Source organism: Bufo bufo, chromosome 6 (genome assembly GCF_905171765.1).
Source record: "Bufo bufo chromosome 6, aBufBuf1.1, whole genome shotgun sequence".
Lineage (NCBI taxonomy): Eukaryota > Metazoa > Chordata > Amphibia > Anura > Bufonidae > Bufo > Bufo bufo.
The window spans coordinates 186,286,069-186,574,426 of NC_053394.1; the positions used below are offsets into that span (position 1 = coordinate 186,286,069).

At 45.0% G+C, this 288,358-nt stretch overlaps 1 protein-coding gene, 1 long non-coding RNA gene and 1 other non-coding gene across 3 annotated transcripts; 2 read left to right on the forward strand and 1 right to left on the reverse strand.

Moving 5' to 3' along the window:
- The first annotated feature begins 25,336 nt into the window (after positions 1-25,336).
- Positions 25,337-168,523, forward strand: UNC93B1 (unc-93 homolog B1, TLR signaling regulator). Its single transcript, XM_040438395.1, has 14 exons — positions 25,337-25,373; positions 26,263-26,267; positions 31,563-31,570; positions 42,132-42,138; positions 52,078-52,183; positions 136,749-136,902; positions 161,416-161,577; positions 162,187-162,316; positions 162,398-162,491; positions 162,581-162,708; positions 162,784-162,966; positions 164,137-164,410; positions 167,379-167,497; positions 168,096-168,523. The coding sequence occupies exons 1-14, from the start codon at positions 25,337-25,339 to the stop codon at positions 168,402-168,404; spliced, it is 1,716 nt and encodes a 571-aa protein (XP_040294329.1). The 3' UTR covers positions 168,405-168,523.
- On the reverse strand, positions 114,423-114,508 carry LOC121006175. The gene has a single exon (XR_005780042.1). It is a non-coding gene; the product is annotated as a small nucleolar RNA SNORD71 (small nucleolar RNA).
- Positions 168,524-175,870: 7,347 nt separating the features above from the next.
- On the forward strand, positions 175,871-189,363 carry LOC121006097. Its single transcript, XR_005780019.1, has 3 exons — positions 175,871-175,881; positions 180,017-180,018; positions 189,023-189,363. It is a non-coding gene; the product is annotated as an uncharacterized LOC121006097 (long non-coding RNA).
- The last annotated feature ends 98,995 nt before the right edge of the window (positions 189,364-288,358 follow it).

The window sequence follows — 288,358 nt, forward strand, 5'->3', positions numbered from 1 at the left end:
CCACAAGGCTGGGAGATAGCCTGGAGTTGGGGGACGCAGCGACGCCTGGGAGGGTCGCAGGGCCATAGTCAGGCAGACTACTGAGCCCCAATCCCCCACAAGAAATACTGAACTGGAGACAGTGGGCGTACTGTGCTCTGTACAGCCAGGAGGCTGTGGGACATTGGCTGACAAAGCCGCATGTGTTCACAGGGTGTGAACTGTGACTTTAGGTGAGTCAGGATATTATATGTTTAGTTAGAGCCCAGCCGGGCAGGTGTTTATTTTGTACCATTTATGTTTGGATTGCTGAGGAGCCAAATAAAGTGATGTTTGGACCAGAAACTTGGTGTCTGGCGACGATATTTGTGTGAATCACCCCCGGAGAAGAGCTAAACCCCTACAGCTGCGATAAACTGTTTCTGCTGCAGACAAGAAAACTATGTGCAGATTCAGTGACATTTCTATATAAATAGATTTTCAATTTTTCCCAATATATGGGATTGAAGCACTCAGACGGTATAGAAATGCAATGCGCTGCGATAAACAGTTTCTACCGCAGACAAAAAAACTGGGTGCTGATCCAGTAAAATTTGTATATATATTGATTTTCACTTTTACCCAATATATGGGATTGTAGCACTCAGACGGTATAGAAATGCAATGCGCTGCGATAAACGGTTCGTAGCGCAGACAAGAAAACTGTGTGCTGATTCAGTGAAATTTGTATATATATTGATTTTCACTTTTTCCCCATATATGGGATTGAAGCACTCAGATGGTATAGAAATGCAATACATTGCGATAAACAGTTTCTAGCGCAGACAAGAAAACTGTGTGCAGATTCTGTCAAATTTGTATATACACTCACCTAAAGAATTATTAGGAACACCTGTTCTATTTCTCATTAATGCAATTATCTAGTCAACCAATCACATGGCAGTTGCTTCAATGCATTTAGGGGTGTGGTCCTGGTCAAGACAATCTCCTGAACTCCAAACTGAATGTCAGAATGGGAAAGAAAGGTGATTTAAGCAATTTTGAGCGTGGCATGGTTGTTGGTGCCAGACGGGCCGGTCTGAGTATTTCACAATCTGCTCAGTTACTGGGATTTTCACGCACAACCATTTCTAGGGTTTACAAAGAATGGTGTGAAAAGGGAAATACATCCAGTATGCGGCAGTCCTGTGGGCAAAAATGCCTTGTGGATGCTAGAGGTCAGAGGAGAATGGGCCGACTGATTCAAGCTGATAGAAGAGCAACGTTAACTGAAATAACCACTCGTTACAACCGAGGTATGCAGCAAAGCATTTGTGAAGCCACAACACGCACAACCTTGAGGCAGGTGGGCTACAACAGCAGAAGACCCCACCGGGTACCACTCATCTCCACTACAAATAGGAAAAAGAGGCTACAATTTGCACGAGCTCACCAAAATTGGACTGTTGAAGACTGGCAAAATGTTGCCTGGTCTGATAAGTCTCGATTTCTGTTGAGACATTCAAATGGTAGAGTCCGAATTTGGCGTAAACAGAATGAGAACATGTATCCATCCTCTGATGGCTACTTCCAGCAGGATAATGCACCATGTCACAAAGCTCGAATCATTTCAAATTGGTATCTTGAACATGACAATGAGTTCACTGTACTAAAATGGCCCCCACAGTCACCAGATCTCAACCCAATAGAGCATCTTGGAGATGTGGTGGAACGGGAGCTTCGTGCCCTGCATGTGCATCCCTCAAATCTCCATCAACTGCAAGATGCTATCCTATCAATATGGGCCAACATTTCTAAAGAATGTTGAATCAATGCCACGTAGAATTAAGGCAGTTCTGAAGGCAAAAGGGGGTCCAACACCGTATTAGTATGGTGTTCCTAATAATTCTTTAGGTGAGTGTATACTGATTTTCACTTTTTCCCAATATATAGGATTGAAGCACTCAGACTGTATAGAAATGCAATGTGCTGCGATAAACCGTTTCTGCCGCAGACAAAAAAACTGGGTGCTGATTCAGTGAAATTTGTATATATATTGATTTTCACTTTTTCCCAATATATGGGATTGAACACTCAGATGGTATAGAAATGCAATGCGCTGTGATAAACTGTTTCTAGCGCAGACAAGAAAACTGGGTGCAAATTCAGTTAAATTTGTATATATATTGATTTTCACTTTTTACCAATATATGGGATTGAAGCACTCAGACGGTATAGAAATGCAATGCGTTGCGATAGACGGTTTCTGCAGCAGACAAGAAAACTGGGTGCAAATTCAGTGAAATTTGTACACTGCTCAAAAAAATAAAGGGAACACTTAAACAACACAATTTAACTCCAAGTCAATCACACTTCTGTGAAATCAAACTGTCCACTTAGGAAGCAACACTGAGTGACAATTAATTTCACATGCTGTTGTGCAAATGGGATAGACAACAGGTGGAAATTATAGGCAATTAGCAAGACACCCCCAATAAAGGAGTGTTTCTGCAGGTGGTGACCACAGACCACTTTTCAGTTCCTATGCTTCCTGGCTGATGTTTTGGTCACTTTTGAATGCTGGCGGTGATTTCACTCTAGTGGTAGCATGAGACGGAGTCTACAACCCACACAAGTGGCTCAGGTAGTGCAGCTTATCCAGGATGGCACATCAATGCGAGCTGTGGCAAGAAGGTTTGCTGTGTCTGTCAGCGTAGTGTCCAGAGCATGGAGGCGCTACCAGGAGACAGGCCAGTACATCAGGAGACGCGGAGGAGCACTGCCAGAGCCCTGCAAAATGACCTCCAGCAGGCCACAAATGTGCATGTGTCTGCTCAAACAGTCAGAAACAGACTCCATGAGGGTGATATGAGGGCCCGACGTCCACAGGTGGGGGTTGTGCTTACAGCCCAACACCGTGCAGGACGTTTGGCATTTGCCAGAGAACACCAAGATTGGCAAATTCGCCACTGGCGCCCTGTGCTCTTCACAGATGAAAGCAGGTTCACACTGAGCACATGTGACAGACGTGACAGAGTCTGGAGACGCCGTGGAGAACGTTCTGCTGCCTGCAACATCCTCCAGCATGACCGGTTTGGCATTGGGTCAGTAATGGTGTGGGGTAGTGTAAAGGGGGAATATTAATCACCAATATTTATGCAAATATCGATAATTAATATTCATAAATGGGAGGAGCCATCTAGTGATAACTCCGCCCATTTATGCCTTTATATAACAATAACAATACTTTCGCTATGCTCCACACTGATCACTTATGCTACCTGCATGCGCCTTACTAACTCGCTACCGCTAACAAGTACACGCTACACAAAAGGGTACAAATATAAACAGTATTTATTACACCACGCAATACACTAACAATACACTACGCACGCAGTACACTACAATACACTACGCACGCAGTACACTACAATACAGCACTAAATATACAATCCTAAACTACACTACACATTCCCATTTCCACCCATCAACTAACTATACAATTCACACATTCAATATCAACAGCCCACCCGCCTGGCTACTCACTGTCCCTACGGGGTTACAAGAGGGTTCAGGGTATTGTTTGCAGAACAGAGGCATGCTCTACAGAACCAGGGTTGTTTCGGGTTCCAGGGGTCAGTAGGGGATCAGGGGATATAGGGTTTGGGTTACCAGGGGTGTCCAGGGGTTAAATCATGGGCAAGCAAGGGACCAGGGGTAATAGGGTCCCAGTGGTAACCAGGGGATCCAGAGGGTCAGGGACAGGGCCGTTGGTGGGATAGGGGTTTGGGCTCAGGGGTGTAAGGGATCAGGGATATCAAGGGTTAAACCAGGGGTTATGAGGAACCAGGGGAATCGAGGGATCAGGAATGATACTTATGGTTTTGCTCGTCCTTCTAGGGAGATCCTCGCCAGCCAGGGGGCCGCTCTGCACAGAGCGCCGATCGCGCTCTCCTCTGGGGGGGCGGCAGGGGTCCAGCACGGCTCTTCTCCTGAGCGCAGGATGCGCTCTCCTTCTGAAGGGGGGTAAGGGCTGCAGGGGACGGGTCCGGTCGGGCTCTTCACCTGAGCGCCGATGCGCTCTCCTAGATGAAGGGGGGGGGGGGGTCAGGTCAGCTGCCACGTGGGAGGCCCTGACTCCCGGAGCGCAGGACGCGCTCCTCTTTCAGGTGGGGGCCAGAAGAAGACTACTAGAGTGCCGGGGCCGCCGGGTATTTATCCCCCAGCGGCCCGCACTCCCGCGCCACCAGGGGGCGCGTGCGCGCCCCCATCATCCACGTGGGCCGGCGCAGTGATATGACGTCACTGCGCCGGCCAGCACATCGGGGACGCGCTGCAGACAGGCGGGAGAAGCCTTTGATCTCCCGCCTGCTGCACCTCGCATTCCGGACAGTGCGATAGTAATCGCACTGTCGGAATGCACATAATAGAAGGAGGAGAGGCTTCTCCCCTTCTTCTATCATGTGTAATTATCTCCAGCGGCGCTGGGGATAATTACAACAAAGGGCTCAGATTCTGTTGAATCTGAGCACTTTGTATCCATCAGGATGACCGGACCCTTGTCTGGTCATTCTGATGTAATTAGCCAGATTGCATCGGTGTGAATGCTTGGGGCACATTCACACTGATGCACCTGGTTTCAGTTGTAGGAGGGGGGGGGATATATATAATATACATGCGTATTGATGCTTGGGGCACATCCATACACATGTATACATTAATCATATCTAAGGGGGATTATATAAGGGGATATATAAGGTGGCACAGATAAGGGGGCACAAGCCCCTACACTATAAGGGGGCACAAGCCCCTACACTATCAGGGGGCACAAGCCCCTACATTATCAGGGGGCACAAGCCCCTACATTATCAGGGGACACAAGCCCCTACATTATCAGGGGACACATATTTCCCACAGGGGCCAACATGAGCCCCTGGGGATCACCATGGGCAGACGTGCGCAGATGCTGGGCACATCTGTGCACATCGTCCCATGATGCTATGTCTAATGTATGCACATATATACCATACATGCCCGCACGTGTTTGCAGGCATGCATGGATATATATGCATACATCTCAACCGTTCCTCAACAATCCCCCCCTTTGATCTCCCGCCTGCTGCACCTCGCATTCCGGACAGTGCGATAGTAATCGCACTGTCGGAATGCACATAATAGAAGGAGGAGAGGCTTCTCCCCTTCTTCTATCATGTGTAATTATCTCCAGCGGCGCTGGGGATAATTACAACAAAGGGCTCAGATTCTGTTGAATCTGAGCACTTTGTATCCATCAGGATGACCGGACCCTTGTCTGGTCATTCTGATGTAATTAGCCAGATTGCATCGGTGTGAATGCTTGGGGCACATTCACACTGATGCACCTGGTTTCAGTTGTAGGAGGGGGGGGGATATATATAATATACATGCGTATTGATGCTTGGGGCACATCCATACACATGTATACATTAATCATATCTAAGGGGGATTATATAAGGGGATATATAAGGTGGCACAGATAAGGGGGCACAAGCCCCTACACTATAAGGGGGCACAAGCCCCTACACTATCAGGGGGCACAAGCCCCTACATTATCAGGGGGCACAAGCCCCTACATTATCAGGGGACACAAGCCCCTACATTATCAGGGGACACATATTTCCCACAGGGGCCAACATGAGCCCCTGGGGATCACCATGGGCAGACGTGCGCAGATGCTGGGCACATCTGTGCACATCGTCCCATGATGCTATGTCTAATGTATGCACATATATACCATACATGCCCGCACGTGTTTGCAGGCATGCATGGATATATATGCATACATCTCAACCGTTCCTCAACAATCCCCCTGTTGTCGAAATATAATACGACAATATAATGGGGGAACGGGTTGAGATATATTTGCCCCCCTAAAAGGAACGGTTGAGATGTATGCATATATATCCATGCATGCCTGCAAACACGTGCGGGCATGTATGGTATATATGTGCATACATTAGACATAGCATCATGGGACGATGTGCACAGATGTGCCCAGCATCTGCGCACGTCTGCCCATGGTGATCCCCAGGGGCTCATGTTGGCCCCTGTGGGAAATATGTGTCCCCTGATAATGTAGGGGCTTGTGTCCCCTGATAATGTAGGGGCTTGTGCCCCCTGATAATGTAGGGGCTTGTGCCCCCTGATAGTGTAGGGGCTTGTGCCCCCTTATAGTGTAGGGGCTTGTGCCCCCTTATCTGTGCCACCTTATATATCCCCTTATATAATCCCCCTTAGATATGATTAATGTATACATGTGTATGGATGTGCCCCAAGCATCAATACGCATGTATATTATATATATCCCCCCCCCTCCTACAACTGAAACCAGGTGCATCAGTGTGAATGTGCCCCAAGCATTCACACCGATGCAATCTGGCTAATTACATCAGAATGACCAGACAAGGGTCCGGTCATCCTGATGGATACAAAGTGCTCAGATTCAACAGAATCTGAGCCCTTTGTTGTAATTATCCCCAGCGCCGCTGGAGATAATTACACATGATAGAAGAAGGGGAGAAGCCTCTCCTCCTTCTATTATGTGCATTCCGACAGTGCGATTACTATCGCACTGTCCGGAATGCGAGGTGCAGCAGGCGGGAGATCAAAGGCTTCTCCCGCCTGTCTGCAGCGCGTCCCCGATGTGCTGGCCGGCGCAGTGACGTCATATCACTGCGCCGGCCCACGTGGATGATGGGGGCGCGCACGCGCCCCCTGGTGGCGCGGGAGTGCGGGCCGCTGGGGGATAAATACCCGGCGGCCCCGGCACTCTAGTAGTCTTCTTCTGGCCCCCACCTGAAAGAGGAGCGCGTCCTGCGCTCCGGGAGTCAGGGCCTCCCACGTGGCAGCTGACCTGACCCCCCCCCCCTTCATCTAGGAGAGCGCATCGGCGCTCAGGTGAAGAGCCCGACCGGACCCGTCCCCTGCAGCCCTTACCCCCCTTCAGAAGGAGAGCGCATCCTGCGCTCAGGAGAAGAGCCGTGCTGGACCCCTGCCGCCCCCCCAGAGGAGAGCGCGATCGGCGCTCTGTGCAGAGCGGCCCCCTGGCTGGCGAGGATCTCCCTAGAAGGACGAGCAAAACCATAAGTATCATTCCTGATCCCTCGATTCCCCTGGTTCCTCATAACCCCTGGTTTAACCCTTGATATCCCTGATCCCTTACACCCCTGAGCCCAAACCCCTATCCCACCAACGGCCCTGTCCCTGACCCTCTGGATCCCCTGGTTACCACTGGGACCCTATTACCCCTGGTCCCTTGCTTGCCCATGATTTAACCCCTGGACACCCCTGGTAACCCAAACCCTATATCCCCTGATCCCCTACTGACCCCTGGAACCCGAAACAACCCTAGTTCTGTAGAGCATGCCTCTGTTCTGCAAACAATACCCTGAACCCTCTTGTAACCCCGTAGGGACAGTGAGTAGCCAGGCGGGTGGGCTGTTGATATTGAATGTGTGAATTGTATAGTTAGTTGATGGGTGGAAATGGGAATGTGTAGTGTAGTTTAGGATTGTATATTTAGTGCTGTATTGTAGTGTACTGCGTGCGTAGTGTATTGTAGTGTACTGCGTGCGTAGTGTATTGTTAGTGTATTGCGTGGTGTAATAAATACTGTTTATATTTGTACCCTTTTGTGTAGCGTGTACTTGTTAGCGGTAGCGAGTTAGTAAGGCGCATGCAGGTAGCATAAGTGATCAGTGTGGAGCATAGCGAAAGTATTGTTATTGTTATATAAAGGCATAAATGGGCGGAGTTATCACTAGATGGCTCCTCCCATTTATGAATATTAATTATCGATATTTGCATAAATATTGGTGATTAATATTCCCCCTTTACAGGTAGCATTTCTTTTGAGGGCCGCACAGCCCTCCATGTGCTCGCCAGAGGTAGCCTGACTGCCATTAGGTACCGAGATGAGATCCTCAGACCCCTTGTGAGACCATATGCTGGTGCGGTTGGCCCTGGGTTCCTCCTAATGCAAGACAATGCTAGACCTCATGTGGCTGGAGTGTGTCAGCAGTTCCTGCAAGACGAAGGCATTGATGCTATGGACTAGCCCGCCCGTTCCCCAGACCTGAATCCAATTGAGCACATCTGGGACATCATGTCTCGCTCTATCCACCAACGTCACGTTGCACCACAGACTGCCCAGGAGTTGGCAGATGCTTTAGTCCAGGTCTGGGAGGAGATCCCTCAGGAGACCGTCCCCCACCTCATCAGGAGCATGCACAGGCGTTGTAGGTAGGTCATACAGGCACGTGGAGGCCACACACACTACTGAGCCTCATTTTGACTTGTTTTAATGACATTACACCAAAGTTGGATCAGCCTGTAGTGTGTTTTTCCACTTTAATTTTGAGTGTGACTCCAAATCCAGACCTCCATGGGTTAAAAAATTTGATTTCCATTTTTTTATTTTTGTGTGATTTTGTTGTCAGCACATTCAACTATGTAAAGAACAAAGTATTTCAGAAGAATATTTAATTAATTCAGATCTAGGATGTGTTATTTTTGTGTTCCCTTTATTTTTTTGAGCAGTGTATATATATTGATTTTCACTTTTTACCAATATATGGGATTGAAGCACTCAGACGGTATAGAAATGCAATGCGCTTCGATAAACGGTTTCTAGCGCAGACAACAAAACTGTGTGCAGAGTTAATGAAATTTGTATATATATTGATTTTCACTTTTTCCCAATATATGGGATTGAAGCACTCAGACGGTATAGAAATGCAATGCACTGCGATAAACAGTTTCTGACGCAGACAAAAAAACAGTGTGCAGATTAAGTGAAATTTGTATATTGTGGTAATGTGAACAGTGCTGGAAAGTGTGTTGTCCCACTTCAGGTACCTCAGATGGGTGAGACAGATAAAATCCAGAGAGTGGCAGTAGTCTCGGCAAAGCATAGTTTGCTGAGACATTTTTGTATACATTTTCTGGGCTGGATTTTACTTGGATTGGTGGCTAGGCTTGGTAGAGGGAGTTGCCAGTCCACACCCTTCCAGTACGGGTTTTCCTTTCTACCTGAGGTGATCGCAGGTGAGGCCTGCTGTAATCAGGCTAGCATAAAGAGCCTCAGAGTAGGTCAGTCGGGAGTCGGGAGGGCTGTTGGGCCACACTTCCCTATACAGGTACGGGACTGACTACAGCCGGAGAGGCTGGGGAACTACGGGCTGAGAAAAAGCCGCATATGGGTTCCGTGTGTGAACAGGGTTCTGTAGCTGAGTCAGGGCCACGTTAACAGGTGTAGTGAGAGGTATTTGTTTTGTTTTGATGTATGTGGGAACCTCACCACCCCAGTGATTATTAACTGGACTGTTCCATGTATTAAAAATGTCCCAATAAATGCAATGTTTGGCCTCGAAAGCTGCAGTGGACGACGATTCTTGTGAGAATGACCCCCCAAGTACAGCGATCCCTTACAATATATATTGATTTTAACTTTTTCCCAATATATGGGATTGAGGAACTCAGATGGTATAGAAATGCAATGCGCTGCGATAAACTGTTTCTGCTGCAGACAAAAAAGCTGGGTGCTGATTTAGTGAAATTTGTATATATATTGATTTTCACTTTTTCCCAATATATGGGATTGAAGCACTCAGACGGTATAGAAATGCATTGCGCTGCGATAAACTGTTTCTGCTGCAGACAAAAAAAGTGGGTGCTGATTCAGTGAAATTTGTATATATATTGATTTTCACTTTTTCCCAATATATAGGATTGAACACTCAGATGGTATAGAAATGCAATGTGCTGCAATAAAAACGATCTCTAGCGCAGACAAAAAAACTGTGCAGAATCAGTTAAATTTGTGTGTGTATATATATATATATATATATATATATATATATATATATATATATAGATTTTCACTTTTTCCCAATATATGGGATTGAAGTACTCAGACGGTATAGAAATGCAATGCGCTGCGATAAACGGTTTCTAGCGCAGACAAGAAAAGATTCAGTGAAATTTGTATATATTTTGTTTTCACCGATATTCTTCCTATCTATGCCCCTGATGCACAGAAGGTATTGCACTGATGTCAGAAGTCACTGCAGACACCTTCTATTAAGATAGCAAATGAAGCGATTTTTTTTAATTTATTTTATTTTATGTAAAAAAAAAAATGCACTTTAAATTGCTGCCAACACACACAGTAGTCCTTAAAATGAATTTTGGGTCTTTGAAACGTCTTGAGAAAGAGTAATTTGTCATCACAATCTTCCTACACTGTCTGTCCCTTCCTAACAGCAGCTCTCCCTGACTTGCAATGAGCCGAACCCGCGTGACCGGGTGCTATATAGTACCCGATGATGTGTTCCAGCCAGCCAATCACTGTAATGCCAGTAGAAAACATGGCTAATGGCATTACAGTGATGGCAATACTTACCAGCATGTTTATTGGCTGCTTAGAAGGCGCCAAACGTGCGGGAAGGAGACTCGATCATCACGCTCGAGCACATGTGGTACTCGGCCGAACGCTCGGATCTGCCGAGCATAGCGATGCTCGAGACGAACCGGTACTCGGCCGAGCATGCTCGCTCATCACTAGTAACTATGGTCAAGGACAATATATGTCCTTTATGGCCCACTGGGTTAATGTGATTCCTGCCCAGCAACTTGGCTAGGTGATGGCAATACCGTCTCTGTGTTCTCATGTACAGTGTTCATTTTAGGACATGGTCAGATATCATAGTCAAGTATCAAAATAATGCCAATGTGACACCTGACCCTGACCCCTGACACCTGACCCCGACACCTGACCCCGACACCTGACCCCGACACCTGACCCTCATATCTGAGTTTGACTTATGCTCTTTATAGGTCAGGGTCAAAGTGAGAATGAGTTATAGATATATATTATGTATTTGTATGCTAAATCACACAACCAAAGTATGTCTATTGCTGAGCTTATAGCTCTGTGCCTAAAATGCTGTAAGCTAACACATTACAGTGTTATGAGCGTATAGCTGATAGCTCAGTGGTAAGGAAGGGAGCAAAGGATTTTCAGCCTCAAAAAAAATTTTACATTTTATTATGCCCTAGATAAGAGGCAAATTTAAATGTGTGACACTGATGTGTGACGCTGACATCTCACGTCCTTCACTTCTCATTGTCACAAAACATTTTAGCTTTACTGTGGTTTTGTATGCTACATCACATAGATGAACAAAAATCACAAGCTCATACAAGGCAAGCTGGTAGCTCAGTGGTAATGCTGTTGCCCCATGTCTAGGCTTTCTGGGTTCAAAACCCCTTTCAGCCTCAAACAAGTGTTTATATTTTATTATGCCCTAGATCAGTGTTTTCCAACCTTTTTTGTGCAAAGGCACACTTTTTTCATGAAAAAAATCACGAGGCACACCACCACTTTTTTGACTTAGCTATAAGTTCAGCAACGTGATAGCTAGCTTTAAGAGCTCTTTCATTTACCTTTGTGGTTTTTCTCATGAAAGTTGCCTGTTTCTCCGTGTTTTCACGCAGGCGAACAAAATAGTCCGCATTCTTGTTTTGAAGCGAAGGGTGTTTCGTTTGGAGATGGCGTTTAAGTTTACTTGGGACCATAGCACTGTTAGATAGCTTTTCACCACACACCAAGCACAGTGGAGTTGGTTTCTTTGCATCTCCGGTGAAAGTAAATCCAAATGAAATATAGCTTTCGCTATATTGCCTTGTGCCAGAGAATTTGCTTGAGCTAACCATCTTTGCTTTCTTTTGATCCCCACTCATACTTGGGCTCTCATCTGGCTCCGAATTTTGTTCAGGGTCCAGTTCTTTCCTTTTCAAAAACTTGTCCATCACTGTATCTGCTCCTGTCTCACTGTCACTCAGTACTTACTGTGCTTGTCTCCTCCAGATAGCCGCTGTCCGTCACACCTAAGGCGCTCTTCTCCATCCAGATCCATCAATCAGCGCTCTTCTGCTCATGTCTCCTCCAGATCCATCACTCAGTGCTCCTCTGCGCTGCGACGCGATAATCAGATCCATCGGCGCTCTTCTGCGCATCAGATCCATCAATCAGCGCTCTTCTGCTCATGTCTCCTCCAGATCCATCACTCAGCGCTCCTCTGCGCTGCGACGCGATAATCAGATCCATCGGCGCTCTTCTGCGCATCGGTGATCTACTGCGATGTCTCCTCCTGTCAGACTGTAACAGGACAGTGACACCGGAGCTATATAGTCCGTAACATGCGGCTTCAGCTCACAAATAGACCAAATTGGAATTTTTCCCCACGGCACACCAGACAATATCTCACGGCACACTAGTGTGCCGCGGCACAGTGGTTGAAAAACACTGCCCTAGATAACAGGCAAATTTAAATGATGTGTGACGCTGATATCTCAGTCACGGCCTTCATTTGTCAGTGTCGCAAGGGATCTTAGGTTTACTGTGTTTTTTGCTATACTACATCTCATAGATCAAAAAAATCACCACCTTCAGTGTCTAGAGCTATAGCTCAGTGGTAAGACACTTGCTTTGCATGCAGTGTTTATGGGTTCAAAACCCCTTCCAGGCTTTTTAATAAAATTTATATTTTATTGAGCTCTAGATCAGAGTCAAATTCAAGTGGTGTGTGATGTAAGTAGTCCATTTTTTATTTTATTAAGAGTACATGGGCAGCACTATAGTAAAGGGGCCCTGTATACAGAGCTGTATCCTGGATTTTACATATCTACTGTATATATGTGTATTGTACACACAGTGTGCTATAGCTTCACCACACTGAGATTTGCTCAGAAAGCTGATATACATATTATTGGTTTATCCACAGACACAATATATGATCATACAGATGGCAGTACTATGCAAGAGCTTCTAAGTATAGAAAAACCATGTGCTAATGTTATAGCTTGAAAGTTACATTAATGGCTTTGCAGGTTGAAGTCCCCAGAAAGACATATGTTTTTTTCTTTAATAGCATATACTATAATAAATAATATGTCATTAACCCATAGGATACCAGCGCTGTACATGTAGGTCGCTGGAAACACGGTCACAAATCCCAGCGCCATACAGGTACAGCGCTCTGATCCGGCGGCCACAGGAGCTACTCCCGCCCGATCAGCTGCAGGGGCCTGGCAGGCACTAATAGTTGGACCCCTGCTGTATGCACCGGCATCTGTGAAAACACTGATGCCTGCTTATTAACCCTTGCACTGCCGCGGTCAGTGCTGACGGCTGCATGTGCGGTATCCCCGTGGTGCTGTGACGTCAGCCTGGTGTCTAGCCCTGTCAGTCAATGGGGGGAGGGGTGTGTGTGCAGAGAACAGGGGGTGTTATAGAGCATTGCTCAGAACATTCAGCCCCGCCTCTGAGTGCTCAAATTGTTTATTTGCATATGAATCTCTGAAGCTATTTATCATACATAATCAGCATAATGAGCCCTACCAGGCAGTACGTATGGTCTAATAGGGTTGATTCTGGTGACAGAGCCTCTTTAACCTCTTATGGACACAGGGGGTACCTGTGTATTTCCGATCACCGCTGTGCAGCGGGCAGTGTTAGGAACGGTGCGCCTGCTGAAATCATTCAGAAGGCACCCTGTGACAATGCCGAGGGGGGGTCCTGTGAATCCCCCCCCCCCCCCCATACCGGCGATTGCTGCTAACCGCAGGTCAATTCAGACCTGCGGTTTGCAGCATTTCCAGGTTATTCAGGTCTCCGGTGACCCGGAATAGGAGGGTGATCAGTGGTGTAATATACACCACCAATCACCCTCCGCAGATCCTGTGAGGTGGCAGTGACGGAGGATGAGGGTGAGGATCGTCTGTGATTGGTTGGAGGGACTGACCTGGAGATAACGCCGGCACTCTTAGCTGTAAAAGAGCGCCTAGCCACTGTTAGCGCATCGCCCACCCCACCGCTGATCAGCGAGTTTTTGGGCTGTGAGCAATTTTTCGGGGATTCTGTTAGGTTAGGGTGGGTTAGGGTAGGGTATACATAAAAACACACTGCCCCCCACACACACACTAAATAAAGTTTTACACACACACGCACTCCCCTTTAGCATTCTAAGATGCCCCGCCGGATGTTCTCGGCCGAGGAGGAATGTGCCCAGCTGCTCTCCGACTCCGAGAGCCCCAGTGAGGACGAGGATGACCCCACTTTCCTGTTGTCATCCTCGTTCTCCTCATCATCTAGTGATGATGATGAGTCCCAAGGCGACGGAGACGCCGCCAGGCGGAGCCAGGAGCCCCCCGTGCCAGGAACCCTGTGGCCCACACTAGTATGAGCAGACCTGGGGCTCGTACTAGTTTTCCGGCCCACCAGGCAAATTCACCTGATCCCTCTACCGGTGAACTTGGCTGGAGTACCCCAGAGGATTTTGAGCCCTTGATTCCTGACTTTGTTGGCCAACCAGGAATCCAGACACAGTGGGCTTCACTGAATATGACATTTATTTTATTTTTTTTTTTCAGTGAACAATTTGTGAATCTGATGGTGGAGCAAACGAACTTGTTCACCCAACAGTTTATAGCCCAATTTCTCCCGAGTCAGAAAATACCTCATATGTGGATGTAGAGTGATCTGCGGGTGAACTACACGGATCAGAAGACAAAGAGCGCTATTGGGATTTTGGACAACCAAAATCGCAATGGCGCTACTTCTCTTCTGAGCCATGTAGTTCGCCCGCAGAGCACTTTACGTCCACATATGGGGTATGTCCTTACTTGAGAGAAATTGGGCTACGAATTTTGGGGCGCGTTTTCTCCTATTACCCCTTGTAAAAAATGAAATAAAAGGGGCTACAAGAACATGTTAGTGTAAAAAAAGGAGATTTTGAATTTTCTCCTCCACTTTGCAGCTATTCCTGTGAAGACTGTGAAATAAATTAAAATGGGGGAAGGGCAGGGGCGGACTGAGAACCCTCAGGGCCCCCGGGCAAAATAAATCAAGGGCCCCCTTACAGGCCCCACCCATGTTCTGCTGCAAGCCCCACCCTTGTCCCGCCTCCAGCCACACCCTACACAATCTTTAATAAGATTTCAAAGTTAAAGCAACACAAAAGGCACCCAGACCCCTTCAGCTCATTGCAGTGGTCTGGGTACAGTGTCCCTTTTGCAAATCGAGCTGCAATGTTCTAGAGAAACTGCATTGTTTACGTTCCAGCAATAAGTCAGCCTCTAGTGGCTGAGGGCTTCCTGGAGTAAAACAGACCTTTGGTCCGGTATCTGACGCTGGACGTCCTCACACTCTGCATGATGACCTCCAGGGTCAGATTTTTTCCCATAGGAAAGCATTGATTCAATGCTTTCATATGGGGTGATCTAATCTCAGCGTCCATTAGTGAGCCTAGGTTAGAAACAGTCCCCTCCACCTTGTACTTGTTCCACTGATCTGCTACTTGCGGGCTACGTGGGCATAAGTTCAGTCACTTCGGCGCGTGATCCAGCGAGACCCGTGACCTACAGCGGCAGGTCTCGCAGGATCACGCGCTGCAGGACGGAATAGCGCACCGAAGTGACTGAACTCATGCCCGCGCAGCCCACAAGCAGCGGAACAATTACAAGAGGGGTGGGGAATAGCCAAATTAAAAAATATTTTGAACCAAAAGGTGTGCTTTTGGTGGGTTTTGAACTAATGGTGGTCTGTGGATGGCACTGTTGTGGGGGCTCTGTGGATGGCACTGTTGTGGGGGCTCTGTGGCTGGCACTGTTGTGGGGGCTCTGTGGCTGGCACTGTTGTGGGGGCTCTGTGGATGGCACTGTTGTGGGGGCTCTGTGGATGGCACTGTGGGTGACACATATATAGCACCTTATGCTATATATGTGTCATCCACAGATACCCCCATAACAGTGTCCTGTGAGTGAATGACCCCCAATACAGGGTCTGGGGGCCGGCATCTGGTGTTGTAATGGCAGCGGGGCCCGGTGCAGTCGCTGTATTCTATCGCACCGGGCCCCGCTCACTGTAATACTAATTTTCATATGTGAACAAGAACAAGAAAAATCTTCTGCGATCCTCTCCCTCTCTGTACTCACAAACTCAGTAGCAGGCAGGCCGGGCGGCAGCGCAACTCACTGACGTCACGCGCCTGCTCCTCACACTTTATGAATGAAGCAGGCGGAGCAGGCGCGTGACGTCAGTGAGTTACGCTGCCGCCCGGCCTGCCTGCTACTGAGTTTGTGAGTACAGAGAGGGAGAGGATCGCAGAGGATTTCTCTTGTTCTTGTTCACATATGAAAATTAGTATTACAGTGAGCGGGGTCCGGTGCGATAGAATACAGCGACTGCACCGGGCCCCGCTGCCATTACCACCATTACCAGGCCAGCATAACATTCGGAATCGGGGCGCTGGGCATAATACATTATGCTATTCTGCGGCGGGCCCCCATCCCGGCCGGGCCCTCGGACCATGTCCGAAGTGCCCGACCGGTCAGTTCGCCCCTGGGGAAGGGGATTATAAATTTAGTACTCCATGGAAGTGTGGTACTCCCTGAAGCAACCGTCAATACAGAGGCCCGGATGATCGGGGCACGTGTCACACTGAGTGGTGGTGTCCTTCCGTTACCCCCTCCTGTTACACACGCTGGACTTTTTTTGGGACCGTCCCTTCTTTCCAGTATGGGGGAACCACACCTTGAAAGTGTTGGCCAGGGACGATCCGGCGCCTCCAGTTCCCGAGGTACTCCGGCCTGCTCTTTCCCGGTCAGAAAAGATCAGGTCCTTGAGGACTGCCTCATAGAACTGAAGGAATTTCCCTGTGTTGCCAGCGCTCCGTGACAGCACAAAAGAGTTGTACAAGGCAACCTGCACCAAGTAGACCACAACTTCTTTGTACCATGCTCGGGTTTTGCGCATGGCGTTTAGGGTTGCCACCTTTTCTTCAAGCCAAACCCGAACAGAAGGGAGGGAGGGCCCCCTTCCAGGCCCCACCCATGTCCTACCTCCAACCACGCCCATGTCCCACCTCCAGCCACACCCGTGTCCCGCCTCCACCCAGGTCGCTGTCGCACCACGATCGTTACGCCCCTGATCCCGTCACTACAGAAATACATCGCCTCATACCTCTTACATCCAGTGACGTCTCCTTTGATGTAGATGTTCTCTTTACTCATCTTCTCCATTCAGACCTTCAGACCAGACACCATTTTTCAGCCATTTCTCGTCTCTGCAGTTTGACAATAAAAATCTTAGTTTACTACTTTTCCATCATCCTCCCATCTTCTGGACAAATCATCCTACTACCCCCAATACTGTGCCGCTGTGCTCCCCAATACTATACTGCAGAAATAGATAAACCCCCTGATAATAGTAGTACCACACAGAGCCCCCCATATAAAATACCCCTTCTTTGTGGCCTCAGTAGAAGCCCCCAAATAATGTGCCAGTAAGAAGTGCCCCCCATAGATGCCCCCATGTGTCAGTAAGAAGTGCCTCTTTTCTCCCGCCCAATATATGCCAGTATAAGGTGCCTCTTCCCCCCCCCCTTCCCTTATATGTGCCGGTATAAAGTGCCTCTTTCCCTCCCTTCCCCCCCATATGTGGCAGTTTCAAGTGCCTCATTTCTCCTCCTCCCCAATATGTGCCAGTATAAGGTGCCTCTTTCCACCCCTTTCCCCATATGTGCCAATTTCAGGTGCCTCTCTTCTCTAAAAAAAAACAAAAAACTTTTACTTACCTCCAACGAAGCGATGCAGGCGTCTTCCCAGCCTGTGTACCGTGCTGTATGGCTCAGGCGGCGTGATGACATCATCGTGCCGCCTGCACCAGCCTCTGATAGGCTGCGGACCTTGTGCCTGCAGCCTATCAGAGGAACAGGGGAGGGAGAGGCCTCTCCCTCCCCTGCCCCGCCGCAGCACAGCCATCTGTATCGCTGTCCTGAGGACGGCGATACAGATGACTATGGAGATGAGCGCTTCCACAATGGAAGCGCTCATCTCCCTGTGCCCAGCCACCGCCGCCATCATTCACAGCTGATCCTGTGCCCGGGTCTGACAAAGGCGTGTACCCGGGCACAGGATTGCAAACCCGGACTGTCCGGGTCATTCCCGTATGGGTGGCAACCCTATTCTGAGCAATGCTCTATAACACCCCCTGTGCTCTGCACACACACCCCTCCCCCCATTGACTGACAGGGCTAGACACCAGGCTGATGTCACAGCACCACGGGGATACCGCACATGCAGCCGTCAGCGCTGACCGCGGCAGTGCAAGGGTTAATGAGCAGGCATCAGTGTTTTCACCGATGCCGGTGCATACAGCAGGGGTCCAACTATTAGTGCCTGCCGGACCCCTGCAGCTGATCGGGCGGGAGTAGCTCCTGTGGCCGCCGGATCAGAGCGCTGTACCTGTATGGCGCTGGGATTTGTGACCGTGTTTCCAGCGACCTACATGTACAGCGCTGGTATCCTATGGGTTAATGACATATTATTTATTATAGTATATGCTTTTAAAGAAAAAAACATATGTCTTTCTGGGGATTTCAACCTGCAAAGCCATTAATGTAACCTCCAAGCTATAACATTAGCACATGGTTTTTCTATACTTAGAAGCTCTTACATAGTACTGCCATCTGTATGATCATATATTGTGTCTGTGGATAAACCAGTAATATGTATATCAGCTTTCTGAGCAAATCTCAGTGTGGTGAAGCTATAGCACACTGTGTGTATAATACACATATACAGGGCCGGTACAAGGCAGGGGCCGAAGGAGCGGGTGCCCTGGGCGCTACCATTTGCGGACAGGAGGGGGGCGCAGGTGAAGTGCCAGCAGCAGTGGCGTCGCCAGGGGGGGGCCAGAGGGGGCCACGGCCCCCCCTACATCATGCTGTGCCCCCCCATGTGCCCCCCCAACTAAAATGACCCCCCCCCCCCAAGTGAGCAGCCGCCGCCGGGCACAGGGAGATGAGCGCTTCCATTGCGCTCATCTCCATTGTAAACTGTCTGTGCCAGCGGAGGTGCAGGGGAGGGAGAGGCGTGTCCCTTCCCTTTCCTCTGATAGGCTGCAGGCAGGCACCGAAGTGGAGGAGAGGCCCCGCCCCCTAATTACTCCTGTTTACCTTTCTAAAGCTAAAGGACCTTTGATGATGTCATCACAGGTCCTGTAAGGGAACTGCACAGTGTAAAGTGTAGTTCCCAGGTTAGAACAGTGCATCTGCCAGGACCTGTGATGACATCATCTTCAACATCACAGGTCCTGCAGAATCTAGCAAAGGAACTGCACCAAAAATGGTGTAGTTCCTAGGTTTCAAAGGTACATCTGCCAGGACCTGTGATGACATCATCACAGGTCCTTCAACCCCTAACAGCAAGTATTAAAAGTTCACAAGCAGCTCTGTATTGATCCATACAGACTGGAATGGAGAGGTAAGAGGAGGTCCTCCACTTTTCATCATTTACCCCCCCCCCCCTCCATGCCCTGTTTTTACTCATTGCTCACTCATGTATACTACTTCAGACAGTTACCACTACCTCATGTACCTCACAGTGACTATAATGCATAACTGACCACATATTTCTATAAACACTGCATCTACAGTATTATACCTTCTATGTGTCACATCAATACACTGCTCTGTGTATATATATATATATATATATATATATATACACACACACATACATGCACACACACTGCATATATTACACAGTATTATACATGCAATATGTACAGATATATAGTATATACCGCAGTGCACTGATATGTGAGGTATGAGGTATAATAGATGCTGTGTGTACAGATATCAGTACACTTCTGTATATACTATATATGTGAGGTACGAGGTATAATAGATGCAGTGTGTACAGATATATAGTATATACAGCAGTGTACTGATATGTGAGGTACGAGGTGTCAATACACTGCTGTATTTACTATATACCTGTACACACTGCATCTATTATACCTCGTACCTCACATATTACACTACTGTATATACTGTATACACTGCATATATTATACCCCGTACCTCACATATCAGTACACTGCTGTATATACTATATACCTGTACACACTGCATCTATTATACCCTGTACCTCACATATCAGAACACTAGGGAATATACTATATACCTGTACACACTGCATCTATTATACCGCGTACCTCACATAACTGTACACTGCTGTATATAATATACATCTGCATCTATTATACCTCTTTTGTGTGCCAGGGCTGTTTTGTAATCCCATTCCGGCCCTGATGGCATAAATTATAAAACGCAGCAGCAAGAATAGTTCATGGAACAAAGGGAGGGGCTATAAAAGGGGAATGGGGGCCCAATTTAGATTCCTGCTATGGGGCCCAGTGATTTTTATGTACGCCCCTGGCTGCAGGCACTAGGCCGGCAGCCTATCAGAGGCCGGCGCAATGACGTCATCGTGCCGCCTGAGCCTTACATTACAGCGTGGGACACAGGAAGAGGCTGCATCGCATCGCTGACGCTTAGGTAAGTATAAGTGTTTTTTTTTTGTTTTTTTTTACAATAGTGTTACTGTTACATTGGGGGGGCTTATTACAAAACTGGCACATGATGATGGGGGGGACTTTATACTGCCACATGATGATGGGGGGGAACTTTATAGTGTCTGTGACTTTCAAAGTCCCACAGTCCTTTGTTCTATTGCTTTAAGTATATTCTTGTTTTGAAACAACATTGATTCTTTCTTAAAAACGGGGGGGGGGGGGGGGGGGGGGCGCAGTTTGCCATCTTCGCCCTGGGCACCAAATGGCCTTGTCCCAGCCCTGCACATATATACAGTAGATATGTAAAATCCAGGATACAGCTCTGTATACAGGGCCCCTTTACTATAGTGCTGCCCATGTACTCTTAATAAAATAAAAAAAGGACTACTTACATCACACACCACTTGAATTTGACTCTGATCTAGAGCTCAATAAAATATAAAGCATAAATTTTATTAATTACCTGGAAGGGGTTTTGAACCCATGAACACTGCATGCAAAGCAAGTGTCTTACCACTGAGCTATAGCTCTAGACACTGAAGGTGGTGATTTTTTTGATCTATGAGATGTAGTATAGCAAAAAACACAGTAAACCTAAGATCCCTTGCGACACTGACAAATGAAGGACGTTACTGAGATATCATCGTCACACATCATTTAAATTTGCCTGTTATCTAGGGCATAATAAAATATAAACACTTGTTAGAGGCTGAAAGGGGTTTTGAACCCAGAAAGCCTAGACATGGGGCAACAGCATTATCACTGAGCTACCAGCTTGCCTTGTATGAGCTTGTGATTTTTGTTTATCTATGTGATGTAGCATACAAAACCACAGTAAAGCTAAAATGTTTTGTGACACTGAGAAGTGAAGGATGTGAGATATCAGCGTCACACATCATTTAAATTTGCCTCTTATCTAGGGCATAATAAAATGCAAATATTTTTTATGAGGCTGAAAGCAGCTTTGAACTCAGAAAGCCTGGACATGGGGCAACAGCATTACCTCTGAGCTACCAGCTTGCCTTGTATGAGCTTGGGCTTTTTGTTCATCTATGTGATGTAGCATTCAAAACCACAGTAAACCTAAAATCCTTTGCTCCCTTCCTTACCACTGAGCTATCAGCTATGCGCTCATAACACTGTAATGTGTTAGCTTACAGCATTTTAGGCACAGAGCTATAAGCTCAGCAATAGACATACTTTAGTTGTGTGATTTAGCATACAAATACATAATATATATCTATAACTCATTCTCACTTTGACCCTGACCTATGAAGAGCATAAGTCAAACTCAGATATGAGAGTCAGGTGTCAGGGTCAGGTGTCAGAGTCAGGTATCAGGGTCAGGTGTCACATTGGCATTATTTTGATACTTGACTATGATATCTGACCATGTCCTAAAATGAACACTGTACTCATGCTATGATTTCGACGCCAATGTCCTCCTCTGCCTCCTCATCCTCCACCTTGTCCTCCGCCTTAACTGTAGGCACAGTTCTGAGTGGTCCTCCAGCATACCACCTATGCAGAGCGGGGCGGTGTCACGCTGTTCTGCTCCTAGCCAGCGTGGGTGGGGCGAAAATAACGTCGCCACTGGGTTTTGGAGGGGCCTGTTTGCCAGCCTCTTGCCTCAGGATTATGGCCCATATACTAACTTTGGAGGAGAAAACAGACCGGCCGCACAGCCTAAATCTGTGGAACTGTTTTGGGCAGGAAAGCCATGCTTGCAGTCGGCCAAATGTGACTTCCATGGAATTCGAGAATTCCTGCTCTGATCTGGGTGATTTTTGGATATGTTGTTCACCCAGATCAGAGCTATCCATGGATGTATAAATATATGAGATATATATGGGGATATGTGGGGTTTTGAGGTGTTTTCTGTGTTTTGGGAAAAATGTGTGTTTTCTGCCTGTGAGTGATTAACTTAGCCTATTATGTTTGGTAATTGTATCACAGGCAGAGCCCAATGTGTTTTGGTAATTGTATTTTGTTGATTGCGTCAAAGACAATGCCCTTTGTATTTTGTTGATTGCGTTACAGACAGAGGGAAGGGAGTTTTGTGTTTAAACTGTAAAACTGTAAATGATTGGCTGCTATGTTATGTCTTCAGTTCCCAACCAGGTCCACTGGGGTGGTAACCTTGGTGGAAAATGTGTATAAAAGACAATGTTTGGGTGGTCAAAAAAGAGTTCCTGTTTTACATTCAACATAGAACCTCGTCTCATTTGTGTGGGGATTGCTATACGCTGTATACTCCCCTGGCTATAACTCCTAGCTCTTGTAAGAGCTGTTCTTGTTCCTGTGGTGGTTACGGTGTCGAGCAGAGTGCTTAGACCCCTTTGGAAGCACTAGGAGCATCCATCAACGGAGGTACCCAGTCGAGGTGCCAGGAGATCCGTTACAGTGGGCAAACGGAGTCACACCAGGAAAGAGCTGCTCTGCGTCATCAAACAAGAAATCGAATCCTAGCTGTCTCCTCACCAACTAAAGATTGGAACCATGGTTAACGATAATGAGGGCTGACCCATGCATCCTGCATGGTGCACATCTTTAATCTGGTTGTAACCCAACTGCAAGACATCTTAAAAATAGCCAGGAAACTGTGCATGAACTTCAGCCACTCTTACTGGGCAAAACACGCCCTCCTTGAGCTGCAAAGGCAGAATAATGTTCCTCAACATTGCTTGATATGCGACTTTTCCACATGTTGGAACTCCACCATCCACATGTTGGACCGACTATATGAGCCGAGGAAGGCTGTGAACAATTTTGTGATGATGCATGCGGACAGAGGTACTTTGCTGTGTAACTTCAACGTTAGCCAGCAGCTCATGTGTGACACCTGCAGTTTTCTCAGGCCCTTTGAGGAGGCCACTTTATTTGTCAGTCGCCTGGACTACGGGATGAATGATGTTCTTCCACTCCTTTACATCCTGGAGCAGATGCTGTTATATCAGGCTGGCCAGGGGACAGGAGTCGTGGCACCTACATCTCATAGCCACCTGAGCCCTGAGGAGGCTGAACTGGCGGACAAGGAGGACATTAATGCACAGGAAAATGCAGAGAAATTGGTGGTTTATCTGCACAAGTGACAGGAGAGGAGCAGGAGGAGCATAAGGAGCTGAAGGATGATGCGGAAGACCAGGCAGATGACTCCGACAGAATGTGGCAGTATGCAGTGGATATAAAGGCAGGGAATGCCTCCGATTCCCTTGCACAAATGGCCAGATGCATGCTGAATTGCTTGCGTAGTGACAGCCATGTTATCACCATTCGGCAGAGGGATGACTACTAGCTCTCCATGATGTTAGACCCTTGCTACTGGGCCAAAATGGAGGCCTTTTTTACACTTGTTGAGAGAGATGATAAACTCAACTACTATCGAAACATCCTATGTAATCAGTTGGTCACTGTCTATGTGCGCCATCGTCCATCCTCATGAAGGTCTGAATGGGGGCGACCCTCTGCGCTCTTACTCCACTGCCATGATGTCACGGACATACAAGCGACAGGTGGCAGGAGATCGGTGAGACTGGCAACACGTGATTTGATCTGACATGTTTACTGTTTGGATCAAATGACGTCTGTGTTGTTTCTGGTGCTTGCCACACCTTCTTTCCCTAGGTGTAGCTATTATGGTCATTTAACCTTCTCTATTTATTGTTGCTTCTCCCACTATGCTCTGCGGTTCATAGCTTCTGTTTGAGTTGTGGATAGCTGGTGTGTGGATCTCAACTGAGTTCCTGGTGCTGCCATAGCCACTGGAAGTTAAGTGTTTTCTTTCCCTTTTGTATGGGTTGTTTTGTGTGTTGCATTTCCCTATAATGTGTATTAAGGCCTGAGGGGGACTCCAGTTCGTCCTTCATTTTAGAGGAACAGGTTGTCTCAGTCCTAACATTAGTACCAGGGTCCTATAGGGTGAGTTAGGACAAAAGGCATACTGTGTATGAACTTGCCTACTTCTGGGGTCTGTTCATACTGGTAGTTAGTCAGGACTTAGGGTTTTACTAGGAGGTGTCCATCTCCTTTCCCTAGTTTCTAGGCCTTATTCCCTTACCCTCCTATGTCCGTTGTGGTGTTTCCCTCCTACACCCGAACGTGCAAATGACTGCTGGAGGGGGAATGTGGGGCAGGAGCAGAACAAGCTCAGTCAGCAGTAACTTGAGTCCCGAGTCTCTGATGAGCATGTTTCTTCACCCGTCAACTGAAAAAAACAACCAGCAGAAGCACGACATTGAACAGGGTGGCATACTTGGAGTGTACCTGTTACGGATGCGGTGTGGGTGGGGAATTCCACAACGAGCACAGGAGGAAAGGGGACAGGAACTAGGCCTGGAAACTAGGGTAAAGGAGAAGGTCACCTCCAAGAACAACCCTAATTCAAGTCCTGACTACCTATCAGTATGAACTAACCTTGATGGTACGAAAGTTAATACACAGGCACAGGCAGCGCCAAGAGCTCAACCGAGATCCAACAACCAGCAGGCCCGAGTACAGAAACTGTAGCTATAAACCGCACCCCCAGAAGGGGTAAGCAGTAATAAATAGGGAAATGACCAAAACAACAACACCTGCAAGAGGTGTGGTTATTGCCAAAACAACACAGACAGAAATGATCCACAAGGAACAAGTCATATTAACCCACGTGTTGCCAATCTCTCTGATCTACTGGCACCTGTCACGGGAGTGTCTGTGAAAGTCCCCCCCCCCCCCCTTCTATGGGTGACCTCCGGGCACCCAGGACCGACCTTATCCGTCTGAGACTTGTTAAAGCGACTGGCATTCACGTCGGATGCTGGTACCCACATCCTCTTTTCTGGTCCATAACCCTTCCAGTGGGCAAGGTACTGAAGACATCTACGGAGAACTCGAGAGTCGACTATCTTGGCGATCTGAAATTCCAAACTACCGCCCAACATGACAGGAGTGCGTGGCAAGAAAGACGGCTCCAAAGGTTAAACATATCTCTTCAACAAAGATTTATACGTTTATACTTGTTGCCCATATTCTTCAAATTATTTTGAATTTTTCGCCATATTGATGACAATGATGACGAAAAACGTTCTTCACCCCAGGACGATAGGTGACAGTGAAATTGAATCTGGTGAAAAACAATGACCATCTGGCTTGTCTCGGTTTCAGTAATTTGGCCGACTCCAGTTAAGCCAGATTTTTGTGATCAGTGAACACTGTGATCGGATGAATCACCCCTTCCAACCAATGATGCCACTCCTCAAACACCAACTTAATGGCCAGTAACTCTCTGTTACCCACATCATAATTTCTCTCAGCGGGAGAGAGTTTTTAAGAGAAAAAAGCACATGGTCGCCATTTACCAGGTAACGGGCCTTGCTATAAAATTGCTCCGACCCCCACCTCGGACGCGTCCACGTCCACAATTAAAGGTTGTGATACATCCGGCTGCGCCAATATAGGGCTAGAAGAGAAGCCTTCTTTATCTTCTTTGTCATACAATATACAAGAAATATAAAGTGCATAGTGCGAATATCACAAAGTATATCGATAGCTCAAGCTAAATTGTACCCTACAAAGCCATAAGATAGATACCTGAGTGGTGCACCAACAACCCCAACGTACGTTTCACGCAAGCTTCTTCAGGGGGAAGTGAAGAAGCTTGCTTGAAACGTACGTTGGGGTTGTTGGTGCACCACTCAGGTATCTATCTTATGGCTTTGTAGTGTACAATTCAGCTTGAGCTATCTATACACTGCGTGCAGAATTATTAGGCAAATGAGTATTTTGACCACATCATTCTCTTTATGCATGTTGTCTTACTCCAAGCTGTATAGGCTCGAAAGCCTACTACCAATTAAGCATATTAGGTGATGTGCATCTCTGTAATGAGAAGGGGTGTGGTCTAATGACATCAACACCCTATATTAGGTGTGCATAATTATTAGGCAACTTCCTTTCCTTTGGCAAAATGGGTCAAAAGAAGGACTTGACAGGCTCAGAAAAGTCAAAAATAGTGAGATATCTTGCAGAGGGATGCAGCACTCTTAAAATTGCAAAGCTTCTGAAGCGTGATCATCGAACAATCAAGCGTTTCATTCAAAATAGTCAACAGGGTCGCAAGAAGCGTGTGGAAAAACCAAGGCGCAAAATAACTGCCCATGAACTGAGAAAAGTCAAGCGTGCAGCTGCCAAGATGCCACTTGCCACCAGTTTGGCCATATTTCAGAGCTGCAACATCACTGGAGTGCCCAAAAGCACAAGGTGTGCAATACTCAGAGACATGGCCAAGGTGAGAAAGGCTGAAAGACGACCACCACTGAACAAGACACACAAGCTGAAACGTCAAGACTGGGCCAAGAAATATCTCAAGACTGATTTTTCTAAGGTTTTATGGACTGATGAAATGAGAGTGAGTCTTGATGTGCCAGATAGATGGGCCCGTGGCTGGATTGGTAAAGGGCAGAGAGCTCCAGTCCGACTCAGACGCCAGCAAGGTGGAGGTGGAGTACTGGTTTGGGCTGGTATCATCAAAGATGAGCTGGTGGGGCCTTTTCGGGTTGAGGATGGAGTCAAGCTCAACTCCCAGTCCTACTGCCAGTTTCTGGAAGACACCTTCTTCAAGCAGTGGTACAGGAAGAAGTCTGCATCCTTCAAGAAAAACATGATTTTCATGCAGGACAATGCTCCATCACACGCGTCCAAGTACTCCACAGCGTGGCTGGCAAGAAAGGGTATAAAAGAAGAAAATCTAATGACATGGCCTCCTTGTTCACCTGATCTGAACCCCATTGAGAACCTGTGGTCCATCATCAAATGTGAGATTTACAAGGAGGGAAAACAGTACACCTCTCTGAACAGTGTCTGGGAGGCTGTGGTTGCTGCTGCACGCAATGTTGATGGTGAACAGATGAAAACACTGACAGAATCCATGGATGGCAGGCTTTTGAGTGTCCTTGCAAAGAAAGGTGGCTATATTGGTCACTGATTTGTTTTTGTTTTGTTTTTGAATGTCAGAAATGTATATTTGTGAATGTTGAGATGTTATATTGGTTTCACTGGTAAAAATAAATAATTGAAATGGGTATATATTTGTTTTTTGTTAAGTTGCCTAATAATTATGCACAGTAATAGTCACCTGCACACACAGATATCCCCCTAAAATAGCTAAAACTAAAAACAAACTAAAAACTACTTCCAAAAATATTCAGCTTTGATATTAATGAGTTTTTTGGGTTCATTGAGAACATGGTTGTTGTTCAATAATAAAATTAATCCTCAAAAATACAACTTGCCTAATAATTCTGCACTCCCTGTATACTTTGTGATATTCGCACTATGCACTTTATATTTCTTGTATATTATATGACATTTCTACTCAGTCTTACTGTTCTACCTGATTATATGCATTTTACATCCTGTTTGGCTTATATGCATAATATATGCTGTACATATATATTTATACATATTTTTGAATTTATTTGCCATTATAGGATTAGCCCTTAGTGGTGTTCCATGTTATCTTGTGTGCTCCCTATTCACCATCATATTGTTTTCTATGTATATTTTACAGTTTTTGTCTCGTATGGAGACGCTAATAAAGTTTATATATAATATTACTGTGTGCTAGCCCTTTTTTCCTTTTTTGGTGTGTGACTGTACGTGTTGGCTTTGCACGGGTACTCACTGCTGTGAGTCATTTACTATTGGTATTTATTGTCACTCCACCAAGAGTCAAATGAGAATTAAATGTCTTTTTTCTCTCTTTTTGCGGTTGCATGTCTGGACATAGATTGATAAAATGTCCCTTTTTTCCGCAGAAAAAACACACTCCCTGGATCCAGGGGTAGCTCTCCCAACCCAAACCCAGGAGTAGCTTCACCCAAAGTGTCAGAGGAAGACACTTCCTTCAGCCTCTCAGATAATCCCTGACAAAACTGACTATGGAGAGCCGGATCATTCCACTCAGTATCCGTAGCCCACCTCCTAAACTCAGAGCAATAGATCTCCGCAGAATGCCCTCCCTGACGCAGGCCGCGTAACTTGGTCTCGGCCAGGGAGGTCCGATCCGGGTGATCATAGATGAGACCTAGAGCTCTGAAAAATAATCCAGCGATCAAAGGGACTGTCATCCGGTCGGCAGAGAAAAAGCCCAAGACTGGGTGTCCCCTTTAAGCAACGAAATAATCCCACCCACTCTCTGACTCTCATCCCCAGATGAGTATGGACGTAGCTCATTTGCTTCCCTGAACCAAATGAAATTATCACTTCCCCCCGAGAATCTATCCGGGAGGGCAACTTTAGGTTCAAGACAGGCCTGGTAACCAACACTAGGATCAGCCGCCTGTGGTCTCTGAATCTTAAGATGGTCCGTCGGAGGTCAGCTACCTCCAGAGACAGCCCTTGCAGCTGTCTGGCCAGTGCAGCGATAGCATCCATGGCTGAACTGATACAGACAAATAAAATGACGGTTATTTATAATGTCACAGATGCGGTGTGGGTGGGAAACTCCACACCGAGCACAGGAGGAAAAGGGGCAGGAACTAGGCCTGGAAACTAGCGTAAAGGAGAAGGTCACCTCCTAGAACAACCCTAATCCAAGTCCTGACTACCTATCAGTATGAACTAACCTTGATGGTACGAAAGGATGAACAGGAGTCTCCCTCAGGTCTAGATCCAAAAGACAGGTAAATACAGCAAACAAAATACAAATAGGGAAGACTACACTTAACTTCACATGGAGCAAGCGCCAGGAGCTCAACTGAGATCCAACAACCAGCAGGCCGGAGTCCAGAAACTGAAGCTATAAACCACACCCCAGAAGGGGTAAGCAGTAACAAATAGGGGAAGTTAAATGACCAAAACAACAACACCTGCAAGAGGTGTGGTCATTGCCAAAACAACACAGACACAAATGATCCACAAGGAACAAGTCAGATTTGGTGTTGAGCACAAATATTTAAATAGCGAATTTTTATCGGAAATATCGCCACTTCGAGAATTTGCGAATATTTAGAATATAGTGCTATATATTCGTTATATTGAATATTTGGCATTTTTTTTCCATCTGAACACATGATTCCTCTCTGCTTCTTGCTTGTGGGCCAATGAGAAGGAAGCGATGTCAAGTTCACAACAATACTTAGTGCATCAATCAGTAATCTGTAGTCAGACCTGCTAAAATGTGAAGTTGCACGTAGTGCGAAATAATATTCAAATCACTGCCAATTAGCGCAATCGCGAATATATTGGAGCACTTGACTCTATCTGCATATAAAGCTATTCTAATGTTCTGCCATGCCAACTATTTTTTCCAGTCTCAGGAAACTTATACCAGCTTGAAAAATGTAGCCAAAGTGACCCACGCCTGTATTTCGCTTTACAAATTCGCATTACGTGATTTTTACGTTGCTTATTTTTCGTATTCAATAAAATAATCTTGAATTCTCAAAATATTTGTGAAATATCGGGAATTCGAATATAGCCCCTGCCGCTCATCACTAGTCAGGTTAACCCATGTGTTGCCAATCTCTCTGATCTCCTGGCACCTTTCACGGGAGTGTGCGTGAAAGTACCCTGTCAACCCAGATCCAAGAACCCCTGGACTACTGGGCAGCCAAACTTGAATTGTGGCCACAACTGGACAAGCTTTCCTGCCCAGTCAGTAGTGTGGGTGGTTAGTGTGGTGGGGGTCATAGTTACCTTTCAACACAAAATGTAGAGAGATTAACTTGCCACCCTCCCCACTCTGTGACTGGGCCACTATGTTGACTCCTCTTGCTGTTGGACCGTCACCACTATGTTACGGGGCCACTAGTGTCCTTGTTTGGGCTTGTGGACATCGCCATTTATTTTACCCTTCTGATCTGTTAGAAGAATTGAAAAATGAAAAATACAACGGATCCTGTCTTTGGACCATCCATAAGGCGTCGATCACACAGTCAGTATTTTGGATCAGGATTTGGTCATGATTGGGAAGCCAAAAGCAGGAGTGTGTTTTGGACACACTTCTGTTTTTACCTTACCAATACTGATCAAATACTGATGCAAAAAACTGACCAAATACTGACCGTGTGATAGAGGCCATTAAAGAACTGCATGCAGGACTTCTTTTCCATCTGAATAAAAGCGATTTTGGACGCAAAAGTCCAACTCAAGCAAATTGTGCATGAGGCCTCTATCACACCGTTAATATTTTGCATCAGGATTTGGAAGCCAAAAGCAGTAGGTCTAAAACACATGCAAATATTTCTACCACGTATCATCTCTGTTTTGGACTCACTACTGTTTTTGCCTAATACTGATCAAACATTGACCATGTGAAGGCGGATGCTCAAAAGACAGGATTTGGTTTTTGGGTTGTTTTTCTGATGAATCAGAAGAAGGGAAAAATAAACAGTGATGTCAACACTAACTTACTGCTGACACCCTCCCCACTCTGTCATGGGGCCACTACTTGTATCATTGGCTAACAGAACAAGTTATCTAGCAATCTATGTGGAATCAGCAGACGGTGTAAAATTAGACAGCTCTTTCACTCTATAGTAGAATCTTGGGTCACTGCACGGTTAAGTACATTATACCTTACGTAACATTGACCTGTAAAGCTGAGTTTACACTTCAGTTATTTGGTCAATTAATTCCAACAGTTACTGTATGGTAAGCCAAAATCAGGAGCCAGGTAAGGTATCATGAAAAGATCTGCACATGTTCTGTGTTTTTGAACCAATAACTGATAAAGTAAGTGAAGTGTGAACTGAGCTTAATAGCGATGTCTGTCACATGCCTGTCATACCGACGCACAGTAAGGCCCCTTTCACACGGGCGAGTATTCCGCGCGGATGCGATGCGTGAGTTGAGCGCATTGCACCCGCACTGAATCCCGACCCATTCATTTCTATGGGGCTGTTCACATGAGCGGTGATTTTCACGGATCACTTGTGCGTTGCGTGAAAATCGCAGCATGCTCTATTTTGTGCGTTTTTCACGTAACGCAGGCCCCATAGAAATGAATGGGGTTGCGTGAAAATCGCAAGCATCCGCAAGCAAGTGTGGATGCGGTGCGATTTTCACGCACGGTTGCTAGGAGACGATCGAGATGGAGACCCGATCATTATTATTTTCCCTTATAACATGGTTATAAGGGAAAATAATAGCATTCTGAATACAGAATGCATAGTAAAATGGCGCTGGAGGGGTTAAAAAAAAAAAAGAAAATTTTTAACTCACCTTAATCCACTTGATCACGCAGCCGGCATCGCTTCTGTCTTCTTTCTTTGCTGTGTGCAGGAACAGGACCTGTGGTGATGTCACTGCGCTCATCACATGATCCATCACATGATCTTTTACCATGGTGATGGATCATGTGATGGACCATGTGATGACCGGAGTGACGTCACCACAGGTCCTGTTCCTGCACACAGCAAAGAAAGAAGACAGAAGAGATGCCGGCTGCGCGATCAAGTGGATTAAGGTGAGTTAAATTTTCTTTCATTTTTTTTTAACCTCTCCAGCGCTATTTTACTATGCATTCTGTATTCAGGATGCTATTATTTTCCCTTATAACCATGTTATAAGGGAAAATAATACAATCTACAGAACACCGATCCAAAGCCCGAACTTCTGTGAAGAAGTTCGGGTTTGGGTACCAAACATGCCGATTTTTCTCACGCGAGTGCAAAACGCATTACAATGTTTTGCACTCGCGCGGAAAAATCGCGGATGTTCCCGCAACGCACCCGCACATTTTCCCGCAACGCCCGTGTGAAAGAGGCCTAATGGTTTCACTACCAGAAAGGACCTGCTATGCATGTTGCTGCAATGCACAGTGATGTACACCAAGATACTCTCTCCCTGCATGCTGGGATATAGCTGGTTTAACACGCTTCATGATGAATTTTCTCATCTCTAATAATTATAACGAAACCAGTAATATGTATTAGCTTTCTAAGCATAAAAACTTTATTCTCAATATTGTAACGCTATAGACATTTTTTATGGGTTAAATGAGGGAGAAAAAAATATCTGAAGAAAATTTTTAAATTCTCTCCTAAGATTTGAACCTGGGATCTCTAAATGCAAGGCTGACCATTTACCTCCAGACTACAGGCTTATTATGTTGATGACAGTGTTTTTTCTATACTAATACACAGTACTGTTTTTTTTATAATTATATATTGTGCCTATGAATAAACAAGTAATATGTATATTAGGTTTTTAGGCATAGAAATCCACTTTTTTCAATGTGCTAAGGCTATAGAAAGTAGTGTATATGATATGTACATACTGATGTCTAGCCCTGCCAATCAAAGGAAAGGGGGAGTGTGCAGAGCGCAGGAGATATGACAAAAGTAGTGCTCCAATGATTAATCCCTGCTTCCTGGTGCTCCAACCTTTTTTCACATTTGCATATGAATAAAAACACAGATATCTCTGCAGATGTTTAGCATAAAAAGGAAAATTATCTTTTAATCAGCATGATGAGCCCTACCATTCAGTATGCCTGGTTTAATAAAGTTGATCATGCTGACAGAGCCTCTTTAATCTACAATGTTCCAACTTGCTGGAATTCAACATTGGATATGCTAGAGCGTCTGTACGAGCAGCAGACAGCCGTGAATGATTTTGTCATGCACCAGACCGCCTCAGCAGTTAGCATATTTTGTTTTGAGGTCCGACAGTGGCAGCTCATCTGAGATGCCTGTCAGGTGCTGAGACCCTTCGAAGAGGACACAAAATTTGTTTGTAAGGACAACTGAGGCATGAGCGATCTCATACCAGTCATCTTTAACTTGGAACAGATGCTGAAGCTCATGCAGCAGAGGCACACCGGTGGAAGAAGAAATCTAACGCATTTTGCTATCCACCTTTAGCTGTTGGGGACTATTATTTACTATTGCTGTCATTGCGTTTAAGAACTTAGGGAGGAGGGAGAGAAAAAGCAAAAACTTATCAAATAAATAAACAAAGAGAGATAACATGTTTTCCTAAAAATTCTTAGTCCTAGGAGAAATCGAAGTCACTTTGGTTCGGGACTAATCAATTCGAGTCCGAACTAAACTTGCTGAATCGGTACCAAACCAAAATTTTAAAGGTACGCTCATCTGTACATTGTATGTCTATTTATATCAGGTACCTAATAAGAATTTAACCCTTTCAGTACCGAGCCACTTTTCACCTTAAATCCCAGGCTGATTTTTGCAAATCTGACATGTGTCACTTTATATGTTAATAACTTTGGAACGCTTTTACTTATCCAAGCAATTCTGAGATTGTTTTCTAGTGAAACATTGTACTTCATGACAGTAATAAATTTGAGTCGATATATTTCACTTTATTTATAAAATAATCAAAAATACATCAAAAATTTTAAAAAAATTCAATCTTCTACATTTTAATTTCTCTACTTTTAAGACAGATATCAATACCTCATAAAATAATTAGCAATCAACATTCCGCAAATGTCTGCATTATGTTGGCATAATTTTGTAATGTTTTATTTTTTTAGGATGTTAGAAGGCTTCGAATTTTAGAAGCTATTTTTTAAATTTTCAACAAGACTTCCAAAATAATTTTTTTAAGCACAAATTCAATTATAAAATGATTTTGAGGGGCTTACGTACTGGAAACCACTCATAAATTACCCCCATTTTAGAAACTACACCCCTCAAATAATTCAAAACTGATGTTACGAACTTCATTAACCCTTGAGGTGTTCCACAAGAATTAAAGGAAAATGGAGGTGTAATTTCAAAATTTCACTGTTTTGGTAGATTTTCTTTGTTAATCGATTTTTTTTATTTTTTTTTGCAACACAGCAAGGGTTACCAGCAAAATAAACCTCAATATACACTGCTCAAAAAATATCACATCCTAGATCTGAGTTAATTAAATATTCTTCTGAAATAATGTGGGGGATTGAGTCAGCACAACCTGTATGTAGGTGCACATCACTATGGCGAAATACATATACAAATGAAAAATACAAATGTGATAGCACTCTCTGCATCCAGCATTCTGCCCTGCCTCCATGCTGGATGAGGCATTGGTGTACATTTTGGCCAAAGCGTAATAAGCCACTCACCACGTCAAGGTCGCCTCTATTGAGTGGTCCCTAACACTAGTTCCTACCTGTTTATGGGCCATGACAGCCACACAAAGTCCAGGGAATGCAGGTCAGCATGCACGCCAAGCACACTCTGCTTTTAACCCTGTCCGGTGCCATTACAGCTTTCATCGGATCCAGGGATGCAAGTACCAACATGCACGCTGAGCCCACCATATACTTCTCCTGGAGCCAAATAGCTACTGGTAGTTTCTATATAAGCAGACTCAGTTTTATACTGACTTTAAAACCAGCCTCCAGGACAGATTGACTGGTCAGGTGTGCATGACTCCAAGGAGATCGCCACGCCTCCAATATATACTACAAAGAAAAAATGTGGGGGATGTACCTAATGGCAATCAGGCTACCTCTGGCGAGCACATGGAGGGCTGTGCGGCCCTCCAAAGAAATGCCACCCCACACCATTACTGACCCAATGCCAAACCGGTCATGCTGGAGGATGTTGCAGGCAGCAGAACGTTCTCCATGGCGTCTCCAGACTCTGTCACGTCTGTCACATGTGCTCAGTGTGAACCTGCTTTCATCTGTGAAGAGCACAGGGCGCCAGTGGCGAATTTGCCAATCTTGGTGTTCTCTGGCAAATGCCAAACGTCCTGCACGGTGTTGGGCTGTAAGCACAACCCCCACCTGTGGACGTCGGGCCCTCATATCACCCTCATGGAGTCTGTTTCTGACCGTTTGAGCAGACACATGCACATTTGTGGCCTGCTGGAGGTCATTTTGCAGGGCTCTGGCAGTGCTCCTCCTGTTCCTCCTTGCACAAAGGCGAAGGTAGCGGTCCTGCTGCTGGGTTGTTGCCCTCCTACGGCCTCCTCCACGTCTCCTGATGTACTGGCCTGTCTCCTGGTAGCGCCTGCATGCTCTGGACACTATGCTGACAGACACAGCAAACCTTCTTGCCACAGCTCGCATTGATGTGCCATCCTGGATAAGCTGCACTACCTGAGCCACTTGTGTGGGTTGTAGACTCCGTCTCATGCTACCACTAGAGTGAAAGCACCGCCAGCATTCAAAAGTGACCAAAACATCAGCCCGGAAGCATAGGAACTGAGAAGTGGTCTGTGGTCACCACCTGCAGAACCACTCCTTTATTGGGGGTGTCTTGCTAATTGCCTATAATTTCCACCTGTTGTCTATCCCATTTGCACAACAGCATGTGAAATTGATTGTCACTCAGTGTTGCTTCCTAAGTGGACAGTTTGATTTCACAGAGTGTGATTGACTTGGAGTTACATTGTGTTGTTTAAGTGTTCCCTTTATTTTTTTGAGCAGTGTACATTACTCTAAGGCCTCATGCACACATTTTTCCCGGCCTCCGTTCCGTTTTTTTTGCGGATAGGATGGGGACCCATTCATTTGAATGGGTCAGCAAAAAAATGCTGATAGTTCATCCGTTTGTGTTCCGCGTCCGTTGTCCGTGTTTCCCTTCAGCAAAAAAAATACTGAATGTTCTACTTTTTTTACATTTGCGGACAAGGATAGGCATTTATTACAAGGGATCTGTGAAAAAAAAACGGATCCTCCAAAAAAACGGATGCCGCATCCGTTTTTTTTTGACAGACGCAAAATTTGCGGACGCAAAAAACACTGTCGTGCGCATGAGGCCTAATTCTGCAGTTTACAGAAATACCCCATATGTGGTGGTAAATTGCTCAATTGGCACGTGGCAGTGGTCAGAAGGAAAGGAGCGCCATATGGATTTTGGAGGCAGATTTTGCTAGAACGGTTTTTAGGCACCATTTTGTATTTCAAAAGACCCTGACGTACCTCTACAGTTCAAACCGTCAAAAAGTGACCCCATTTTGGAAACTACACCCCTTAAAGAATATATTAAGGGGTGTACTGAGCACTTTGACCTCCTAAGTGTTTTACGGAATTTGGAACCACTTGGCTGTGAAAATGAAAAGTTTCATTTCTTCCAATAAAATGTTGCTTTAGCTCCAAATTATTCATTTTCACAAGGGGTAACAGGAGAAAAAGCACCCCATAATTTGTTACCCATTTTTTCCTGAATACGGCAATACCCCATACAGGGGCGTAGCTAGAAATGACTGGGCCCCATAGCAAAAAAAATTTATGGCCCCCCCCTCCCGGATCTCCCACCCCAACATCACACTATTAACCTCCTCCCGACCGCCTAACGCAGGGATGCGTCCTGCGGGCGGTCGGTTTGTTCCTCATAGACGCATCAGCGCGTCATCTCGCGAGATGCGAGATTACGCACATAGCCGGCCCGCACATGCGCAGGTAAAAGTTACAGGAGAAGTTCGTCACCAGCCTGCCAGCCAATGATCATCGCTGGCAGGTTGGTGACTTTCAAAAAATCGAATCACAAGCCATTTAACACATTATATTTATAAATATATTGTGTTAAATGGCTTCTGTGCTCTCTGCTGGGTCCTTTTCGTCGTTTGGTCCCAGCAGAGAGCACATATCACTGTGAGTACACCAAACACTACACATTTAGCCCCAGATCACCCCCCCATTACCCCAATTAACCCCTTGATCACCCCTGTCAATCACTAGTGAAAGGGAAAAAAGTGATCAGTGTAAACTGTCACTTTTTTTTCCCCACCAGTATTGACTGTTAGGTTTAGATTAGTTTAGGCCCCTTTGGTAGTTAGCTTCAGTTAGCGCCCAGCCCACCGCACCGCAGTCACTGATTCGCTGATTAGCATATCGCTATGCAGCATTGGTACTTTTATAGTATCTGTAAGTGATCAGAACTGATCACAGTCAGATCTATAATAGTATTAGTGTCACCTTAGCTCGCCCTCCACCCAAAACGCAGTGTTTGCCCGACCAGTCCTGATCGGTCGCCCACACGTGCATTCACCCACGCCCGCCCCGCCGCAGTGACAAAATTTTATAGATTTATTTATCACTACACATTCACTACACAAGCGCTGCGGCGATAAAAAAATCTATTTTGATATTTTTTATCAATCGAAGCGGTTTCCTGTACTTCGCTAGCCTCCCATTTGTAAGAAAGGCTTGCTTTTTTTCTTGGGTAGTCTCAGAGCATCCCCCCTAAATTTAGTTGACCAAATGGCAAGGAAGGGGTATTCTTCTGAAGAGGCCTACAGGCTTCTGACCCAGTCGGATGAGGAATGGGAACCCTCATCTGACGAATCCAGCGGGTCAGAATACGAACCTGTAGAAAGCAGTGGCAGTCTGACCCAAAGTTCGGACGATGAGGTTGAGGTCCCTGATACCACCAGGCTTACCCGGCCCCGTGTTGCTAGACCACAGGTTGCGCAGGATCCGCTTCGAGGGCAGCAGAGTGGGGCTGGCGCTGTCGGATTACGTGGTGAGGCATACACCAGCAGCACAGCCCATCCTGGACCTAGTACCAGCACTGCCGTAGAACATGGTGAAGTGGCGAGCACCAGAAGGGCAGTTGAAGCTGGTATGGTGGCACGTGCAGTAGTTCCCCCGTCGCAGCCACCGCACAGACAGGCCCGTAGAGCCCCTAGAGTCCCTGAGGTGCTGGCATACCCTGATTGGCAGCCCCCATCTTCAGCCGCACCAGTAGTTCCCCCTTTCACCGCCCAGTCTGGAGTTCGGGTTGAGACAGCTCAGATCGGATCAGCACTGGGGTTTTTTGAGCTGTTCTTCACTGCGGAGCTCTTAGGCCTCGTTCACACTTCAGTGTTTGGTCAGTGATTTCCATCAGTGATTTGTGAGCCAAAACCAGAAGTGGAGCCTCCACAGACATGAGGTAATAGGGAAAGATCTGCTCCTGTTCTGTGTTTAAAGTTGCACCTGGTTTTGGCTCACAAATCACTGATGGAAATCACTGACCAAACACTGAAGTGTGAACAAGGCCTTAGACTTAGTCATGGCAGAAACAAACCGGTATGCCACTCAATTTATAGCCGCCAACCCGGGAAGCTTTTATGCCCAGTCTTTCCGGTGGAAACCCGTCCAAGTTTCCAAATTTAAAACTTTTCTGGGCCTTCTCCTTAACATGGGCCTGACAAAAAAGCATGAATTGCGGTCATATTGGTCCATGAACCCAATTCATCACATGCCCATGTTCTCTGCTGCCATGTCCAGGACACGATTTGAGACCATCCTGCGTTTCCTGCACTTTAGTGATAATAGCACCTCTCGTCCCAGAGGCCACCCAGCTTTTGACCGTCTCCACAAAATTCGGCCCCTCATAGACCACTTTAACACCAAATTTGCAGATTTGTATACCCCTGAGCAAAACATCTGCATAGACGAGTCCCTGATACATTTTAAAGGGGCGCCTTGGCTTCAAACAATACATCCCAAGCAAGCGCGCCCGGTATGGGGTCAAATTGTATAAGCTCTGTGAAAGGGCCACAGGCTATACGCACAAATTTCGTGTCTATGAGGGTAAAGATCAGACCCTGGAGCCGGTCGGTTGCCCTGACTACCTGGGGAGCAGTGGGAAGACAGTCTGGGACTTGGTGTCACCCTTATTTGGCAAGGGGTACCACCTTTATGTGGACAATTTCTACACAAGTGTGCCCCTTTTCAGGCATTTGTTTCTAGAACAGATTGGCTGCTGTGGCACCGCACGACCTAGTCGCCAGGGTTTCCCCCAACAGCTCGTTACCACCCGTCTTGCAAGGGGGAGAGGGCTGCCTTGTGTAACGAAGAACTGCTCGCGGTGAAATGGAGAGACAAGCGTGACGTTTACATGCTCTCCTCCATTCACACAGATACGACAATCCAAATTGAACGAGCAACTGGAGTCATTGAAAAGCCCCTCTTGGTCCACGACTATAATTTGCTCATGGGAGGGGTGGACTTCAATGACCAGATGTTGGCTCCTTATTTACTCTCCCGCAGGACCAGACGCTGGTATAAGAAGGTGTCTGTATATTTAATTCAATTGGCTGTATATAATAGTTTTGTTCTCTACAGTAAGGCTGGGAGAACAAGATCCTTCCTCAAATTTCAGGAAGAGATCATCGAGAACCTCCTGTATCCAGGAGGTTCCATGGCCCCATCCACCAGTGTAGTGAGCCGTCTACACGAGCGACATTTCCCCAATGTCGTTGCTGGTACCTCAAACCAACCGCCACCCCGAAAAAGATGTCGTGTCTGTAGCAGGAGTGGAAAAAGGCGTGACACCCACTATTTCTGTCCTGACTGCCCTGACCACCCTGCCCTATGCTTAGGGGAGTGTTTCCAGAAGTACCACACACAGGTACACTTAGTATAGGGATTGCGTGACACAGGACAGGCACACAGGGGTCTTAGGGCCCTTTCACACAGAGCTGCTGAAACCTCTCCTTTCACCTGGGACAAAGTGCATAATAAACCTCACCACATCTCTGGGCGATTTGCGCTTTGCACATTGTCACATGGGGAAGGAGAGGTTTGTCCTATAAAGGTAAAAATAAAAAATCACAGGTAAGCAAAAAAGTTAATGTTCCAAAAGTTCAATAAAGTTTATAAAAGTTAATGTTCTGTTTCAAATGTTATATAAAGTTAATGTTAATAAATTTATTGCGTTGCGGGCTGTTTTTTTGTTTTTTTTACCTTCTAGGTGGACCAACCGATGAACCAGCTACAGCACTGATGTGCATTCTGACAGAAGCATTGTGCTGCTGTCAGATTACACAAAAGTCGGTGTATGCGGCGCTGCAAGACGAGATTTCTCCTCTGCAGTAAAAAAGATACGTTTGCCGAGGCTTATGAGCTGAGGGGCGGTGTTCATATGCTTTGGCAAACACTTTGTATATAAAAAATTTAAATAAATTCCGGCAATGATTTATTCATCCACATCGATTGATGTGAATGGAGAAATCGGGTTTGCCAGGGCATACGGGCTGAGTGGGTTTGGATGTTGGGCGGAGCTCCTATGTCCTGGCAGACGCCTTTCCCCTCCTTTTTATTTTTTTGGCAGAGATTTTTTCCTCCACATTGATCGATGCAAATGAAGAAATCTGTGCCGTTCATTTTTTCTTTCAGCCCAGAGGCTGAACGTGAAAAAATAATCTCATTACCCGTATGCTCAATATAAGGAGAATAGCAGAAACTCCTAATGCTGGCCATACATGTAATGATTGTGGAGACCCTCAAATGCCAGGGCAGTACAAACACCCCACAAATGATCCCATTTTGGAAAGAAGACACCCCAAGGTATTCGATGAGGGGCATATTGAGTCCATGAAAGATTGAACTTTTTGTCCCAAGTTAGCGGAAAGGGAGACTTTGTGAGAAAAAACAAAGAAAAATCAATTTCCGCTAACTTGTGCCAAAAAAAAAAAAAATCTTCTATGAACTCGCCATGCCCCTCACGGAATACCTTGGGGTGTCTTCTTTCCAAAATGGGGTCACATGTGGGGTATTTATACTGCCCTGGCATTTTAGGGGCCCTAAAGCGTGAGAAGAAGTCTGGAATCCAAATGTCTAAAAATGCCCTCCTAAAAGGTACTCATTGAAAACCTAGGCTGCAAAAAAGTGTCACACATGTGGTATTGCCGTACTCAGGAGAAGTAGGGCAATGTGTTTTGGGGTGTCTTTTTACATATACCCATGCTGGGTGAGAGAAATATCTCTGTAAAATGACAACTTTGTATAAAAAAAATGGGAAAATTGTATTTTTTGTCACAAGTTAGTGGAATATGAGACTTTGTAAGAAAAAAACAAAATAAAAACAAAATAATCATTTTCCGCTAACTTGTGCCAAAAAACAAAATATTCTAGGAACTCGCCATGCCCCTCACGGAATACCTTGGGGTGTCTTCTTTCCAAAATGGGGTCACTTGTGGGGTATTTATACTGCCCTGGCATTTTAGGGGCCCTAAAGCGTGAGAAGTAGTTTGGAATCCAAATGCGTAGAAAATGCCCTGTGAAATCGTAAAGATACTCATTGGAATTTTGTCCCCTTTGCGCACCTAGGCTGCAAAAAAGTGTTATACATGTGGTATCGCCGTACTCAGTAGAAGTAGGGCAATGTGTTTTGGGGTGTATTTTTACATATACCCATGCTGGGTGAGAGAAATATCTCTGTAAAATGACAACTTTGTATAAAAAAAATGGGAAAAGTTGTCTTTTCGATTAATAACAAAAAAAAGTAAAAATGTCAGCAGCAATGAAATACCACCAAATGAAAGCTCTATTAGTGAGAAGAAAAGGAGGTAAAATTCATTTGGGTGGTAAGTTGTATGACTGAGCAATAAACCGTGAAAGTAGTGTAGTGCAGAATTGTAAAAAGTGGTCTGGTCATTAAGGGGGTTTAAGCTAGGGGAGCTGAGGTGGTTAAAGGGATTCTGTCATCAGATTTAACCCCTCTAACCTAAACATATGCTCATGTCCAGATTAATAAGAAGAATCCTAAGCTGGCCTTATTAAACCTCACTGTGGCTCTATTTGCCCAAAAAACTGGTTTTTATAACCTGTCAATCACTTACTTAAGGTGCCCAAGGTGAGGTCCATTAATACCCCTTGCTGTCCGTTGCCCAGCGCCGCCTTCTAGTGGCATAGTTTTTTGTTTTTTTTACAGCATTCACCAGAGTGTCAAGGTCTTACCTTGTCCTCATGGTGGCACCATTTTGGACATGTGCAGACTGCAGTCTCTTATAATCTGTGAGTGCATCATCACTTGCCTGCTGCCTGGGCGTCGCACAGTGATGATGTGGCAACATCTGACTATCTCAGTCTGCTCAGGCTTCAGGTTCATTGTCCTTGCGTTTATTCTCCAAGGTGCATCTCTGGCAGTCTGAGCTCCTTGTGTTTTCCTGTGTATGATCCGGTCTGGCTGACGTTTCCTCTGGCTCTCGACCCCGCATCGGCAGACGTACCCACTTTGGATATGACCCCGGCTTGGACGACTACCTGCTTTGGACCTGATTCTGGCCTGGACGACTACCTGCATTTTGACTTGACCGGCTTCTTTCTAACCTCACTGTCCCTGAAGAATGTTTATTTATGTTCCTTTAAATAAGCGACTTTATTTTACCTGCGTTTGCATGTGGTCTGGTTTCCTGGCTCCCGTGACATTACGCAGGGGCCATGAATCCTGCCGATGCAGGTACTCCCACTCCTGCAGTTGCAGCTGAGGTCCCTGTTCCCAGAGGGATGACTGGTTCAGCCCCCCTGCCGCAGCGATATGGGGGTGAACCGAGTCAGTGTCATGGCTTCCTAAACCAAGTGGGCATATATTTTGAGATGGTCCCTTTAGGCGTTTCCTTATAATTGGTCCAAAGTGGGCTTCCTGGTTTCGTTGCTCTCTGACAAGGCCTTGGCCTGGGCGAATCCCTTATGGGAGAACGATAAACCTGTGATACACGATTACCCGAGTTTTGTTGCCTCTTTTTGTAGGGTATTCAATGTACCGGCTTGTTCTGCCTCTGCTGCAAAGCAACTCCTGTCCATTCAACAGGGCATACAAACCGTAGCTGAATATGCCATTGAATTCCGTACCCTGGCTGCAGAGGTGGGTTGGAATAATGAGGCACTGGTGGCTGCCTTCACGTATAGTCTCTCTGATGCATCGAAGGACGAGGTTGTGGCTAAGGATCTCCCTGATGAGCTTGAGGCTCTTGTTTCCTTCATGATTTTGATCGATACCAGGCTCAGGGAAAGTCCTTCGTTTAAGGAGCGCCTGCGGAGGCCTCCTACCAGATTGGCTCCTATGTTTTCTTTCCCACCCATTCCTCCCTCACCTCTCAGGCCTCCTGGGGATGGTGCATCTGCAGTGAACCTTTGAAGCTGGGATTCACTTGCCTTTCTGAGGCTGAGTGGGCTTTAGGAGGAGGGAGGGCCGGTGCCTGTATTGCGGTCTCAGTGGGCATTTCCTGAAGTCATGCCGGACCTGTCCAGAAAACGCTCACACCTAAGGTCCTGTCAGGGGCAGATCTTGGGTGGAATTTCCTCATCCCCGGCTTCCCGTAAAGATAAACCGCTGATCACAGTTGTCCTCTGCTGAACAGGGGGCACAGCAGTTACTCAAGCATTGGTGGACTCCGGTGCTGGCGATTATTTTATTGACAGTACATTTGTTGCTGAAAATTCCATACTCCTGCAGCCTTGTATTACTCCACTGGCCACCGAGGCCATTGATGGGAGACCTCTGCGACCGGCGCAGGTTACCGACGAGACTGTTCCGGTTGATATGGCAATTGGACTGTTCACAGGGAATCTGCCTGTTTTCAGGTTATTTCGTCCCCGCACTACTCCATCGTTTTGGGGTCCTCTCTTGGTCTCTACAGTGTGTCGCTGTTTGCATAAATGGGCCTGTTGAGTTACTTTGTACTTCCTTGGATTCTGTTTTGCCTCCTGAATAACTTGAGTATCTCTATGTATTTCACAATATCTCTATGTATTTCACAAGATGTGCGCTGGTGCCCTTCCTCCTCATCGTCCCTACGATTGTGCTGTAGATCTGCAACCCGATGCTATTCCCCTCATGGCAGGGTTTATCCTCTTTCCGTTGTGGAGAATAAGGCGATGGAGGAGTACATTGCGGACGCGCTTTTCGGGGGACACATTCGCAAGTCCACTTCTCCAGCGGGTGCTGGCTTTTTCTTCGTAAAGAAAAAGTGAGGCGAGTTGAGACCTTGCATTGACTATAGGGGTCTCAATTGCATCACTGTCAAGAATGCATACCCGATTCCGTTGATTACCGAATTGTCCGACCGCCTCAAGGGAGCAACGGTCTTTACCAAGCTTTACCTAAGGGCAGCATATAACCTCGTAAGGATCAAGGAGGGTGACGAGTGGAAGACTGCGTTTAACACCAGAACCTGTCATTATGAATATCTGGTCATGCCTTTTGGCTTGTGAAATGCGCCTGCTGTCTTCCAGGAGTTCATTATTGATGTATTTCATGATATGTTGCAGCAATGTGTGGTGGTCTATTTGGATGACATCTTGGTTTATTCGTACTCCATTGAATCACACTACCTGGATGTCAGTCGGGTGCTTCAACAGTTACGTAGGAATGGGGTTTTCTGTAAGCTTGAGAAATGTGAATTTCACCTGTCTCAGGTTTCTTTTTTTGGGCTATATCATTTCTGCTGAAGGGTTCTGCAATGGCCTCGCCCCAGTGGTCTCCGTTCCATTCAGCGTTTCTTTGGGTTTGCCAACTATTATCGAAATTCATCAGGAACTTTTCCGCATTTGCCAAACCCATCTCAGATCTGACTAAGAAGGGCCGCAATCCCCACAATTGAACACCTGCCGCTTCCCAGGCTTTTGAGGGCCTCAAGTCTGCTTTCGCTTTGGCTCTGATTCTGTCTCATCCCAATCATGGTTTTCCCTTTTTCCTAGAGGTGGATGTGTCTGAGACAGGAGTAGGCGCCATCCTGTCGCAGTGTCGGACACCTGATGGACCCCTGCTTCCTTGTGGGTTCTACTCCTAAGAAGCTTTCTCCAGCAGAATGCAATTACGAGATTGGAGACAGAGAGCTCTTGGCTATCATCCTGGCTCTCAAAGAGCGGAGATACTTGCTCGAAGGTTCTGCGGTTCTGGTTCTCATTCTTACCGACCATAAGAATCTGACATATCTCTTGGAGGCCAAGAGGCTTACACCCCATCAGGCTAGATGGACCTTATTCTTGTCTTGTTGTAACTGTGTGGTCTCTTATTTGCCTGGCTCCAAGAATGTTAAGGCTAATACCTTGTCTCGCCCGTATTCTGAGTTGTCCAGGGTGGACGCCAGTCATACCTTCCGATCATATCCTGGCTGCTATCCGCACCAACTTGACCTCTCCTCTTAGGGAACGGATCTTGGCTGCTCAGTCCAACGCACCCATGGTGAGACCAGCTGGCAAATATTTTGTGCCTGAGGGGTTGCGCATCAAGCTGCTGCGCACATACCATAATTCAAGGACTGCCGGTCATCCTGGTAAGAACCAGATGTCCTCGGCTGTTTCCCGTCAGTTCTGGTGGCCGTCTCTCCACACTGATGTTGCCGCGTATGTGGCTGCGCAGAACAAATCTTCCTGCCACCTACCCTTGGGTCTACTGCATCCTATTCCCAATGGGGAGTGTCCCTGTCTCACCTGGCCATGGACTTTATTGTGGAACTTCCTGCATTCCGAGGTTACACGGTTATCCTCATGGTTGTCTATCGGTTCTCCAAGATGTGCCACTGTGTTCCGTTTAAGAAGCTGCCTACCGCTCAGGAGCTGGCCTCAGTGTTTTTCTAGGGAGGTCTTCCATTTACACGGCTTGCCTAAGGAAATTGTCTCAGACCGCGGGAGCCAGTTTGTCTCTAGGTTCTGGTGTGCCTTTTGTTCTCAGGTGGGTGTTCGCCTCTCCTTCTCCTCAGCCTACCATCCGCAGTCTAATGTTCCCGCTGAGCGTTCCAACCAAGCCCTGGAGCAATTTCTCTGCTGCTATATCTCTGACCATCATGACAATTGGGTTGATCTGCTGCCCTGGGCAGAGTTTGCCATGAACTCTGCCATCAACTCAAACTCCGGAATGTCTCCGTTTATAGCGAATTTTGGTTTCCAGCCCTCTGTGTTGCCTGAGTCGTTCTTGCCACAGGACATTCCGGCTGAGGAGGATCATCTTCATGCCCTCCGTTCCTTTTGGGTGTGGATTCAAGAGTCGTTACGGGTTTCTGCTCCGTGTCAGAAGCTCCAGGGTGACCGGAGGCGTTTGCCTGCTCCTTCGTACCGATTTGGGAAGAGGGTGTGGTTATCGACTCATAATCTCAACCTCAAGGTGCCTGCTCTGAAACTGGCCCCCTGTTTTGTTGGAGCTTTTCGCATCCTCCGTAAGGTGAAACCGGTTGCCTATGCCCTTGACCTTCCTCCTGGCATGTGTATGTCCAACGTCTTCCATGTGTCGCTTTTGAAGCCACTGGTTTGAAATCGCTATACTGCCTCACTTCCTCACCCTCGTCCCTTTCCTGTGGGCAATCATGAGGCGTATGAAATTATCAGCATCCTGGATTCTCGTCTGCTCCGAGGTCGAGTCCAATTCTTGGTTCACTGGAGAGGTTATGGTCCTGAGGAGCACTCCTGGGTTTCCTCCACTGATATTCGGGTGCCCTCCCTTCTCCATACTTTCCATGCGACTTGGACGACTACCCGCTTTGGACCTGATTCCGGCTTCTTCCTAACCTCGCTGTCCCTGATGAATGTTTATTTATGTTCCTTTAAATAAACGACTTTATTTTACCTACGTTTGCATGTGGTCTGGTTTCCTGGCTCCCGTGACACAGAGGGGGCATATCATGTGATATTTTTATAGAGCAGTTTGTTACGGATGCGGTGATACTCAATGTGTCTATTATTTTTATTTTTGTTAAGTTTTATACAGTAAAAGCATTTTAAACAGAATTAAATCTTGTTTTTGTGTTGCCATTTTCCTATTGTTTTTTTTATTTTTTAGGCGATTGTCTTCAGTAGCGGGTCTCATTTTTTGCGGGATGAGTTGATGGTTTGATTGATACCATTTTGGGGTACATAAGCCTTTTTGATCACTTGGTGTTATACTGTTTATGAGGCAAGGTGACAAAAAATGCCTGTTTTGGCATAGTTTATATATTTTTTTTTTTACAGCATTCACCTGAGGGGGCATCTCATGTGATATTTGTATAGCGCAATTCTTTTAGTTTTACACAGTAAAAGCGTTTTTGAACAGAATAAAATCTTGTTTTTGTGTTGCCATTTTCTGACAGACGTTTTTCTTTGGGCGATTGTTTTAAGTAGGGTCTCATTTTTTGCGGGATGAAATGACAGTTTGCCGCCCAATCAGCGCACCATAGCTGTACGACGCTGGGATATCAGACCCAGTTCCTAGTGCCGTACATATACGGCACTGGTATCCTACGGGTTACGGAGCTACACATGTTTGAATTTAAATTTTCCAACAAGTTTTTAATCCAATGCATAGGGGATAGCTTAGATTAATGTGGTTTCAACCATGAGGCCATCCTGTATGAAAGGAGCAACAGATTAAAGCATGCACTCCTTTCCCATTCTCTATGGGATTGCAGGCTTATTACAGAGATGAATAGAGCAGCAGTGCGCATGCTCAACCTGCTGCTCTATTCATATGAAATAGTTTGGAGTTCAGCAGTTGGGCCCCCAGAAATCTAACAGCTACAGTTGTGTTCAAAATTATTCAACCCCCAATGCTGTAAAGGGTTTTAGGGAATTTAGTGTACATTTGTAATTGTGTTCAGAATGAAATCTTACAAGGACTTTTTAAAGAACCAAATGCAACTAAAATGACATCAATTGTTTTTGTAATACAGTATTAAATGTTTTTTTTGTGATTTCTTCATTGACACAATTATTCAACCCTACCACTCTTAAGAACAGAGGTTCATTCAAGTGTTTTCGATCAGGTATTGAAAACACCTGTGGATGTCAAGGAGCAGCAATCAAGCATAATAAGCACCAATTAGGCAGATTTAAAAGGACTGTGATACTCGGCTCCTTCTAGACATTTACTGGTGTGTTTACAAACATGGTGAAGTCAAGAGAATGGTCTAGGAAGACAAGAGAAGAGGTGATTTCTCTTCACAGGAAGGGCAATGGCTATAAGAAGATTGCAAAGATGTTAAACATACCAAGAGACACCATAGGAAGCATCATTCGCAAATTCAAGGCAAAGGGCACTGTTGAAACGCTACCTGGTCGTGGCAGAAAGAAGATACTGACTTTGACTGCTTTGCGCTACCTGAAGCGCAAAGTGGAGAAAAGTCCCCGTGTGACTGCTGAGGAACTGAAAAAAGATTTGTCAGATGTGGGTACTGAAGTTTCAGCTCAGACAATAAGGCGCACACTGCGTAATGAAGGCCTCCATGCCAGAACTCCCAGGCGCACCCCCTTGCTGTCTCCAAAGAATAAGAAGAGTCGACTGCAGTATGCCAAAAGTCATGTGGACAAACCACAAAAGTTTTGGGATAGTGTTCTGTGGACTGATGAAACAAAATTAGAACTGTTTGGGCCCATGGATCAACGCTATGTTTGGAGGAGGAAGAACAAGGCCTATGAAGAAAAGAACACCTTGCCTACTGTGAAGCATGGCGGGGGGTCAATCCTGCTTTGGGGCTGTTTTGCTTCTACAGGTACAGGGAAGCTGCAGCGTGTGCAAGGTACCATGAATTCTCTTCAGTACCAGGAGATATTGGATGAAAATGTGATGCAGTCCGTCACAAACTTGGGAGATGTTGGACCTTTCAACAGGACAATGATCCCAAGCATACCTCCAAGTCCACTAGAGCATGGTTGCAGATTAAAGGCTGGAAAATTTTGAAGTGGCCATCGCAGTCACTAGACTTAAATCCGATTGAGAACCTCTGGTGGGACCTAAAGAAAGCAGTTGTAGCGCGCAAGCCTAAGAATGTGACTGAACTGGAGGCTTTTGCCCATGAAGAATGGGCGAAGATACCCGTAGATCGCTGCAAGACACTTGTGTCAAGCTATGCTTCACGTTTAAAAGCTGTTATAACTGGAAAAGGATGTTGTACTAAGATTGAATGTCACTTGGGGGTTGAATAAAACTGATAATGATGTGAGCACAGAAAAGACATTTGTGGTTATTTCATTCTAAATGTTATGTTATATTTGTCTGACTTACAAGTGCCTCTTTGATTTAATTGTAAACAAGATGACTGAAATGATCAAAATCAATGTCAAACTGGCCAAAACACAAAATTTTCAGTGGGGGTTGAATAATTTTGAACACAACTGTATCTCCTCTCTAGTGTAAAAGGCACAGGACCGTATTTTTGGTCCGCATCCAATCCACATTTGTTGCAAATCGAACAATAAGAGAAGCAAAAATATGTCCATTTGGCCTCATGCACACGACCGTTGTGTGCACCCGTGGCCGTTGTGCCGTTTTCCGTTTTTTTCGCGGACCCATTGACTTTCAATGGGTCCGTGGAAAAATCGGAAAATGCACTGTTTTGCAGCCGCATCCGTGATCCGTGTTTCCTGGCCGTGAAAAAAATATGACCTGTGCTATTTTTTTCACGGCCAACGGTTCACGGACCCATTCAAGTCAATGGGTCCGTGATAGAACACGGATGCACACAAGATTGGCATCCGTGTCCGTGATCCGTGGCCGTAGGTTAGTTTTTATACAGACTGATCCGAAGATCCGTCTGCATAAAAGCTTTTTCATAGCTGATTTTTCACTTCGTGAAAACTCAGAACCGACAGTATATTCTAACACAGAGGCGTTCCCATGGTGATGGGGACGCTTCAGGTTAGAATATACTAACAGAACTGTGTACATGACTGCCCCCTGCTGCCTGGCAGGTGCTGCCAGGCAGCAGGGGGCAGCCCCCCCCTGTAGTTAACACATTGGTGGCCAGTGTGGCCGGCCCCCCCCCCTCCCTCCCCTGTAGTTAACTCATTGGTGGCCAGTGCGGCCGTCCCCCCTCCCTCCCCTGTAGTTAACTCGTTGGTGGCCAGTGGGCCGTCCCCCCTCCCTCCCCTGTAGTTATGTCACTTACCAGTAAGTCATGTCACTTACCAGTAGGAGGAGCTCCCGGCCGGACCTGTCACTTACCAGTAGGAGGAGCTCCCGGCCGGACGCAGAGATCGCAGCTCGCAGGTAAGTATAATGTTTCTACAAATTGCTAAGTAACCATGGCAACCGGGACTGCAGTAGCGTCCTGGTTGCCATGGTTACCGATCGGAGCCCCAGCGATTAAACTGGGACTCCGATCGGTACACTCCGCTGCCACCAATGATAGGGGGGAGATTTTAATTAGGAGGGGGAGGGAGGGGAGAAGGCCCACTGGCCACCAACGAGTTAACTACAGGGGAGGGAGGGGGGGCCCACTGGCCACCAACGAGTTAACTACAGGGGAGGGAGGGGGGCCGGCCGCACTGGCCTCCAATGAGTTAACTACAGGGGAGGGGGGGCCCACTGGCCACCAATGAGTTAACTACAGGGGAGGGGGGGGCGGCCGCACTGGCCACCAATGAGTTAACTACAGGGGAGGGAGGGGGGGGGGCGGCCACACTGGCCACCAATGTGTTAACTACAGGGGGGGGCTGCCCCCTGCTGCCTGGCAGCACCTGCCAGGCAGCAGGGGGCAGTCATGTACACAGTTTTTTTAGTATATTCTAACCTGAAGCGTCCCCATCACCATGGGAACGCCTCTGTGTTAGAATATACTGTCGGATTTGAGTTTCACGATGTAACTCAAATCCGACAGTATATTCTAACATAGAGGCATTCCCATGGTGATGGGGAAGCTTCAAGTTAAAATATACCATCGGATTGGAGAAAACTCAGATCCGATGGTATATTAACTCCTGACTTTACATTGAAAGTCAATGGGGGACGGATCCGTTTGAAATTGCACCATATTGTGTCAACGTCAAACGGATCCGTCCCCATTGACTTGCATTGTAATTCAGGACGGATCCGTTTGGCTCCGCACGGCCAGGCGGACACCAAAACGACTTTTTTTTCATGTCCGTGGATCCTCCAAAAATCAAGGAAGACCCACGGACGAAAAAAACGGTCACGGATCACGGGAAAACGGAACCCCGCTTTGCGGACCGCAAAAAAATACGGTCGTGTGCATGAGGCCTTTCACTGTCCCGCAAACAAGCTAGAACATATCCTATTTTCCGTTTCGCAAACAAGAATAGGCATTTTTAGCACTGAGGGGAACGTGCGAGACGTGCACAGCTGGTATCTGTGTTTTGCGGATCCGCAGTTTATGGCCCACAAAACAGTTATGGCTGTGTACATGGGGCCTAAGGGATGAATTGTTCTAATCAGAATATCCTTTTTATATCTATCTCATTATCTATCTCATTATTCTGCTGCGACCTGTTTGATTATTTATGAGCTCCTATTAAGAGAGCAAATAAGAAAGCCATCAGTTACTGGTGGTACATGTCTAAACCCATTGCTCCCTGTGGGGACTCTAATTAGACCAAAGTATTTCCAGGGATTTCATGCCTACTGCTAACAACTTAGGCTACTTTCACACTTGCGTTGTTCTTTTCCGGCATAGAGTTCCGTCACAGGGGCTCTATACCTGAAAAGAACTGATCAGGTATGTCCCCATGCATTCTGAATGGAGAGTAATCCGTTCAGTTTGCATCAGGATGTCTTCAGTTCAGTCGTTTTGACTGATCAGGCAAAAGAGAAAACCGCAGCATGCTACGGTTTTATCTCCGGCTAAAAAAACTGAAGACATGCCTGAATGCCGGATCAGGCATTTTTTCCCATAGGAATGTATTAGTGCCGGATCCGGCATTCAGAATACCGAAATGCCGGATCCGTCCTTCCGGTATGCGCATGCGCAGACTGAAAAAAAGGTGAAAAAATAAATGCCGGATCCGTTTTTGCCGGATGACACCGGAAAGACGGATCCGGCATTTCAATGCATTTTTTCGACTGATCAGGCATTTTTAAGACTGATCAGGATCCTGATCAGTCTTACTAATGCCATCAGTTAGCATACATTTTGCCTGATCCGGCAGGCAGTTCCGGCGACGGAACTGCTTGCCGGATCTCTCTGCCGCAAGTGTGAAAGTAGCCTTAGTGACCAAATTCCAGCTTGTTGCACAGTGATATTCATCTGCCAGAACTTGCTAATTATGTTAATGAGTTGGCTTCATTTTTCAGCAGTTGGAAGCCGAAGAGAAGAGGTATTACCGACGGAAGAGATTGCTAACAGTGAAAAGTGTTTTATCTGCAAGTCTGGGAGCAGCTATGACATATGGTGTCTACCTAGGTATGTTAGACAATATGAATGACTATGGGAATTCAATTTTTATCATTGATGCTATTCATATTTTATAATCCTTAGGGTCATACAATTAGGTTTCTAGATGCAGTTTTGGAAACCAAAAGCAGGAGTGAATTAAAAAAATAGGAACATTAGTGGTTCCTTATACTTTCACTCCTTTTATAATCCACTCTAAGTTTTGGCCATACCTTTAGTCTGAACAATACAATGAAAATATTCTATAAAAAAGTTATCTTAAAAATGCCAAATGGCCAGAGGAATATCATGGGCAGTGAAACTAGACATTAAATGGAATGTGTCATCAGAAAATTCCCTATAGTATAAATCACCTTTTTATTTGATTTTTTTGAATTTTATTTTTTAATTTTTCATGTCACTATCTATAATTAAAAATTTATATAATCCTTCAATTTTCACAGGACAAATTCAGCGTCAGAAGCTCCAGGCAGACCGGAGGCGTTTGCCTGCTCCTTTGTACCAAAAATTCTAAAAAAAAAGTTCTTAACATAAAAAATGTGACTTAAACAATAGGTCATTTTCTGATGACATATTGCTTTTAATCCGTTCGATACTAGCTCCGTACATGTATGGCGCTGGATCGATGTGTAACATGGCGCCTGCTCGCACGTGCGGGCGCCATGGCCAGCAGATCTCTGCTGTTTCAAACAGCAGAGACTTGCGGCTAATTACCGTGACCGGCAATAATGACGATCGCTGTAATTAAATACTTTAGATGCCGTGACCAAGTTAGGTCATGGCATCTAAATGCACAAAAACCCGGAAGCTCGAGCTTCCAAGCTTCCTGCCGATGCCCCATGTGGTCAATTGGGGCATCGGTACTCGCGCTAAACACTTTCAGCCTCGCTGATGAGGCTGAAAGTGTTAATGCTGCAATTCTTATTTTGGCCACAAGATGGCAGGCCAAGATAAGAAATTAGCAAAATTAAGTTTAAATGGCATTTAAAAAATCCCTGATAGACCAAAATTAAAAAACATAATTTATAGGCTCATATATGAGCCAAAAAATCATCACAAAACATTAAAAAAAGCTAAAAAATATAAAAGTTTAAATCACCCCCCTTTCCGTATAATAAATAAAAAAAGGGGCGTGGCTTTGACAGGGCCGCTTGAAGACGCCCTCACAGTGAGCTCCTGCTTCGCCATCAGCTTACCGGCAGCAGCAGACAGCGCGATCCCCACACATTAAGGGACATGACTAGAGGCAAACGATCAAGGAGCCAGCCGGCAGTCCCCTCAAGCGATTCGATCGGGCGTTTTCTACGACCTGGACCGATGGAGTCGCCGGCCTCAGACTCGCCCAAGATGGCGGATGCCGCTCCAATGCCTGGGCCTACGACTCATCCGCACACACCAACAGAGGACCACCGGGAAGACTCCTACTCACCTCCCCGATCGGCTTCTCCTGGAGATCAGCACTTCGTCAGTTCACTAGGGTCGGCAGCTGATCCTATGGCCTCCTCGGTCTTCCCGCCACATGAGACACCACAGGTTACTGCAGGGACCTGCAGGTAGGCCGCCAAAGTACCGTTCTAACCCCCTGTGATAGCTGAGACACCACTCCTCAGCCAAGAAATGCCAGCCATTTTCTCCTTCTCGCCACCACAGACTGGGTGGGCCTCACCTCCCCCCATATCCCTAGACCGCACTTTAACTGAGCTATGGGGGATGGTGAAAGCCCTACCTACCAGGGCTGACTTGGAATCTCAGATAGTCCTGTTGGAGGCCAGACAAACCCAGGCCTTACAAGCTATGCGAACATCAGTCCAGGAAGTAGAGGACAGAGTGACAACACTTGAGCAACAAGTAGCTGCGTCCGTCTCTCAATTGTCCTCTATGTCAGATGCTTTGTTCTCCCATACTTCTCAACTGAAGGACTTTTCACTCCACCTGGATGATGTAGAAAATAGGGGGCGCCGTAACAACCTCAAAATACGGAACCTTCCTGAATCAGTCTCCAGTGACCGACTCCATGATACAGTGGTGTCCATATTCAACAAAATCCTTGACAGACCCCCGCACACCGAAATAGAGCTGGACAGGGTCCATAGAGCCCTGGGCGCTGGTGCTCGCAGCATGGATAGGCCGCGGGATGTGATCTGTCGTGTACATTTTTATAAAGTGAAGGAGGACATTTTACGCAAAGCATGGGAGAAAAAGGAAGTCCTCTTCGAGGGTTCACCTGTGACGATTCTACCTGACATCTCCCGGCTCACGCTATATATGAGACTCCTTTTCTGTCCGCTTTTGGAGGCCATAAAACAAGCGGGAGCAACTTACCGCTGGGGTCACTCTTTCCACATTATCATACGGAAACCCGGAGGCCAATCTCTCCCAGTCCGCTCGCCTGATGACCTCCCAGAGGCCTTCACATTCCTGGAGGTACCGCCCATCTCCGTTCCTGACTGGACCACTCCACCTCTGCTCCTCACCCCAGCCTTACGTGAAGACATGTCTCACCGGAATCAACTACCCTTACCTCAGTGGTCAGCAAACGGTCGCATGACAAACATCAGGAATCGCCGGCGTAAATCGCCGTCGAGATCTCCCCTATTCACTGACGACATGAGGAGACTCTCTTGTTTTTGTCACTCTGGGCAGCTGAGCGCTCCTACTTCGCCTAGACTGGCGGATTGCCTCATTGGTTCCTGTCGCCTATACAAACCTCGCCTAGGCCCCTGTGGGACACGACCGCTATCTGCTCATTGTCTCCTACACGGTTGCCTGAACTAGGTGACCCCATCCGGCGGATGTCTCCCATGCTCATTGGACTTTAGTCATGCCGCCCAATGGTCTCAGAAATCGGGGCTCGCGTTCTCTTAAAGTCACCGAGGCGACTACAGGATGCTCAGTTTCAACATTCTTGTTTACTTTTTTGTGGCCTGCTGTTCCACTTTCCCCCTTTAGGGTACTATGTTTTCGATCCCTTTGGTGTTTTTCACCGGAGTGATCATCTCACAGTTCGTTAGCGTTATCGCATTTGTTAGCACCTCTGTTGCGTGTTGTAACTCATCCTTATCGTGTACCCACCCTCCCCTTCCTCCCTCCTCTTTTCTTTGATCCACTCTGCTTCTTTTCTCCTTCATTCTTCTCTAGCCTATTAACTACTCTATTTACTGATCTGTCACTGGAGGTCCTATCCAGGCTATCTATCTAACTCCACTGCCACCATGCATGACGTATTGTTTACTTCTCTTAACACACAGGGCCTGAACCTCCCGGAAAAATGATCCTCCCTCCTCAGGCTCCTTTGGCAGAAGCGGGCCCACGTCGCCTTTCTTCAGGAGACTCATTTCCGTTCGGATGCCATTCAATCTCTCACCGACCGCCGTTTCCATCATGTCTACCACAGCACTTCTCCTGACTCCAAGACAAAGGGAGTCACTATCTTTGTCTGCAACACCGTCACTTGGGAGCTGGCGGGGGTTCGCACTGATGGAGCAGGCCGATATCTCTTTGTAAAAGGTACGCTTGCGGGGAGGTCTGTCATTCTAGCTACACTTTTTTCCCCCTAACTCGGGACAAGCCCATTTCCTAGACCAAACCCCCACTGACCTAGAGGACTTTGCGGACGGGACTGTGGTACTTGGGGGCGACTTTAACCTCCCCGTCGAACCTTCTGCGGATTCTTCCAGGGGCCGGTCTTCCCTCCCCCGTTCCTCACAATCAAAGGTAAGGGATCTGTTTCACGCTCATAGGCTGATAGACACATGGTGCACGCTCCACCCTACAACCAGGGACTATACATTTTACTCTGCCCCCCATAACTCTTACTCCAGGCTGGACTATTTTTTTCCTACAACATAATCAACTAGACATGCTGTCAGGAGCTCGAATTGACCCAATAGCGTTCTCGGACCATGCTCTGATTTCTATGTCCCTCCTTATACCAACTTTCCAACCTTGAGCTTGGCACTGCCGCCTCAATACCTTCCTCCTCCAGGACACACAAGTACTGGCAGAGATCCGAAAGGATCTCGCTGACTACTTCTCCCATAACACTCCGGCATAATGTGACCCCCTTACCGTCTGGGAAGCTCATAAATGCATTATTAGGGGCTCCTTTATTAAACTAGGGTCACGACTTAAAGGAGAGAAAGCGGCAACCCTTGCGTCCCTGATCACTAAACTCCATACTCTTGAGAATCAACACAAGACCTCCATGGAGGATCAAATAGGGAATGAAATACGCTCTCTGAGGGAGAAAATCCGCTCCCACTGCATGACCAAGGCCAAAGCGACCATAGTTAGATGCCACAGACACTATTATGAACACGGAAACAAACCAGGTAGGACGTTAGCGAGGGCACTGCGGACCGCAAGAATGCGCTCCTACGTCCCCTTCTTGACGGACAATACCGGCCGTCGGTTAACACTACCCTCACAGCTAGCTGCTGCTTTCAGGTCCTACTACAACTCACTGTACAACCTAGAACCCACAAGCGGTAATCCCGAGGAGTTTCGGTCCACCATCCAAACATATTCTCCACTTCTGGCATGGCGCGGCTCTCGCCGGAAGCGATCGCAACGCTTGATCAGCCGTTGTCAGAGACAGAGCTATGGCCATTGAATACTCCTGATCGGGAACCGCCCCCGGCCCTGACAGGTTGCCATTGTCATATAATAAAACTTTCTCGGACCTCCTATCCTCTTAACGTAGATCTTAAACTGTTCTCTAAAATCTTGGCTACACGTCTAGCTCCCCATTTACAACACCTTATCCACTTAGACCAAACAGGCTTTATGCCTCTGAGAGAAGCCCGCGACAACACCACCAGAGCCATAAACATGATTTACAAAGCAGTTACATCTCGGTTGCCCATGCTTCTGCTCTCGACTGATGCAAACAAAACTTTTAACCGAGTGAACTGGGCCTTCATGTTTGCGACCCTGGAGCATGTGGGTTTGGGAGACACTATAATGTCCTGCATTCGTAATCTTTACTCTAACCCCACGGCCTCAGTACGAGTGAACGGCATCCTTCCCTATCAGAAATGGGACTCGTCAGGGCTGCCCCCTCTTCCCCTTGATTTTAATTCTCTGCCTGAAACCCCTGTTAAGTCACATTAGATTGGACCCCGACATAAATGGCCTGCAAATCCGAAGCACCCATCACAAAATAGCCGCTTATGCGGATGATTTACTCTTCTTCATCACTAATCCTTGCATTTTATTCCGAATCTGCTCCGCGTTCTCAAAACCTACGCTCACCTTTCGAACTATAAAATGAACCTCCAGAAATCCGAAGCACTTAATATCACTGTGCCCTCGGCCGTGGTCCAAGATCTGTCAGGACTTCCTGTTTAAATAGGCCAGATTCTCCCTAAAATACCTAGGTATACACTTGACCCCGGTCATTTCTGATCTGTACTCGGCTAATTATCTCCCCTTACTTTGGCAAATAAGGTTGGACCTAGACAAATGGCATAGGGGTGTATTCTCATGGTTTGGCAGAATTTTCATCTTTAAGATGAATATATTACCTAGGATACTCTACCTCTTCCTGTCCATATTCCACGCCTATTTTTTCATTCGATCCTAAAAATGCTCACTCATTTCATATGGGCGGGGATGTCACCCAGAATTGCCCGCTCCACTTTGTTCCGTCCGAAAAGTGATGGGGGACTGGGTTTGCCCGACTTCGTGGCCTACCACAAGGCCTCACACCTGACCCGTATCATCGACTGGTGTCGTCACCAGTCGCACAAACAATGGGTGCAGGTGGAACAGTCCTTCATTCCCACTCCCTTGTCTGCGACCCCGTGGTTAGACACCCTCATCCCTTTACAAGCACGTCTACACCCCATCGATGGCCCGACGTTACGTTCATTTGTATCCACAGCGGAGAAACACAGTATTTCCCCCTCCCCTTCCCCTCTGTTCCCGATCTTAGGTAATCCCCAATTCTCACCCGGGCTTGACACGGGGAGCTTCCAGACTCTATTCGCCAGGAATGTATTCTGAGCTCATCAGTTCATCACTGAAGACACTTGGACGCTACCTGACTCTACCCTCCCCGACGGTATCCCTCCGACCCTGTCATATTGGCAATCCCAAAAATTATGCCACTTCTTAGCCACATTGCCGCCAGCGACCACGTACAACAGGGATAGAACTGAATTGGAAAAACTCTGCGACCGTGGAGACGTACTTAGACATGCTTTATCCCAGACGTATGGCTGAACTCTCCCTCGGAACTTCCACCCCCGAATTACATAACACAATGGGAAAACGACCTTGGGGTGACTTTTTCGACGGAACAGAAGGACCGCCTTTACATGTGTACACACAAGACTTCTATAGCTAGCAGTGTTTAGGAAGCAGGGTTCAAGTTACTTTCTAGGTGGTACAGGGTCCCTTCCAAACTACACGCAATGTTTTCCACAGTCTCCCCCCTCTGTTGGCGCTGTGGTGAGACTAGAGGGACGATACTGCACATCTTCTGGGAATGCCCCGTTTTGACAAGGTTCTGGGAGGGAGTATGGCGGGTTACATCCAAATTTACCTCGGTTGACTTCCCGAAGGCCCCGCCTTCTTTCTGCTCCATCAGTGCGACCTCTCTATAGCCACTTACAAGAGGTCTGTGGTGCGTCATTTGGTCAATGCGGCAAGGGCATGTATCCCGATTATGTGGAGACAAACCTCTGCCCCCACAATGACTTTGTGGACCGACAAAATTCAGGAAATAATGAGGATGGAGGATCTTACTGCCACACTGAAGAATACCAAGAAATCCTTCCACAAAACCTAGAGGGGTTGGATAGCGTTCCAAGAGACCCAAGAGTTCAGGCTCTTGTTATCTTCGTGAAGCGGCTACACTGTCATTTTTGACGCTGACAGCCAGGTTTCTTCTTTCCTCACTCTAATCTCTTTTCTTTTGTTCTCTTCTTATATTCGTCTTTCCCTCCTCTTCTTCCCTTATCCCATCTGCCCTAAGTTCGCATTGTCTTATCCTCCCACGCTCTGAAATCCCCCAAAGCTCGAAGGGAACCTGTTACATGCTACCACTCTTAGGATCATGTCTTTATTTGGTCTTTATGATCCGAGGCGAAGATCTGATTAAGTAGATCCGAGTTCAAGATGTCTTTTATTTTTCGGCTCTTCAGCTTCTCAAGCCGGCTTTGTTACTTTGTGAGTAGCTATTATATACCTTAATCCATGAGACGATGATTCGTAATTTGGGCTGCGTCCCACCACAATGTTTCCTTTGTGTTGTTGTTAACACTGATATATGATACAGAAATAAAGAATTTATAAAAAAATTAATAATAAATAAATACCTAAATAACAATAAATATAAACATCATGGGTATCACTGCGACCAAAAACGGCCATGCTATTAAAATAGAAAAAAAAATCCAATACGGCGAATGGCGTAACAGAAAAAAGGGTCAAAGTGGCCGATTTTTTTCATTGCTGCTCTTACCCCAAAAAATTTAATAAAATGTGATCAAAAAGTCTTGCATACTCCAAAATGGTATCAATAAAAACTACAGATTGTTCCTAAAAAAATGAGCCCCTAAACAGCTCAGTAGACATAAATATAAAAAAGTTATGGGGGTCAGAATATGGTGATGTAATTTTTTTTTTTATCAAAGTTTAAATTTTGTTTTACACTATTTAGACATAAATAACCTATACATATGGGATATCGTTGTAATCGTACTGACCTAGAGAATGAGGAACATGGGTCAATTTTGCCGTAAACAAAACACTGTGGGAACAAAACCCATAAAACCAAGGAATTGCGTTTTTTTCTAATGCCACCACATTTGGAATTTTTTTACCGCTTCCCAATACATTTTATGCCATAATTAATGGTGACATTAGAAAGTACAACCTTTCCTGTAAAAAATAAGCCCCCATACAGCTATGTGACCAGAAATATAAAAAAGTTATGGCTCAAGGAAAATAGGGAAGAAAAATGAAAACACAAAAAAAACACTCTGGTATCCTAAGGGTTAAGGAACTGATTTGGGATACTGAATCAGAGACCATGCACGCTGCACCCTTTTGGATCATATAACACCCAGTGATATGAGTTAGACTCTATTTACATTAGATTCTGCTTGTCTATGTTTCTGACTACAAGAAAAGTAATCTGCAGTGCTATATTTGTGCAGTGGCCCGGGAGGAGCTGGAGAAGAGGATTGAAGTGGTAGTGGCTCTGACTGTCACAGTCAGTCACGGTTTCCTCACACTGTTGCTCTTTGTTGCAATGCAGTGAAAGGAGGGTGCACCCTTTCTTCCCCTGGGGCACACCATGGTTTTTGGGCTCTTGCCTGATGGTAGGCTGGGTGCCCACGATGTAAAGTGCAATGGCCAAAGTATGGTATAAGTGTCAGAAAACCAGGCCCGTGGTGCAAGAATAAATGTCACTCTTTGCTGTAGTGCAAAATGGGAGTTGTAGTTCTTCCAACTATAGCAGTCACAGTTACACAGTACACAGTGCATGTCTATCCCAGATAGCAATGTATGGATCTAAGCAAGGATGGTGTCACGGCCTATGGTGTACGCTGTAAACACTGTTGCCACACAGCGTGTTGCTGTGTGAGCATGCGGTGGCAGTGTCTCAGCCTTCTGGGTGATTGCCGTGACATGGTTGCCACGCATGCTGTTGCTGGTGGTAACGTGTGGTTTAGTATGCTTGTGTGTGCACTTCCCCTTTAAGTTGTAGCCTCCCTCTGTCTGGTGCTGTAAGGGTTAACTCCCTGACTGGGTGTGGTCACTTGGCTTATATCTTCTGTGTTTTCCTGGCTGGAGTTAGTTGTACTTCAGCTGTTGTTGGTGCTGGAGCTCTGCTCAAGTCTAGGGTGTTCCATCTGTCCAGTGAGAGCCACCCTTGTGGTCATCTATGTTATCCCGGTGTCTCCTTCCCTTTCCTGTCCTTATTTGTATGGAGTGGATTATGTTCAGGGTGTTTGTATGTCTAGTGTGGTGTTACATGTCTGGTGGTGTTTGGTGTCCAGCATGTTTACTAGACATTCCCCTGTCTCATGTTATTGCAGCTATGGTGTCCTGGGTTCCTGTGTGGTTTGTGGTGTGTGCTGTGTCCTTTAATGTTGGTGTGGACAGCAGCACTAGTACACGGGTCCCAGTCAGTGTGTCTGTGGCAGGTAAGTGTGTTATTAGTTTCGCTTACCTGCCATCTCCTTATGCTGTATGTGTTCCCCTCTCCTTGCAGCCTGGCCTCAGATAGAGACTCCTGTTCCTTCATTTCTGGGATGAACAGGTCGCCTTTTCCCTGCTCCTTGGTGAGGGATTACCAGGGCAACTTAGGGTTTCTAGGAATCCTGAGTATGAGTCGTCCTTTCATCGGGGTCCGTTTATACGGTGAGGAGTCAGGGAGAGGATTAGGGACGCTCTAGGAGGTGACCTGCTCCCTTATTACTCCTTTTGGCCAGGCTGATCCCCTTTTATCCTTTGACACCGCACGGTGGGGGGTTTCCCCCACTACCCGTCATGACAGATGGGAGTTATGGCACTCTCCTTTCTATCTATCTTGCTCAAATCTCTCTCAGTAGAATCTATGGTTGGCAACAGTTCCTTGGCTGTAGTGTCCACTGCGGGATACAGAACCTTGAATGCACTCTGGCCAAGTCATGTCCAGGTGTGAAGGGTGTGTTAATGGTCTCCCTCACAGCAGCAAAGTCTGAGTGGCTGTAGTAGCGGTTATCTTGCTAACTCCTTTGCCATACGGATTCTAAGTTCTCTTTTATCTTCCTCTCTCTCATTCTCTCGTTAGGTCTTGCAGAAATCTGTTAGTCTCTGAAGCTTTCTGGCATCAGGAGAGGGAGTATGAGGCAACATCTTCCTCCCTCTATCTCAACAGTCCCTATATATTCCCAAGCTACGGTTAGAGCCATCTACCACCTAGCCTCCTACAAGGGCTGAGCCAGGATTATTAAATCCGGTTGTGCTATCCATACATAGCTATAATGGTTGCAATGAATAACATAACAATACAATACATGGCATAATGTTACATAAAGGTACATTACAAGTCCCTCTGCTCTGAGTTACTGCACTTGCAAAGTGTAAACCATTTTGGAAACCTTATGTACCCAATTAAAGTCACACCCATCCTTAAGCCATTTCTCTGACATTTCCTGTATGTATAGTTATCGCCCCATCTGACTAATCCCATTTGCCTTAAAACTCCCTCAACAACAATGCCCACCTTAACCCCTTTCCAACCAGCGCCGTATTAGTACGGCGCTGCGGGAAGTGACTTCCCGACCAGCACCGTAGTACTACGGCGCGCTGATTGGATGGGTGCAGGAGCTGCACCCGCCCGATTAGCTGCAGGGGACCGGCTGTTCCCGTTAGTTGGACCCCTAATGTATGCGCCGGCATCGGTTAAAACACAGATTCTGGCGCATTAACCCTCACTATGCTGCGGTCAGCGATGACCGCGGGGTGTGTGGAGGGAGGGAGCATTGAGGCTGCTTTCCATGTAAGCCTGTGAGATCCAGCCCCCTGGATCTCACAGACAGGAAGGCTGTAAGTGTATTACAGTGTGTAATACACTTACAGCCAATGCATTACAATACAGAAGTATTGTAATGCATTGTACAGGGGATCAGACCCCCAAAAGTTGAAGGGAATAAAAAAAAAAAATGAAAGTTAAAATTAAGTTTTGCATAATAAAAAAAATGTTTCATGTAAAAAAAAAACTTTCCTTTCCCATAATTAAAGAGGACCTTTCCTCAGTCTAGCCCTTATAGGGCGGCGCCCACTGATGCCATGGCACTTTTTTTTCCAAACCCCCCCCCCCCCCCCCCCCGTTTGTCTGCTCTTGGCCCCGTTGATTTCAGCGCCTTATATTATAATGAGCCAACTCGGTTATACTAGGTGGAGACTCGCAGTTTCGCTGGGGGCGGTTCTCTTCTCCCTGGCTGTGAGCGCAGCATCCAATCAGAGCACACCGCTCTTAGTTTTTTTCTGTTCAAAAATGCATTTACTGTGTAAAACTTAACAAAAATAAAAATGATAGACATATTAGGTATTGTCACGTCCGTAAAACCTGCTCTATAAAAATATCACATGAGATGCCCTTTCAGTTGAATTCTGTAAAAAAAAATATGTAAAAAAAAGATGCCAAAACAGTATATTTACTTAGGCCTACAGTGGTTCAGATCGTGTTAGATACCCCCTCTACATACAGGGGTTTGAATCAGGAATTTGAAATACAGCCATTTGAAATACAGACATTTTGTGCAAAGAAATATTTACTTCAGGCCTACAGTCGTGGCCAAAAGTTTTGAGAATGACACAAATATTAGTTTTCACAAAGTTTGCTGCTAAACTGCTTTTAGATCTTTATTTCAGTTGTTTCTGTGATGTAGTGAAATATAATTACACGCACTTCATACGTTTCAAAGGCTTTTATCGACAATTACATGACATTTATGAGTCAGTATTTGCAGTGTTGGCCCTTCTTTTTCAGGACCTCTGCAATTCGACTGGGCATGCTCTCAATCAACTTCTGGGCCAATTCCTGACTGATAGCAACCCATTCTTTCATAATCACTTCTTGGAGTTTGTCAGAATTAGTGGGTTTTTGTTTGTCCACCCGCCTTCTTGAGGATTGACCACAAGTTCTCAATGGGATTAGGATCTGGGGAGTTTCCAGGCCATGGACCCAAAATGTCAACGTTTTGGTCCCCGAGCCACTTAGTTATCACTTTTGCTCCATCGCGCTGGAAAATGCATTGTTCTTCACCAAAGTGTTGTTGGATTGTTGGAAGAAGTTGCTGTTGGAGGGTGTTTTGGTACCATTCTTTATTCATGGCTGTGTTTTTGGGAAAAATTGTGAGTGAGCCCACTCCCTTGGATGAGAAGCAACCCCACACATGAATGGTCTCAGGATGCTTTACTGTTGGCATGACACAGGACTGACGCTCACCTTTTCTTCTCCGGACAAGCCTTTTTCCAGATGCCCCAAACAATCGGAAAGAGGCTTCATCTGAGAATATGACTTTGCCCCAGTCCTCAGCAGTCCGTTCACCATACTTTCTGCAGAAGATCAATCTGTCCTTGATGTTTTTTTTGGAGAGAAGTGGCTTCTTTGCTGGCCTTCTTGACACCAGGCCATCTTCCACAAGTCTTCGCCTCACTGTGCGTGCAGATGTGCTCACACCTGCCTGCTGCCATTCCTGAGCAAGCTCTGCACTGGTGGCACTCCGATCCCGCAGCTGAATCCTCTTTAGGAGACGATCCTGGCACTTGCTGGACTTTCTTGGACGCCCTGAAGTGTCGGGGGGTAATAATTCAATTAAGAATTATTAATTATGGTCATAAAAATAATTAACCATAAAAAAATAAAATTTATAAAATTTGTCATAAATTCTTAAAATCATGACCTGGTGAATTGTAGACAACCTAATTGATACAATTCACATCTGAGTCCGACTATTTCCTCAGATAAATAAGCTCTTTTTGACGTGAGATGACGTTAATGATAAAATGTAGTTCTGCATTAAACAATGATACACAGGTATTATAAAAATATGCAGATTTATTGGTTACAAGATTATAAACATATATAAGTAAATAAACACAATGATACATGCAAATGAATATATATATATATCGTTAATATAAAGCATTACAAGCTTAACAATACATGTGAGTGGAAATAACTTGTCACATTATAACCAAGCTATTATTAGGTTAGGATATCAAAATATGAACATAAGTTATATACATTACTTCTGTTCAGAGAAAACCTCATGATATCAAGATGGGCATGTCTAATCCTAGACATCATTATAGAATGCTAAATACATTCTGCCCCCCTAACCAACTACACATCACATGGCTTCAAGATGGGCACTTCCATTCAAGGATATAACTTAGAAGAGACAACTGTATCCTTCCGCCCCATCCTGGACTATTTTCACAATAAAACATTGGTAAGACTATTAAGACAAATAACAGGGATCTAGGATCTTAAATGGGAAGGATTTGAAACAAATCTTCCTTGTGGGAATCCATCACTTAGCTTGGCGAAGAATGTTCTATCAATATATATATATATATATAAAAGCAATCATTTAATGCTTTGCTAGATTATGAGTCTAGATTATTCTGCAGGTAGAATGAAGCCTCACAATATCCTAAGACTACATCTCAATATGGAGATGATCAATTATTTAATCATGTATTTATTCGCCAATCTACAGTCGTGGACAAAAGTTTTGAGAATTACATAAATATTGGAAATTGGAAAAGTTGCTGCTTAAGTTTTTATAATAGCAATTTGCATATACTCCAGAATGTTATGAAGAGTGATCAGAGAAATTGCATATTCCTTCTTTGCTATGAAAATTAACTTAATCCCAAAAAAAACTTTCCACTGCATTTGATTGCTGTCATTAAAGGACCTGCTGAGATCATTTCAGTAATCGTCTTGTTAACTCAGGTGAGAATGTTGACGAGCACAAGGCTGGAGATCATTGTCAGGCTGATTGGGTTAAAATGGCAGACTTGACATGTTAAAAGGAGGGTGATGCTTGAAATCATTGTTCTTCCATTGTTAACCATGGTGACCTGCAAAGAAACGCGTGCAGCCATCATTGCGTTGCATAAAAATGGCTTCACAGGCAAGGATATTGTGGCTACTAAGATTGCACCTCAATCAACAATTTATAGGATCATCAAGAACTTCAAGGAAAGAGGTTCAATTCTTGTTAAGAAGGCTTCAGGGCGTCCAAGAAAGTCCAGCAAACGCCAGGATCGTCTCCTAAAGAGGATTCAGCTGCGGGATCGGAGTGCCACCAGTGCAGAGCTTGCTCAGGAATGGTAGCAGGCAGGTGTGAGCGCATCTGCACGCACAGTGAGGCGAAGACTTTTGGAAGATGGCCTGGTGTCAAGAAGGCCAGCAAAGAAGCCACTTCTCTCCAAAAAAAACATCAGGGACAGATTGATCTTCTGCAGAAAGAATGGTGAATGGACTGCTGAGGACTGGGGCAAAGTCATATTCTCCGATGAAGCCTCTTTCCGATTGTTTGGGGCATCTGGAAAAAGGCTTGTCCGGAGAAGAAAAGGTGAGTGCTACCATCAGTCCTGTGTCATGCCAACAGTAAAGCATCCTGAGACCATTCATGTGTGGGGTTGCTTCTCATCCAAGGGAGTGGGCTCACTCACAATTTTGCCCAAAAACACAGCCATGAATAAAGAATGGTACCAAAACACACTTCAACAGCAACTTCTTCCAACAATCCAACAACAGTTTGGTGAAGAACAATGCATTTTCCAGAACGATGGAGCACCTTGCCATAAGGCAAAAGTGATAATTAAGTGGCTCGGGGACCAAAACGTTGTCATTTTGGGTCCATGGCCTGGAAACTCCCCAGATCTTAATCCCATTGAGAACTTGTGGTCAATCCTCAAGAGGCGGGTGGACAAACAAAAACCCACTAATTCTGACAAACTCCAAGAAGTGATTATGAAAGAATGGGTTGCTATCAGTCAGGAATTGGCCCAGAAGTTGATTGAGAGCATGCCCAGTCGAATTGCAGAGGTCCTGAAAAAGAAGGGCTAACACTGCAAATACTGACTCTTTGCATAAATGTCATGTAATTGTCGATAAAAGCCTTTGAAACGTATGAAGTGCGTGTAATTATATTTCACTACATCACAGAAACAACTGAAACAAAGATCTAAAAGCAGTTTAGCAGCAAACTTTGTGAAAACTAATATTTGTGTCATTCTCAAAACTTTTGGCCACGACTGTAGATGGTATAATTTCACCCACACTATCAAATCAGTCTTAATAAAATGAAATATCATTTTCTGTGTCTCTTACCAAGTCCTAGCAGGAATCTCACTTCTGCTCCTAGGAAAGCTGGGTGGTCCATCATAGCGCATCTCATTATGGCTTCCATCTTGATAGACCTCAACTTCTCCTCTCCTCCCTCTCTCTTTCTCTTGATCGCTCCCATGCTACTCCGCACACGAATAATTATTCCCCCCCTTATCTAAGAATCATCCCCTTTAGATTATGGATTCCCAATCAGGTAGGGTGGGTGTATTCGCATGCTAATAACCTCATGACGTTATCTCAACTCCTAATATGGAATCGAACAAATAATGAAATAATATAATATTGTCCATCTGCCTCCAGATGGCACTGCGGTACTGTAGGTGAACATAACAACTTTTTAAGCATAAAATTTAATATCTAATAATACTTTCACAGGACCTCATTGACCTTCCTACCATAAATCACTGAGGAAGGTCTTTTCCTTACACTTTTAATTACCTATATCCCGGATTTGTTGGAGTTGACTGTCTTCTCCTATCTTTTTGAAATATGGGTTGACTTGATGAAAATTTTATGTAGCGGCTTTGATGCTGGGCATCGGAACTTGTAGATTTCACTTATCTACATCCATGAATAACTATGTTTTGGAATCCAATTAACTTAAACTTACTTGTTTTTGTATCTTCTGCAATACCTTCTAAATGGTAAATACATAGTATGACATATATATAAATCGATACATTGTTACACATAGATAACACATTATATGAATTATTGATTAACATATGTTGTAAACTAAATATACCATGCAGAGATATTATGAATATATAAATTGAACCTCATACACCAGGTGTGTGATACGGACATGAGTCCTTATCAAGTAACCTTGTCCCCCTAGACAGACATGTTTTTAGGGAGTTGGCATACTCCTTACCAGATGGTCTCATATCTATTGTAATAACTTTTTAAATACAATGTCCATTTATGTTCCCAATTATTATTTTTTTAAATATAAACTGAACTTGCCATGAACTCATCTTGGTTTCCTCAGCCACATAACAAAACTTTGGTTCAGGCTGAATCTTATTCTTAAAGGCAATAAGATGAGCATTCATTTTGATTATAATGTCATTAGATAATATTGTATACGTATGAAAATGCCCAACAAATCCCCCGTTTTCAGCATATTCAATTTCGTTATTAGAAGGTTGAATAGGCTGAAATGCAATAAAGGGCTAAATGCCCCAAATCATTATGGATTGGGGAATGCAAGTTTTACCTTGGAATAAATTTATCACAATTTTGTGTGTACTTTTACGACACAAATCTAACGCACAAACTTTATGATTAGTTTAACTACAAGTGTGTTACGTTCCTTGTATTAGTGATAAACGCGTTGGTTCATAGAACGCATATTATACAATTGTTTCGGTCTTTTCTTTTTTTTTTTATGACCACTGTAGAGAGAAAGACGTTTCGGTCATTTTCTGGACTCTCTGGAAACGCGTCTCTAGTTAAGATCTTTCTTTGGTCCTCTAAGTAATAGCTTCCTGGCTTGTCAGCGACTTGGCAACTCGGTTTAGCGAGCGGTGCTTGGCATCATATCTTCATATCTGCGATCTCGAATACTTTGTCACGTTGCACTGGTGTGATGTACTTTTGCAGTGGCTGTCGAATCTCCTGGGGCTCTGCCCACTTGTCCCTCCTGGATACATCTTGGATACATCTGGGTTGGCTCCGACTGGACGTCTCTTGCGTCACGGATAGCCTTGACCTCAGGTTCTCTTGGTTCCGGATATAAAGACTTTTAGGATTCCGCCATCTGTCCTTCCATCAACACGTGATCCCATCTTGGGCCATCATCTAAACTTAAGAAAACAACAGACAGTATGAGCAACAACGCAGCATAAACTTTATCAAACATATACCTGCCTAGTTTAGGCCTTTGACTTATGCCATACTTTAGCCATCAGCAAGTTGAGGACTTTTATGTTTTTTTTTTTTTTTTTCAAAGAAAAACAAACTACAGGGTATCATGAATAGATATAACTATTCTTCCTCTGCTAGGCTAATGCAGCCTTAGGTGTTGTGCCTATTTAGGATAATAACCCAATCAATACTTTGAGACTACCTCGAAACAGAGTAATATATATGCATCCATATATCTGCATGGAATACAGTGACGACAAGTTAGTCACAATTGATAGACAAACAATATGGTTAGTCTTTTCAGTCATACAATACCACCACCAATCATATGAAATTTATGATGTATCTCCATCTTCAAATTTTTGATTTTTCAATCTCAGTTCAGCTCTTGGCGTTTTTAGCACTGAAATAAAACGCTACACATACATTATGTTAATGATCCTGTGGAAAAAATTTGATTAGTAATCAATATCATTAAAAAATTATTGACTTGCTATAATTATTAATTTAATGAAGGACTTTGTTTCGTTTACTGGACATTTATATCTCAGCAAAATATTAAATAACTTTTCCTTTACTCTTTATTCACTATATGAGATAAAGAATATACATTCAATGGAGTTGGGTGAATCTTACTCTTCCTTTCCATTAGGCTGACTTAAGAAATCAGCTCACAGCGCAGCTCTGCAACCTCTGACCTCTTCACTAACATGTATCTTGCTTAAGGAATGTGCTCCTCATCCCTCCCTTAGGAGACTTTTTAAGGCAACTAGGGTTAGTTAACAGAGCTATTTAAATACAGTTTTGCGCTTTTTACTACTAAAACAAATTAGCAGGTTCTAGATGCTCTGCTTAAAAAAAAAAAAATTCACAAACAAATAAAAAAAAAAAATCTGAAACGATTAATCAGAGTGAGATAAAAAACAATTCCCCCCTTAGGGGATTATCATATCTGCGGCAATTGCAGATTGTACATTAGGATCCTATAAGAAAGCATGGTTACATTATCATACATAGCAATTAACCTGTTTAAAACTGTTCTCTTATAGATTCTATTTATCAATAACATTGGGTCAGACTTTATGTATAAAGTTCCTCTATTATCCTGTAACGCCCTGAGCTACTAAACTCAACCTCCCTGTATATGGGGGTAAATCTCCAACTATGGGAGTTAACTGGCCAGGAATTAATAGGAAGGTTCCTGAGTCAAACAAAGGACTAGAACCGGACCCTGTACCGCCTAGGCTAATGAGACCTACATCTGTTCCCTGTCTTGGGACAATTTACTATTAATTTCTGGCGATACAAAAACATCAATTGTGTTTAGCATAGACAAACAACTCCTGAGTTGATTTACATGTCATGCACTGGTTGCATTCGTGTAATAACACTTTACTGCAACAACTCATCTGCGGTTCTGGTATGGGCTTAACCCCTTCAGTACCAGGACATTAATTTTGACTATGTATATACCCAGGGCCGGGCCGACACAGAGGCTGGGGAGGCTCCAGCCTCAGGGCACAGGCTGGGGTGGGCGGAAAAACAAACCTCTTTTCTTTTTTTTTTATCACTTACTTGCCAGCAGCTCAGCGCTGCCAGGCGCCCTCCCCAGCCAGTGTTCACTCTAAGCTGCGCTTGTGGATAGGAGCAGGAGGCTGCTGATTGGCCAGTATCAGCTAGCTGCCCTGCTATTGGTCCATCCTTTCACACCCCCTTCTCTCTGGAGCTGAACACAGCAGGAGGCAGGCGTTCTCACAGTGCATCATGTGACCATGAAGGAGCATGTGACCAGTGACGTCACAGACCTCCTTCTAACAAATCCATTCTAGCATCTACCCAGCATGTATGGCAGGACTCTGCTGAGCAAAGACCATGTGCCCAGGTGAGGTGACCACAGAAGTGCCCTGGCATCTGTCTGCTGCTGGAAGCTCAATGTGGAGCTTTATGAATGTAAAAACTAAGATACCCAAGAGGCTAAACAAAGCCCTGCTTGTCTGCTTCTGACCCTAATCATAACACATAACGTTCATTTGATTGCAATTTACTCTAACACCTAAAGGGATTTTTTTAAAACCTGCTGTTTCTCTAGAAGATGACCTTATGCTGATAGTAGTGTTAATAGAGTCTCAAAGGTCTGTAAAAATAGGGTAACTGCTTTTATAGACCCTTGAGACTCTATTAACACTACTATAAACATAAGGTCACCTAGAGAAAGAGCAAGTTTTTTTAATTATTTTTTTCCTTTAGGTGTTAAAACATAACTTATTTGATTGCTTGAACACCTAAAGGAAATCAAATAAAAAACCTGCTGTTTCTCAAGATGACCTTATGTCGATAGCAGTGGTAATAGAGTCTGAAAGGTCTATAGAAGCAGTTACCCTATTTTTACAGACCTTTGAGGCTCTATTAACACTACTGTCAACATAAAGTCATCTAGAGACACAACAGGTTTTTAAAATGATTTTTCCTTTAGGTGTTACAGCAATCAAATGAAAGTTATGTTTTAACACCTAAAGGAAAAACATAATTAAAAAAACATGCTGTTTCTCTAAATGACCTGATGTTGATAGTAGTGTTAATAGAGTCTCAAAGGTTTGTAAAAATAGTGTACCTGCTTCTATAGACCTTTGAGACTCTATTACCACTACTTTTAGCATAAGATCATCTGGAGAAACATCAGGTTTTAAAAAAAATAAAAATTTTCTTTAGGTGTTAGAGCAATCAAATGGAGGGGGAGAAATGTGACATGGGTGAGGATGGGGTTACATGATGGGCCGGAGACAATGTCTGTAGTCTGTCTGTGCCATGGACGGGGAGAAATATGACAAGGGGGTCTGATCTGAGGCATTGGGGCTGTGCCTGTGAGCTGGGGTCTAATTAACATTGGGGGTCTGATGGCTGGTCTGACCTGAGGTGAAATGAAAAATATTGTTTCCTACACTGCGTGCAGAATTATTAGGCAAATGAGTATTTTGACCACATCATCCTCTTTATGCATGTTGTCTTACTCCAAGCTGTATAGGCTCGAAAGCCTACTACCAATTAAGCATATTAGGTGATGTGCATCTCTGTAATGAGAAGGGGTGTGGTCTAATGACATCAACACCCTATATTAGGTGTGCATAATTATTAGGCAACTTCCTTTCCTTTGGCAAAATGGGTCAAAAGAAGGACTTGACAGGCTCAGAAAAGTCAAAAATAGTGAGATATCTTGCAGAGGGATGCAGCACTCTTAAAATTGCAAAGCTTCTGAAGCGTGATCATCGAACAATCAAGCGTTTCATTCAAAATAGTCAACAGGGTCGCAAGAAGCGTGTGGAAAAACCAAGGCGCAAAATAACTGCCCATGAACTGAGAAAAGTCAAGCGTGCAGCTGCCAAGATGCCACTTGCCACCAGTTTGGCCATATTTCAGAGCTGCAACATCACTGGAGTGCCCAAAAGCACAAGGTGTGCAATACTCAGAGACATGGCCAAGGTAAGAAAGGCTGAAAGACGACCACCACTGAACAAGATACACAAGCTGAAACGTCAAGACTGGGCCAAGAAATATCTCAAGACTGATTTTTCTAAGGTTTTATGGACTGATGAAATGAGAGTGAGTCTTGATGGGCCAGATGGATGGGCCCGTGGCTGGATTGGTAAAGGGCAGAGAGCTCCAGTCCGACTCAGACGCCAGCAAGGTGGAGGTGGAGTACTGGTTTGGGCTGGTATCATCAAAGATGAGCTTGTGGGGCCTTTTCGGGTTGAGGATGGAGTCAAGCTCAACTCCCAGTCCTACTGCCAGTTTCTGGAAGACACCTTCTTCAAGCAGTGGTACAGGAAGAAGTCTGCATCCTTCAAGAAAAACATGATTTTTATGCAGGACAATGCTCCATCACACGCGTCCAAGTAGTCCACAGCGTGGCTGGCAAGAAAGGGTATAAAAGAAGAAAATCTAATGACATGGCCTCCTTGTTCACCTGATCTGAACCCCATTGAGAACCTGTGGTCCATCATCAAATGTGAGATTTACAAGGAGGGAAAACAGTACACCTCTCTGAACAGTGTCTGGGAGGCTGTGGTTGCTGCTGCACGCAATGTTGATGGTGAACAGATCAAAACACTGACAGAATCCATGGATGGCAGGCTTTTTGAGTGTCCTTGCAAAGAAAGGTGGCTATATTGGTCACTGATTTGTTTTTGTTTTGTTTTTGAATGTCAGAAATGTATATTTGTGAATGTTGAGATGTTATATTGGTTTCACTGGTAAAAATAAATAATTGAAATGGGTATATATTAGTTTTTTGTTAAGTTGCCTAATAATTATGCACAGTAATAGTCACCTGCACACACAGATATCCCCCTAAAATAGCTAAAACTAAAAACAAACTAAAAACTACTTCCAAAAATATTCAGCTTTGATATTAATGAGTTTTTTGGGTTCATTGAGAACATGGTTGTTGTTCAATAATAAAATTAATCCTCAAAAATACAACTTGCCTAATAATTCTGCACTCCCTGTATTATCCTCCTCTAAAACCTAGGTGCGTCTTATGGGACGAACCTACATTTTGGCGCATCCCCCCTTCCCCCAGGTGAGCTGAAGGGGAAGGGGGGTCGGGGATGCCAAAATGTAGGTTCGCTTGTGTTGGTAAAAAACCTTGCATCGGCCCTGGGCGCAGGCAAGGGGGGGGGGGGCGCACTTGGGCAGCTCAGCCTCTGTTGGTGGTGGACCTTGTCCCAGCCCTGTATATACCACACCCTTCTAAGGGTTATAAACGTGATCTGGCTGTAGCATTCTAATGCCAGCAACAATATACATGACAATTTATCATTAATATGTCATCTCATCAATCATATCTCGGTGGGAACCTCCATTTTATGTCGGGGGGGGGGGTAATAATTCAATTAAGAATTATTAATTATGGTCATAAAAATAATTAACCATAAAAAAATAAAATTTATAAAATTTGTCATAAATTCTTAAAATCATGACCTGGTGAATTGTAGACAACCTAATTGATACAATTCACATCTGAGTCTGACTATTTCCTCAGATAAATAAGCTCTTTTTGACGTGAGATGACGCTAATGATAAAATGTAGTTCTGCATTATACAATGATACACAGGTATTATAAAAATATGCAGATTTATTTGTTACAAGATTATAAACATATATAAGTAAATAAACACAATGATACATGCAAATGAATATATATATATCGTTAATATAAAGCATTACAAGCTTAACAATACATGTGAGTGGAAATAACTTGTCACATTATAACCAAGCTATTATTAGGTTAGGATATCAAAATATGAACATAAGTTATATACATTACTTCTGTTCAGAGAAAACCTCATGATATCAAGATGGGCATGTCTAATCCTAGACATCATTATAGAATGCTAAATACATTCTGCCCCCCTAACCAACTACACATCACATGGCTTCAAGATGGGCACTTCCATTCAAGGATATAACTTAGAAGAGACAACTGTATCCTTCCGCCCCATCCTGGACTATTTTCACAATAAAACATTGGTAAGACTATTAAGACAAATAACAGGGATCTAGGATCTTAAATGGGAAGGATTTGAAACAAATCTTCCTTGTGGGAATCCATCACTTAGCTTGGCGAAGAATGTTCTGTCAATATATATATATATATATATATATATACAGTATATATATAAAAGCAATCATTTAATGCTTTGCTAGATTATGAGTCTAGATTCTTCTGCAGGTAGAATGAAGCCTCACAATATCCTAAGACTACATCTCAATATGGAGATGATCAATTATTTAATCATGTATTTATTCGCCAATCTAGATGGTATAATTTCACCCACACTATCAAATTAGTCTTAATAAAATGAAATATCATTTTCTGTGTCTCTTACCAAGTCCTAGCAGGAATCTCACTTCTGCTCCTAGGAAAGCTGGGTGGTCCATCATAGCGCATCTCATTATGGCTTCCATCTTGATAGACCTCAACTTCTCCTCTCCTCCCTCTCTCTTTCTCTTGATCGCTCCCATGCTACTCCGCACACGAATAATTATTCCCCCCCTTATCTAAGAATCATCCCCTTTAGATTATGGATTCCCAATCAGGTAGGGTGGGTGTATTCGCATGCTAATAACCTCATGACGTTATCTCAACTCCTAATATGGAATCGAACAAATAATGAAATAATATAATATTGTCCATCTGCCTCCAGATGGCACTGCGGTACTGTAGGTGAACATAACAACTTTTTAAGCATAAAATTTAATATCTAATAATACTTTCACAGGACCTCATTGACCTTCCTACCATAAATCACTGAGGAAGGTCTTTTCCTTACACTTTTAATTACCTATATCCCGGATTTGTTGGAGTTGACTGTCTTCTCCTATCTTTTTGAAATATGGGTTGACTTGATGAAAATTTTATGTAGCGGCTTTGATGCTGGGCATCGGAACTTGTAGATTTCACTTATCTACATCCATGAATAACTATGTTTTGGAATCCAATTAACTTAAACTTACTTGTTTTTGTATCTTCTGCAATACCTTCTAAATGGTAAATACATAGTATGACATATATATAAATCGATACATTGTTACACATAGATAACACATTATATGAATTATTGATTAACATATGTTGTAAACTAAATATACCATGCAGAGATATATATATATAATTATGAATATATAAATTGAACCTCATACACCAGGTGTGTGATATGGACATGAGTCCTTATCAAGTAACCTTGTCCCCCTAGACAGACATGTTTTTAGGGAGTTGGCATACTCCTTACCAGATGGTCTCATATCTATAGTAATAACTTTTTAAATACAATGTCCATTTATGTTCCCAATTATTATTTTTTTAAATATAAACTGAACTTGCCATGAACTCATCTTGGTTTCCTCAGCCACATAACAAAACTTTGGTTCAGGCTGAATCTTATTCTTAAAGGCAATAAGATGAGCATTCATTTTGATTATAATGTCATTAGATAATATTGTATACGTATGAAAATGCCCAACAGAAGCCTTCTTAACAAGAATTTAACCTCTTTCCTTGAAGTTCTTGATGATCCTATAAATTGTTGATTGAGGTGCAATCTTAGTAGCCACAATATCCTTGTGTCACGGCGGACGTGCACTCAGACTCACAAATAAACCACCAACCAGGCTCTGGGCGAGAGACAGGGGAAGGGTCACCACCTAGCTACTCCCTGACCTCTTTCCCTGCACTGCTCAGCCCACATGCAGACCTTGGTGGTAGGTATGATGTGTCCCCGTGCCTGGGCTGAAACTCCCTAAATTCCCTGAGATGGTGAAGACGGGAAATAGGAGCAGCCTGCTCGCACAGAACCTGGATGGAGAGATGACACAAAACTACCAAACTAAAACCACACTTATCTTTTTGAGCTGGAACAGACAACCTTCCTTCCTAGCTTCCAAGACCACAGTGATTCCTATAATCCGCTCAGAGCACTGGGATGGTGTGCTATTTAAACTAATGACCCCACTCAGTGCACCTGATGAGAGGCGGATCCAGCACGGCTCCAAAACAAACACTAAACTCGTGCTGCTATCCTGGCCGACCTCCGCACATCGTCAGAGCGGGGCATGACAGTACCCCCCCCCTTCTACGGGTGACCTCCGGACACCCCGGACCAACCTTATCCGGATGGGACCTATGAAAAGCCCTCACCAGTCGGCTGGCGTTGACATCCAGCGCCGGAACCCAGATCCTCTCCTCAGGGCCGTATCCCCTCTAGTGCACCAGGTACTGAAGGGAACCCCGAAGAACTCTAGAGTCGAGAACCCTGGAGATCTCAAACTCAAAGTTTCCCTTGACTAGAACAGGAGGAGGAGGCAATGGCGATGGTTCCACCGGTCTCACGTATTTTTTTAGTAAAGACCTGTGGAACACATCATGGATCCTCCAAGTCTGCGGAAGATCCAGCTGAAACGCTACAGGATTAATCACCGCAGAAATTTTATACGGACCAATAAATCTTGGACCCAGTTTCCAAGATGGCACTCTCAATTTGATATTCTTAGTGGACAACCACACCAGATCACCCACACACAGGTCCGGACCAGTCACACGTCTCCTGTCAGCCATTCGTTTATACCTCTCACCCATCTTCTCCAAATTCCCTTGAATCCTCCGCCAGATGGAGGATAAGGCAGAAGAGAATCTCTCCTCCTCTGGCATCCCAGAGGAACTAGTCCCAGAAAAGGTACCAAACTGAGGATGGAAACCGTATGCGCCAAAAAAATGGCGACTTACCCGTGGACTCCTGCCTACGGTTTTTCAACGCAAATTCTGCTAAGGACAAGAATGAGGACCAGTCCTCCTGATTCTCAGCCACAAAACACCTCAAGTAGGTCTCCAGGTTTTGATTAGTACGCTCCGTCTGACCATTCGACTGCGGATGAAAAGCCGAAGAGAATGAAAGTTGAATGCCAAGCCGAGAGCAGAACGCCCTCCAAAACCTGGAGACAAACTGCGTGCCCCTATCAGAGACCACATCCGAAGGAATACCATGCAATTTCACAATATTATCCACAATCTGCGCAAGAGTCTTAGCGTTAGGCAGACTAGTTAGTGGTATAAAGTGAGCCATTTTACTGAAATGGTCAACTACCACCAAAATCACTGTTCTCCCGGAGGAACTCGGCAGATCCGTAATAAAGTCCATAGACAAATGCGTCCAAGGACGAGACGGAATAGACAATGGAAGAAGTGAACCAGCCGGTCGAGTATAAGCAACCTTTGACCGAGCGCAGGTTTCACAAGCTGTCACGTAATTCTCAATGCTCTTACGTAACCCTGGCCACCAGAACCTCCGGGATACTAGATCACAGGTGGACTTACCACCAGGATGTCCAGCGAGGACAGTATCGTGATGTTCCTTGAACACCTTGTATCGCAGGCCCTCAGGAACAAACAACCTCCCTGGGGGACAAGAACCAGGAGCCCCCCTCTTGGGCTCCCAACACCTCCATCTCCAATTCAGGGTACAGAGCAGAGACCACCACCCATTCCGCTAAAAACGGCGGAGGATCCTCTGATTCACCTCCCCCAGGAAAGCTGCGAGACAAGGCATCTGCCTTGACGTTCTTGACCCTTGGGCGAAAGGTAACCACAAAATTTAACCTGGTAAAAAACAGTGACCATCTGGCCTGCCTAGGGTTCAGACGCTTGGCAGATTGCAGGTAAGCCAAATTCTTATGGTCTGTATATACCGTAACGGGGTGAGACGCCCCCTCCAACCAGTGACGCCATTCCTCAAAGGCCTACTTGATAGCCAACAACTCTCTATCTCCAACATCATAATTCCTCTCGGCGACCGAGAGCTTCTTGGAGAAAAAGCCACACAGGACCCACTTGCCAGGAGATGAACACTGTGATAGCACCGCTTCAACCCCCACCTCTGATGTATCGACCTCCACTACGAATGGCTGAGACACATCCGGCTGCACCAGAATGGGAGCAGACGCAAAACGCTCCTTAATAGCCGAAAAGTCCTGCAATGCCTCATCCGACCAGACAGAGACGTCGGCACCCTTCTTAGTCATATCAGTGAGAGGTTTTACTATGGTAGAATAATTCGAAATAAATTTTCTATAATAATTCTTAAACCCCAAGAACCACATCAAAGCTTTCTGATTCTCTGGTCGGTCCCACTCCAGAACCGCCCGGATCTTTTCGGGGTCCATACGAAAACCAGAATCAGAAAGCAGGTATCCCAAGAACGGAAGCTCTTGCACAGCAAACAAACATTTATCCAATTTGGCATATAATTTATTCTCCTGAAAGATCGTCAAAACCTGTCTCACATTATCCTGATGGGTCTCCAGATCAGGAGAATAAATTAAAATGTCATCCAGGTAAACTACTACAAACCTCCCCACCAAATGATGAAAAATGGCATTGACGAATCGCTGAAATACTGCTGGCACTTTCGTCAACCCAAAAGGCATAACCAGGTTCTCAAAATGACCCTCGTGCGTATTGAAAGCCGTTTTCCACTCATCCCCCTCCTTGATTCTGATCAGATTGTAGGCCCCTCTCAAATCCAACTTGGAGAACACCTTGGCTCAAACAATCTGATCAAAAAGATCAGAGATCAAAGGCAGGGGATATGGATCCCGGACTGTAATACGGTTCAATTCCCGGAAATCCAAAAACGGTCTCAGTGATCCATCCTTTTTCTTCAAAAAGAACAAACCTACTGCCACTGGAGACTTAGATGGTCTAATATGACTCTTGGCCAAACTCTCGGCGACATACTTTCGCATGACCTCTCTTTCGGGTTGAGAGAGGTTGTAAAGCTGAGACTTTGGCAACTTAGCCCCCGGAATGAGATTAACTGGACAATCATAGTCTCGATGAGGGGGCAATTCCTGAGCCCCACCCTCCGAAAAGACATCCGCAAAACCTGAGAGATACTGAGGTAAAGCCGTAATGACACACCAGAGATAGATGTGCCAAGACAATTATCCGAACAAAACTCACTCCAACCAATGATTTGTCTCGCTTGCCAGCTCCTATAATTGGGTTATGTCTAGTGAACCATGGCAACCCCAAAACTATAGGAGCTGGCAAATCCTTCATGACAAAACAAGAAATAATTTCAACATGTGAATCACCCACCCTTAAGTGAATACCATGAACAATGTGAGTAAGGCTCCTTTGAGAAAGAGGGGAAGAATCAATTGCAAAAACACGAATCTCGTTCTCTAAAGTGCAAGTACTTAGTCCTAGGTTTTGAAGGAAAAGAAAGTCAATTAGGTTTACCCCAGCACCACAATCAAGGAATACTTCAACAAATTTTTTTTGACTCTAGCGCCACCATAGCTGGAAGGAGAAAACGGGAACTGCAGGGAGCTTGCATACCTGCCTGGTCCACCACACCATTCATACTACCAAGTGTCAGGGAAGTTTTTTTTTCTTTTTTCTTTTTCTTTTCCACCTGTGGTTTAACATAAGGACAAGCAAAAATAAAATGACCCCTCTTTCCACAATAGTAACATAGTTTGTGCACTTTCCTAAAGTCTCTACTATCAGAATGGCAAGAAACCTGACCCAACTGCATGGGTTCCTCCGCTACCCCAGAGTTACCTGTAACATCACCCGGGGAGGCAGTAGAGACGAAACCACTCACAGAAGGGGTACCTTGCGCGATGGGAGCCCTATACCTCTCTCTGATACGTCTATCTAGCCGTACTGCTAAAGACATGACGTTCTCCAAAGAGTCTGGGTATTCATGAAAAGCAAGGGCATCCTTTAATCTTTCAGATAACCCCTGACAAAACTGACTACATAATGCGGGATCATTCCACTCTGATTCAGTAGCCCACCTCCTAAACTCAACACAGTAAGCCTCTGCAGTATGTTCCCCCTGAAACAAATTACGTAATCTCGACTCTGCCATCGAGACCCGATCTGGGTCATCGTAGATTAATCCCAGAGCCTTAAAAAATTCCTCCACTGACCGGAGGGCCCGAGAACCAGGTGGCAGAGAAAAGGCCCAGGATTGCACGTCCCCTTTAAGCAGAGAAATAACTATACCTATCCTCTGACTCTCATCACCTGACGACGATGGACGCAGCCGAAAGTACAATTTGCAGGATTCTCTAAAATGGATAAAGTCATCCGTACCTCCTAAAAATCGATCAGGAAGAGCCACTTTAGGCTCCACACAAATTTGACCTGCACCAGCTGCCAGAGCATTCTGACACCGTGTGACCGAACCACGTAGCTCCACAACCTCTAGGGATAGACCCTGCAAGCGGTCGACCAGTGCTTCAATTGACGCCATAAAAAAAACGCTGAGTAATGGCAGTCACAGTAGGGCGGATTATAATGTCACGGCGGACGTGCACTCAGACTCACAAATAAACCACCAACCAGGCTTTGGGCGAGAGACAGGGGAAGGGTCACCTCCTAGCTAATCCCTGACCTCTTTCCCTGCACTGCTCAGCCCACATGCAGACCTTGGTGGTAGGTATGATGTGTCCCCGTGCCTGGGCTGAAACTCCCTAAATTCCCTGAGATGGTGAAGAGGGGAAATAGGAGCAGCCTGCTCGCACAGAACCTGGATGGGAGAGATGACACAAAACAACCAAACTAAAACCACACTTATCTTTCTGAGCTGGAACACACAACCTTCCTTCCTAGCTTCCAAGACCACAGTGATTCCTATAATCCGCTCAGAGCACTGGGATGGTGTGCTATTTAAACTAATGACCCCACCCAGTGCACCTTATGAGAGGCGGATCCAGCACAGCTCCAAAACAAACACTAAACTCGTGCTGCTATCCTGGCCGACCTCCGCACATCGTCAGAGCGGGGCATGACACCTTGCCTGTGAAGCCATTTTTATGCAACGCAATGATGGCTGCACGCGTTTCTTTGCAGGTCACCATGGTTAACAATGGAAGAACAATGATTTCAAGCATCACCCTCCTTTTAACATGTCAAGTCTGCCTTTATAACCCAATCAGCCTGACATAATGATCTCCAGCCTTGTGCTCGTCAACATTCTCACCTGAGTTAACAAGACGATTACTGAAATGATCTCAGCAGGTCCTTTAATAACAGCAATGAAATGCAGTGGAAAGGTTTTTTTGGGATTAAAGGGGTTATCCCACTTTGCGTTTTTATACTTACCTGCTGCCACCGCGCGTTCACTTCCTGGATTCTGGCTGGGGGCGGGCTTTATCTTGATTGAAGTCTTCTCCCGGCCGCGCGGCGCACTGGACTGAACGCGCACGCCGCTGCGCATGCGCCATGGTGACTTATTTCTGGCCAGTATAGTACAGAGCCGGCGTGCGCGTTCGCAGCTCTGTACTATTCTGGCCGGGAAGAAGTCACCGTCGCGCATGCGCGGCAGCGTGCGCGTTCAGGACAGCGAGTGGCCCGGCCGGGAGAAAAGAAGGAGTCTTCTGGGCAAGCGCGACCATCGGGATTTGGCAGAAGAGCGGTGGTCGTAACCAGGGGAGACCGAGTCACAACAATAAGGTAAGTGGGGATGAATTTTATCCTAATCGGTGGGAATTTGTTAATAAAGTATATTTACAAAAATGATCACTGTCAAATCATTAACAGATTTAACAGTGATCATTATGATGGGATAACCCCTTTAAGTTAATTTTCATGGCAAAGAAGGACTATGCAATTCATCTGATCACTCTTCATAACATTCTGGAGTATATGCAAATTGCTATTATAAAAACTTAAGCAGCAACTTTTCCAATTTCCAATATTTATCTAATTCTCAAAACTTTTGGCCACGACTGTACACTGGTTCAGGCCCTGTGAGATACCCCCTCTACATACAGAGGTTTGAATCAGGCAACATTTTTTGTCACCTTCCCCAAGCGATCAAAAAGTCTTATGTACCCCAAAATGGTACCAATCAAACCACCATCTTATCCCACAAAAAATTAGACTCTACCTAAGACAATCTCCAGAAAAATTTAAACAATAGGGCAGTCAGAAAACAAGATTTCATTCTGTTCACAAATTCATTTACTGTGTAAAACGTAACAAAAATAAATATAATAGACATATTGGGTATCGCTGCGTCCGTAACAACTTTCTCTATACAAATATCACATTATATGCCCCCTCAGGTGAATACTGTAAAAAAATGTTTTTAAAAACTACGCGAAAACAGCCTTTTTTTTCACCTTGCCTCACAAAAAGTGTAATACCAAGCGATCAAAAAGTCTTATGTACCCTTAGGTTCCAATGAAAAGGTCACCTCATCCCACAAATGTGCCCCCACGTAAGACAATCACTCAAAAAATAATAACCAATGGCACCTGTAAACCAATCCATCAAAATCTGCGCTGCAAAAGCCATATAGAGCGCCTTCTTTTCTGAGTCCTGTCATGTGTACCCCGACAGCAGTTTACCACCACATATGGGGTATTGCCGTATTCAGGATAAAATGGGTAACAAATTATGGGGTGCTTTTCCTCCTGTTACCCCTTGGGAAAATGAAAAATATGGGGCTAAAGCAACATTTTATTGGAAGAAATTAAACTTTTCATTTTCACAGCCAAGTGTTTTCAAATTCCGTAAAGTGCTTAGGGGGTCAAAGTGCTCAGTACCCCCTTAATATATTCTTTGAAGGGTGTCATTTCCAAAATGGGGTCACTTTTTGAGGTTTTCCACTGTAGGGGTACATTAGGGTCTCTTCAAATACAAAATGGTTCCCAAAAACCGTTCTAGCAAAATCTGCCTCCAAAATCCATATGGCGCTCATTTTCTTCTGACCACTGCCACGTGCCCATAGAGCAGTTTACCAGCACATATGGGGTATTTCTTTTATAAACTGCAGAATCAGAGTTATGCATATTGAGGATTAGTTTGCTGTGTACCCTTGCTGTGTTGCAAGAAAAAATTGATTAACATGAAAAATCTGCATAAAAAATAAAATTTTGAGATTTCACTTGCATTTTACTTTAATTCTTGTGGAACCTAAAGGGTTAACAAAGTTTGTAACATCAGTTTTGAATAATTTGAGGGGTGTCGTTTCTAAAATGGGGTCATTTATGGGTGGTTTCTATTATGTAAGCCCCTCAAAATCACCTTATAACTGAATTAGCGCTTAAAATGGAAATTTTGTTGAAAATTTGAAAAATGGCTTCTAAACTTCTAAGCCTTCTAACATCCTAAAAAAATTAAATTACATTTACAAAATGATGCCAACATAAAGCAGAGATATTGGGAATCTTGATTGATAACTATTTTATGAGGCATTACTATCTGTATTAAAAGTAGAGAAATTCAAATTTAGTGATGCTCTGCCAGGGATGAAGCCAGGCTCTACTGCAACTGTCTTCAGTTCCTGTTGTTAATGGGGCATTTTCCCTTTAGTTTTGTCTTCAGCAAGTGAAATGCATGCTCAATTGGATTCAGGTCAGGTGATTGGATTGGCCATTGCATAACATTCCACTTCTTTCCCTTAGTAAACTCTTTGGTTGCTTTTGTCGTATGCTTTGGGTCATTGTCCATCTGCACTGTGAAGCGCCGTCCAATAAGTTCTGAAGCATTTGGCTGGATATGAGCAGATAATATTGCCCGAAACACTTCAGAATTCATCTTGCTTCTTTTGTCGGCAGTCAAATCATCAATAAATACAAGAGAACCAGTTCCATTGGCAGCCAAACATGCCCATGCCATGACACTACCACCACCATGCTTCACTCATCAGGTTGTATGCTTAGGATCATGAGCAGTTCCTTTCCTTCTCCATACTCTTCTCTTCCCATCACTCTGGTACAAGTTGATCTTGGTCTCATCTGTTCATAGGATGTTGTTCCAGAACTGTGAAGGCTTTTTTAGATGTCATTTGGCAAACTCTAATCTGGTCTTCCTGTTTTTGAGGATCACCAATGGTTTATATCTTGTGGTGAACCCTCTGTATTCACTCTGGTGAAGTCTTCTCTTGATTGTTGACTTTGACACACATACACCTACGTCCTGGAGAGTGTTCTTGATCTGGCCAACTGTTGTAAAGGGTGTTTTCTTCACCAGGGAAATAATTTTTCGGTCATCCACCACAGTTGTTTTCCGTGGTCTTCCTGGTCTTTTGGTGTTACTGAGCTCACCGGTGCGTTCCTTCTTTTCAAAAATGTTCCAAACAGTTGTTTTGGCCACACCTAATGTTTTTTATATCTCTCTGATGGGTTTGTTTTGTTTTTTCAGCCTAATGATGGCTTGCTTCACTGATAGTGACAGCTCTTTGGATCTCATCTTGAGGGTTGTCAGCAACCGATTCCAAATGCAAATAGCACACTTGAAATTAACTCTGGACCTTTTATCTGCTCATTGTAATTGGATTAATGAGGGAATAACACACACCTGGCCATGGAAAAGCTGAGGTGCCAATTGTCCCATTACTTTTGGTCCCTTAACAAGTGGGAGGCACATATGCAAACTGTTGTAATTCCTACACCGTTCACCTGATTTGGATGTAAATACCCTCAAATTAAAGCTGACAGTCTGCAGTTAAAGCACACCTTGTTTGTTTCATTTTAAATCTATTGTGGTGTTGTATAGAGTCAAAAATGTTAGAATTGTGTCGAAGTCCCAATATTTATGGACCTGACTGTAAATTAATATTTGAGTTCATATGGATAAATATCCCATTCTGTTATGGAGAAGTTAATGGAAGTTTATATTATTCAGTGAACTATTAGGTTTGATCCTGTGATCGATCCTCAGTTCAGATCGCTCCTTTGATACATAGACCGTGGTCGCATAGTCACAAAGTCTATTATCACTTATAGTGTAACATTCAGTGTTGAAACATATATATATATATATATATATATATGAAACACAATATTATGCTTCATACGTTACCACTCACTGATCTGTGGATACTTTCTCCCCTCCGTGGTATTCTTACTCCTATTGGCTGTAGTTATGCAATAAGCAAGTAGAAGCGCTTTTTAGATGTCTCAGATTGCTGTTAGGCTGATAGTTAATGCATGCACTACGTAAGTATGGAATTCAATATCTGTTAGTCACATATGGCGTGCTGGCTATCATAATCTCCCAAACTCGTTTCAGAGCGTACATGCTTCTTCCTCAGTGGGTATTGATAGCCATCTTGTTTGGTGGATATATATAAAGGTATGGGTCCGGAAGTTATTGGTCCATGATGAATATAATAAAACGCTGGACCGGACTTTATCTAGTTTGTGGACCGAACAGTCATATCCAAATCCCCTGATAGGAGCTCTCTTATTTCAAATACATACCGGAATGTGAACATATAGAGTGGAGATATAAATATATAAAAATATAAATATAGTACACAACAAATATCTCTTAAAAAATAGTATATGGATATATATATATATATATATATATATATATATATATAATATAAATAAATGTGCACGTATGTCATAAAAAATAAAAAAGTTGATGAATGCCTCAATAAATGGCAACTGCGTTAGCTATGCGATTTGTGTGCGTTTTTTATATAAGTCAAAAAATGTAGTGAAGAATAATAGGATATGTTCATGAGATAAGTAATGGGGTCTATTATTGAGATATTCCTAATATATTCTCATATTGCTCTTATGATTTATGTTTTGGATAGAAATATACGTACAGTAGAGAGGTGATGGGGTTGTGGATAGGGATGGGGGCCCTCCAAGGAGACGAGGTGCTGATAAACAGCCAGACACTCGATGTCCCGTCCTCAAAGGGCACCCACTCCAAGTTTACAGGAAACCGCAAAGTTCCATTTCTGCGTTCAAGCCTTTAGGGATCATAGTGTCAAATTTGAAGATTCTCCTAGATTCAATTCTCGACATGTTTGTTATATGGTTCCCCCCTTTCCAATGTCTTCAGATTTTTTTCAAAGGCCACAAATGTAAGTACTGATGGATCTTGATTGTGGTGGTCCTTGAAGTGTTTTGAAACTGAATGTTGTTTATAGCCTTTTATGATAGTCGAAATATGTTCAGCTACCCTTTTCATGAAAGGTCTCTTAGTTCTTCCTATATTCTTTTTATGACATGGACATTGTAATAGGTAGATAACATCGGATGAGTTACACGATAGATGATCTCTTATATGATATGTGTGGGAATTGCATGTTGATTTGATTATGGTTGTTTTTTTCGGGAAGTTTGTAATGTTACAATTTTTACATCTAGCGCATCTAAAAAATCCCTGAAGTGTTAGCCAACTAGACTTAACTCCCGATGGTATCTTTTTAATTGAGGGTGCTACTTGTAGGCCTAGGTTGGGAGCTCTAGTATATCTGATTGAGGGGCTTGTTGGTAATATAGGTCCTATCAGTTTATCTCCCAAGAGATGGTGCCAGTGTTTTCTAATAATCTTTTTTATGGTCTTATATTGAGCATTGAATGGCAATATTAAACAAATGTTATCATCTTTTTTTGGTCTCATTATCTACCTCGTTGTTAGAAATAAAAAAATCACTGCTATTCATCATTCTTACTTTGTTTAATGAGGCATCCACTATTTCTTTTGGGTAGTCTTTTGCTAGAAATTGTTGTTTTAGATCATTAGCTTCTTTTTCAAATTAATCGGTTTCTGTGCAATTTCGTTTTAGTCGTCTGAATTGACTAGTCGGAATATTGGTTAACCATCTAGGAAGATGGCAGCTGGAGTATAAGATGTAGTTATTTTTCATGACGGTTTCTTATATGTTTTGCATATAAATTTTCCACCCTCAAATGTTCACTGTCAGATCTAGGAATTCAACATGGGTGCGACTAATATTCGTGGAGAAATTCAGATTTCTGTCATTATCATTCATTTATTTTAGGAAGCTCTGTAGATCCTCCTCATATCTTGCCATATAAAAATTATATCATCTATGTACGATGCCAGAGCACCAGGCTCCCCCCAGCCTAGGCTTAATGACTTACAGTGGTATGCAAAAGTTGGGCAACCTTGTAATCGTCATGATTTTCCTGTATAAATCATTGGTTGTTACGATAATAAATGTCAGTTAAATAAATCATATAGGAGACACACACAGTGATATTTGAGAAGTGAAATGAGGTTTATTGGATTTACAGAAAGTGTGCTATAATTGTTTAAACAAAATTAGGCAGGTGCATAAATTTGGGCACTGTTGTCATTTTATTGATTCCAAAACATTTAGAACTAATTATTGGAACTCAAATTGGCTTGGTAAGCTCGATGACCCCCTGACTACATACACAGGTGAATCCAATTATGAGAAAGAGTATTTTAAGGGGGTCAATTGAAGTTTCCCTCCTCTTTTTTAATTTTCTCTGAAGAGTAGCAACATGGGGGTCTCAAAACAACTCTCAAATGACCTGAAGACAAAGATTGTTCACCATCATGGTTTAGGGGAAGGATACAGAAAGCTGTCTCAGAGATTTCAGCTGTCTGTTTCCACAGTTAGGAACATATTGAGGAAATGGAAGACCACAGGCTCAGGCACAGAAAAATCTCGGTTAGACAGAAGCGACGAATGGTGAGAACAGTCAGAGTCAACCCACAGACCAGCACCAAAGACCTACAACATCATCTTGCTGCAGATGGAGTCACTGTGCATCGTTCAACCATTCGGCGCACTTTACACAAGGAGATGCTGTATGCGAGAGTGATGCAGAGGAAGCCTTTTCTCCGCCCATGCAAAAAAGTGCCGCTTGAGGTGGGCCTAAAGCACATTTGGACAAGAAAGCTTCATTTTGGAATAAGGTGCTATGGACTGATGAAACTAAAATTTAGTTATTTGGCCATAACAAGGGGCGTTATGCATGGAGGAAAAAGAACACAGCATTCCAAGGAAAAACACCTGCTACCTACAGTAAAATATGGTGGTGGTTCGATCATGCTGTGGGGCTGTGTGGCCAGTGCAGGGACTGGGAATCTTGTTAAGTTGAGGGACGCATGGATTCCACTCAGTATCAGCAGATTCTGGAGACCAATATCCAGGAATCAGTGACAAAGCTGAAGCTGCGCCGGGGCTGGATCCTTTCAACAAGACAACGACCCTAAACACTGCTCAAAATCCACTAAGGCATTTATGCAGAGGAACAAGTACAACGTCTGGAATGGCCATCTCAGTCCCCAGACCTGAATATATTGAAAATCTGTGGTGTGACTTAAAGAGAGCTGTCCATGCTCGGAAGCCATCAAACCTGAATGAAATACAGATGTTCTGTAAAGAGGAATGGTCCCAAAATACCTTCAACCAGAATCCAGACTCTCATTGGAACCTACAGGAAGCGTTTAGAGGCTGTAATTTCTGCAAAAGAGGATCTACTAAATATTGATTTAATTTCTTTTTTTGTGGTGCCCAAATTTATGCACCTGCCTAATTTTGTTTCAACAATTATAGCACACTTTCTGTAAATACAATAAACTTCATTTCACTTCTCAAATATCACTTTGTGTGTCTCCTATATGATATATTTAACTGACATTTTTTATCGTAACAGCCAACTATTTATACAGGAAAATCATGACGATTAACAAGGTTGCCCAAACTTTCGCATCCCACTGTACATTTCCCACTGTGCCATAAAGGTGTTTGCATAGCTTGGGGCGAACCTGGTGCCCATGGCGGTACCACGTTTCTGTAAGAAGTAATCTGATTCAAATTTGAAATAATTGTGTGTTAAATGAAATTGACTCCCTCCTATAACAATTCAATTTGATCTTTATGGGTTGTAGTCAATGGAGAACATTCAAAACAAGGTCATGTTACCAGTGGGGTTCCACAGGGATCTGTACTGGGACCAATTTTGTTTAATATCTTCATAAGTGATATTGCAAAAGGCCTCGATGGGAAGGTTTGTCTTTTTGCTGATGACACAAAGATATGTAACAGGGTTGATGTTCCTGGAGGGAAACGCCAAATGGAAAAGGATTTAGGAAAAACTAGAAGAATGGTCAGAACTCTGGCAACTGAAATTTAATGTGGATAAGTGCAAGATAATGCACTGGGGCGTAAAAACCCAAGGGCAGAAATATAGATATTTGACACAGTCCTGACCTCAGTATCTGAGGAAAGGGATTTAGGAGTAATTATTTCAGAAGACTTAAAGGTGGGAAGACAATGTAATAGGGCAGCACGAAATGCCAGCAGAATGCTTGGATGTTAGGGAGAGGTATAAGCAGTAGAAAGAGTTGAAGTGCTTATGCCGCTGTACTGAACACTGGTGAGACTCCCTTGGAGTATGTGCGCAGTACTGGAGGCCATATCTCCAGAAGGAGTATAACTTACTCTAGAGAGAGTTCAGAGAAGAGCTACTAACTAGTACATGGATTGCAGGATAAAACTTACAGAAAGTTTTAAAGGACCTTAACCTGTATAGCTTGGAAGAAAGAGAGACAGAGGGGATATGATAGAAACTTTTAAATACATAAAGGGATTTCAACTCGGTAAAGGAGGAGAGCATATTTAAAAGAAGAAAAACTACCACAAGAGGACCACAGTTTTAAATTAGAGGGGCAAAGGTTTAAAAGTAATATAAGGAAGTATTACTTTACTGAGAGCGTAGTGGATGCATGGAATAGCCTTCCTGCAGAAGTGGTAGCTGCAAATACAGTGAAGGGGTTTAAGCATGCATGGGATAGGCATACGGCCATCCTTCATATAAGATAGGGCAGGGGCTATCCATAGTATTCAGATATATTGGGCCAAATGGTTCTTATCTGCCGACACATTCTATGTTTCTATGCAAAGCCTTATTGTAATTGAGCTGTTTTTTTAGTGCGTCCATTCCCTGGTCGTGATCAATTATAGTATAAAGGGAATTCACGTCCATTAATACCTAGTAACCAATGGTCCTGATATTCAATTTGTTCAAGTATTGCTATAAAGTCCATAGTATCTATTATATAGGATGGTTAATTTTTTGACTGTGATCTATATATTGGGATAAATTGGAGGTAACTGATCCAATACGTGAGATTATGGGTCTACCTGGTGGGTTTGTTAGAATTTTATGAATTTTAGGTAGATAATAAAATATTGGTAATCTCTTTTGGGATCCCGTAATGAATCTAAATTCCTGTTCTAATAAAATATCTTTGTTGCGTCCTCTTTGGCAGTATTTCAGAGGTTCTCTATGATATTCTTCTGTTGGGTCTGTTTTCAGCATATTGTATGTGGTTTGATATATAGTTGTCTTTTACATTCCTTCATGTAATCCTCTGTATCTAACACTACAGTGGCTCCCCCTTATCCGCTGGACTGACTCGTTATATCATTTGTAGATTGAATTTAAGGGCCTCTTCTTCTTTTTTGGTCAGATTTTTAGGTATTTTATTATTTTTAATTTTCCTGGTGATTCCACAGATTTCTGAAATGTCACAATGTCTTTTGCTATTTCTTGTCTAGGATATTTAATGGATTTGGCTTTAAGGTCTGTATAGAGAAATTTAATGGGTTCTTTTATATCTCGGGTTATCATTTCTTCATGAAATCTTTTTTCAGACACAATTTCCTAATAACTTTTCTACCCCGATATAGGTATGAATTATCCAATTTGGCTGTTGGCGAAAATGTTAGGCCTTTATTCAATAGTTTATTTTGTGATTCAGTTAGATTAGTTTTACTTAAGTTCACTATTATGTCCTCTGTGATTATTGTATCCTGTGTTGACTGTATAGATTTTTTTCTTGTGTCTTTCCCTGCGTATCTTCTTGTGTAATAGTGATTTGGGGCCCTGGTTCTGGTTCCCATTCTCTGATTGCCCTCTTGTTGATATTCCCTTTGGTGATAGTGATTGCTCAGAGTGCCCTGTGATTGTGTCTCTACATGGTCCCTCATTGTGTTCCCTATCTGGGAGTGGTGTCGGTGTCTCAAATTGTATATGTGTATAGGAGATTGTGTCCTTATGTCGTGTCTCGGGGATTGGGACTGTCGTCATGTCCTTGTTCTGTGGTGAGGTGGAGTCTGGTCTAAAAAATGAGGCAGAGATAGTGTTTCAAATCGGTTATTTGTAGGGATACTATAATGTGATTGTGTGTTATTCGGTAGACTATCTTTCTTCCTTTTTTCTTTGGTCCTGTCTTGTGGTATTTTCTGTGAATCCTTAGTGTGACTAGGTGCTCATTCTGTTTGTATTCTATGTTTTAATTTTTTATTATTTTTGTTCATTATCTCCCTCTTTAGTGTGTCTAAACTGGTACATATGCATTCTTACCATCTCATAAAGTCCTCGTTTTGTGGTAGTGCATCAATTATCTCTTTCAATTTGGCAATCTGTGCTACTGTTTGTTCTAAGATCTATGTCCCTCTTTTTATTATCATCTGTATGAGTATACAAATTGAATTTGTTATAGAGGGAGTCAATTTCATTTTAACACACAATTATTTCAAATTTGAATCAGATTACTTCTTACAAAAACGTGGTACCGCCATGGGCACCAGGTTCGCCCCCAGCTATGCAAACATCTTTATGCCACAGTGGGAAATGGAATTCATTCGGCCTACGCTGGGGGGAGCCTGGTGCTATGGCATCGGTACATAGAGATCATTTTTTATATGGCAAGATGCGGAGGAGTTTCCTAAAAGAAATTAATGATGACGACAGAAATCTGAATTTCTCCACGAATATTAGTCGCACCCATGTTGAATTCCTATTTCTGACAGTGGAAATTTGTGGGGAAAAATTTATATGCAAAACATATCAGAAACCGGTCATGAAAAATAACTATATCTTATACTCCAGCTGCCATCTTCCTAGATGGTTAACCAATATTCCAACTAGTCAATTCAGACGACTAAAACGAAATTGAACAGAAACCGATCAATTTGAAAAAGAAGCTAATGATCTAAAACAACAATTTCTAGCAAAAGACTACCAGAGAAATAGTGGATGCCTCATTAAACAAAGTAAGGAGTGATTTTTTTTTATTTCTAACAAGATAGATAATGAGACCAAAAAAGATGATAAAATTTGTTTAATATTGCCATTCAATGCTCAATATAAGACCATAGAAAAGAATTTTAGAAAACACTGGCACCATCTCTTAGGAGATAAACTGATAGGACCTCTATGTCACGAGGGTGTCAAGAGCCACGTCTGACTCCGTTATACCCGGGGTCAGGAAGTCGCAGCGGGTGGCTGCGCGCTCTATGTCTAAAGATAGTGCTGTTTCTTAATGGTAGCTTTCTGGGTTTGCCTTGCAATCCTTTTTGTCTCACTCAGGGATCCGTAGCTTCTTCTCCTCAGCTGTTTCTCGTCCAGCACTCCCAACCTCCTTATATTCCCCTCTCCCACTTCTCTGGTTGCCAGATATAGAGCTTCCTGCCTGGACTTCTATACTGACCCACTGGAGCTGAGTTGCTGTTATCCCTGGTTGTCGTACCAGAGCGTTAACCAACAGGGATCCGGAGGGTGTTTGTTGTCGCCCACCTGGGACTATATGTTTTGTCTGTATTGTCTGTCTTCTCCCTAGTGTTTCCCTTTAGTGTTAGTGGTGCGGACTAGTGTTCCCACCACCCTATTCACTACGTAGGGCTCATCTTAGGGAAAGCCAGGGTTTTAGGAACGTGATCGGCGTACGGGTGAGAAACCCGTCTAGGGACGTCAGGGCAGTCAGGTGCCAGCCTCTAGGTGAGTTAGGGGTCACCATCTTTCCCTCTCCCTTGGACAGGGCCTTCCTTTTCCCTCCCTTTGCGTCACGTATGTGATCGGCACGCCGGTCGTGATACTCTATTACCAACAAGCCTCTCAATCACATATACTAGAGCTCCCAACGTAGGCCTACAAATAGCACCCATAGTGCTTCCGTGGGGTTCCGATCTGTGCTTCCGCACCGCATCTCCGGGTTTGCGGACCCATTCTAGTAAATGGGTCCACATCCGTGAAGCGGGGTGCACAAGTCCGGTGCCCCATGTATTGCAGGCCGCAGTTTGGCCATGGCGGGGCAACGGTCATGTCCATGAGCCCTTAGGGCTTGTTCACACGACCATGCCGTGTTTTGCGGTCCGCAAATTGCGGATCCGCAAAACGCAGATCCGCAAAACACGGATGCCGCCCGTGTGCCTTCCGCAATTTGCGGAACGGACGGCCCTTTATAGAAATGCCTATTCTTGTCCGCAAAACGGACAAGAATGGGACATGACTCATAACTTTCGCAGGACCACGGGACAGAGCAATGGATGCGGACAGCACACGGAGTGCTGTCCGCATCTTTTGCAGCCCCATAGAAGTGAATGGGTCCGCACCCGAGCCGCAAAAAATGCGGCTCGGATGCAGACCAAAACCTCAGTCGTGTGATTGAGCGCTTAGGCCCCTTTCACACGAGCGTGACGGATTAGGTCCGGATAGGTTCAGGGTGCGTTCAGTTTTTCACACAGCCCCATTCGCTTCTATGGGGCCAGGGCTGCGTGAAAAAACGCTGAATATAGAACATACTGCGATTTTCACGCAATGCAGAACTGATGCGTGAAAAAAAACACTCATGTACACAGACTCATTGAAATGAATGGGTCAGGATTCAGTGCAGGTGCAATGCGTTCACATCACACATTGCACCCGCGTGGAAAACTCGCTCGTGTAAAAGGGCCTTACTCTGTTCCTTTTCCTGTGCTTTCGAAATAGGTCAACCACTCCCTCCTGTTTTTAACTCCTCATACCAGCACTAAACTCCTTCTCCTGACAAGAAAACACTGCATTTTCAAGCAGCCGCACTAAGGGTAGCTTAGCTTATTTCAGCTACCAGTAAATAGTAACTACATGAATTCCTACGCACTGCGCCCCTCCTAGTGGTGTCTGCAGGCAGAAAGTTTTGTAATAGAAAGGAAGCAGATTTTTCAATGTATTTTTGCCAGTTCTTGGATAAAGTGGGTCAGTTGGGGGGCAAATTTTGTTTATTAGTATTTTTAGTTAAAATTTCTTCTGTTTAAGTAAAAAAAAGTTATTTTCTCAGAAAATGGGGGAGTTGAGCTTTGCGTTGCTTAGAAGCGATTGTCACCTGCATACTGGGAAGTTGGGTGGGATTTCAGATTTCCTCTTTTATTGATACAAATATATACATAATTAACCATATTGGCCTAGAACTGAATTCAGTTCTTTGGAGATGATACAGTGTTTCCAACAGTACATATAAATCCCCCTGAATCGGATCAAGTTTTAGGATGATGCTGCAGGTACACCCCAATCTTATTCCAAAACAGTTACTATACACGAAGTATGGTTAATTGAATATATATAGATATATATTATATTATATTAATTAATTATCCTATAAAATATAGGTAAGGTTATACTATACCAAAATGTCAGCTAGCAGAAATCAGTTTCAATGGTTCTAAGATGGCTGCCTCCAATGGCTAAAAAGGTGGTCAAGTGGTTGGATCATATGGATCAAGATGTCTCCAGATGTGTCTTTCAAGATATTCCCCTCCAGAGGTGTGTTCAGATGATGATTTCTGTCATCCCATACCATCTTTTTATCCCATCTAAAATGGGACTGGCCTGGTTCGATCATTTACTTAGTGACCTCACTTTATAACTAATAAGACCTCCCCTAGTGATTTCACAATTCATTCCTTAATTATATTCTACCACTAGATGGCACCAGAGGTACACGTATAAATTTTGGGAATTAATTTGGATTTTACTTAACTGATTTTCAAAACGGGATTTGGAATGTCTAACAGGAAAACAATAGAATGTTGACTCTCACCAAGCAATCATATATACACTTTAATTTCCAGTCTAGTCACACAATCCGAAGTCCTACTCTATTCACACATACACCTTAGTATACAACTCCACCAGACATCCATTCTATTTCTAAATCAAGGATTAAACCTATCTAATTAAGTCAAATACTATAAAGTCCCTTTTCTATTCATTGGGATAGACCACTTTCTGGTGATACTTTGGTCTATTGTCTTTAGATTGAAGATACACTATTTGTTCATGATCTCTCTCTACAATTCTCCTGAAGTAACACCTGAGACTGAAATAGTTAACTCCCCATAGTGACATAGTAACATACACATTCAGACTATACAAAAAATTCAGCTATTTCTATAATATATACCATGAATATACTTATATATAGGCATTTATATGATTATACTTTACTTCCTATATCTTAACATAATAACATTTAGGATATAACATCTAATGATGTGAATCACTCTCTTTCTATTCACTGAAGATAAACTAAAACTCAGCACATTTCTACTTCAATGTCTTTTCATTAGACCTTGTGAAACCTGCTTCTCACAAAAGCAGACTAGGGTAAACACTTTGGTACAGATTGTTAACCTAAAGTTAGTAATTCTGAGTTGAAAAGATCCTGAACTCATCCTGCCCTTTCAAAATAAGACAAAATAGCTGTCATACAGCATATATATCAGGATATCAAAGTCTATATACACTCACCTAAAGAATTATTAGGAACACCTGTTCTATTTCTCATTAATGCAATTATCTAGTCAACCAATCACATGGCAGTTGCTTCAATGCATTTAGGGGGGTGGTCCTGGTCAAGACAATCTCCTGAACTCCAAACTGAATGTCAGAATGGGAAAGAAAGGTGATTTAAGCAATTTTGAGTGTGGCATGGTTGTTGGTGCCAGACGGGCCGGTCTGAGTATTTCACAATCTGCTCAGTTACTGGGATTTTCACGCACAACCATTTCTAGGGTTTACAAAGAATGATGTGAAAAGGGAAAAACATCCAGTATGCGGCAGTCCTGTGGGCAAAAATGCCTTGTGGATGCTAGAGGTCAGAGGAGAATGGGCCGACTGATTCAAGCTGATAGAAGAGCAACGTTGACTGAAATAACCACTCGTTACAACTGAGGTATGCAGCAAAGCATTTGTGAAGCCACAACATGCACAACCTTGAGGCGGATGGGCTACAACAGCAGAAGACCCCACCGGGTACCACTCATCTCCACTACAAATAGGAAAAAGAGGCTACAATTTGCACGAGCTCACCAAAATTGGACTGTTGAAGACTGGAAAAATGTTCCCTGGTCTGATGAGTCTCGATTTCTGTTGAGACATTCAAATGGTAGAGTCCGAATTTGGCGTAAACAGAATGAGAACATGTATCCATTCTCTGATGGCTACTTCCAGCAGGATAATGCACCATGTCACAAAGCTCGAATCATTTCAAATTGGTTTCTTAACCAAATTTATTTTTATTCAAAGTAAGTAAGGCATATCAATCGATCACAAACCATTGTAGCATCACTGCTAAGGCAAAGTCACAAATCGGTCATGGAAGTGACCACAAATGCATGTCAGTGCAACACATGTTGTACAAAATGATACATCAAATGTGACAGACAATAAAAATCAAATATAACACAAATAAGAGGAAAAGAGAGGGAAAGGAAGGGGGGGGGGGGTAGGGGAGTTTTCTCCAACTCCGTCAGGGGAACTTCCTATATGTCTTCCAGGGCGACCAGATTTTCAGAAAGCGGGAACGCGTGCAAGATTCCCAGTGGGCCAGCTCTTCAAACCTGTAGATCTGATCCACCTTATCCCTCCACATCGAAACAGTGGGAGGTTCAGTATCCTTCCAAAGCAGCGGGATGAGCAGTCTCGCCGCCGTGATGAGCATAGTAGGAAGATCAGATCTACAGGGGGAAAGCGAGTCATTAGGGCACCAAAGCAGAATCAGTTTAGGATCCAGCTTAACCTGCTTATCACACACCTCATTTATCAGAGCTTCTATACTGGTCCAGAACGCTTTAATCTTTTCACAGTGCCACCAAATGTGTGACAGAGAGCCTACGTCTTTTCTACACCTCCAGCACTCACTTGGGAAATCTGCATTAAGCCTATGCAAGAACTCCGGGGACTTGTACCATCTCGTAAGCAGCTTATACGAGTTTTCTTGTACCTTAATACAGCGGCTAAAGCCGTGAGAGTGTGTAAGGTCAAAAGCCCTTTCCGGGTCTGTAAGGTGGATGGACAATTCCCTTTCCCATGAAGAAAGGAAATGTAGCTCAGGAGGGGAGGCTGAGAGTAACTCCTTATATATGGTAGACAGCGGTTTAGGGATCCTACGGGCATCTGATAGTCTCTTAGACAGCCAAGAGGGGGTTCCAGAGGTGGTGGGGGGTGGTAGCTTAATCATCTTAATTTCCTTCTGCAGGGCAAAACTCTGTAGGAAGGAAGCTTTTTTGACTTTAGGGTCATTCAAGACCATGGACCAATCCAGGGACCCATCCGGGGACCTAATCTCACTTAAAGGGATCTCGGCCAAAAGAGGCCAGATACCCGAGGGCTTCTCGGCTTCCGGATGGACATAAAACTGTAAAGAGGAAAGCGGAGTACCCGGTATGGGAAACTCAAGTGTTCTATCCTTAAACTGCTTGGCCCACTCAACAAACATACCCTTCCATAGGAGTGGCAAAGAGGAACTACCCGGGGAACAAGGGGACAGCCCCCAGAGAATCCGCTTCATTCTAGTGGAGAGCAGAGAGCGCTCAAGACACACATATGGAGCACTATAAGTGCTATTGAGGAGGGATAGACCTCTAAATAGTTGAAAGGCCACATAGTAGGAACGTATGTCAGGCAGACCAAAGCCGCCAAACCTCCTCTCTCTGGTCAGCACCGAATAAGCAATTCTGGAGGGTTTACTTCCCCACAAAAAGAGGGAGAAAACTCTGCTGATGTCTACAAAAAATGAGTGCGGCAGCCAGATAGGCAACACCTGCAGAAGGTACAAAAATTTAGGAGCTATAAAGGTCTTGAGGTAGTTCCTCTTGCCACACCAGGAAATAAACGGCAGTCTAATAGAGTGCAGCTGCTTCCTAACTGAGGACAATAAGGGGGCATAATTCAGAGCAAATAAGTCCTTCGCCTGAGCCGGGACGTGCACTCCCAAAAATACTATGTCTTTTGTAGCCCAGTGAAAGGGGGTAGTAATCTGAAGGGCCTCTTTAACCGATTCTGGACAAGTAACGTTTAGGGCCATTGACTTGCTATAGTTGATTTTAAAGTTTGACACATAGCCAAACTCCTCAAAAAGAGACAAAAGCCTAGGGAAGGATGTTTCGGGATTGGAGGTCATGATAAGTAGGTCATCTGCAAATGCGGCTGTCAAGTGGGTCCGAGAATCAATGGTCAAGCCCCTAACCGCAGGATCCTGCCGGATCTTACACAGCAAAGTCTCCATCACTATGACAAACAGAGATGGGGAGAGGGGGCACCCCTGCCTCGTCTCATTGGATATGGAAAAGGAGGGAGAAAGCGTACCATTTATTTTGAGTTTGGCAGACGGGGCTGAGTACAGAGTGAAGATCGCAGATATAAACGAATCTGGGAAACTAAACCTCGACAGGGCCCGGGACATATAATGCCAACCGACCCTGTCGAAGGCCTTCTCCGCGTTCGTGCTCAGCAAAGCCAGAGGCGTAGAGGAGCTTCTAGCCCAATCCATAAGATGGAGCAAACGTATCGTGTTTTCACAGCCCTGTCTGCCACGCACAAACCCCACTTGCTCGCTATCAATAAGATCCGGCAGGATCAGCTGTATTCGCTGCGCCAGAATCTTGGCCCACCACTTGACATCCGCATTTAGCAGTGAAATCGGGCGATAACTGCCACAGTGGAGGGGGTCTTTGTTTTCTTTATGGATTATAGTTATGTGGGCCTCTAACGTTTGGGGGGGGGTAGAGAACCTCCAGACAGGAGGAAATTACAGAGTGCCTGAAAATGAGGAGTCAAAACGTCTTTGAAGGTCTTGTAATACGATATAGGGAGCCCATCCGGGCCAGGACTTTTACCTGAAGGAATGGAGGAAAGGACCTTGCCAATTTCCTCTCTTGATACAGGGGCGACTAGTTGGGAAGCTTGTAGGGGACTAACAGAGGGCAGCTTCAGAGTGGACAGGAACTCATCTGTGGCTTGCTCAATAGAGGCTGAACCAGGACGGTCTGGAGTGGGGAGGTTATATAGATCCGCATAAAAAGCACTAAACGCTTTTGCTATGTCATGAGTCGACTTGTGCTTATTGCCTTTCGCATCTAAAATAGCAGGGATAAATGAATCCGCGTGGCGTTGCTTAGCCATGGCAGACATCAGTTTATTCCCTTTGTTCCCATGAGCATAAGCTTTAAACCTGGAGCGGAATATAAGTTTTGCTGATTTGGCGTTGAGCAAGTTTTTCAGTCCCGTCCTGGCCTCCGCTAATTCAGCAGCCACAGCCTGAGCCTGGGTTTGCTTATGGGTCAGTTCAAGACTCGCTATGCGGGACAGCAGGTCATCTACAGCCTTGGAGCGCAACTTTTTAACATGCGAGCCCAGGGAAATTAATTCTCCTCTAACCACCGCCTTATGAGTCTCCCACAAGATGGAGGGAGAGGGAGGGGGGTCGCCCGCCGCATTAAGAGAGAAGAATTCAGACATAATTCGGGAGATTCTAGCTGCATTGGTAGGGTCGGAGATCAATGTGTCATTAAGACGCCATATTCTCTCTCGTTTAGGAAGAGCTGTCATAGACACTCGGAGAAATACTGGGGCGTGATCAGAAAGTGTAATGTTCCCAATCCTCGTGTCTACCACCTGAGAAATATGGGGGGAGGATAAAAACAAGTAGTCCAACCTATGGAAGGATTTGTTAGCGTTTAAATAAAATGTGTAATCCCTACCAGAGGGATGCATAGTGCGCCACACATCAATAACCCGCAACTTCTTCAGCGCAGTCTTCAGACGTTGCAGAAGTTTGTGGGACAACTCAGACCTCTGGGAGGACGAGTCAAGGCCTGGCTCCATAGTAACATTAAAGTCACCACCTAGTATAAGCATGCCCTCACTAAAAGCCTGTAATTGCTCAAGAGTCCGAACGAGCCAGGGGATCTGACCCCTATTGGGGGCATATAAATTAGCCAGGGTAACAGGCGCGTCAGCGATGTGCCCCTTAACGAATAAGAAGCGACCATCAGTGTCCGCAAGGACAGCGGAGTGTTTGAAGGGTAGGCGCTTGTGGACGGCCACGCTGACACCCCTGCTAGCCGAGGCAAAAGAGCTATGGAACCATTGTGGGAATGCGTTTTGGGACAATTTCGGGATCTTCCCTGATTTAAAATGAGTTTCTTGGAGGAATACAATAGAGGCCTCATCTTTCAGTAACAAGGAGAGCACCTGAGACCGCTTACATGGCTCGTTCAGACCCTTGGCATTCAGTGAGGCAACTACAACAGAGGCCATAGTGAAGACAGAGGAGGCCTGTGGGCCCAGAGCAAGAGGACATCCAGTCTGGAAAGCCACGGACGGAGTAAGGAGAAGAAAGGGAGGAAGGAGGACAAAGGGAAAGTCAAAATAAAAATAAAAGGCATAACAAATGAGACAGTAACACAACCCAAATAACAAAGAATGTCTCCCCATGGACAGGGAGCACGTGACCCCACCCAGCATCTGACACAATGGAGATCCTTTTTCACAGCGGCGGACAGCCGGGATCTATCAGAGGGGGGCTCCTGTGGGGCCACCGGGGGTGGAAAGGAAGGGGGTGAGGGAGAGGACATAATCAGTAACATAACTGACAACAGTGCAGACATATAACCCCCGCATAACTAACAGTGCATTCAGTGCTCTAATGCACAGCTCGTAACCTGCATCTCATGCAGGCAAGGTAGTAAAGCATAGGGTCAGGCCCAAAACCCATGAGAACGGGGCAGTGGGCCAAGACCTAAAATAAGTCCAAAACCAATGGACAAACGATGAAAATTCAGCTCAGACAGAGCCAGACAGAGTTCCTACGTCCTGGGACCCAGCAAAGTCACAGAACATTGAACTCAGTGAAGAGTGAACAAAAGCGCCTTCAGCGCCTCCCGGAACCGAGTCAGGTAACAGGTGCTTGCCTTTTCCTTGTTTCCCAGCTCTGGAAGGTGAAACTTGCTGCCACGAATCTATACCCGGAGGGGTAGGCAGGGGATCCCCTTGATCAGCCGGTATCCACGAGGGAACTGTGATGGGTTCAATCCCAAGAGGGCCCCAAATAGCTTTCAGGTCACCCGGGGTCCGCACCGTATACTGCCTCCCGTTTTTCAAGATGGCCAGACCGAAGGGATAGAGCCATCGGAATGGCGTAGCTGTGGCTTTAAGGGCCTCTAGGAGCGGCTTCACGATGCGCCTCTTGGCTAAGGTGGAGGGGGCCAGATCCTGAAAGAATAGGACTGGGGTCTCACCATACATAATGCGGTCGGCCTCCCTTCCCGCCTTGAGCAGTGCAGCAGTGTCCACGTAGCTTAATATGCCGCAAACAACATCCCGCGGCAGCTCACCAGGTTTTGGCTTGGGCCTTAAGGCCCTGTGGATGCGCTCGATCACAATCGGAGCTGCTCTCTCAGCTCCCAGCAGGGAGGAGAAAATTTCGCATGCGACTGAATGAAGCGCGTCAATCGCAATATTTTTGGGTAGGCCGCGGATGCGAATATTTTGCCGCCGGCTCCGGTTCTCCTGATCCTCTATGCGCATCAGCGTGTCGTTTAGCAAGTCTCTGTGGGTTTGCAGGGCTGCACAGGTCTTACCCTCATGCACCAGGATGGCTTCCTGTGCTAGCTCCAGGGACTCCACACGATTCCCAATCTGCCGCAGGTCTCCTTTTATCTCCTCCAAGTCCTTTTTAAGAGGTGCAAGAGCAGATTCCAGGATGTCCCTGAGATCTGCTTTGGAAAGTGAGGAGCTATTTCGCAGTGGTCTGCAATCTGATACATCAGAAGTGCTTCCTGCCTCTGAACCTTCCTCTGCTTCTGAGAGCTGCCGCGCCCTCCTGGTTGTTTCAGCAGCAGGAGTCCTGGACTGTTTCTTGAGGTATTTATCCATCTCCGGTTGCCTGGAACGGGCCCCTGTCGGCTCTGGACTCAGTCTCAGAGTGTCGATCCTTGCCTGGTTTCCCCATTGGCACCGAGTAAATATATAATAAAAGGGGCTATAATAGCTGCCAGGGAGAGGAGCTCAGGAACAAGCAACAATTCAGCTCCAAGGTCAAGCTACGCCCCCTTCAAATTGGTTTCTTGAACATGACAATGAGTTCACTGTACTAAAATGGCCCCCACAGTCACCAGATCTCAACCCAATAGAGCATCTTTGGGATGTGGTGGAACAGGAGCTTTGTGCCCTGGATGTGCATCCCTCAAATCTCCATCAACTGCAAGATGCTATCCTATCAATATGGGCCAATGTCACAACCAGACAGAAGCTCTGACAGAAGCCTTTCAGAACCTCCTCCTTGAGTTTTCTTTGTTTTGGTTTTCAGTTCCTCATCTCGTTAGTCTCTCTCAGCTGTCATGTAGTTGGACTGATTGCATCCCTTTAAATTCCTCCCCATAATGCATTAGTGTGCGGCTTATACAACTTCCTGGAGTGTGTGTGCATGCTGTTCCTATTTCCCAGTCTTCTACAAGATAAGTGCTGTACATTTATTTGTGATTTTCTGTTTGCTGGATCCCAGATGACCCTGACCCCCTACGTGTCTAGTGTAGGGAGCCGGTGGTCGTGTCCCCTCACTATTGTAGGGTGTTTAGGTGTTATATAGTCGAGGTACGAGGATATGCGACCATCCACCTTTGGGGTGTTCGCATAGGCTGAGCAGTCAGGGAGAGTGCCAGGTCTCATGCAGGGGTCTCCCTTTTGTTCCTTAGTTTTGGATCCAGTGAGTCATAGATTCTTTTGCATTGTCTTGTTTCCTGTACACCTTCCGTGACATTATAAGCCGCCTAAACCGTCTTAAGCATGGATCCGGTTTTACTTTTGGCTGAACGCTTCCAGGGTCTTTCATTGGAGGTAGCTGATCTCCGTAAGATCTCAGTTTCAAGTGACCGGTTCAGCTTGCGTTCATGGAGTTTGTTCTGAGCCTAAGATCTCGCTCCCGGATACGTTCTCCGGGGGTAGTGAGAATTTTGTGCGTTTTGGGCAATAAAGATACAGTCTTGTTTGGCTGTTAACCCTTGCTTTGTTAGTGGGAAAAATTGGTTAAAATTGAAAATTAGACAAAAAAATGAAATTCACAAATTTCATCCCCATTTGCCAATAACTCTTGTGCAACACCTAAAGGGTTAACGACGTATGTAAAATCAGTTTTGAATACCTTGAGGGGTGTAGTTTCTTAGATGGGGTCATTTTTGAGTGGTTTCTATTATGTAAGCCTCGCAAAGTGACTTCAGACCTGAACTGGTCCCTAAAAATTAAGTTTTTGTAAATTTAGGAAAAATTTCAAGATTTGCTTCTAAACTTCTAAGCCTTATAACATCCCCAAAAAAATAAAATATCATTCCCAAAACAATTCAAACATGAAGTAGACATATGGGGAATGTAAAGTTATCACAATTTTAGGGGGTATTACTATGTATTACAGAAGTAGAGAAACTGAAACTTTGAAATTTGCTACATTTTTCCAAATTTTTGTTAAATTAGGTATTTTTTGGTGCAAAAAATAATAATTTTTTGACTTCATTTTACCAGTGTCATGAAGTACAATATGTGACGAAAAAACAATCTCAGAACGGCCTGGATAAGTCAAAGCGTTTTAAAGTTATCAGCACTTAAAGGGACTCTGGTCAGATTTGCAAAAAATGGCCTGGTCCTAAGGTGTAAAAAGGCTGTGTCCTTAAGGGGTTAAGACCTTGTCTGGATTTCAGGGAGCTAAACAGTATCACTATTCGTGACCCTTATCCGCTTCCTCTGATCCCGGACCTGTTTAACCAGGTTGTTGGGGCTAAAGTCTTTTCCAAATTAGACCTAAGAGGGGCATACAACCTGGTCAGGGTCAGAGAAGGAGACGAATGGAAGACGGCCTTTAATACCCCTGAGGGCCATTTTGAGAATTTGGTTATGCCTTTTGGTTTGATCAATGCCCCAGCCGTTTTTCAGCATTTCGTGAACAGCATTTTTTATCATTTAATGGGAAAATTTGTATTAGTGTATTTGGATGACATTTTGATTTTTTCTCCTGATTTCAAAACTCATAAGGAACACTTACGTCAGGTCTTGCTCATCCTGCGGGAGAATAAATTATACGCGAAACTGGAAAAATGTGTGTTTGCGGTTCCAGAAATTCAATTTCTGGGGTTTCTTCTCTCCGCTTCTGGTTTTTCGCATGGACCCCGAGAAGGTCCGCGCTGTGCTTGAGTGGGAGCTTCCAGAGAATCAGAAGGCGCTGATGCGTTTTTTGGGCTTTGCCAATTATTACAGAAAGTTTATTTTGAATTATTCCTCTGTTGTTAAACCACTCACTGATATGACTAGAAAGGGGGTCGATTTTTCCTCCTGGTCGGTAGAGGCGCGTAAGGCCTTTTCTAATATCAAGGATAGTTTTGCTTCCGCTCCCATCCTGGTACAACCTGATATTTCTTTACCCTTCATAGTTGAGGTTGATGCTTCTGAGGTGGGTGTGGGTGCGGTCTTGTCTCAGGGTTCCTCTCCTGCCAAATGGCGACCGTGTGCCTTTTTCTCGAAGAAACTCTCCTCCGCAGAGAGAAATTACGATGTGGGAGATAGGGAATTGTTGGCCATCAAGTTGGCTTTTGAGGAATGGCGCCATTGGCTAGAGGGAGCCAGACACCCTATTACCGTGTTTACTGACCATAAAAATCTGGCCTACTTGGAGTCAGCCAAGCGTCTGAACCCGAGACAGGCCAGATGGTCTTTGTTCTTTTCAAGGTTTAATTTTGTTGTCACGTTCCGCCCTGGGGTTAAGAATGTGAAGGCAGATGCCCTGTCACATTGTTTTCCGGGAGGTGGGAATTTTGAAGACCCGGGTCCTATTTTGGCTGAAGGTGTGGTGGTCTCTGCTCTTTTTCCTGAATTGGAGGCAGAGGTGCAGGCAGCCCAGTCGGAGGCTCCTGATCTTTGTCCTCCTGGGAGGTTGTTTGTGCCTCTCGCTTTAAGACACAAGATTTTTAAGGAACACCACGATACGGTCCTTGCTGGGCACCCGGGGGCAAGAGCCACACTGGATCTCATCGCTCGGAGATTCTGGTGGCCTGCGCTTCGTAAGTTGGTTGAGGGTTTTGTGGCAGCCTGCGAGACTTGCGCTCGTGCCAAAGTCCCTCATTCACGGCCATCAGGTCCTCTCCTTCCCTTACCCATTCCTTCCCGTCCTTGGACACATCTGTCCATGGACTTCATAACAGACCTGCCTCGTTCCTCGGGGAAGACTGTGATTCTGGTGGTGGTGGACCGTTTTAGCAAAATGGTGCATTTCATCCCTTTTCCTGGTTTGCCCAATGCTAAGACGCTGGCACAGGCATTTATTGATCACATTGTCAAATTGCATGGTATTCCTTCAGACATAGTCTCTGATAGGGGCACGCAGTTTGTTTCCAGATTCTGGAAGGCTTTCTGTTCTCGCTTGGGGGTTCGGTTGTCATTCTCTTCTGCTTTCCACCCGCAGTCGAATGGCCAGACAGAGCGCGTCAATCAGAATCTGGAGACATATCTGCGCTGTTTTGTGGCGGAGAATCAGGAGGATTGGTGTTCTTTTTTGTCCCTTGCTGAGTTTGCTTTAAATAACCGTCGTCAGGAGTCCTCTGATAAGTCACCATTTTTTGGTGCATATGGGTTTCATCCGCAGTTTGGGACTTTCTCGGGAGAGGGGTCTTCTGGTTTACCTAATGAGGACAGATTCTCCTCGTCTTTGTCATCTATTTGGCAAAAGATTCAGGATAATCTAAAGAGCATGAGTGAGAGATATAAGCGTGTGGCAGATAAGAGACGTGTGCCTGGTCCGGACCTGAATGTTGGTGATCTGGTGTGGTTGTCTACCAAGAATATCAAATTGAAGGTTCCCTCCTGGAAATTGGGTCCTAGGTTTATTGGGCCTTACAAGATCCTGTCTGTCATCAATCCTGTTGCCTACCGTCTTCATCTTCCTCAGACTTGGAAGATCCATAATGTTTTTCATAAGTCCTTATTGAAACCTTATGTTCAACCCATTGTACCCTCGCCTTTGCCTCCTCCTCCGATTATGGTTGATGGGAATCTTGAATTTCAGGTCTCTAGGATTGTGGATTCTCGTCTTGTCCGCGGTTCTCTCCAGTACCTCGTTCATTGGGAGGGTTATGGTCCTGAGGAGAGGATGTGGGTCCCAGTGACGGACATTAAGGCCTCTCGTCTCATCAGGGCTTTCCATAGGTCCCATCCTGAGAAGGTGGGCTCTGAGTGTCCGGAGTCCACTCGTAGAGGGAGGGGTACTGTCACAACCAGACAGCTGAGAAGCTCTGACAGAAGCCTTTCAGAACCTCCTCCTTGAGTTTTCTTTGTTTTGGTTTTCAGTTCCTCATCTCGTTAGTCTCTCTCAGCTGTCATGTAGTTGGACTGATTGCATCCCTTTAAATTCCTCCCCATAATGCATTAGTGTGCGGCTTATACAACTTCCTGGAGTGTGTGTGCATGCTGTTCCTATTTCCCAGTCTTCTACAAGATAAGTGCTGTACATTTATTTGTGATTTTCTGTTTGCTGGATCTCAGATGACCCTGACCCCCTCCGTGTCTAGTGTAGGGAGCCGGTGGTCGTGTCCCCTCACTATTGTACGGTGTTTAGGTGTTATATAGTCGAGGTACGAGGATATGCGACCATCCACCTTTGGGGTGTTCGCATAGGCTGAGCAGTCAGGGAGAGTGCCAGGTCTCATGCAGGGGTCTCCCTTTTGTTCCTTAGTTTTGGATCCAGTGAGTCATAGATTCTTTTGCATTGTCTTGTTTTCTGTACACCTTCCGTGACAGCCAACATTTCTAAAGAATGCTATCAGCACCTTGTTGAATCAATGCCACGTAGAATTAAGGCAGTTCTGAAGGCAAAAGGGGGTCCAACACCGTATTAGTATGGTGTTCCTAATAATTCTTTAGGTGAGTGTATATATATAATATATATATATATACAGTACAGACCAAAAGTTTGGACACACCTTCTCATTCAAAGAGTTTTCTTTATTTTCATGACTATGAAGGCATCAAAACTATGAATTAACACATGTGGAATTATATACATAACAAACAAGTGTGAAACAACTGAAAATATGTCATATTCTAGGTTCTTCAAAGTAGCCACCTTTTGCTTTGATTACTGCTTTGCACACTCTTGGCATTCTCTTGATGAGCTTTAAGAGGTAGTCACCTTAAATGGTCTTCCAACAGTCTTGAAGGAGTTCCCAGAGATGCTTAGCACTTGTTGGCCCTTTTGCCTTCACTCTGCGGTCCAGCTCACCCCAAACCATCTCGATTGGGCTCAGGTCCAGTGACTGTGGAGGCCAGGTCATCTGGCGCAGCACCCCATCACTCTCCTTCATGGTCAAATAGCCCTTACTTTCAAAGTCTTCCCAATTTTTCGGCTGACTGACTGACCTTCATTTCTTAAAGTAATGATGGCCACTCGTTTTTCTTTACTTAGCTGCTTTTTTCTTGCCATAATACAAATTCTAACAGTCTATTCAGTAGGACTATCAGCTGTGTATCCACCTGACTTCTCCTCAACGCAACTGATGGTCCCAACCCCATTTATAAGGCAATAAATTCCACTTATTAAACCTGACAGGGCACACCTGTGAAGTGAAAACCATTTCAGGTGACTACCTCTTGAAGCTCATCAAGAGAATGCCAAGAGTGTGCAAAGCAGTAATCAAAGCAAAAGGTGTCTACTTTGAAGAACCTAGAATATTACATATTTTCAGTTGTTTCACACTTTTTTGTTATGTATATAATTCCACATGTGTTAATTCATAGTTTTGATGCCTTCCGTGTGAATCTACAATTTTCATAGTCATGAAAATAAAGAAAACTCTTTGAATGAGAAGGTGTGTCCAAATTTTGGTCTGTACTGTATATATGATGAATTATTTTATATTCAAAAGTTCTGACAAATCCCATCCCCCCCCCTTCTTCCCACATTAGTCAAGGATCCCCTTAAGACCTAACTGGGAAAAGGTCGGAAGAATTATCATGTTTATCAATATATTTTACTTTGAAAGAGGTTACCCCCTTTCCATCCATCCTGATGAAGAAGGGTCTTGTCTTTTTCAAGACCCTTCTTCAAGATCAATTTTTCATCCGAGTCTTTTGTCGTATCATAAAGTTAATCCTGGAAAAGTATATTATCTTAGAGGTCCTGTGTCCAATGGTTTTAGCATGTAAGAAAAAGCAAAACTTGGCACCAAATCATGCTTTTATTGCTATGACTTTGCTCCCATGCACAATGTACCAATTTGGTACCTTTCCCAAGCTAAAATGGGGATATCCGGTATCTTCATCCAGTGAATGTCCTTGGATCCAATTTCACAAAGATTTTCGGCTTTACATTCTTCTCCTCTGTCAATACGAATTCTGGAACATCGGTAGCATGATTCCTGCCGAAGGATCCGGTTCGCTGACAGGTTCCGTCTTGAACGGGATGTCACGGATCAACACCATCCATACAACGGCTGCATCTTTGGTTGTCATCATCGTCTCGGTGGAGGTGGATCATGTCTTGGTTCAAACCGTCCTTTTTCTATAAAAGAAAATGAGTATGAATACATATTATTTAATATTTTGATATATACAGTTTCCCTAGCGTTGCTATGAAAAATACTTTGCAAGGAAACACCAAATCGGAACATCTGTGAACTGAGAGAAATCAGACTATCCTTATTCATTCTCTTATTCAATATCACCTTCTATGATTCTCAGTTGTGACCTTGGGTGACACACCCGCAATTGATTCACATGGACCCACTTCTCTATGAACCCCGCTTTCTAATCAATTTTCACCTTGTATACCACAGGTGACATTTTATCAATGATGTCATAAGGACCTTTCCTTGATGGGAGGAATTTCCTCTCTTTTACCCAATCCCGGGCAAAATTGTAGATATGCACTCTATCTCCTACCTCATATTCCTTCTTGGTGGTCTTTAAATCGTAATAAGTCTTGTTACGGCGGTTTTCCCAAGATTCTTCTGCGCGAAAGCAAACACATGTTGAAGATACTTACGAAGGTCCTCCACATACTGATGTGTCGTGGCTGCATTGATCAGGTTATGATCTGATGTGCGATACAACAGATGTTTCGGAAGTATCATTCTTCTTCCCGTCATCAGCTCGAAGGGCGACATCTTGGTAGCTGTGCTTGGAGTAGCTCTAATGGCCATGAGCACTAACGGTAACTTTATGTCCCAGTCTTTACCTGATGTTGACAATAGACTGGTTATAATGCCCAACGGATCCACTAGATGCTGGACGATAGGCAATATGTAATCTCTGTTTTGCCCCCAAGATCTTCCACATCTTCGCCATTACCTCACTTACAAAGTGTGATCCACGGTCTGAATCGATCCTTAATGGTAACCCAAATCTGGAAAATACATGGTTAATCAACAAAAAGGCACAGATCTCGGCTGTGTTATTGCTGGCCGGTAGACACTCTACATATTTGGTAACCACGCAAGTGACTGTCAACATGTATTTATTCCCTCGAGACGACCGGGTAACAGGACCAATAAAATCTATTTGGATATCAGACCATGGTAATGAAAAACCCTTTTTCTGAAGCAGAGCACGATGTGTTGGACCTTGAGGTTGAAATGTAGCACACACCAAACAACCTTGACAGTAAATCTGGACATCCTTCAACATATGAGGCTGTCACGACCATGGTCATGGTCGTGACTCCTTGAGCCGCATGCAGTTGCCCGCGGTCTGGTCTTGTTGTCAACCACAGGTGAGGGCTGTTAGTATGTTGCCTCACGTGTGGTTGCCGCTGGCAACATAAGGTTGTTGGCAGTGGAGTAGCCTGAGCTGGTTGCTAGGCGGCTCGCTGTCTATGCATGCGGTTGCCTCTGCAACGTGTGTTTTTATGTGTGCACTTTCTTTGTTTGGTGTGCACGGGATTAAGTTGTATGTACACTTCCACTTTAAGTGGCTACCTTACCTTGTCTGGTGTTGGAAGGGTTAACTCCCTTCCTAGTGTGTGTCTGTGTGGGTGTGGCTACTTGGGCTATTTAGCTTCTGCTGGATGCCTGAAGCTGAGGGGTACTCCAGCCATGCTGTATGCTGGAGTCGTCCTCCTGGTCTTCTTATGCCATCTATCCAGTGAGGGCCACCCTTGTGGTCATAGACGTTAAGATGTTAAGAAGACGTTAAGGTGTTAAGAAGACGTTAATTAAGATGTTAAGAAGATGTTAAGATGTTAAGTTTATGTTCTTGTGGTGTCTCACCTTATTGCAGCTATGGTTTCCTGGGTTCCTGTGTGATGTGTGGTGTGTGCTGTGTCCTTTTATGTTGGAGTGGACATCAGCACTTGTGCATTGGTTCCAGGCTGTGTGTCTGTGGCAGGTAGGTGGTGGTACTGGTTTCACTTACCTGCCATTGCCATATGCTGTATATGTCCCCCTTTCCTTGCAGCTTGGCCAGTGAGATTCCTGTTCGTCCGTGTTGTGGAGGAACAGGTCGTCTTACCCTGCTCCTAGTCCAGGGATTTCCTGAGGGCTAGTAGGGACCCGAGGTTCCGGAGTATGAGCCCTCCTACCATCTGGGTTGGCTCATATGGTTAGGAGTCAGATTCAGAGTTAGGGACGCTTTAGGAGGTGACCTGCTCCCTGATCCTGTTGTCCTGGCCTAGCAGCGACCCATTATCCCTTTAACATCGCACGGTGGAGGGTTTCTTTAACATCGCACGGTGGAGGGTTTCCCCCACTCCTCACCGTGACAGAGGCCAATAGGCATAATCATGTAGTAATTCATATGTAATCTTCTCTCTACGATGACCACCTGTAGGCGCACCATGGGCATGCTGTAACATCAAACCTCTAAACGTAGTGGGAACTACCCATTGTTGAATACCGTTTTTAGAGGTTCTCATCAATAACCCATCTTGAATACTAAATTGGGATTTGGTATTCATAAGTAGATCTTCCTTTTGGCCATAATCATCTTCCGATATGGGATTATTATTAGGATCCTCAATATGTTTATAAAAGATTCCTAATATAAGATCTTCCTTCTGGCTTTTGATCAGATCCTCACTGGTAGATTGTTGGCTCCATTGGGCTACACGATTTTCAGTTTGGACCTTAGCCTGTTGTCTAGTGATAGCATCAATGGGAATCATCTCTAATAAATTATCTATATCCATGTGGTCACCATTTATGGCTCCTTGTTTAGCCAGTTCATCAGCTAGGTCATTAGCCTCTTTATATTCTGGGTTTTGGAATGATCTTTAGTCTTTTTCCAATAAACGGTTAAACCATTACCTTGGACCAATTCATCTATGGCACAAAACAACTTGGCATGTTTCACCGGTTTATTGTTGGACCGTAACATGTGATTCCTCTTCCATGTGGGCATATATTCTACAAAACTGTTCCGGACATAATTTGAATCAATAACTATTCTTTGATATTGTTCTCTATAGCAATCTTAACAGTTTGGTATACAGCAGCTAATTCTGCTACCTGGCTACTTTTAGCACCAATACTGTATCCCACTGAAATATTAGGAAATTCATCTGTCCAAGTAATGCCAATTCCTGCCACCAATTTTCTCTCATCCCCTACCATAGTGTGATAAGCACAACCATCTATATACACACAGGGGAGTAGAGAACAATTATCTTCATCATATACTTTGTAAGGGGAAGATTTTTGTTCCTCTAGAAAATAATCTACCAGCTCTTCTTTATGATAATGAGCTGCACAATCATGAAGTTCGGCGAGTCCTTGGGCTGCTGGACACTTTTTATTTTGCTTATACCAAACTTCCAACGGCCATCCTTGTAAAGACAAGGTCCAAGCAGTAATTCTGCTATTAGACAAGTTACCATCCCTAATTGTCTCACTCTGTACGTATGTAGGGGTTGGTGGGCCGTTTCAACAATGATTTTCTCACCCTGAATAAAACCTCTAAAGTTTTGAAGTGCCCAGACTGTGGCTAATAAAGCTTTTTCACAATCGTTAAACTTTATTTCTACCGGTGACAGGGACTTACTTGCATAAGCAATAACTTTATGCAATTTATCCTGTTTTTGACGGCACTGATACTAAGGTCTGTAAAACCAGTTTCCAGATAAAAGGGTTTACCCCCCTCGGGATACGCTAGACATGGGGCTTGGGTGAGTCTCCTTTTAAGCTCTGTCATGGCTTGTTCCTGATCCTCCCCCCATGTCCATGGTACACCTTTTTTTAACAATGTTAACCCTTTCATGACCAAGGGTCATTGATGCCCCATGCGTCACTTTATGTGGTAATAGCTTTGGAACACTTTTATTTATCCAAGCCATTCTGAGATTGTTTTCTTGTGACATATTGTACTTCATGATAGTCATAAATTTGAGTCAATATATTTCACCTTTATTTATGAAAAAATCCCAAATTTACCAAAAATTTAGAAAAATTCTCAATTTTCAAAATTTCGATTTCTCTGCTTCTAAAACATTAAGTCATACCTAATAAAATATTTATTACTTAACATTTCCCGTATGTCTACTTTATGTTGGCATCATTTTGGAAATGTAATTTAATTTTTTTAGGACGTTAGAAGGCTTAGAAGTTTAGAAGCAATTCTTAAAATTTTTAAGAAAATTTCCAAAACCCACTTTTTAAGGACCAGTACAGGTCTGAAGTCACTTTGTGGGGCTTACATAGTGGAAACCCCCCATAAATGACCCCATTGTAGAAACTACACCCCTCAAGTTACTCAAAACTGATTTTACAAACTGTGTTAACCCTTTAGGTGTTCCACAAGAATTAACGGGAAATCGAGATGAAATTTCAAAATTTCACTTTTTGGGCAGATTTTCCATTTTATTTTTATTTTTTTCTTTAACACATTGAGGGTTAAAAGCCAAACAAAACTCAATATTTATTACCCTGATTCTGCGGTTTACAGAAACACCCCACAGATGCCATGTCCCATTTAAAGCCCCCCTGATGCACCCATACAGTAGAAACTCCCAAAAAGTGACCCTATTTTGGAAACTAGGGGATAAGGTGCCAGTTTTATGGGTACTATTTTGGGGTACATATGATTTTTAATTACTCTATATTAAGTTTTTTGTGAGGCATGGTAACTGAAAAATGGCTGTTTTGGCACAGTTATTTTTTTTTTACAAGATTAATCTGACAGGGTAGATCATGTGCTATTTTTATAGAGCAGGTTGTTACGGACGCAATGATATGAAATATGTCTACTTTCTTTGTTTGTTTGTTTCAGTTTTACATAATAAAGTATTTTTGAAAAAGAAATTATGTTTTTGTGTGTCCATTTTCTGAACGCCATATGTTTTTTATTTTTCTGCCGATCGTCTTGTGCAGGGGCTCATTTTTTGCAGAAGGAGTTGAGGTTTTTATTGGTACCATTTTTGGGTACATAGGATTTCTTGATCATTCATTATTACACTTTTTGGGCAAGGTAACCAAAAAATTGGCTGTTTTGGAACAGTTTTTATTTATTTATTTTTACAGCGTTTATCTGAGGGGTTAGGTCATGTGGCAGTTTTATAGAGCAGATCGTTACGGACGTGGCAATAGCTAATATGTATACTTTTTCTTATTTATTTATTTAAGTTTTACACAATAATAGCATTTCTGAAACCAAAATTGTCTTAAATAGGGAATCATCTTTTGTGGGATGAGGTGACGGTTTGATTGGTACTATTTTGGGGGTCATAAGCCTTTTTGATCGCTTGCTGTTGCACTTTTTGTGATGTAAGGTGACAAAAATGGCTTTTTTGGCACTGTTTATTTAATTTTTACGGTGTTCACCTGAGGGGTTAGGTCATGTGATATTTTTATCAAGCAGGTTATTACGGATGCGGCGATACCTAATATGTACACTTTTTTTTTTTTCACTTTAACACAATAATAGCATATTTTAAATTAAAAAAATTATGTTTTAGTGTCTCAATTTTCTAAGAACTATAGTTTTTTTTATGCTTTCTTTTGCAAAGCGTCCGGTTGCCATGGCAACCAATGGGAGCTGCCATCGCAGCGCGGCAGCCCCGATGGTGGAGAGAGGGAGCCCCCTCCCTCTATTAACCCCATGGATGCCGCTGCCGCGGCATCTATGGGGTTACAGCAGAGTGTCAGCATAGAGCTGACACTCTCTGCTGATGGCGGCGGCTCAGGAATGGAGCCGCCGCCATCACACACAGCAGGGGGCAGCCTTGAAAAGGGGAACGTGGGGGTTGGGGGGGTATGGCCAGCATTGAGGGAGGCTGAGGCAGCGCAAATGGGGAGGAGGAATGTATGGGGCGGGGAGGGGGCGGACCGCATCAGGGCAGGCTGCAGGAATGTGGATGGGAGCGGGGGGAACTTCATAAGGGGCAGGCGGGGACAAGGGAGGGGCTTGGAGGCGCACAGATCGGGGGGCACGAGGACACTACCTGATTTCAGGCTCTGATCTGCAGAGTGCAGATCAGAGCCTGAAACCGGCATTTTAGCACTGCCGCGATCCGATTGGTTAGTCTGCATAGACTAAACAATCAGATCGATTGCCGGCAAGGGACCAATCAGAGTGGCCCCTTGCCGGCAATCGATCCGACATTACTAGACTGTATGCTGTCCGTGACAGCTTTGCAGCGCTTGGATTAAAGAGCTGGCTTGACGTTTATACATGCGGTAGCTGCACGGGGCATGTGCAAATATCACGTATATAAACGGATTACAGTCGGGAAGGAGTTAATAACGGTTGACTGATCTCTGCATAGTTCTCAATGAACTTACGTGAGTAATTCATCATACCCAAAAATGACCTCAGTTCACTGATATTGGTAGGCGTTTTAGATTTCATTACAGTCTCCATCTTTTCCCATTAGGGGATTCAGGCCTTCAGAGGTAACCTCATGTCCAAGGAAATTGACCTTGGTTCGACACCACTGGGCTTTCTGTAAAGAAATTTTCACACCTGCCTCTGCACATGCCTAATCTCTTGGATATGCTGGTCAAATTAGGTACTTTTCATCAAAATGTCATCCACGTACATCAAGCTTCCTCTTTCCGTGGCATCAGGCATAGCCTTATGTAAAAACACCGCAAATTCATGACCTAAGTTTATGTATCCAAACGGTATTCTGGTCCAGGCAAACTGTTCCTTACCAAAGGTAAATGCCAATTTATGTTGGTCTTCAGGACTTACCTTGCTAGTCCAAAACCCTTGAGCGCAATCTAATGTGGTAAAGATCCTGGAGTCTTGCATTTGTACCAAGCATTGGTCTATATATGGCACGGGCCAGCCGGACATATATACTCGTTTATTGAGCTGCCGGAGATCAGCACATAAACACTATTGACCATTCGGTTTAAGAATTCCAAGGATAGGATTGTTATAAGAACTGTGCACCGGTCTTATAATACCTCTCTCCTTGAGATTTCGGATTATTTCCGCTAATGAGTCGTAACAAGCTAGTGGAAGACGATATTGCTTGATATAAACAGGAGGTGCCTCAGGATCAGGCCGAGTTCACACGAACGCGTGTGACCCGTGCACGTGCAAATTGCGGGCCGTAATGCACGATCGCCGACCGTAGGTCAGCCGCATCGGATCGCGGACCCATTGCCTTTAATGGGTCCGCGATCCGCCCGTTCCACAAAAAGATAGGACATGTTCTATCTTTTTGCAGAACGGAAGTACGGGACGCAACTCCACGGAAGCACTCCGTAGTGCTTCCGAGGGGTCCCGTTCCGTGCGGCCGTTCCGCAATTCCGGATTTGCGGACCCATTGAAGTGAATGGGTCCGCATCCGTGATGCGGAATGCACACGGAACTGTGGCCGTGTATTGCGGCCCGCAATCTGCCGGCCGCAATACGGCCACGGATCACACACGTTCGTGTGAACTAGGCCTCAGTCTGAATCCTGGTAATGTGTATGTCAGTCAGACCACAATCAAAGAAATCTTTAGCAAAGATATCCATGAATTCTAAGAGAACTTCTTTTAATTGTTGGCGCTCTAGGTCATTGGACAAATGGACTTCATTTGGCATACCATTATTCACAATTATTTGGGTTTTAACCCCTAAAGGACTTAGGGCGTACCGGTACGCCCTATTTCCCGAATCCTTAAGGACTCAGGGCGTACCGGTACGTCCTAAGTTTAAACCCCCGGCGCGGCGGGGGTTAATTGTGACAGGATGCCGGCTGAAATCATTCAGCGGGCATCCTGTCACAATGCCGGGGGGGATCCCGTGACCCCCCCCGTGTCTGCGATCGCCGCAAACCGCAGGTCAATTCAGACCTGCGGTTTGCGGCTTTTACCTGCGGTTGTGGCTATGATCGGCGGTGCCATCGGGTCCCCGATGGCATGGAAGGCAGCGCGATGTCTAAGGAAGGCATCACGCTGCCTTCCGGTGACGAGCCTGTGAGATCCAGCCCCCTGGATCTCACAGGCAGGAAGCTGTATGAGTAATACACACAGTATTACTCATACAGCCAATGCATTCCAATACAGAAGTTTTGGAATGCATTGTAAAAGGGATTAGACCCCCAAAAGTTGAAATCCCAAAGTGGGAAAAAAAAATTTGTTAAAAAAAAGTTTTAAAAATTAAGTCCCCCCCCCCCCCCAAAAAAGTAAAATAAACAAAAACGTCATTTTCCCCAAATAAAGTTAAAAATAGGGGGGGGGGGGGAGTATACATATTAGGTATCGCCGCGTCCTAATCGACCAGCTCTATAAAAATATCACATGACCTAACCCCTCAGGTAAACACTGTAAAAAATAAAAAATAAAAACTGTGCTAAATAAACCATTTTTTGTCACCTTCCATCACAAAAAGTACAACAGCAAGCGATCAAAAACGCGTTTGCCCACCAAAATAGTACCAATCTAACCGTCACCTCATCCTGCAAAAAAAGAGCCCCTACCTGAGACAATCGCCCAAAAAATAAAAAAAACTATGGCTCAGAATATGGAGACACTAAAACATCATTTTTTTTGCTTCAAAAATGATATTATTGTGTAAAACTTACATAAATAAAAGAAAAGTATACATATTAGGTATCGCCGCGTCCGTATCGACCGGCTCTATAAAAATATCACATGACCTAACACCTCAGATAAACACTGTAAAAAATTAAAAATAAAAACTGTGCTAAATAAACCATTTTTTGTCACCTTCCATCACAAAAAGTGCAACAGCAAGCGATCAAAAAGGCGTTTGCCCACCAAAATAGTACCAATCTAACCGTCACCTCATCCTGCAAAAAAAGAGCCCCTACCTGAGACAATAGCCCAAAAAATAAAAAAACTATGGCTCAGAATATGGAGACACTAAAACATCATTTTTTTTGTTTCAAAAATGATATTATTGTGTAAAACTTACATAAATAAAAGAAAAGTGTACATATTGGGTATCGCCACGTCCGTATCGACCGGCTCTATAAAAATATCACATGAGCTAACCCCTCAGATGAACACCGTAAAAAATAAAAAATAAAAACTGTGCTAAATAAACCATTTTTTGTCACTTTACATCACAAAAAGTGTAATAGCAAGCGATCAAAAAGTCATATGCACCCCAAAATAGTGCCAAAAAAAATGTCATCTCATCCCGCAAAAATCATACCCTACCTAAAGTAATCGCCCAAAAGAAAGAATTATGGTTCTCAGACTATGGAAACACTAAAACATGATTTTTTTGCTTCAAAAATGAAATCATTGTGTAAAACTTACATAAATAAAAAAAAGTATACATATTAGGTATCGCAGCGTCCGTAATAACTTGCTCTATAAAAATATCACATGACCTAACCCTTCAGGTGAATACCGTAAAAAAAAAAAAAACGGTGTAAAAAAAGCAATTTTTTGTCACCTTGCATCACAAAAAGTGTAATAGCAAGCGATCAAAAAGTCACTCGCACCCCAAAATAGTGCCAATAAAACCGTCATATCATCCCGCAAAAATCATACCCTACCCAAGGTAATCGCCCAAAAACTGAAAAAATTATGGCTCTCAGACTATGGAAACACTAAAACATGATTTTTTTTGTTTTAAAAAAGAAATCATTGTGTAAAACTTACATAAATAAAAGAAAAGTATACATATTAGGTATCGCCGCATCCGTGACAACCTGGTCTATAAAAATATCACATGATCTAACCTGTCAGATAAATGTTGTAAATAACAAAAAATAAAAACGGTCCCAAAACAGTTATTTCTTGTTACCTTGCCTCACAAAAAGTGTAATATAGAGCAAACAAAAATCATATGTACCCTAAACTAGTACCAACAAAACTGCCACCCTATCCAGTAGTTTCTAAAATGGGGTCACTTTTTTGGAGTTTCTACTCGAGGGGTGCATCAGGGGGGCTTCAAACGGGACATTGTGTCAAAAAAACATTCCAGCAAAACCTGCCTTCGAAAAACTGTATCGCATTCCTTTCCTTCTGCGCCCTGTCGTGTGCCCATACAGCGGTTTACAACCACATATGGGGTGTTTCTGTAAACTACAGAATCAGGGCCAGAAATATTGAGTTTGGTTTGGCTGTTAACCCTTGCTTTGTAACTGGAAAATAATTATTAAAATGGAAAATCGGCCAAAAAAGTGAAATTTTGAAATTGTATCTCTATTTTCCATTGATTCTTGTGGAACACCTAAAGGGTTAACGACATTTGTAAAATCAGTTTTGAATACCTTAATGGGGTGTAGTTTCTTAGATAGGGTCTTTTTTTATGGAGTTTCTACTCTAGGGGTGCATCAGGGGGGCTTCAAATGGGACATGGTGTCAAAAAAACATTCCAGCAAAACCTGCCTTCGAAAAACCGTATCGCATTCCTTTCCTTCTGCGCCCTGTCGTGTGCCCATACAGCGGTTTACAACCACATATGGGGTGTTTCTGTAAACTACAGAATCAGGGCCATAAATATTGAGTTTGGTTTGGCTGTTAACCCTTGCCTTGTAACTGGAAAAAAATTATTATAATGGAAAATCTGCCAAAAAAGTGAAATTTGGAAATTGTATCTCTATTTTCCATTAATTCTTGTGGAACACCTAAAGGGTTAACGACGTTTGTAAAATTAGTTTTGAATACCTTGAGGGGTGTAGTTTCTAGAATGGGGTCATTTTTGGGTGGTTTCTATTATGTAAGCCTCGCAAAGTGACTTCAGACCTGAACTGGTCCCTAAAAATTGGGTTTTTGAAAATTTCAAGATTTGCTTCTAAACTTCTAAGCCTTGTAACATCCCCAAAAATTTAAATATCATTCCCAAAATGATCCAAACATGAAGTAGACATATGGGGAATGTAAAGTAATAACTATTTTTGGAGGTATTACTATGTATTATAAAAGTAGAGAAATTGAAACTTGGAAATAAGCAAATTTTTACAAATTTTGGTAAATTTTTTATTTTTTTATAAATAAAAAAGTTTTTTTTTTACTTCATTTTACCAGTGTCATGAAGTACAATATGTGACGAAAAAACAATCTCAGAATGGCCTTGTTACGCTGAGCGCTCCGGGTCCCCTGCTGGCCTCGGAGCGCTCACAGCGTATGCCCCCAGGCAGCACTCCAGCGTCTCGGCGTGTGCGTCCTCGTCCTCTAGGGCGCGCGCGCGCCGGGACTCTTAGATTCAAAGGACCAGTGCACCAGTGATTGTAATTGAGGGGTTATTAAGGGTTAAGGTTTGAGAGGCAGTGCTGACACCTGTGCACTGCCCATTTATACCTTCTCCTCCCACAGCCTTCTGCCGGATCTTTGTGCCTTGTGCCTCAGAGAAAGCGTTCCCTACGATGTTAGTTTGCCTTACCTGTTGCCGTACCCGTTGCTACCGTCCACTCGCCTTTGAACCTTTGCCGCCTGCCCTGACCGCTGCTACTTCCGACTACGCTCTTACATTCTCCCTGTGTACAACGCCTAATCAGCTGCCAGAGAGGTCAAGTTGTTAATAGGGGACACGACCTGGTAGTTACCACCGCGGCAAATCCATCCCGCCTTGCGGCGGGCTCTGGTGAAGACCAGTAACAGCTTAGAACCGGTCCTCTAGTACAACCCGCGCCATCGCCTCTCTGGTCCAGAGGATTCACTACCTGTCCTGCCGGTTCGTGACAGTAAGATCCGGCCATGAATCCCGCTGATGTTCCCCTGCCAAGCCTGGAGGACCTCACCACCATTGTGGCCCACAGGGTCAACAGCTGGCCCAGCTGACCGCTATGTTGCAGCAGCTCCTGCCTACTCTGCAACAGCCAGCACCTCCGTCTGCTCCTGCTGCATCACCTCCGCCTGCAGTTACCACCGGTTCCAGAATCCGTTTGTCCTTACCAGACAAATATGATGGAGATCCTAAGCAGTGCCGTGGGTTCTTGTCGCAGTGCTCTCTCCACCTCGAGCTTCTGTCCGACCAGTTTCCTTCTGAGCGAGCCAAGGTAGCCTTTATTCTCAGTTTACTGTCCGGGAAGGCCCTGGCCTGGGCTACACCACTATGGGACCGCGCAGATCCTGCCACTGCTTCCGTCCAGAGCTTCTGCCTAGAGTTCCGGAATGTTTTTGAGGAGCCTGCCCAGGTTACCTCCGCAGAGACTGCCCTACTAAATTTGACCCAAGGAGGTTCTTCCGTGGGAGACTATGCCATTCAGTTCCGCACCCTGGCCTCTGAGCTGAACTGGAACAATGAAGCCCTTTGCGCCACCTTCAAGAAAGGACTTAACAGTGAAGTAAAGGACGTTATGGCTGCATGTGAGCTTCCTTCCACTCTTAGTGATCTCATCTTGCTGGCCACTAGGATAGACAAACGTTTCGCCGAAAGACAAGAGGAACTCCTCCTTGAAAAGGAAAAAGCTCGTCCTAGACGCTTTCCTCGTCTGGCTCCCGTTTTTCCGCATCCACCTCAACCCGCTACTGGGTTTTCCGCCGTGGAAGCCATGCAGGTGGATCGGTCACGCTTGACTCCGCAAGAACGAAGCCGCCGCAGAAACAAGAACCTGTGTCTGTACTGTGCCAGTACCGAGCACTTCCTTAGAGATTGTCCTCTCCGTCCACCGCATTCGGGAAACGCTCGCACCTAGTAAGCGTGGGAGAGGCGTTGCTAGGTGTGGATTCTTCCTCTCCACGTCTCATCATACCCGTGCAGTTGATCATCTCTTCCAAGTCCTCTTTCTCCGCAGCCGCCTTCTTGGATTCCGGTTCAGCTGGCAACTTCATTCACGCCTCCTTGGTTGACAAGTACCGTATTCCAGTAATCCATCTACCCAAGCCGTTTTTCATTTCTACTGTTAACGGAGAGAGACTCTCAGCCACCGTGCAGTTCCGTACCCAGCCTCTGCAGATGGACATCGGAATATTTCATACCGAGACTTTAGAATTCTTTGTCCTTCCCTTCTGTTCCTCCGAACTCCTCCTGGGTCTGCCGTGGCTTCAACGTCATAGCCCTGTCCTGAATTGGTCCACCGGTGAGATCCTGCATTGGGGCTCCTCCTGTTCGGACCGCTGTCTCAAGCCTGCTCTGGTCAAACAGAACCCGCAAGTTTCTCCTCCTTCTGGGCTGCCCAAGCCATACCATTCCTTCACGGATGTCTTCTGCAAGAAACAAGCTGAGGTTCTTCCTCCTCACCGATCCTATGATTGCCCGATCGATCTGATACTCGGTTCTACTCCACCTCGGGGCAGAATTTATCCTCTCTCACCTCCTGAGACTCTTGCCATGTCCGACTATATACGTGAGAACCTACAGAGAGGATTCATAAGAAAATCTTCTCCTGCTGGGGCCGGTTTTTTCTTCGTGACTAAAAAAGACGGCTCCCTCCGCCCCTGCATTGACTACAGAGGTCTTAATAAAATTACCATCAAGAACCGTTACCCTCTGCCTCTAATCTCTGAGCTATTTGATCGTCTCCGAGGGGCTAAGATCTTCACTAAATTGGACCTTCGAGGGGCCTATAATCTGATCCGTATCCGTGAGGGAGACGAATGGAAGACCGCCTTTAACACAAGGGACGGCCATTTCGAGTATTTGGTGATGCCCTTCGGCCTCTGCAACGCACCTGCTGTCTTCCAGGAATTCGTCAATGATATTTTCAGGGACTTACTTTACACCTGCGTGGTCGTATACCTGGATGATATCCTCATCTTTTCCTCCAATTTGGATCAACACCGGGTCCATGTGCAACAAGTTCTTACTCGTCTTAGGAGAAATCGCCTGTACGCTAAACTTGAAACATTTATTTTTGAACGGACCTCCCTGCCTTTCCTGCGTTACATTATCTCAGCCCAAGGACTTCAAATGGACCCAGCCAAACTCTCGGCGGTTCTGGATTGGCCACGTCCCTCTGGTCTCCGAGCCATACAAAGATTTCTGGGCTTTGCGAATTACTACAGGCAATTCATCCCTCACTATTCCACTCTGGTAGCTCCTATCGTGGCCCTCACTAGAAAAGGAGCTAACCCCAAATCCTGGCCTTCCCAAGCCAAGGAAGCCTTCCAGTCCCTGAAATCCGCCTTTGCCTCTGCACCCGTTCTCTCTAGACCAATTTCCACCAAGCCCTTCTCTCTTGAAGTGGATGCCTCCTCGGTGGGAGCCGGAGCTGTCCTCACCCAGAAGTCTTCCCGGGGCAAGACTTCAACTTGTGGCTTCTTTTCTAAAACATTCTTTTCCGCAGAGAGAAATTACTCCATTGGGGACAGGGAACTGCTGGCTAATAAATTGGCACTGGAGGAATGGAGACATTTACTCGAGGGCGCCACACATCCTGTGTACATCTTCACAGACCACAAGAACCTGGCTTAACTCCAGTCGGCTCAGAGATTAAATCCCCGTCAGGCTCGTTGGTCTCTGTTCTTCGCCCGCTTTTACTTTGAGATCCATTTCCGTCCGGCTTGTAAGAACATTAGGGCAGATGCTCTGTCTCGCTCCTCTGATGTGGTGGGCGACGAGTTAACACCTCGATATATTATCCCTCCAGAAAGCCTTATTACAGTCGCTCCCGTGGACCTGCGCCTTCTTCCTCCTGGCAAATCCTACGTACCTTTAACACAAGGGACGGCCATTTCGAGTATTTGGTGATGCCCTTCGGCCTCTGCAACGCACCTGCTGTCTTCCAGGAATTCGTCAATGATATTTTCAGGGACTTACTTTACACCTGCGTGGTCGTATACCTGGATGATATCCTCATCTTTTCCTCCAATTTGGATCAACACCGGGTCCATGTGCAACAAGTTCTTACTCGTCTTAGGAGAAATCGCCTGTACGCTAAACTTGAAACATTTATTTTTGAACGGACCTCCCTGCCTTTCCTGCGTTACATTATCTCAGCCCAAGGACTTCAAATGGACCCAGCCAAACTCTCGGCGGTTCTGGATTGGCCACGTCCCTCTGGTCTCCGAGCCATACAAAGATTTCTGGGCTTTGCGAATTACTACAGGCAATTCATCCCTCACTATTCCACTCTGGTAGCTCCTATCGTGGCCCTCACTAGAAAAGGAGCTAACCCCAAATCCTGGCCTTCCCAAGCCGAGGAAGCCTTCCAGTCCCTGAAATCCGCCTTTGCCTCTGCACCCGTTCTCTCTAGACCAATTTCCACCAAGCCCTTCTCTCTTGAAGTGGATGCCTCCTCGGTGGGAGCCGGAGCTGTCCTCACCCAGAAGTCTTCCCGGGGCAAGACTTCAACTTGTGGCTTCTTTTCTAAAACATTCTTTTCCGCAGAGAGAAATTACTCCATTGGGGACAGGGAACTGCTGGCTAATAAATTGGCACTGGAGGAATGGAGACATTTACTCGAGGGCGCCACACATCCTGTGTACATCTTCACAGACCACAAGAACCTGGCTTATCTCCAGTCGGCTCAGAGATTAAATCCCCGTCAGGCTCGTTGGTCTCTGTTCTTCGCCCGCTTTTACTTTGAGATCCATTTCCGTCCGGCTTGTAAGAACATTAGGGCAGATGCTCTGTCTCGCTCCTCTGATGTGGTGGGCGACGAGTTAACACCTCGATATATTATCCCTCCAGAAAGCCTTATTACAGTCGCTCCCGTGGACCTGCGCCTTCTTCCTCCTGGCAAATCCTACGTACCTCCACGTCAGCGGCTGCGAATTCTCAAGTGGGGCCACGCCTCCCCTTTTGCCGGTCATCCAGGGGTGCTAAAGTCTCTCCAACTAATCTCCCAAAGGTACTGGTAGTCTTCTCTAGAGAAAGATGTCTCGGACTTCGTCCAGGCCTGTACGATTTGCGCCCGGGATAAATCGCCTCGCCAGAAACCAGCGGGTCTTCTCTTGCCTCTACCTGTTCCTGAAGTTCCCTGGTCTCACATCGCCATGGACTTTATTACAGATCTTCCCTCCTCCCATGGCAAGTCCGTTATTTGGGTCGTGGTGGATCGCTTCTCCAAGATGGCTCACTTTGTACCCCTGCCCGGTCTACCCTCTGCACCCATGTTGGCCAAACAATTTTTCCAACACATCTTCCGTCTCCATGGCCTTCCCAAACATATTGTCTCGGATCGTGGGGTACAATTCGTCTCCAAATTCTGGAGGGCTCTATGTGCTCAGCTCGGGATCAAATTGGACTTTTCTTCTTCGTACCATCCTCAGTCTAACGGCCAAGTAGAACGGGTGAACCAGATTTTGGGTGACTATCTGCGTCACTTTGTATCCTCACGCCATGACGACTGGGCTGATCTACTTCCCTGGGCGGAGTTCTCCTACAACTACAAACAATCCTCTGCCTCTAACAAGTCTCCTTTCCTTGTAGTTTTTGGCCGTCATCCTCTTCCACCTCTGCCGCAGTCTCCCACTCCTTCTTCTGTACCTGCCGTTGACAGTCTTGTACAGGATTTTTCCTCCATCTGGCGAGAAACCCACGCTGCTCTCCTCAGGGCTTCCGCCCGTATGAAGGTTCAAGCTGACAAGAGACGCAGATCTCCACCGGAATTTTGTCCGGGTGACAAGGTGTGGCTCTCCTCTAGGTACATCCAATTTAGGGTCCCAAGTTACAAGTTGGGCCCTCGTTTCTTGGGACCCTATAAAATCAAGAGTCGTATCAATCAAGTTTCTTATCAGCTCCATCTTCCTCCCTCCCTGCGAATCCATAACTCCTTCCATGTCTCCCTTCTTAAACCTGCTGTCTTTAACGGTTTTTCTCCCAAGCTTGTTTCTCCCACCCCTGTCGTCGGTACCTCCGATATATATTCTCTGTCAAGGGGATATTGGCAAAAAAAGATCTCCCGGGGGAAAATATTTTTTTTGGTCGACTGGGAGGGCTGCGGTCCTGAGGAGAGGTCATGGGAGCCGGAGGAGAACATCCTGGACCGCAGTCTCATCCGCAAGTTCTTCAGTACCAAAAAGGGAGGGAGACCAAAGGGGGGGGGGGGTACTGTTACGCTGAGCGCTCCGGGTCCCCTGCTGGCCTCGGAGCGCTCACAGCGTATGCCCCCAGGCAGCACTCCAGCGTCTCGGCGTGTGCGTCCTCGCTCTCTAGGGCGCGCGCGCCGGGACTCTTAGATTCAAAGAACCAGTGCACCGGTGATTGGTGCCTGGTCCAAAGGGGTTATTAAGGGTTAAGGTTGTGAGAGGCAGTGCTGACTTAATTAGGCTGCACCTGTGCACTGCCCATTTATACCTTCTCCTCCCACAGCCTTCTGCCGGATCTTTGTGCCTTGTGCCTCAGAGAAAGCGTTCCCTACGATGTTAGTTTGCCTTACCTGTTGCCGTACCCGTTGCTACCGTCCACTCGCCTTTGAACCTTTGCCGTCTGCCCTGACCGCTGCTACGTCCGACTACGCTCTTACCTTCTCCCTGTGTACCACGCCTTATCAGCTGCCAGAGAGGTCGAGTTGTTACTAGGGGACACGACCTGGTAGTTACCGCCGCGGCAAATCCATCCCGCCTTGCGGCGGGCTCTGGTGAAGACCAGTAACTGCTTAGAACCGGTCATCTAGTACAACCCGCGCCATCGCCTCTCTGGTCCAGAGGATTCACTACCTGTCCTGCCGGTTCGTGACAGGCCTGGATAAGTCGATAAAGCATTTTAAAGTTATCAGCACTTAAAGTGACAATGGTCAGATTTGCAAAAAATTGCCAAGTCCTTAAGGTGAAATAGGGCTGAGTCCTTAAGGGGTTAATAGTTTGTAAATTCACCACAGGGGTAGGATTTACTAAAATACCTAATTGTTGCATTCTGTTTGATAGGCATATCAATGCATCAGAATTCTTTAATTTTTGGCCTTTTGATACCTGAATGGGTAACAGGAAATTATTAGTACCTGGAGGGATGATTACATCTCGTGGTACTAATACACTGACTGCATATGGCAGTATCTGGGATGACTTGAGAGCTTCATGTTCATCCATAAAACTATCAGGATTTCCTTTTATTCTTGTCCACATTGTGGAATTTACCAAATCCACATGAATGGCAAAACAATGTATTATATCGTTACCTATGTACATTTGATACCGTGGTTCATTTAGCACCAGGAATAAATGAGTTGCTGATTTACCTGCAATGGAAATGGTTAACATACATTTTGAAATTATATTATGGTTATCAGAGTCAGTATCCAAGTCATGGACCCAATTATCCTGAGGATTTGGATACCTAATTTCTTTGGGATTGGCCAATTGATGTAGTAGATCCCTACTAATATAACTATTTTCCAATTTAGCTTTTTTAATTCTTCCTAGGTCATTCACTTGTACTGGGAAGAACACCTCATCATCCACCTTTTTAATCCCCACTAGGAATTGTTCATGACCACTAAACCCAGTAGGGTCAGTAGTTTCTGGATGTAGATGGATTGTAAGAACATCCCCTTCCAAACAGACATCTTTAACTCGTTCAGAAGCTACACATATGGTGTTATCCTCCTGTCCATCTACAGTGGCATTAGGGGTTGCTTAGAGAAAAGAGACATCAGGGAGTTGGCTATTTCTGAAATGTACCTCAATGGATTCCGACCTTTCCTCTATGATATGGCAGCTACGCTGACTGTGATAGGATTGTGACTGTTCATAACTGATGGGCATCCTTACTTGAGACTATATAACCTTATTAACAAAATCAATCACGGGGCTTAATCTTTTGAGGAAATCGATGCCAATAATGAATCGATCGATGGGCATATCAACGATCAATGTAGGATGGCTGATTACTTTATTTCCTACTTTAAAATCCAGCCAAGCTCTACCTAATACCTTGAGGGCATTGCCTGAGACACTCTCCAAGTTAGCATTAAAACTTTTTAACTTATACCTCTCAGAAGATATATCCTGTAGTTGTTGGAAATACTTTTGAGATAATAAAGTTTCTTGGCTACCTGTATCCATCAAGGCTATTATTGGTGGGAAATTATCGAACAATTCCACTTTCATGTAATATCGTTGTTCTATTTCCTGTAAAGAACAAAGATATTTGGAATGAAAAGTGAAATTGTTTTCCTGCTCCGCAGTCATCCTTACCCTCGACTCCTCCCCCTTCCATTTATTAGCAGGATTGCATGTCGTCATCTGCACAGCTGAAGACTTTGTGGGCTGTAAGACAGAACAAACATGTCTCCTCTCCCCCTTGCCATGTGGCTTTGGAAGGGTTAAATTCTTTTCATGGGGAAAATTCCCCATTATTACATACACTTAAGTCTTAAGTATTTGCAACATTGGACATACTTACCTGCTTCCCCCCATTTATAATTGGGTAGGATTCTCTACAGGAGGAGCTGCTCCTAAAAAAGGATTTTTAGGGTTAGCAGATAATGCTTTGGACAACTCTTCCATCCGCTGCATCATCACTCCAAACTGGCTTTGGATTTGATCCATTCGATCATATAAGTTAACTCTCTTATTCCCATTACCTTTTGGAGATTGATTTTGGGACCTATATGATTGGGATCTCCCAGAACCATCTGACTCAGAACCACTTTGAACCCTTTCTGGCCCACGTTGAAATCTCCTGTAATAATTTCTCTGGTATCTTTGGAAAGGAGGGAACCACTTATTCCTCAACTTATTCTTGTTATTTGGGTTTTCAGCAACTTTTAGGCCCTTATTATCATCTGGTCTAGGCTGAATTTTATTTGTCTGGGAAGGCCTAGAGCTTTTTACCACCTCCGCATAACTCCTTTTTGGGGCTCTGAAATTTTCCATGATCTCTTTTTATATGAGTTTCAGCTATACCCTCATTGAATTTTTTAAATCTCCTATCTGGAGACTCATCGCTATTTTGTAGCGCGGTATACAGACTTTTACTCTCTGTTAGCAACCAATCCAGAGTTTTTCTGTGATGGTAATTCCTAGCCAAAATTTATTTTATTTTATTAGGCAAAGCGTCATAAAACAACTGGATGAATTCACAATTTTCAACATTGGGATCTTTTTCAGCCAAGCTATAAGCATTTTTAAGGACGGACAAAAATTCCCTGGGATTTTGATTTTGCCTGCACTTCAGTGTAAATATGGCCCTCCTTGCAGCAGTAGCTGACTTATAGGGACCAAACTCAGTCTTAATTTCTGATACCAGTCTTAATTTCTGTAATGTTTTCATTGCCTCTTCATATGTTTCTAGATGATTGATTATGGAGGGTGATCCTTTATGGTGAATTGACCCACAGTTTCTTTTAGAAACTTGATCACTTTGGTAGTATCAATCATAGGCTTTCTGTGACAAACTTTTGGTGGACCTAGGGGGTGATATGGGTTTTAACTTAAGAATAGAACGTTCTCTCTGAGACATTAAGTCTTCTCCTTCAGAGGGGCCATCATATTCACTTTCTGCCTCTGACCTCCATATTAAATACCTAACCTTCACTTTACTGGCAGATTCTTCCTGTCTATACGGCAGATATGATACATTCTGATTATCTATCACGCTCTGTAACTTTTTATTATCATTACACAATCTTTTGCATTCCTTTTCTAATTCTGATTTTAATTGTTGACATCCTGCCAATTCTCTAGAGACTTGATCCAAGTCTCTTTCCAGAGTTTTGATCATCTCAGTATTCTGACTATCTCTGTTTTCATATTCTGATAATCTAGCAGACAATTGTGCTAATTCACCAGAAACTGTGGCGGCCTTAGCTTCAATCTCACTTATTTCTTCAGCCTGTTGACAATTTTTATATTTCGCCTTTTCTAATTGTTTTGCGAATTCACAAATCACAACTATGAATTCAGGCCAAGATTGTTGGATACAAGGATCATTGTATCCTCATCCTTTTTGTGTTTAGCTTGAGCAATGCTACAGATAAACTCAGCAAACCTGGATTCCTTAGCCCAAATATCATTAGGATATCTTGTAACTGTCCCTTCCAGAATAGCCCCCCAAACTTTTAAATCCTCTTTGATATCTAATCTATTTTGAATATGCAGTAATACTTGATCTTTCATTAATGCTTGCCTTTCTTTGTTATGCATATCAGGCTTTGCTTCTGCACCAGCCTGCAAGGCCTTTCTTACCTCACCATTGCCTTCAGACATTTTCTACTTTTTGCACTACAAATACCACAATAACCTTATCAAATATATATTTTGCACCACAAATTTTTGTGTCAACTAGGCAGATCTCGGTGGGACCTCCAATTATGTCGGAATATTTATGCTGTCTCCGATTAACAGTCTATATTATTTATGTAAATAAATTAGAATCTATAATGAAGGGGATTCTAATCTATTATCATAAATACCAAGCTAAAACGAGCTCGTGATCTGCGCTAAGTTAGACAACAAAAAGAAGGTGGTGGTAAATCAAAATATATATTTATTGAATAACAATAATACGGTGCAAACTATTATATATATATAAGAAAATTGGTGACAATTGAAATTCAATCAATGATATGCAACATTTTAAGAAAGTCAAAATAATCTAGAGTGTGTGTGTGTATATTTATATATATATATACAGTACAGATCAAAAGTTTGGACACACCTTCTCATTCAAAGAGTTTTCTTTATTTTCATGACTATGAGAATTGTAGATTCACACTGAAGGCATCAAAACTATGAATTAACACATGTGGAATTATATACATAACAAACAAGTGTGGAACAACTGAAAATATGTCATATTCTAGGTTCTTCAAAGTAGCCACTTTTTGCTTTCATTACTGATTTGCACACTCTTGATGAGCTTCAAGAGGTAGTCCCCTGAAATGGTTTTCACTTCACAGGTGTGCCCTGTCAGGTTTAATAAGTGGGATTTCTTGCCTTATAAATGGGGTTGGGACCATCAGTTGCGTTGAGGAGAAGTCAGGTGGATACACAGCTGATAGTCCTACTGAATAGACTGTTAGAATTTGTATTATGGCAAGAAAAAAGTATTAAGTAAAGAAAAACGAGTGGCCATCATTACTTTAAGAAATGAAGGTCAGTCAGTCAGCCGAAAAATTGGGAAAACTTTGAAAGTAAGGGCTATTTGACCATGAAGGAGAGTGATGGGGTGCTGCGCCAGATGACCTGGCCTCCACAGTCACCGGACCTGAACCCAATCGAGATGGTTTGGGGTGAGCTGGACCGCAGTGTGAAGGCAAAAGGGCCAACAAGTGCTAAGCATCTCTGGGAACTCCTTCAAGACTGTTGGAAGACCATTTCAGGGGACTACCTGTTGAAGCTCATCAAGAGAATGCCAAGAGTGTGCAAAGCAGTAATCAAAGCAAAAGGTGGCTACTTTGAAGAACCTAGAATATGACATATTTTCAGTTGTTTCACACTTGTTTGTTATGTATATAATTCCACATGTGTTAATTCATAGTTTTGATGCCTTCATAGTCATGAAAATAAAGAAAACTCTTTGAATGAGAAGGTGTTTCCAAACTTTTGGTCTGTATTGTATATATATATATATATATATATATATATATATATATCTCCACTACTATGCCTTATTATGACAATACCCTTCAATTATATTTATATTTTTGATACCTGATTTTTCTCAGCCGACAAATGTCTGATCAAATCCAAATCTGGTCTATTTCAGATTTCCTCTTTTATTGATACAAATATATATACATAATTAGCCATACCGGCCTAGAACTGAATTCAGTTCTTTGGAGATTATACTGTATTTCCAACAGTACATATAAATCTCCATGAATCGGATCAAGTTTTAGGATGATGCTGCAGGTACACCCCAATCTTATTTCAAAACAGATACTATACGCAAAGTATGGTTAATTGAATATATATAGATATATATATTATATTAATTAATTATCCTATAAAATATAGGTAAGGTTATACTATACAAAAATGTCAGCTAGAAGAAATCTGTTTCAATGGTTCTAAGATGACTGCCTCCAATGGCTGAAAAGGTGGTCAAGTGGTTGGATCAGATGGATCAACATGTCTCCAGATGTGTCTTTCAAGATATTCCCCTCCAGAGGTGTGTTCAGATGATGATCTCTGTCAGCCCATACCATCTTTTTATCCCATCTAAAATGGGACTGGCCTGGTTCGATCATTTACTTAGTGACATCACTTTATAACTAATAGGACCTCCCCTAGTGATTTCACAATTCATTACTTAATTCTATTCTACCACTAGATGGCAACATAGGTCTAAAATTCTGGGAATTAATACGGATTTTACTTATTAACTGATTTTCAAAACAGGATTTGGAATGTCTAACAGGAAAACAATAGAATGTTGACTCTCACCAAGCACTCATATATCCACTTTGTTAACTTCCAGTCTAGACACACAATCCAAAGTCCTACTCTATTCACACAGACACCTTAGTATACAACTCCACCAGACATCCATTCTATTTCTAAATCAAGGATTAAACCTATCTAATTATGACAAATACTATAAAGTCCCTTTTCTATTCATTGGGATAGACCACTTTCTGGTGATACATTGGTCTATTGTCTTTAGATTGAAGATACACTATTTGTTCATGATCTCTCTCTACAATTATCCTGAAGTAACACCTGAGACTGAAATAGTTAACTCCCCATAGTGACATAGTAACATACACATTCAGACTATACAAGAAATTCAGCTATTTCTATAATAGATACCATGAATATACTTATATATAAGGCATTTATATGATTATACTTTACTTCCTATATCTTAACATAATAACACTAAAACTCAGCACATTTCTACTCCAATGTCTTATATAAATAAATACTTTTCATTAGCCCTTGTGAAACCTCCTTTTCACAAAAGAAGACTTGGGTAAACACTTTGGTACAGATTGTTAACCTAAAGTTAGTAATTCTGAGTTCAAAAGATCCTGAACTCATCCTGCCCTTTCAAATTAAGACAAAATAGCTGTCATACAGCACATATATCAGGATATCAAAGTCTACATATATATATATATATATATATATATATATGATGAATTCTTTTATATTCAGAAGTTCTGACAGTCCCGGTACACTTGGCCCCTACCTGCAGAGAACCACACTGGTGAAACCACCAGCGGAAACAGACAACAGAACAGGAACAGAAGAACAGGCAAGACATTGACAAGAATATAACAACATCACCACAGAATAGGTACAGAAGATCAGACAACAGAATAACATTAACACCAATGCTTAACCAGGCGACACCACACAGAAGGGCAGATGGCAAAACCCCCTGGGTCTGCAGCAAGGGGCTATACCCAGCAAGGAACAAGACAGACTGACTACAAGCCCCACAGCACACAGATAGAAATAGCTGCATAATGAGGGCACCTTATAAGCCACACCCAGGAACAGACCAGAGAAAGTTAACCCCATAAGAACCAGGAGTAACCAGAAGCACTGGTAATAAACGATACAGACCACAGTTCACACGCATCGCAGAACCAGCATTCATGGCAACACCCACAGCCAGCATACAAAGCGCATGCAGCCAGCCTGCACGGCACCGATGACAGGAACCACAGAGATACAGACACGGAAGCTACAAACACAGGCCACAGTTCAAACACAAAACCGCAGCGAGCAAGCACGCAGCCCCAAGCAACCAGCATACACAGGTGTCAGCCTGCAGCCAGTACGCGAGAGAGCCTGCAGCCAGCCTGCACAGCAACCGAGACAAGAACTGTAGAGAGATACAGACACGGGGAGAACACACATTCACAGGCAAGTTCACACAAGACACCGCAGCCAGCATGCAGCCCCAAGCAACCAGCATACACAGGAGTCATCCTGCAGCCAGTACGCGAGAGTGCATGCAGCCAGCCTACATAGCCACAACTGTCACAGTGAACTGCACTGTGACAACCTCTTTGGCCAGCGAACCTTTGATTAATAGAATTCCATGGAATTCAGTACCAGTTTTAACACTCATATTTACCAAAACTCCAGAGTGTCTTATAAACTATATGCTCTTTCTTCCCCATTTTCTAAAACTCAAAAATTGAGAAAACTGAATTCATCATCTTTCCCGCATCTCGCTCAACCATCGCCTCACCAAAACAATCAGTCGCAGTTAATGCCACTGCCTCCAGAAAATCTCTAATTCTGCCCCCTCTTTCAAACTGCACGCAGCCCCAAGCAACCAGCATACACAGGTGTCAGCCTGCAGCCAGTACGCGAGAGAGCCTGCAGCCAGTCTACACTGCAACCGAGGCAAGAACTGCACAGAGATGCAGACACAGGGAGAACACACATTCACAGGCAAGTTCACACAAGACACCGCAGCCAGCACACAGCCCCAAGCAACCAGCATACATCATCTTTCCCACATCTCGCTGAACCATCGCCTCACCAAAACGATCAGTCACAGTTAATGCCACTGCCTCCAGAAAATCTCTAATTCTGCCCCCTCTTTCAAACTGCATCAAAGCTCTTACCACTTCCTTTACCTCGAAAACATTTATCAAATCTACTCCTTCAACCTCTAGTCAACAAAATACTTGTACATGCCCTCATCTAGACCACTACAGCATCCATTTCTGTGGCCTCCCATCCTAACACACTTGCGCCCTCCAATCCATCCTCAACCCTGCTTTCCAGTTATTCCACCTGTCCCAATATTTATCCTCAGTCTCTCCTCATGCCAATTCCTTTACTAGCTACCCTTAGCCTTGCAAATTCTGTTAAAAATGTATCATTGACATACAGCACTGTCCATAACCAGTCCCCTCCATAGATCTCTGACCTAATCTCCCTCTTTGGTATCCTCTTATTTACTCTTCACAGAACCATCTCCAAGACTTCCCCCGCAGAACCCCCATAATCTTGAGCTCACTATTTCATCTGATCAGATTTTCCCCACCTTCGAAACCTTAAAAATCAACCTGTTAAACCTACGTACTTCTTCAGAAAAGCAACCTACAATAAACCCTATTGCAGTACAGAACCATAGCAGAACATAGACACAGTGAGTCAATCTTTGAACCTAATGAACACAAAAATTGTCACACTTACAATAAGGTGGATAATGAAGGGAAGAGCACCATATAAAATGAGCTTTGAAGTGTATTTTAAAGGTAACCAATAACTTACAAGGATGACTTTGAGTGAATTGGACTGTCTATTTATCTTGGTATTATGTGATCAGATAACCTTTGTTTTTTATCTTGGGGGGAAGAAGTTAGAGGGTAAGCTCTAGTTTTTCTTCCATTCACTACAAATTGAATGTTATCTACATAGATCTGGCCATCTATGCCGATTGACCTATATTGTTTTCTCTAAATCTTGATGGACTTTTGTCTTTTTTTAACCATAACAAATATGTAACTATCTATAACTAGCTTGGTCAAAAACATCAACCTGTTAACCACTTTCAGGTTGGAATAAATAAATTATTCTATACAAAAGTAGGAAGTGGTACATACAGTTAGGTCCATAAATATTGGGACATCAACAAAATTCTAACATTTTTGACTCTATACACCACCACAATGGACTTGAAATGAAACGATCAAGATGTGCTTTAACTGCAGACTGTCAGCTTTAATTTGAGGGTATTTACATCCAAATCAGGTGAACGGTGTAAGAATTACAACAGTTTGCATATATGTCTCCCACTTGTTAAGGGACCAAAAGTAATGGGACAGAATAATAATCATAAATCAAACTTTAACTTTTTAATACTTGGTTGCAAATCCTTTGCAGTCAATTACAGCCTGAAGTCTAGAACGCATAGACATCACCAGACGCTGGGTTTCATCCCTGGTGATGCTCTGCCAGGCCTCTACTACAACTATTTTCAGTTCCTGCTTGTTCTTGGTGCATTTTCCCTTCAGTTTTGTCTTCAGCAAGTGAAATGCATGCTCAATCGGATTCAGGTCAGGTTATTGACTTGGTCATAGCAGAACATTCCACTTCTTTCCCTTAAAAAACTCTTTGGTTGCTTTTGCAGTATGCTTTGGGTCATTGTCCATCTGCACTGTGAAGCGCCGTCCAATGAATTCTGAAGCATTTGGCTGAATATGAGCAGATAATATTGCCCGAAACACTTCAGAATTCATTGTGCTGCTTTTGTCAGCAGTCACATCATCAATAAATACAAGAGAACCAGTTCCATTGGCAGCCATACATGCCCACGCCATGACACTACCACCACCATGCTTCACTGATGAGGTGGTATGCTTAGGATCATGAGCAGTTCCTTTCCTTCTCCATACTCTTCTCTTCCCATCACTCTGGTACAAGTTGATCTTGGTCTCATCTGTCCATAGGATGTTGTTCCAGAACTGTGAAGGCTTTTTTAGATGTCATTTGGCAAACTCTAATCTGGCCTTCCTGTTTTTGAGGCTCACCAATCGTTTGCATCTTGTGGTGAACCCTCTGTATTCACTCTGGTAAAGTCTTCTCTTGATTGTTGACTTTGACACACCTACACCTACCTCCTGAAGAGTGTTCTTGATCTGCCCAACTGTTGAGAAGGGTGTTTTCTTCACCAGGGAAAGAATTCTTCGATCATCCACCACAGTTCTTTTCTGTGGTCTTCTGGGTCTTTTGGTGTTGCTGAGCTCACCGGTGCGTTCCTTTTTAAGAATGTTCCAAACTGTTGTTTTGGCCACGCCTAATGTTTTTGCTATCTCTCTGATGGGTTCGTTGTGTTTTTTCAGCCTAATGATGGCTTGCTTCACTGATAGTGACAGCTCTTTGGATCTCATCTTGAGAGTTGACAGCAACAGATTCCAAATGCAAATAGCACACTTGAAATGAACTCTGGACCTTTTATCTGCTCATAGTAATTGGAATAATGAGGGAATAACACACACCTGGCCATGGAACAGCTGAGAAGCCAATTGTCCCATTACTTTGGGTCCCTTAACAAGTGGGAGGCACATATGCAAACTGTTGTAATTCCTACACCGTTCACCTGATTTGGATGTAAATACCCTCAAATTAAAGCTGACAGTCTGCAGTTAAAGCACATCTTGTTCGTTTCATTTCAAATCCATTGTGGTGGTGTATAGAGCCAAAAATGTTAGAATTGTGTCGATGTCCCAATATTTATGGACCTGACTGTACATACATGCATGACATGATGTTGCCATCCTTTTATTTCAGGACTCCTTGAGATGCAACTGATTTTACATTATGATGAAACCTACAGAGAAGTGAAATATGGTAACATGGGATTGCAGGATATTGATAACAAGATGCTGATGGGTATTAATGTCACCCCAATTGCTGCCCTGCTATATACTCCTGTTCTTATCAGGTTAGTATGTAGACGTGTTATATAGCTTATTGTGATGCAAGATATATTTGATACAGACCGGTACATAGAAATAAAGGACTTAAAGGGCATCTGTCAGCAGATTTGTACCTATGAAACTGGCTAACCTGTTGCATGTGCGCTTTGCAGCTGAAGACATCTGTGTTGGTCCCATGTTCATATGTGCTCACATTGCTGAGAAAAATGATGTTTTAATATATGCAAATCATTCTCTAAGAGCAAAGGGGGTGTTGCTATTAGATCTAGAGGCTCTCCTCTCTCTGCAACTGCCACGCCTTCTCCATTTTAATTGACAGGGCCAGGCAGTAAAAATGTCAGCAATTTTTCCCGGCAGTGTGGGCATAAGATTTTTTATATTCACTACTACAGAATTCTGGGTTTATAGATGGAAATCTCCCATTCAGAACCCTCATTTATTAGTGAGAGAAGCAGCTCTCTCTCATCTTCCAAAGCTTCCAAAAATTGTCCTTTATCGGGAGAAGACACATACAAGTATTATTTTCAGAAGAAAAGTTGCTGGTTGTGAACAAGCCTATAAAAACTTTCCTGTTTAATTGGGAGCAGCAGCAGTGCAGTGTGGATGTGGAAAAAGTAGGGTATTAGAGGCATGTGGCTGCAATAGTAGCATCAGCAGAAGCAGTGTAACACCCCAGAGTGGTGTTACCACTACTGCACCCTGCTACTATCTCTAATGGGCTAACAAAATGTCATCTTATGTATTGTTGTCCAGGTCCTATACACTGTGCATTCCTAATCTGTTTGCAACTGTTACGTTCATGTACTGTGCCTGGTTCACCAGCAGGTGGCAGCAAACACGGCAGAGCTGTACTTAAGATAGAATGGAACTTACCATTGCATTCTAACCCTCCTCTGGAGAGAAGTGGGCCAGCCAGCCATATTTCCTGCAAGAATAGTGGGGACCAGTTAGTGAGTTTAGGTCTTCCCTAGACAAGGGAAGGGTGTGCAGGGGCATGTCTCTGCTGGACGTGCCCGCGCCAGGCAGAGCACCCTAAGCTCTGCTGGCCATTGAGGCCAAAGCTTAAAGCCTCAGGAGCCAGGAGGAAAGATCCCTGGCATAACCTAGAGTAAGACTACAGAGAAGAAGTGTAGCATACAGACAAAGCTGAGTTATACATCCAGCCTGTCAGTACAGCAGAGTCAGAGAGAAACAGACACATAGCAGAGTTGAGTTTGCCTGCCGGTTTCATGCTAAAGCCTGCTGAAACCAAGACAAAGCCTGTAAACCGTTTTGGAGAACGTTTATTCAAAGTAAAGCAGCCATTGAACTTCATCTCAAGGTCTGGACTCCAGTTATTCTTTTATCCCTCAATTATTCCCCTATTTATTGCTTCGGAGCCAAAGCCTGGGCTTCAGCGGTATCCAGGTAGGAGCACCGTGACACACATAAAGAGACATTTAGGCCGCACTACACCACTCGGCATTCCTACTATACCTGGGTCGCGATATAGGGGCCCTGGGGGGAGGCGCACGTTTCAGCAGCATAGCATGGAACATACATTGCAGTAGATCGGCTATCTATGGGTAGTAGTAGTAGTGGTAGCAGTAGTGGTAGTAGTGGCAGATGCATAGCATTAATAATGGTGGCAGCGAGGAGCAGCAGCTGAGGCGGTGGCGGCAGCTGCAGCCAAATGGTACATGTTGGTAGGGATACAGCAGCATGATGGAGGCAACAGCAGCCATATTGAATATGTTGTTAGGCTGGCCGCAGCAGTGGAACGATGAAGGCAGCAATAGCCATACGGAACTCAATAGTATACAGGCAGCAGCAGCAATAGCATGATGGCGGCGGCAGCAGCAGCCATACAGAACATCATGGTAGGCAGGCAACATGATGGTAGGCAGACAGCAACAGTGGTAAGATGGGGTACCATCAGCAAGGCCAAATCTATACAAATCTGGCTGAGGAGTGTGAAAATCCTCTTGAATCAAGGCTTGGCTAATTTTGACAAAAATGACGTATTGGACACTGGTGGAAGACAACTTGGTCCATTTGGGTGTCACTATGCCCCCTGTGGTGCTGAAAACCATCTCCAAGATGATACTGGAGGCTGGGCAAGATGAAAGAAAGAGAGCATACTTTGCCAGTTTGGGCCACTGTTTCAGTCTGCCTGCCCAGAGATTCATGGGGTCATGAGACAGGGTATGCACTGGAGACAGGCCAGAGTATAGGTAGGCTTGAACCTGGGCGCTGAGGCCTCCTGTTTGGCCTCAGCCTGGTGTGACAAATGAAAAAAAACTATGTTGAAAAGATTGCGCTGGCTTCAGCTGCTTCTACTGCTTGTGGTGACTAGAGGGTGCTGACTCAGTGAGGGGCGGAGAGAGGCCTCCCTTTCAGACACGCTTAGGGAAGGTGTGTGTTTGCCGAAAAACACAGTGTTTCCTGGTTATAATGTAATTTTGCCTCCCTTTCAGAGGGAGGAAGACATTCCCCCACTTTGATAGTGAGGATCTAAAAGCATGGCTATCCAGTAATCACCAGACTGCATGATGTCAATCATACACCTGTCAAGTAGCAAGCAAGCGAGTATACAGCTCGCAATTCTAGGCTGTATGTCCGAGGAATCAGTTCTTTTCAACTACACCCCCCCCCCCCACCATCACCATGCTGCCACTGCCCGACCTTGAAACAACACATGCTCCCTGCATGACAAAATCATCCATGGCTTTCTGCTGCTCGTACAGACGCTCTAACATGAGCAATGTTAAATTTCAACGAGTTGGAACATCGGAAACGGTGTAGCTGCAGACCGTTCTGTTGCTGCTAGTCTAGGAGAGCGTTCCTCGCCACATAAAAATGGCTGAAAAGGGGGACAATCTTCTGGACATTGCCAGCACCTTGTGCAAGTCAGTGTATTCTTTAAAAAACTTTCCATAACAAGGGGAAATGACGTGCGCCATGCAGGGAGCATGTGTTATCTCCCCCAGGTTCAACCTAGCCAGGTGGGGGTTCAGCTTGTAGACAAACTAATTGCTGGTCGAGAAAAGTTTTTCCCAGACCAAACATTCCGGTATAGATGTCTCACGGTGGAGTGGAGGACAAGGAGCAAATGGATTCTTAGCAGGAAAAGGAGAAGACAAGGACACTGTATTGCTTTGGGGTTAGTTGCCACAAGGCCGATCGGGAGAAGCAGGACAGGCTTATTTTTGCACACGGCTATGGTTTTGTCTGTGGCTTTGTGGAGGAAAAAACACCATACTTGCGCAGGACTAGAGGCAGCTGAGGTTGGCTTAGCTTTGACACATTTTGGGCCCAACACACCCAGTGTCAGCAGCATCAGCAGATCCCAAAGCAGACATGGCCCTGGCTGTTCTTTGGGAGGTATGTAGCTTCTTCTCTTCATTGATACTACCACCATCCTCCTCCTCTGATGTTGCCTCATCCTCAGCACCCCGATCAGGCTCCCAGGTCCTGTCTGACACACAATAGTCATCAGAGTCATCACCCTCCCTGCCACTGTCTCAGACTGTAAGATATCATGCTGGGCTCCTTGGCTCCCCTGCTGTGCATTTGCCCCGACTGCAACTATCGCTGCATCCGCCGCCAATGCCGTGTGTACGAGTGCCACTATTATCACCACCAACACATCTATGCGTGGGGTCCCCGACCTCCTGTACCTCCTCCTCAAGGCATTACAAATAGTGACTGCTCTAACACAAGTCGTCAACAGGGAGACTCTCTTGATGATCTGCCATGGGGTTTTCTTGCCACTTCTTAGGAAAAAGGAAGGGGCAGTGAAGACAGAGAGGACTCCACAGAAAGCCTTCTCTGGAGCTGCAGGGAGAAGGCGCATGAGGAATGCTTTGACCTCTGGCTCCATGGAATGGTGTCAGACTTAGAAGTCACCTCTATGCCATCCTGCTGCGACAGGGAGGAGTGAGCCATCCAGTCCACAATCTCTATGTTACTCTTTGTATTATAAGTGACAAGTATATATGCTATTTTCCCATTGAGATGCACTGATATGGATTTTGGACTAGTATTTTACATTATGTAAAATGCTACCTTCTGTATTGTCATACGCATGTATATGTTTTTTTCCCAAATCAAAACTAAAAATATATTTGAACTGCCTGGATATGCACTGAAATGACATTCAGGATAGTATTTCATGTTATCAATAAGAGATGTAAAACACACATGTATATGTTTATAATGCTATTTTCCCAAATGAAATATATATTTTTTTAACTGCATAGAGATGCACTGACACAGACTTTACCCTAGTAGAACACGTTATTACTCAGAGATGCAAAACGCGACCCTTTGTATTGTAAGACACACATATATGCCATTTTCCCAAACTTAAAGAAGAAAAAAAAAAAATGCACTGCCTGGAGATGTATCAACATGGATTTCTGTCTGGTATTTCACGTTATCATTCAGAGATGTAAAACACTACCCTCTGTATTGTCAGACACATGAATATGCTATTTTTCTAAGCCTAAACTAAAAAAATATATAAACTTGAACAGCCTGGAGATGCACCGACATAACTTTCGACCTAGTTTGTAAGATGTAAAGTGCCACCCTTTGTATTGTCAGACACAAGTATATGCTTATTATGCTTTTTTCCCCCAAATAAATACAAACCAAAAATTTTGAACTACATGGAGATGCACCACCATGGATTTCGGCCTAGTATATCACATTATCACTCAGAAATATAAACTGCTACCCCTTGAATTGTAAGACACATGTATATGCTATTTTCCCAAACTTAAAATGGTTTTCCAAGACTTTATAACTGATGACCTATCCTCAGGATACACCCTATATGCACACAAGGAACTCTGAGCTGGAGTGCAAGCTCCACTCAGAGCCAGGAGGGGAATGCCGACAGCAGGAGCACAGACCACAGCTAAGAAGAACCCAGCGGACCATGCCTGTCGGGAGAAGTGAGGAAGCCCAACATCCTTGCCTGCATGTGGGGACAGAACAGGCATTAACATTACTTATAGTTCACCAGTTTTATTAGTCAGGCTTCTGGCATTAGTATACATACAATTAAGAGATTTTTATATATTTTATACCCTGCACCTATCCTTAGGAACTGTTCTAGTCCCTCCTCCCACTCCTCCCCCAGTTTCATTACTTCGCCCCAGGTCTCTATCTTCCCCTCCTATAATGTAATTATCCTCCCCACAGTCCCTATTTTAAACGCTTCTCCAACCTTCTAGCCATCTTCTCCCCCAAAACAGCTGCACCTTCCCCATTGAGGTGCATCCCATCCCTACGATAGAGCCTGTAGCCGACAGAAAAGTCGGCCCAGTTCTCCAGGAACCCAAACCTCTCCTTCCTACACTCTTGAGCCACTTATTAACTTCCCTAATCTCCTGCTGACTTTCTGGTGTGGCTCATGGTACAGGTAGTATTTCAGAAAACATTACTTTTGAGGTCCTTGCCCTAAGCTTGTGACCTAAATCCCTAAAACCATTTTTAACGACTTTTTATTTTCATTTTATTAAAAAAAAAATCTATTTAAAAAAAAATATTTACACTTTTTTTTTTTTATAGTTCCTATAGGGAAAATCATTAGATTGCTTCTTTCATAGACTCCAATGCATTAGCACCTTTGACTACGGCATCTGAAGGGTTAAAGATTCGCGAACAGCATTACAGGACATTGCTACGAGTGTCTGCTCTATAAAACAGCAGGCACCCGGCGGCTATGGCGCTTGCGAACTGGCACCATCATAAAGTTGCAGCGGTGGTCGGGAAGGGGTTAAACAAACAAAAACCCTTGAACTGCGTGCAGATGCACTGACATCATATTGTCAGACACACATATATGCTAATGCTATTTTCCCAACCTTAAAAAAAAATAAAACTGCTATCTTTATATTGTATTCTCCCAAACTTATTACTACTTTATTGTACAGTGACATGTAAAAGTTTGGGCATCCTTGGTCAAAATTACTGTTATTGTGAACAGTGAAGCAAGCTGAAGAAGAACTGATCTCCAAAAGGCATAAAGTTAAAGATGACACATTCTCTTTGTATTTTAAGCCCAAACTATTTTTTTATTTGCATATTTTACACTTTCAAAATAACAAAAAAAGGAAAAGAGCCCGAAGCAAAAGTTTGGGCACCTTGCATGATTAGTACTTAGTAGTACACCTTTGGCAAATATCACTTTTTGTAGCCAGCCAGTCTTTCAGTTCTTCTTTGAGAGATTTTCATACATTTTTCTTTGCAGTTCTTTGAGATTCCTGGGCTGTCTTGCAAACACTGTTCTTTTGAAGTTTATCCACAGATTGTCAATGATGTTTAGATCAGGGGCCTTTGAGGGCTGTAGTAAAATCTTCAGCTTTTGAGGTAGTCTATTGTGGATTTTGAGGTGTGTTTAGGATCATTATCCATTTGTAGAAGCCATCCTCTTTTCACCTCAGCATTTTTACAGTTGGTGTTATATTTACTTCTGGAATTTGAAGTAATTTAAGCACTTCACATCTGGGCCATTTGCCCCCTTCCTGACCAGGCCTAATTTAGCAAATCTGACATATCTCACTTTATGTGGTAATAACTTTGGAACGCTTTTACTTATCCAAGCCATTCAGAGATTGTTTTCTCGTGACACATTGTACTTCATGCTAGTCATAAATTTGAGTCAATATACTTCACCTTTATTTATGAAAAAATCCCAAATTTACCAAAAAATTTTAAAAATTTGCAATTTTCTAAATTTCAATTTCTCTGCTTTTAAAACAGAAAGTGATACTTCATAAAATATTTATTACTTAACATTCCCCATATGTCTAATTTATGTTGGCATCATTTTGGAAATGTCATTTTATTTTTTTAGGACGTTAGAAGGCTTAGAAGTTTAGAAGCAATTCTTAAAATTTTTAAGAAAATTGCCAAAACCCACTTTTTAAGGACCAGTTCAGGTCTGAAATCACTTTGGATTTTCCATTTTAATCCAATTTTTTCTTTAACACATCGATGGTTAACAGCCAAACAAAACTCAAAATTTATTACCCAGATTCTGCGGTTTACAGAAACACCCCACAAGTGGTCATAAACTGCTGTATGGGCACACGGCAGGGCGCAGAAGGAAAGGAACGCCATATGTTTTTTAGATGCCATGTCCCATTTGAAGCCCCCCTGATGCACCCTTACAGTAGAAACTCCCAAGAAGTGACCCCATTTTGGAAACTAGGGGATAAGGTGCCAGTTTTATTGGTACTACTTTTGGGTACATATTATTTTTTGATCATTTATTCTAACACTTTATGGGGAAAGGTGACCAAAAAATTGGTTGTTTTAGCACAGTTTTTATTTATTTATTTTTACAGTGTTCATTTGAGGGGTTCGGTCAAGTAACAATTTTATAGAGCAGATCGTTACGGACGTGGCGATACCTAATATGTATACTTTTTCTTATTTATTAAAGTTTTACACAATAATAGCATTTTTTAAACAAAAAAATTATGTTTTAATGTGTCCATGTTCTGAGAGCTATAGTTTTTTAATTTTTTTTAGCAATTTTCTTATGTAGGGGCTCATTTTTCCCGGGATGAGGTGACAGTTTTATTGGTACTATTTTGTGGGACATACGCCTTTTTGATCGCTTGGTGTCGCACTTTTTGTGATGTAAGGTGCCAAAAATAGCTTCTTTTTTTTTACGGTGAAAAAAAAAAACTGACACGGCGATACCTAATATGTATACTTTTTTATTTATTTCACTTTAACACAATGCTAGCATTTTTTAAAACCAAAAAAATGATGTTTTAGTATCTCCATGTTCTAAGAGCTATAGTTTTTTTTATTTTTTAAGCAATTTTCTTATGTAGGGGCTCATTTTTTGCGGAATTAGGTGACGGTTTTATTGGTACCATTTTGGTGTTGCACTTTTTGTGATGAAAGGTGACAAAAATTGCTTTTTTTTAAACATTTTTTTTTTTTTTTTATGGTCTTTATCGGACCGGGTCGATCATGTGATATACAGGGTGGGCCATTTATATGGATACACCTTAATAAAATGGGAATGGTTGGTGATATTAACTTCCTGTTTGTGGCACATTAGTATATGTGAGGGGGGAAACTTTTCAAGATGGGTGTTGACCATGGTGGCCATTTTGAAGTCGGCCATTTTGAATCCAACTTTTGTTTTTTCAATAGGAAGAGGGTCATGTGACACATCAAACTTATTGGGAATTTCACAAGAAAAACAATGGTGTGCTTGGTTTTAACGTAACTTTATTATTTCATGAGTTATTTACAAGTTTCTCTTTGTTTACAGCCATTGACATGTCGCCGAGGTTAACACGTGAGGAGCGGATAGAAATTGTGTTGATGTCTGGTGAACGCAGTAACCGGGTCATTGCAGCAGATTTCAATGCAAGACACCCTCGAGACCACCCATCTCCCATGCTACAGTTAGCAAACTGCTTGCTAAGTTTCTTGAAACTGGTTCAGTGTTGGATTTGCCAAAATGTGGACGCATGAAAACTGTCTCTATTGAAGAAACATGAGTGGCTGTCCTAGCTTCATTCAGCAAGAGCCCACAGCGTAGCACTCGCCGCATGTCACTGGAGAGTGGCATTAGTCGAACATCCCTTCGGCGGATATTAGCTACTCACAAATGGCATCCTTACAAACTCCAGCTACTGCAGCATCTCAACGAGGATGACCCAGATCGGCGAACTGAATTTGCAGAATGGGCAAAACAAAAATTGGAACAGGACCCTCAGTTTACGCAGAAGATTTTGTTCAGTGATGAGGCAAACTTTTATGTGAATGGTGAAGTTAACAAACAAAACCACCGCTATTGGTCTGACACTAACCCACATTGGATAGATCCCTGTTGGAACAAAAAAATTGATGGTATGGTATATGGGGTACAAAGATAGTGGGGCCATTCTTCATCAATGGAAACCTCAAGGCCACTGGATATGCAAAATTGCTACATGATGATGTGTTTCCCTCTTTATGCACTGAAGCTGGCACGTTCCCTGAGTTTTTCCAGCTAGATGGTGCACCACCACATTATGGGTGTCAGGTCCGAGCATTCCTAGATGAACAGTTTCCTGGAAAGTGGATTGGTCGTCGTGGGCCAGTTGAATGGCCCCCAAGGTCTCCCGATCTGACCCCCTTAGACTTTTATCTTTGGGGTCATCTGAAGGAAATTGTCTATGCTGTGAAGATACGAGATGTGCAGCACCTGAAACTACGGATACTGGAAGCCTGTGCTAGCATTTCTCCTGCGGTGTTGCTATCAGTGTGTGAAGAGTGGGAGAAGAGGGTTGCATTGACAATGCAGCACATTGAACACATTTTATAAGTGGTCATAAACTTGTAAATAACTCATGAAAGAATAAAGTTACGTTAAAACCAAGCACACCATTGTTTTTCTTGTGAAATTCCCAATAAGTTTGATGTGTCGCATGACCCTCTTCCTATTGAAAAAACTAAAGTTGGATTAAAAATGGCCAACTTCAAAATGGCCGCCATGGTCACCACCCATCTTGAAAAGTTTCCCCCCTCGCATATACTAATGTGCCACAAACAGGAAGTTAATATTACCAACCATTCCCATTTTATTAAGGTGTAACCACATAAAAGGCCCACCCTGTATTTATAGAGCCGACCGTCACGGACGCGGCAATACCAAATATGTCTATTTTAGTTATTTATTTTTTGCTATTTAAAAAAAAAAATTTGTTACATGTGAAACCTTTTTTTTTTTTTTAACACTTTATTTTATTTATTTATTTTATTACACTTTTCGTTCCCCATAAGGTCATACAAGACCTCTGGGGGACATTTAACTTCATTTTTCTTTTTTTCACTGTTGATTTCTCCTGTAACTGGGGCTGACATAGTAGCCCCAGTTGCAGGAGAAATACACCCCCCAGAGAGGCTGTACAGCGCAATACAGCGCTGTACAGCCTCAGTGCAGGGCTGATCGAGGTCTGTGAAAGACCTCACCACTCCTGCACTCTCCCGTCCCCGGCGATCACATGACCGCCGGGCCAGAACAGGAAGTGCACAGGGCTTCCTGCACTGTATACACAGCGCTCGGTGAGCGCTGTGTATACAGCGATCTAGAAGGCTGGGACACCTGGGAACTGTCCCTTCCTTCTCTAAGGGTTGCCCTGCTGTCACTGACAGCGGGCAACCCGATCTGCAGCTGCACGATTAGCGTGCAGCTGCGATCTCTGAATGAATGGACGTTTTAAAACGTCCAGAGATAGAGAACCACCTCCTGGACGTTTATAGTCTATGGGCAGATGGGAGGTGGTTAATTGAATCCGTTCTTCTCTCTACCCATGAAATGTTTCCCTTGCTGTTGGCTGCAACACAGCCCCATGGCATGATTGATCCTACCTCTATCACTCCACTACCGCCTTCCTTTGTATTGGAGATTCACCGACACAGATTTCGGACTAGTATTTCACTTTGTATTGTAATAAACAGGTATATGCCTCCCCACCGAAAAATAACTCTCTAGAAATGCCCTGACATGGATTTTGGACTAGTAGTTCACAATTTCAAATGCTGTCTATCCTCTACATAGTAACATACCGTAGTTTATAAGGCTGAAAAAAGACATCTGTTCATCTAGTTCAGCCTGTTATCCTGCAAGTTGATACAGAGGAAGGCAAAAAAAAAACTGAGGTAGAAGCCAATTTTTGCTACTTTAGGGGGAAAAAAATCAATCAGAATAACTCCCTGGATCAATGACACATCTCTAGTAACTATAACCTGAAATATTAGTACACTCCAGAAATACATCCAGGCCCCTCTTGAACTCTTTTAGTGAACTCACCATCACCACCCCCTCAGGCAGATAGTTCCATAGTCTCACTGCTCTTACCATAAAGAATCCTCATCTATGTTTGTGTACAAACCTTCTTTCCTCCAGACGCAGAGGATGTCCCCTCATCACAGTCCTGGGGATAAATAGATTATGGGAGAGATCTCTGTACTGACCCCTGATATATTTATACATCGTTATTAGATCTCCCCTGAGTTGTCTTTTTTCTAAAGCTAATAACCCTAATTTTGATAATCTTTCAGGGTACTGTAGTCCACCCATTCCAGTTATTTCTTTAGTTGCCCTCCTCTGAACCCTCTCCAGATCTGCTATGTCTGCCTTGTTCACAGGGGCCCAGAACCTTACATTTGTCAGTGTTAAATCTCATCTGCCACTTATCTGCCCAAGCATCCAATCTATCCAGATCCATCTGTAGCTCTAAATGGTAAAACAGTACAGTTTTGAGCCCCCACAAAAAATACTGTATTTCTGTTAAAATTGAAAAATAAAAGAAATGTCCTTTCAAGTAGCTGCTTTTGAGGTTGCAGTTGTGTTATAAAGAAGTAATTGCAGCTAGAATGCATGCCAGGCATACCCAGCCTCAGCTCCACACTTCTAATTCCCTGGCTGACAGATTTCCCTGCTTTTCCCTCTTTCTAGCCATTCCCTTCAATGTCCCTCACACTAGAATAGAAGCTTGATTGTGACTGTAAACTGTCCCTAAGATTGTTTCCTTTCAGACACTGCATAGACCAATCCATCCTCATACACAGCCCAGTACAGAATGATGTTCTGCTCATTCTGCAAGAGCACCTCCCTGCCCGCTGCACCACTGATTGGCTCATCCAGGCTGTCTGTCGCCTCTGAGCCAGTCAGGGTAAGCCGCCCACCACCACCACAACTTCCTCTTTGGGCATTGTAGGAAGGCGCAAGGGTCCGTCATTGACGAAAGATATGTTTCACTGAGATTCCTGGCCTCGGTGAGGAAAGAGCCAGTATTTCATGTGTCAGTGGCAGCTAGTGCTGGCTGACATGGTTTTTCTATTTAGTATGGATGTAAAGCCGATCCGGGGCGGATCTTACTGGTAGCAGCCAAAGTGCAGGGTGGGTTTCTGCTCCCCACCTTCCAGGCTGGGTCTTGGTTTGGGCTATAAAACACAGGCAGCACTGTCAGGTAGTAGGAATTTACTCCTCTCTGACAGTGAAGCTCTGTCAATCTATGTGTTGGGACCTGGGAGTTTGGGCCTGGGTAAAGGCCTGCTACCTTGTTGGCGTGAGAGCAGCTGGTTTCTGCTATGTCCAAGGACTTCTGCATTGCTGCATGGTGTGAACAAACACCAGACTCAAGGTGACTGTTTCCCTTGAAACTGACTTTTTGTTTTGCTTATCCTTATGTGTGAATAAACACCGAACTGTTTAAGTTAAAGACATTGTTGTTGCCTCTATACTGTGTCCACAAGCCTGTCTACCAGAGCAAATACCCACAATTGGTGTCGAATGTGGGCAAACGCAGTGAGGCAGGCCTGAAAGCCAAAAAGTTTTTGTTTTCCCCGACACAAGTGCATGTCCTACATTAAGCCGGCAAGGTTACGACCTGTGTCCCCTGACAAAATGGGGGCAGTTGTTAAGGCCCTCGTGGAGGCTAACTTGCAGCAGCAGGAGGCTAACAAGCAGCAGCAGGAAACTAACCAGCTGCTATTGCAACATGCGATGGCATTGCAAGCGGCAGGAGCATCCCTGAATGTCCACGATGCCCGGAAAGCTGTCCGTGCGGCGATCCCTAAGATGACCCCCTCAGATGACGTCGAGACCTATCTGGCGGTGGAAAAGGTGGCCGTGAGGGAAAAGTTACCCCGAGACCAGTGGGCTGAGGTCGTCGCTCGGTTCCTGGCGTCTGGACCCCAGCAAGTTTTTTTCGATCTCCCCGATGAGATCCTGGCGAGACTGGGGGTGAATGTGTTGGTCCGGGCCCAGAGAGTGCATCAGTGGGAATTTAACCCAGCTGAACCCGCCAGACTGCAGTATTATGACCTGTTACACCGTTTGCAAAAATGGCTGCAGCCTGACGTACTGTCCCCTACTGCTATGCTGGACCATCTCTTGGCGGATGTGTTCTGGAGGGCTTTGCCGTACCCCCTCCAGAACTGGATTGGCCAGGTGTCTCCGGGTAATGCCTTGGAGATGGTGGAGCGCTACGAGGCCAACAGAAATCTACAGGGGGGTTCTTTTGGGAAGGGGCCAGTCAAACCCCGGAAATCTCCTCCCCAGACCCGGCGGCCAGTGCCAGCCAAACCACCCCGGGACGTACCCCCTGTAGACCCAGTCCCGGTGGTCTGCTGGCGATGTCAGGAGCATGGACACATAAGGGCCAACTGTCCCCATCGGGGTGAACCCATGGACACCAACTATGGCTACCGCCAATCATTATATGCCAGGAAGTTGTGTGCCACAGGAACCTCTGAGACTATAGACAATAGCCACCTGTGCCAGGTGGAAGTGGGGGACACTCTGGCGGTGGCTCTGCTGGATTCAGGGAGCCTGGTGTCCCTGGTAAAAGCTGCCCTGGTACGGCCCGCTGAGTATACTGGCCGAAAGGTAGACGTAGTTTGTATTCATGGAGACTTAAAGGACTATCCCACCGCCCTGGTCTCTCTATCAACGGTGGCTGGCAGGTGGAAACATGAGGTGGCCGTCGCCACAAAATTACAGTACTCATAATTGGGAGAGACTATGGCCAGATACGAAAGTTACCGATACCCGGGAGATAGACGTAACCCTAGCAGAGTGGCCCGGCTCAGGGGGGAGACCAGAACCCTGGGAACCTGAGTCCAAAGGGCCAGCGGTAGGGGTGACCGCCACTTCGGTGAAAGAGGGGGAGACAACCCCGCTAAGTGTCATGGTGGGAGATGTGGAGGACTTGCCGCCGGGTCCCGAGTTGGCAGACCTCATCGTCTCCGGAGATAATTTTGGTACAGCACAGCACCAGGACCCGACTCTATCCCGAGCCTGGGAGAATGTGGTAGTAGTTGAGGGTGAGCCTCCACAACCGGGGGCCAAGTCTATGTTCCCCCGTTTTGTGGTTCAACAGGAGATGCTGTACCGGGTAAATCAACTACGTGGTGAGCATATTGAACAGCTGGTGGTGCTTAAGGCGTATCGCAAGCTCGTGTTGGAGTTAGCCCACCAACATGTTCTTGGGGGACACCTGGGCCAGCCGAAAAAATGCAGGACCGGATTCTACAGCGGTTCTACTGGCCCAGTGTGTTCAGAGAGGTGGAAGAGTATTGCAAGTCTTGCCAAACCTGCCAGATAACCAGCCCCCAGCCACATTTCCGTAGTCCTCTGGTCCCTCTCCCGATTATTGAGGTTCCATTCGAACGGACCGCTATGGATTTCATAGGCCCAGTACCGAAGTCCGCTAGAGGGCACCAACACATCTTGGTCATCCTCGACTACGCCACTCGGTACCCGGAGGCGGTGCCACTGCGTCATACATCAGCCAAACTCATAGCCAAGGAGTTAATGGAGATGTTTTCTCGAGTGGGTCTGCCTAAGGAGGTTCTGACTGACCAAGGGACCCTGTTTATGTCCAAGGTCATGAGGGGACTCTGTAAGTTGCTCCACATAAAACAGTTACGGACGTCCGTGTATCATTCACAAACGGATGGCCTGGTAGAAAGGTTTAATGAAACATTAAAAAATATGTTAAAAAGAGCGGTGTCTAAGGATGGGAGGGACTGAGGGCAGAAGAAGTTCTATCTCATGTTCGCAGTGCGAGAAGTGCCCCAAGCCTCTACTGGGTTCTCACTCTTCAAACTACTATACGGCAGACACCCTCGCGGTCTGTTGGACGTCGCCAAAGAGGCGTGGGAACACCAACGCACACCACACAAAAGTGTTGTCGAGTACGTCACCTACAGTCGTGGCCAAAAGTTTTGAGAATGACAAAAATATTAGTTTTCACAAAGTTTGCTGCTAAACAGCTTTTAGATCTTTGTTTCAGTTGTTTCTGTGATGTAGTGAAATATAATTACACGCACTTCATACGTTTCAAAGGCTTTTATCGACAATTACATGACATTTATGCAAAGAGTCAGTATTTGCTGTGTTGGCCCTTCTTTTTCAGGACCTCTGCAATTCGACTGGGCATGCTCTCAATCAACTTCTGGGCCAATTCCTGACTGATAGCAACCCATTCTTTCATAATCACTTCTTGGAGTTTGTCAGAATTTGTGGGTTTTTGTTTGTCCACCCGACTCTTGAGGATTGACCACAAGTTCTCAATGGGATTAAGATCTGGGGAGTTTCCAGGACATGGACCCAAAATGTCAATGTTTTGGTCCCCGAGCCACTTAGTTATCACTTTTGCCTTATGGCACGGTGCTCCATCGTGCTGGAAAATGCATTGTTCTTCACCAAACTGTTGTTGGATTGTTGGAAGAAGTTGCTGTTGGAGGGTGTTTTGGTACCATTCTTTATTCATGGCTGTGTTTTTGGGAAAAATTGTGAGTGAGCCCACTCCCTTGGATGAGAAGCAACCCCACACATGAATGGTCTCAGGATGCTTTACTGTTGGCATGACACAGGACTGATGGTAGCGCTCACCTTTTCTTCTCCGGACAATCCTTTTTCCAGATGCCCCAAACAATCGGAAAGAGGCTTCATCTGAGAATATGACTTTGCCCCAGTCCTCAGCAGTCCATTCACCATACTTTCTGCAGAAGATCAATCTGTCCCTGATGCTTTTTTTGGAGAGAAGTGGCTTCTTTGCTGCCCTTCTTGACACCAGGCCATCTTCCAAAAGTCTTCGCCTCACTGTGCGTGCAGATGCGCTCACACCTGCCTGCTGCCATTCCTGAGCAAGCTCTGCACTGGTGGCACTCCGATCCCGCAGCTGAATCCTCTTTAGGAGACGATCCTGGCGCTTGCTGGACTTTCTTGGACGCCCTGAAGCCTTCTTAACAAGAATTGAACCTCTTTACTTGAAGTTCTTGATGATCCTATAAATTGTTGATTGAGGTGCAATCTTAGTAGCCACAATATCCTTGCCTGTGAAGCCATTTTTATGCAACGCAATGATGGCTGCACGCGTTTCTTTGCAGGTCACCATGGTTAACAATGGAAGAACAATGATTTCAAGCATCACCCTCCTTTTAACATGTCAAGTCTGCCATTTTAACCCAATCAGCCTGACATAATGATCTCCAGCCTTGTGCTCGTCAACATTCTCACCTGAGTTAACAAGACGATTACTGAAATGATCTCAGCATGCCTTTTAACACTTCTATATCACACATTTATGCAAAGTTTAAATATGAATATACTAAAACAATCACATTTAGAGGTGAGGTTAAATGGGAAAAGTACTTGCAAAATGGGGAACCCATTCCGTGGAATACCGTTTACAGAAATATTAAAAGATCGACGATCTTGCCTGCCCATGCATGGATTCTTTTGAAAATCATACACCGTCTCTATTATACCCCGGCATTACTACACACCATTTACAATGATAGAAAACAGAATTGTTACAAATGTAGTAAAGACAGAGGAGACTATAAACACTTGCTGTGGGAATGCCCAGGGATTAAATATTATTGGATTAAAATATTCCGGAAACTACGGGAAAGCTCCCCTATGAAATATGAAGCATGTATTGAATATGCTATCCTGGGCACTCTCCCAGAGACAGATAAAAATAAAATCGAGCAGACACTTTGGCTTCGGGGCATCGCCCTGGCCAAAATAATAATAGTGAAATACTGGGGTACTACGGAATATCCCAGTTACCAGGAGTGGAGGGAGCGGATGAACAGGGTTAAGCAATATGAACATATCCTTGCCCAAACAGCAGGTAAAAAGGCAGCCTGGTTGCGGATATGGGGCAATTGGGAATGAAAATATTAGGTGTAACGACAAGGTAATGACAGCAGTTCCGCGGAAAAAAGGGGGTCGGAGGGAGGGATGGGGGGGTTAAAAAATAAGAGGAAAATTCAATATTAGATGAGAGGATGCATTATTGTTTTTGTATTATTGAAATGGAAGATTGTATATCTTTACACCTTTGAAAATAAAAAGATTAAAAAAATAAAAATAAAAATAAAAAATGATCTCAGCAGGTCCTTTAATGACAGCAATGAAATGCAGTGGAAAGTTTTTTTGGGGATTAAGTTAATTTTCATGGCAAAGAAGGACTATGCAATTCATCTGATCACTCTTCATAACATTCTGGAGTATATGCAAATTGCTATTATAAAAACTTAAGCAGCAACTTTTCCAATTTCCAATATTTATGTAATTCTCAAAACTTTTGGCCACGACTGTAGATGCAAGGACGGATGGAAACAGTGTTACCTCTGGTTAGGGAGCATATGGAGGCAGCACAGCAAGCCCAGAGTAGGGTCTATAATCGGCAGGCTCAGGTCCGGAACTTTAACCCGGGTGATCGGGTGTTGGTTCTGGTACCGACTGTAGACAGTAAGTTCCTAGCTAGGTGGCAGGGGCCCTACGAGATACTCGAAAAAATTGCAGAGGTAGATTACAAGGTATACCAGCCAGGGAGGCGAAAGCCGGAGCAGGTGTACCATGTGAATCTGCTCAAACCATGGAGAGATAGGAAACCTGTACGGAAGACAGCCCATGACCAGGGTTCTTAGGGGAAGCGGTTTCGGCTCCTCTGTCTGAAGCAAGGGAAGCGGCTGCCACAGTGAAAATTGCTGACAGCCTCTCCTCTAAACAGGCTCAGGAAGCCAGGGAGTTCATTAGTCGGAACACAGATGTGTTCTCGGACCTCCCTGGACGCACGTCCATAATCCGGCATGACATTATCACTGAGCCTCAGGCAAAAGTCCAGTTAAAACCATACCGGGTACCTGAGGCTCGGCGACAAGCCATCGCGGAGGAAGTGCAGCTAATGCTCCAGCTAGGTGTCATCAAGGATTCAAAAAGGGAATGGGCCAGTCCGATAGTCTTAATACCAAAGCCGGATGGGACATTGCGGTTCTGTAACGACTTCCGCAAACTGAATGAGGTGTCCAAGTTTGACGCATATTCCATGCCCCGAGTAGATGAGCTTATTGAGAAGTTAGGCCAAGCCCGGTATTTTTCTGTGTTGGACCTCACCAAAGGGTCCTGGCAGGTACCCTTGACGGAGGCTGCCAAGAAAAAAACGGCTTTCATCACACCAGAGGGGCTGTATCAGTACAAGGTATTACCCTTTGGTCTACATGGTGCTCCCGCAATGTTTTAAAGACTAATGGACATCGTACTCCGTCCACATCGTCAGTGCGCTTCGGCGTACCTGGATGATATCGTTATCCATAGCAACGACTGGGAAAGTCACCTATCTAAAGTACAGGCTGTAGTGGACTCCCTTAGGAAGGCTGGCTTAACCGCTAACCCAAAAAAGTGCGTGATAGGGTTAGAAGAGACAAAGTATCTGGGGTATGTAATTGGGCGTGGAATGATCAAACCTCAAGTGAACAAAATTAAGGCAATTAGGAATTGGCCCTGACCTGTCACTACTCGGCAAGTAAAGTCATTCCTGGGTATGGTGGGGTACTATATGAGGTTTGTCCCCAATTTTGCTACAGTCACCACATTATTCACAGGCCTTTTGAAGGGACGAAAGTCAGAGACGGTTCAGTGGAATGAACAGGCGGAAAAGGCTTTCTCCGCTTTGAAGTCTGCCCTGTGTGGGTCCCCGGTATTGGTGACACCTGACTTCAAGGGAGAATTTGTGGTACAGACCGATACCTCTGAAGTAGGCCTTGGAGCTGTACTCTCTCAGGACCTCAATGGGTAGGAACATCCTGTTGTTTTCCTGAGCCGAAAGCTTACCCCAGCTGAGACTAGGTACAGTATAGTGGAGAGAGAGTGCCTGGCCATCAAATGGGCGCTCAAGTCTCTCCGCTATAATCTGTTGGAGAGAAAGTTCTGTCTGGTGACCGACCACTCGCCTCTTAAGTGGATGAGCCAAGCCAAAGAGAGGAATGCTCGGGTCACCAGATGGTTCTTGTCGTTACAGAAGTTCTCAGTGGAACACAGGGCAGGCTACTTACAGGGAAATGCGGATGCCCTGTCCTGGGTACACTGTCTGGCAGGTGTTCACCCCCTCAGGGTTGAACAAAGGGGGGAGGTATGTAGGAAGGCGCAAGGGTCCGTCCTTGACGGAAGATATGTGTCACTGAGATTCCTGGCCTCGGTGAGGTAAGAGCCGGTAATTTCATGTGTCAGCGGCAGCTAGTGCTGGCTGACATGGTTTTTCTATTTATTATGGCTGTAAAGCCGATCCGGGCCGGCTCTTACTGGGAGCAGCCAAAGTGCATGCTGGGTGGCTGCTCCCCACATTCCAGGCCGAGTCTTGGTTTGGGCTATAAAACACAGGCAGCACTGTCAGGTGTTAGAAATTTACTCCTCTCTGACAGTGAAGCTCTGTCAGTCTCTTTGTTGAGACCTGGGAGTTTGGGCCTGGGAAAAGGCCTGCTACCTTGTTGGCGTGAGAGCAGCTGGTTTCTGCTATGTCTAAGGACTTCTGCATTTGCTGCATGGTGTTAACAAGCACAAACGCCAGACTCAAGGTGACTGTTTTCCTTGAAACTGACTTTTTGTTTTACTTATCCTTATGTGTGAATAAACACAAAACTGTTTAAGACGTTGTCATTGCCTCTATACTGCGTCCGCAAGCATGTCTACCAGAGCAAATCCCCACAGCATCCTTCATCTTCCTTCATTTTGCTTTCTTCAACCAAAGTGCAGTAAGATGGATTTGTCCAAAACGAACCTGAAGAGCTTCAGGTTCATCTGCCGGATGAAACTTTGGGAAGTTCGTAACAAACCTGATTTGTTACCAACTGGATTGCTCATCTCTAATTTAATTAGATACATTTATTTAATATATTTCACTTATTGCTAGAAAATAGAAAGAGGATGAAAGAGAAAACAAGTCTTCAAAGGAACTTATAAACCTTTTTGTTATTTTTGAGAGCCCTTTGAGTGCTCCTGTACTGACCAGCCTGTTATCGGCCATAGTGACCAAGCTATTTTTTTTTTTCTTATTTTCATATTCCGAGAGCTACAACTTTTTTGTTTTTCTTTCAATGTAAAGCTTGATTTTTGTGGGACAAGTTGCAGTTGTTAATGGCACCATTTTGGGGTACATATAACTTACTGTTTAACTTTTATTTATTCTTTCTAGGGAGGGGATGGAAAACACAACAATACTTCCACTGACCTTTTATGTTCTAAACTTTGTGGCGTTCATTCGTCAGCATAAACAACATGATAACTTTAGTCTCTGGGTCAGTACGATTACAGAGATACCAGGGGCAGACTGGCCACAGACCCTACAGGGAAATTTCCCAGTGGGCCAATGCCCAAGCCCTCCTCTTGGCCAATGTCTATGTACATAAAGATCTGATGCTCTCAGCATTAATTAATGCTAGGAGTATCAAGTACTTATGCACCTGGTCAGCAGCATGGTGGCCTCCTGAATTTAACTGTATTGCTGTCCTCAGTATGGTGATAAGGCAGTATTTTATGCTGCACTGTGGTATTTGGTTTTGCTAGAGCGGTATTTTGTGCTGCCCTAGAGTATGGCTGTCCCTGCTTACTTGTGGTTTGTGTTGGCCCTGCCTACTTTTGTTGCCCCACCTTCTGTCAGTTTGGACCCACCTACAGGTCACGGGCCCCAGTTTTTTTCCCACTCCGCCCCTAAGTGATACCAAATACATATACAGTGGGATGCGAAAGTTTGGGCAACCTTGTTAGTCGTCATGATTTTCCTGTATAAATCTTTGGTTGTTACGATAAAAAATGTCAGTTAAATATATCATATGGGAGACACACACAGTGATATTTGAGAAGTGAAATGAAGTTTATTGGATTTACAGAAAGTGTGCTATAATTGTTTAAACACAATTTGGCAGGTGCATAAATTTGGGCACTGTTGTCATTTTATTGATTCCAAAACCTTTAGAACTAATTATTGGAACTCAAATTGGCTTGGTAAGCTCAGTGACCCCTGACCTACATACACAAGTCAATCCATTTATGAGAAAGAGTATTTAAGGGGGTCATATGTAAGTTTCCTTCCTCTTTTAATTTTCTCTGAAGAGTAGCAACACGGGGGTCTCAAAACAACTCTCAAATGACCTGAAGACAAAGATTGTTCACCATCATGGTTTAGGGGAAGGATACAGAAAGCTGTCTCAGAGATTTCAGCTGTCTGTTTCCACAGTTAGGAACATATTGAGGAAATGGAAGGCCACAGGCTCAGTTCAAGTTAAGGCTCGAAGTGGCAGACCAAGAAAAATCTCGGATAGATAGAAGCGACGAATGGTGAGAACAGTCAGAGTCAACCCACAGACCAGCACCAAAGACCTACAACATCATCTTGCTGCAGATGGAGTCACTGTGCATCGTTCAACCATTCGGCGCACTTTACATAAGGAGATGCTGTATGCGAGAGGGATGCAGAGGAAGCCTTTTCTCCACCCACAGCACAAAAAGTGCCGCTTGAGGTGGGCTAAAGCACATTTGGACAAGCCAGCTTCATTTTGGAATAAGGTGCTGTGGACTGATGAAACTAAAATGGAGTTATTTGGCCAAAACAAGGGGCGTTATGCATGGAGGAAAAAGAACACAGCATTGCAAGAAAAACACCTGCTACCTACAGTAAACTATGGTGGTGGTTCCATCATGTTGTGGGGCTGTAGGGCCAGTGCAGGGACTGGGAATCTGGTCAAAGTTGAGGGATGCATGGATTCCACTCAGTATCAGCAGATTCTGGAGACCAATGTCCAGGAATCAGTGACAAAGCTGAAGCTATGCCGGGGCTGGATCTTTCAACAAGACAACGACCCTAAACACTGCTCAAAATCCACTAAGGCATTTATGCAGAGGAACAAGTACAACGTTCTGGAATGGCCATCTCAGTCCCCAGACCTGAATATAATTGAAAATCTGTGGTGTGACTTAAAGAGAGCTGTCCATGCTCGGAAGCCATCAAACCTGAATGAACTAAAGATGTTTTGTAAAGAGGAATGGTCCAAAATACCTTCAACCAGAATCCAGACTCTCATTGGAACCTACAGGAAGCGTTTAGAGGCTGTAATTTCTGCAAAAGGAGGATCTACTAAATATTGATTTCATTTCTTTGTTGTGGTACTCAAATTTATGCACCTGCCTAATTTTGTTTAAACAATTATAGCACACTTTCTGTAAATCCAATAAACTTAATTTCACTTCTCAAATATCACTGTGTTTGTCTCCTATATGATATATTTAACTGACATTTTTTATCGTAACAACCAACGATTTATACAGGAAAATCATGACGATTAACAAGGTTGCCCAAACTTTCGCATCCCACTGTAGTTTTGTCTTGGCATCTTTCTACTGAGCTGTGTGAGAGCTTGATTTTTGTTGTACTTTTCATTGTTGTCATTCTGAGGTACATAAGATTTTTTTAATTTCTTTTATTTCATTTTGTTGGTGGTGAATAAGTGAAAAACAGCAATTTAGTTTTTTTAAGGTATTCACTGTACGAGATAATATACATCATAATTGTGTAGTGCAAGTTATTATGGATGGGGCACTACCAAATATGTGGATGAGATTTTATTTTTGCAATTTGTGTATTTTTTTAAACGTGAATTTTTAAAAAAATTTAAAGGGTTTCTGTCATCATAAAAATCGTTATGTAGCTGGCTGACATTAGCAATGTGCTAATGTCAGCAGAACATAATTGTATGACTTATATCTCCCTACTTGCCGCCGTTTCCGCTAAATAATGACTTTCATGAGCCTCTAGGTGCTAGTGGGGCGTTGCTGCAGCACCTAGAGGCTCCATCCTCTCACCGTTTGGCACGCCCTTGTAAAGGTGATTTACATCCTTGGTCTCCTCCGTGCCCCGCAAATCCCACGCCTGCGCTGTCGATTTTAGTATTAGGCAGTAGGCGAGCGTCCTTCACTCACTGCGCCTGCGCCTAATACTAAAATGGACGGCGCAGGCACGGGATTTGCGGGGCATGGAGGAAACCGAGGATGTCAATCACCTTTACAAGGGCGTGCCAAACAGTGAGAGGACGGAGCCTCTAGGTGCTGCAGCAACGCCCCACTAGCACCTAGAGGCTCATTTGAATATTATAAATGATAAAAATCATTATTTTGCGCGAACGGCGGCAGGCAGGGAGATATAAGTCATACAGTTATGTTCTGCTGACATTAGCACATCGCTAATGTGAGCCAGCTACATAATGATTTTTCTGATGACAGAAACCCTTTAATAATACATTTTTAAAAAACTTTTTTAACCATTTAATAATCTAAAGGAGACTTTAACAGACGATCTTTTGATCACTTCTGTAACACATTGTACTGCTTATGAAGTACAGTGTATTATACTATCAGTGCTATATCAGTGCTTCTTCCCTTCAGGATGCCCTTAGTGTTGATAGTTTTGAGGTGCAAAGCAGGGTCCCCTATTTGTGACACCAACACTTTGAAGTATAGTAATAGTGCAGGAAGCAATGGAGAGGCAGTTGTGCACCAGAACACTTCTTAACTGAAGATTCTAATTCAGGCACATGAATCATAGTTTTATCATGCAATTTTATCACGTGCAATTTCATCAGATCTTACAGTTCTCACAGCTGAAATTTGATTTAACAGGCACAGTTGTCTCTCTGGAACAATTTTCCTTATACTGCACATCTCTAGCTGGCTTTCTAGCATCTAGGCATGGGGTTTAACACTCCTGTTTTTCTATGCAATGCAACCACAGGGCAGTTACCCCTAACAGCAGACACACTCTCAGCACCTTTTGTTGAAGTTGCTGTACTTCCAGTACACTACCATTAAATCCACCGCAGGGTGTTGATATTTCTCATTCAGATGGCCAATCTGCTCCTCAATTGCTTGGGCACCATAAGATTTATACTCTAGACACATAGCAATGGAGACTCAGTGGTCTTCATCAGACAGCAATTATTCAATGAACTTCTACTCTACGCTGCCTCTTTACATCTGCCATACTCCCAAAGTATATCTCCTTTTTTTTTCTCTACTTCTCCCTGCTTATTCTGCAGCTTTGCTTCTGGCGGATTCAATACCGAGTACGAATCAGCTAGGTCTGCTCCCATCAGCATCTAGACTCACACTGGACTAGACTAGACTGGCAGTAGCCTGCTCCTCTTTCAGGGGAGAGGATACAGCTGCACCTAGTGGTCGGTAGATATGGCTTGTTATCTCAAATCATCAATTACAGAAATGCACAGTAAGGGCTCATGCACACGACCGTGTGCTGGCCTGGCCCGTGCTGCGGACCGCAAAGCACGTGCACCGACCGTGGGGAAGCCGCATGTGGATCGCGGACCCATTCACTTGAATGGGATCCGCATCTGACGGTCACTTGAATGGGATCTGCATACACTACTTTTTTGCGGTGCGGAGGCACGGACAGAAGACCCATGGAAGCATTCCGTAGTGCTTCCGTGGACTTCCGATCCGTGCCTCCGTTCCGCACTGGACCGCATCTCCAGGATTGCAGACGCATTCAAGTGGCCTCAATACGGCCATGGCCATGTGCATGAGCCCTTTTGGTCTTTTCTAGACTGAAGCCAGGAGTTACACATCTAAACCTTCTTACAGTGGACACTGCACAATAGCTACATCATTTTTCAATACACCACCTAAATTTACCTTTACATTGCAGGTACTTTGGTACAAAATGGATGCTGTTCCTCTCCTCTGGGATCTATGCTTTGTTTGTCTCCACCAACTACTGGGAAAGATACTACACACTTGTCCCTTCTGCTACAGTCATTGGAGCCATGATTGTCCCCTTCTGGGCATCAATAGGCAACTACATTACCAGGTAACACTTTGATCAGTTTTATTAAAGAGGTTGTTTCACTTCAGCAAATGGCATTTATCATGTAGAGAAAGTTATTACAAGGCACTTACTAATGTATTGTGATTGTCCATATTGCCTCCTTTTGCTGGCTTGATTCATTTTTCCATCACATTATACACTGCTTGTTTCCAGGGGTTATGGCCATTGCTGCAGCACAGATAAGTCCCAGAAGAAAGCTGCTGTCCATGCCTGCATATGTGCACTCCCATGGTCCCGGCCACCAGAAAGGCCGGCACTTTCTCCTATCATGTGCAAGCACAGCCACAGCTGCAGCGAATGCAGCGGTTGTCGTAACCCTTGGAAACATGCAGTGTGTAATGCGATGGAAAATTCAATCAAGCTTTCAAAAAAGGCAATAAGTAATCACAATACATTAGTGTTTTTTATTAACTTTGTCTACATTATAAATGCCATTTGCTAAAGTGGGGCAACCCCTTTAATGGAGCAAGAAACAAACAAGCTATACATTTTTTATAGTTTATATGAGTACGTATACCCCTCACTAAAAAATATTTGGTAAATGCAGTATTAATCCCAAAATCACAAAACTTACTAGTCATTTCATTACAGGATGGCTCAAAGATATTATGAATTTGCAAATTATAAAGAGGAGAACATGCGAGAACAGCGCAAGCTGCCACGAGGAGCCAGCCACAAGTATATCATCATATTTCAGAGCATTTTCTTTTCTGTCTTCCATGTGAGTGACCACCATTACAGTCTTATTTTTATAACTTTTTCTCTGACATCCCTATAGCTCATCTCTCTCTTCTCTTCACAGCTGTGCTTTATTTTATCCCAGTTCCCAGTTTACTTCTTCCTTGGTAGATTCTTATATGGGTATAACCACACATTATGTGATGTCAAGCAGTGTGGTAAGTGATCAGCTGCCCGCCAAAGTTTTATCAGAGGTCCTGTCCTAGAGTAAGTTCAAAGTGCCATGTGTTACATGATATCATTGCAGGTGCATCCATCCCACATGGACTTCTTCCAGGGTTTAATGTGACTGTCCTACATTCTCTGCCTTCCAGTGTGAATCTTATCTATATGGAAAGTGTGCTCATGTTGGTTGCCCTGTCATCTATGCTACTGGTAAGAGAAGAGAAATGGAGTTTTAATTGGCACTTAGAAAATATGTGTTATGATTCTACTTTATCTTTTACTTAGATCTTGATCCTCTGTGGTTCAGCATATCGGCCAACTGAAGAGATTGACCTCCGAAGTATCGGCTGGGGTAACATTTTCCAGTTACCCTTCAAGCATGCCAGGGACTATCGCCTGCGCTGTTTGAGTCCTTACTTCCTTTACACTGGATTTGAGGTTCTGTTTGCCTGCACTGGGTTTGCTTTGGTGAGTGACATTGCCATTTAGAGGATCAATACTTAAGGCCCCTTTCACACGAGCGAGTATTCCGCGCGGATGCGATGCGGGAGGTGAACGCATTGCACCCGCACTGAATACCGACCCATTCATTTCTATGAGGCTGTTCACATGAGCGGTGATTTTCACGCATCACTTGTGCGTTGCGCGAAAATCGCAGCATGCTCCTCTTTGTGCGTTTTTCACGTAACGCAGGCCCCATAGAAATTAATAGGGTTGCGTGAAAATCGCAAGCATCTGCGGTTGCGGTGCGATTTTCACGCACAGTTGCTAGGAGACGATCGGGATGGAGACCCGATCATTATTATTTTCCCTTATAACATGGTTATAAGGGAAAATAATAGCATTCTGAATACAGAATGCTTAGTAAAACATCGCTGGAGGGGTTAAAAAAAATAATAATAATAATTTAACTCACCTTAGTCCACTTGATCGCGGCCCGGCATCTCCTTCTGTCTTCATCTGATCTCTGTGCAGCAACAGGACCTTTGGTGACGTCATTCCGGTCATCACATGATCCATCACATGATCTTTTACCATGGTGATGGATCATGTGATGACCGGAATGACGTCACCAAAGGTCCTGTTCCTGCACACAGCTAAGATGAAGACAGAAGAGATGCCGGGCTACGCGATCAAGTGGACTAAGGTGAGTTAAATTATTATTTATTAATTTTTTAACCCCTCCAGCGATGTTTTACTATGCATTCTGTATTCAGAATGCTATTATTTCCCCTTATAACCATGTTATAAAAATCGCGGGTGTTCCCGCAACGCACCCGCACATTTTCCCGCAACGCCCATGTGAAAGAGGCCTAACTGTTTTCCACACGGATTTTAACAACATGACTGGCCTATTAGCCATTTATGGCCCATAGCAACCAACCTGATCACTATTATGGTATATCATACTTTAAAAAAAAGAAGCTAAAATTGGATTGGTTGCTATGGGCTTGTCTGCAGTAGATTTCATAAATGAAGCCCTTTGTATCATATTTTCTTGCTCTCAGGAACTACTTATTTTTGCTGTCCTCTGTCAATTTCAAATATAGGTAGGGAAGGATGTAGATATAAAAATAGATAAAAATATAATTTATTGTACATGTATTTGTTCACTGCTTTTATCTTTTTACCAAACAGGGTTATGGGGTATGCTCAATTGGGCTGGAGAATCTTCCATATATCCTAACAGCTTATGGTCTTTCAGCCTGCGTCTTCTCTTCTTTTGCACTTTTGTTTCTTCGCCTTCCTCGACAAATCCCATTGTTAGTTGGACCATTACTCCATTCCTGTCTCCTGATTGGACTGTTTTTCTGGAGTCCAACTCCCAAGGATCAGTCACAGAGTCCTGTGCTGTATTTGGTGGCTGTCCTGTGGGGTATGGGCAGTGCTATGAACAAGACCAGTGTCAGCAGTAAGTATTGGCTTTTGGACACAAAATACACTAAAAAAAAATAACACACCAAGAAGGAGTTGTTAGAATCAAATGAAACTTCATATGTGTGAATGTAATGATGATATACTGTATGTACTGCAAGTGATTACAATATTAGAGTGAAATGTTTATTGGGGATAACTGTACAATTGAAACGAGGCGCTAGTAACCTGTTAGGCCACCTGTAGCCTGGATTTAAGATGAGATATGGTTGGCCAAGGAGGCATACAGGTTCCATATGTTATCTTGCAGCACATTTGCCCACAGATGTTGCAGCTGGTCCTGTAGATCCGGCACACTCATTGGTTGCTGAAACTGGCATCCCAGCTGGTGACATAAATGTTCGATTGGCAATAAATCTGGTGACCAGGAAGGCCAAGGAAGTGGGAATTGGCAGAGACATTCCTGGGAAACCCTTGCAGTGTATAAGCTAACATTATTCTACTGAAAATTCCCAGTTGGAAGCGCTGCCATGAGAGGATGACTGTAATATGTGATGGCTTATCAAATCATCACACTATCAGTCGGAGCAGTGTGTCTCCACAGCAAAGGCAAGATTGAACCACGAGGCCTCCATGCTTGAACCTGACCATCGTGGGATCCACAGTTTCAGTGCGTAACAGTCCAGGTTTCTTGTTCACAACACCACTGCAAACAAAGGTGATGGTAGCTGGCTGTCAAAGACAGGACATATAAGGGGTGACGTGACAATCCTAAAAACCTTGAAATTGTCTGGGCAGAGACAGGGGTGTGCAATATAGCCTATGTCTGGATAGTGAACAAGAAAACTGTAGGAGCTGCATGTGTATGCCCGCAGATCAAACAAACCTCTCTACTAGGGGTCTGTCTCGGCCATCTGGAGCCTGTTCGCCGTGTGTTTGTGTCCTTACATAACCACTGCTCCCAACACCTCCTAACATCTAGGTCAGAGCAACCTAGATAGTGGGCAAAGCCTATCCTGCTTCTCTCAGTCCAGCGATATGCCCCCTCTCAAAGGCTGTCAACTGGGCAAAATGTCATTGTTGAGGCATGTTTAGCTGTGAACAATCGCTCACCAAGAGGTACTCCACCCAAAAGCAGACTCTGATTGCCTTTTTATGAGGCAGAGGGGACGTATTCTTGTGGCAAGACCCAGTGTCTAATCAGACCACACTTGTAATCATTTACATAGTTGCATGCCGAGTTTTGCAGCAATCTGACGTTTCTATCTGGGTGTGCTATTTTTTTTTGTCAATGAGTATATTTTACATTTGTATTGTTGCTTAAATTCCATAGTTAGGATTTTCTTCCTATCTTAGACATGTTTTAAGTTATTTAGATTTATTATGAGTTCATTATTTAGAGGAGACATAGTATTAAAAGGAAATTTATCTGGCTGTATTCACAAACTGCAGCATTTAGCATGTAGATTTTGTTGCAGATTTCACCTCATCCCAATACATTCAATTAAAGGGTAACTGAGAGCAGGCTGCACCCTATTAAACAAGCCATAGTGCAGAGGGCTTAGGGTACTTTCACACTAGCGTTAGAAGAATCCGGAAGGCAGTTCCATTGCCGGATACTGCCTGCCGGATCAGGAAATCCGTATGCAAATGGATATCATTCGTTTCCGGTTCCGGATGCGGATCCGTCTGCAAATGGATTGAAATACCGGATCCGTCTCTCCAGTGTCATCCGGAAAAACGGATCCGGTATTTATTTTTTTCACATTTTTAAAAGGTCTGCGCATGTGCAGACCGGAAACCTAGATCCGTCAATTTCATGAACACTTGGTACTGGCATTAATACATTTCAATGTGTTCCGGAATTTTGGCCGGAGAAAATACCGCAGCATGCTGCGGTATTTTCTCCGGCCAAATACCGTAAAAGGGACGGAACAGAAGACATCCTGATGCATACTGAACGGATTGCTTTCCATTCAGAATGCATTAGGATAAAACGGATGTGTTTTTTCTGGTATTGAGACCCTATGACGGAACTCAATACCGGAAAACTTTAACGCTAGTGTGAAAGTAGCCTTACCCTGCTGACTAAAAACATACTTTTCTTCCCCCAATGCGTTGCTGCAAATTAGGGTTTAAGGGCGCCAAAGGCAGCCCTTGTCACTCTGTGGTCCTTAGCTGCTCAGCCCTGCTTCCCTGGACACTTTCTACTCCCCCTAGATGCCTGGCTCTATCAAGTGAACAGGAAAGTGTCCAGAGAAGAGGAATAGAGGAGGAGCTAAGGTGCACCAAGTTGGTAGGGGCCCTCTCAGAACTTAAACAAACGTGATAAGGACAAAATGAGGGCTTATTTGGGACGATCCTGCTGACAGATGCCATTAAATCAACGATAATAAGATACAGTATGCCTAATGATTTGCAACATGGCCTCCAACAGCATTATTTTTTCCACAGTTATTTTTCCCCCATTCACATTTACTGTACTTTTTATTTGTTGAATATTTTAAGTTTGGAATAACCTGTCTGATTGACCCTCAATACTCACATATACAACATTTTTGTCACTGTATAAGCCTGGAATAGACATTAATATACTGTAGATGGAGCACTTGTAATCAAAAGTGGGACAACCAGAATCTTTCAGTAATCTTTCCTTGGTCCCATAACTATACTGTATCACTGCTCGGAGGCAAGATATTAAAAAAAAAAACTTCTACTTCTTTGTAATATACATTGCTTCCACCTCCGCAATAAGTTGGTTGAGTCGGCGGTGCAATGTCACAGAATCAGAATTAATTAAACATGGAAAATTTACTTGTGCATTTATAAAGAACAGAATGATTTCTTCTATAGATAGTGCTTTCCCCTGTTGCCAATAATGTGTATACCCTTTCCGAGGTGACCCCAATGATCAAGGGTATCAGAACACTCTCCAGACTGAAGACATTTTCACATCATCTGGCTATTTATTTTTGAATTAATTAGGAATTCTTTCTTTTCTCCAGTTTTAATAGGGATGTTTTATGAGGATAAAGGACGTCAAGACTTTGTGTTCACTATCTACCACTGGCTCCAAGCACTCGCTATATTTATTGTATATCTCTGGTCTGGACTACCCATGAAGGTAAGCAAATAAAATATCTGGTTTATTTAAGGGGTTTTGGGTGGTTAAGGGTTAATAGGGCGGCTTTAATTTTCGTGGGCTTAGTTCAGATTGGCTAAAGAAGGGGTGTTATAGAGCGAGGGGCAGTCAGTCAGCATGTTTTTTCTAGCGTCCTTTCCTTGGTGCGCTACTTTTGGAAGGCTTTTGTTCTGCATGCCATAACCGGCGGGTTGGTAGCCCTTGAAAGGCCATAGGATGGTTGACACATGCCTGTTGTTGATGACAGGTACCTCTAGACTTTTATCTTGGCGAACAAATCTATTCATGTTGAATAAACGAGAGTTAAGTAATGTTTATACAAGTTACTTAATAAAAGCTATGGCTGACCTAAGCGTCGCCCCATTTTCCATTGCCCTGCTGTTATTTCAATTGAGCTGTGAGATTAGTAAGGGGAGTGGGCACTTCGGGAGTCAGGACTAATTGAGAGGGACGGTTCGTTGGAGTATGAGGGTAGTCATGCTTTCTGAAGGGACTGTTCTCCAATATATTTAATAGAGAGCAACAGGGGAAATGGCCTAATAAGTAGTGTAATTTGTATTCTGATCTCTTGCCTTTTTAGGCAAAACTGGGATTAGTACTGGCCTCTGCCTTGATATCGGTTCTCTCATACCTATGGATGGAGCATAAGATTAGCCTAAAGGTACAACCTCGAATCCCTAAGATTCCTTCCCCACGTCACAAAGTAAAAGGCTACCGTTACCTGGAAGAAGAGAATTCTGATGAGTCTGACTCTGAAGAGGAGGGAAATAACAGTGACATAGCCGGGGGCGAAATATCAGCAAGTGAAGAAGACTACAGAGAGCAGCAACTTCAGAGGAGGAGAACACACAAAAAGAGCAGCTGTTATGAGCAAGCTGTGGAGGAATAATTTAGGCCAATGTTGTCACACAGTTTATACATTGACCTTGCCATCAAATTAATGCATTCCCAATTTATTATATTCTTCTATGATGTGGCCTTTACAGTACAGGTTTCTAGAACAACTCATTTGTAATAATTTTCTCATTTTTTATTTTTTTTGGTTTATTAATATTTAGAATTTTTGACAGCGATAAAACTCCAGAGGGTAAGGGAGTGTAGGAAGGGGTTGGCATGGGACATAAAGGGGAACTACAACCTCATGGAAGCAGCCATGTAGTGGGATCATGGTAATGAAGGGCTATGTGATATGGGATTAAGGGCTATGACCTTGAGGTTCCAAGATAGGGCTGTAATAGGGCTTTTTCTCTGGTGGTAATAAGTACAGCTGCTATCAAAGCAAAGGTCTAAGGAGTTCCACTTGGTCTGGACGAGTTATTTAAATCTAGTGATGACAATTTAGAGTTCAATTCCCTCTATAAAAAAAAAAGAAGAAAAAAAAGTGAAAAATGGCTGTGTGGGGGTCATTTTTGTAATGGCCATCACATGGCTGTTTTCAGAGCTGATTAAAGTCTGTGGGCATTTTTTAATGGCCAATAAATAGCAGCCAGACAGATCTCATTGAAATCAATAGTCCCATTTTTAAGTGCATCCATCTAACTGCCATTAAAAACTACCTCATCAACTTGAACACGCAGGGACACTCGCTCTTAGAACATCATGTCTTGCTGTATGCAGTGAATAGCGAGGGTTTGGGGAGCAGTCAAGTGGATGAGGTGAGTATTTTATTTACTTATTTTAATGTCGGCGCTAGCAGGGATGTGGAGAAGGCAGGAGTATTATATACAAAGGGGCAAAACTGGGGGTCATTATATATATGTATGGGGGCACGACTGGGGCCATAATATATGTATGGGGGGACAACTGCAGGCTAATATCTATACTGGGGCACAAGCTGGGGGCCATTATAACTACAGGGGACACAAGGGGTTGCATTATTTATACTGGATGCAATATGGGGAGGGGTATAATATATCTACTGAGAGCACTGCAAAAGTTAGGGTCTTATCTTAAATTTCCAATCAAATCATCCGTTTTAATGGCTGGTTTTCATGGCTGTTAAAAATGAATGTGAAATGGCCATTAAAAATGGCCAGATGGCCAGAAAATGCATGCACAAATGTTTTAAAAATGGCCATAAAAAACTGACAGTGTGTCCATTTTTAACGGCTGTTTTTTGTTTGTTTTTTCTTGTCGTGTGAATGTAGCATTAGGGTGCATTCACACATCAGTTAAAAGTAAATCTATTAAAAATGTATAAACTGTTAGTCTTTCATGGCCATTTTGCATCCATTGTGTGCATCCATTTTTCATCCATCTATCCAATTTTAACATCCGTCTTGCATCAGTTTTGCTTCCAGTTTTAAATCCCATTAAAAATACATGAATTTCATTGGCTTTTGTTTAAAATCCTAACCCCTCTAGTGCCTCCTGAAACGGGTCAGTGAGTGTGGACCCACTGTGCCAGCTAACCTGTTTGGCCGTTATTCCGGCACGACCCTGTTATTCACCCTTTAACCCCTGTACAGGAATGTGGACTTTGCTGCAGGGGAGCAAATGGACCATTACTTCCTGGGATAATCTCAGTGTAGTTGGCAGCTGAACAGGCAAACTGTTTTTTGGAGATCCACGCAGCACACTGTAAACGTGGATAAGGTTAGACACAGGATAGGCTAATGGGCAGAGTAGTGGTGGAGGCAGACTAGGTACTTGATAGGAACATAAAGTGGGCAGACAGTCTGGGTACTCAAACAGAACTGAACTGGAAGTGCTTGAGCACAGAGGCAGGATGGGTACAGGACTGGAACACAGTTGGAACACAAGAAGGAATAATGCAGGAAAAACACAGGCAAATCACAGAAGCACTAAACTAGGAAACACCTTTGCTGGTCACCAGGTAGCCTAAAGCTCAGACACCCTCTGCCTGGGAATGGTGCCCTAAATACCCAGGGGGCCCCAGCCATTGGCTGGGGAAGGATTCAGAAGCACACGCATTGGCTCTTTAAGAGGCCGGACGCATGTTTACCCTAAGGGGACAGATGCTGGAGCACTAGGCAGGAGCATACAGGCCGCAAATTGCAGAGGATGGTGGCAACCATAGTGAGTCACCTGCAGGAAACAGTAGAGCAGCGTCGGGCATGCACTATCGGTATAACACCCTCAGTATGCATTAAGTCCCCCCACAGTGCCCTCAGTATATATAATGCCCCCATAGCGCCCTGAGCATAAATATTGCCCCTCTGTAGTGCCCTCAGTAGTTATAATAGCCCCAATGGTGACCCCAGAATCTATAATAGTACCCATTTGCGCCCCCAGTAGAAATAATGGCCCCCAATGGTGCCCCAAGTATATATATTGGCGCCCAAACAGTGCCCCCTGTAGATATAATTGCCCCTATTGTGTCTGCTGTAGAAATAAGGCCCCTGATGTGTCCTTTGTAGATATAATGCCTCCATTGTGCCCCCCATGCCCCCACAACCCCCCGGTAGTGTTAACAAATGGGGGAAAAAATACTCACCTCACTACAGGCACAGCTGAAAACATTCGGTCATCACTGGAGGGTGTGGGGGATTACCAAAGTTGTGACATCACATGATCATCCTGGGAACGTCAGGTCCTTGTGTCTCCAGTACGGTGTAGGTGTTTCCAGCCATGCCTGTGGTGAGGGGAGTATAGATAGATTTTTTTTTACACAGTGTACCGATTTTAAATGGTCATTAAAAGGGTGCATTTCTGTCTAGACAGCCATTAAAAATGTTCCCATCGATTTCAGTGGGGTCCATCCGTCCTATTTTTTGGACAGCCGCTCTTCACTGGCCTTTAACAAAATGGCCATGTGAATTGCCCATAGACTGCAATAGTTCTGAAAATAGTTTGATGGCTGTTTTTAACTGCTGTGTGAATGCACTCTAAGGCTGGTTTCACACGGGCGTTGCGGAAAAAGATGTGGGTGCGTTGCGGGAACATTTCCGCACGAGTGCAAAAATTGTAATGCGTTTTGCGCGCGCGTGAGAAAAATCGGCATGTTTGGTACCCAGACCCAAACTTCTTCACAGAAGTTCGGGTTTGGGTTAGGTGTTATGTAGATTGTATTATTTTCCCTTATAACATGGTCATAAGGGAAAATAATAGCATTCTTAATACAGAATGCATAGTACAATAGGGCTGGAGGGGTTAAAAAAATAATAATAATAATTTAACTCACCTTAATCCACTTGTTCGCGCAGCCCGGTTTCTCTTCATCTTTGAGGAATAGGACCTTTGATGACGTCACTGCGCTCATCACATGGTCCATCGCATTATCTTTTACCATGGTGATGGATCATGTGACGGACCATGTGATGAGCGTAGTGACGTCACCACAGGTCCTTTTCCTGTGCAGAGCAAATATGAAGACAGAAGAGAAGCCGGGCTGCCCGAACAAGTGGATTAAGGTGAGTCAAATTATTATTATTTTTTTTTTTTAACCCCTCCAGCCCTATTGTACTATGCATTCTGTACTAAGAATGCTATTATTTTCCCTTATAACCATGTTATAAGGGAAAATAATAATGATCGGGTCTCCATCCCGATCATCTACTAGCAACCGTGCGTGAAAATCGCACCGCATCCGAACTTGCTTGCGGATGCTTGCGATTTTCACGCAGCCCCAATAACTTCTATGGGGCCTGCGTTGCGTGGAAAACGCACAATATAGAGCATGCTGCGATTTTCACGCAACGCACAAGTGATGCGTGAAAATCACAGCTCATGTGCACAGCCCCGGATTCAGTGCGGGTGCAATGCGTTCACCTCACGCATTTCACCCATGCGAAAATCTTGCCCATGTGAAAGGGGCCTAAGGCTTACCAATCAGACAAAGAAGCACTCCCACAAAACTTTTTGTTCTCTGGCCAGATAGAAAGGTACATGATATAAATTCTGATCATTCTTTTTTACTGGTAGCTGTATTTCTGACTTAACCATTCCCTTCTTGTCCTCAGTTGTGTCATGTGACCAACAGTCTGGCCCTCCAATTGACAGGATGTCAATTCCTATGAGCGTAACATCTAAGCTGTAAGAGTACAACCACATGGTCAGGTTTTCTGACTCAGCTTTGGAAGCCAAAACCAGGAGTAAAAAAAAAAAGACTGACCATGTGGCTGTACCCTAATAGGAATGGAATAGATGCTGTGTTAGTTGGGTAGTCATATTGTTGTTGATTACATGGCACAGCTGAGGACCAGAAGGGAGTGTATAAGAATACTTTCACTACAATTTACCTCATGTATCTTTTCAATGGGCTACTTAATACAATTTTTTTGTGGAGGGCTGCTTTAAGAAAATTTTAGTTTACCGATATTACCAGAGTGCACACAGATTCATGTGGGTTATATGGGATCACAGAGTGAACTAAAAAAGGGGTAGTACATACATTATCAAAAATACAAAAAATGACGAAGATAAAGCAAGTCAGCAGTAATCTACGGCATACATATTAGGACATCGTCAGACATCATCCACAACTCCATCCTCCGTCAGGCAAAACTCCCTCCTAGCTCAGACTTTAGACAAAACTCCGTCCTCCCTCATCCAAAACTCCATCAGACCTCAGACAAAACTCCGTCCTCCCTCATCCAAAACTCCGTCCTCCCTCAGACATCAGCCAAAACTCCATCAGACCTCAGACATCAGCCAAAACTCCGTCGTCCCTCATCCAAAACTCCGTCGTCCCTCATCCAAAACTCTGTCGTCCCTCAGCCAAAACTCCGTCGTCCCTCAGCCAAAACTCTGTCGTCCCTCAGCCAAAACTCTGTCGTCCCTCATCCAAAACTCTGTCGTCCCTCATCCAAAACTCCGTCGTCCCTCAGCCAAAACTCCGTCGTCCCTCATCCAAAACTCCGTCGTCCCTCAGCCAAAACTCCGTCGTCCCTCAGCCAAAACTCCGTCGTCCCTCAGCCAAAACTCTGTCGTCCCTCAGCCAAAACTCTGTCGTTCCTCAGCCAAAACTCCGTCAGACATCAGCCAAAACTCCGTCAGACATCAGCCAAACCTCCGTCAGACATCAGCCAAACCTCCGTCAGACATCAGCCAAACCTCCGTCAGACATCAGCCAAACCTCCGTCAGACATCAGCCAAAACTCCGTCAGACATCAGCCAAAACTCCGTCAGACATCAGCCAAAACTCCGTCAGACATCAGCCAAAACTCCGTCAGACATCAGCCAAAACTCCGTCAGACATCAGCCAAAACTCCGTCAGACATCAGCCAAAACTCCGTCCTCCCCAACTCAAAATATGCCCTACTACACACACTCTTCACCTGACAGAGCTGCTAGCTGCTGGAGAGACAAAAGACCTATGATGATGTCATGACCATGTGACGAGTCACGTGTGTGGGAGCGGTCAGATGTGCACAGCAGCTGGTAGAGTGGACAGAACTGTAGCCATCAAATAGAGCTCTGTACTAGAGATGTGTGTGTAACCTGCATATAGCAGTGTTGTGTACTGTGTAGCAGAGCTGTATGTGTAACCTGCATGTAGCAGAGCGGTGTACTGTGTAGCAGAGCTGTATGTGTAACCTGCATGTAGCAGAGCTGTGTACTGTGTAGAAGAGCTGTATGTGTAACCTGCATGTAGCAGTGCTGTGTAGCAGTGCTGTATGTGTAACTTGCATGTAGCAGAGCTGTGTACTGTGTAGCAGAGCTGTATGTGTAACCTGCATGTAGCAGAGCTGTGTACTGTGTAGCAGAGCTGTATGTATAACCTGCATGTAGCAGTGCTGTGTACTGTGTAGCAGAGCTGTATGTGTAACCTGCATGTAGCAGAGCTGTATGTGTAACCTGCATGTAGCAGTGCTGTTTACTGTGTAGCAGAGCTGTATGTGTAACCTGCATGTAGCAGTGCTGTTTACTGTGTAGCAGAGCTGTATGTGTAACCTGCATGTAGCAGAGCTGTATGTGTAACCTGCATGTAGCAGAGCTGAATGTGTAACCTGCATGTAGCAGTGCTGTGTACTGTGTAGCAGAGCTGTATGTGTAACCTGCATGTAGCAGAGCTGTATGTGTAACCTGCATGTAGCAGTGCTGGGTACTGTGTAGCAGATCTGTATGTATGTGTACCCTGCATGTAGCAGAGCTGTGTACTGTGTAGTAGAGCTGTATTTGTAACCTGCATGTAGCAGAGCTGTGTACTGTGTAGCAGAGCTGTATGTGTAACCTGCATGTAGCAGAGCTGTGTACTGTGTAGCAGAGCTGTATGTGTATAACCTGCATGTAGCGGAGCTGTGTACTGTGTATATAGAGCAGTGTGTCTAACCGCATGTAGCAGGGCTGTGTACTGTGTTACAGAGATGTGTGTGTAACCTGGGAACTATAAAAAAGTGCAAAAAAAAAACCATAAAAATTCAGATCACCCCTTCCTTTTCCCAAAATGAAAATAAAAGAACTAAAAAAATACACATCATGGGTTTCGCAATGTGTAAAAACACCCATTGTCTAAAAATATATTCCCCATAAGGCAAACAGCAAAACAGAAAAAAAAAGAGTCCAAATGTCCGATTCGCCGTTTTTGGTCGCTTCATTTGCTACAAAAATTTAAATAAAAAGTGATCAAAAAGTCTTAAATACCCCAGAATGGTATCAGTGAAAAGTTCAGATTGCCCCGCAAAAAATGAGCCCCCACCCAGCTCCGTACACATAATGACAAAGGTATCGCCGGATTCGATCTGACCTGTAGAATAAAAGTAACCAGTCAGTTTTATCGCACATCGAATGTCGTAAATAAAAATCCCGTAAAACTGTGGTGGAATTGCTTTTTTTTTCCAACAGGAAGAATGGGCAGTTTTACCATCTGAGAAAATAAAGAGCCTCATCCACAACTACCACAAAAGACTTCAAGCTGTCATTGATGTTAAAGGGGGCAATACATGGTATTAAGAACTGGGGTGTGTAAACTTCTGATCAGGGTCATTTGGGGAGTTTGTGTTGTGATTATGATTTATAAAGAGTAAACACAGTTGTTTGACATAAATGGCTTCAGCCGACCACTAACCATGAGCGAGAGAAAAGTGTCCGTGTTATCATTCATATTCTCTGAACAATGGTTAAAGGGGCATTCTCATCTTAATGATCACTGTTAAATCTGTTAATGATTTGACAGTGATCATTTTTCTAAATACATTTTATTACCCAATTCCCACCCTTTTTTAGAAAATAAGTCACCTCTTACCTGATGTTGTCTTTGGTCTCCCCTGGTTACGGCCACCTCTCCTGTCGAATCCCGCCGGGCCGCGCTTGTGCAGACGACTAAAGATTCTCTCCAGGGCCGGGCCGCGCAATGTCCTGAGCGCGCATGCCGCCGCGCATGCGCCATGATGACTTCTTCCTGGCCAGTATAGTACAGAGCCGCGAACACGCACACCGACTCTGTACTATACAGGCAGGAATAAGTCACCATGGCACATGCGCAGCGGCGTGCGCGTTCAGGACATTGAGCGGCCCCAGCCGGGAGAAAATCTTCAGTCTTCTGCGCAAGCGCGGCCCGGCCGGGAGAAGAATCCAGGAAGTGAACGTCGCGCTCAAGGAAGGTAAGTATGAAAAGGGAAGATGAGAATACCCCTTTAAGAAATAATAAATTCTGCAAGGGTATGTAAACTTATCAGCACAACTGTAAGTAGCTGTGTGATATGAGGCTGGGTTCACACTTGAGCGTTTTACAGCGTGTTCAAACGCGCTGTAAAACGCTCAACACATGAAAACCAATGCTTCCCTATGGCCCTGGTTCTCACTTGAGCATTTTACAGCGCGTTTGAACGCGCTGAAAAACGCCCTACGCTCAAACAAGTTCTTGAGCTTCTTTGGGGCGTTTTGACGCGCGTTTGTGGCCATAGGACACTGCAGTCAATCACACAAACGCACGTCAAACGCGCGTTTACTATTGCAAAAAACGCGCATAACAAATACGCTCAGGTCTGAACCCAGCCTAAATCTGTGGAATATGGGAAGCATAAGAGGAGGTGCACCATAAATCCCATCTTTGTAAGGCCTCTTGCACATGGCCGCTGTGTGCCTGTGGTTGTATTGTGGACCACATACGGCAGTTCCGCAATACACAGGGCACCAGCCGTGTGCATCCTGCATCCGTGATGTCGACCCATTCACTTGAACGGAACGGAAGCACGGATTGGATCCCCATAGAAGCACTACAGAATGCTTCCGTGGTGTTTCTGGCTAGCAAAAAAGTAGAACATGCTCACGGACCCATTCAAGTTGAATAGGTCTGGATCTGTCCTGGCCGCTGCACGCAAGTTGCCCGTGCTTTGGGGACTGCAAATTGCTGTCCCCAATGCACGGAATGGACCAACAAAGTTTATGTGCAAGAGGCCTAACACTTGTGATCTAGTTTTGTGTGAAGCGGCATATATGCATTCATGTTGCATGTATTTATTAATTAGGGCTACCAATTCTGAGTAACTCGGAGTGACAGGAGATTTCCAGAATCTGATTTATTTTTTTTGTCGCCATATTTTGACCCCTATAACTTTTTTGTAATTATGTGTACAGAGTTGGGTGGGGCTCATTTTTTGCAGGGCAATCTGAACTTTTCATTGATACCATTCTGAGGTGTTTAAGACTTTTTGATCACTTTTTATAAAAATTTTGTAGCAAATAAAGCGACCAAAAACGGCGAATCGGACATTTGGACTCTTTTTTTTTTCTGTTTTGCTGTTTGCCGTTTTGGGAAAAGGGGGGTGATCAGATTTATTTATTTATTTTTTACACTTTTTTACACTTTTTTTTTACACCCAGGTTACACACACATCTCTGTAACACAGTACACAGCTCTGCTACCTGCAGGTTACACACACATCTCTGTAACACAGTACACAGCTCTGCTATACAGTACACAGCACTGCTACCTGCAGGTTACACATACAGCTCTGCTACCTGCAGGTTACACATACAGCTCTGCTACACAGTACACTGCTCTGTTACATGCAGGTTACATATACAGCTCTGCTACACAGTACACAGCACTGCTACATGCAGGTTATACATACAGCTATGCTACACAGTACACAGCACTGCTACATGCAGGTTACACATACAGCTCTGCTACAGTACACAGCTGTGCTACATGCAGGTTACACATACAGCTCTGCTACATGCAGGTTACACATACAGCTCTGCTACACAGTACACAGCTCTGCTACATGCAGGCTACACATACAGCTCTGCTACACAGTACACAGCACTGCTACATGCAGGTTACACATACAGCTCTACTACACAGTACACAGCTCTGCTACATGCAGGTTACACATATAGCTTTGCTACATGCAGGTTACACATACAGCTCTGCTACACAGTACACAGCTCTGCTACATGCAGGGTACACATACAGATCTGCTACAACAGTACACAGCACTGCTACATCCAGGTTACACATACAGCTCTGCTACACAGTAAAACAGCTCTGCTACATGCAGGGTACACATACAGCTCTGCTACACAGTAAACAGCTCTGCTACATGCAGGGTACACATACAGCTCTGCTACACAGTACACAGCACTGCTACATGCAGGTTACACATACAGCTCTGCTACACAGTAAACAGCTCTGCTACATGCAGGGTACACATACAGCTCTGCTACACAGTAAACAGCTCTGCTACATGCAGGGTACACATACAGCTCTGCTACACAGTACCCAGCACTGCTACATGCAGGTTACACATACAGCTCTACTACACAGTACACAGCTCTGCTACATGCAGGTTACACATATAGCTTTGCTACATGCAGGTTACACATACAGCTCTGCTACACAGTACACAGCTCTGCTACATGCAGGGTACACATACAGATCTGCTACACAGTACACAGCACTGCTACATGCAGGTTACACATACAGCTCTGCTACACAGTAAACAGCTCTGCTACATGCTGGTTACACATACAGCTCTGCTACATGCAGGTTACGCATACAGCTCTGCTACATGCAGGTTACACATACAGCCCTGCTACATGCAGGTTACACATACAGTCCTGCTACACAGTACACAGCTCTGCTACATGCAGGTTACACATACAGCTCTGCTACACAGTACTGCTACATGCAGGTTACACATACAGCTCTGCTACACAGTACACAGCTCTGCTACATGCAGGTTACACATACAGCTCTGCTACACAGTACATAGCTCTGCTACATGCAAGTTACACATACAGCTCTGCTACACAGTACACAGCACTGCTACATGCAGGTTACACATACAGCTCTGCTACACAGTACACAGCTCTGCTACATGCAGGTTACACATACAGCTCTGCTACACAGTACACAACACTGCTACATGCAGGTTACACACACATCTCTAGTACAGAGCTCTATTTGATGGCTACAGTTCTGTACACTCTACCTGCTGCTGTGCACATCTGACCGCTCCCACACACGTGACTCGTCACATGGTCATGACATCATCATAGGTCCTTTGCCTCTCCAGCAGCTAGCAGCTCTGTCAGGTAAAGAGTGTGTGTAGTAGGGCATATTTTGAGTTAGGGAAGACAGAGTTTTGGCTGATGTCTGAGGGAGGACGGAGTTTTGGCTGATGTCTGACGGAGTTTTGGCTGATGTCTGACGGAGTTTTGGATGATGTCTGACGGAGTTTTGGCTGATGTCTGAGTTTTGGCTGAGGGACGACAGAGTTTTGGCTGAGGGACGACAGAGTTTTGGCTGAGGGACGACAGAGTTTGGCTGAGGGACGACAGAGTTTTTGGCTGAGGGACGACAGAGTTTTGGCTGAGGGACGACAGAGTTTTGGGCTGAGGGACGACGGAGTTTTGCTGAGGGACGACGGAGTTTTGGCGACTAGGGACGACGGAGTTTTGGCGACTAGGGACGACGGAGTTTTGGCGACTAGTGGACGACGGAGTTTTGGACGAGGGACGACTGAGTTTTGGACGAGGGACGACTGAGTTTTGGACGAGGGACGACTGAGTTTTGGACGAGGGACGACGGCTGATGTCTGAGGTCTGATGGAGTTTTAGCTGATGTCTTGAGGTCTGATGGAGTTTTGGCTGATGTCTGAGGGAGGACGGAGTTTTGGATGAGGGAGGATGGAGTTTTGTCTGATATCTGAGGGAGGACGGAGTTTTGGATGAGGGAGGACAGAGTTTTGTCTGAGGTCTGATGGAGTTTTGGATGAGGGAGGACGGAGTTTTGTCTAAAGTCTGAGGTAGGAGGGAGTTTTGCCTGACGGAGGATGGAGTTGTGGATGATGTCTAACGATGTCCTAATATGTATGCCGTAGTAATCAATTCCATAAATTTTCTACTTCATTGGTATAAGAAGATGTATCGCAGGGCTTTTAGTATTACAGTAATTGTAATTGAAGGAAGTCTCTAGGTGTATGGCACAGGGTTCAAAGGAATAGGTAGCAAGGATTAAGGACATGCAGATCCACTCCAAATACGGTAGATTACATAGCTTTTTGAGATAAATATTAAAAGAGATGCTAAGATCAGTATCCAACCAGATAAGCAACATAGCGTTCCTAACCACATTAAAGATGTCGAATAGAGGCGTTTATAATGTTTAGGTATCAAACAAGGTTAGTTTGAGGTATCCAGAAATAATCCAACTGCAAGTGAACTGCATGTTGCAATAATGTTGTAAGTTACAAAGAGGTGCATATTGTGAAAAGGCCCGAACATTGGTTGAACGTACACTCACCTAAAGAATTATTAGGACACCTGTTCTATTTCTCATTAATGCAATTATCTAGTCAACCAATCACATGGCAGTTGCTTCAATGCATTTAGGGGGTGGTCCTGGTCAAGACAATCTCCTGAACTCCAAACTGAATGTCAGAATGGAAAGAAAGTTGATTTAAGCAATTTTGAGTGTGGCATGGTTGTTGGTGCCAGACGGGCCGGTCTAAGTATTTCACAATCTGCTCAGTACTGGGATTTTCACGCACAACCATTTCTAGGGTTTACAAAGAATGGTGTGAAAAGGGAAAAACATCCAGTATGCGGCAGTCCTGTGAGCAAAAATGCCTTGTGGATGCTAGAGGTCAGAGGAGAATGGGCCGCCTGATTCAAGCTGATAGAAGAGCACGTTGACTGAAATAACCACTCGTTACACCGAGGTATGCAGCAAAGCATTTGTGAAAGCACAACACGCACAACCTGGAGGCGGATGGGCTACAACAGCAGAAGACCCCACCGGGTACCACTCATCTCCACTACAAATAGGAAAAAGAGGCTACAATTTGAACGAGCTAACCAAATTGGACTGTTGAAGACTGGAAAAATGTTGCCTGGTCTGATGAGTCTCGATTTCTGTTGAGACATTCAAATGGTAGAGTCCAAATTTGGCGTAAACAGAATGAGAACATGTATCCATCCTCTGATGGCTACTTCCAGCTGGATAATGCACCATGTCACAAAGCTCGAATCATTTCAAATTGGTTTCTTGAACATGACAATGAGTTCACTGTACTAAAATGGCCCCCACAGTCACCAGATCTCAACCCAATAGAGCATCTTTGGGATGTGGTGGAACGGGAGCTTCGTGCCCTGGATGTGCATCCCTCAAATCTCCATCAACTGCAAGATGCTATCCTATCAATATGGGCCAACATTCTAAAGAATGCTATCAGCACCTTGTTGAATCAATGCCACGTAGAATTAGGCAGTTCTGAAGGCAAAAGGGGGTCCAACACCGTATTAGTATGGTGTTCCTAATAATTCTTTAGGTGAGTGTATATGATCCATGCCTTTGTCCCTTTGTGAAATTTGTAACAAACTGAAACCTAAAACTTTTCTGATTTGCTTCAGACTAAGTAAAGGGGAGGGTTAGCCCTGATTGGCTCAGAGGCTGACATACAGCCTCATCAGCCAATGAGGAGTGGCAGAAGTCAGGAAGAAGCCTGGGCAGAACAAGCAAATGCCCTACTGTGTTGAGTTGCTGATGAGGGTGGATCACTGAGGGCTGAGCGGCTTGGCACACTGATTAACACAGCTACTGCTGCAGCAGCACTTCATGGTGCCATATGAGCAATACTCGTATTTAATATTTAAATCTTATACCAATAAAATAAACACAAACCAAAATTGTGGTAGAAATTGGCCGTGGTCTTTTATTAAGGGTTACATCAATATAATACTGCTGATAAACACCATAATAATTAAATAAATTAATAACCAATAAATAATATACTAATTTAAAAATTCATCCACAAATTGTCCCCCCAGCAAAGCTGGGTGACTAACCCCCCTTCAATATCAGACCACGACTTCCTCTTTTTTTAAATCAAGGGAGGGCGGGCGGGACGACGTCCTCTACATCCAGGCTCCGCGGCGGACAAGCTTTGGACCTGTTGCGATCCTCTTTAAATATTCAATTTTCCCGCCCAAGAATATCAACCTCCAATCAGGAACAGGCAGAAAACAGGTACCTCAGCAACAGGTAAGCAACCAGGTACCAATCAGATTCCTCAATTAGAAATCACCTCAGAAAATGTAAAAGAACATATATTAAAATCCAAAAGGCGGGAAAATGGGAAAACATTAATTAGATTAACTTATGATGTGTAGAGTGAATCTAAATCGCACCTCCTCATTCCTATGCTTCTGATATGACCATAGTTGACAAATATCAGCATTTCTTTTGATAAAACATGGCTATACAGCACTGTTATCAATCATTTGCTGTGCACTATAAAGAGGCAATTAGTATACAGTTTGATCAAAGAGCATAGGCCCCACTTACCTGCGACAAGGTTGCCTCTTGTTTAAGTGGGAAACCTACTCTAACCAATGGCGCGGCTCCGTGCCACCGCGCCTCCACACCGCTCCAGCAGGCACGGGACCTAGCAGCCGCACAGCGGCCACCACTATACAGTGAGGCCACCTGGGCCCGGGTCCCCATCACTCCACCCGGGCACGGCACAGAAGCAGCGACGGCCGCCGTCCAGGCCCGCATGTGAACTGGTGCTAAAGGCTCACCTGCTCACAACCTCCAGGAACTCCAACTGAGATGTGGTAGGAATTTATAAACCCTTTGCAGACTTCTGCTAATTTAAAAGCACCTGAGCTAAATGGGGAGGAGTGCTGATTCAGAGGGGGGAAAAGACATATGCAGAAATACTGTTAATGTTGTAGAGTGAATCTAAATCGCACATCCTCATTCCTATGCTTCTGATTTGACCATAGTTTACAAATATCAGCATTTCTTTGATAAAAACATGGCTATACAGCACTGTTATCAATCATTTGCTGTGCACTATAAAGAGGCAATTAGTATACAGTTTGATCAAAGAGCATAGGCCCCACTTACCGCGACAAGGTTGCCTCTTGTTTAAGTGGGAACCTACTCTAACCAATGGCGCGGCTCCGTGCGGCGAACACCGCGCCTCCACACCGCTCCAGCAGGCAACGGGACCCAGCAGCTGTTGCGGTAAGTGGGCCTATGCTCTTTGATCAAACTGTATACTAATTGCCTCTTTATAGTGCACAGCAAATGATTGATAACAGTGCTGTATAGCCATGTTTTATCAAAAGAAATGCTGATATTTGTAAACTATGGTCATATCAGAAGCATAGGAATGAGGAGGTGCGATTTAGATTCACTCTACACATCATAATTAATTAGATTAACCCCTACCCTACTGCTCAATGGCACCATGGTGGGCATGCAGTATAACTTCTGTGCCCACTATCATTCTAGCAGTTCTAAGTTACAAAACCAACAATGTGCAAGAAAAAAACTTGAACAGAGAGACAACTTGTTGCTTTTTTATTAATATTATTCAAAACCTTATTGCCAGCAAAGCACCCCAATAGAATTCTGCTGCAAATAACACCATTTTTATACCCATGTTATTGAACCCTTAGTTCACAGCAAACACTGACGTTTTTTATCCATGTTATTGGGCACATTACTGCATCAGTCATTGTTTTTATAGATTTTAGTCCAATAATTTCATAATTTAACAAGTGTTATTTAAGGACTAGTGAAAAAAACAATTTGTCGCAAACACTGTTGTATTATTCGTGTTAGCGGATGCATTACTACAGGGGTCAGAAACCTTCGGCACACCAGCTGTTGTGAAACTACAACTCCCAGCATGTTTCACTCATTTCTTGGTGGGTTATGAGAAGAGCAGAGCAAGTGTGCATGCTGGTTGTGAGTTGTAGTTTCACAGCACCTGGAGTGCCGGGGGTTGCCTACCCATGCATTGCTAGATCAGAAAATGTTTTCATAAATTTTAGGTCATAGCTGAATAAGTGTTATTCCAGTGGAAAAACAATTCGCTGCAAACACTGTTGCAATAGTTTTATCCATGTTAGTGTACGCATCAGATTGTGCGTTTCAAAGACATTTTAGTACAAAAACTTAATTGTTGATCCAGTGGTATTAAATGCATACTTGAAAGACATTTCACTGCATAAATTACCTATTCCCAAAGTAAATTGTCAATGCTAGGGTGTAGTGTTTTAAAGGGTTTCTACCACCAGAAATACTGTTATGTAGCTGACTGACATTAGCGATGCGCTAATGTCAGCACTACATAACAGTATGTTTCTAACATTTCTCCCTGCAGCCGTTTTTGTAAAAAAAGCACTTTTATTATATGCTAATGAGCCTCTAGGTGCTATGTGGGCGTAAAATCAGCACCTAGAGGCTCCGTCTACTCACGTTTTATCCCGCCCAGGTCCCCTGTTCTGCCCGCCCCGCTCCTCTTGATTGATGCCACTGTTCCCTGCATCGTTGGCGAAATCCCGCGCCTGCGCCGTTCACTTGTCTTCGGCGCAGGCGCAGTGAGTGAAGGCAGCTCTCCTGATGCCGGCTTCCTCACTGTGACGTAGTCGGCGCAGGCGCAGTGAGGAATCCGGCGCCAGGATCGCATCATTCACTCACTGCGCCTGCGCCGAAGACAGAAGTGAATGGCGCAGGCGCAGGATTTCCTCAACGATGCGGTGGACCGTGCTATCAATCAAAAGGAGCTGGGTGGGCAGAACAGGGGACCTGGGCGGCATAAAGCGTGAGTGGACGGAGCCTCTAGGTGCTGATTTTACGCCCACATAGCACCTAGAGGCTCATTAGCATATAATAGAAGTGCTTTTTTTACTAAAACGGCTGCAGGGACTAATGTTAGAAACATACTGTTATGTAGTGCTGACATTAGCGATGCGCTAATGTCAGTCAGCTACATAACAGTATTTCTGGAGGTAGAAGCCCTTTAATAGTGCCTCTGTCTTTAAATTACAGAAAAAACACTTGCAATTTTGCTAGTACTGTTTAATAATCTGTGTGTACCAAACCTGGGACTTTTTATTTATAGGCCTCATAATAAAATGCCTGGGAAATTAAATGGAAGAGTACAAAATGAAAGATCCAGGCTTCATTCTCCTAGTAGAAGCAGTAGCTGCCAGCCAGTATTAGTAGAAGTAGTAGGCAACAGTTCTCCCTGGCTTCCAAGTGGCACAATATTATTATTAAAGATAAAGAGAATGAGATTGTGGACTGGATGACTTACTCCTCCTCTCAGTTACAGAGGAATGATGTGGAAGTCACCTCTGAATCTGATACCCTGCCTTGGAGCCAGGAGTCACAGCATTCCTCCTGCTTCTCCTCCTCCATGCATCTTCTCTGTCTTCACTGCCCCCTCTTAGTGGAGCACCTTTTTTTCTAACAAGAGGGAATAAAACCCCACCACTTACTATGGAAGGTACTCATTTTAGTCTCACTGTTGATGTCTTATTTGAGAGTAATCAGCATGTGGAACACTATGAGGGGGAAACAGAGGACCATATGCATAGCTGTGTTGGTGGTAGTGGTAGCCTTGTAGCAACAGTGGTGGGACAATGATAGCAACAGTGGCATTTGGGGCAAATACGGAGCAGGGAATTGGGAGGAGGCCAAGAATCCCACAATGATATATCACAGCCTGATAAAAGTGGCTTGGAGGGTGAGGACTGTGATGATGATGATTGTATGTTGGACAGGAACAGGGAGCCGGATTGGGGTGCTGAGGAGGAGGGGGTGATAGCAGAGGGTTAGTAAAAAGCAGAGGCCACAACCTTCTTAAAAACTGTCACAGCCAGATCTGCTTCAGGAACTGATGATCTTGCAGATAATATGAGTGCAGGCTCAAAATGTGCCAGACCTAAGCCAAGTTTGGCTGCCGCTAGCTCTGTTCGAGTATCTCCCATCTGGCATCTCCCATCTGGAAGACAAAAGCATTGCTGTGTGCAAGATCTGCAGCATTAAAATAAGCTGTGGGCGTTCAAACATAAACACAGGCACCATGGCTCTATTGAACCACATGAAACGGCATCACCAGTTACTATGGGAAAATAGAAGTGGTCGCCAGCTAGTGCAACAAGAGTATCCTCCTTCTCCGGGTCTCCTTTGAAGTAGCAAAGCCGTATCTATGTGCAGTACACTGTCTTTATCATCCTCATTAGAGATCAGTGAATTGAAGCTGACAAAGTGGAATTCGTTTAGAATTACAGAAAAATGTTGATTCGCAACGAATGCGAATTTCCTCACCCTTCCGTGGTAACAAATCACATTTTTCCTAAAATGGCGGCTACACGTGTGAGGAATCAGGACATGGGGGAAGAAACTCTAGGAAGGCGGGATAACCCAGATTGACATGCCTGCATGCAGCCAATCAGCAGCCATCCAGCCCTGTGATGTCACAGCCCTATAAATACGGCGGCCATCTTAGAGTCAGACATTTTCCAGCATTTAGAGTACAGGGACAGACGTCTGAAGGCGCTAGGGACAGCAATTGTAAAAACCTGATTGTGGAAAAAAAAGAAAGACAGAAAAAACGATTTATAAGTGCAGGGAAAGGATAGGGAGGAATCATTTCACAGCATCTTAGTGCAGGGAGAGATGTCAGAAGGCGCTAGGGACATTGATAGGAAAGTGATTTACAAATGTATGGAAAGATTATTTGGGGATCCAAATAGCAATTAGACAGCTCTGTCATTCCAGCTACATATTTGTTATTGGGCCGCAAGTGTTATGTGGAAAAGCCTTTAGTGGCTTATATCTTAGTATCTTTAGTATCTTATATCAGTACTACAAGAAAAATATATACGCATTTTACTTATGCAGTTATTTCTGGTGAAAGTGTATAGGGGCGTATTTCAGTACTACAAGAAAAATATATACGCACTTCACTCTAAGTTTTTTCTGGTCAAAGTATGTAGTGGCCTATTTCAGTCCAACAAGAAAAATATATTCTCAGTTCACTTCTGCAGTTATTTCTGTTGAAAGCGTATAGTGGATTATTACAGAAAAAAAAAGAAAAATATATACGCACTGCACTGTTGCAGTTATTTCTGGTGAAAGTGTTATGGACCATTAAGACAAAATGGATACTTGCTTGTTGAGGACTATGTTTAGCTAAGATGGCGGCCAGGCATTCAGCCAACGCCTATAAACTAGAATCTTACTTTGTGTTTTATCATGTGCTTCTTTGTGGTTTCCGTTCAGCTCAAGCAAGCAGTTTCAAAGAAAGAATACATAACGGCTTCACCCACCAGCAAGGGGGGGGGGGACTTCCTCTTGTCATCGATGTGACAGAAAATACAGAGTTTATAGCCAATAGAGAGGATACACGCCACCTTGCACCCACCCCACGTCTTCCTGTTCTAAAACCTATATACTGTCTGCTGTTAATCAAATAAAGCAGAGATCCTGTTATAACTCCGAGCTGTGTGTTGTCTCAGCTTGATCTCTCCGTGCACGTACATTAATTAATTTGGAGAGTCCACAACAGACCTAACACAGAAATCAAAAGAGGTCTCCTGGGACCTGCTAGTCCAGTTAAAGAAGCAGGCCACGCCACAAGAAAAATTGGATTGGCTAAAAGAGTCAGCCCGAGAAGAGAAAGAATCTGGACTGTGTACCCAAAGAAAGAGAACATTTCTGTCCAAAGCTCTCTATCCTCTGATAGCTTCAATAGCTCATGGGCCCACCCACCAATCTAAGACCATCATGAAAGAACTAATAGACAAAATATGGGTGGCCCCAGGGATAACCCCTGTCCTGGTGAGGCATACTCAGTCTTGCCTCATCTGTGCAACCCGGGAAGAACTGAGCCTACACCAACCAAATGTCTCCCCAAAGCCCAGTACCCGTTACAACGGTCAAATTGACCACATCCAGATGCCAATGTGCCAAGGGTTTCAATATGTGCTAGTAGTGGTAGACTTGTTCTCTGGGTGGCCAGAAGCCTACCCCGCCCGAAATCAGACAGCCACAACAACTGCTAAGAATTTAATGCAGGAAACTGTTTGTAGGTTCGGAGTACCTGAGGTCATTGAAAGTGATCAGGGCCCAGCATTCACTGCTAGATTAACCCAAGAAGTCTGGAAGATGGTAGGGTCACACTTAGCCTATCACACACCCTACAGACCCCAAAGCAGCGACAAAGTCAAACGACTGAACGGGGTACTGAAGTCCAAGATACTGAAAATGACTAGGGAGACAGGGCTCAGTTGGGTACAATGCCTGCCAATAGCACTATTTTCAGTTAGACACACCCCTAGGCCTCCACACCAAATTTTGTTTAGGACACGGCCTAGGATGGGGCAGTACTTCCCACAGCAATTGCAAATACATTATGAATCTGTTGCAAAATATGTGATTGCCCTGAGTAAACAATTGTCTAACATACGTGCACAAGTTTTCTCTTCCATTCTAGATCCTGACTCCCTAGAGGGAATCCACACTCTCAAACCTGGAGAGTGGGCGGTGGTCAAGAAACACATCAGAAACACCCTCAAACCACGATACAAGGGGCCTTACCAGATGTTGCTGACTATCCCGACCTCTGTGAAACTCGAAGGGAGACCCACCTGGATCCACGCTTCACATTGTAAAAGAGTGAAGGCTGTCCTGACGACCCTGGAACAATAAGCCATGAGGGTCCATCTACTTATCATGACTTTGACTGTAAGGCATATCAGCAGTGTTCACGCCACTGGGTAATGAATGGGACAATTCACTGATACGGCACCATCAAATTCTAGTCCAAGGGTTTAATGAGACACTCAGATTGTTGGATCTGTACCCACAGTCCCGTGAGTTCAACCAGTATGCCTTATTTTACAATACCCCTGGAACTTTCTGAACTGATTGACTTGTCTAATTCTACCATCTTTCTCACTAGCATACACCAAGTTAAATCCAGTACACACAAGGACAGGGAAGTGGCCTTACATGTCGCAGGGTGGGCAGATGCCCCATGGCTCATGATAAACAGATCAGGACCCTGGGTAGATTATAGCTCTACTCCCTGGCAAGAGGGACACTGGGCTAATGTCACATGTTTTCCTAGCTGGACACACTGTTATTGTCTCCAAGTACAAATCAAAGGTATGACATTTAGTCCGCACATACACTCAGGTTGCAATGACTCAAAAACAGACAGCCACGTGCAGTGTATTGGTGTAGATGCTGTGAACGGAAAAGACCTGCCCTGTAACAACCGTACTGTACAGGACCTTATCACAGGTATATTAGCTAGCAACACCGAAGGTCAGTTAAAAGGATATGAGCTGGCGAAAGGGATACAATTAGCCAAATTATTTACCCGATTATTCAATAGCACAGCAGTGGCAGTTCCAGAAGATATATACTTAGTTTGTGGACACAAAGCGTACAAATGGTTATCCCAGAATGTCACAGGACTGTGCACCATCGCCAGGCTTACTCCTGCCACCTTTATAGTACCACGCTCTGAAATTAACATAAATGCAGTACCTAAACACACCTTGTATCGTAGGGCCAAAGATAACACACCCCCCAGACCAAATGGTAAGCCACATGTAGTAGAGATGAGCATTTCCAACAAAATTGTTAGTTCCATCTTAATATATCCCATGATAATGCAGATGTGGGATCATCTGGTAGTAGCAACAGACTACCTGGATGACCAAATATGGGAAGTGATGAGACTTATGAACACCTCGAACATTGTGCAAAACCAGTTAATCATTGTCACCAACCAACACACATTAGTTCTAGATTATGTTACAGCTAAAGATGGAGGTATGTGCCAGGTTGTGGGACCCGCTTGTTGCCATTACATAGACCCGCAGGGTAATTTGCAAGTTAAGGTGGGTCTAGAGAAAATGGCGGATCTAAGGGATAAATGGCTGGACGCACATAAAGCTGATAAAGATACATGGTGGTCTGATACCTTCTCTTTCCTCAACCCATGGAAATTGTCCAAGGAATATTACAGGTAGCCCTAATACTATTGGTGATATATGTAGTGATTAAGCTCGTTCATATTTGTGTGACCCGCAAAAAGAATGAAGAAACTGATGAACAACCATCATGCTTCTCTACGATGAGGAAGAACAGAAGGAAGCATCGTTCAACACAGCTCCCCCTCCTCACAATGATGCCTGGCTGAGATAGGGTGAGATGAATCCCAGGGTATTACCACAAGTCCGAGCAACCGGGAGCCTACCTATAAGGGGTAGGTTGTCGCCACTGCGGGTGAAGAGGATACAAATGGTATGCCCAGGGGATTCGCTAGGCGAAGGGAAAGTCTACAATCAAGTTTCAAGGGGGGACTGATTATGGACCATTAAGACAAAATGGATACTTGCTTGTTGAGGACTATGTTTAGCTAAGATGGCGGCCAGGCATTCAGCCAACGCCTATAAACTAGAATCTTACTTTGTGTTTTATCATGTGCTTCTTTGTGGTTTCCGTTCAGCTCAAGCAAGCAGTTTCAAAGAAAGAAGAAGTAACGGCTTCACCCACCAGCAAGGGGGGGGGGGGGGGACTTCCTCTTGTCATCGATGTGACAGAAAATACAGAGTTTATAGCCAATAGAGAGGATACACGCCACCTTGCACCCACCCCACGTCTTCCTGTTCTAAAACCTATATACTGTCTGCTGTTAATCAAATAAAGCAGAGATCCTGTTATAACTCCGAGCTGTGTGTTGTCTCAGTTTGATCTCTTCGTGCACGTACATTAATTAATTTGGAGCAGTACATCAACCTAACTGGCAGCTTGGCCAGAACCAGAACAAAAGCGTATAGGGGTGTATTTCAGTACTGCAAGAAAAATATATACACACTTTACTCAATAGTAGTAGCCTATTTCAGTCCAACAGGGGTGTTGCTAGGGTCTCAAAAGATCCGGGGCCCCAATGCATATGGCTCAATTCTTAAGTCGGCCAACAGACCCCTAAGCTCACTATAGCTATACAGCAGCACGTACCTCTCACATCCAGTTCCTCCCAGGTGACGTCTCCTCTGATGTAGATCTTCTCTGTCATCATCTTCTCCATTCCATCCGGACAACTTCTCTCAGCCGCGCCTCGTCTCTACAGAGTGTGACACACAGACATCTTAGCTTCCTCATTTTTCTGTACCCCCAAATACTATCCTGAAGTGCTCCCCATAGTAATAGTGCTCCTCATAGTCCCACCAATAGTAATTCACTTTTAGAATGCCCTCATTAGTAATACTGCCCCCTACAGTGTCCCCAACTGTGATGATGCTCCCCAAGAGTTCCCCCATTAGTTGAAGAGCCCTCCAGTATTAACAATGCCCTTACAAAGCCCCTAGTATAAATAAGACCCCCCTATTGTTCCCCCAGTAGTAATAAAGCTATCTACTGACCTCTCAGTAGTAATAAGACCCCCACAGTGCTCTTAGTAGAAATAATGGGGATCTATAAGTCCCTCCTATAGAGCCCCGAGTAGTAATAAGAACGCCTAATGTCTCCTGGATTTAAAATGCCTCCGGTATTTATAATGCCCCCTACTGTTATAATGCTCACCCTGAAGTGCCCCAGTATTTATATCGCCCCTACTGTTATAATTCTCGCCCTAAAGCCCTCCCAGTATTTATAATGCCCCCTGCAGTGCCCCCTGTAGTTATATTCTTCCGTTTACTGTCCTCAAAATTTATAATTCCTCAGCCCCTCCACCATACAGTCCCATGTAAATAACATTATTTCCCCTCTCTGCCATAGAGTACCATGTAAATACCATCACACCATCTCTCCAGCCCCCTCCAATATACAGTCCCATGTAAATAACATCCCTTTCTATCTACACCCACTCTAAATTACAGTCCCATGTAAATAACATCACACCATCTCTCCTGCCCTCTCAATATACAGTCCCACGTAAATAACATAACCCCCCTCCCCAGCTGCCTTTAACCACTTAAGGACCACAGGTTTATACCCCCCTAAAGACCAGGCCCTTTTTTACATATCGGCCACTACACTACTTTCACGTTTATTGCTCGGTCATACAACTTACACCCAAATGAATTTTACCTCCTTTTCTTCTCACTAATAGAGCTTTCATTTGGTGGTATTTCATTGCTGCTGACATTTTTACTTTTTTTGTAATAATCGAAATATAACGATTTTTTTGCAAAAAAAAAATGACATTTTTCACTTTCAGTTGTAAAATTTGCAAAAAAAACGAGATCCATATAGAAATTTTGCTCTAAATTTATAGTTCTACATGTCTTTGATAAAAAAAAATGTTTGGGTAAAAAAAAAATGGTTTGGGTAAAAGTTATAGCGTTTACAAAACTATGGTACAAAAATGTGAATTTCCGCTTTTTTGACGCAGCTCTGACTTTCTGAGCACCTGTCATGTTTCTGAGTTCTACAATGCCCAGACAGTACAAACACCCCACAAATGACCCCATTTCGGAAAGTACACACCCTAAGGTATTCGCTGATGGGCATAGTGAGTTCATAGAACTTTTTATTTTTTGTCACAAGTTAGCGGAAAATGATGATTTTTGTTTATTTTATTTTTTTTCCTACAAGTCTCATTATTCCACTAACTTGTGACAAAAAATAAAAACTTCCATGAACTCATTATGCCCCATCACGAAATACCTTGGGGTCTCTTCTTTCAAAATGGGGCACTTGTGGGGTAGTTATACTGCCCTGGCATTCTAGGGGCCCAAATGTGTGGTAAGGAGTTTGAAATCAAATTCTGTAAAAATGACGAGTGAAATCCGAAAGGTGCTCTTTGGAATATGGGCCCCTTTGCCACTAGGCTGCAAAAAAAGTGTCACACATCTGGTATCTACGTACTCAGGAGAAGTTGAGGAATGTGTTTTGGGGTGTCATTTTTACATATACCATGCTGGGTGAGATAAATATCTTGGTCAAATGCAACTTTGTATAAAAAATGGGAAAAGTTGTCTTTTGCAAGATATTTCTCTCACCCAGCATGGGTATATGTAAAATGACACCCCAAAACACATTCCCCACCTTCTCCTGAGTACGGAGATACCAGATGTGTGACACTTTTTTGCAGCCTAGGTGGGCAAAGGGGACATATTCCAAAGAGCACCTTTCGGATTTCACTCGTCATTTTTTACAGAATTTGATTTCAAACTCCTTACCACACATTTGGGCCCCTAGAATGCCAGGGCAGTATAACTACCCCACAAGTGACCCATTTTGGAAAGAAGACACCCCAAGGTATTCCGTGAGGGGCATGGCAAGTTCCTAGAATTTTTTATTTTTTTGTCACAAGTTAGTGGAAAATGATGATTTTTTTTTTTTTTTTTTTTTTTCATACAAGTCTCATATTCCACTAACTTGTGACAAAAATAAAAACTTCCATGAAACTCACTATGCCCATCAGCGAATACCTTGGGGTCTCTTCTTTCCAAAATGGGGTCACTTGTGGGGTAGTTATACTGCCCTGGCATTCTAGGGGCCCGAATGTGTGGTAAGGAGTTTGAAATCAAATTCTGTAAAAAATGACCTGTGAAATCGAAAGGTTGCTCTTTGGAATATGGGCCCCTTTGCCCACCTAGGCTGCAAAAAGTGTCACACATCTGGTATCTCTGTATTCAGGAGAAGTTGAGGAATGTGTTTTGGGGTGTCTTTTTACATATTACCATGCTGGGTGAGATAAATATCTTGGTCAAATGCCAACTTTGTATAAAAAAATGGGAAAAGTTGTCTTTTGCCAAGATATTTCCTCACCCAGCAGGGGTATATGTAAAATGACACCCCAAAACACATTCCCCACCTTCTCCTGAGTACGGGGATACCAGATGTGTGACACTTTTTTGCAGCCTAGGTGGGCAAAGGGGCCCATATTCCAAAGAGCACTTTCGGATTTCACAGGTCATTTTTTACAGAATTTGATTTCAAATCCTTACCACACATTTGGGACCCTAGAATGCCAGGGCAGTATAACTACCCCACAAGTGACCCCATTTTGGAAAGAAGAGACCCCAAGGTATTCGCTGATGGGCATAGTGAGTTCATGGAAGTTTTTATTTTTTGTCACAAGTTAGTGGAATATGAGACTTTGTATGAAAAAAAAAAAAAAAAAAAATCTGCATTTTCCACTAACTTGTGACAAAAAATAAAAAATTCTAGGAACTTGCCATGTCCCCCTCACGGAATACCTTGGGTGTCTTCTTTCCAAAATGGGGTCACTTGTGGGGTAGTTATACTGCCCTGGCATTTTTCCAGGGGCCCTAATGTGTGGTAAGTAGGTAAATGACCTGTGAAATCCTAAAGGTGCTCTTTGGAATATGGGCCCCTTTGCCCACCTAGGCTGCAAAAAAGTGTCAACATGTGGTATCGCCGTATTCAGGAGAAGTTGGGGAATGTGTTTTGGGGTGTCATTTTACATATACCCTTGCTGGCTGAGAGAAATATCTTGGGCAAAAGACAACTTTTCCCAATTTTTTTATACAAGTTGGCATTTGACCAAGATATTTCTCTCACCCAGCATGGGTATATGTAAAATGACACCCCCAAAACACATTCCCCAACTTCTCCTGAGTACGGCGATACCAGATGTGTGACACTTTATTTGCCAGCCTAGATGCGCAAAGGTGCCCAAATTCTTTTAGGAGGCATTTTTAGACATTTGGATACCAGGACTTCTTCTCACGCTTGGGGCCCCTAGAATGCCAGGGCAGTATAAATACCCCACATGTGACCCCATTTTTGGAAAGAAGACACCCCAAGGTATTCAATGAGGGGCATGGCGAGTTCATAGAAATTTTTTTTTTTTGGCACAAGTTATAGCGGAAATTGATATTTTTAATTTTTTTCTCACAAAGTCTCCCTTTCCGCTAACTTGGGACAAAAATTTCAATCTTTCATGGACTCAATATGCCCCTCACGGAATCCTGGGGGTGTCTTCTTTCCGAAATGGGGTCACATGTGGGGTATTTATACTGCCCTGGCATTCTAGGGGCCCTAAAGCGTGAGAAGAAGTCTGGAATATAAATGTCTAAAAAATTTTACGCATTTGGATTCCGTGAGGGGTATGGTGAGTTCATGTGAGATTTTATTTTTTGACACAAGTTAGTGGAATATGAGACTTTGTAAGAAAAAAAAAATAATAATTCCGCTAACTTGGGCCAAAAAAATGTCTGAATGGAGCCTTACAGAGGGGTGATCAATGACAGGGGGGTGATCAATGACAGGGGGGTGATCAATGACAGGGGGGGTGATCAATGACAGGGGGGGTGATCAATGACAGGGGGGGATCAATGACAGGGGGGTGATCAATGACAGGGGGGGTGATCAATGACAGGGGGGGTGATCAATGACAGGGGGGGTGATCAATGACAGGGGGGGTGATCAATGACAGGGGGGTGATCAATGACAGGGGGGGTGATCAATGACAGGGGGGGTGATCAATGACGGGGGTGATCAATGACAGGGGGGGTGATCAATGACAGGGGGGTGATCAGGGAGTCTATATGGGGTGATAACCACAGTCATTGATCACGCCCGTGTAAGGCTTCATTCAGACGTCGTATGCGTTTTGCGGATCCGATCCATCTATCAGTGCATCCGTAAAAATCATGCGGACATCTGAATGGAGCTTTACAGGGGGGGTAATCAATGACAGGGGGGTGATCAGGGAGTCTATATGGGGTGATCACCACAGTCATTGATCATGCCCCTGTAAGGCTTCATTCAGACGTCCGGATGCGTTTTGCGGATCCGAACCATCTATCGTGGATCCGTAAAAATCATGCGGACATCTGAATGGAGCTTTACAGGGGGGTAATCAATGACAGGGGGGTAATCAATGACAGAGGGAGTTGATCAGGGAGTCTATATGGGGTGATCACCACAGTCATTGATCATGCCCCTGTAAGGCTTCATTCAGACGTCCGGATGCGTTTTGCGGATCCGATCCATCTATCAGTGGATCGTAAAATCATGCGGACATCTGAATGGAGCTTTACAGGGGTGTGATCAATGACAGGGGTGTAATCAATGACAGGGGGGTGATCAGGGAGTCTATATGGGGTGATAAACCACAGTCATTGATCACGCCCCTGTAAGGCTTCTTTCAGACGTCCGGATGCGTTTTGCGGATCCGATCATCTATCAGTGCATCCGTTAAAATCTTGCGGACATCTGAATGGAGCTTTACAGGGGGTAATCAATGACAGGGGGGGAGATCACCACAGTCATTGATCAATGCCCCTGTAAGGCTTCATTCAGACGTCTGTATGCGTTTTGCGGATCGATCCATCTATCAGTGCATCCGTAAAAATCATGCGGACATCTGAATGGAGCTTTACAGGGGGTGATCAATGACAGGGTGTAATCAATGGACAGGGGGGTGATCAGGGAGTCTATATGGGGTGATCACCACAATCATTGATCATGCCCCTGTAAGGCTTCATTCAGACGTCCGGATGCGTTTTGCGGATCCGATCCATCTATCAGTGCATCCGTTAAAAATCATGCGGACATCTGAATGGAGCTTTACAGGGGGGTGATCAGGGAGTCTATATGGGGTGATCACCACAGTCATTGATCATGCCCTGTAAGGCTTCATTCAGACGTCCGGGATGCGTTTTGCGGATCGATTCCATCTATCAGTGGATCCGTAAAAATCATGCGGACGTCTGAATGGAGCTTTACAGGGGGTAATCAATGACAGGGGGTAATCAATGACAGGGGGGTGATCAGGGAGTCTATATGGGGTGATCAACCACAGTCATTGATCACGCCCCTGTAAGGCTTCATTCAGACGTCCGGATGCGTTTTGCGGATCGATCCATCTATCAGTGGATCCGTAAAAATCATGCGGACGTCCTGAATGGAAGCTTTACTGGGGGGTGATCAATGACAGGGGGGTAATCAATGACAGGGGGTGATCAGGGCGTCTATATGGGGTGATCAGGGGTGATCAGGGGCTATAATGGGGTTAATAAGTGACGGGGGGGGGGTGTAGTGTAGTGTAGGGTGCTTGGTGCTACTTTACATGAGCTACCTGTGTCCTCTGGTGGTCGATCCAACAAAGGGGACCACCAGAGGACCAGGTAGCAGGTATATTAGACGCTGTTATCAAAACAGCGTCTAATATACTGTTAGGGGTTAAAAAAAAAACACATCTCCAGCCTGCCAGCGAACGATCGCCGCTGGCTGGCTGGAGATCAACTCTCTTCCTTCGTTCCTGTGAGCGCGCGCGCCTGTGTGCGCGCGTTCACAGGAATCTCGGCTCACGCGAGATGAGCCTATTGGCGTTAGCGTAGCCTGGGGGAGCCGCCGCAATGACGCCTTTCGGCGTTACAGTTGCGGGAAGTGGTTAACATACAGTTCCATGTAAATAACATCACTTCCTCCCCAAGTCACTTTCAACATAAAGTCCCATGTAAATAAAATCACCCCCTCCCCAGCCACCTCCAACATGCAGTCCCATGTAAATCACATTAACCCTCAACATTCAGTCCGATGTAAATAATATCACTCCCTCCCACAGCCTCCTTCAACATATAGTCCAATGTAAATAACATCACCCTGCCCCAGCCACCTCCAACATGCATTCCCATGTAAATAACATCACTCCCTTAAACTTCAGTCCCATGTAAATAACATCACTCCACCCCCACTGTCCCATGTAACTTCCCTCCCTTCAGCCCTAACATACAGTCCCAGTTAATAACTACAACTCCCTACATTTCTCTGCCTCTCACACTGAGTAATTTCCCCTTCACTTACTGGAACGGAACGCCTAGCACCCGACCGGGTACCTCAGTTGATAGATGCTCCTAGTGCTTCCAGAGGACTCCAAGCACTCCACTTGACACCGTCAGCACTGCAGACCCCACGGACCGCCGAAGCTTGGTGGAGGTCTCGCCGTCTCCTACCCACCCTGGACCTACGACAAGGCTCCAGGCTCCAGTGGGTGAACCTCTCCTAAATGCAGAGAGCAGGAACCATGAACAAGCTCTTACAAGAGCTTATACTCAGGGGAGTATTGTGATATAGCAATCCCCAAGAGTGTAGTTATCCATTCCCCAAACATGAGCCAAAACTTCATGAAGGTATTAAAAACAGGAACTCTTTATTTGAATACACAAGCATTGATTTATACCATCCTCCAACAAGGTTACCACCCACAGGGTTTTGTAAAATACAGCCAATCACATGCTTTACAGTATTCAAACCTTCCCAGCAATTGTACAGAAAATCCCCTTCCCTCTGTCTGTAAGCAGACAAAATACAATGAGCATTGTCTGAGACGCAATTAACTAACACACTCGCATTGTCTGAGACGCAATCAAAAAAATACAATTACCAAACGTTAATGGGCTAACTTAATCACTCACAGACAAAAAACACACATTTTTCCCCAAAACACCAGAAAACACCCCCAAAACCCCCACATACCCCATAATGTATACATCCATGGATAGCTCTGATCTGGGTGAACAACATATCCAAAAATCACCAAGATACGAGCAGGGGTTCCGAATTCCATGGAAGTCACATTTGGCGGCCGCAAGCATGGCTTTCCTGCCCAAAACAGTTCCACAGATTTAAGCTGTGCGGCCGGTCTGTCTTCTCCTTCAAAGTTAGTATGGGCCATAATCCTGGGGCAGGAGGCTGGCAAACAGCCCCCTCCAAAACACAGTGGCGAGGTTGGTTTCGCCACACTTACCTCTCCTCATGTAGCAGACCTCACCACAGCTTCTTCCCAGGACTTCTCTTCACTGCTAAGCTGTCCTCTCATGCACTAATCACATGACCTGTGATGTTATCACAGGTCCTTCAGCTCTTGCAGGGCATTAGATTCAATTGTATTGCTGTCCTGAGTATGGCAATACAGTTGTATCTAGCAGGCAGTACATTCGGGGCCCGGGACAAAACATCAGGGGCCCAGTCCAACAAGAAAAATATATTCTTAGTTCACTTCTGCAGTTATTTCTGTTGAAAGCGTATAGGGGCGTATTACAGTAAAAATAAAGAAAAATACATATGCACTGCACTGTTGCAGTTATTTCTTTCAGTACTACAAGAAAAATATATACGCAATTCACTCTAAGTTTTTCCTGGTCAAAGCGTATAGGGTCGTATTTTAGTACTTCAAGAAAAATACATTCTCAGTGCATTTCTGCAGTTAATTCTAGTGAAAGCGTATAGTGGCCTATTTCAGTTCAACAAGAAAAATATATTCTCAGTTCACTTATGCAGTTATTTCTGTTGAAAGCGTATAGGGACGTATTACAGTAAAAAAGAAAAATTATATGCACTGCACTGTTGCAGTTATTTCTGGTGAAAGCATATAGAGGTGTATTTCAGTACTACAAGAAAAAATATATATGCACTTCATAGCATATAGTAGCCTATTTCAGTCAACAAGAAAATATATTCTTAGTTCACTTCTGCAGTTATTTCTGTTGAAAGCGTATATAGTGGTGTATTTCAGTAAAAAAAATATATATATATACGCACTTCACTCTTTAAGCTTTTTCTGGTCAAAGTGTATAGGGTCACATTTTAGTACAACAAGAAAAATATATTCTCAGTGCATTTCTGCAGTTAAAGGGATTCTGTCACCTGGATTTTGCCTATAAAGCTGCGGACATGTGCTGCTAGATCGCTGCTAGCACATCCGCAATATACATTCCCCATAGCTGTGAGTGCTTTTATTTAGGCACAAAAAACAATTTTATATAAATGTAAATGAGGCAAGTAAGGAGCCCAAGGGGCTGTTACTAACGTTTCTGGAGCCCAGCCACGCCCACTGTGAAGGAGCCCTGCACCGCCCCGCATCCTCCGAATCTCCTCCTTGCTCCCCGAGGTCACCAAGTTAGAGGGCCGTAATCTCGCTCATGCGCGAGTACGCAGCATGTCAGTGCCGGCATAGTGTTCCTTCCCTGTGCTGGCATCAGCCTCAGTGAACAAACTGCGCATGCGCTAGCTGCGAGATTACGGTGCTCTAACTTTGTGACGTCCGGGAGCAAGTAGGAGATTCTGAGGATCCGGGCGGTGCTGGGCTCCTTCACAGTGGGCGTGGCTGGGCTCCAGAAACATTAGTAACAGCCCCTTGGGCTCCTTACTTTCCTCATTTACATATAAATAAAATCATTTATTTGCCTAAATAAAAGCACTCACAGCTATGGGGAATGTATATTGCGGCTGTGCTAGTGGCGATCTAGCAGCGCATGTCCTCAGCTCTATAGGCAAAATCCAGGTGACAGAATCCCTTTAATTCTGGTGAAAGCGTACAGTGGCCTATTTCAGTCCAACAAGAAAAATATATTCTCAGTTTACTTCTGCAGTTATTTTTTTTTTGAAAGCGTATAGGGGAGCATTACAGAAAAAAAAGAAAAATATATATGCACTGCACTGTTGCTGTTATTTCTTTTGAAAGCGTATAAGGGAGCATTACAGAAAAAAAATAAAAATATACAGTATATGCACTGCACTGTTGCTATTATTTCTGGTCAAAGCGTATAGTGGCGTATTTCAGTCGAACCAGAAAAATATATTCTCAATTCACTTCTGCAGTTAATTGTGGTGAAAGCGTTTAGTGGCCTATTTCAGTACAAAAAGAAAAATATATTCGTCGCTTTTAGGGGTGTTTTTTCCATTTAATTTGCTTATTTCAGCAACAAGTATGTCAGGCAGAGAAGTGCCAGGCTATGCACAGAGGAGTAGCAGAGGCCTAAATGTTTCTGGCGCAAGCAGAGGTCGCAGCAGAGTAAGAGGGCGTGGCAGCAGGAGTCGCAGCGGGAGGCCTGAACTCCTGGTGTCATCTAGCGGTCGTGCTTTGACCAGCAACCCAGCAGTTCTTGATTGGTTAATTCAGTCATCCACGTCATCCCAAGTGACATCGGACACCCCCAGCCAACAGTCGGTGGGTTCGTCAAACACAACCCTTAGTTGGCATGGCCCGGGAGAAGGCCCTGTGCCCTCACCTGTCCTCAACCTGCCTCTGTCCTTTTCTGTTCCCTTACTGTGAGAAGTACTATATGCTGTGGGCTCAGCTCCACTTTTCAGTGAGGAAGAGCTACTAGAGGACAGTCAGCAGCTACTGCCCAGCCAAGATCTGGAGGAGACATTCGCAGCTTCGTCCGCTAGGCGGGCAAGTAGTGATGAGAAGAGTGGTGCAGGACCTTGTGTTGCGAGCGGTCAGGCTCCTGACCAAGAGACCGTTGAGGAGGACATCAGTGATGTGCAGACACTACTCGATGATGGTGAAGCCGATCGCACTTGGGAGCCAGGTGAAGAAGGGGCTTCGTCATCATCAGGAGAAGAGGGTGGCAGCTTGCCCGTCAGGCAGCGGCTGAGCCAGCAAGTTTCTAGCGTGGCCGGGAGTCAGCAGTGGGAGGTCGGGAGCCAAACGGGCACGGGGTAGACCACCCACTTTGTAGCAGCCTACCTGCCCGGAAAGGAGTGGTGCACGGGTTCACGGAACCAGCGGCGTTAGCAGTCAGCCAGCGAGTGGTGTTGGGGGGAAAATCAGGTACTCAGCGGTGTGACAGTTTTTTTGTGAAGCCGAAGGAAGAGTTCAACATGGCCATATGTAGAATATGTGGGCAGAAGGTGAAGTGTGGCCAGGTGTCATGGATGGTGTTGCAGAAAGCTGGAACTTATAAATAAACATCCGACTGGCTTGATCCCAAACTAAGGAGCATATGGGTGAGCCCTATAAAACCCCTAGAGCTCTCCCTGACTGCTATGCCCATGCAAAGGTCTTTATGGTAGACGATTGCATGCCCACGTACCTTATACTATGTGACACCTGAAAACCCTATAATAGTGAAGGGACACGACCACCGGCTCCCTGCACTTAATACGGACGGAGTCAGGGTCACCTACAATCAAGCCAGCAAGGAAACACAAATAAAGGAAACATACTTATCTGAGGAATCAGGAGAAGCAGCATCCAGCAGTGAACAACTCATCCAGGAAGAAGTATAAACTGCAAAGTGAGGCAGTATGGGAGGGAATATAAAGGGAGACAATTAGTGTAAATAGGTGACAGCTGGGAGAAGGAAAGGAGATGACAAAGTGAAACCAAAACAAAGAACGTCATGCAAGAGGTAGCGAAGAACGTCTAACAGACCTTCTCACAGAGCTGGCGGTGACACCAGGGTGCCAATGTTGGCACCACGGCCCTGCGTCAACATATGCAGCGTCACCATAAAGTGGCCTGGGAGAACCGTGGCTCCGATGGGGTGGTCCAGCCTGCCACAGCTATCACTGCATCACCCAGTGGCACGCACCTGGTTTCAGCCACTCAAGGCTCCACCACCTCAGCCAAAGGGAGCTGTCTGTCATTCCCATCTTCTGCTGGTCCAGATGCTCCTGCTCCTACTCTTCGTCAGTCATTCCATCAGCAATCTGTCACCGAAGCGATTGCCAAAAGACAACAGTATTCGTGTTTCATCAAATGGCGCAGAAGCTGAACGTGCTCCTGTCCAAGTTGCTGGTGCTTCAGTCCTCCCTTTCCAAGTGGTGGACTCTGCACCTTTCAGAGAACTGATGGCTTCTGCCGAGCCGAGGTGGAGAGTCCCAGCTGTCATTTATTTTCGAAAAAGGCAGTACCAGCCCTGCACAAAACATGTAGAACAGAAGGTGGGCCAGTCCTTGAGCCTGTCGGTGTCTGCCAAAGTGCACGGCAGCACCGATGTGTGGAGCTGCAACTACGGTCAGGGACAATACATGTCCTTTACGGTCCACTGGGTGAATGTGGTTCCTGCACAGCCACAACAGCAATTTGGCCAGGTTACGCCGCTTCCGCCTCCATGTTGTCATGCCGTTGGTCCTGCGACAATGTCCGCCTCTGCCTCCTCATCCTCCACCATGTCCTCAGCCTTCACTGCAGGGACAAGTCACAGTGCTCCTCCAGCATACCACATGTGCAGTGAACAGCAGTGTCACGCGGTTCTGCACCTCGCTTCCCTGGGCGAACGGAGTCACACAGGGGAGAAACTGCTCCATGTGATTCATCAAGAAATTGAATCCTAGCTTTCTCCGCGACAAATGATAATCGGAACCATGGTGACCAACAACGGGAAGAACAAAGTGTTGGCGCTGCGTCAAGGAAAGCTGAGCCATGTGCCCTACATGGCACACGTGTTCAATCTGGTTGTCAAGCGGTTCCTGAAGTCTGCCACCCATCTGCAAGACATCCTAAAAATGGCCAGGAAACTTTGAATGCACTTTAGCTATTCGTACACCGCAAAGCACACCCTCCTTAAACTGCAGCGGCACAACGGCTTCGCCCGATGTCGCACCACCGTCTGACCTTACTCATAAAAATGTCTTTATGACTGAAGTCCGATTGACCGTCCGTTTAATATGAACCACTTCCAGTGAAAATTAGCGTTCTACCTTACCCAGGGAACAGGATGTCCATATATGGCCGTTCCTGTAGCTATGATACTCTATTACCCCCTGCTGAGAGTATCTCACACTCGGGGCAAGCTTCAAAGGAGAGAATCGACACCTAGACTACACGTTCAGTGTAGCATCAAAGGAAACCCTCAGACATGTGTCTCCCAAATGCTCATTCCCCACTCCCCTCCACTGTCCACTTCAAAGGAATAGCATGTGGTGTCCGCAGGGAGAGACTGGGAGCCAGTCTCTTAGTCACCCAGGAAAACATATTTGGCCATAACTCAGGCCGGAATTAGGGTACCGGCATGGGAGCCCCCTCAAAACGAAGCTTGTATCGAGGGGAGCATACAGAACCCAGACATGACAGAGCTAGGGCCCCCCTCATATGAGAAACGGGGTACCGATCTCCTGTAAGGCAGAGGGGTGGCATGCCACCCACGGAATTGTTCATAGATTCATGGGGAACCAAGCCCAAGCGCCAGATTTTCCATAACCATTGCGCAGGCGAAATTATGGGCCATTTTAGTAAAAATGGGAAAACTCTGGCCGGGGCCGCCTTAGGAAACACCCACTGAACAGCCTCCCCTGTTCAGTGACTGGCCGGGCCAAACCCCTGCCACTCCTAGAATATGGGCATAAAAATTCCTGTGGTCATACCGCTGATAGGCTGCCCGTTGGAACGTAAGTTTGTGCCTGGATTTTGCATAGGCAAGGTCCAAGATAGTAATTTCTCTTTTTATCCCTGTTTTTTTACACATGCTCCCAGCTTGCTATTGTATTCTTTTCTGTAAATTTTTGTATGCATTGTTTGTTTCACTTCTGTGTTACTGAAAGTAAAAGATATTTTTATATCTTTTAAATTGTCTCTCTCTTATCGCTGTAAGCCCCACTGCAACAAAGTACTTGTATGCCTTGAAGAGATCTACCTGTTTATAGTTGACTGGTATTAGAGACATAACTGGGTTGTGACTTCATTGGTGTTAGATTGTAGCGTGGGGCTGATCTGTGAGTGGTCTGAACCCTACAATTACAGAGTCGTTCCCTTACGAACATGGTGGCAGCAGAAAAAAGGGGGGTCCAGGATTGACTGTTTGGGTAATTCTGTACCTCCCCCCCTGTCTCGGTCCACCCCTTGTTGTGCTTTTCTTTCCGCTGGGGCGTCCTGGCGGTCATAAGTCTGAATTAGGCGGGGGTGGTCCTGACAGACTTGGTGGCAGCTAAGTGGGATTGCAGCTTGCTTAGAGCGCCAGTGTGTCCTAACCGTTTTTTTAAGAAAGAGACACAGTGCATTTTTTGGTTTATACATAGCAGCTGGGAGTGTACCCCAACTCCCCTCTTCGTTTTCTTTCCTTTCTTTTGTTTGGCAACAATGAGTGCACCACAGGGCCTTCAAACCCGAAGTATGCTGAAGGCCCAGGAGTTATTGAATGGAGGAAACCAAGACGCCACTGGGTTGGATAACCCCTCCCAGACCGAGGATGATGAACTAGGAAACTGACATCCTGCTGAGCCTTGCAGCTCTCCAGCTGAGCATAACTCTGTTTCTATGCCCTCCCCAAGTGGTATGGACCAGCTACTCCACACTAACCTGGACTTATATCTTCGGCTGCTGGGCGTGAGGCTGACAAACGTCAACTGGCAATGGCCCAATTACGGCTTCAGCGGCCGGACCGGGCTGCTGCCCCCACAGGACCCTCCCTTGTGGTCAAACCAAAACTGTCGGTGATGGAGTCTGAGAACTGTGACATTGAAATCTTCCTGCATGTTTTTGAAACCTCTTGCCATCAGTACCAAGTGCCAGAGCCACAGTGGGCGGGACACCTTATATCTGCACTGAAGGGCAAAGCCATAGAGGCCCTTGTTGGACTACCCTTTGCAGAGCGGGCCAGTTACAAGGCCATCAAAGAGGCTATCCAGGCCAAATACATGCTTACCCCAGAGACATACCGTTTGAAATTCCGGTCCCTACAGAGAGGGCCCGAGGATACATATATGGACTATCTTGGCAAATTGCAGACCATCTTCAAACAGTGGTCTGATCCCCTCACCCAGGACACCAAGCAGTCCCTGGCTGATCTGATAGTCCAGGAACAATTTGTCTCCAATTGCCCTCCTGAGGTTCAAAAGTATGTATGCGAGCACAAGCCAAAGAGTGCGCAAGAGGTGGCCGAGTTAGCCGATGAATTCCTCGCTATGCCCAGCACTTGTGCCTCCAAGGACACTCTGTCACATCTGGGAGGAAACCCTTCCCCTGCTTCTTCCTCCAGGCCGGCTTTTTCTGTCCCCACCAAGCGACCCTTCCAGAGGCCTGTCCAGCGACCTGATGGAACCAAGTCAGCATCAGCGGAGGTCCGGACCTGCTACCGGTGCCACAAGCCGGGTCACCTCAGCCATGAGTGCCCGGAAGGAAGGGGAACCCCACAGTCATCAACTGGCAGGCCCACCAGCAACCCATCCGGCACACCTGTCCGCAAGCCGCCCAGAGTTTTCCTCGTCGGGAAGGAGATCCAGCGCCCAGCGGACAATCTTCAAGTCGTTACCGTAGGTAACCGGTGCACCACTGGACTGTTGGACTCGGGAGCCCAGGTAACCTTAGTTCGTCCGGAGATGGTGGACGAAAAAAACCTCATTCCAGGGAGGACCCTCTCGCTCACTGGCATTGGAGGGCCGCTCCCCAAGGTACCCCTGGCTCGTGTTTATCTGGACTGGGGTGTCGGGAGTGGAATGAGAGAGGTGGGTGTCATGGCTGACCTACCCATGAATGTCCTGCTAGGAACGGATCTGGTTAGGATGCAGGTGTGCTATGTGCCGCCTGGTACCACACAGGACTCCTCTGGACTTTTGGGACATTCCAGGGTACCTGCCCTCGATGTGAGTGGGGATCAGGTGCCCTGGGGGAATGGTAGGGCGGGGAGGCTGACTTGGGTGGGAGCGACTCTCTGGGAGAGAGAGATTTGGGGACATTTGCAGCAGAAGGCCCCCGGGTAATTCGGGAGGCATGTACTGATTCAGGGAACCAGGACACTGAATGTGGTAATACTTGTGATGTATCTGTGGGTAATGTGGGTAGTGAACCTAATGCAAATGTCGTGTGTGTGGATGTGTCTGTTCTGGAAGTCACCCGCAGTGCTTCAAAAGCGACAGCTGCCCGGCCATCCGGGTCGGAGCAGGTAGGAGCTGTCGCTCCCGCCTGTTCGGACACCACGGATATGACAGCTGCAGGCCCCAGACCGCTGTCCACGTTTGCCATGGGACAGTTGTCTGACTCCTGGGGAACTGCTTTTGAACAGGCGCTCTGGAGTGACCCCAGCCTGGTACAACTCAGAGGTGCCGCTGAGAGCCACCCCACGGAGGGGGCTACGCACAAGGTCTTCTGGGAAAATGGTAAGTTGTACCAGGAATTGGTACTCCCCGGTGACAGTGGAAGTGATCCGGCCTCCAGGCGGATGATTGTTCCTACCCAATATCGAGGACTATTGCTGCGTGTGGCGCACGAGATCCCTTTGGCTGGTCACCTGGGGGTTAAAAGGACCAGGTCCTGTTTGTTGTATAACTTCTACTGACTTGGTATAAGCTCAGACGTAGCGCGGTACTGTCGGTCTTGTGACACCTGTCAGCAAGACGGGCGACGTGTCCCGTGCCCCGCTAAATCCTTTGCCCATAATTGAGGAACCTTTCCGGAGAGTGGCTGTGGACATCATTGGTCCCCTCGCTATGTCGATTAATACGGGCAAATTATTTATACTGACGGTGGTCAATTATGCCACTCTATCCCCCGAGGCTGTGGCATTGTCTTTCACCCGGGCAAAGTCGCGGATGCCCTGCTGGGGATATTCGCATGTATCGGCTTCCCGGACGAAATGCTGACCGACCAAGGCCCACAGTTCATGTCTGACCTTATGCAGGGCCTTTGTAGAAAAATACAGGTGGAGCATATTGTGTCCAGTCCATACCATCAGCAGACCAATGACCTATGTGAGCGATTAAACGGGACCCTGAAACAAATCCTGCGCACATTTGTGGAGTCCCAGGTTAGGGACTGGGAACGATATCTGCCCCACCTGCTTTTTGCCTACCTGGAGGTGCCACAGGAGTCCACAGGTTTCTCACCTTTTGAACTCCTGTACGGGAGACGGGTAAGGGGCCCTCTGGACTTAATTAGGGAGTCCTGGGAAGGCCCAAGTGTCAGCCCTGACAAATCTGTGGTTGACTATGTGCTGCGATTCAGGGCTAAGATGGAGTCCCTGGTCAAACAGGTGGCAAAGAACATGGCACAGGTGCAACGTACCGAGAAACGCTGGTACGATCACCATGCCAGGGAAAGGACCTACCTGCCAGCACAGGTCCTGGCAGTATGTAGCATGCCTGAGGGAGAGGAGGTGGACCCTCTATGGGACCTGCTTGAGGACACTAGGGAGGCCGGGGGCTGGGTGGAGTATCAACCCTGATCTTTCACCTACTCAGAGCAGCCAGCTCCAGAAGGTGCTGGTGACCTATGCCAGCACCTTCTCTGGCAAGCCAGGGAAGACCCACCTCATGACCCACCACGTGGACACAGGCACACATCCCCCTATCAGGCAGTGGTCTTATCGGGTCTCTGACCAGGTAAGAGCTGACATGAAAAAGGAAATTGAGGAGATGCTGGGATTGGGAGTTATCCAGAAATCCTGCAGTGCCTGGGCCTCCCCGGTGGTTCTGGTCCCTAAAAAAGATAAGTCAACCCGGTTCTATGTAGACTACAGGAAACTCAATGCCATCACCGTCTCTGACACGTACCCCAAGCCCAGGATTGATGACTTGCTAGATAGACTGGCCAGCGGCAGCTATCTGACAATCATGGATCTCAGCCGGGGATACTGGCAGATTCCCCTGACGCCGGAGGCTCGTGAACGTTCAGCCTTCATCACCCCCTTTGGCCTGTTTGAATCCACCGTGATGCCATTCGGGATGAAGAATGCCCCTGCCACGTTTCAGAGGCTGGTGAACGGACTCCTGGAGGGACAGGAGAAGTTCGCTGTCGCCTACTTAGATGACATAGCGGTATTCACAACACCTGGGAGGAACACCTAGTGCACCTGTCGTGTGTGCTGGATAGCCTGCGGAGGGCTGGGCTGACTGTCAAACTGAGCAAGTGTCAGCTGGGAATGACAGAAGTCCAGTACCTGGGACATAGGATGGGGAGCAGGAAGTTGAGCCCTGACATGGGTAAAATAGAGGCCATCACCCAATGGCCCACCCCCGAACCAAGAAGCAGGTACAATCTTTCCTGGGTACGGCAGGATATTACCGGAAATTTGTCCAGGGTTACAGCACCCTGGCCAAACCTCTGACAGACCTCATCAGAAAGAAATTGCCGAAGTTGGTGGCGTGGACCCCAGACTGTGAGCAGGCCTTCCAGGCTCTGAAGCATGCCCTAGGTAGTGCCCCTATATTGCAGGCTCCCGACTTCAAGCGCAGTTTCGTGGTTCAAACCGACGCCTCGGACTTTGGCCTAGGCGCCGTTCTAAGCCAAGTAGATCAGGCCGGGGAGCAGCATCCTGTCCTATACCTGAGCAGGAAGTTACTACCCCAGGAGGTGGCCTATGCCACCATCGAGAAAGAGTGCCTAGCCATAGTTTGGGCCTTGGGAAAACTCCAGCCGTACCTGTACGGCCGGAAGTTCACCGTGATCACTGATCACAATCCCTTGCACTGGTTGAATCGTGTCTCTGGGTGGAGAATGGCAAACTCCTGCGTTGGCGTCTAGCTCTCCAACAACACGATTTCACCATACAGCATCGGATGGGCTCCTTGCACGCGAACGCGGATGGGCTGTCGCGGCAAGGAGACGAACCACTCACCCTAGAGGAGGTGGGCGTGGCCGCGACGGGCAGGATCAATTAATCCCTCCCTCGCGCCACCGTCCGGACCTTACTCATAAAAATGTCTTTATGACTGAGGTCCGATTGACCGTCCGTTTAATATGAACCACTTCCAGTGAAAATTAGAGTTCTACCTTAGCCAGAGAACAGGATGTCCATATATGGCCGTTCCTGTAGCTACAGTATGATACTCTTACCCCCTGCTGAGAGTATCTCATACTCGGGGCAAGCTTCAAAGGAGAGAATCGACACCTAGACTACACGTACAGTGTAGCATCAAAGGAAACCCTCAGACATGTGTCCCCCAACTGCTTTAATAGGCACTCAGGGTAAACGAATGCTCATTCCCCACTCCCCTCCACTGTCTACTTCAAAGGAATAGCATGTGGTGTCCGCAGGGAGAGACTGGGAGCCAATCTCTTAGTCACCCAGGAAAACATATTTGGCCATAACTCAGGCCGGAATTAGGGTACCAGCATGGGAGCCCCCTCAAAACGAAGCTTGTATCGAGGAGAGCAGACAGAACCCAGACATGACAGAGCTAGGGCCCCCCTTAAATGAGAAACGGAGTACCGGTCTCCTGTGAGGCAGAGGGCATGTCACCCACGGAATTGTTCATAAATTCATGGGGAACCCAGCCCAAGTGTCCGATTTTCCATAACCCCTGCCACTCCCAGAATATGTCACGGCCATGCCCATGACCGTGACTTCTTTACCGCATGCAGTTGCCTGCGGTTTTGTATGGGTGTTCAACCACGGGTGAGGGCCGCTTGTTTGTGGCCTCACTTGTGGTTGCCGCGGGCAACTAGTGTTGTATTTAGCAGCAGAGCAGCCTGAGAGTCGCTAGGCAGCTTGCTGCCCTGGCATGCGGTCTCACCTGACTTTCTTTATGTTAGGTGTGTGTGTTGTGTGCATGGTGTATTTTGTATTGTGTGCACTTCCCCTTTATGTGTCTTTCCCTTCTGTGGTACTGGAAGGGTTAACTTCCTTCCCAGTGTGTGTGTGATATCACTGGGTGTGTCCAACCCTTGGGTGTGGCCACTTGGGCCTATATAGACCCTCTCTTTAGCAGGGCTCAGTAGGTTGTTTCAGTCTTGCTAGCTGGAGCAGCCTCCTGTCTTTTCTATCCGCCTGCGAGAGCCACCACTGTGGTCATAAGTTTAAGTTTAGCTAAGTCTGTGTGATGTTCGGTTTATGTTTTCCTGTATTATTCTGTGCTGCCATGTATCTGGGTTCCGGTGTGTGGATGAGTTTATGCTGACTTCTGTTTGCTATTTGTGGACTTCAGCTTTCCTGCACACGGATCCAGTCAGCAGGGCTGTGGCAGGTGGCTGGAACTAGTGCAGCACCTGCCATATACATAGGCTTGCATTTGTTCCCCTTTTCCCAACAGCTTGGCCAGTGAGACTCCTGCTCCTCCGTGCCTAGGAGGAGTAGGTTGTCTTACCCTGACTCCTAGCGCAGGGACCGGACGGAGGGTGAGTTAGGGATCCGAGGTTCCTGCGCATGGGTCCTCCTACCTTTAAGGTTGGCCCATGCAGTTAGGAGTTAGGGTCAGGGTAGGGACGCTGTTAGGAGGTGACCTGCTCCCTATCCTGTTCTCCTGGCTGAGCAGCCATAATATCACCTGGCACGCACGGCTGAGGATTTCCCCCATCGTCAGCCGTGACAGAATATGGGGCATAAAAATTCCTGCACAAGGAAAAAGGGGGCTTTTTGCCCTGTGGTCACACCGCTGATAGGCTGCCTGTTGGAACGTAAGTTTGTGACTGGATTTTGCATAGGCAAGGTCCAAGATAGTAATTTCTCTTTTTATCCCTGTTTATTTTACACATGCTCCCAGCTTGCTATTGTATTATTTTCTGTAAATTTTTGTATGCATTGCTTGTTTCACTTCTGTGTTACTGAAAGTAAAAGATAATTTGATATCTTTTAAATTGTCTCTCTCTTATCGCTATAAGCCCCACTGCAACAAAGTACGCCTTGAAGAGACCTACCTGTTTATAGTCGACTGGTATTAGAGACATAACTGGGTTGTGACCTGATTGGTGTTAGATTGTAGCGTGGTACCAGGGCTGATCTGTGAGTGGTCCGAACCCCTAACCCTACAATTACAGAGTCGTTCCCTCACGAACGTGGTGGCAGCAGAAAAAAAGGGGGGTCCAGGATTGACTGTTTGGGTAATTCTGTACCCCCCCCCCCCCCCCCGTCTCGGTCCACCCCCAACATAGGCTGATATGCGACGTTTCCATCTGTTGGAATTCCACCCTCCATATGTTGGACCGACTATACGAACAGAGAAAGGCCATCAACAATTTCTTGATGATGCAAACAGATAGGAGTACTCCACTGTGTAACTTCGATGTCAGCCAGTGGCAGCTCATACGTGGCACCTGTTGTTTGCTCAGGCCCTTTGGTCGCCACGTTATTTGTCAGTCACCAGGACTACGGTCTGAACGATGTCATTCCACTGCTTCGTGTCCTGGAACAAATGCTGGTAACAATGGCTGGTCAGGGGACAGAAGACGTGGTGCCTAGATCTCACGGCCACATGAGCCCTGTGGGGGATGAACTGGAAGAGAAGGGGGAGGAGGACATTGAAGCATAGGCAATGTGTAGAGAAATGGGTGGTTTTTCTACTCAGCTGACAGGACAGGAGGAGCAGGAGCAGCCAGAGGAGCTACAGGGTGATGGAGACGAGACAGAGGACCCGGACACACCGTGGCAGTATGCAGTGGAGATGAAGGCAGGGAGTCCCCCTGAGTCATTTACACAAATGGCCCGATGCATGCTCACTTGCTTGCGTAGTAACAGCCGAATTGTCACCATTCAGCAGAGGGATGACTTCTGGCTCTCCACCTTGTTGGACCCTCACTACCGGTCCAGAATGGGGGCCTTTTTTACACTCACTGAGAGGGAGGACAAACTGAACTACTACAGAAACATCCTATGTAGTCAGTTGGCCGCTGCCTATCTGCGCCATCGTCCATCCTCTCGCAGGTCTGCGCTCACGTTCCACTGCCATGGCTGCTGGGGAGGGTTGGGGTGGCAGGAGCAGTACCAGCTCTATCAGCAGCAGCATGAGTCGCTGATGAGTAGCTTTCTTCACCCGCATAGAGAAGAAACTACTCACCAGCAGCAGCAGGTAGACCTGGAGAATGACCTGAACCATCAGGTCGTGGCATATTTGGACAGCACTCTGCCACCCCACACTGAAGATCCGCTGGACTACTGGGTAGCCAAACTGTATTTGTGGCCGCAACTAGCAGAGTTTGCCCTGGAAAAGCTGTCCTGCCCGACCAGTTGTGTGACATCAGAGCGGGTGTTTAGTCCCAAATTGTGGAGACACTGACCTTTGTCAAGATGAATCAGGCATGGATTAGCCAGGATTTCCAACCACCAATTCCTGATGCATCAGACTAGATCATCCATGGTGCCACACCAACACTTTGATAAAAGATACCGGTTTCTTCTGACTACCTGCCTCAGCTACTACTCTGATGCTGCCACCTGCCTGATGCCACACATCTGATGCCAAGTGCTCCTTTTTTCAGCCAGCTTCATCAGCGGGTACTGGTATTGTCACCCACTGCCCCACTCTGTCACTGGGTCACTTTGTGGTCTCCTGATGCAGCTTCTGCTGTCATCTCCACACTATGTCAACTTGCCACTCTCTGGTCTCCTGATGCTGCTGCTATCTCCACACTATGTCAACTTGCCACTGTGTGGTATCCTCCTGATGATGCTGCTGCTCCTGCCATATCCACATTATGTCACCTTGACACTCTGTGGCCTGATGATGCTGCTGCTGCTGCCATCTCCACATTATGTCACCTTGCCACTCTGTGGTATCCTCCTGCTGTTACTGCTGCTGTCATATCCACATTATCTCACCTTGCCACTCTGGTCTGATGATGCTGCTGCCATCTCCAAACTATGTCACCTTGCCACTTTGTGGTCTGATGATGCTGCTATATCCACATTATGTCACCTAGCCACTCTGTGGTCTGATGCTGCTGCTACTGCCATATCCACACTATGTCACCTTGCCACTGTGTGGTATCCTGCTGCTGCCATCTCCACATTATGTCACCTTGCCACTCTGTGGTCTCCTGATGCTGCTGCTGCCATCTCCACACTAGGTCACCTTGCCACTCTGAGGTATCCTCCTGCTGCTGCCATATCCACACTATGTCACCTTGCCACTTTGTTGTATCCTCCTGCTGCCATTTCCACACTATGTCACCTTGCCACTCTGGGGTATCCTTCTGCTGCTACCATATCCACGTTATGTCACCTTGCCACTCTGTGGTCTCCTGATGCTGCTGCTATCTCCACACTAGGTCACCTTGCCACTCTGTGGCATCCTCCTGCTGCCATCTCCACACTATGCCATCTTGCCACTCTGAGGTATCCTCCTGCTGCTCCTGCCATATCCACATTATGTCACCTTGCCACTCTGTGGTCTCCTGATGGTGCTGCCATCCCCACACTATGTCACCTTGCCACTCTGTGGCATCCTCCTGCTGCCATCTCCACACTATGCCATCTTGCCACTCTGAGGTATCCTCCTGCTGCTCCTGCCATATCCACATTATGTCACCTTGCCACTCTGTGGTCTCCTGATGCTGCTGCTGCTGCCATCTCCACACTATGTCACCTTGCCACTGTGTGGTATCCTCCTGCTACTGCCATCTCCGCATTATGTCACCTTGCCACTCTGTGGTCTCCTGATGCTGCTGCTGCTGCTATCTCCACTCTATGTCTCCTTGCCACTCTATGGTATCCTCCTGCTGCTACTGCCATATCCACATTATGTCACCTTGCCACTCTGTGATCTGATGATACTGCTGTCATCTCCACATTATGTCACCTTGCCACTCTGTGGTGTCCTGATGCTGCTGCCATCTCCACACTATGTCACCTTGCCACTCTGAGGTATCCTCCTGCTGCTGCCATTTCCACACTATGTTACCTTGCCACTCTGTAGTCTGATGCTGCTGCTGCTTCCATCTCTACTCTATGCCACCTTGCCACTCTGAGGTATCCTCCTGCTGCCATATACACATTATGTCACCTTGCCACTCTGAGGTATCCTCCTGCTGCTCTGCCATATCCACATTATGTCACCTTGCAACTCTGTGGTATCCTCCTGCTACTGCGGCCATATCCACATTATGTCACCTTACAACTCTGTGGTCTCCTGATGCTGCTGCCATCCCCACACTGTGTCACCTTGCCACTGTGTGGTATCCTCCTGCTGCTATCTACACATTATGTCACATTGCAACTCTGTGGTTTCCTGATGCTGCTGCCGCCATCTCCACACTATGCCATCTTGCCACTCTGAGGTATCCTCCTGCTGCTCCTGCCATATTCACATTATGTCACCTTGCCACTCTGTGGTCTCCTGATGCTGCTGCTGCTGCCATCTCCACACTATGTCACCTTGCCACTCTGTGGTATTCTCCTGCTGCTGCCATATCCACATTATGTCACCTTGCCACTCTGTGGTCTCCTGATGCTGCCATCTCCACATTATATCACCTTGCCACTCTGTGGTCTGATGACGCTGCTGCTGCCATCTCCACACTATGTCACCTTGCCACTCTGTGGTCTCCTGATGCTGCTGCTACTGCCATCTCCACACCATGTCACCTTGCCACTCTGGTATCCTGCTGCTGCCATCTCCACACTATGTCACCTTGCCACTGGGGTATCCTCCTGATGCTGCTGGTGTTGCCGCCACCTCCACACTCTGTCATTGGTCCACTCTGTGGTCTCCTCATGCTGCTTCTACCTCATCAATATGTTATAGGTCCACTCTGTGGACTTCTCATGCTGTTTCCACCCTCCCCACTTCATGACTGGGCCACTATTTTGCCTTTCGGCCTGGCTGACATCATAATTTATTTGACCTTTCTTCTGATCTGTCAGAAGGAAGGAGAAATGAGACGCACAACGGATCCTGTCTGTGCAACAGCTATAAGGCCTGTATGGTCCCATCAGAATTTGCTTATGATTTGGTAGCCAAAAGCAGGAGTGGGAACAAAACACAGAAGACATGCAAATATTCCATTGATGTGTCGTCTCTGTTTTGGATCCACTCCTGTTTTTTTTTGGCATTAGCAATACTGATGAATTACTGACCAAATGCTGACCGAGTGACGGTGTATTGTCCACAGACAGGATCCGTTTTTTGTGGGTTATTGTTCTGACGGATCAGAGGAAAGGCAATTTAATCAGTGACGTCAAAACAAACTTACTGCTAACACCCTCTCCACTCTGTCAGGGGGCTCTACTTGTATAAGCGTTTAATAGAACAGGTTCTATAGACATCTATGTAGAATCAGCTGACAAGGGTGTAAAAGAACTGCGCTTCTTTTTGACGCTAACATCGACCTGTAAGGCTGAGTTGATACTTCAGTTATTTGGTCAGTTTTGTCCCCGTGACTGCCCAAATAAGTGAAGTATGCAGTGATTCTAAGTGCGACGCCTGTCATCTGCATGTCATACAGACTCACAGTATTATTTCACTACCAAAGCAGACTCCCTATGCGTGTTACTGCAAGGCACAGTGTTCTACACCACTAGAAAGGCTCTCTGCAGCCAGGTAATAACCGTTTTTTAACGTAATTCGCCGCAAATTTATTTGGATCGAATCAAAGTTTTCCCAAAAAAATTGGCGAACCGGCGAATCAATTTTTTTTTTAATTTGCTCATCTCTAATCCTCATCATCACTTACTGCTTCTCCTGCTCAGACTACTCTACTTTTTCTCTGGTCCATGTCTGGCCAGGAAACAACTCTACACACCCAGAACTCTAAGAACATATAGAAGCTGAGGAAGGATATATGTCTTCAGGTAATTTTTCCTGCCTGTCCAAGAAACAAAAGGTAGTTTGAGAGACTCTAAATGCATCTGAAATTTACGAATCCAGGGTAGAAATACCCCAGGATATTTAAGCTGATGATCTGGCCATTGAAAGGAGGAGCAAGTTATTTAAAGAGGACCTTTCACCTATTATGACACTGTGAACTAACTATACAGACATGGAGAGCGGCGCCCGGAGATCTCACTGCACTTACTATTATCCCCGGGCGCCGCTCCGTTCTCCTGCTATGCCCTCCGGTATCTCCGGTCACAAAGTTATGGTTGGCGGAGTCTGCCCTTGTTCTGCTGTAGCGCTGGCCAATCGCATTGCAGAGCTCACAGCCTGGGAGAAAATAACCTCCCAGGCTGTGAGCTCTGCGCTGCTAATGGCCAGCGCTAGAGCAGAAGGGCCGACTCCGCCTACCATAACTTAGTGACTGAAATCTCTGCCTACTATAACTTAGTGAGCGGAGATACCGGAGGGCAAAGCGGGAGAACGGAGCGGCGCCCAGGGGTAATAGTAAGTGCAGTGAGATCCCCGGGCGCCGCTCTCCATGTCTGTATAGTTAGTCCACAGTGTCATAATAGGTGAAAGTTTAGTAACCACATCACCATTTCATTTTCCGTTCTTCTGATCCGTCAGAAGAACAGAAAAAAACTGAATCCTGTAAAAAAACAGATACTGTGCATCAGTTATGCACATTTGTCATCCATTTGAGCTATTTCTGTCTGAGATCCGTTTTTTTACACAGAAAAAAAGTCTTGCATGCAATGCTTTTTTCCCCGGTCTAAAAAAATGGATCTAAGATGGAAATGGCTCAAACGGATGACAAATGTGCATAACTGATGCACAGGATCCGTTGTTGATTTTTTTTACAGGATCCAAATATTTTTTTCTATTCTTTTAACGGATTGGAAGAATGGAAAATGAAACAGTGATGTGAACTCTGCCTTAATCGGTTTCTATGAGGAAGTAAGTTCTAGACTCGACTGGGGTGACTCAATGGATGTTATATACCCGTATCTTGACTTCTCCAAAGCATTTGATACTGTGCCACATAAAATGCTTGGACTGGGATAAAACGTGTGTATGTGGGTAATTAACTGGTTCAGTGATAGAATACAGAGGGTGATTATTAGCGGTACACACTCAGATTGGATCAACATCACTAGTGGGGTACCACAGGGGTCAGTATTGGGCCCTATTGTCTTGAATATTATTTGTATAAGATCTTGCTAAGTAATATATCAGTTTTTGCAGATGACACTAAACAATTTTAAATAACAATAATTTTTCACTTATTTTCACCTAAATAGCCATCTATATGAAATTTCCTTTCTGGATCTAACCGTGATTAGTGGTTCTTTTCAAAACCAGTGATTAAAAAGAAGGTTGCAGCAGCATCTCCAATAATCTTTATTTCTGGTACTTCAAAGCTGCACTCAGCCTTTGTCAAACATAATTACAGACTGAATCGCCCCCACATATAAATAGTAAAACACACATACCTCCCCCAAATGGTTAATCCAATCCTCTGTGTAGGGGCAAGTTCTTACTGCCCAAAAGCCAATCAAGTTGGACAAACATTTCAATGCTTACTTTGCATAACTAGTGATTACACCTGTGTCCTCACCTTTATCAGCGATGCTAGGCCTGCGGTCACTATTGCCCTGGACACGGAAGAGCATCCTGATTGTGGACATGCTCAGTAGCGCCGGATAGACGCTAATAGGTAGTGAGCCGAAGTGTTTCGCCATGGCAAACTCCCCAACAAAATGTAACACCACCAATCGCAATACTGATTTAGTTACTTTTTCTACTAACTGTTCTTTAGAATACGATCAGATTGTGGCCAAACGGGGTGTCACGCTAGGTAATACTTTAGCTCCCTCTATGTATAGGTCTCCAAACAGTCACATTAGCAAAAATACACAACACTGGCTTACATGCAAAGGTCTATATAAACACGGTCACAACAGATGTAATATATGCAAACATGTCACACCCTTTAAATTTGTGACCTCCACATCAAATAACTATTGTCACAATATCAATACTTTTATTAACTGCAACAACAATTATATTATTTATGTTATTGAATGTATTGAATGCAGGATCCAGCTTTAAAAAACGCATTGGTGAATACTTCAACAGTATTAAAAATCCTCAATTGAAAAACCTGTCAGGTGCAGCTGCCAATTGTGTGCATAGCCACCAAAACAACACACAGACCTTGCAGGTAAAAGCCATTGAAAGGGTTAATCAGCCCAAGAGAAAAGGTACCGTATTTTTCGCCCTATAAGATGCACCGGCCCATAAGACGCACCTAGGTTTCTGAGGAGGAAAATAAGAAAAAAACATTTTTGAACCAAAAGGTGTGCTTTTAGTGGGTTTTGAACTAATGGTGGTCTGTGGATGGCCCTATTATTGGGGATCTGTGGATGGCACTGTTATAGGGGCATCTGTGAATGGCACTGTTATGGGGGATCTGTGGATGGCACTATTATTGGGGATCTGTGGATGGCACTGTTATAGGGACATCTGTGAATGGCACTGTTATGGGGGCATCTGTGGATGGCACTGTTATGAGGGCATCTGTGGATGGCACTGTTATGGGGGCATCTGTGGATGGCACTGTTATGGGGGATCATTATGGTGGCATCTGTGGATTGCACTGTTATGGGGGAATCTGTGGATGGCACTGTTATGGGGGCATCTGTGGATGGCATGACACTGCTATGGGGGGGATCTGTGGATGACACATATATAGCATCTTATCTAATGTGTCATCCACAGATCCCCCATAAGTGTCCCTGTGTAGTGAATGGGGGCTGGCATCTGGTTTTGTAATGGTCCCGCTCACTGTAGTATAATCATATCTAACTTGTAGGTATTGTTAAACTATTCAAATCATCTGAAATCCAGCGCATGTACTACTTACTACTAACTTTGTATCAGCCGGAAGGCCGGGTGGGCAGCAGCGTAACTCACTACATCACGCACCAGCGCCGCCTGCTTCATTGATAAAGTGGGCGGAGCAGGCGCGTGACGTAATGAGTTACGCTGCCACCCGCCCGGCCTGCTGACTGTTATGAAGTTAGTAGTAAGTACTACAAGCGCCGGATTTCAGATGATTTGAATAGTTTAACAATACCTACAGGTTAGATATGATTATACTACAGTGAGTGGGGCCCGGTGTAGTAGAATACAGTGACTGCACCGGGCCTCGATGCCATTACAGAACCAGATGCCGGCCCCCAGCCCCTCCTTCCTCTCAATCGATACACCTGACGGCCGCACATTCGCCCCATAAGAGGCACTGCTGTTTTTCCCCCACTTTTGTCTTATAGGGCGAAAAATACGGTAATTGGAGACAAGCCCTACTGAGGTGTGAGGCGATTCGATTTGAATAAATTTGTGACAAAGCGCTTAAAAAATCAGCTATTCCCCAGTAGCTAGTCCACTGTGGTAGTGAAACAGTTACTCTGCGTCAGTATGAGAGGCAGTTGACGGGGCGACACTCTTAGAATCAGTTCATATTTCACTTATTTGGTCAGTGACAGAGCCAAAACTGGCTAAATAATGAAAGTGTGAAATCAGCATTACAGGTCAATTTTAGCATCAGGTATAAAGAACCGTGCAGTGGCCCAAGATTGCACTATAGAGTGAAAGGGCGCACTCTTTTTACACCGTCAGCTGAGTGGAGAGGGTGTCAGCAGTAAGTTTGTGTTGACGTCACTGTTTATTTTTCCCTTCTTCTGATCCATCACAAGAACAACCCCAAAAAGATCGATCCTGTCTTTTGAGCTTCCATCTTCACATGGTCAGCATTTAGTCAGTAATCCTTCAGTATTGCTAAGGCCAAAAAAAACAAACTGGAATGGATCCAAAACAGAGATGACACGTGATTGGAATATTTGCTTCTGTGTTTTGTACCCACTCCTCCTTTTGGCTTCCAAATCATGAGCAAATCCTGATGCAACATAGGGACCATGTGATAGAGGACTTACAAATAGTGTTGAGCGAACCCGAACTGTAAAGTTCGGGTTCGTACCGAACTTTAGGATTTTTGGACCCCGAACCGAAACATTTCAGTAAAAGTTCGGGTTTGTTGTTCGGCGATTTCTCAGCGCTTTTTGAAAGGCTGCAGAGCAGACAATCAACAAACGTTTAACTGTGTGACCTTAGAAGCCATCACAGCCATGCCTACTAATGGCATGGCTGTGATTGGCCAGTGCAGCATGTGACCCAAGCTCTATATAAGCTGGAGTCACGTAGCGCTGCACGGCACTCTGCTGTGCTTAGTGTAGGGAGAGGATGCTGCTGGTGATTTCAGGGAGAGAATAGGACAGAATCTGTGATCAGAACTCGAATATAACTCAGCGATCTACATACATTTAGTTGTGTGGGTGCAGTGCACAATCTTTTTACCCTGCCTCGAGCCCAGTGACAGAAAAAAATAACTTTTATCCGTCTGTTAGTTAGGTGGGCGGCGGTGGAGGCCATTTTATGCAAGGTCAGTGCACCAGCACTGCATCTGAGCTTTTGTGACATTAAAATCCAAGCTTGAAATACTGCACTAATAATTTTGTTTTCAAAAAAACACCCTTTTTTGGCAATATACAACATCTGGTGCATTTTCAGGATAAGGGCTCTTTCACACCTGCGTTGTTGTCTTCCGGCATAGAGTTCCGTCGTCGGGGCTCTATGCCGGAAGAATCCTGATCAGGATTATCCTAATGCATTCTGAATGGAGAGAAATCCGTTCAGGATGCATCAGGATGTCTTCAGTTCCGGAACGGAACGTTTTTTGGCCGGAGAAAATACCGCAGCATGCTGCGCTTTTTGCTCCGGCCAAAAATCCGGAACACTTGCCGCAAGGCCGGATCCGGAATTAATGCCCATTGAAAGGCATTGATCCGGATCCGGCCTTAAGCTAAACGTCGTTTCGGCGCATTGCCGCATCCGACATTTAGCTTTTTCAGAGTGGTTACCATGGCTGCCGGGACGCTAAAGTCCTGGCAGCCATGGTAAAGTGTAGTGGGGAGCGGGGAGCAGTGTACTTACCGTCCGTGCGGCTCCCCGGGCGCTCCAGAGTGACGTCAGGGCGCCCCAAGCTCATGGATCATGTGATCACATGGATCACGTCATCCATGCGCATGGGGCGCTCTGACGTCATTCTGGAGCGCCCCGGGAGCCGCACGGACTGTAAGTATACTGCTCCCCCGCTCCCCACTACTACTATGGCAACCAGGACTTTAATAGCGTCCTGGGTGCCATAGTAACACTGAACGCATTTGGAAGACGGTTCCGTCTTCAAATGCTTTCAGTACACTTGCGTTTTTCCGGATCCGGAGTGTAATTCCGGCAAGTGGAGTACACGCCGGATCCGGACAACGCAAGTGTGAAAGAGGCCTTAGTCAGTGTGCAATTGCTATTTTACAGATCTGCACGTGTGAAATTCAAGTGTTATATACAGCTTTCATATTCTGTTACAAAAAAAAACACACTTTTTTGGCAATATCCAACATTTGGATTAGTCAGTGTGTAATTTAAGCTAGAAAGACAGCCATAATTTTCTGGGTTTTTAAAAACACCCTTTTTGTGCAAAATACACAATTTACAGCCCTAGCTTCATCTGCACGTGTGAAATTCAATCGTTTTATACAGCTTTCATATTCTGTTATAAAAAAACAACCTTTTTTTTCAAAATACTTAATATTGCAGCCCTTGCTGCATCTGTGATTGTTAAAAACAAGTTTTACATTTTTTTTATAATTTTCTGGCTTTGAAAAAACACAAATTTTTGGCATTATCCAACATCTGGATTATTCAGTGTGCAATTTAAGTTAGAAATACAGCCATAATTTTCTGGGCTTTTAAAAACACCCTTTTTGGGCAAAATTTTACAGCCCTTGCAGCATCAGCACGTGTGAAATTCAAGTTATATACTGCTGTCATATTCAGTTATTAAACAAACACCAGTTTTGGGTAAGAAAAGTTAATTTTGCAGCCTTTGCTGCATAGGTCATTGTGAGATACACACTTTAGATACTGTGGTTCTATTCAGTTATTTGAAAAACAGCCATTTTGGTCAAGAAACTTAAATTGCGGCCTAGTCTTGATCTGTACGTGTGAGATAAACCCTTTACATAATGTTGTTCTATTCAGTTATTAGAAAAAAAAGGCATTTTGTGCAAAAATCTTAAAATCCGGCCTAGTCTGGATCAGTACGTGTGAGATACACACTTTAGATACTGTGGTTATATTCAGTTATTTGAAAAACAACCATTTTGGGCAAAAAAGTAAATTTTGCATTCTTTGCTGCATATGTCATTTTGAGAAACACCCTTTAGATACTGTGGTTATATTCAGTTATTTTAAAAACAACCATTTAGGGCCAAAAACTTAATTTTGCAGCCTTTGCTGCATATGTCATTGTGAGATACACCCTTTAGATACTGTGGTTATATTCAGTTATTTGAAAAAAAAAAAATTTGGGGCAAAAAAGTTAATTTTACAGCCTTTGCTGCATATGTCATTGTGAGATACACACTTTAGATACTGTGGTTATATTCAGTTATTTGAAAAACAGCCATTTTGGGCAAGAAACATAAATTGCGCCATTGTCTGGATCTGTACGTGTGAGATACACCCTTTAGATACTGTGGTTATATTCTTCTATTAATAAAACACCCTTTTTGGACCAAATACACAATTTTACAGCACTTGCTGCATCCGAACGTGTGAAATTCAAGGTTTATATACTGCTGTCATATTCTGTTATTAAACAAACACCCATTTTGGGCAATTTTTTTTTATTGCGGTCTAGTCTGGCTCAGTACGTGTGAGATATACCCTTTACATACTGTGGTTCTATTCAGTTATTTGAAAAACAGCCATTTTTGGCAAAAAACTTCAATTCCGGCCTAGTCTGGATCAGGACGTTTGAGATACACCCTTTAGATACTGTGTTTATATTCAGTTATTTGAAAAACAACCATTCTGGGCAAAAAAAGTTAATTTTGCAGCCTTTGCTGCATATGTCATTGTAAGATACACACTTTAGATACTGTGGTTCTATTCAATTATTTGAAAAACAGCCATTTTGGGCAAGAAACTTAAATTCTGGCCTAGTCTGGATCAGGACGTGTGAGATACACACTTTAGATACTGTAGTTATATTCTTTTATTAATAAAAGCGGGCGGTGATCGGAACAAGGTGCCTGCTCAAATCATTGAGCAGGCACCTTGGCTAAATGCGCGGGGGGGTCCTGTGACCCCCCCGTGTCGGCGATCGCCGCAAACCGCAGGTCAATTCAGACCTGAGGTTTGCAGCTTTTTATGTTGCGGGCGGCGGTGCCATCGGGTCCCCGTGGGGCTGTAGGGGGGACCCGATGGCATGGAAGGCTGCACGATGCCTAAGGAAGGCAGCACGCTGCCTTCCGGTGACGAGCCTGTGAGATCCAGCCCCCTGGATCTCACAGGCCGGAAACTGTATACTCACTGTATTACTCATACAGCCAATGCATTAAAATACAGAAGTATTGGAATGCATTGTAAAGGATTAGACCCCCAAAACTTGAAGTCCCAAAGAGGGACAAAAAATAAAGTGAAAAAAAAAGTTAAAAAAATAAAGTCCCCCCCCCAAAAATAAAAGTTTCAAGTAAAAATAAACAAAAATGTCATTTTCCCCAAATAAAGTAAAAAAAAAATGTAAAAAATAGAGGGGAAAAAAAAAGTTTACATATTAGGTATCGCCGCGTACGTATCAACCGGCACTATAAACATATCACATGACCTAACCCCTCAGATGAACACCGTAAAAAATAAAAACTGTAATAAACAAACAATTCTTTTGTCACCTTACATCACAAAAAGTAAAACAGCAAGCGATCAAAAAGGCGTATGCCCACCAAAATAGTACCAATCTAACCGTCACCTCATCCCGCCAAAGATTAGCCCCTACCTGAAACAATCGCCCAAAAAATAAAAAAAACTATGGCTCAGAATATGAAAACACTAAAACATCTTTTTTTTTGTTTTAAAAAAGCTGTTATTGTGTAAAACTTACATAAATAAAATAAAGTATACATATTAGGTATCGCCGCATCCGTATTGACCGGCTCTATAAAAATATCACATGATCTAACCCCTCAGATGAACACCATAAAAAATAAAAACTGTGCTAAATAAAAAAATTTTGTCACCTTACATCACAAAAAGTGTAATAGCTAGCGATCAAAAAGTCATATGCACCCCAAAATAGTGCCAATCAAACCGTCATCTCATCCCGCAATTAATGAGACCCTAGCTAAGATAATCGCACAAAAACTGAAAAAACTATGGCTCTCAGAATATGGAGACATTAAAACATGATTTTTTTTTTGTTTCAAAAATGATATTATTGTGTAAAACTTACATAAATAAAAAAAAAGTATACATATTAGGTATCGCCACATCCGTATCGACCGGCTCTATAAAATATAACATGACCTAAACCCTCAGATGAACACTGTAAAAAATAAAAAATAAAAACTGTGCTAAATAAACAATTTTTTGTCACCTTACTTAACAAAAAGTGTAATAGCAAGTGATCAAAAAGTCATATGCACCCCAAAATAGTGCCAATTAAACCATTATCTCATCCCGCAAAAATCATACCCTACCCAAGATAATTGCCCAAAAACTGAAAAAACTATGGCTTTCAGACTATGGAAACAGTAAAACATAATTTTTTTTGTTTTAAAAATGAAATCATTGTGGTTAAAACTTACATAAATAAATAAAAAGTATACATATTAGGTATCGCTGCGGCCGTAATAACTTGCTCTATAAAAATATCACAGGACATAACTCCTCAGGTGAATACCGTAAAAAAATTAAAATAAAAACGGTGTAAAAAAAGCCATTTTTTGTCACCTTACATCACAAAAAGTGTAATAGCAAGCGATCAAAAAGTCACACGCACCCCAAAATAGTGCCAATCAAACAGTCATCTCATCCCGCAAAAATCATACCCTACCCAAGATAAATAAACATAAATAAAAAAAAGTATACATATTAGGTATCGCCGCGTCCGTGACAACCTGGTCTATAAAAATACCACATGATCTAACCTGTCAGATGAATGTTGTAAATAACAAAAAATAAAAACGGTGCCAAAACAGTTATTTCTTGTTACCTTGCCTCACAAAAAAAGTGTAATATAGAGCAACCAAGAATCATATGTACCCTAAACTAGTACTAGCAATACTGACATCCTATCCCGTAGTTTCTAAAATGGGGTCACTTTTGGGGAGTTTCTATTCTAGGGGTGCATCAGGGGGGCTTCAAATAGGACATGGTGTCAAAAAACCAGTCCAGCAAAATCTGCCTTCCAAAAACCGTATGGCATTCCTTTCCTTCTTCCTTTCCTGCCGTGTGCCCGTACAGTGGTTTACGACCACATATGGGGTGTTTCTGTAAACTACAGAATCAGAGCCATAAATATTGAGTTTTGTTTGGCTGTTAACCCTTGCTTTGTAACAAAAAAAAAAAATATTAAAATGGAAAATCTGCCAAAATTATTGAAATTGTATCTCTATTTTCCATTAATTCTTGTGGAACACCTAAAGGGTAAACAAAGTTTGTAAAATTAGTTTTGAATACCTTGAGGGGTGTAGTTTCTAGAATGGGGTCATTTTTGGGTGGTTTCTATTATGTATGTAATGACCAACGTCACGCACAGGGAGGATAAAAGGGAAAGCCCTGCCCAAGGGAGAGGGAAAGGTGGTGACCCCTAACTCACCTTGCGGCTGGCACCTGACTGCCCTGACGTCCCTAGACGGGTTCCTCACCCGTGCGGCGATCACGTGCCTAAACCCTGGCTTTCCCTAAAATGAGCCCTAGATAGGGCCGGTGGGATCGCTAGTCCGCACCACTATCACTAAGAGGGAAACACCAGGGAGAGGACAGACAAATCAGACAAACACATACACCCAGGTGGGCGATCACAATAGACCACAAAGGTCCAACAGGGATCCGGAGGGTAGCGTTCTGGAACAACTACCAGAGAACGCAGCAACACAGCTCCAGAAGGTCAGAATAGATGTCCAGGCAGGAAGTTCTATCTCTGGCAACCAGAGAAGTGTGAGAGAGGAATATAAGGAGGTTTGGGAGTGCTGGACAAGGAACAGCTGAGGAGAAGGAGCTACGGATCCCTGATTGAGCCAAAAGGGTTTGCAAAGCAAACCCAGAAAGCTACCATAAGGAAAACAGCCCTATCTTAAATAGAGCGTGCAGCCAACCGCTGCGACTTCCTGACCCCGGGTATAACGGAGTCAGGCGTGGTTCTCGATACCCTCGTGACAGTACCCCCCTCTCTACGAGGGGCCTCCGGACACTCAGGACCAGGTCTCTCAGGATGAGAGGCATGAAAAACCCGAACTAGCCTGTCGGCGTTTACCTCAGACGCAGGAACCCACATTCTTTCCTCGGGACCGTAACCTCTCCAATGCACCAGATATTGAAGAGAACGGCGGACCCGACGAGAATTAACAATTTTGGATATCTGAAATTCTAGATTACCATCCACGACAACAGGAGGGGGTGGCAACGGTGACGGTTCTAGAGGTGGAACATATTTTTTGAGTAACGACTTATGAAAAACATTATGAATTTTAAAAGTCTGAGGTAACTCCAGGCGAAAAGCCACGGGGTTGATGATGGCTACAATTTTGTAAGGGCCAATAAACCTAGGACCCAGTTTCCAAGAGGGAACCTTCAATTTAATATTCCTAGTAGACAACCACACATAGTCATTCACTCCTAGGTCCGGACCTGGCGACCGTCTCTTATCAGCCATGCATTTGTATTTACCTCCCATATTTTTCAAGTTAGCTTGCACCTTCTGCCATACAGATGAAAGAGATGACGAAAACCGTTCCTCTTCGGGAACCCCAGAAGACCCCCCCTCTTTGAAAGTACAGAATTGGGGATGAAAACCATATGCACCAAGAAATGGTGACTTGCCAGTGGATTCCTGATGACGATTATTTATGGCAAACTCAGCTAACGGTAAATATGATGACCACAACTCTTGGTTTTCAGACACAAAACATCTTAGATATGTCTCAAGGTTTTGGTTGGTACGCTCAGTCTGTCCATTCGACTGAGGATGGAAAGCTGAGGAAAAGGACAAGTGTACCCCCAAACGGGAACAAAAAGCTTTCCAAAATTTAGAAATAAACTGGGTACCCCGATCCGAAACAACATCGGAGGGGACCCCGTGAAGCTTCACGATTTCACTGACGAATACCTGAGCAAGAGTCTTAGCATTAGGTAGTGCGGGTAACGCAATGAAGTGTACCATTTTGCTAAACCTGTCCACTACTACCAAAATAACTGTTTTACCCGCAGACAAAGGTAAGTCAGTGATAAAATCCATTGACAGATGTGTCCAGGGTCTATTGGGAATGATGAGTGGTAATAGAGACCCTGCAGGACGTGTATGTGAAACTTTTGCGCGCACACAGGTAGAACAAGAAGACACAAAATCCAATACATCCTGACGCAACCTTGGCCACCAAAAACGACGAGACAATAGCTCCAAGGTTGCTTTACTACCCGGGTGCCCAGCAAGTGCCGAACTATGATGTTCCTTTAATAATTCGAAACGTAGGTTCAACGGTACAAACAATTTCTCTGAGGGGCAAGAGACCGGGGCGTCCCCCTGGGCCTCTAACACCTTCCCCTCCAGAACAGAGTGTACCGCAGAAACAACCACTCCTTTTTGAAGAATGGGCACCGGATCACTCACATTACCCCCTCCAGGGAAACAACGAGATAGTGCATCAGCCTTGGTGTTCTTTGCCCCAGGACGATAGGTAATCACAAAGTTAAACCTGGTAAAAAATAGCGACCACCTAGCCCATCTAGGGGTGAGACGCTTAGCTGATTCGAGGTACAGAAGATTTTTGTGGTCCGTAATCACAGTGACGGGGTGGACTGCCCCCTCTAAGAAGTGACGCCACTCCTCAAACGCAAGTTTAATAGCTAATAGTTCCCTATTGCCGATATCATAGTTCTTTTCTGCTGCAGATAGTTTTTTAGAAAAGAAAGCACAAGGACGCCATTTGCCAGGAGACGGACCCTGAGACAGCACCGCCCCCACTCCCACCTCTGACGCATCGACTTCAACAATAAAAGGCTGAGAGACATCAGGTTGGACTAGTACAGGTGCTGAGGTAAACCTCTCTTTTAGAGAGGAAAAAGCAACTTTAGCGGCGTCAGACCATTTAGGAAAATCAGTCCCCTTCCTAGTCATGTCAGTAAGCGGTTTTACAATAAGTGAATAATTTTTTATGAATTTCCTATAGAAATTTGCGAAGCCCGAGAACCGTTGTAGTGCTTTGAGGTTCTCAGGAAGATCCCAATCTAAAATTGCCTGGACCTTCCTACGATCCATACGGAAACCTGAAGCAGATAAAAAATAACCTAGGAATTGTATCTCCTGAACGGCGAAGACACATTTTTCAATTTTAGCATATAATTCATTCGTCCGTAGGACCTGCAGTACTTGTCTGACATGCACCTCATGTGTTTTCAGATCAGACAAATAAATTAAAATATCATCTAGGTATATTACCACAAACCTGCCGATTAGATGACTAAAAATGTCATTAACGAAATGTTGAAAGACGGCAGGAGCATTGGTCAGACCGAAAGGCATAACTAGATTTTCATAATGCCCCTCAGGGGTGTTAAACGCTGTCTTCCACTCATCCCCCTCCTTAATACGAATCAGATTGTAGGCCCCCCTAAGATCAAGTTTGGAGAACCACCTAGCACCCGCAATCTGGTTAAACAGGTCAGGAATGAGAGGAAGAGGGTATGGGTCTCGGATGGTTATCAGATTTAATTCGCAAAAATCTAGGCAAGGACGCAGGCCCCCATCTTTCTTTTTAACGAAGAAAAACCCTGCAGCCACGGGTGAAGAAGAGGGTCTGATGTGTCCCTTCTCTCGGAGATATAATCTTTCATGGCTTGTCTCTCTGGACCCGAAAGATTATATAACCTGGTCTTGGGTAATTTTGTGCCGGGAACAAGGTTAACCGGGCAATCATAAGGACGATGAGGTGGTAACTTCTGACAACCCTTTTCAGAAAAAACATCCTCAAAATCCGAAATAAATGTAGGTAGGGTAGTTATGGAGGCGACTAAGCAATTGCTATTTAAGCCATTTTCTCTGCACTGCTCACTCCACTCCGATATCTCCCTGGCCTGCCAATCCACCACTGGATTGTGCGCTACCAACCAGGGAAGACCCAGCACTACCGGAGTGGGAAGCCCCTCCAGAACATAACCTGAAAGCATCTCGTTATGGTGGTCCCCTACCCGAAGGTGTAAATTATGAACAATGTGGGTGAGGTTTCTCTGAGACAGGGGAGCAGAATCAATAGCGAATATGGGAATGGGACTCTGTAACGTACAGAGAGACAAACCCATAGTGCGGGCAAAATGGGCATCTATCAAATTTACCCCTGCTCCACTGTCTAGAAAGAAAGAAATAGTCTCCGTCTTATCACCAAAAATAATAACCGCTGGCAACACAAATTGCGATGTACGTATGGAGGAAACGTATACCCCCCGGCTGACATCCTCCACACAGCCTGGGGTTAGTAGTTTTTCCGACGGTCTTTTGTTTTTGAGGAAGGAAGGACAGACATTAATAAAATGACCCCTCTCCCCACAAAAAAAACAAACCCCACGCCTACGGCGAGCCTCAGGGGGACGGACCTGACGAGTAGTTCCTCCTAGCTGCATAGGCTCGTCTAAGTCCGTACAGACTAACTGCTGCTTGGGAGGGGTTACCAATTGCTCCGGTTTTTTCAACCTGTCCCTAAGGCGTCTCTCTATACGGATAGAAAGGGACATAACCGCATCAAGGGAAAAGGGGGTCTCATATAATGCAAGCGCATCTTTAACCCTTTCGGATAACCCAGAGCAGAACTGACTCCTGAGAGCCGGGTCGTTCCATTGGGTATCCGTAGCCCACCTACGGAATTCAGAGCAATACTCCTCTACAGGCCGCTCTCCTTGTAAGAGTATCCGTAATCTTGATTCAGCCAGTGCGACTCGGTCAGGGTCGTCATATATGAGACCCAAGGCCCCGAAAAACTCATCCACTGACCGAAGAGCCTGGGAATCAGTAGGTAAAGAGAACGCCCAGGACTGCGGGTCCCCCTGCAGCAGGGAAATAACAACCCCCACCCGCTGTTCTTCATTACCTGAGGAGTAAGGGCGCAGTTTAAAATATAACTTACAGGCCTCATGGAATGTCAAAAACTTGTCCCTTCCCCCAGAAAATCTGTCAGGGAGAGGGACCTTGGGTTCCGCAACAACCTGGTTACCAGTAGCAACCGCTGGGCTTGCGGTCAGTTGTAATCGCTGCTGTTGCTGGAGGACCGACGCCTTCAATCCTGCCACCTCACAAGACAGGCCATGAAATTGATTGGACAGAGCAGCAATTTGATCCATACTGGATTGTAAGTAGGTAAAACAATATTTTTTTTTTTTTTACCTACACAAAATAAGGGCCAGAGATAATGTAATGACCGACGTCACGCACAGGGAGGATAAAAGGGAAAGCCCTGCCCAAGGGAGAGGGAAAGGTGGTGACCCCTAACTCACCTTGCGGCTGGCACCTGACTGCCCTGACGTCCCTAGACGGGTTCCTCACCCGTGCGGCGATCACGTGCCTAAACCCTGGCTTTCCCTAAAATGAGCCCTAGATAGTGAACGGGCCGGTGGGATCGCTAGTCCGCACCACTATCACTAAGAGGGAAACACCAGGGAGAGGACAGACAAAACAGACAAACACATACACCCAGGTGGGCGATCACAATAGACCACAAAGGTCCAACAGGGATCCGGAGGGTAGCGTTCTGGACCAACTACCAGAGAACGCAGCAACACAGCTCCAGAAGGTCAGAATAGATGTCCAGGCAGGAAGTTCTATCTCTGGCAACCAGAGAAGTGTGAGAGAGGAATATAAGGAGGTTTGGGAGTGCTGGACAAGGAACAGCTGAGGAGAAGGAGCTACGGATCCCTGAGTGAGCCAAAAGGGTTTGCAAAGCAAACCCAGAAAGCTACCATAAGGAAAACAGCCCTATCTTAAATAGAGCGTGCAGCCAACCGCTGCGACTTCCTGACCCCGGGTATAACGGAGTCAGGCGTGGTTCTCGATACCCTCGTGACAATGTAAGCCTCACAAAGTGACTTCAGACCTGAACTGGTCCTTGAAAAGTGGGTTTTTGAAAATTTCTGAAAAATTTCAAGATTTGCTTCTAAACTTCTTAGCCTTGTAACATCCCCAAAAAATAAAATGTCATTCCTAAAATGATCCAAACAAGAAATAGACATATGGGGAATGTAAAGTAATAACTATTTTTGTAGGTATTACTATGTATTATAGAAGTAGAGAAATTGAAACTTTGAAATTTGCAATTTTTTAACATTTTTTGGTAAATTTGGTATTTTCTATAAATAAAAATATATTTTTTTTAACTTCATTTTACCAGTTTCATGAAGTACAATATGTGACGAAAAAACAATCTTAGAATGGCCTGGATAAGTCAAAGCGTTTTAAAGTTATCACCACTTAAAGTGACACTGACACTGGTCAGATTTGCAAAAAATGGCCTGGTCCTTAAGGTGAAATAAGGCTGTGTCCTAAAGGGGTTAAACAAACACCCATTTTGGGCAAAAAACTTTAATTGCGGCCTAGTCTGCATCTGTACCTGTGAGATACACACTTTAGATACTGTGGTTATATTCTTCTATTAATAAAACACCCTTTTTGGGCAAAAAACTTGAATTGCGGCCTAGTCTGCATCTGTACGTGCGAGATACAATCTTTACATACTGTTGTTCTATTCTGCTACTAATTAAACAGCCATTTAGGGCAAGATCCTAAATTTGAGAAATATGAGGAGAGCGTAAAATAAGGCATGTGGCCCAGGTCGTGGAGCTCCTGTTGCAGGGAGAGGACGTGGTCGATCTGTGCCAGCTACACGCACAAGTGAAACCCCTTCCCCAGGTGCGAGTAGGCGACAGAACCTGCAGCGGTATTTGGTCGGGCCTAATGCGGCTCTACGAATGGTGAGGCCAGATCAAGTACAGGCGATAGTAGATTGGGTTGCTGACAGTGCCTCCAGTTCCTTCACATTGTCTCCCACCCAGTCTCCTGCTGAAAGAGTTGGCACCTGCAGCCGATGTCCATAAGTCTTTCACGTCACCCCCTTGCAAATCAGCCAAGCAGTCTGAGCCCCAAGTCAGGCAGCAGTCTCTTCTGTTTTTTGATGACTCTGTTAGCAGGGTTTCCCAGGGCTATCCACCTAGCCTTGCCCCAGAAGTGGAAGAGATTGAGTGCACCGATGCCCAACCACTTATGTTTCAAGATGAGTACATGGGAGGACCATCGCAACACGTCTCAGATGATGACGAAACACAGGTGCCAACTGCTGGGGCTTTCGAAAGTGTGCAGACTGACAAGGACAGCAGGGGTGAAGACTGGGTAGAAGATGATGTGGAGGACGATGAGGTCCTCGACCCCACATGGAATCAAGTTCATGCGAGTGACCTATGTAGTTCAGAGGAAGAGGCGGTGGTCGCACAGAGCCACCAGCACAGCAGAAGAGGGAGCAGGGTGCAAAAGCGGAGCAGCCGTCCCCTAGACAGTACGCCTGCCCACCGAAGCAAGGGACCAAGCACACCAAAGCCAGCTCCAAGGAGTTCCCTGGTGTGGCAGTTCTTCAGACAATGTGCTGACGACAAGACACGAGTGGTTTGCACGCTGTGCAATCAGAGCCTGAAGCGAGGCATAAACGTTCTCAACCTGAGCTGCAGTTGAGTAGACATGTCAAAAACCAAGAAAGGTCTCTGGCTCCTCCTGCTTCCTCTTCTGCTGCAGTTTCGGCCTCTTCATCCACCTCTGGAGTGACAGTGCCACCTGCCACCCCGCAAACAGAGGATCTGCTTTTCCAGGCGAGCCATCTCTTCCATGCACAACAAAGTGGGGGACAAAATCAGGTGTGTACTGCGCAACGCCATCTGTGGCAAGGTGCACCTCACTACGGATACGTGGACCAGTAAGCACGGTCAGGGGCGTTATATCTCCATAACAGCACACTGGGTAAATGCAGTGACGGCTGAGGCGGATAGCCGTTTGCCGCATGTCCTTCCACCACCGAGGATTGCAGGGCGCTTCAGTTTGCCTCCTGTTGCTTCCTCCTCCTACTCCGCTTCCTCATCCACTACCGGCTCCTCATCCGGTCAGCGTAAGACCTTCACCACCAACTTCAGCACATCCAGGGGTAAACGACAGCAGGCAGTTTTAAAACTTATCTGTTTGGGGGACAAACCCCACACCGCGCAGGAGCTGTGGATGGGCCTTGAACAACAGACCAATGAGTGGTTGGTGCCAGTGAGCCTCAAGTCCGGCCTGGTGGTGTGCGATAATGGGCGAAATCTCGTAGCAGCTCTGGGACTAGCCGGTTTGACGCACATCCCTTGCCTGGTGCATGTGCTGAATTTGGTGGTGCAGAGATTCCTTATAAATTACCCCGATATGTCAGAGCTGCTGCATAAAGTGCGGGCCGTCTGTGCGCGCTTTCGGTGTTCTCACCCTGCTGCTGCTCGCCTGTCAGCACTGCAGCGTAACTTCGGCCTTCCCGCTCACCGCCTCATATGCGACGTGCCCACAAGGTGGAACTCCACCTTGCACATGCTGGCCAGACTGTGCGAACAGCAGCAGGCGATAGTGGAGTTTCAGCTGCAGCACGCACTGGTGAGTCGCTCTGCGGAACAGCACCACTTCACCACCAATGACTGGGCCTCCATGCGAGACCTGTGTTCCTTGTTGCGCTGTTTCGAGTACTCCACCAACATGGCCAGTGCCGATAACGCCGTTCTCAGCGTTACTATCCCACTTCTATGCCTCCTTGAAAAAACGCTGCTGGCGATGATGGAAGAGGATGTGGCACAGGAGGAGGAGGAAGAGGGATCATTTCGTAGGGTTTCCGGTCAGTCATTCACAAGTGGCTCCGAGGGTGGGTTCCTGCACCCACAAACGGCAGGTACACAATTGTCCAGCCAGGGCACAGTTCTGGAGGATGACGAGGTGGAGGATGAGGAGGAGGAGATGGAGGAGGAGGAACCTTGTTCACAGCAGGGTGGCACCCAGACCAGCTCATGGCCATCACTGGTGCGTGGCTGGGGGGATACAGAGGACACAGACGATACACCTCCCACAGAGGACAGCTTTTTGTTGCCTCTGGGCAGCCTGGCACACATGAGCGATTACATGCTGCAGTGTCTCCGCAACGACCGCCCAGTTGCCCACATTCTAACTTTTGCTGATTACTGGGTGGCCACGCTGCTGGATCCCCGTTCCAAGGACAACGTACCGTCCTTAATTCCATCACTGGGGCGTAACTGTAAGATGCGCGAGTACAAGCGCACGCTGGTAGACGAGCTGCTGGTGGCATTCCCACCTGACAGCGGGGGCACAGTGGAAGCACAAGGCGAAGACAGAGGAAGAGGTCGCCAACGCAGCTGAGGCACCGCCAGCACCTCAGAAGGCAGGTTAAGCATGGCCGAAATGTGGAAAAGCTTTGTCAGCACGCCACAACAACCAGCACCACCAGCTGATATGGAACGTCTTAGCAGGAGGCAGCATTTCAACGACATGGTGGAGCAGTATGTGTGCACACGCCTACACGTACTGAATAACGGGTATTCCCCCTTCAACATCTGGGTCTCCAAATTGGGCACATGGCCTGAGCATGCCCTTTACGCCTTGGAGGTGCAGCTAGTGTATTATCTGAATGTGTGTTTAGCACGGCAGGGGGCATCATCACAGACAAGCGCAGCCGCCTGTCCACAGTCAATGTGGACAAGTTCACGTTCATTAAAATGAACCAGGCATGGATCCCACAGGACTTGTCTATACCTTGTGCAGAATAGACATGTATACCGGCCTTAACTAGCCATTGTTATACTACAGCACAATTGCTCATTCTTGTATTTTGGATAGTTCACACTCTTTTGGAGTGTACCCTAATTTAAAAAAAATTTTTTAACCAAAAACCAGTGTTGGCTACCTCGTCCTCCTCCAACGCTGCTTCCAGCTACAATGCTACGTCCACCGCCTCCTCAAACTCCCACTCCATATGAACCTCAACCTCATAAATCAAATATTTTTATTTTTATTTGTACGTATTTTATTTTATGTCATTTCACGACTATTTGTACCACTGCTATACCTAGTAGACAGGTTAAAAAAATTCATAAATTTGTCTGTTACATTTTCGGGTGAAATTCACCAATTTTTGGGTGTGATGTACCACTGCTAAACCTAGTAGACAGCTTAATAAATTTCACTAATTTTTCTTTTACATTTTCGGGTGACAATAAACAATTTTTTCTTGTCATAGACCCCTGCTCTACCAAGTAGACAGGTTAATAAATTTCTCAAATTTTTCTGTTACATTATTGGGTTGACATTTTACAATTTTGGACGTGAATAAACTCCTGCTCTGCATAGGTGACAGGGAATAAAATTTCAGAAATTCTTCTTTAATTGATGCGTGCCACCTCCTTTCATTCAATGCTTAAACTTTTTTTTTTTATTAACTATGTTTTTATTGACAAAGGTAATCATCAAGTCAACAATTATAGCTTTCAATAGATCAGAAAAATGATAAAGGAGTTCGCAGACTCCAATACTACAGTGTCAGACATTAACAATATATCATAGGCAAAGGAACACTTTATTTTTTTGTCTCTGACCCAACTGGCACTTACACTGACTAATGTAAGTACTGAGTAATATGTGCAACAACAGAACAGTATAAACCAAATACTCTGCAGACTATTAGTAATCGGCTAAGGTGCGACTGACTGGGATTTGGTATAGAAGAATTTCAAAAGTTGGGGATAAATCAAGACTACAGTGAAGGACAGATGAGAGACAGGGGAGAAAAAAAAAACAGGGGGGGGGGGAATCTCGCTATAAAATTGTCTCATAACGTACAAGATTAGCTTCTGAACTTATTTCTTATTCCACGTACAGTAGGAGGATGATAACCATGGAGCCCAGACTAGGAGGTAATTGTGATGAGACCTGGATGATCTGCTGCACATCTCTTCGAATCTACATATTTGTCCTACTTTCTCCAGCCATTGATCAATCGTGGGAGGTGAGGTATCTAACCATCTCAGGGGGATCAGGGACCTGGCCGCCAACAACAAATGGGTTGTTAAATTTGAGGAAGAAGGTCTATAACTTTCCGAGATACAATCTATCTAGGGCTATAGAAGGGGATAAAGTCAAGTGTTTATCTCTGAATTCATTTATCACTCGCTCCACTTCACTCCAAAAGGGTCTAATCATAGAGCAAGACCACCATATATGGGTGAGTGAGCCAATCTGTGTCTTGCACCTCCAACATAAATTTGTGGGCGACGAACCGTGTGTATAAAGGATATCAGGAGTCTTATACCATCTTGAAATAACTTTATACTGAGTCTCTTGCAACCGAACACACCTGGAGTAACCATGTGAGTTTTGAAGTATATGGTTTTTATCTGCATTTGAGAGCGTTGTTTAATTCCTTTTCCCAAGAAGCAATATACCCTGGAATGCCAGTGTCCATGGCCTCTCTGCATATGCGCAATAATTTTGACAACTTTCTCTTACGGCGTTCAGGCCTGGATATAGATAGCTCAAAATTTGTCTTTTCCCTGAATGGGAAGAAACTACCAATAAACTCTTTGCAACAGCTATTGAAATGAGCAAATATGTAAGAATGTGAGTGAAAAGTTTGGTAGGTATTCCTTTAGATTCGCTAGGTCAGGAACCACTCCGCCCGCAAGGAACTCCCCAACCGACAAGTGACTTAAATGTTCCCACATTGGCTCGAAGGAAGGTGAGACCTTCCCTACAACCACAGGTATCAGGCTTGCCGGAAGTAAAGGTGAAGGGGAAGGGGCTAGATGTGGAGCAAGTGAGCTCCAGGTTTGTGAAGCCCCTCTAATCAGCAAGTCAGCTTCAGATTTGTTATTCCAGTTGTGGTGTTTAGGGGGGATCCATAGGTCTTTGAGTGAGAGCCCTTTCAGAGTGTCTGACAGCTCTGCTTTGTTTGGATTGTAATCATGAGGGAAGGCCAGGGTCATCCATCGACCCAGCTGTATAGCTTTATATGTGGTCTGGACATCAGGCAGTCCAAGTCCACCCCTGTCCTTAGTTTTGATTAATAGCGAGTGAGCTAAACGCGGCTTCTTTAATTTCCATAAGTATCTCGAGAAGGTAGTTTTCACAGCCTTGAAGAAGGTCTGTGGGAGTGTAATTGGGAGCATCTGAAGCTTATAGGTTATCTTGGGGATTACGTACGTTTGTATGACGTTTTTCCTTCCTATCCATGAAATTAGAGGTATGTCGTATTCTGCCAAGGTTGATTTTATTTCCTCTAGTAGGGGCTTAAAATTGGTGTCATATAATTTAGATAACTTGGGTGGGATATGAACCCCTAGGTATTTAATAGTGGACGTAGCCCACGCAAACGGAGAGCTATTTTTAAGTAGATCTACACGTTGTTTGTCAAGCGTTATGTTTAGAATCTCCGATTTTGACACATTAACCTTGAAGTTTGAGGCATCACTGAAGCTATCAAATATCTGCACTAACTCCGGGAGACCTTTCGAGGGGTCAGATAGGAGAAAGAGTAGGTCGTCCGCGAATGCTAACATCTTAAGCTCACCTTTGAGTGTAGGAATTCCATTGATGTTAGGGTTTTGTCTTACGCTTTGTAACATAGCCTCCATCGCCATTATGAAAAGTGAAGGAGACAGTGGACACCCTTGGCGTGTGCCATTAGTGATTAAAAAGGGGGCAGAAAGGTGTTCGTTTACTATTATGGAAGCCGATGGTTGGGAGTACAAAGTAAATATCGCTTCCAAGAAAGGGATTGGGAAACCCACCTTGAGAAGGACGGATTTCAGGAACGCCCAGCTCACCCTATTAAATGCCTTCTCGGCATCCACTCCAAGAAGAACCATCGGGACATTCGACAGGTGGGCATGTTGTATAGCTGTAAGAAGTTTATGTCACGGAACCATGAACCAGACGTACAACAAGAGATAAGTGAAAATAAGAAGGCTTTATTGAAAATAAAGCTGTAAAGCAAAAGTCCAAACGGATGGTGAAACCGAGCAGAGTCTTTGCGAAGCCAGAGGTCAGGAACCAGAAGGGTAGTCAGACGAAGCCAGGATCAGGAACCAGCAGGGTAGTCAGACGAAGCCAGGATCAGGAACCAGCAGGGTAGTCAGATGAAGCCAGGATCAGGAACCAGCAGGGTAGTCAGACGAAGCCAGGATCAGGAACCAGAAGCAGCAGCAGTCTTAGAAGCATGTGAACACAAGAGGACCAAGCAAGGAACTGAAGCCACAGACCTCCTATATATATGAGCTAGGCATCCAGCTCCTCCCAGGGGAAGGAGGAGCCGCAGGGTGGAAGGCTACAAGAAACCCAGAAACCTAAGATGGCCGCCAGCACATGTCAAACGAAGGAGAGCAGCAAGCAGGTAAGACCATGACAGTTTAGCAGTGTTAGCCCTGCCCTCTCTGCCAGGGACAAATCCCGACTGCTCCTCCCTGATCAGATGCGGAAGAAGGACTTTAATCCGAATTGAGAGCAGTTTTGCCCATATTTTGATATCCAGGTTGAGGAGTGAGATAGGCCTATAGCTTCCGCACTCCACAGGGTTCTTACCCTCCTTAGCAATAAGCGTGATATGAGCCTCTTGCGACTGCTTTGGGAAGGGGTTCTCCTCTCAACAGGGATTCACATAATTTGGTGAGCTGGGGTATCAAAATTGTACTGAACTTTTGTAATAAAGCAAAGGCAGACCATCAGGTCCGGGGCTCTTACCCGGGGGGAAGGATGAAACAACCGATCGGACCTCCTCCTCAGTTACTGGAGCTAGAAGTGAACCAGCCATTGCCTGGTCTAGTCCTGACATGTTCAAGTTCTTCAGGAAGCTATCAATTAACTCTTGCTTCGAGGGGGTCGCATCTGGGGGAGACTCCTTTTCTAAATTGTATAAGTCCGAGTAATATTGACGGAACGCCTCTGCCATCTCTAGGGGGGATGAGGTCATTGACCCTGAGATATTCTTAATTTCATGAATGTGTTGTTTCGCTCTTTCCTTTTTTAGGAGGGAGGACATAAGTTTCCCACCTTTATTCCCATGCGCATACAACTTATACCTATAGTGAAGGTAAGCCTTCGCTGACTTATTCTAAAGGGCCAAAATAAGTTTTTCTCTCAGTGTTTTTAGTTCAGATTGGGTACTAAGTAATCTGGTACGTTTGTGTTCCTTCTCTAGCTCTGCTGTCTGATTTAACAAAGTGTCTACTTCTTTTTGCCTATCTTTTTTCAGTTTTGAGCCCCAGGAGATAAAGATACCCCTTATGAAAGCTTTGTGGGCTTCCCATACAAACGGTATGGAAGGGCCTGAGTCAATGTTGTGTCTAAAGAAGTCTGCTAACTGGTATTCAACATCATCCGAGGCAACAGCATTCTCCAGAATACATTCATTGAGTCTCCATCGGCATATTTTTTTCGGGAGATCTGTTAAGTCGAGGGATAAATGCACTGGAGCATGATCTGAGATGGAGATAACTGAGATACCTGTGGTTGTAATACACGGAAGAAGAGACTTATGTACCAGTAAATAATCAAGCCACTGGTGAGAGTTGTGCACCTGCGAGAAGAAGGAGTAGTCACGGGCGGAGGGGTTCCAGGTACGCCAGGCATCTACAAGAGAGAGATCAGACAATTTAGAGCGTAATTTAGCCAAAGCTGTCGTGGAGATAGACGATCTGTTAGTAGAGGAATCAAGCAAAGGGTTGAGCAGTGTATTGAGATCTCCACCTAGAATAATTGGTCCTTCTGCAAAGAGCTGAAGTGCATCTAGCGCCTTCAGCAGCCAGGGTACTTGGTCCTGGTTGGGAGCATATATGTTTGCTAATGTGATTTTCGTCATGTAAATCTGAGCCCTTAAAAATAATAGACGGCCCTTAGAGTCAGTGTACTGACCTGTAATCTTCAACAGCAAAGATTTGTGTATGGCAATTGACACGCCTTTGGAGGCGGAGGAGGGGTGACATGAGTAATAGCAACTACTGAACAATTTCGTAGGCAGTTTGGGTATTTTAGTCTGCTTAAAATGTCTCCTGCAAGAAGACTATAGAGGCCTTCAATTTCTTAGCAATATCTAAGACATGATAACGCTTATTAGGAGTATTTCGTCCTCTAACGTTAAAGGAAACTAATCCCAGACCACTCATAATCCTTCAGCACCGGATTCCCCTGAGATGGCAGACAATGTCAGCAAGGGCGTGATTAGACTTTGTAAAGGAGGGGGGGAGGGGGTCAGTGACCTGTTACTACAGGAGCTCCGGGTTTTTTGAGGAGTAGCCAAATATGTAGTTTCACACAGCGTACCACAAAAACACCCAATGAGGTGCTGGGCGAATGGGGAGGGGGATGAAGGGAAGTATAAGGGAAGGTGATGTAAGGAGAGGAAAACGAAAAAAAAAAAAAGGATTTACAAAGAGAGGACAGAAAACGAGAGTTAGCAATCAGCTAACTGTAGATTGACCTAGGGAGGTCAGATAGGAGCTGCGTATATCGTGTACGGGTGTATTAGTTCTGAAAATGAGGGGGGGGGGGGTTGGTCAAATTTAATTAATGTGCCTTGACCTGTGGCACACACTCATATAGCGCTCCATCAAGGGGCAAAAATCCCTAGAAAATGGGGTCAGTACCATATATGGCTTAATGAGAGAAGGGATATCTTAAAAGTTTAGGTAAGGCTGGGTTCACACGAGCCGATGCCGTGCGTGGCATCCGCTCCGTGAAAGAGTGCCAAGACCCGATGCAGACTGCAGAGGCACGGAGCATTAACATGACTGATAATGCTCCGTGCCTCTCTGTGACCTCTTTACTACGAAATCACAGTTGTCACTGTGATTTCGTAGTAAAGAGATCACAGAGAGGCACGGAGCATTATCAGTCATGTTAATGCTCCGTGCCTCTGCAGTCTGCATCGGGTCTTGGCACTCTTTCATGGAGCGGATGCCACGCACGGCATCCGCTCGTGTGAACCCAGCCTAACACTTCTGGCAGTCTCTTATAGACTACTCTTGCTCCACATTTCAATCTAGCTGATCCTAGTGGACAGGTGTACGCATTTCTCCTAAATTAACATTTATTTGTCAATTAATTAATATAGCTAGGCTATAATTTAGGGGAGCTCACCAGTCAAAGCCTACCCATTCATACCAAACACTGAAGAACATTTCTGCACATTTAACATGACAATCAACTACACACAGAAAAGTTTCTAACAATAAAACCTCTGTTGTGTTTACGCTAGAGATCATCAGGGCCCTTATTGTAAGGCGGCTGGTGAAATTCAGCGTGAGGGTATTACCAATTAGTAGAGAAAGGTAGTTTTATGGGATACATAAAGGTAAGCCTACTCAGTAAACATTTCTGGAGCGTATTCTTCCGCTCAACAACAAATCAACATCAATGAGAGAAACAACAACAGTTAATATTTAATCAGCATGTACCTAACAGGAGCCACTCACTGCATGATATTGCTTGTCAACATATTTGAGCCATATGCTCCACCTAAGGTGATTTACAGCAGGGTGGAGACAAGGCTAGAGTTGCATTTTAACCTATCGTTTGTAAACAGGTATCTGACAGGTGCCACGTACTAAAGGATATTGCTTGTCAACTTAAAGATCTATATGCTCCACCTAATATGATCCACACTAGGGTAAAGAGGGCGGGTGGGAAGGGAAGGGGGTGAAGACAAGGTAAAAATTGCATTTCAGCATATCATTTGTACTACTGTACGTGATCCAGCACTGTAAGGGTGAGTGGCTCTGTGCCTTCCTTCGGCAACCCGTAGGTTAAGCGCCATCCAGGGAACAATTTAGTCCTCTTCTTGGGTATCTTCTTGAGTGTCCATCACAAGAGTGGAAGAAGAGAGAGAGGAACGTCTCATTGTCGCTCTTTTCAACGATGTGGTGCAAATGTAGCTTGGATCTCTGGGGCTTAGGACGTGTCATGGTGGTCCACTCTTCTCTGGCTGGTAAGGGGGGTAAGGCCGCCACATCTATTTCAAGCAACCAAGAAGGTATGTCGGGTCCATCTCCAGCTTCTGCCAAGCTTCTTCAAGATCCGAGGGAGTCTTTATAATAATGCGCTTATTATCTTTGAGAATCGACAATCCAAAAGGAAATAACCAGGAATACTGCAAGTCTCTTGCTCTAAGTTGGTCTAGCAGCAGTTTTAATATTCAGCATTTCCGCAGTGTGGACGGTGCTATGTCCTGGTAAAGAGCAACCTCCGCTTCTCCATAATGTATTGGTGCTTGTTCCCTTGCACTTTGTAGTATAAGTGCAGTATCCACATAAGATAGCAATCCACAGATAACATCTCTGGGTGCCTCGTTCTGTCTGGGTTTAGGACGGTGAGATCTATGTATGCGCTCAATAGTAACTTTGTCTGCGCGTTCTTGGCCTAGCAGGCCGGCGAATATTTCCAGTGCCGCCTTGGGGAGAGCGTCTCTTGCCCAGGATTCAGGGAGCCCATTGAATCTTATATTTCTCCTGCGGCTTCTGTTCTCCTGATCTTCTATCAGGGTGAGGGCTGTATTTACATGTACCCCTAGCGGATTCGATCTGGCAGCCAGGGACTCTGCATGAGAGGAGAGGCTGAGGCATTTTTTTTCCAAGGCCTCTGTACGAGTGCCTATGGCCTGGAGATCCGCTTTAATTTCAGCGAGATCGTCTCTCACCGGCTGAAGTGCCTGTCGCAGTGTCTCTTTCAAAACCGCTGCTGTGAGTACCTGATCTCTGTTCAAGTCCTCATCGTCACTTGAAGCTCTCTCGTCTTCCCGCTCTGGCTGCGAGTTGGTATCCTGCGCCATCTTAGAGGGAGACACGGGGATATGCTTGTGGCGTTTTTCAAAGAAATCAGCAACATCCACCTGATTTACAGCTGGTTTACCAGTAGCCCTGCTTTCTCCCTGCTGATATCGGCTGACTTTGCCCATTTTTAAGCGAAAAATAAGGTATTCCAGGCTATATTAGTGTGTCTAAGGCGGGAGAGCTCAGACTCACGCAGCCATTCCAGTCCGCGGCCAGGCTCCGCCCCCCATTCAATGCTTAAACTTTAACAAGTTGTCCCATATTTTGTCACGGATGATGTTGCATATAGCTGGAAGTTATGACTAAACGTCCGACTGGCTTGATCCCAAACTAAGGAGCACATAGGTGACCCCTATATCACCCTGACTGCTAAGCACATACAAGGGTCTCAAAGGTAGACGATTGTATGCCCACGTACCTAAGACTGTGTGACACCTGAAAACCCTATAATATTGAGGGGACACGACCACCGGCTCCCTGCACTTCATACGGAGGGAGTCAGGGTCACCTAGATTTCAAGCCAGCAAGGAAACACAATACATGAAAGGACTTATCTGAACAAGCAGCAGCAGAAGCCTCCAGCAGTGAAGACTTCAATCCAGGAAGTAGTATAAACCGCAAAGTGAGGCAGTATGGGAGGGAATATAAAGAAAAGAGGATTAGTCTAAATAGGTGACACCTGGGAGAAGGAAATGAGATGAGAAAGTGAAACCAAAACAAAGAACATCATGCAAGAGGTAGAGAAGGACGTCTGTCAGACCTTCTCACAGAACTGGCGGTGACAGTACCCCTCCCTCTACGGGGGGACTCCGGACACATTAAAAACCCACCTTCTCAGGATGAGACTTATGGAAAGCCTTGATGAGACGAGTGGCCTTAATGTCCGCCACTGGGACCCACATCCTCTCCTCAGGACCATAACCCTCCCAATGAACAAGGTATTGGAGAGAACCGCGGATAATGCGAGAATCCACAATCCTAGAGACCTGGAATTAGGGATTGCCATCAACAAAAAACCGGAGGAGGAGGAGGCAAAGAGGAGGGTACAGTGGGTTGGACATAAGGTTTTAATAGGGACCTGTGAAAAACATTATGGATATTCCAAGTCTGAGGAAGATCAAGACGGAAGGCAACGGGATTGATGACAGACAAGATCTTGTAAGGCCCAATAAACTTAGGACCCAACTTCCAGGAGGGAACCTTCAGTTTAATATTCTTTGTAGACAACCACACCAGATCCCCCACATTCAGGTCCGGACCAGGCACACGTCTCTTATCCGCCACACGCTTATATCTCTCACTCATCCTCTTCCAAATAGCCTGAATCTTTTGCCAAATAAATGACAAAGACGAGAAAATCTCTCCTCATCAGGTAAACCAGAAGACCCCTCTCCAGAGAATGTCCCAAACTGTGGATGAAACCCATATGCACTAAAAAATTGTGACTTATCAGAGGACTCCTGGCGACGGTTATTTAAAGCAAACTTAGCAAGGGACAAAAAAGAATACCGATCCTCCTGATTCTCCGCCACAAAACAGCGCAGATACACGGAGTGCAGAATTATTAGGCAAATGAGTATTTTGACCACATCATCCTCTTTATGCATGTTGTCTTACTCCAAGCTGTATAGGCTCGAAAGCCTACTACCAATTAAGCATATTAGGTGATGTGCATCTCTGTAATGAGAAGGGGTGTGGTCTAATGACATCAACACCCTATATCAGGTGTGCATAATTATTAGGCAACTTCCTTTCCTTTGGCAAAATGGGTCAAAAGAAGGACTTGACAGGCTCAGAAAAGTCAAAAATAGTGAGATATCTTGCAGAGGGATGCAGCACTCTTAAAATTGCAAAGCTTCTGAAGCGTGATCATCGAACAATCAAGCGTTTCATTCAAAATAGTCAACAGGGTCGCAAGAAGCGTGTGGAAAAACCAAGGCGCAAAATAACTGCTCATGAACTGAGAAAAGTCAAGCGTGCAGCTGCCAAGATGCCACTTGCCACCAGTTTGGCCATATTTCAGAGCTGCAACATCACTGGAGTGCCCAAAAGCACAAGGTGTGCAATACTCAGAGACATGGCCAAGGTAAGAAAGGCTGAAAGACGACCACCACTGAACAAGACACACAAGCTGAAACGTCAAGACTGGGCCAAGAAATATCTCAAGACTGATTTTTCTAAGGTTTTATGGACTGATGAAATGAGAGTGAGTCTTGATGGGCCAGATGGATGGGCCCGTGGCTGGATTGGTAAAGGGCAGAGAGCTCCAGTCCGACTCAGACGCCAGCAAGGTGGAGGTGGAGTACTGGTTTGGGCTGGTATCATCAAAGATGAGCTTGTGGGGCCTTTTCGGGTTGAGGATGGAGTCAAGCTCAACTCCCAGTCCTACTGCCAGTTTCTGGAAGACACCTTCTTCAAGCAGTGGTACAGGAGGAAGTCTGCATCCTTCAAGAAAAACATGATTTTCATGCAGGACAATGCTCCATCACACGCGTCCAAGTACTCCACAGCATGGCTGGCAAGGAAGGGTATAAAAGAAGAAAATCTAATGACATGGCCTCCTTGTTCACCTGATCTGAACCCCATTGAGAACCTGTGGTCCATCATCAAATGTGAGATTTACAAGGAGGGAAAACAGTACACCTCTCTGAACAGTGTCTGGGAGGCTGTGGTTGCTGCTGCACGCAATGTTGATGGTGAACAGATCAAAACACTGACAGAATCCATGGATGGCAGGCTTTTGAGTGTCCTTGCAAAGAAAGGTGGCTATACTGGTCACTGATTTGTTTTTGTTTTGTTTTTGAATGTCAGAAATTTGTGAATGTTGAGATGTTATATTGGTTTCACTGGTAAAAATAAATAATTGAAATGGGTATATATTTGTTTTTTGTTAAGTTGCCTAATAATTATGCACAGTAATAGTCACCTGCACACACAGATATCCCCCTAAAATAGCTAAAACTAAAAACAAACTAAAAACTACTTCCAAAAATATTCAGCTTTGATATTAATGAGTTTTTTGGGTTCATTGAGAACATGGTTGTTGTTCAATAATAAAATTAATCCTCAAAAATACAACTTGCCTAACTCCCTGTATGTCTCCAGATTCTGATTGACGCGTTCAGTCTGACCATTCGACTGCGGGTGAAAAGCAGAAGAAAATGACAACTGAATCCCCAAGCAAGAACAGAAGGCCTTCCAGAATCTGGAAACAAATTGCTTGCCCCTATCAGAAACAATGTCGGAAGGAATGCCATGCAATTTAACAATGTGATCAACAAACGCTTGCGCCAACGTCTTAGCATTGGGTAACCCAGGAAAGGGAATAAAATGCGCCATTATGCTAAAACGGTCCACTACCACCAGAATCACAGTCTTCCCCGAGGAACGAGGCAGGTCCGTAATGAAGTCCATGGACAGATGCGTCCAAGGACGGGAAGGAATGGGTAATGGGAGGAGAGAACCCGATGGCCGTGAATGAAGGACCTTGGCACGAGCGCAGGTCTCGTAGGCTGCCACAAAACCCTCAACCGTCTTACGAAGAGGCGGCCACCAGAATCTCCGAGCAATGAGATCTACTGTGGCTCTACTCCCCGGGTGCCCAGCAAAGACAGTATTGTGGTGCTCCTTAACCGCCTAACGCAGGATTCCGTGGATCCGCAAAAAACACATACGGACGTCTGAATGGAGCCTTACAGGGGGGTGATCAATGACAGGGGGGTGATCACCCCAAATAGACTCCCTGATCACCCCCCTGTCATTGATCACCCCCCTGTAAGGCTCCATTCAGACGTCCGTATGGGTTTTGCGGATCCGCAAAACACGGACACCGCGGATCCGCAAAACACGGACACCGGCAATGTACTTTCCGCATTTTGCGGATCCGCACATTGCCAGAACTATATAGAAAATGCCTTTTCTTGTCCGCAATTGCGGACAAGAATAGGAAATGTTCTATAGGCTCTACAAAAAACGCAGTGTTTGCCCGATCAGGCCTGATCTTGTGCGCACACTTGCGTTCAGTGATCAGAAAATTTTTATTTTTTCTGATCACTGCAAAAACACTGTAAAATCGCTGCGACGCTATAAAAAGATCACTTTTGAGGGGCATGGCGAGTTCATAGATTATTTTTTTTTGTCACAAGTTAGCAGAAATATATTTTTATTTATTTTTTCTTACAAAGTCTCATATTCCACTAACTTGTGACAAAAAAATTAAATCTCACATGAGCTCACCATACCTCTCACGGAATCCAAATGCGTAAAAATTTTTAGACATTTATATTCCAGACTTCTTCTCACGCTTTAGGGCCCCTAAAATGCCAGGGCAGTATAAATACCCCACATGTGACCCCATTTTGAAAAGAAGACACCCCAAGGTATTTGCTGAGGGGCATATTGAGTCCATGAAAGATTGAACTTTTTGTCACAAGTTAGCGGAAAGGGAGACTTTGTGAGAAAAAAAAAAATAATAATCTATTTCTGCTAACTTGTAGCAAAAAATAAAAATTTCTATGAACTCGCCATGCCCCTCATTGAATACCTTGGGGTGTCTTCTTTCCAAAATGGGTTCACATGTGGGGTATTTATACTGGCCTGGCATTTTAGGGGCCCTAAAGCGTGAGAAGAAGTCTGGAATCCAAATGCCTAAAAATGCCCTCCTAAAAGGTACTCATTGGAATTTGGGCCCCTTTGCGCACCTAGGCTGCAAAAAAGTGCCACACATGTGGTATCGCCGTACTCAGGAGAATTTGGGCAATGTGTTTTGGGGTGTCTTTTTACATATACCCATGCTGGGTGAGAGAAATATCTCTCTAAAATGACAACTTTGTATAAAAAAATGGGAAAAGTTGACTTTTAGAGAGATATTTCTCTCACCCAGCATGGGTATATGTAAAAATACACCCCAAAACACATTGCCCTACTTCTTTTGAGTATGGCGATACCACATGTGTGACACTTTTTTGCAGCCTAGGCGCCCAAAGGGGCCCAAATTCTAAAGAGCACCTTTAAGATTTCACAGGGCATTTTTTACACATTTGGATTCCAGACTTCTTCTCACGCTTTAGGTCCCCTAAAATGCCAGGGCAGTATAAAAAACCCACAAGTGACCCCATTTTGGAAAGAAGACACCCCAAGGTATTTCGTGATTGGCATAGTGAGTTCATGGAAGTTTTTAATTTTTGTCACAAGTTAGTGGAATATGAGACTTTGTAAGGAAAAAAAATAAAAATAAAAAAATCATCATTTTCCACTAACTTGTGAAAAAAAATAAAAAGTTCTATGAACTCACTATGCCCATCAGCGAATACCTTAGGGTGTCTACTTTCTGAAATGGGGTCATTTGTGGGGTTTTTCTACTGTCTGGGCATTGTAGAACCTCAGGAAACATGACAGGTGCTCAGAAAGTCAGAGCTGCTTCAAAAAGCAGAAATTCACATTTTTGTACCATAGTTTGTAAACGCTATAACTTTTACCCAAACCATTTTTTCAAAGACATGTAGAACAATAAATTTAGAGAAAAATTTATATATGGATGTCGTTTTTTTTTTTTTAATTTTACAACTGAAAGTGAAAAATGTCATTTTTTTTGCAAAAAAAAAATCGGTAAATTTCAATTAATAACAAAAAAATTAAAAATGTTAGCAGCAATGAAATACCACCAAATGAAAGCTCTATTAGTGAGAAGAAAAGGAGGTAAAATTCATTTGGGTGGTAAGTTGTATGACCGAGCAATAAACGGTGAAAGTAGTGTAGTGCAGAAGTGTAAAAAGTGGCCTGGTCATTAAGGGTGTTTAAGCAAGGGGGGCTGAAGTGGTTAATAAGACCCTCAATCAGACCTCAGATCTAACCCCCAATGTTAATAAGACCTCCCATAAGAGCCCCATAATAATAAGACCCCCCATTCAGACCTCAGATGAGACCCTCTTATCAGACCCCTCCATATCTCATGTCAGACCCCCATACCTCAAATCAGCCCTATATGCCTCATTTGATCAGCCCCCATGTTTCATTTGATCAGCCCCCATGACTCTTTTGATAAGCCCCCAGCCTCATATGAGCCGACATGCCTCTTCTGATCAGCCCCAGCCTCATATCATCCCCATGAATCTTCTGATCAGCCCCCAGCCTCATATCAGCCCCCATGCCTCTTCTGATCGGCCTCATGCCTCTTTTGATCAGCCCCCAGCATCAGATGACATAAAATTTGAAAAAAAACACTTACCTCTCCTACTCCTCACCTCCAGCTCTCTCTTCTTCTTCTTTCTGCTGTCGGCCAAAGGTCAAAGAGCGCCCTCATGCTGTGCGCAGCCACAGCACAGCCGACAGCTGAAAATCAGGAAGCGGTGAGTACAGAGCCTTCACCACTTCCCTGTCCTCCGGTACTAATGAGTGCTTCCATGATGGAAGAGCTCAGTAGTATTCACCTATAAAACGCAGGGACATTTTCCCCGCACTTTGGAGAAAAAAACGGCATCTTATGGGGAGAAAAATATGGTAGGTGAGGCGGTAAATCATAATGAGGTGATTATTATGGGGGACTTCAACTTCCCAGATTCCGGGAAACTAAAACCTGTAAATCTCATAAAGGAAGCAGGTTCTTGGCAGTAACCAAGACCTTTCCTAACTGGTTCAGGCTAGAGGGAAAACCATACTGGACTTGGGGTACTTTCACACTTGCGACAGAGGATTCTGGCAGGCAGTTCTGTTCCGTCAAAACGCATGCAAACTGATGGCAATAGTCAGATGGATCAGGATCCTGATCCGTATGACAAATGCATTGAAATGCCAGATCCGTCTCTCGGGTGTCATCCGATCATGCGCAGACCGCAATGCCGGATCCGTTTTGCCAGAACACTCAGGGCCGGATCCGGCAGTAATGCATGTCAATGGGAAAAAATGCCGGCATTCCAGCAAGTGTTCCGGAATTTTGGACGGAGATAAAACCGCAGCATGCTGCGGTATTATCTCCGTCCTGAAAAGTCAAAAAGACTGAACTGAAGACATCCTGATGCATCCTCAACGGATTACTCTCCATTTAGAATGCATTAGGATAAAACTGATCAGTTCATTTCCGGTATTGAGCCCCTAGGACGGAACTCAATGCCAGAAAAGAATAACGCTAGTGTTAAAGTACCCTTAGTATTAACCAATAGACCTAACAGAAAAACAAACATGAAGGTTGGGGGACACCTGGGAAATAGTGACCATAAAAAATAACCTTCCAATTGTCAGCCGAAAGACTGTTTCTTCAAGGAGGCACAAAAATACCGAACTTCCAAAAAGCTAAATTTGACCAGCTAAGAGAGGCCTTCAGCCTCACTAACTGGGACAATGTTCTCAAAAATAAAAATGCAGCCAAAAAATGGTATATTGTTCAAGGTATCCTACGCTCTAATCCTACATTACGAGAATAAATGGGTAAAGGGAGAAAAAAAATTACAAAAATAAAGCATTGAAATAACTAAAACTGGAAGGTAATGAGGAAAGATTGAAAAAATAAAAACGACAAATAAAAGCAGCCAAACTAGAGACAGAGAGACTAAATGGCAAAGAGAGTAAAACTAATTATATAAATTGTAAAAAGATTTAAACTGAAAGTGTTGGCTCTCTACAGAATGCCGAAGGAGGAGCTGGAGAGAAAGCAAATCTATTAAATATTTTTATGTCCACTATATTCACTGAGGAGAATAAACTGTCAGATGAAATACAGAATTTAACAGTAAATTCCCCATTAAAAGTGCCATGTCTGACCCAAGAAGAAGTGCAGCAGCATCTTAAAAATATTAAAATAGACAAATTGCCAGGACCAGATGGCATACATGGTATTGTCATAGAAAGTCCCTTATTTCTGATATTTAAAGACTCTATATTGACAAAGGAAGAGTTACACAGGATTGGTGCTTATCAAATGTCGTGCCAATATTCAAAAAACGGTTAAAAACAAAGCCCGGAAACTTTAGGCCAGTAAGTTTTACATCTGTTGTAGGTGAACTGTTTAAAGCTTTTCCAAGAGATACTATCTTGAAGTAACTCAATGAAAATAAGCAAATAACGCCATATCAGCATGGCTTCATGAGAGATCTGTCCTGTCAAACTAATTTAATCAGTTTCTATGAGGAGGTAAGTTTTAGACTTTATTGCTGTGAATCAATGGATGTCATATATCTTGACTTCTCCAAAGCATTTGATACTGTACCACATAAAAGGTTAGTATATAAAATGAGAATGCTTGGACTGGGAACAAATGTCTGTATTGGGTAAGTAACTGGCTCAGTGATAGAAAACTGAGTGGGGTTATTAACGGTACACACTCAAATTGGGTCACTGTCCCTAGTGGAGCACCACAGGGGTCAGTACTTGGCCCTTTTCTCTTTAATATTTTTATTAATGATCTTGTAGAAGGCTTGCACAGTAAAATATAAATTTTTGCAGATGACACTAAACTGTGTAAAGTAATTAACATGGAAGAGGACAGTATACTGCTACAGATGGATCTGGATAGATTGGAGACTTGGGCAGAGAAGTGGCAGATGAGGTTTAACACTGACAGATATAAGGTTATGCACATGGGAAGGAATAATGTACCAGTACAGGCTAAATGGTAAAACACTGGGTAACACTGACATGAAAAAGGACAGGAATTTCAGTGGACAGCCATCTTAACTGTAGAAATCAGTGTCAGGCAGCTGCTGCTCAGGCCAATAAGATAATGGGTTGCATCAACAGGGGCATAGATGCACATGATGAGAACATAGTCTTGCCACTTTACAAATCACTAGTCAGACCACACATGGAGTATTGTGCACAATTCTGATCTCCAGTGAAGACAGATATAGCAGAGCTGGAGAGGGTTCAGAGGGCAACTAAAGTAATAACTGGAATGGGTGGACTGTCAGCCAAGTTTTCCAAATTCTATGCAGTGCTTGTTCGGTCAAAGTGCTCACTGCACCCGTTAAAAATTCTTTGAGTGGTGTAGTTTGCAAAATGTGGTCACTTTTGGAGGATTTTCATTATAAGGGGTACCTCTGGGTCTGATCAAATGCAACATGGCACCCAAAGACCATTCCACTAAAATCTGGCCTCCAAAATCCATATGGTGCTCCTTGCCTTCTGAGCCCTGCTGTGTGCCCATACAGCGGTTTAGGACTGCATATGGGGTGTTTCTGTAAATATTGAGGTTAGGGGTGCTGTTAACCTTTGCTGTGTTACAGGAAAAAAAAATATTAAAATGGAAAATATGCAAAAAGTGACATTTTTAAATTGCACCTCCAGTTTGCTTGAATTCTTGTGGAACATCTAAAGGGTTAACATTTCTAAAAATCTTTTTGAACAAATTAAAGGGTGTAGTTTCTATAATGTGGTAACTTATAGGTGGTTACTATTATGTAAGCCCCACAAAGTGACTTAAAATCTGAATTTGTCTTTAAAAAAGTTGACTTTTGAATTTATTTTTTGAATTTTAAGTTTTACTTCTAAAATTCTAAGCCTTTTCACATCCTAAAAATGACATTACCAAAATGATGCTAACCTAAACTAAACATATGGTGAATGTTAATTAATAACTATTTAATGAGGTATCACTGTCTTAACCCTTTGAGTCATTGCAATTACACATGTTTTGTTATACACATGTTTATTTCCTTTTTATATACTGGAACAACACAAAATACAGCAAATCTGACATAATTTCACCCAAAACTCCAAAAATGGCCCGGACAAAATTGTTGGTAAACAACTTTGTTTCAAGCATGTGATGTTTGTTCAAACTCACCTGTGGCAAGTAACGGGTGTGGGCAATATAGAAATCACACCTGAAACCAGATAAAAAGGGGAAAAGTCGACTCAATTTTTGCATTGTCTGTCTGTGTGTGCCACACTAAGCATGAGGAACAGAAAGAGGAGAAAAGAACTGTATGAGGACTTGTGAACCAAAATTGTGGAAAAATATCAACAATCTCAAGGTTACAAGTCCATCTCCAGAGATCTTGATGTTCCTTTGTTCACGATGCGCAACGTAATCAAGAAGTTTACAACCCACAGCACTGTAGCTAATCTCTCTGACATAAGAGAAAAATTGATGAAAGGTTGCAAAACAGGAGAGTCCGGATGGTGGATAAGCAACCCCAGTCAAGTTCCAAAGAAATTCAAACTGTCCTGCAGGCTCAGGGTAAATCAGTGTCAGCGCGAACTATCCATCAACATGTGAATGAAATACTATGACAGGAGACTCAGGAGGTCACCACTTCTGACACAGAGACATAAAAAAGCTAGACTGCAGTTTGCCAAAATGTATGAGAGTAAGCCAAAATCCTTCCGGGAAAATGTCTTGTGGATAGATGAGACAAAGATAGAGCTTTTTGGTAAAGCACATCATTTTACTGTTTACTGAAAACGGAATGAGGCTTGCAAACAAAAGAACACAGTACCTACAGTCAAATATGGTAGAGGTTCAAAGATGTTTTGGGGTTGTTTTGCTGTCTTTGGCACTGGGTGCCTTGACTGTTTGCAAAGCATCATGAAATCTGAAGATTACAGAGGATTTTGGGTCACAGTGTAGGGCCCAGTGTCAGAAAGCTGGGTGTACATCCTAGGTCACGGGTCTTCCAGCAGGACAATAACCCCAAAAATACTTCAAGTAACACACAAAAATGGATGGGAACAAAGCGCTGGAGAGGCAAGCCTGAATTGGGAGACATCGATTTTAGGTGCCATGTCGCATGTAAAAAATTCCTGAAGTCCCCAGAAATTGAAAACCCAAGAAGTAACCCCATTTTGGAAAGTGCACTCTTGCACAAGGACACCTTTGACCAAACAAGTTTTTCACAAAAGGCAGAAACACTTTTCAAAGGATATAAAAGCACACGGCTGTGGAAATGAAAAATTACTACCAAACACCAATTTTTCATTTTCAGACAGGGTAACAGTAGTAAATATGTGTTACCCAGTATGTGTTAACCATTTTCTCCCCATCATGGCAACACCCCATGTGTGCTTGTAGCCTGCTGTATGGGCTCACAGCAGGAAAACGGCAAGATATGGATTTTGGAGGCCTGAATTAGCAGACATGGATTTTAAAGGGTTTCTACCACCAGAAATACTGTTATGTAGCTGACTGAGTGAATGATGAGCCCCTGGTGCCAGATTCCTCACTGCGTCTGCGCCGACTACGTCACAGTGAGGAAGCCGGCATCAGGAGAGTGGCCTTCACTCATTGCGCCGAATACAGAAGTGAACGGCGCAGGCGCGGGATTTCGGAAGCAATGCGGCGGACCGTGGCATCAATCAAGAGGAGCGGGGCGGGCAGAACAGAGGACCTGGGCGGGATAAAGGGTGAGTAGACAGAGCCTCTAGGTGCTGATTTTACGCTCACATAGCAGAGGCTCCGGCGCAGGCGCGGGATTTCGGCAGCGATGCGGCGGACCGTGGCATTATTCAAGAGGAGCGGGGCAGTCAGAACAGAGGACCTGGGCGGGATAAAGGGTGAGTAGACGGAGCCTCAAGGTGCTGATTTGACGCCCACATATCACCTAGAGGCTCATTAGCATATTATAAAAGTGCTTTTTTTTACCAAAACGGCTGCAGGGAGAAAGGTAAAAAACAAACTGTTATGTAGCGCTGACATTAGCGCATCGCTAAATTGAAAGAAGTGAACCCATTTTGGAAAGTGCACCACTGTACAAACATTTTTAGGGGTGGAAAGGAGAGCTTTGACCAAACAGGTGTTTCACAGAAATGAATATGTAGTGGTTGGTTAGGGTACTTTCACACTTGCGTATTTCTTTTCCGGCATAGAGTTCCGTCACAGGGGCTCTATATCGGAAAATAACTCATCAGGCATATCCCCATGCATTCTGAATTGAGAGTAAGGGCTCTTTCACACTTGCGTTCTTGTCTTCCGGCATAGAGTTCCGTTGTCGGGGCTCTATGCCGGAAGAATCCTGATCACGATTATCCTAATGCATTCTGAATGGAGAGAAATCCGTTCAGGATGCATCAGGATGTCTTCAGTTCCGGACCGGAACGTTTTTTGGCCGGAGAAAATACCGCAGCATGCTGCGCTTTTTGCTCCAAAAATCCGGAACACTTGCCGCAAGGCCGGATCCGGAATGAATGCCCATTGGAAGGCATTGATCCGGCCTTAAGCTAAACGTCGTTTCGGCGCATTGCCGGAGCCGACATTTAGCTTTTTCTGAATGGTTACCATGGCTGCCAGGACGCTAAAGTCCTGGCAGCCATGGTAAAGTGTAGCGGGGAGCGAGGGAGCGGTATACTTACTGTCCGTGCGGCTCCCCGGGCGCTCCAGAGTGACGTCAGGGCGCCCCAAGCGCATGGATCATGTGATCGCATGGATCACGTCATCCATGCGCATGGGGCGCTCTGACGTCATTCTGGAGCGCCCCGGGGAGCCGCACGGACTGTAAGTATACCGCTCCCCCGCTCCTACTATGGCAACCAGGACTTTAATAGCGTCCTGGGTGCCATAGTAACACTGAAAGCATTTGGAAGACGGTTCCGTCTTCAAATGCTTTCAGTACACTTGCGTTTTTCTGGATCCGGCGGGCACCTCCGGCAACGGAAGTGCACGCCGGATCCCAACAACGCAAGTGTGAAAGAGGCCTAATCCGTTCAGGATGCATCAGGATGTCTTCAGTTCAGTAGTTTTGACTGATCAGGCAAAAGATAAAACCGTAGCATGCTACGGTTTTATCTCCGGCGAAAAAAACTGAAGACTTGCCTGAATACCGGATCCGGCATTTTCCCCCATAGGAATGTATTAGTGCCGGATCCGGCATTCAAAATATCGGAATGCCGGATCCGTCCTTCCGGCCTGTGCATGCGCAGACCGGTAAAAATGTGAAAAAAGATACAAGACGGATCTGTCTGTCCGAATGACAAGCGGAGAGACGGATCCGTTCTTGCAATGCATTTGTGAGACAGATCCGGATCCGTCTCACAAATGCCTTCAGTCACATGCAGATTGGCGGATCCGGCAGGCAGTTCCGACGACGGAACTGCTTGCTGGATCACACTGCCGCAAGTGTGAAAGTAGCCTTAAAAGTGGATAGGTAAGCTATGCGGACTAAATCAAAGATATAAGGTTTTAAACTTACAGGGTACATAAAAGATTAAATGAATACTCCATGGATGAGTGGTAGATTCTGAAACAATCCTGCATGCATAGGCCAGGTTTTTACTCTCTCTCATGTAGTGGAGTTCTGCTCTCGCCCTTTCTGAGTTGTTGCCCTACCAGGGATCTAGGGATGCCGCTCTGATTTTTGTGTACTGTGCCACAAGCCACAGTACCTCTGGCAGTCATGGACATGAATAGGAGGATACTGGTATAATAGTTATCCACATAGAGGTGGTAACCCTTATACAGCAGTGGTGTGCCGTAAGCCCCACACTATCTTCCCAACAACTCCTATGACGGGAGGCATTCTGGGGGTTCAATCCGGGAATCTTTTCAGTCGTAAATGCGGAACTTGTGGGTGTACCCAGAGCTACACAATTTGTAAATCCTAATGCCAAATGCCATACCTTGCTCGTTTGCTAGGCAGGTACAGGCGGAATCTAACCCTCCTTTTGAAAAGTAATAGGGACTGATCCACACATAATTTTTTATCAGGGGTGTAAACCTCAGCAAACCTGGTGTTAAAATGGTAAAGGACATACCTAACCTTGAACAGATGGTCAAATGTAGGGTCATCATGGGGTGGGCACTATGCGTTGTAGTGTAGGAATTCCAAATCGACTCGCTTCCAGGCCATGGTATTACTGTAAATTGGAGTCTGGTAGAAAATGTCTGAACTCCAATATTGTCTAAGGTTTGGCTTTTTAACGAGGCCCAAATGCAGCATGAGCCCCCAAAACTTCATAATCTCTGCTACATTTACTGGGGTCTTACCTAGAGGTCTACTGTATGGCGATTGAGCAATGAATTGTTGGGCATATAAATTGGTTTGGGCCACCATTAAATTTACAAAACATTTACAAACTTGATTTTTTTAAAATTGATTTCAGTGAAGCCCGCACAATCTATCTGTATTCCAGAGCTGCCCTCAAAATCCAGAATTTAGGGCTGATAATCCTCAGGGGGTGGGGTCCAAAGGAGTTCATTCTGGGGGCCTGCCACCTCTGCTAACCTGAGGCGCCTTCTTGAAGGTCCCTAATCACCAGATAATGATGATGAGGGGGTAGAGGAATGTGGCATCCTTTTCTCCCTCGCTAGCAGATTCAGTATCAGAGTATGCCTCTTCAGCTGAGTATACTCGTTGGGACGGGCGATCCATTTTTAGTTTATTGGGGTATGACATGTGAAATGTGTAAATCGGGGTGTGTATGTTGTGTTTTCACATGTGAAGGGACTAGAAATAAGATAAAATAGAAAAGGAGGAGAAAAAAGTATCCTAAAAAAAAACATAGGTGCAGGATGCATGCACGCACAAAGATGTTGCGTGCATGCAAAAATATACACTAACGCTACCTAAAATTGATTATTGAGATATATATATATATATATATATATATATATATAAATAAAAGCATAAATAAATACACCGCAGCACTTCCAGTAGGTGGAAAATAGTGGGATCCTTTTATTCACCCATGCAACGTTTCGATCCACTTGCTGGGACCATTTTCACTTGCTGCCCTGAACTCCCAACAATTATATATATATATATATATATATATATATATATAAAAAAGAAAAAAGATGAGCAGCACACAACTCACAGGGGTGCAATTCCTTAGGTAGATCACGGACTTGATCCAATAAGATATATATGTAGAAGAATCCAAGGCAGCACACGAATGACGGTGAAAAAAATGATATTTATTCCCCCATGTGCAGACAGCAACGTTTCAGCTCTCTCAATGGAGCCTTTGTCAAGCCATAACAATCAGTGCAATCGCAAGTGTTTAAATAGCATACATGATTACTGTGTAAATTACATCATTATACAAAAAATTACATGATTATACAAAAATAGTACATAAAAAATTCATCCTGGTTAACCACATTAGTGACACATATTTGTAATAAATCAACCAAACAATTCATATCCATTATTACGATTATAATATTTGAGCAGTATCCCTAACCCACTTAATTGTGATGTGTATACATAATTCATAATAATTACATTCAGGTGCCTGTGATTGTGTAATGTTAAAAACATACAAGGAAAACTCACATACTGGAGGAGAGCAGGAGTCGCTCGGCGTCCGGAAATCGCAAACGCGCATGCGCGGAACTTCATCAGTGCCGCGAGACAATCGGTATTACACAGAGATCAGAGACCCACAACCAAGATGGCCGCGCCTGAACAAGAACGATCTGCGCATGTCCATTCCCGACCCAGGGCGGAATCAGGACTATCAGTGTGACAGTCATGTGTCCTGTCACATGATATAAACAACCCACCACGTCATGGACTATTAGCGATCATACGCTGCAAATAATATGTTAAATCCTCACAAAACAGGGGGTCCAGCGGTTTGTTATGAAACAGTGGCATCCACCACCTAAATATATTACCACCTCGTCCCAATACTCAACACAAAATATTACTCATATCCAAGTGGTTCATACATACAGATGACGATCTCTCAAGCCCGCAGTCTTCAACCGAGGTTCAATTGGAGACCCCAGGCTTGTGCGACAGCTGCAGGCACGGATGCCACCCCTAAGGGGCCCCAAGCCACAGCTGTCCCAGGGAGAGATACATCAAAGCAACCATTCAGCACACACATCTCATGTCACCGCCCCTGATCCGAACACCTGTCAGTCAGGGAAGATCATGCCCAAGATCGCCATCAGGCCACGCCCCCTCCCTGGTCCCAGGTCTCAGAAATCCGACCGTATAAAATATAGCCTTATACAAATATGTAGACATAATCACTAATAATTGCCGATCGATCCTGCCTTCATCCAGTATATCCAGAGATAATCCAATTGTAGAGCTGAGTTTCATATTGGTCTATAAAACACAGGGCTGGGACAAGGCCATTTGGTGCCCAGGGCGAAGATGGCAAACTGCGCCCCCCCCCCGTTTTTAAGAAAGAATCAATGTTGTTTCAAAACAAGAATATACTTAAAGCAATAGAACAAAGGACTGTGGGACTTTGAAAGTCACAGACACTATAAAGTTCCCCCCCATCATCATGTGCCAGTATAAAGTCCCCCCCATCATCATGTGCCAGTTTTGTAATAAGCCCCCCCAATGTGCCAGTAACACTATTGTAAAAAAAAAACAAAAAAAAAACACTTATACTTACCTAAGTGTCAGCGATGCGATGCAGCCTCTTCCTGTGTCCCACGCTGTAATGTAAGGCTCAGGCGGCACGATGACGTCATTGCGCCGGCCTCTGATAGGCTGCCGGCCTAGTGCCTGCAGCCAGGGGCGTACATAAAAATCACTGGGCCCCATAGCAGGAATCTAAATTGGGCCCCCATTCCCCTTTTATAGCCCCTCCCTTTGTTCCATGAACTATTCTTGCTGCTGCATTTTATAATTTATGCCATCAGGGCCGGAATGGGATTACAAAACAGCCCTGGCACACAAAAGAGGTATAATAGATGCAGATGTATATTATATACAGCAGTGTACAGTTATGTGAGGTACGCGGTATAATAGATGCAGTGTGTACAGGTATATAGTATATTCCCTAGTGTTCTGATATGTGAGGTACAGGGTATAATAGATGCAGTGTGTACAGGTATATAGTATATACAGCAGTGTACTGATATGTGAGGTACGGGGTATAATATATGCAGTGTATACAGTATATACAGTAGTGTAATATGTGAGGTACGAGGTATAATAGATGCAGTGTGTACAGGTATATAGTAAATACAGCAGTGTATTGACACCTCGTACCTCACATATCAGTACACCGCTGTATATACTATATATCTGTACACACTGCATCTATTATACCTCGTACCTCACATATATAGTATATACAGAAGTGTACTGATATCTGTACACACAGCATCTATTATACCTCATACCTCACATATCAGTGCACTGCGGTATATACTATATATCTGTACATATTGCATGTATAATACTGTGTAATATATGCAGTGTGTGTGCATGTATGTGTGTGTATATATATATATATATATATATATATATATACAGAGCAGTGTATTGATGTGACACATAGAAGGTATAATACTGTAGATGCAGTGTTTATAGAAATATGTGGTCAGTTATGCATTATAGTCACTGTGAGGTACATGAGGTAGTGGTTACTGTAACTGTCTGAAGTATTATACATAAGTGAGCAATGAGTAAAAACAGGGCATGGATGGGGGGGGGGGTAAATGATGAAAAGTGGAGGACCTCCTCTTACCTCTCCATTCCAGTCTGTATGGATCAATACAGAGCTGCTTGTGAACTTTTAATACTTGCTGTTAGGGGTTGAAGGACCTGTGATGTCATCACAGGTCTTGGCAGATGTACCTTTGAAACCTAGGAACTACACCATTTTTGGTGCAGTTCCTTTGCTAGATTCTGCAGGACCTGTGATGTTGAAGATGATGTCATCACAGGTCCTGGCAGATGCACTGTTCTAACCTGGGAACTACACTTTACACTGTGCAGTTCCCTTACAGGACCTGTGATGACATCATCAAAGGTCCTTTAGCTTTAGAAAGGTAAACAGGAGTAATTAGGGGGCGGGGCCTCTCCTCCACTTCGGTGCCTGCCTGCAGCCTATCAGAGGAAAGGGAAGGGACACGCCTCTCCCTCCCCTGCACCTCCGCTGGCACAGACAGTTTACAATGGAGATGAGCGCAATGGAAGCGCTCATCTCCCTGTGCCCGGCGGCGGCTGCTCACTTGGGGGGGGGGGGTCATTTTAGTTGGGGGGGCACATGGGGGGGCACAGCATGATGTAGGGGGGGCCGTGGCCCCCTCTGGCCCCCCCCTGGCGACGCCACTGCTGCTGGCACTTCACCTGCGCCCCCCTCCTGTCCGCAAATGGTAGCGCCCAGGGCACCCGCTCCTTCGGCCCCTGCCTTGTACCGGCCCTGATAAAACATAAAAAATGAAGAAACAATGTTATTGTTCACTATTATTAAATACTTGCACTTAAATACAGCCTTACTCCTGAGGTAAGTGGAATTTTTCAGAACCCCAATACATGTAAGTCACGGGACAGAACAGAAGAAAAGAAAAGGGTCACCTACATTCATGACATACAATACGCATATATGACATTCTTGGAAGACACATTCGTCTTTCGGTGTCACCACTTCAGCCATGTGCTGGGGTGGTGGCGCTATATAGATGATGTGTTTTTGGTATGGGTGGGCGCCACAGAGGACCTCATGGCGTTTCATTCATTCTTGAATGACATCGACCCTAGTGTCAAATTTACTGTACCGTAATCGAAAGAAAAAATGCAATTTCTTGATACAGAGGTGATGGTTCGGGGTGATACCCTAGTCACCGACCTTTTTGTCAAATCTACAGACAAAAATACCTTGGTTAGATTTGAGAGTCACCATCCCAGGCCGATGATTGAATCTCTTCCCCTAAGTCAGATGTTACGTGTGGCTAGGATAGTCGGGGAAGGTCCAGTGAGGGACCAGCGTTTATGTGAAATGGCCAGTAAATTCAAGGTGAGGGGTTACCCCAACAAGCTCGTTGCAGATAGCATCCAGAAGACAAAAATGAGGATGAGAGATGGTGACCTGGCTAGATCTAGAAAGTCCACATCTAGAATACCTCTAGTTACTGATTATTGTAACAGTAGTCCACAGGTGTCGTCCATTGTCAGGAAAAACTGGTCAATTTTGGCCAGTGGTTTTGACAAGGTTGAGGAATTCAAGGTCCCCCCACTGTGCTCGTTCCGAAGAAGCCGGAACTTGGGTGACAAACTAGTTAGATCTGACGTGGGGTCTACCAAGATTGACTGTGGCACATATTTTGGCTCGTCTCGGAAGGGCTGTTATCCGTGTAACGGGTGTGTGAACTGCCCATATATGTTAAGGGGAGAGTCATTTCTTAATCCAGCAAATGGGAAGACAGTGCATATTAAACAGTATTTGACATGTGACTCAACCTATGCCGTTTACCTACTATCATGTCCATGTGGACTATGGTACGTTGGAGAAACGACATGGGATGTCAAAACTAGATTAAATCAGCACAGATATACCATCAGAAAGAAGAGATTGGATTTACCTGTGCCCAAGCACTTTACAGAAGCAGGTCATGTTGAGCGTGATTTAAAATTTAGGATTTTGGAACAAGTGCTCTTACCCAGACGGGGTGGGGACAGGACTACACGTCTCAAAAGAAGAGAGCTCTATTGGATTTTTGAGCTGCAGACTCTCAAACCAATGGGGCTCAATGTGGATTTTAGGGTAATTTGATTCTTTCAGTCTTGTTCTATTTCCCCTACCCTTTTGCGTATTGTATGTTATGAATGTAGGTGACACTTTTCTTTTCTTCTGTTCTGTCCTGTGACTTACATGTATTGGGGTTCTGAGAAATTCTACTTACCTCAGGAGTAAGGCTGTATTTAAGTGCAAGTATTCAATAATAGTGAACAATAACATTGTTTCTTCGTTTTTATGTTTTATAGACCAATATGAAGCCTGGGGTCTCCAATTGAACCTCGGTTGAAGACTGCGGGCTTGAGAGATCGTCATCTGTATGTATGAACCACTTGGATATGAGTAATATTTTGTGTTGAGTATTGGGACGAGGTGGTAATATATTTAGGTGGTGGATGCCACTGTTTCATAACAAACCGCTGGACCCCCTGTTTTGTGAGGATTTAACATATTATTTGCAGCGTATGATCGCTAATAGTCCATGACGTGGTGGGTTGTTTATATCATGTGACAGGACACATGACTGTCACGCTGATAGTGCTGATTCCGCCCTGGGTCGGGAATGGACATGCGCAGATCGTTCTTGTTCAGGCGCGGCCATCTTGGTTGTGGGTCTCTGATCTCTGTGTAATACGTATTGTCTCGCGGCACTGATGAAGTTCCGCGCATGCGCGTTTGCGATTTCCGGATGCCGAGCGACTCCTGCTCTCCTCCAGTATGTGAGTTTTCCTTGTATGTTTTTAACATTACACAATCACAAGCACCTGAATGTAATTATTATGAATTATGTATACACATCACAATTAAGTGGGTTAGGGATACTGTTCAAATACTATAATCGTAATAATGGATATGAATTGTTTGGTTGATTTATTACAAATATGTGTCACTAATGTGGTTAACCAGGATGAATTTTTTATGTACTATTTTTGTATAATCATGTAATTTTTTGTATAATGATGTAATTTACACAGTAATCATGTATGCTATTTAAACACTTGAGATTGCACTGATTGTTATGGCTTGACAAAGGCTCCATTGAGAGAGCTGAAACGTTGCTGTCTGCACATGGGGGAATAAATATCATTTTTTTCACCGTCATTCGTGTGCTGCCTTGGATTCTTCTACATATATATATATATATATATATATATATATACATAGTACAGACCAAAAGTTTGGACACACCTTCTCATTCAAAGAGTTTTCTTTATTTTCATGACTATGAAGGCATCAAAACTATGAATTAACACATGTGGAATTATATACATAACAAACAAGTGTGAAACAACTGAAAATATGTCATATTCTAGGTTCTTCAAAGTAGCCACCTTTTGCTTTGATTACTGCTTTGCACACTCTTGGCATTCTCTTGATGAGCTTCAAGAGGTAGTCCCCTGAAATGTTTTTCACTTCACAGGTGTGCCCTCTCAGGTTTAATAAGTGGGATTTCTTGCCTTATAAATGGGGTTGGGACCATCAGTTGCGTTGAGGAGAAGTCAGGTGGATGCACAGCTGATAGTCCTACTGAATAGACTGTAAGAATTTGTATTATGGCAAGAAAAAAGTATTAAGTAAAGAAAAACGAGTGGTCATCATTACTTTAAGAAATGAAGGTCAGTCAGCCGAAAAATTGGGAAAACTTTGAAAGTAAGGGCTATTTGACCATGAAGGAGAGTGATGGGGTGCTGCGCCAGATGACCTGGCCGCCACAGTCACCGGACCTGAACCCAATCGAGATGGTTTGGGGTGAGCTGAACCGCAGAGTGAAGGCAAAAGGGCCAACAAGTGCTAAGCATCTCTGGGAACTCCTTCAAGACTGTTGGAAGACCATTTCAGGGGACTACCACTTGAAGCTCATCAAGAGAATGCCAAGAGTGTGCAAAGCAGTAATCAAAGCAAAAGGTGGCTACTTTGAAGAACCTAGAATATGACATATTTTCAGTTGTTTCACACTTGTTTGTTATGTATATAATTCCACATGTGTTAATTCATAGTTTTGATGCCTTGATAGTCATGAAAATAAAGAAAACTCTTTGAATGAGAAGGTGTGTCCAAACTTTTGGTCTGTACTGTATATATATATATATATATATATATATATATATATATATATATATAGAGAGAGAGAGAGAGAGATTTAGATAGATAGATATATCTAACTATCTAGCACTGATTTTTTTTTTTCTACACTAAAAAAAAAATACAATCTGCACAGTAAACTGAGCAGACCAGTCAGAAAAATGGTTGATACTGCATGCGTACAAAAATCTACACTAACACTAGCTCGCACACAGAAAAAGTGGTGCAGAGAAAAGGAAAAAAAAAGCCAGATAAGGGCTCTTTCACACTTGCGTTATTGTCTTCCGGCATAGAGTTCCGTCATCGGGGCTCTATGCCGGAAGAATCCTGATCAGGATTATCCTAATGCATTCTGAATGGAGAGAAATCCGTTCAGGATGCATCAGGATGTCTTCAGTTCCGGAACGGAACGTTGTTGGCCGGAGAAAATACCGCAGCATGCTGCGCTTTTTGCTCCGGCCAAAAATCCGGAACACTTGCCGCAAGGCCGGATCCGGAATTAATGCCCATTGGAAGGCATTGATCCGGATCCGGCCTTAAGCTAAACGTCGTTTCGGCGCTTTGCCGGAGCCGACATTTAGCTTTTTCAGAGTGGTTACCATGGCTGCTGGGACGCTAAAGTCCTGGCAGCCATGGTAAAGTGTAGCGGGGGAGCGGTATACTTACCGTCCGTGCGGCTCCCCGGGCGCTCCAGAGTGACGTCAGAGCGCATGGGGCGCTCTGACGTCATTCTGGAGCGCCCCGGGAGCCGCACGGACTGTAAGTATACCGCTCCCCCGCTCCTACTATGGCAACCAGGACTTTAATAGCGTCCTGGGTGCCATAGTAACACTGAAAGCATTTGGAAGACGGTTCCGTCTTCAAATGCTTTCAGTACACTTGCGTTTTTCCGGATCCGGCGGGCACCTCCGGCAACGGAAGTGCATGCCGGATCCCAACAACGCAAGTGTGAAAGAGGCCTAAAAGTGACAAAAAAAGTCACAATTTGTTCACCGTCTGCAAAATTGGACAGGGGGAGAGGGACATGGATTAGGGCTTGTAAAGGAGGGGGGATGGATTAGGGGTCTGGAACTACTGTAAATATAAAAAATTCACTGTAGCAGTTCCAGATGTTGTTCATCTATTCACAGGAAAGCAGCAAATCGCTGTGGTGGTGCACCACAGGTCCCAGCAAGTCGATTTACCGCACAGATGGCACAGGTCCATTCTAGCTGGCGACTGCATGCAGAGAGATTCTTCCTGTTCCCTCTGATGCTGTAGGGCTGAGAGGGGTCGTTACTATGAGAGGAGTCGTTGATCCAGGGAGTTATTCTGATTACCTGATTGGGAAGGGAATTTTTTCCCCTAACGTGGGGAAAATTGGCTTCTACCTCACAGTTTTTTGTTTTGCATTCCTCTGGATCAACTTGCAGGATAACAGGCTGAACTGGATGGACAGATGCCTTTTTTTTATAGCCTTAGGCCTCATGCACACGACCGTTGTGTGCATCCGTGGCCGTTGTGCCGTTTTTTTTCGCGGACCCATCGACTTTCAATGGGTCCGTGGAAAAATCTGAAAATGCACCGTTTTGCAGCCGCATCCGTGTTTCCTGTCCGTCAAAAAAATTGGACCTGTCCTATTTTTTTGACGGACAACGGTTCACGGACCCATTCAAGTCAATGGGTCCGTGAAAGAACACGGATGCACACAAGATTGGCATCCGCATCCGTGATCCGTAGGTTACTTTCATACAGACGGATCTGAAGATCCGTCTGCATAAAAGCTTTTTCAGAGAGGAGTTTTCACTTAGTGAAAACTCATATCCGACAGTATATTCTAACACAGAGGCGTTCCTATAGTGATGGGGACGCTTCTAGTTAGAATATACTACGAACTGTGTACATGACTGCCCCCTGCTGCCTGGCAGCACCCGATCTCTTACAGGGGGCTGTGATCCGCACAATTAACCTCTCAGGTGCTGCACCTGAGGGGTTAATTGTGCATATCATAGCCCCCTAAAAGAGATCAGGGGCTGCCAGGCAGCAGGGGGCAGACCCCCCTCCCTCCCCAGTTTTAATTTCATTGGTGGCCAGTGCGCCCCCCCTCCCTCCCTTTATTGTATTATCATTGGTGGCCAGTGTGCGGCCTCCCTCCCTCTATTGTATTATCATTGGTGGCCAGTGTGCGCCCCCCCTCTATTGTATTAATATCATTGGTGGCCAGTGTGCGGCCCCCCTCCCTCTATTGTATTATCATTGGTGGCCAGTGTGCGGCCTCCCCCTCCCTCCCTCTATTGTATTATCATTGGTGGCCAGTGTGCGGCCCCCCCTCTATTGTATTAATATCATTGGTGGCCAGTGTGCGGCCACCCCCCTCCCTCCCCCGATCATTGGTGGCAGCGGAGAGTTCCGATCGGAGTCCCAGTTTAATCGCTCTGGGGCTCCGATCGGTAACCATGGCAACCAGGACGCTACTGCAGGCCATGGTTACTTAGCAATATTACAATATTAGAAGCATCATACTTACCTGCTGCGCTGTCTGTGACCGGCCAGGAGCTCCTCCTACTGGTAAGTGACAGATCATTAAGCAATGCGCCGCACAGACCTGTCACTTACCAGTAGGAGGAGCTCCCGGCCGGTCACAGACAGCGCAGCAGGTAAGTATGATGCTTCTAATATTGTAATATTGCTAAGTAACCATGGCAACCAGGCCTGCAGTAGCGTCATGGTTACTGATCGGAGCCCCAGCGATTAAACTGGGACTCCGATCGGAACTCTCCGCTGCCACCAATGATCGGGGGGGGAGGCCGCACACTGGCCACCAATGATATTACAATAGAGGGAGGGAGGGGGGGGGCGCACACTGGCCACCAATGGTAATACAATAGAGGGAGGGAGGGGGGGCCGCACACTGGCCACCAATGATATTACAATAGAGGGAGGGAGGGGGGTCGGGGGAGGCCGCACACTGGCCACCAATGATATTACAATAGAGGGAGGGAGGGGGGCCGGGGGAGGCCGCACACTGGCCACCAATGATAATACAATAGAGGGAGGGAGGGGGGGCCGGGGGCCGCACACTGGCCACCAATGATATTCAAACTGGGGAGGGAGGGGGGTCTGCCCCCTGCTGCCTGGCAGACCCTGATCTCTTACAGGGGGCTATGATATGCACAATTAACCCCTCAGGTGCAGCACCTGAGGGGTTAATTGTGCGGATCACAGCCCCCTGTAAGAGATCGGGTGTTGCCAGGCAGCAGGGGGCAGTCATGTACACAGTTCGTAGTATATTCTAACTAGAAGCGTCCCCATCACTATGGGAACGCCTCTGTGTTAGAATATACTGTCGGATATGAGTTTCACGATCTAACTCATATCCGACAGTATATTCTAACATAGAGGCGTTCCCATGGTGATGGGGACGCTTCAAGTTAAAATATACCATCGGATTGGAGAAAACTCCGATCCTATGGTATATTAACTCCTGACTTTACATTGAAAGTCAATGGGGGACGGATCCGTTTGAAATTGCACCATATTGTGTCAACGTCAAACGGATCCGTCCCCATTGACTTGCATTGTAATTCAGGAAGGATCCGTTTGGCTCCGCACGGCCAGGCGGACACCAAAACGACTTTTTTTTCATGTCCGTGGATCCGCCAAAAATCAAGGAAGACCCACGGGCGAAAAAACGGTCACGAATCACGGACCAACGGAACCCCGTTTTGCGGACCGTGAAAAAATACGGTCCTGTGCATGAGGCCTTATAAACTATGTTACTATGTTGCCATTGGCTGGAGCATTGTTCCAGCCAATCACAGTGCTGGCGGGGGACCCCAAACACTGGAGTCCCCTGTATGACCTCGGGGGAGACTGGTGCTGACTAGTCCAGCACCGGTCACCTCTGTATGAACCCCCCTGCAGCTCCATAAATGGATAAAATGCTGATGGCACTGGGATGACATTGCTTGGAGCTGCAGGGAGGCAGAAAGATATCATGCTGCCCTTAGCCGACATGGATGCCTGCTGGTAAGAGCACCAATCCCTCCCTGATTCCCCCACGAGGACCAATTAACCTTGTACTGTACATGTATGGCGCTGGTCCTTAAGTCACGTCTACCAGCGCTGTACATGTACAGCGAAGGTCCTATACGGGTTAAAAGCAGAGATTCAAATTTAGAAAATAGTGAATTTTCTGTAAAGTGATAAAATTAGGATAGGTGAGGAAGGGAGATAAATGGCCTGGTTCTTTACCACCCTTTCCTGATCAAGCCCAAGACCCATAACATTTTTATTTTTATTTCTAAGGAGCTGTGTGAGGGCTTGATTTTTGCAGAACGACTTTTAGTTTTTATTAGTATCATTTTGGGGTACTTTTTATTTTGTTTTCTTGGAGACAATTTAGCAAAAAGCAGCAATTACGGCTTCTTTTTTTTTTTTTTTTACAGCGTTCACTGTATGGGATAAATTACATGATAATTGCATAGTGTGGGTTTTTTACGGACGCAGTGATACTAAATATGTGTAGATTTTATTTTTTTCCATTGAAAGCATTTTCTCAATGGGGCAAAAAGGTGTATTTTTTTTAATCATTTATTAATCCCACAAGGGACTAAAATAGGAGTGCTTCCGTGGGGTTTCTATCCGTGCCTCTGCACCGCAAAAAAACAGAACATGTTCTATTTTTTTGCAGTGCGGACGGATCACGGAGCCATTCAAGTTGAATGGATCTGGATCCACTCTAAAATCCGCACGGATGTTGCCCGTGCATTGGGGACCACAAATTACAGTTCCTAATACACAGAACGGCCAAGCAACTGCCGTGTGCATGCGCCCTTACTAAAAGCAAAAGAACCCAACAAAAATTGTTTAAAGTTAAGTCACCCCCCTTTCCCAATTTTACATATAAAAATATATAAACAAGAAAATAAACATTTTAGGTATCCTTGCGTTTGAAAACTCCTGAACTATTAAAATGTGCAGGTGTGGTGAACATCGTAAAGGGAAAAAAAACAAAAAACACACAATTCACAATTTTTTAGTTACCGTCCCCCCCCCCAAAAAAGAAAATTTTATTGAAAAGTGATCAAAATGTCATACATACCACTAAAATGGTTCCAATAAAAACTACAGTTCATCTCCCAAAAAACAAACCCTCATACAGCTCTGTAGACTGAAATATAAAAAAGTTATGGCCATCAGAAAATGTTGATGTAAAGAAAAAAAAAATAGTTTTTTTTAAAGTTATAAAACAAAATTATAACTAGACAAGTTTGGTATTGCCATAATCACATTGAGCTGCAGAATAAGGAGCCTATGTCATTTTTAGCGCACAGTGACCGCCATGATGTGAAAACCCCAAGAACCTTGGCAGAAATGTGGGTTTTTTTTCCCCTTTATTTTACCCCACAAAGAATTTTTCCCGTTTTTCAATACAAAGCATGGTCAATTAAATGGTGCAATTAAAAAATGCATGTTCTGCAAAAAATAAACCCTCATATGGTTATGTGAACGGAATAATAAAAAAGTTATTATTGGAACATAGGGAGGAAAAAACAAAAATGTAAAAGGGCCCAGTGTTTAAGAGGTTAAGCTCACATCCTGACATTGTTCATTTCCTTTCTTCATTATTTTTTGTATGTCCTCTATTGTTCCATATTAGTGTCTGCAGAAATCAGGGGTGGACTGGCAACAGACCCTACAGGGAAACTTCCCGGTGGGCTGATGCCCACGGAGCCCTCCTCATGGCCGCCAGCCAGGTAAGTAATGATCTGACGCTCCCCTCTCCTTAGGCTACTTTCACACCAGCGTTTTTGCTGGGTCCGTCATGGATCAGCAAAAAGGCTTCTGTCATAATACAACTGTCTGCATCCGTTATGAACGGATCCAGTTGTATTATCTTTAACATAGCAATGACCGATCAGTCTCTAAAACCATTGTAAGTCAATGGGGGACGGATCCGTTTTCTTTTGTGTCAGAGAAAACGGAGCCATCTCCATTGACTTACATTGTGAGTAATGACGGATTGATCTTGCTCTGCATCCCAGGCAGGATGTACTCAAAAATGCCACTTGCAGCACTTTTGTGTGCATCATGGGAACGCAATGCATTCTGGTGCACTCTGTTCCCTTCAGTTCAGTTTTGTCCCAATTTACTATGAATGGGAACAAAAATGAAGCGTTTTCCTCCGCTATTGAGATCCTATGACGGATCTCAATAGCAGAAAGGGAAAACGCTGGTGTGCAAGTAACCTTAGTTCAACTGTATTGCCATTTTGAGGCAACTGGAGTAGGAGGCCAGAACAGAGGGGAAGGTATTTTGTGACGCACTGTAGTATTTCGCTCCGCTTGGAGGCTATAATGTGCAGCAATATAGTATTGCTGCCTCCTTCTCCCTGTGTTGGCAGTGGTCTCTGTAACTTGGGCCACTTAGTTTTTTTTCCGAGCCACTTATATTTCCCAGGCCCCCCTGGCAGAAATAATAAACGTACTAAGTGCTATGCTATTATTGAAAAATGCGTCTTTTCCCCTCTGCACTCACTGAGGGATCATTCATACACACAGCAGAGAGACTTTTACAGATATGGCGGGAGTAGGCTCTGCGGAAGCCAATGTATCACGTGATCTGACTGTCCTTTTACAGACAACTAGTAAGCAAAGGTCAATGCATGTCTCCCAGCCTCTGGTTCGTAGATCTCGTCCAATCAGCTCGAGGAAGGCGGCAGCCTATTTGTGAGAACCGCCAATGAGAATGCCGGAACAGAAAAGGCGTCTTCGTCATTGAGTGACAGCAGCATCGACCAGTAGTAGTTGCATTCTTGGCGGCCACCGGAGCTTCCTTACAGCAAGGTCAGCGGCTGCTGTCAGGTGAGAATAGGATGGAAATGCTACTATAGCAGTTGCTGTTGCTTGTGACTGAGGATGTATGGGACTCGGAGTTCCCGACACTGATTCATCTGAACCTCGGGCTTAATTCTGTGTCTTGACTTTTGGAACGTTCCCCGTGGAACGCAAAGGGGATTGTGACTGCGCATGCTCTTTCGGCATGTAGAGTAGACTGCGCATGCTTGGCCCGTAATTTTAGACCAATGCGCCTGCGTATCAGACACGGATCGTGATTTTGGACCTTATTGCGATTGTTGGGGAAGGTTTATATAAGAAATGGATTCAGTAACATCCCAGAGAAGTCCAGCCTCTCACGTTGTCTGCTTACCATTGACTTTACGTGCAATGGCATCTGTGGTGTCCTTCAGGTGTACACTGACATGTGCTTGCGAATTACGGAGTGGAAGCGGCACTGATAAGAGTGTTCTCCAAGGGTCCAGTATCAGATTTGCACTAGTGTTTTGTGGAATAAATCGCTACCATTGATAACAGTTAAGCACCGGTCTTCCATAGAGGCACTGAACATGCTCCTGTTAGGGGCCATTCACATCACCGACATAAGGAAACCTCCAGGCGTAAGGCTTCATTAGTCATAGGATCTCAATAGCGGGGAAAAATGGCCAATAATTGTCAATGGGGACAAAGCTGAACTGAATGAAATGGAGTGCACCAGAATGCATTCCTTTTCGTTTGGTTGTGTCTCCATAGCGGACGGAGTAATGCTGCAAGCAGTGCTTTTCTGTCTGTGATGTGGTGCGGAGCAAGACGGATCCGTTTTCTCTGACACAAAAGAAAACGGATCCGTCCCCCATTGACTTAAAATGGTTTTAGAGATAATACAACTGGATCCGTTCAGAACGGATGCAGACAGTTGTATAAGGGTCCATTCACACGTCCATATGTGTTTTGCAGATCTGCAAATTGCAGAACCGCAAAACATGGACACCGGGAATGTGCGTTCCGCATTTTGCGGACCACACATCGCCGGCAGCCTCATAGAAAAGGCCTTTTCTTGTCCGGGCAAGAATAGGACATGTTCTATTTTTTGGCAGAACGGAAGTGCGGAACCGCAAATGCGGACAGCACATTCTGGCCCCATTGAAAATGAATGGGTCCCCGCACCTGTTCCGCAAAATTGCGGAACGGATGCGGACCCATTTTGCGGAAGTGTGAATAGACGCTTATCATGACTGAAGCGTTTTTGCTGACGGATCCAGCAAAAAACGCTGGTGTGAAAGTAGCCTTAGATGGAGATCAAAATAGAATCCTATTGCCCTCTGTTTGGCTGCAATACATCAGTATACTGCAAAAAAAAAAGCATGGAATAGCGTATTAGACTGCATTATAACATCCTGCAGCATCCTGTAACAAGAGCATATCCGTTTAACAGAGGGCTTTCTGTGGCATCTGTCACTTACCTAACTTAAAGGGGTTTTCCAGTAAATTATTTAACAAGTTCCTGCAGCGTAGCCCCTGAAACACAATATTCATACTTACCTGCTCCACGATGCCCCTGATCTCCGTGCTGCCTCCACTGTCTGTCGTCCGGTTCCAGCACTGTTAACAACTGGCTGGCCATGGAGGCGTGATCACATATACAGCTCCAGCCAATGACTGGCTTCACCGGTAATATGCTGTTTGTGGCCTCGTCACTAGAGATGAGCAAATTTCTGCTTATGAAATTCGTTCACACTTTGGTGGTAAAAGGTGAATTGCGTTATGGATTCCGTTACCACGGACCATAACTCAATTCTATAAAGGAATGCAAAACGGAATGTTTTTAGAGGCATTCCGTCATTATAGAAGTCTATAGGCTGCAAAACGGATCCATCCCGTTTCCGTTATGCAGGGGAGTCCTCTCCTGCATAACAGAAATGGGACGGATCCCTTTTGCAGCCCATAGACATTTATCTTTGGCTACTCAATGTAAACACTTCCTTGACTGGAAGATGTAGAGCGAAGGCAGGGTGGAGGACCAGAGCAGTGTGGAGCAGCTAAGTATAAATCATTTGTACCGTAAAAACCCATTTAACCTCTTCCTGACTTGCGTCATACATGTCTGGCATGGTGGGAAGTGAGTGTCTGAGTGCACTGATCGAACGCACACAGAAGTAGGGTTGCATCGGGTATTTAAATTTCGATACCCAATCGATACTTTTGTGCCAGTATCGTTTCGGTACCGGAATTTGCGTAGCGCAGCCTAGTATCTCCTCTTATAAGAGAACATGGCGTGTGCCGCGCTCGACGCGCACTATGTTCTCTCCAGCCAGACAGTGAGGAAGGGAGGGAGGGAGTCCCTCCTTCCTATGACGCGGCCACCACTGAAACCAGTGAAAAGAGTGGGCTCTGAAGCTGCCCGCACCAGGGGCGGACTGAGAACCCTCAGGGCCCCCGGGCAAAATAAATCAAGGGCCCCCTTACAGGCCCCACCCATGTTCTGCTGCAAGCCCCACCCTTGTCCCGCCTCCAGCCACACCCTACACAATCTTTAATAAGATTTCAAAGTTAAAGCGACACAAAAGGCACCCAGACCCCTTCAGCTCATTGATGTGGTCTGGGTACAGTGTCCCTTTTGCAAATCGAGCTGCAATGTTCTAGAGAAACTGCATTGTTTACGTTCCAGCAATAAATCAGCCTCTAGTGGCTGAGGGCTTCCTGGAGTAAGGGCCCTTTCACACTTGCGTTCTTTTCTTCCGGCATAGAGTTCCGTCGTCGGGGCTCTATGCCTGAAGAATCCTGATCAGGATTATCCTAATGCATTCTGAATGGAGAGAAATCCGTTCAGGATGTCTTCAGTTCCGGACCGGAACGTTTTTTGGCCGGAGAAAATACCGCAGCATGCTGCGCTTTTTGCTCCGGCCAAAAATCCGGAACACTTGCCGCATCGACGGATCCGGAATTAATGCCCATTGAAAGGCATTGATCCGGATCCGGCCTTAAGCTAAACGTCGTTTCGGCGCATTGCCGGACCCGGCGTTTAGCTTTTTCTGAATGGTTATCATGGCTGCCGGGACGCTAAAGTCCTGGCAGCCATGGTAAAGTGTAGCGGGGAGCAGTGTACTTACCGTCCGTGCGGCTCCCCGGGCGCTCCAGAGTGACGTCAGGGCGCCCCAAGCGCATGGATCATGTGATCACATGGATCACGTCATCCATGCGCATGGGGCGCTCTGACGTCATTCTGGAGCGCCCCGGCAGCCGCACGGACGGTAAGTACACTGCTCCCCCGCTCCCCGCTCCTACTATGGCAACCAGGACTTTAATAGCGTCCTGGGTGCCATAGTAACACTGAACGCATTTTGAAGACGGCTCCGTCTTCAAATGCTTTCAGTACACTTGCGTTTTTCCGGATCCGGCGTGTAATTCCGGCAAGTGGAGTACACGCCGGATCCGGACAACGCAAGTGTGAAAGAGCCCTAAAACAGACCTTTGGTCTGGTATCTGACGCTGGACGTCCTCACACTCTGCATGATGACCTCCAGGGTCAGATTTTTCCCCATAGGAAAGCATTGATTCAATGCTTTCATATGGGGTGATCTAATCTCAGCGTCCATTAGTGAGCCTCTGTTAGAAACAGTCCCCTCCACCTTGTACTTGTTCCACTGATCTGCTACTTGCGGGCTACGTGGGCATAAGTTCAGTCACTTCGGCGCGTGATCCCGCGAGACCCGTGACCTACAGCGGCAGGTCTCGCGGGATCACGCGCTGCAGGACGGGATTGCGCACCGAAGTGACTGAACTCATGTCTGCGCAGCCCACAAGTAGCGGAACAATTACAAAAGGGGTGGGGAATAGCCAAATAAAAAAAATATTTTTAACCAAAAGGTGTGCTTTTGGTGGGTTTTGAACTAATGGTGGTCTGTGGGTGGCACTGTTGTGGGGGCTCTGTGGGTGGCACTGTTGTGGGTGGCACTGTTGTGGGTGGCACTGTTGTGGGTGCTCTGTGGGTGGCACTGTTGTGGGGGCTCTGTGGGTGGCACTGTGGGTGACACATATATAGCACCTTATGCTATATATGTGTCATCCACAGATCCCCCCCATAACAGTGTCCCTGTGAGTGAATGACCCCCAATACAGGGTCTGGGGGCCGGCATCTGGTGTTGTAATGGCAGCGGGGCCGGTGCACTCGCTGTATTCTATCGCACCGGGCCCTGCTCACTGTAATACTAATTTTCATATGTGAACAAGAAGAGAAATCCTCTGCGATCCTCTCCCTCTCTGTACTCACAAACTCAGTAGCAGGCAGTCCGGGCGGCAGCGTAACTCACTGACGTCACGCGCCTGCTTCATTCATAAAGTGGGAGGAGCAGGCGCGTGACGTCAGTGAGTTACGCTGCTGCCCGGACTGCCTGCTACTGAGTTTGTGAGTACAGCGAGGGAGAGGATCGCAGAGGATTTCTCTTCTTGTTCACATATGAAAATTAGTATTACAGTGAGTGGGGCCCGGTGCGATAGAATACAGTGACTGCACCGGGCCCCGCTGCCATTACAACCATTACCAGGCCAGCATAACACATGCGGCGGCCCCCCATCCTGGCCGGTCCCTCGGACCATGTCTGAAGTGCCCGACCGGTCAGTCCGCCCCTGGCCCGCACCACTTCCACCAATGAATATGCGGCTAATTAAAGCAGGTAGAGGGACGGGGAGGGAATAAACTGCTGCGCAAAATGAGCTAGTGAGCTCGGCGAACAGCAGCAGCCTCCTCCTCCTCCCGAGTGTCCTGTCCTCCTCAGCGTCAGCCCGGGGCCCAGAGTCAGTGTGCATTAGTGCACTGAACAGCCAGCATAGCAGGTACCCCACCCCCACACAGTGCAAGAGTGATTATCCTGCCTCAAAATAGAGGCAAGCAAAAAAAAAAATAATACATATGCATCAGGCAGCCAGTAAGATTGGGGTTAATGTGACTCATTAACCCCAATCTTGCCACTGCCACGTTTTAAACATGATGGGGGGGGGGGGGGCACTTTTTTTTAGTGTCAGGCTGGGCACATGCCTTTGGACTGGACCCCATGTGCCTCACATTAATAGTAAGTGACCCCCAAAGTACCATCTCACAAAATGGGCAACATGGGGTTAATGTGAGTTACAGAATACAGGCCACTTATTAATATGAGGCACATGGAGTGTTAGTCAAAATTCATAAGACTGTGCTAATAGCAAGTGACTGTTCATGTAGGTCATGCTTTAACCCCATCTTGCCCATTATGCAAGGATATGGATACTTGATAGGGTTATTATGAGGCACATGGGGGTTTTATCACTAGGAACGGTTGGACCTGTGCCTCACAATAACCCCATCATGTATCACTTGGCAGCTTCCGATCTGAGCCATGGCATCCAGGACGGTTACCATGGCAGCCAGGATGCTACTGAAGCCATCCATGGTAACCTCCCTGCTGCCTTTTGCACAAAGCACAGGGCAGCAGGGAGAGTGTAAGATCCTATTCACCCTAATAGAGCTCTATTGGGGTGAATAGGATAAGGCCTCTTTCACACAAGCGAGATTTCCGCGCGGGTGCAATGCGTGAGGTGAACGCATTGCACCCGCACTGAATCTGGACCCGTTCATTTCTATAGGGCTGTGCACATGAGCGGTGATTTTCACACAACGCAGGCCCCATAGAAGTGAATGGGGCTGCGTGAAAATCGCAAGCATCCGCAAGCAAGTGCAGATGCGGTGCGGTTTTTACGCATGGTTACTAGGAGACGATCGGGATGGGGACCCGATCATTATTATTTTCCCTTATAACATGGTTATAAGGGAAAATATTAGCATTCTTAATACAGAATGCTTAGTAAAATAGGGATGGAGTTAGGGGTGGGCGATATAGGCGATATGCAATATAAATTTGTGCCACAATATGTATTTTTTGCATATCGCCGGACTGCGATATGACCACGAAGCGGCAGTTCCGATCGGAGTCCCAGCAGTGTAATGCTGGGGCTCCGATCGGTTACCATGGCAGCCAGGAGTCACGCTAATGAAGTCCTGGCTGCCATGGTATATCAGTGAGCAGCATTATACTCACGTGCGCCGTGGCCGCCGGGCAATCCTTCTTCTCATAGGTCTGTGCGGCGCATTGCTAATGCTATAAGCATTAGCAATGTGCCGCTCAGACAGAAGAAGGAGCGCCCGGCGGCCACGGCGCACGTGAGTATAATGCTGCTCACTGACATACCATGGCAGCCAGGACTTCAGTAGCGTGACTCCTGGCTGCCATGGTAACCGATCGGAGCCCCAGCATTACACTGCTGGGACTCCGATCGGAACTGCCACAAATGATGGGGGGGAGGAGGGGGACCCTGTGGCCACTGCCACCAATGATTAATACTGGGGAGGGAGGGGGGTGGGTTTGAGTTACCAGAGGGGCTGATAAGAGGGAGAGGCTGGGGGGCACATGAGAGGCTGGGGGGCACATGAGAGGCTGGCTGCCATGGTCAGCTCCCTGCTGTTGTGTGCACAAAGCACAGGGCAGCAGGGAGAGTGTAAAGTCCTATTCACCCTAATAGAGCTCTATTAGGGTGAATATAACAAGGGTTCTAGCCCTTAAAGGGAACCTGTCACCGGGATTTTGTGTATAGAGCTGAGGACATGGGTTGCTAGATGGCCACTAGCACATCCGCAATATCCAGTCCCCATAGCTCTGTGTGCTTGTATTGATACATATGCAAATTAACATAAAAGAGTCATATCTTACTTGTGTGACCAGAGAAGAGTCATATTTTCAAGCTCTGACTCATCTCAGGTTAATTTGCATATGTATCAAATCGGTTTTTATACACAGACTGGGTATTGCGGATGTGCTAGCGGCCATCTAGCAACCCATGACCTCAGCTCCATACACAAAATCCTGATGACAGGTTCCCTTTAACCCCTTAAGGCCATATTTCACCTTAAGAACTTGGCCATTTTTTGCAAATCTGACCAGTGTCACTTTAAGTGCTGATAACTTTAAAACGCTTTGACTTACCCAGGCCGTTCTGAGATTGTTTTTTCGTCACATATTGTACTTCATGACACTGCTAAAATTGGGTCAAAAAAGTAAATTTTTTTGCATAAAAAAATACCATATTTACCAAAAATTTTGAAAAATTTGCAAATTTCTAAGTTTCTCTACTTCTGTAATACATAGTAATACCCCCAAAAATTGTGATGACTTTACATTCCCCATATGTCTACTTCATGTTTGTAGCATTTTGGGAATATTTAATTTTTCGGGGATGTTACAAGGCTTAAAAATTTAGAAGCTAATTTTGAAATTTTTCAGAAATCTCCCAAATCCTTTTTATGGACCAGTTCAGGTTTGAAGTCACTTTGTGAGGCTTACATAATAGAAACCACCCAAAATGACCCCATTCTAGAAACTACACCCCTCAAGGTTTTCAAAACTGTGTTTACAAACTTTGTTAACCCTTTAGATCTTCCACAAGACTTCATGGCAAATGGACATAAATTTTAAGAATTTTGATTTTTTGAAAAATTTTCCAATATAATAAATTTTTTCCTGGAAAAAAAACAAGGGTTAACTGCCAAATAAAACTCAAAATGGGTTGCCCTGATTCTGTAGTTTGCAGAAACACCCCATATGTGGTCGTAAACTACTGTTTGGCCAAACGGGAGCACGTAGAAAGAGGGGAACGCCATATGGGTTTTGGAAGGCAGATTTTGCTGGACTGGTTTATTTACACCATGTACCCTTTCAAGCCCCCTGATGCACCCCTAGAGTAGAAACACTATAAAAGTGACCCCATCTAGGAAACTACGGGATAAGGTGGTTGTTTTGGGACTATTTTAGGGGTAAATATGATTTTTGGTTGCTCTATATTAGGGATCGACCGATATTGATTTTTTTTAGGGCCGATACCGATAATTTGTGAACTTTCAGGCCGATAGCCGATAATTTATACCGATATTCTGGGAATTTTCATTTTTGAGAAAAAAATAATTCCTACACAAATCTGCTGAATATTAATATGTTTATTGTTAACGTGTATTTTTTTTTTTTTTTGTAAATCTTTTTCATTTATACTTAATATTTTAGTGTTTTTTTTTTTGTCGTGTTTTTTTTTTTAACTAACTTTTAGCCCCCTTAGGGGCTAGAACCCTTGTCCTATTCACCCTGATAGATCTCTATCAGGGTGAATAGGAGCTCGCACTGTCCCTGCTGCTCTGTGCTCTGTGCTCACAGCAGCAGGGAGCTGAACATAGCAGCCAGGGCTTCAATAGCGTCCTGGCTGCCATGGTAACCGATCGGAGCCCCAGGCTTACACTGCTGGGGCTCCGATCGGAGGAGGAGGGGAGAGGGGATCCTGTGGCCACTGCCACCAATGATTTATACTGGGTGGGGGGGGCGCACTGCGCCACCAATGTTTTTACTATTGGGATGCGGGGCGCACTGCGCCACCAATGATTAATACTGGGGGGCTGGGGGGGGGGGGGGTCGCACTGCGCCACCAATGAAGATAAGTCTCTCAATCATTCATATACAGGAGGCGGGAGCTGGCTGCAGAATCACATAGCCGGCTCCCGACCTCTATATGCGTTAGCTGCAAAACCGCGGCACCTAAGGGGTTAACTACCGCAGACCGCAGCTATTGCTCATAGAGGTCGGGAGCCGGCTATGTGATTCTGCAGCCAGCTCCCGCCTCCTGTATATGAATTAATGAAAGACTTCTCTTCATTGGTGGAGCGGTGGCCACAGCCCCTCCCCTTCTCTTGTCTTCTCTCCTCTTATTGGCGGCAGCAGCAGCACAGGGGGAGGGAGACACTGCTTCCTTCTCCCCTGTGCTGCGGAGGGAACACGGAGAGCGCTGAGAGCAGCGCGTTCTGTGTTCCCAATACGTTATCGGTATATCGATAAAATAAATGCCGATAACGTTCAAAATCCTGAATATCGGCCGATAATATCGGTAAAACCGATAATCGGTCGATCCCTACTCTATATTACTCTTTTTGAGGCAAGGTAACAAAAAATTTAAATTCTAAAATTGTTTCTACATTCGCTATTTATATTTGTGGAACACCTAAAGGGTTAACAAAGTTTGTAAAGTAACTTTTGAATACCTTGAGGGGTGTAGTTTCTTAGATGGGGTCACTTTTTTGGAGTTTCTAGTCTAGGCTATATCAGGGGGGCTTCTAATGGGACATGGTGTCAAAAAAAACTGTCCATCAAAATCTGCCTTCCAGAAACCATATGGAGTTCCCTTTGTTCTATGCCCTGCCGTGTGGCTATATAGCCATTTACGACCACATATGGGGTGTTTCTGCAAACTACAGAATCAGGGCCATAAATATTGAGTTTTGTTTGGCTGTTAACCCTTGCTTTATTACCGGAAAAAAAGGATTCAAATGGAAATTTTGCCCAAAAATTGGTGTTTTGGCACTGTTTTTATTTTATATTTTTAACGCTGTTCATCTGAGGGGTTTTGTCAAATGTTATTTTTATAGGGCAGATTCTTACGAACGCGGCGATACCTAATATGTCTACATTTTAGAATTTATTTAGATTTTACACTACATTATCATTTTTGGAACCAAAAACAATTATTTTTGTATCTCCATAGCCTGGGAGCTAATTTTTTTTTTTTTGTTGGGCGACTATCTAATGTAGGGGCTCATTTTTTGCGGGATGAGATTGCTGTTTTATTGGCACATATGACATTTTGTTCGCTCGCTATTACACTTTTTCTGATGTTAGGTGACAAAAAAATTGCTTTTTTTACACTTTTCCAAATTTTTTTTAACGATGTTCATCCCGGAGGGCGGGGGGGGGGGGGGGGGGGGGGTTGGGTTAAATGTTATTTTTATAGAGACTATTTTTACGGACGCGACGATGCCCAATATGTATGGCTCTCAGACTTTGGAGACACTAAGCAGGCATCCTAAAACTGCGGCCCTCCAGATGTTGTAAAACTACAATTCCCACCATGCCCTGCTGATGGCTGTAGGTTGTCTGGGCATGCTGGGAGTTATAGTTTTTACAACATCTGGAGGGCCGCAGTTTGAGGATGCCTGCACTAAAACTAATATTTTTTTGGGAAAAAATAATTGTTTCCGTGTCTCCAAAGTCTGAGAGCCATAGTTTTTTATGTTCTCTAGGGGACTGTTGGGGATTATAAAAATTTAGTACTCCATGGAAGTGTGATACTCCCTGAAGCAATCCATAACGCAGAGGCCCGGATGATCGGGGCACGTGTCGCACTGAGTGGTGGTGTCCTTCCGTATCCCCCTCCTGCGACACACTCTGCACTTTTTTTGGGTTCGTCCCTTCTTTCCAGTATGGGGGACCACACCTGGAAAGTGTTGGCCAGGGACGATCCGGGCGCCTCCAGTTCCCGAGGTACTCCAGCTTGCTCTTTCCCGGTCCGAAAAGATCAGGTCCTTGAGGACTGCCTCATAGAATTGGAGGAATGTCCCTGTGCTGCCAGCGCTTCGGAATAGCACAAAAGAGTTGTACAAGGCAACCTGTACCGCAACTTTTTTGTACCATGCCCAGGTTTTGCACATGGCATTATATGGCTTGAGGACTTGATCAGAGAGATCAACTCCTCCCATATACCGATTGTAGTCGACGATACAATCGGGCTTGAGGACCGCTGCCGCGGTACCTCGCACAGAGACGGGGGTGGTGCTGTTACCGTGGATTGTGGACAGCATAAGGACATCCCTCTTGTCCTTATACTTGACCAGCAACAGGTTTCCACTGGTAAGGGCACGGGTCTCACCCCTGGGGATAGGTACCTGGAGGGGGTAGGCAGGGAGGCTGCATTGATTTTTCCGCACGGTCCCACAAGCGAACGTGGATCTGGCGGCAAGGGACCTGAACAAGGGAATGCTGGTATAAAAGTTATCCACGTAAAGGTGGTAACCCTTATCCAGCAGTGGGTGCATAAGGTCCCACACGAGTTTCCCGGTAACACCCAGAGTGGGGGGATATTCTGGGGGTTGAATCCGGGAATCTCGCCCCTCGTACACATGAAATTTGTAAGTGTACCCTGAGGTACTCTCACAAATTTTGTATAGCTTCACGCCATACCTCGCCCGCTTAGTGGGAATGTATTGGCGGAAACTGAGTCTCCCCTTGAACGAAACCGCAACCTCCCTTCCAGGTACGTAGGCCTGCTGAAATTTGGCCCCGAAGTGATCGATGACCGGCCGTATCTTATACAGATGGTCATGGGCAGGATCACCTCGGGGGGGACATGCTGCATTATCGGAATAATGCAGACATTTCCGGATGGCCTCAAACCGGGGACGTGTCATGGCCATACTGTAGAGTGGGGTCTGGTAGAGGACGTCCCCACTCCAGTATTGCCTGACACTGGGTTTTTGCACTAGACCCATATGCAGCACGAGGCCCCAAAATGTCCTCATCTCGGCTGCACTGACCAGCGTCCAGCCACCGGGTCTAGCCAAAAATGAGCCCGGGTTTTGAGCGACGAACTGTTGGGCGTACAGATTCGTCTGCTCCACCATCAGATTCACCAGTGGGTTACTGAAAAAAAAACTAAAAAAGTAAATTTCAGTAAACCCCACTGTGGGAATCTGGATTCCTGGATTGCCAGCAAAATCCAGAATCTCGGGCTCAAAGTCCACTGGGGGACACCAGCTAAGTTCATCGGCAGGGGGCTCCGGTGGGCTTATTTGGTGGGCCGGGAAACCAGTACGAACCCCAGGGCGGCTCGTACTAGGGTGGGCCACAGGATCCCTAGCATGTGGGGCCCCTGGCTCCGCCTGGCGGCGTCTCCGCCGCCTTGGGGGCTCATCGTCATCAGATGATGATGAGGAGGATGCGGATGACAAATGGAACGTGGGGTCATCCTCATCCTCACTGGGGCTCTCGGAGTCGGAGGCAATCTGGCCGAGAACATCCGGCGGGCCATGGGTGTGTGTGCGTGTATATGTTCGTGTGGAAACCTTTATTCTATGTGCGTGTGTGTGGGGGCACGGGTGTTCGCGTACTAAAAAGTCCAGGCAAAAAAATGGGCAAGTGTTAGGGAAAAAAAAAAAAAGTTCAAACTTGCTGATCAGCGGTGGGGCAGGCGATGCGCTAAAGAGTGCCGGCCAGTCAGCGCACGCAGAAAAGAAAAAAAGATGGTAAGGGGGCTGGTGGTGGTGGGGTGGTAAGGGGGCTGGTGGTGGTGGGGTGGTAAGGGGGCTGGTGGTGGTGGGGGGCAAGTGGCAGGGGGGGTCTGGGGTCTGAAAGATTGAACAAAGAAAGTTTAGATAAAAGTTCTTTTTTTTTTTTTTCTAACTAACTTCTCACTTCTGTCCCTGCCTAAAGGTGCCTCTCCCTCACTGACCCTAACCTACCATGAGGGCGATGGGTGCAGGAGGGTGATGGATGCCGATTAGGGGGGACTCAGGAGCTGGTGCTGGACGGTGCTGCAGGGTGCTCGTGCAGAACAGGAAGAGGAGAGGAGAGAGGAGGGGAGAGAGGAGCGCAGGAAGTTTGAATCTCGCGCCTCTCTCCCCTGCACCAATCAGCACCCTGGACAGCAGCGTTCAGCACCAGGGCCAGCACCGCCTCTCCAAATCTTCGGACTGTGATTGGTGGTGTATAATCACGCCACCAATCGCAGTCTTTTTCCGGTTCACCGGAGACCCGAATGGACCGGAAACGCAGCAAACCGCAGGTCTGAATTGACCTGCGGTTTTCTGCGATCGCCGATATGGGGGGGGTCAAATGACCCCCCCTGCGTTGTTACAGGATGCCGGCTGAATGTCCAAAAAAGTCCAAACTATTAAAATATTAAACCCATCTTACCCATTATGTAAGGATATGGATACTTGATAGGGTTAGGGCTCATGCACACGAACGTATTTACTTTCCGCTTCCGTTCCATTTTTTGGGCGGAACTATTCACTTCGATGGGTCCGCAGAAGCAATGAAAGGTACTTAGTGTGCATTCCGTTTCCGTATTTCCATTCCGCAAAAAAGTAGTGCATGTCCTATTATTGTCTGCAAATCACGGTCCGAGGCCCCATTCAAGTCAACGGGTCCGCAAAAAAATACAGAACGCACACGGAACACATCCGTATGTCATCCGTATTTTGCGGATCCATATATGCCCAGCCCATATTGCTCATGTGTTTGGTGATTAATACGTTTCTGTTTCCGTTTCCGATCCGCAAAAACGGATTGCACATGGTAACTAGGGCTGCACGATATATCGCAAAAGTAATCGAATCGCGATAATCGGCAAATGCGGTTTGGCGATTCGGCCGACCCGAAAATGCAGCGATTATATATGAAGGGGCCCCTATTGATAAAAAGTCCTCTGTCCTATTGATAACAGGTCCAGCCTCTGTACTTACTTTCACGATGAATGCACTGCAGCGACGAGCGGGAGCGAGCGAGGCAGCCGGCCGGCGCGTGACTGACGTCACTTAGTCACGCTCCTGCTTCCTGAATTAAGTGGGAGGAGCGTGACAGTGACGTCAGTCACGCGCCGGCCGGCTCGCTCGCTGCCGCTCTCTGCCGCTCTCTGCACTGCAGTGCATTCATAGTGAAAGTACAGAGGCTGGCCATTTTATGATAGAGCGGCGCCCAGGGATCTAAGTGCACTTACTATTATTCCTGGGCGCCGCTCCGTTCGCCCGCTGTGGCCCCCGGTATTTTCAACATTCAGAGCAAAGAGGAGGAGACGCCAGTGTCTCTCCTTCTCACTGACAGCAACGCTGTCCAATCACAGCGCAGAGCTCAGAGCCAGGGAGAAAAAAAACCTCCCTGGCTCTGAGCTGTGATTGGACAGCGCTGCTGTCAGGGAGACGGAGAGACAATGGCGTCTCCTCCTCTTTGCTCTGAATGTTGAAAATACCGGGGGCCACAGCGGATGAACGGAGCGGCGCCCAGGAATAATAGTAAGTGCACTTAGATACCTGGGCGCCGCTCTATGCATCCTGCTACTAAGTTCATATTCTTTGGACCTATGAAAGGTCCTCTTTAATTACATTCATTGGTGGCGCAGTGCGCCCCCCCTCCCCATTATCACTTGCCACAAGTCCCCCCCCCCCTCCCCATTGTTATATGGTAGCCACAGCGTCCCATCCAGTGGTGGCAGTGGCAGATTACACTGCTGGGGCTCGGATCGTTACCATGGCAGCCAGGACACTACTGAAGCCCTGGCTGCCATGGTAACCTCCCTGCTGCTGTGTGCACAAAGCCCAGGGCAGCAGGGAGACATGTGAGATCCTATTCACCCTGATAGAGATCTATCAGGGTGAATAGCACAAGGGTGTAAAAAGATCCAGGTTCTAGTCCCTAAGGGAAGAAATGGTTATTAAATGAAAAGTTTAAAAAAACACCAAAATACTAAAAGTTTAAATGGCCCCCTTCCCAGTTTTACATAAAAAATTTACAAACAATAAAGAATAAACATATTACATATAGCCACATTAATATTACAAAATATTTCCGCTTGGTGAAGGCCGTAACAGAAAAAAAAACTCTAAACCACGCAATTCGCCATTTTTAGTCACCTTGTCCCCCAGAAGATGTCCCTGGATGTGAGAGGTATGTGGTGCTGTATTCTCCTATATGTAGACCTGGCTCACTACTGGGACCTGCGTCTCATCTTCTCAAAGTCCTTTTTTTAAAATTATCACTATATTACTATTTTCAATTTGGCGACTAAAAAAATGTAATTTGGCTCCTAAATTTTTTAGTTTAGGAGCCAATGGCTCCTGGTCATTTTTTTTTTGTCTGGAGCACTGGCTATGTGCGCAGTTTAGGACACATGAAGGGACACATAGGGCCATGAGGGGGACCAGCATAAGATGCTATATGTGTGTCTTATGCTGGCCCCATGTGTCATAGCACACATCCCCTATAACAGTGCCCTCCGCAGGTCCCCCATAAGAGTGCCCTCCGCAGGTCCCCCATAAGAGTGCCCTCCGCAGGTCCCCCATAACAGCGTCCTCCACAGATCCCCCCACATAATGGCGTCCTCCACAGATCCCCCACATAACGGCGTCCTCCACAGATCCCCCACATAACGGCGTCCTCCACAGATCCCCCACATAACGGCGTCCTCCACAGATCCCCCACATAACGGCGTCCTCCACAGATCCCCCACATAACGGCGTCCTCCACAGATCCCCCACATAACGGCGTCCTCCACAGATCCCCCACATAACGGCGTCCTCCACAGATCCCCCACATAACGGCGTCCTCCACAGATCCCCCACATAACGGCGTCCTCCACAGATCCCCCACATAACGGCGTCCTCCACAGATCCCCCACATAACGGCGTCCTCCACAGATCCCCCACATAACGGCGTCCTCCACAGATCCCCCACATAACGGCGTCCTCCACAGATCCCCCACATAACGGCGTCCTCCACAGATCCCCCACATAACGGCGTCCTCCACAGATCCCCCACATAACGGCGTCCTCCACAGATCCCCCACATAACGGCGTCCTCCACAGATCCCCCACATAACGGCGTCCTCCACAGATCCCCCACATAACGGCGTCCTCCACAGATCCCCCACATAACGGCGTCCTCCACAGATCCCCCACATAACGGCGTCCTCCACAGATCCCCCACATAACGGCGTCCTCCACAGATCCCCCACATAACGGCGTCCTCCACAGATCCCCCACATAACGGCGTCCTCCACAGATCCCCCACATAACGGCGTCCTCCACAGATCCCCCACATAACGGCGTCCTCCACAGATCCCCCATAACTATGTCATACCCAGCCGCGTCAGCGGCTCATATGGGAAAATCCAAGCAAATAGACCTCTAGCACAATTCCCTTAAAATATCGCATCGCACATCGTTATCGCAATTTTTAGGGCCCTAATCGCAATCGCACAAAATTCCCATATCGTGCAGCCCTAATGGTAACCATACGGACATGTTTTGTGGAATAACTGAACGGAAGAGGACTTAAATTAGAGAGAAAAAAAAAAAACTCACTAGCAACAGTTGGACCTGTGCCTCACATTAACCCAGTGCTTCTCAATTATTTTCTGTCATGCCCCCCCCCTAGGAAGAAGAAAACATTTTGCGCCCCCCGTGCGACTGTAAATAGTATCATTTGTCTATAAAATTGTAATAAGTACACCTCTGCATAACACTGTATCCTTATTAACGTATAAGAGAATAAAAAAAGAAGTTTGTAAAATACAAAGATTAAAAGCATAAAAATGAGCCACACTTACATCAGTTGTGGAGCAATGGCAATAAGGCATAGATGGATGAATGCCCCCTACAGGTCGCGTTGACGCGTTTCAAAGCATAATAAAAGCCTTTTCATCAGAACTCTGACCTTTTTTGGCTGAATCGGCGGTGTCCCCTTTTATGTGTGTTCAACTCCTTTTCTTTCAGGCGTTTTTCTGTACAGAGGACCGATTTCCGGGTCTAAAAGTCACACGGGCGGGTTTGGCCAATCAGGATAGAGCATCATCCAGGGTACTGCCTTCTAGTTCGTATACTTTTTCCTCCTCCATCCCCTGGTTACTATTTCTTTTCCCCTTTTCAGTTTTATTATCAGATTTTGTGTTTGTCCTACCTCCTCTCCTTGACCCCTGCTCTTTATGTTCTTTTTGTGCTTCAGCTCTTGTTTTCCCACCTGGTGATGCTGCGGATGTATCTTTGCGACTCTGCCTTGATGACATGCCGGCGTCCTGCTCTTTCTCCTCTGTGAGTGGCACTAGGAACCGGCGTATTGATTCCTGTATGTCTCCACGGGTCCTCTGCATGTGTCACGTGCGTTGGCGGTCACGTGGTCCTCCGCGTCGGGCTGCTACTGGGGCTGCGCTGGGACAATCTCCAGTGATCGCACCGCGCTGCTCCCTCTCTCCAGCCGTAGAGTTGCTAGGCAACCGACGCCGTGTGGGACGCCGCTTGCGAGTGAGTCGGATAATCCGATCTGGACATCCAATATGACCGTATTTGCCGAGGTCAAACGAGCCCCCCTTTACGGAGCCTCAGGGGGGGGCGCGCCCCACTATTTGAGAAGCACTGCATTAACCCAATCATGTGTCACTTTGGCAGCTTCCGATCTGAGCCATGGCAGCCAGGATGCTACTGAAGCCATCCATGGTAAGCTCCCTTTGCACAAAGCACAGGGCAGCAGGGAGAGTGTAAGATCCTATTCACCGTAATAAAGCTCTATTAGGTTGAATAGGATAAGGGTTCTAGCTCCA

Coding starts and splice junctions, on each gene's coding strand:
- UNC93B1 (XM_040438395.1), top strand. CDS start 25,337: ATGACAGGAGTGCGTGGCAAGAAAGACGGCTCCAAAG. Junction 52,184..136,748: donor GACATATGGTGTCTACCTAG/GTATGTTAGACA, acceptor CTTTTATTTCAG/GACTCCTTGAGATGCAACTG. Junction 161,578..162,186: donor ATAGGCAACTACATTACCAG/GTAACACTTTGA, acceptor ATTTCATTACAG/GATGGCTCAAAGATATTATG.